The sequence below is a fragment of the Schistocerca gregaria genome, chromosome 8, assembly GCF_023897955.1.
Source record: "Schistocerca gregaria isolate iqSchGreg1 chromosome 8, iqSchGreg1.2, whole genome shotgun sequence".
NCBI lineage: Eukaryota > Metazoa > Arthropoda > Insecta > Orthoptera > Acrididae > Schistocerca > Schistocerca gregaria.
Genome location: NC_064927.1, coordinates 380,993,370 through 381,281,727, shown reverse-complemented (window position 1 = coordinate 381,281,727; position 288,358 = coordinate 380,993,370). Strand labels below are relative to the sequence as shown.

The 288,358-nt window shown below is 40.1% G+C and overlaps 4 protein-coding genes and 2 non-coding genes across 8 annotated transcripts; 3 read left to right on the top strand and 3 right to left on the bottom strand.

Annotated features, from left to right (window-relative positions):
* The first annotated feature begins 45,928 nt into the window (after window positions 1-45,928).
* LOC126285206 (zinc finger protein 358-like) lies at window positions 45,929-106,419 on the top strand. The gene is made up of 6 exons (XM_049984511.1): window positions 45,929-46,558; window positions 75,442-75,744; window positions 78,722-78,934; window positions 84,302-84,430; window positions 93,668-93,886; window positions 104,140-106,419. Exons 1-6 carry the CDS (start codon window positions 45,929-45,931, stop codon window positions 104,359-104,361), a joined length of 1,716 nt encoding a protein of 571 aa, XP_049840468.1. The 3' UTR covers window positions 104,362-106,419.
* LOC126285441 (uncharacterized) lies at window positions 105,538-172,248 on the bottom strand. 2 transcript variants are annotated; one of them, XM_049984828.1, is made up of 6 exons: window positions 172,160-172,248; window positions 145,222-145,460; window positions 135,303-135,509; window positions 131,358-131,663; window positions 117,663-118,063; window positions 105,538-109,750 (listed from the first exon to the last, which is right to left on the bottom strand). In XM_049984828.1, the coding sequence occupies exons 1-6, from the start codon at window positions 172,164-172,166 to the stop codon at window positions 109,363-109,365; spliced, it is 1,548 nt and encodes a 515-aa protein (XP_049840785.1). In that variant the 5' UTR covers window positions 172,167-172,248; the 3' UTR covers window positions 105,538-109,362. The 2 variants fall into 2 exon arrangements, with proteins under 2 accessions (XP_049840785.1, XP_049840784.1); XM_049984827.1 differs by lacking the exon at window positions 172,160-172,248 and adding an exon at window positions 158,429-158,660.
* Trnac-gca (transfer RNA cysteine (anticodon GCA)) lies at window positions 132,055-132,129 on the bottom strand. Its single transcript has one exon. It is a non-coding gene; the product is annotated as a tRNA-Cys (tRNA).
* A 9-nt stretch (window positions 172,249-172,257) lies between the features above and the next one.
* Window positions 172,258-214,223, top strand: LOC126285444 (cell cycle checkpoint protein RAD1-like). Of its 2 annotated transcripts, XM_049984830.1 has the most exons (8): window positions 172,258-172,480; window positions 172,704-172,802; window positions 172,882-173,018; window positions 181,199-181,433; window positions 190,612-190,676; window positions 208,085-208,226; window positions 212,571-212,624; window positions 212,854-214,223. In XM_049984830.1, the coding sequence occupies exons 1-7, from the start codon at window positions 172,370-172,372 to the stop codon at window positions 212,601-212,603; spliced, it is 822 nt and encodes a 273-aa protein (XP_049840787.1). In that variant the 5' UTR covers window positions 172,258-172,369; the 3' UTR covers window positions 212,604-212,624; window positions 212,854-214,223. The 2 variants fall into 2 exon arrangements, with proteins under 2 accessions (XP_049840787.1, XP_049840788.1); XM_049984831.1 differs by lacking the exons at window positions 208,085-208,226; window positions 212,571-212,624; window positions 212,854-214,223 and adding an exon at window positions 198,511-198,799 and having other exon boundaries at window positions 172,293-172,480.
* Window positions 214,224-214,652: 429 nt separating this feature from the next.
* LOC126285445 (low-density lipoprotein receptor-like) lies at window positions 214,653-283,419 on the bottom strand. The gene is made up of 6 exons (XM_049984832.1): window positions 283,301-283,419; window positions 262,707-262,814; window positions 249,826-249,954; window positions 243,700-243,829; window positions 220,386-220,566; window positions 214,653-214,974 (listed from the first exon to the last, which is right to left on the bottom strand). The coding sequence occupies exons 1-6, from the start codon at window positions 283,380-283,382 to the stop codon at window positions 214,825-214,827; spliced, it is 780 nt and encodes a 259-aa protein (XP_049840789.1). The 5' UTR covers window positions 283,383-283,419; the 3' UTR covers window positions 214,653-214,824.
* Window positions 256,589-256,663, top strand: Trnas-cga (transfer RNA serine (anticodon CGA)). The gene has a single exon. It is a non-coding gene; the product is annotated as a tRNA-Ser (tRNA).
* Window positions 283,420-288,358: the final 4,939 nt, after the last annotated feature.

The following is a 288,358-nucleotide window of genomic DNA, read 5'->3' as shown; positions in this document are numbered from 1 at the left end:
GCTTTCTCCAGTTCGTTGTGCACTTCTCGGTGCTACCTTTTTATCAGGCGATGCAGTTCCTCGAAACATTCTCGCGACATACGAAAATATTTGAAGAGAATGCCGGACATTTGCCACGCCGGACAATGCCACACTTGCCCATTCTCCAGGTAGCTTGAGTAGCGATCCCTCAGGTAAGGGACGCCCTTCCTTGTACTTCTTCAGTCCGCTTTCAAACCGCCGTCTCCACATCTTACTCGATACAACCAGTACGTAAGGGACCTTCTTCGACATCTTGGTCGAATAGAGAACTTCTTTTCCGAAATTGAAATATTTAAAACTTTTGGGAAACGAAAGCAATTCCGACGATTATGTCAGTGAGTAATTAGTTCTGACAAGTATAAATATAGATACCTCTATCTGTACGGTAGCTTTCTTTCACGCTTACTGATTGCGATAGAAACAGTCCATCCCCATGAGAGCAACAAGAAAGGAACGATGAAAAGAGAATGCGAATGTACGCTAAACATTTCTTTTTGTTCACTGCATTTGTGTCTACTTTAATTACTACAATTGCATACCCGAAAGACAATAAGGAAAGAAAAATGGGTATGTGAATGTTTGAAAATAAGAACGACATACTTCATTTTAATTTACTCTCTAAAATCCGATATCCCTTGCTGCGAAACATTAGTGAATAAAGTGTAGCGGGACAATGTTCAAAACATTACTGAAAGTACGTTCATAAACAGAGATAAGAACATCTATGATTGACATGTCATCTAAAGTCGACGTACAGTTTTAAAATGTTAGAAATAAGGAAATGAAGTAATACAGAATGCTATGCTTGTAACGTACGTTGTTGTTCTACATTGTTTAGCTCTGGTATTTACAGGGTGACAGAGAAAGCATCCTACGTTTTGGAGGGAAAAGCCGTAATTGTAATGATCTGCACTAACGTTTCAAAGAAAACTCGAGTCTCATCGCAAATAAGTACCCCACTCATACAATTATAGTTGGCACTGACTTCAATCTACCTTCCGCATGTTGACAAAAATACATTTTCAGACCCTATTGTAGATAGAAAAGACTTCCGTAATTGTTCTAAATCATCATCATCATTTAAGACTGATTATGCCTTTCACCGTTCAGTCTGGAGCAAAGCCCCCTTATAAAATTCCTCCATGATTCTAAATACCTCTTTAAAATTATTTTGAACAATTAGTTCACGAGGCCATTCAAACTGTAAATGGTTACGAAACCACACTTAACCTCTTAGCCACAAATAATCCTGAGCATCACGACGTATACAGGCATTAGTGAACACACAATCGCAGCGAGGCTTAATTCAGTAGCAAAGAAATTCACTAAAACTACACGAAAAATATATCTATTTATAAAAGCAACGAAAAATTCGGTTACGTCTTTCTAGAAGACAGTCTTCAATCCTTCCAAACTACATAAGTGACGACCATATGTGGCATAAATTCAAAGAAATAGTATCAACAGCACTCGAGAGATTCATACCAAATAAATTTATAACACATTAAATTGGTCCCCCATGGTACACAAAACACGACAGAAAGCTGCTGCAGGAGCGCCGAAAAAGGTACGTATAATTTACACGAATGTGAAACACGTGGCTGTACGGTCTCAGGTTCGAATCATGCCTCGAGCATCAATATTATATAATCCTGTAGGATTTATGTACTCGGGTTCCAGAGTTATACTTTTCTGAGGCTGGCCATTGTGGCCGAGCTGTTCTAGGCGCTTCAATCCCGAAACACGTGGCTGTACGGTCTCAGGTTCGAATCATGCCTCGAGCATCAATATTATATAATCCTGTAGGATTTATGTACTCGGGTTCCAGAGTTATACTTTTCTGAGGCTGGCCATTGTGGCCGAGCTGTTCTAGGCGCTTCAATCCCGAAACACGTGGCTGTACGGTCTCAGGTTCGAATCATGCCTCGAGCATCAATATTATATAATCCTGTAGGATTTATGTACTCGGGTTCCAGAGTTATACTTTTCTGAGGCTGGCCATTGTGGCCGAGCTGTTCTAGGCGCTTCAATCCCGAAACACGTGGCTGTACGGTCTCAGGTTCGAGTCTCATCGCAAATAAGTACCCCACTCATACAATTATAGTTGGCACTGACTTCAATCTACCTTCCGCATGTTGACAAAAATACATTTTCAGACCCTATTGTAGATAGAAAAGACTTCCGTAATTGTTCTAAATCATCATCATCATTTAAGACTGATTATGCCTTTCACCGTTCAGTCTGGAGCAAAGCCCCCTTATAAAATTCCTCCATGATTCTAAATACCTCTTTAAAATTATTTTGAACAATTAGTTCACGAGGCCATTCAAACTGTAAATGGTTACGAAACCACACTTAACCTCTTAGCCACAAATAATCCTGAGCATCACGACGTATACAGGCATTAGTGAACACACAATCGCAGCGAGGCTTAATTCAGTAGCAAAGAAATTCACTAAAACTACACGAAAAATATATCTATTTATAAAAGCAACGAAAAATTCGGTTACGTCTTTCTAGAAGACAGTCTTCAATCCTTCCAAACTACATAAGTGACGACCATATGTGGCATAAATTCAAAGAAATAGTATCAACAGCACTCGAGAGATTCATACCAAATAAATTTATAACACATTAAATTGGTCCCCCATGGTACACAAAACACGACAGAAAGCTGCTGCAGGAGCGCCGAAAAAGGTACGTATAATTTACACGAATGTAAAATGTCTACGATTGGCGAAGTTTTACTGAGTCTCGAAATTTAGTGCGGATTTTAATGCGAGATGCATTTAATAGTTTCCACAACGAAACTCTCTAGAAGTGTGGCGGAAAATCCATTGAGATTCTGGTCCTGTGTTAAGCAAACGAGCGGAAAGGCTCAGTCAGTACCTTTACTGCGGGTCGGGCGACGGGTGAGTAGGAGGAGGGGGAGGGGAGGGAGAGACAAGTGACCCAACCCTTCGGAGCAGGTAAAATCGTGCCAAATGTCCGGCGTGGCAAACGTCCGCACACCTTTGAAGAACCTATCTTCGTCAGACTTTAGATCAATACACAGACGATGACATTCTCCTAAGCTTTCTCTCTTGCTATTAATGTCGTGCACCCAACATCTCTTCTTGGAGCCATTTCGTATCGCTAGTACGAGCTACTCATTTGTGCACATAAAAAAAAACCTCGTACAAAGATAACGTGTCCCGCGTGAAGCTTCCAAATCCTCTAACGCCAAGACAATTGCGCTACGCATGCAAGCTTAATAAGGGAGTTCGGCTCTTTACACGGTGTAACAGCTCACGCATCAAGAGTCGCTGCGGTCGGCCGGCCGTTGCCTGTGTGGCGACACTGGCCGCTGACTGGCCTGGCCTCTCGCTGCGCCGTCCGTCTCAGCCGCAGGCCGGATTCTGTCTGGCCAGGCCTTACGAACAACTCTCAAGAGTCCGTGCACGATACGGTGGCCGAAGTGCAGTGACCAAGCGCTGGGCGAGTTCATTCGTTTGCACAGAAGGGGAGGCCGAGAAGTGCTAGCCACCTTTCGGCCAGAAGGGATGACAGAATCGACTCGCATGCCTTGCAATCTTTGTCAAACGATTTTACAGAAACTATTCGGTCAAAAAATTACATTTTTAACTTAGTTATAGCTTTATATGTTAGGTTCATGATGATGTGCCCATCATTCCGTTAAAGGCCACAGTTATTGCGGTATTTATGTGGAAATAAGATAGCGCGCGAAATTCGGAAAAGTTTGCAATGAAAAATAGAGGTCGCTATGGTTTTGCGTTTGGTGCACATCATATAATACGTTGCTGCGAATGAAATTTAGCTAACACTGAATTTTTCTTTAGACTCGGGTAGGAGTAAAATTACAATGAAATGAACACCCTTAGCTGCTTACAGGCATTGACATACGTCAACGGGGACAGATGAAAATGTGTGCCCCGGCCGGGACTCGAACCCGGGATCTCCTGCTTACAAGAAAGACGCTCTATCCATTTTTTTTGGGGGGGGGGGGGGGAGGGGGGTTGCGGTGTCTCCTTCCTCCCCTTCAACACATCTTTACGCTCGCCAATTTCTGCCTTCTCGGCCTGGCTTCTATGCCGTTAAAAGAACGTTTAATACAAAGGATGCTTCTTTCTCATCAACAAAAGAAACAGTGTTGTCACTGCAGTGGGAATGTCAAGGTGCGTTGCTTCTGCAGCAAAGGACACGTTTCATTCCAGTCGATGACTCTTTGCTGCAAAACTTTTATTTTTATAGCGCGACTGCCGGGATTTATCTCTGGCATGCCTCCCGCGAAACCCACATTCTCAAAGTATTGTCCCGCACTACATTCGTACTGCCACGCCCATTATACTCATTACTCGCGGCGCGTTGCCGATTCCCGTAAGAGTTCGGGCACTATTTGTGCATTCGCACAGAAGAAGAAGATGGTCAAGTAACCGGTGAGCCTTAACTACATATTTACTAAAATGGTATCTGTTCTTTCGGACATGTCCGAAAGACTAGATACCATCGGTGACCAAGCAGCTCGTTAGAATGAAATTACAATGAAATGAACACCCTTAGCTGCTTACAGGCATTGACATACGTCAACGGGGACAGATGAAAATGTGTATCTATCTGTCACCAATGTCGAGAAAGTTAATCCCACGCAGAACATATATTTGCTACCGAGCCGCGCCAACGGTAAGGTCAGAGTGAAACATACACAACATTCCTCATATTTCAAAAACTGTTTCAGATATCGAAATGAGATTTTTGCAAATGATAGCATGCAAAGAGGAGAGTATTTTGCCATATCGTTATTATGCAAAACTTCTTTATCTATCGTGTTACTCCACTAACTACATACTTAACTGATGAAAGAATGTAATTTTTGGGGGCCATCGGTATCTGGTGAAACGAGAAATGGCTCTGAGCACTATGCGACTTAACTTCTGAGGTCATCAGTCGCCTAGAACTTAGAACTAATTAAACCTAACTAACCTAAGGACATCACACACATCCATGACCGAGGCAGGATTCGAACCTGCGACCGTAGCAGTCGCTCGGCTCCAGACTGTAGCGCCTAGAACTGCTTGGCCACTCCGGCCGGCGAAACGAGAAATGTTATGGGTTTTGGAACAATATAAGTTTACATTACACGTTTCTTTTGAGCCGAGGATGTGCTTTTTCATAAGATACTGGCCTCACTTTTTCTCATTTCCGCACTTAAGAAACTAAATAAACCACTGTTTCAGAATGCTCTCGCAGTTGTGTCTGCTCAGCACGTTAGTGAGGTTTTGGCAAAAGAATCAAATTTTAACATCGTAACCAGAGAAATGTGTTGGGTTTATCCAAAATTCGCCACTCGTGACGCTTCTTGAAAATTTACAAACGGTTAACAAGCCAGGCGAAAATAAATCGTTGCGTTTTCGGCGAAATTCTTTTCAGATACTAACCAAAGCAGAGGTGACAGATCTTTTTGAATGGTCACTATGTATGTGTGGACGTGGAGGGACCCAACTTAATATTTACAAAAATGCGAGCGTAGGCTTCAGCTTAGAATGGCACTTCCCCTCCAGCGCTCGACATTTTGCCTACAGCGCCTGCCGGTAACCCCCACCACTGCCGTTCTCTCCACGCAAGCCCTGCCTCCTGAGCTTTTACCGGTCACGGTATTCTGCATGGACTCGTATTATCTTGGAAGTGTCCATAGCGTACTCATCATGAGAATAAAGAAAAGGAAAACTTGCAAAACTTGGTCACCGAGAATGCAGAAATATACACTGTGTGATCAAAAGCACCTGGACACCCCCAAACCCAAACGTTTTTCAAATTAGCTGCATTGTGCTGCCACCTGCTTCTAGGTAATCTATATCAGCGACTTCTTGTCAGGTGGTTGGGTGTCACTTGTGTCATACGTCTGTACGCGAGATTTCGACACTACTAAACATCTCTATGTCTGTACATGAGATTTCCACTCCTAAACATCCTGTTCACGATGTGATAGTAAGTGGAAACGTGAAGGGACACGTACAGCACAAAAGCGTACAGGCCGACCTCGTCTCTTGACTGACAAAGAGTGCCGACAGTTGAAGAGGGTCATAAATGCATAATAGACAGACATCTATCCAGACCATCGCACAGGAATTCCAAACTACATCAGGATCCACTGCAAGTACTATGACAGTTAGGTGGGAGGTGAGAAAACTTGGATTTCATAGTCGAGCGACTGCTCAGAAGCCACACATCACGCCGATAATGCCAAACGACGCCTCGCTTGGTGCAAGGAGCGTAAACACTGGACGATTGAAGAGTGGAAAATACGTTGTGTGGAGTGACAAATCACGGTATACAATGTGGCGATCCAATGGCAGTGTGTGGGTGTGGCAAATGTCCGGTGGACATCATCTGCCAGTGTGTGTAGTACCAACAGTAAAATTCGGAGGTGGTGGTGTTATGGTGTGGTCGTGTTTTTAATGGAGGGGGCTTGCACCCCTTGCTGTTTTGCATAGCGCTATCACAGCACAGGCCTACACTGATGTTTTAAGTACCTTCTTGTTTCCCACCGTTGAAGAGCAATTCAGGGATGGCGATTGCATCTTTCAAGACGATCTAGCACCTGTTCATAATACACGGCCTGTGGCGGAGTGAATACACGACAGTAACATCCCTGTTATGGACTGGGCTACACAGAGTCCTGACCTGCTCCTATAGAACACCTTTGGGACGTTTTGGAACGCCGACTTCGTGCCAGGCCTCACCGACCGACATCGATACCTCTCCTCAGTGCCGCACTCCTTGTATAATGGGCTGTCCTTCCCCAAGAAACATTCCAGCACCCGACTGAACGTATGCCTGCGAGAGTGGAAGCTGTCATCAAGGCTAAGGGTGAGCCAACACCATATTGAATTCCAGCATTTCCGATGGAGAGCGCCACAATTTTGCGCCACGATTTTGTAAGTCATTTTCAGCCAGGAATCCGGATACTTTTTATCACATTGTGTAGAATAAATTCAGAGAATGGTGAGCTTCGGATGTCTGTTACTAGATATTAATATGAAGTCTTGAGCTCTGCTGCTGACACCTTCAATCTGGTGTCTGAATGTATTTGGAGGAATAAAAGTTTATTCTCCCTTAAGTCTGGAACCAAAGAAAGTAGTAATGTTGGACGCTGGAGCCTGTAGGGAAGCTTACGTTATGTCTCAAAGGGGCTCGGGACTCTGGACAGTCCAGCCATTTTCGGGAGTGTTGTTGTCGTCTACAAATCGTTGTCTCACAGGTGTTGCATTATGACAGGGTGTATTGAGATGCTGATACAATCATCGTCTCCGAACCTCTCCTCTACTGTGCGCAATACATAGTGCTGTAAAACGTATTCATATCCTTCCACGCTTAGCCTTTTCTTAAGAGCAATAACGGGATCACACCCTGGCCTCTAAAACACCCCCATACCGTTACACTTCCTCTTCCGCACTTCAATGCAGGCTACGTTCTCCAGGCATCCAACAAACCCAAACCCTGCCACCTGATTGCTACTCCAAATCGCTCGATTCCATTCATCCACCGTCCGGTGGCGTAGCTCGTTACACCACATCAAGCGAGGCTCAGCACTGACTAGAAATATATGACTTATAAGGAGCTACTCGACCATTAGTTTTAGCTGTCTACTCACATTCACTGCCCTAACCAGACTGCTAGTAGCACTTTGGAATTCCATCCTCCGATTTCAAGCAGTTTTTACAGCCACCCTCCACAATGGTCGACGGTCCCCGTCTGTCTGCATATGAGTTCTGCCTGGTCTTGCTTTAACTGTGTCACCAACGGTCTATTTGAGCAGCTTTAGAAGGTTTTAAAGGCCCCTCATGGATTTGTTACTCAAGTGAAATCCAATGAGTATAATCCGTTCATCATAAGAGTAAACCTGATGTAAACAATCACAAACGCGATGATTGGTCAGAAACCGTAGTATTTATTTATTTATTTATTTATGCATTTATTTTACCTGGGAAGATTAGGGCCCTCAGGCCCTCTCTTACACCTAACCAGGCATACTCAGATTGAACGAGTTACAGTTTCTACATAACATTGAGGACATGTAACGTATTATGCAGTATTGATGTTAAAGAAAAAAAATAGAGATTATAAAAGTAGTACAATGATAATTATAACAATAAAAAATAATTATAACAATCAAGAATAATAATGATAATAATAATAATAATAATAATAATAGTGACTATGTATATGAAAGTAAACATACTTTTCTTTTGTGAATGTCAGTCCCATTGTTAGTTGGGAATTTTCTCGTTATATTCTTGCAGCTTGTGAGTTATTCTCATCGAGCAGAGACATAAGACGATAGAATGGGGTGAAAGAGATATATAAGAGGTAGATAGGTTAGAGGAAGAGAAATAGAATGGTAAAATTCGAAGCTGTGATGGAGAGAAGAAAGAAAGAGATGGGAGGGGCACAACAATGGTGGCTATACCGTCCCTAATATGTAAGTTTTGAGTTCCCTCTTGAATGTTGAGTAGTTCTGGATAAGACGCAGATCACAGGGGAGTGCATTCCATAGTCGTATTGCTGAGATGGAGAATGACACGGAGAAAGATTTTGTGTTATGTAAAGGTACAGCCAAGATGCTAGACGTATCCGACCTGGTATTGCGATTGTGGAATGATGATAGGTGTTTAATGTGAGAAGATAAGTATTGGGGGCACCAGTGGCTAAGAAATCGATGAAGTAAGCACATCGTGTGGAGATCGCGTGCCTTATGTGGGCGTATCCAACCTAGCTGGGAGTATGAAGAACTGATATCATACAACCGAATATTGCACACGTATCGAATGCATGCATTCATCACTAGCTCGAGGCATCTAGAATTTTCACTATTTGTTCCGTGTTGAACTACATCGCAGTAGTAAAGATTAGGCAAGACTAGTGTTTGGACTAATTTTTGTTAAACATGGGTTGGAAATATTTTTCTAAATTTTTGAATTGCATGTAGGAAGGAGAGCGATTTCCGGCAAGCTGTGACTGTTTGTTCTTCCCAGTTTAGGTGTTCATCCAAGATTATTCCAAGGTCTTTTACTGTTTTTTGGTATGGTAGTTGGGTACCATTGAGGAGTATTGTAGGGACTGTTTCACGAAAGTACCGGCTGATTAACTTTGGATGAGATATAAGTAAGATCTGGGATTTCTTGGGGTTTAGTTTCAGACCTAGGTTCTGTGCCTATCGAGAAACAGAGCAAAGATCTGCGTTCATACTCGCTACTGCGCCAGCAATGTTTTTGGGGCTTGCACTTATGTACAGTTGGATGTCGTCGGCATATAGATGGTAGTTGCAGGAGTGAATCATTGAAGAAATATCATTAATGTACAGTGAGAAGAGTAGTGGACCAAGGACAGAGCCTTGGGGAACTCCAGAGCGCACGTTTTTCCATGATGACTTTTCCGACCCACAAATGACTTGTTGACTTCTGTTTTTGAGGTAGCTGTCGAACCAGTGTATTGCGCTGTTTGAGAAATTCAGCTGTTTCATTTTAATTAGTAATATATCGAAGTCGACTTGTTAGGATAGTAGCTTCACGTCTGTCCATAGCATGTTTAATGTCATCAGTTACTTTGATTAATGCAGTTGCTGTACTATGGTGCTTTCGAAAGCCTGACTGATATTCGTCATGGATGTTATGAGTTTTGAGGTAATCCGTCAGCTGTTCATGAACGATGTATTCTAGGGCTTTAGATATTGCAGGTAGTATGCTGATCGGCCTGTAGTCACCTGGCGACTTAGGGTTGTCAGTCTTGGGTATAGGTTGAATTAAACTTTGCTTCCACTCAATAGGATATGTACTACTGCCAAGAGACAGGTTGAAGATGTCTGTGATAACTGGAATAATAGTGTCTACGAAGTTCTTAATCATGCCAATGCTCACTCCATCATTTCCTACTGCCTCGGAAGAGATCCTCATAATTGCCTTGTGTACTGTGCCGGTAGTGACATGTTTTAGGAAAAACTTGTCTCTCGAGAGACTGATATCTTGGGGCTGGTAATTTGTCGCTGCGTGGCAGTTTACAGCTGTTGCGAAGAAATCGTTTAATTCTTCTGCAGGTGCTTGATAAACAGCGTCAGATCTTCGCTTCCCTATACCGAAACTGCGCAGCTTTTTCCACACTGCAGCAGTTTTTGATATGCCGCATACGACAGAGCGGGCATGTCTGATTTTGGCATTCTTCACGCTTTGCTTGGTTCTGTTTCGGAGTTTCCTATAAGCTTCGTATGCCTCGGGATTTGGGTTACGCTTGAAGGCCCTATGTGCAGCATCACGTTTATTCATTAACTGGTGTAATGCAGTGGTGAGCCACGCAGAGGGTGCTCTCTTTACCTTGACAGTGCATCTACACTGGTGTTGTTACGCTCTTGCAAGTATGTCCTACTTATGTATTAGATATATTATTACTAAGTTACGTAAAATGAGACTTCTGAAATGTATGAACAGCCACCAATGCTTTTCTTAATCACGCTTTCGCTACTTACCTTTTATTTGAAAAATCGTTTACAGTCGCAGCTTCTGCAACGTTGTGCTCTGATTGTCGTGCTGTTAATGCGCGTATGAAAATGGCTGAGGCTGCTTTCTGTTCTGTAGTGAACACACTTAAAAAGTGCCGAGAAAGAGGCTTTTCTCAATGTTTTTCATAAATTTACGGAGATAATCAGCTCTTAAGTTTTTCCAGTGTTATATATATTGCACTTGATAAAGAACTCCACGTTGAACGTGTAGCGCCGGTAACTTAATGACATGTGAACTAATTACGGCTATACGTGCGTTGGTTCACATCTCCCACATATCTTTCTTTTTTCGTTCAATTTGAAATATCTGCACTCGTAATTATAAAACTCATCATCATTTTTTATGAATAATGCACACCTTTCTTGTTTCAAATTACATATTGGACGCGAAATTCCAGTTTCCATTTCAAATACAAATTCGTAATTATCGATGTTTTATGAAAGACTGTTCATAATCCCCTTTATTTGGACTATGTCCATCGTTTTATGCCACAGAGGTAGATAATCATCGTTTTATGTCACAGAGGTAGATAATTATCGTAGAAACATTAAAAACAATTATTTTCACAGCATCGAGCACATCATACATATGCCGCATTTTTACATTTGCTATTTACCATTACAATATGAACTCAACAAAACTGATCTGGAGTCAAGCTGCGGGATTTTGTCCGAAAAGTAACAAGACTGTTATGCTCCCAGATGTACTGGAACTAATGCACGCAGCTTTTCCTCACGTCATTGGCGAAAGCTGGCGGAATATAGAACGGCGCGTCATAAAAGAAGAAGAAAAAATGCTGCGCCTGGTTGGCTTCGTGGATTCTGTTGTTGCTAGGCTCGTTATCAACGTAGCACGCGACACTTCCAGTACTGAAATCTATTTCTCGGATTCGGATAAAGAAGGAGCTAAGAGATTACGAGACGACTGACTGAAGGTAACACCTTCAGTGCCGGCCGCTGGTAGCCGAGCGGTTCTAGGCGCTTCAGTCTGGAACCGAGCGACGCTACGGTCGCAGGTTCGAATCCTACCTCGGGCATGGATGTGTGTGATGTCCTTAGGGTAGTTAGGTTTAAGTAGTTCTAAGTTCGAGGGGACTGATGACCACAGATGTTAAGTCCCATAGTGCTAAAACCTTCAGTGGCTTCAACTACACAAAGAAATCCTTCAGTACTCTCTTACATTACACACAGATTATGCAGAAAAATTACCCTGTGGTTAAGTCAGGCATTTTCATCATTCTTGATTTCAATCACAACAGTACGTTAGCCGAAAACGATAACGTGTTGTGGTTTTCGTCTAGTCGTCTAAGGACCGTATCGTGGGAGATTTCCAATGTATTATTTCATTTTGCTTAAAAATTAACTGACATTCGAACATGTATTGCTCCTCTGCTCGTCTCTTTTTACGTGTCAACTGCAGCTGTCCAGGCCACTGCAGGCTAGCTGCTGTACCAGCTGGCAGGCCAGTGCAGTCCAAGTTACATGTGCCGTTAAAGCTGTTGTCCCGTATTGTCGCTAATGCTACGTGCGAGTTGACGCACAGCACAAAACGTACCGTTATAATAGTTGGCAGTACTCGAGACAGCTTGGCTGCAGTCCCACGTGAAACGGAAATCCGTTGAGGTTCCAGCAAACGCAGGAGAACACGTAGTGCAGTGTTTACATCAGGTTTATTCTTATGATGACGTTCGAAGTTACTTAGTTCTCTGCAGGAGAACACGTAGTGCAGTGTTTACATCAGGTTTATTCTTATGATGACGTTCGAAGTTACTTAGTTCTCTTGACCGTCCCATTCTGCTGTTATCACTGCTTTAATGACAACACAAAACTCCCTGATTCCTTTTATAACGGCGAGTCCGCCGCGCGGTCTCGGGCGCCTTGTCACGGTTCACGCGGCTCCCCCTGTCGGGGTTCGAGTCCTCCCTCGGGCATGGGTGTGTGTGTGTTGTCCCCAGTGTAAGTTAGTTTAAGCTAGATTAAGTAGTGTGTAAGCTTAGGGACCGATGACCCCAGCAGTCTGGCCCCATAGAATTTGCAAATTTCCAAAAAATTACTGGCGGGTTCGTCTCTCTTGACAACTAGAGGTCTATTCCGAATGACATATAGGTGTCCGGATGCTTTTAATAAGATAATTTACGTATTACGTCATGAGACGCTGCTGAAAACTGTAGTTGAAGAAATGGTTCAAAAATGGCTCTGAGCACTATGAGACTTAACATCTGAGATCATCTGTCCCCTAGACTTAAAGAGCCACGTAAACCTAACTAACCTAAGGACATCACACACATCCATGCCCGAGGCAGGATTCGAACCTGCAACCGCGGTTGCGGACTGAAGCGCCGAGAACCGCTCGGCCACAGCGGTCGACTGAAGAAATGGTTGAGGGGCAGAATTGCAAGTGCATGCCGACCACTCGTTTCATGATGATTGCTTCCTGGTTTCGAGCGTCTACTGCGACAATCGCATGACGAGCATTAATAATGCCACACCCCTCTTCAATCACGGAACTGCCTACTTTCATTTGAAACGTGGAATTTTTATGCGAGAGTGTGATTTTTCGGGCATTCCTTAGGAACTGTCTACTTTGAAGAGCCACGGACCCCAGAGCGAGTTTTTGTGTACAATCTCATTTCTGCTATGCCAACGTGAGTGATATAATTTTTCTCTAACTGATGGCAAGTTTTCACTGCTTTGTATTCAGTCGTTTTGGAGGACGTAAATTGTTAAATTTCTCCTTATAATGAAACGTATGAACAACACGAAAAGTGTAAATCGAAGCTCTATTGTTTCTTTTATGCATGCTATGTTTTTATGCACAAAGTGCTAATATCTCGTGTTTCATTTATTGTTTTTGGACCCTTATGTACCGCATGTCGTTGATGCAACCTTGCCGGGACTCTGTTCTGTATTCCGTCTCATGTTGTATTTGCGTCGGGGTTTCCTTAACAATAGTGCTGCCATTCGTTGTTGTGCACTGGTGTGTGGTAGCCGTCGTGACCCAGTAGTTTCCTGTAACTCGTTTGAAACGATGCATCTCTTACAGTGCTGGGAGAAGTCCATTATTGTAATCAGTGCGAAGCTGACTTCGAGGCCGAAAAACGAACACGACACGAACAGTTTTATATCACAGACAGTAAAGAGCATTTCTGAATGTCTATGTATTGGAGAAAGCACAGTAGAACGAATTTGAAAAGAAATTGAGAATCATCGGGTTTTGTATCACCAAAAAATTTGTTCTGGACGACTTTTCACAGAGGGTCATAAGAAGTAAAATCCACTACTTTTATGCAGAATACCAGTTTCCAAAAGTAGAAGCAGAATTGGAAGTGTTGAAAACTCAAGTCGAAGACCTTTTGGCGTTTTATTCGTAAGTGTGACACAAAACATTCAACATATCTGTGCAGATGGAAAACAGCCACACCAGCTCCGGGAAAGTCATGGTGACCTCCTTCTTCGACTGCAAGAGTCCGCTCTGCATTGACTTTCTTTAATATGACGCCACAATTAACGCACTGCAGTACGTGGACACTCCGCAAAGACTGAAGCGCGCTATCGAGGCCAAACGCCCAGGAATGTTGAAGGACGACACAATTCTATTGCTGGGTAGTGCTCGCCCACATGTTGCCAAGGTCGTTTCGACTATACTGCAGAAGTTTCGCTGGGAAGCCCTTACACATCCTCCGTACAGTCCCGATCTCTCTCCCCATGCCTTTTTCATATCTTTGGAGCCCTGATGGAAGACAGCCGTGGCCGTCGATTGGCTTCGAACAAAGACGTGCACACCAGGGTAAAATCATTGTTCCGCCGCGAATATTTTTCCATGAAGGCGTTGACCGTCGTTTCTCACAATGGGATAAATCTAGTAACAGCTATGGTGATTACTTTTGAAATAATAATTTTTTTTCATGTCTCGTTTTCATTTTACTGCCCCGTACATAAATCTCATGATATTCTGATTATCGAATTGTAACTGTTCTCCAAAACAAAACACCAAGGGCTTCACGAGTTTTCAGTAATAGGAAATAAATGACTGGATTTAGTGGACACAGACAAAATCTCGCGCCATAGCGAGCTGAGGCCCCTCCCTACTCTCCTTCCACGCTGCACAGCAAACAATGACATCCAAACAATGTGGCAGCAACACTTTATTGCATGCGGCAGTGTTCAGTTGGTCGTCTACCTCTTGTTTCACATTATTCTGTGTCCGCTTGTGTAGCTCTGTTGTGAAGTTATTGTGGTTTTTTACTGTGTGGTTAACGACGAACCAGCTGGCGAAAATATGTTTCAAAAACAAAACTGCAGGGTGTTTCACGAAAGGTGTGCTGGAGGGGTCCACACGGTGCGTTTAGTGGCTTTCAACCGCTGTGTCTGCATGTTGTCGCTATACATAGCCCTCAGACGCCAACAATTAGAGCGTGCCCCCTACACTGTGTGATTGAGCAGTCTGGTGTTTTCTTTTGAGATTTTTGCCAAATTTAATCACTAGAGTTATTGTGGCTGGACGTAATTATTGCAAGTGCGCCGACTCGGAACTTCCCCTGCTCGTACTCGTTGGGCCCGGTCTTCATACAGTAACATCGTACGCGTGTCTTCTGTACTGTGTACTGAGTGTTCGGGTGTTTTATTTTGAAATTTCTGTCGATTTTCCACTCGATATGGTACTCACGAAGGAACAACAAGTGTTTCTTGTGTAGAACTATGCAAAAACAATGTCGTATGTGGAATGTCGGCTTAAATTCATACCAAAATTTCCCGGTGTGCATGTTCCCAATCACGATTCGAGGATTAATGAAGAAATTTCAGGAGACTGGATATGCACTACACATGCGAAGGCCTAGAGAACCTAATGTTTTAACCGGAAATAAATTAGACGAGATAAGGGGGGCCTCGGAAAAAAGTCCGAGAAAATCTCTGCGCCATTTGGCATTTCAGGCTGGTGTGTCAAGAGCATCTGTTCACAGATCTGTGCACATACTGAAATTGAAACCATACAAAAGAGCGGTAGTGTATTAACTGAGGAACTCAGATAGTGTTGGTCGATGTTATTCCAACTGGCTGTTACAGTCTGCCACGATGGGGAAGATGATCCTGAGATGCGTTTTTTTGTCCCATGAAGCACGGCTGCATTTGTTAGGGTACAAACAAATCGATGTTGGAACTCCGAAAACCCTTATAAACTACATCAACAACCTCTGCATGATGTGAAAACCAGAATGTGGTGTGCAGTTAGTGGAAGATGAATTGTTGTACCAATCTTTTTCTACGAAGCAATAAGTTCTGACAGGTATGTGAACAATATACTGTGTACTTTTTTTCGAGGACTAACAACTAACGAAAAGATGTACGCATGTTTCATGCAGTACAGTGCAAGACCACGCATCGCCAAAGCTTCTATGACAGCAATACAAAATATTTTTGATAATAGAATAGTTGACTCGCCTCTTCGTTCTCCAGATGTAAATCGTGTGATTTTTATCTTTGGGGTATGTTAAAAGACGAGGTGTATACAACCGATCCCCAAACGCTCGAGGTGTTTTCTTTTTCTTTTTTTTAATATCGTATCCTACGTTTATTACAATAATTTCAAATCATTATGGAAGCATCTTTGTCACGTGAGAATGGTGGTATGAAAAGAGGGCTGGCAGGAGTGGCGACAAAAAAGTAAAAAATGAAAACAGCCAGAGTTCCCAGACGTTCACCCATCTGAGTGCTGACGTTGTTGCTTAACTTCGGTGATTGGACGAGAACGGTTGATTTTTTTAAATGTTATTTTATTTAGTTTGTGGAATTTAGCACTGCTATAAAACAGTAGGCTCTGACGTATTTCAGAACGCGTCTGTCGATTCATAGTGTTTCGTTATTTTCAAGGAATTCCTAGCACTCTTCCTTCGCACATTCTATCTCAAACTGAGTTCACTTTCGTATCTTACGTTTTATACAGTAGTTTAAAATGCTTGTGGAAGCAGCTTTGTCGCACCTGAAAGTTAGTATGAAAAGAGGGCTGGCAGGTGTAGCGACATAAAAATTAAAAAATGAAATGGAGCCAACACCGCCTGGTGTTCCCAGGCGGTCACCCATCCAAGTACTAACCGGGCCCGATATTTTTAACTTAGGTGATCGGAACGAGAACAGGTGTATTTTTTTAAATTTTTTTAACAGAATGGTAGTATGAAAAGAGGGCCGGCAGGGGTAGCGACTTAAAAAGGAAAAAAATGGAAGGGAGCCAACAGCATCCGGTGTTCCCAGGCGGTCACCCATCCAAGTACTAACAGGGCCCGATGTTGCTTAACTTCGGTGATGTGATGAGAGCCGGAGTATTTTTAAATTTCTTTTTCATTTTTGTTTTTTCTTTCTTTTTCTTTCTTTTTATTTTTTATTCTTTTTTAAATTTTACCTTTTTTACATGCTCTGCAAGTGGAACCGCATCCTATTACTCAGTTACTCCTAACTTTCCTCTTTTTTTTCTAGTATGAACATATATGTACAAGTACATAGGTAGACATATAACAAAGATACACAGATACATGGAGACTGATTCTATTTCACCACCTGACGCTAACTATATATCAAGATTTATTTTTGCTACAACATGTAAGACGCAAGAATGAGATCAGTATACGAATCATCGAAACTAAATTGCGAGACTAAATGGACAATTGAGGGAAGCAAGAGGAGCTCGCACACATCTTAGAGTTGTTTCGCATATGCATGATGCAATGCAGCTGATAAGAAATTGGCAAAATATTCATGGTATTTTTCACTGTTTTTGATTTTAGAATATTGTTCCCAAATATAAGTCAAAAATGCGAGTCCATCGTGAAGTTGCCGATCGATGAGGGCGTAGACAGTATGGCCCAACAACCACATGTATTGTGTTTTGCACGTGGGAAATATTGGAAGACATGGTTCGGATAGTCATTTCCCAAATTTCGGCTGCCGAAATTCGTCGAGTGTTTGCTAATGTGTTCAGGAGATGTCAGGCTGCTCTCACCACAGGCGGAGATCATTTTGAGCGCCTACCGTAACTAAAGGTAAGCTATCAGATGGCAACGTTGTTTATGCTTAACTCATTGTCACGGGAAGCGCGTCAGCAGCCGACTACCGGTAGATTTCGGGTGCGACAGCGCCCGGTCGAAACGGTGGCAGCAGATGGTGGTCGCGCCGCTACGAACTTTGAACCCCTTCCCCGCGTCTTTCGTGCGACATTTTTTATGTATTTGCTGCGTATTGACGAAAAAGAAAGAGAGGAAGTAAAAAGAGAATGAGATTGCACGATTGAAAGTTTATTTCACCACGCGGTGCGGTGACCTCCCTACAGCGACAACTTTCACTTCAGGAGCCGAACCATTGCTGATACAGGTAAGATCATTATTTTATTTATTTGTTGCCAAACTCCTATGTTTCTAAAACATTACTAATTTTTTGTGTAAAATTGAAGGTTTTTAGTGCAATTCTTTGTTATTACTATCAGCGAATGCGTTTGTAATCAGAGAAGTAAAAAGCGATATTATCTTTTAAAAATGACGAAATGAGAGACTCAACTATCTAGCTAGAGAATTTCCAGCCCTCTGTGAAGGCTGTGGCCTTCACAAACCGCTTCTTTGTGCATTCATTGCAAGCGCCTTCTGCCACGATACCCTCTAAATTCCATGTGCAAATCTGTTGCATCATGAATAGTGCAAATTGCTTCATGTGTCTTATATGCCAAGAAAATTTAAAGTCATGCATTCCAAAAATGATTTGAAATCTGGAAAATTTTAGTTCAAGGTTACAAAAAATGTAGAGCATTATATTGTGCATTGATTGAGTATTTCATTAAATTTTGCTGTAAAAAAGTTACGTCATAAAATAGCAATTTTTCACACGTTTTTGAAAAACGCTCGTTTCGTTGCTACAAAAAGTGCAGCTTCTAAGAATTGCCCAATTTGACACATAATTTCATGAGAGAAAAGTTGTAGCGTATTAAACTGTGTTTTCGAGAAGTCAAAGAAAGTGACAAAAAGCCTAGCCAGTAAGCAGATATCGCTATTATTCGCTTATATGTAATCCACGTGGTTAATAACTAACATCAATGAACTTTTTCAATATTTACTTACTTGTTATTGTTACTGGTCCACAATCCATAACCTACATGTAATAATTTTGAAAACTTTGAAATTATCAGAATAATATTACAACAGGACAAAAAGTTAAACAAGTGAGAGCGAATTTTAAAGCCTTCCGGCCCCATTTTAGTAGATCAAGTGGGTTCCCTGCCCTGCTTGCACCTGTAAATATGCCCTCAGGGAATATTGTCGAGCAGCTGCTTCTGTAGGAGACAAAGAGGTGAGTCCGAATGATTTTCCAAAACTTTTGATAGCGAAGCACGTTTAATGGCTTTGTTTCATCTGCGCAGTACAGGACTGCTATGAACTTCAGTCCTGCCTCCTCGTCAGTAGCGCTGGAATTGCTGAATATCTCTCTTCCTTTCTGCAGGTTGTTTTTCGTCCCAGATGCCTTCAGGCGTTTGGCTTTCCTTTGTCGATAAACGACAAATCCGCACCGCAGCCATTGAAGGCATGTAAGAACAGAATATTATCTATCGATATTTGAGACAGCTTGAAATTTAGGGGCTAGTAACTACATCTCCATGTCTGTCTTTGCCTGGCTAAAACAGAAAAAAAAAATCTGGACAATGGGGCTGAAACGTTGAGAGGCTCACTGTCCTCCTAAAAAACTACAAGTCCTCCCCAAAAACTACAAGACAACGCTGATGAACTTTAAACGCTGTAACCACAATACCATATCGACGTCCTCAGCAACTTATTTAATAATGAAGTGCTCACCTTCAAGTTTTGCGGTCGGTAAAGAAATGAGGCGCTGTTTATTTTGTCTATTAGGCAGAAATAAATCTTTCGCCATGGTTACTGTTTTGCTTCAGTGCCGTTCTTTTGGTAGCTGTGCAGCTGATTTCGTGTTCCCTTAACTTGTCATGCTATGGTATCCATCAAACACGATCGTGATCTTTCTGCAATACTAACGCTTGATGTAACCTATGTACTTTGTCATCAAATATTTTTAAAACACAGAGTTTCGTGTTTTCCCTTACTTACGTAGGCAGGGAATGACGCACTGACAAACACGAGCGGACAATGGGACAAACCATTCAGTTGAAAGCAGAACGCTGATAATGGTTGTTAATAGTGTGATTTACGTATAACTGAATAATGGCAACATTTACTAACCGGTTAGGTTTTTTGGTCACTTTCGTTGACTCTTTGTGAACACAATTTGATGCTCTACAACTTTTCTCTTTCAAATTTTCCGTCATATTGGCCAGTTTTCAGATGCTGCTGTGTTATAGCTACGAAACGAGTATTTTTCGAAAAGTGCGGAAAACTGTCAGTTTTTTTGGGTTACGATGATGTTATCAAAGAACGGCGTCCTCAACTCCAGCAGCTACTTGGTACATCATAACAGAAGACTAGCTCGCAGAATGATATTTTCCTTATAAAAATATTATGCTGTAGTTAAGGGACACTGTTAAGAGGTAACAGTCGCAAAGGAGGCAGTGCGCAATGCAACAAAGATGTACACTGCTAGAAGAAAAATGCAGCACTCTCAAGGGCTGTGCTCATTGGTTCGAAGGTATAATACACTGGTGTCCAAGATTAACGCAACAAACGAAAATCTCTCAATGTTGTGTTTATTTTGCCACAAAATAGTATAAACAGGTGATAGTAAAGTAGAAACAATGCAAAGAATACCGAACTAATCCACTGCAACAGGCATAAAAAACTATCGCCTCCTCCGAGAAACAACAGAACCATTCTTATTAAGTCATCGGGCCACATCAGTTTGCGACTTTCCTTCTTCCATTCTTCCTATCGTCTTCCACACGAGAGAGTCTGTATTCGTCTTCTCTGCACCATACTCCACCCTCCGTGACTGTGTACACCAACTGTGGATGTAGGTCTTCCGTGCAAACACTACCCCGCTTGATAGGTGCCCTGACGTCATTGCTGGTGTGGTTGTCCGGTGATCGGGATGCCATTTGATCGGTATGCCACTTCCGTGCAGAACACGATCGTAATGACTTATGTTGACAGTTTATATGATTATATCGTGAATTAGACACAAGGCGGGGGAAATAGCAGATTGTTGTTTTAATTTTGGACACCAGTGTATGGGCATACTGAGTGGTTACAGTGTTACAGAGTCATTTGTCACGCTGATCGGCGATGAGATAGCCTGTCTGCGCACCTTGTGTTTTGCCTCTGCAGGCAGTAACTGTGCTGAGTTTATAGGTGAACAGTGTTTCAATATTCATTCTAGAGTACAACCATGCCCCACCAACGATTACGTGCGGCTGCTGTACAGCTTCAACCATTTGAACTATGTCGTATTGTGGGCCTGCAGGAAGATGATTTTAACAGTGGTCTGTGGAATATTCGTCCGCGAAGTTCGGACGCACGTCAAGGTCGATGCATTGTGCTAAAAAAGAGCTGTGTCCTACCGAAAATAACCCAGGCACGAAATCGGCATTCTTGCACCTGCTGTGTTATCAGGGTCCATTGGGAACCGACTGCTTGCAGCAGGATTAAGAGATCATGTGTGTCTCTGGCCAGGCTACCGCTGACATCACGACACCGTCAAGCACGGCTGTCCTGATGTGAAAGAGTTGACTGTGAGTGGAATAGCGCTCTGTTGTCTTCCGTGATGAGCACAGGTTCTGTCAGTATGCGAGTGATGGACGTACGCGAGACCTAGCTTCATGGTGTGGGGGACCATACATCTAGCGTTTCTGCAGGATAAAGTAACCAGTGCCCGCTACATTGCACAGGCTGTCGCCATGTGCTTCAACCATTTCTTCGACTGGAAGGTGATGCGTTTTTTTCAGCAGGACAATGCATGACCACTTACGGCTGCTGCGACGCGACGCAATGTGCTCTTTGTGGCGTACAACTGCCCTGGCCAACATGGTGATCAGATCTCCCTTCAATTATACACGAATTCATCATGACGAACATGAGGAAGCGGGAACTTCCACGCTCACCAGGGCCTACAAGAACCATTGCCGATTGCAACAAAAGGCGCAAGATGCTTGGGACATTCTATCGCAAGATGCCGTTCGACACCTTTATGATCGTTTGCACGCGAGAATATACGCCTGCGTCACCACCAGAACGGCGGGGGCAGGGGGGGGGTGGGGGGGGGGGGAGTGTAGGGGTGTAGTAACAATGTGTATTGCTGCGACAGTCTGGGCGTTTTTTACTGCGTGATATTTGTTTCATTTTGTCTGAATTTGTTATCATTTATCCCTAAAATGATGAACTGCCTCTCAATAAAATGTAAAATGACATTGTCTTTATAAGTGTTGCATTTTTTTCCCCTCCCGTGTGTATGTAACTGCAGGTGGAATCAGTTGGAACAACGAACTACTGTTTCCTTACCAGTTTAAGAGACGGCGCAAATCAGAAATAGTTACAAACACCATAATTGCAAAGAAAACTACGACTCTGGAGTATGTCACAGGAACTTCATCGTAAAAATTTTCCGCCTTCGCTTCAATCACAGAAGGTTGAAGGTAGATTCAGTCCCGGGTCGGCGGGAGGGGGGGCGGGGGGGGGGGGGGGGGGAACTGGAGTATCTATCCCAAGCGGCAATTTCACGGGGCGCCAGATTTATATTCTTGAAGAACAAAAAACTTGTTTCACAAAGCGCCTAGCATCCAGCGCACGTTGGTCTATCGATTATTCATATGATTTTGAAATGCATGCCTGATGATTTTTGAACACATTCTAAGTTGATTTCGGAACGAATCATAAGGTGATTTTTGAATGCGTGCATAGTGTACGTGATGTCTCTGCCACTGGAATCCCCGTCACAAAGAAATAAAAAACTTCCCCACAGACAGAAGTGTGAATGCCAATCGCCGTTTGTTTAATAGTATGTGATTGGGTGTACAAATGATCAGCGTCGATACAATTTTTAGCGAAATCCACAGATTCAGACAAACTGAGTGGAAATAAACAACTAACAGGTAAAAAAAAGATTACGTATAACCTTCTCGGTGTATCCAAGAGAATGAAATCTTGACATAAAATATTTTCCAGATGGCTACGCTACTCAGGGCCAGTCTTACAGTCCCCGGTCAGCTGCCGCTTAAGTTCTATTCTCGGAATACAGTGGAAAACGCGTTTTACCAACACGTTAAAACGCCTAACCGGAGAATAAACGCGGGATGACTGAACCGATGATTCTGGCAGGGCTACCGAACTTAACCGAAGAATAAGTTTTCACAGTGGCAGGAATAGTTACAGAATTAGTCATGACAAGATTGTTTGTTAGAACGAGGAAGAGAAAGGAACGGGGACATCACATAAAATATGTGGAAGAATCTGCCGATTCCAAATTTATATAAAAATTTCGTACAGCTACTACTTTTCGAACTCATGCTTGAGAAACTGGAGCGAATGAACGAAATGTGAAACTGCTTTCTTACATAAAACTTTCTGCTTGTAGTAGGCGTAATAGGCATCCAATATTGGTACCTTGCCAGTTATATTCTGTCGTGTTATTTATAAATGAGATAGATAAAAATGACCATTAGTGGCAAAACATTTTCGCTTATTTGGCGTGTTCTACAATTACTGCAATATTAGGAACTCCTATTTCGTTTTATCTAGCAGACAGTGACAAAATAGACATAATCAGATAGAAACTACACCATTCTTGGGTACTGTTCGTATTAACAGCTTTTTCAGTATTCGACAACTACTTTTTGATTTAGATTTATGTATCAGGAAGTCGTTTATGAAAGTATTTGTTTGGAGTGTAGCCATGTATGGAAGTGAAACATGGACGATAACTAGTTTGGACAAGAAGAGAATAGAAGCTTTCGAAATGTGGTGCTACAGAAGAATGCTGAAGATTAGATGGGTAGATCACGTAACTAATGAGGAGGTATTGAATAGGATTGGGGAGAAGAGAAGTTTGTGGCACAACTTGACTAGAAGAAGGGATCGGTTGGTAGGACATGTTTTGAGGCATCAAGGGATCACAAATTTAGCATTGGAGGGCAGCGTGGAGGGTAAAAATCGTAGAGGGAGACCAAGAGATGAATACACTAAGCAGATTCAGAAGGATGTAGGTTGCAGTAGGTACTGGGAGATGAAGCAGATTGCACAGGATAGAGTAGCATGGAGAGCTGCATCAAACCAGTCTCAGGACTGAAGACAACAACAACATGTAGATAAACGTTTGACGAATTTTGATGAAGTAATATATTTTTTTGCAGAAATGAAAGTGCGAGGGTGTAAAGCTGCCACCAGATCAGAGAGAAAAAATGCTGGGACCTACGGATTGAACAAATGTGTACTGTCTTGCTAGTTTCGTGCCTTTACTGATTATATGTTTCCTATATTTAATTTTATGTCACGTAAAAGAGAAAGTTATCAGGTAATCGGCAATAAAGAGTGCAAATTTTCTGAAGAGTTCTTATTCTCCCGGTCACAAATAATCCCACTCAGTATTAATTGTGAGTTTTTTTAAGGGAGGTAGGATGTTAAACCCGCCGACTGGAAATAGGAGAGGCGCTACAGGACATTTTAATTTCCATTCACCCGAATATAGGTTTGATGGCTTCTATTACAAAATATACACGTTCGAATTCCACAGAACGAAGTACAGTCATTTGCGATTGAAGAATGCCGTGTGAAGAGGCGTGGTGACACTGCACTTTGGCAGTCTGAAAACCAAACAACGATTCAAAGATGTGCTCTACAAAATGAACATATTTTTGAAAAATCAGTTTTAAAATACGCTTGACTGGAAGGGGGGGAGGGCGTGGGCGCTACTATCACGTTTTTGCCCCGGTTCGTAAATATCGTAGATCCGAGGCTGGGTGGATTCGCACAAATCGGCGAGGCGACAAGTTCCTCGACCGGCGCATGATCCGCAGACGCGGTTAAAAGTATTGTTGTGGCAATTTCAAGGGCATAGTTAACTCTCATCCGTGTCGTGCGTAAATAGTGCAAACCGTTCTCTCGCCGACATCATGATTGTCGTGTTCCTTGCGGACGATTTTTTCTCACTTAACGGCCGCGGTACGGTCAGATTGTTGAGTTGTGCATTATTTCAAAAATGAACATGAATGAGGAAAAAGTTGTTGAATTAGCTCACATCTAACCTGTGCTGTATGGTCTCTCCAATACTAAATAATGGACCCAGAGCTCAAGAAAAACTCTGAAATAAAATAGGAACAAAATAAAATAAATTGGTAGATAAAAACGGGTAATTTCTGATTTTTCATCAAGGAATACAACCAAAACAACAATAAAATCAATTGGTAAGTAAATACGGGTATATTTCTGATTTTTCATCAAGGAATACAACAAAAGCAGGTAAATGGTTTTTTTCAAGTGTTGGCTATCACTACAATATTTTCGTGTACCTAAGTATTTGATAACCAAGGCAAAGACCAAAGACCTTCAGCATCACCCGACTTAATTCTACTACATTCCATTATCTTCGTTTTGTTTTTGTTGATGTTCATCGGATACCCTCCTTTCAAGACACTGTCCATTCCGTTCAACTGCTCTTCCAAGTCATTTGCTGTCTCAGCACAGAATTACAATGTCATCGGCGAACCTCAAAGTTTTTATTTCTTCTCCGTGGATTTTAATACCTACTCCGAATTTTTCTTTTGTTTCCTTTACTTCTTGCTTAATATACAGTTTGCATAGCATCGGGGATAGGCTACAACCGTCTCACTCCCTTCCCAACCACTGCTTCCTTTTCATACCCCTCGACTCTTGTAACTGCCATCTGGTTTCTGTACAAATTGTAAATAGCCTTTGGCCCCCTGTATTTTACCCCTGCCACCTTCAGAATTTGAAAGAGAGTATTCCACTCACATTGTCAAAAGCTTTCTCTAAGTCTACAACGTAGGTTCGTCTTTCCTTAATCTTTCTTCTAAGATAAGTCGTAGGGTCAGTATTGCCTCACGTGTTCCAACATTTCTACAGAATCCAAACTGATCTTCCCCAAGGTCGGCTTCTACCAGTTTTTCTATTCGTCTGTGAAGAATTCGTGTTAGTATTTTGCAGCCGTGACTTATTAAACTGATAGTTCGGTAATTTTCACATCTGTCAACACGTGCTTTCTTTGGGATCGGAAATATTATATTCTTCTTGAAGTCTGAGAGTGTTTCGCCTGTACTCCAGGGACCTTGTTTCGACTTATGTCTTTCAGTGCTTTGTCAAACTCTTCAAGCAGTATCATATTTCCCATTTCATCTTCATCTACATCCTCTTCCATTTCCATAATATTGCCCTCAAGAACATCTATGTAATGGAATCTAATCTGTAGTTGTCTTAAAGAGTCTAGACAGAACTTTGCAATTATCTTCGATGTTTTGTTATTCAGCGAATCAAACTTCAACAGCTTCTTCAAATGCACTTCTCGGGTTTGCCTCCGGATCGTATTGTGTGTATCCCACAATATTTCGTCCCTGGAACTGCTAAACATCTTCAGGTGGCTGTCACTCCTGCACTGTTACCACCACCTGAAGATTACATCCATGAATTATTGTGGGATTTAAACAATACGATCCGGCGGCGAACCCAAAAATTGCATTTTTAACAGATACGCTAGGGAAGACTGAAAAGTCACTTCAACAGTTTCTGTTGGATTCCGTCGGTTTCTGTAAAGTACTGAACAGCTAACGGAGACATCATTTTCAGCCTTGCTTTCGATTTTACGCATTCGGACATGGGGTGCGGTGCAAGTATGTTTTTAACGGTCGTTGTAGCTTTTCGACGCAAGACTCAAGTTTCACACGGAATTTGCAGTCTCCCCTCCACAACGTCCAAAGGCCGGTCATGTGATTCCACCTCCACACGGACAGCAGGCGGGGCGTGACTGCCAGCGCTCCTGGTTTTACTTGAGTGTACTATGCTGCCTTTCCCGCCAGAAAACAAAAACACTAACACCTGCTTTGTCTCTGTAAGCAAAACCAGCAAAGTGCACTACAGCCTGATTGCACAGATTCTTTTCAGGTTTTTACTACGAGTTGTTTAAAAACTTACAGCCCAAAAAGAGCCTAGAAGATTAAGTGACTTAACAAAAGTTTACACTCTTTTTCCATTTTGTTTCTTAAAATAAATATTTTTCTTATTAACTTTCGTGTGTAGCGAACATGAGTTTCTACTGTGATGTAATTTTTGCTCAAAACAAAATTTCTGTGACAAAATTGCCGAAGAAGACGGCTTTAATTTCGTGTACAGTAATTACAACAGCTTCAGTTCGTGAAATTTCAACTTTAACGTGCTGTAAGGAGTTGGCTATTTCTTTGTACATAAACATTTAGCAGAAGCAAACAGTTCATCGTTCGTTTCGTTTCTTTATTAAAGTTGCTGGTGTTCTTGTGAGATTTTATTTCGCGTACTTCAAGCATTATGTTCATAATATATCCGTGTCTTAGGCTGATATAAGATTTAGTGCATTATTTTGGCAATACATGGGATATGACTTTTCAAAGTTTAACAGTCGGCTGAAGAATGAGTTTCCAACATTTTGTCCATTTGCTGTTCAAATAGGATACATCAATTATTGAAATGTCAATATTTTCCATACAGTCGTCCTCAGCAAACTGCTGAATGGTTTTAAAGCTTTGTACAATAACCACATATATTTGCTACCATGACAAACTCTGTTGGCATTATCATGAATTACCTTATGTATCTATTGCATTTCCAAAATATGTGTGTGTTATTAGTTTCCCGGAAACTTGTTCTTTTGAATAACATTGCACAGAGGGTACGTTTCTAATACACACTTACATTTATCTAGAGACATTTAAAATGCCTTGTAAGCAACATGTTCAAAAATTGTAGACTTTGGCAATTTTAATTTCAGTTATTGAAGCCCAGGTAAAATCATGATGAAGGCAAATAACATCTGTTTGTAGTAGCTATTTAGGAAGTAAAATAACTGATGATGGTCGAAGTAGAGAGGATATAAAATGTAGACTGGCAATGGCAAGGAAAGCGTTTCTGAAGAAGAGAAATTTGTTAACATCGAATATAGATTTATATATCAGGAAGTCGTTTCTGAAAGTATTTGTTTGGAGTGTAGCCATGTATGGAAGTGAAACATGGACGATAACTAGTTTGGACAAGAAGAGAATAGAAGCTTTCGAAATGTGGTGCTACAGAAGAATACTGAAGATAAGGTGGATAGCTCACGTAACGAATGAGGAGGTATTGAATAGGATTGGGGAGAAGAGAAGTTTGTGGCACAACTTGACTAGAAGAAGGGATCGGTTGGTAGGACATGTTTTGAGGCATCAAGGGATCACAAATTTAGCATTGGAGGGCAGCGTGGAGGGTAAAAATCGTAGAGGGAGACCGAGAGATGAGTACACTAAGCAGATTCAGAAGGATGTAGGTTGCAGTAGGTACTGGGAGATGAAGCAGCTTGCACAGGATAGAGCAGCATGGAGAGCTGCATCAAACCAGTCTCAGGACTGAAAACAACAACAACAACTGTGCGCTGGCAGTCACGCCCCGCCTCCTGTCCATGTGGAGGTGGACTCACGTGACCTGCCTTAAGAGAACTGAAGGACTGACGATGCCTGACAACTTAATAAGCTGTTGTTAGTTCTGCAGCGGCAATGGGTAATTCTTCCTGGGCATCCCCTTTAATCACAATGCTACCGCGAATCTATTTGTATGATTTTTCATAGAAATGTGATGCCTCACATCTGCCTTACGGCCTTGAGTTACTGAGACTAAACACCGACAAATGCCACACAGCGGTTCCTGTCCATACGTCCTTTCTTGACGAAAGACCGCTGTTTTGTATAAACATCCGAAAAGTGACAATTTCTCTTTCCATCCTTAGGCAGTTTCGAAATATGTGATAAAGTGAGTTTATTAGACGGTAAACAGTCGATAATAACACTTTAGTCCTTCAAGCACACGTCACTATATAGACTACTGGCCATTAAAATTGCTACACCAAGAAGAAATGCAGATGATAAACGGTTATTCATTGGACAAATATATTATACTAGAACTGACATGAGATTACATTTTCACGATCGTGCATTATTCTGCTAAAATGTAGGGTTTCGCAGGGATCGAATGAAGGGTAGAGCCACGGGTCGTAACACATCTAAAATGTAACGTGCACTGTTAAAATTTGCCCTCACTGCGAAAAAGAGGTGACCGAGACGTGTAACCAATGGCACCCCATACAATCACGCCGGGTAATACGCCGGTATGGTGTTGACGAATACACGATTCCAATGTGCGTTCACCGCGATGTTGCCAAACACGGATGCGACTATCCTGATGCTGTAAACAGAACCTGGATTCATCCGAAAAAATGACGTTTTGCCATTCGTGCACCCGGGTTCGTCGTTGAGTACACCATCGCAGGCGCTCGTGTCTTGTGATGCACCGTTAAGGGTAACGGCAGCCATGGTCTCCGAGCTAATAGTCGATGCTGCTGCAAACGTCGTCCAACTGTTCGTGCAGATGGTTGTTGTCTTGCAAACGTCCCCATCTGGTTACTCAGGGATCGAGACGTGGCTGCACGATTCATTACAACAATGCGGATAAGATGCCTATCATCTCGACTCCTAGTGATACGAGGCCGTTGGGATCCAGTACGGCGTTCCGTATTACCCTCCTGAACCCACCGCTTCCATATTCTGCTAGCAGTCATTGGATCTCGACCAACGCGAGGAGCAATGTGGCGGTACGATAAACTGCAATCGCGGTAGGCTACAATCCGACCTTTATCAAAGTCGGAAACGTCATGATACGCATTTCCCTTCCATACACGAGGCATCACAACAACGTTTCACCAGGCAACGGCGGTCAACTGCTGTTTGTGTATGAGAAATCGGTTGGAAACTTTCCTCAAGTCAGCACGTCGTAGGTGTCGCCATCGGTGCTAACGTTGTGTGAATGCTCTGAAAAGCTAATCAGTTGATTATCACAGCATCATCTTCCTGTCGGTTAAATTTCGCGTCTGTAGCACGTCATCTTCGTGGTGTAGCAATTTTAATGGCCGGTAGTATACTTCACGCACTGTGTAGCGGTAATAATCACTTCATACATTGCTAACTTGCAGTCGTTGTTTGTGTTCCGATTAGAAAGAATCGCCTTATCAGATCGCTGTTCAAATGGCTAATTCTTTTTCTTTTTTTGTTGGATTTCAATTCCCCCCAGACGGGGGGGGGGGGGGGGGAGACAGGAGCGTAATATACTGCTGTACATCCTACAGAAAAGTTAAAAAACAAAATGAGAATAGAAACTTACAAGAAAAGCAGGCGATAAAACGGTGACATTGTAAAAGACTGTAAAATGGCGGAAAGTCGGGGAACTGAAAATATAAAAAGATTGCGGTGACGATGCGGATGAAGACACACAAGAAGTAGACAGGCACAATTAAAAGCACGGCGACAGTTTGGTTTCTGTTTGCATGAGATAGAAAACACAACAGATGGCGGCTGTTCGCAACACTAACAGGGGACGCACAACACTGAACACTCACTTATAACAGCACTATACAGGTGACAATGCGGCAGATGGGTGAGGGGGGGGAGGCCTGATCCCTTCTTTTTTCTGGCAGCAGCTTAGTATGCCGCTCTTCAGCCTACAGACTTTGTCGTAAAAAGAGGAAGATAATAAAGAATAAAAACAGGCAATAAAATCGGAGACTTAAATGGTAACATAGTGAAAAAATCGTGGAACTCAAAACATAGATCAAAAGGGGTGATGATGCTAATAAAATACACATGAAGTAGACAGGTAAAATAATAACAGACAATTAAATTCTATTCGCAAAAGACATAAAATTTACACCCAGCGACAGTATGGCTTCTCTTCGCAACACTTTAGAAAGACGAAACAACACGGAACGTTCACTTGAACACTGCACTAAAAAGTTGGCAAATATGACATACCACAGCCGAGGGCAGGTGGGAGGAAACAGAACAGATGATGGGAAAATAAAAAGGGGGAAGGAGAGGAAAAAACGGAGGGAGGGGAGGGAGCGGGGCCTGATTCTTCGGTGTCGCGCTGCTTAAATAATTCCAGTCCCTTACTGCTGGAGCAAGTTGCCGAAGTGGCTCACCTCAGAAGACTTGCACTAGGCGATCAGGTCTATCCGCCGGGAGGCCCCGGCCACGCGACAATTACTTTTGGAAATGGGCTGATTCTTTTAATAAATATGAAGTATTCGACTGGGTGACGCTATCGGAAACTCCAGATTGGGTGATGACTGAAAACACTATTATATACGTGATTAAAAATGGTGTGAAGATTTCAGGCGACAATTGTTTTCGGGAATATATGTATCTGAAGTGATTTTCAGAAACTACGCGTGACTCAGAAGAATGGAAGTCTTAACACTCCACGGAAGAAAGGTAAATTTACTATCTTAAGGAAACCGAAGATCCTTAAAGTAAATGCAAACAGCTAATTTATGCGCGTTTTTTTTCTATTCCCGCACACGATGCCACTATGAAAAAAGTATTTTGGCTGATGTCGGCCAAGTGGACTAATGAAAGAAATCGTTTTTGCCAGGGACTGTGGAATTAATCTTTACAGTGACAGTTTAACTACACGCTGAATTGAATGGAGTTCTAAAACTACGTAAAAGAGAAAAAAGTCATGCTGAAAATGGTGAAATCTTCCAAAAAATATGGTGAACCAACTACCTCTACCGCAAAAAGCTCCATCCCCCATCTCAGACTGTTCGGACAAGATCCCAGCTAGATATGGCAACCCTACGCAAAATGCAACGCAATCTGTGAAACGACATTGTCAACGTAAAATTGTTGAAATGTATCAAACTAACTGAGGCTGCAGTTATATATTGCGCTACTTCTGTACATGAGCCAAGACCTTAAGAGTATTTTACAAAATCGGGACAAAATTTCGTCTTGTCGGGATCTCAGGACAAGAAGGTCCAATAAGGTGACGGTTCCAGTGTATCCGGACGGATGGCAACCCTACTCCGAGGGGAAGACGTACCATGCTGAGTTAAAGATCACAGAAATATTACATGTAACAGAGTTTGAAATGGTTAAAAACTGATTGACACGTTTAGTGATGATACTCTTTACTGGTTGCGACCAGAAACCGTGAATAAATATCCGAAACCATACACAGTATTTCAAGTTCTATAGAGACAGCTACTGCCATTAGTCACTCTTCCGGGAATTCCTGCTGAGAGAAAAATTGATGCTTCTTGTGTCAGGTCAGGGTGATATCAGTGACGTAAGAGATCGCGTACAAATGATATAAGCTGCTACAAATTACTTATCACCAAAATGAAACACAGCTTTAAACAATGACAGTTGCAGCGTCAGGCAAATAGCGCACAGTATCGTCTGAAGGCCAAGTTGGCAGTGAGAAGAATTAACATATCAACATGTCGAATTCCAGCTACCTCTACCGATTTAGCCCTATGTAGGGACACAAAAAGCCAAGAAAATGTGGGACTGCCTTATCTAATAACACGTAAACATAAACAACAATTTCAAATCTAATTTCGTTCCGTTTGTAAATCACCTTTTTTTTGCCAAATGTTTGAAATTCTACGTCGTTAGAAATTAATGTGATACGTGCATCAAAACGTGTTTCAAGACAACACAATGACATACACGACTTACCGAACGAAATCTATACGAGCGAATATATTGATCACTTGATACGGAATCTTAGTAGGAGAATGTATAATTTGTACCATTCCGATTTTCCTATAATTACAAAGCTTAGAATATTTTTGCACCTCCAACACAAACTAAAATAGATAGTCCTCGACAAACAGCCTGGATGGCTGCTTTGCAAAATCAAATAACCCCGATTATAGCTACGTTGTCGAAGATCTCCGTATATGTGTATTTAATATACACATGCCTCTGAAAATTTGTCATGCGGCCGTAATAAGGTACAATCGATTTGATGCTTGCGTTTTGGGTGCTACTGTTTCGCGGGATTCAAATGTTCGTTGGCGACTTACCTTCTGACTACTGTCGTTGATCCGTGTTCTTACTGCATTTCACAATTATCTTAGGATCTTTCTCTCCGAGGACGGACGTATTCATGTTGTTCGCTGGACACACTATCTCGAACTGATGCTAAGCAACGATGTTGGCTGCTGCATGGACCCCTGTATTGTTGAGAACTGCATCGCGTCACGATATGTTTGTTAAATAGGATTTGCGAAAAATATTCAGCGCATGATTAAGTAGAATATCCACTGGATAATGGTAGAGCGAAACCAGGCTGTGACGACAATGCTCCAGAGTATAAGATGCCTCTGGAATTTGAAAAAGAAAAAAATTGTGCGAGTAGAACTCGGGCTCCGAAGGTTCCGTAAAACCTTAATAATGTATGCTGACAGTTCAACGATGTGGGGAATCGAGCATCTCAACGATTTTTGCCTGTTGTCGACATCGATACCGGGCAACACATCGGTCCCGGGGATCCCAATATTTTCGCAAATGTTTTAATTTTAAGTCTGAAGTCCGAAAAGGATTGACAAAAAATAGTTTCGTGTGATATTATTACAAATTAATGGCTTTCTAATTTTTCTTCCTTTATTTGTACTGCGAACTCTTGCTCTTGCTAAAATCCATGATCTTAGGGAAGCAGAAAGTACCATACAGGTTTTGACGAGTGAATTTGCGTAAATCAAAATACGTGACATAAATGACCGTGTCTTTTGGCTACATTAACTTAGAAGCTTGGATTTGTTAAACTTCCAAGGGACCATAGGCCTTAGTATGTGACATAAATTTCGACTCGATACATGTACCCGTTCCTGAGAAAAAGGGGCCTTAACATACGGACGGACAGAGACATCCGGATTTTTTTTAAAAAAAAGTGTGATATAATTACAGCTTCTTACCAAATTTCACGATTCTAGGTCAACGGAAATTACCCTGTAGGTTTTGATGAGCGAGTCTGCGCGTATCAAAATAAGGTACATAAATTGCCGTAACTTTTAATGACATAGGCTTTGTAGCTTCAATTTCTTACACCGCTAATGTATCATAGATGTTAGTATGTGACATTAATTTCAACTTGATATGTAGATTAGTTCCGGAGAAAAAACGATTTTTAACCGTCGGACAGACAGAGAGACGGACGGACAACAAAGTTATCCTCTAAGGATTCCTTTTTCACCGATTGAAGTACGGAACCCTAAAAATTAAGAAAAAATTAGTAAAAATTAAAATTCAATCGTCGAAAGCTAGTACAGTGCCTTACCAAAGCGACACACCACTCGGTTGTTGTCAGAGGATCATGCGACAAGATACTTGACAAAACGTTTCATACATGTGAAACATGGGTCGTTGAGTGTATATTATCTAACAAACGAATTAAAACAGAAGAGAAGCTCTTTAACAGAGTGACAAGAGCCCGTAAGTGGGCTTCAGCTAACGCCGATAACAACCTTATTTAATGCACCTAACAGAACCCACAACTATTGCAAAGTGTGAGCGCTATTTTTCCAATCTAAAACATTTTTTTTTTGAATATTCACTATCTACAATGTTTGGTCTTGTCAGATTAATGTGGCCACCGCCTATGTTTCACGTCAACGTGCAATAAACACTCACAGACGTAACTGGCATCACTATCAGTGGAGGGCATATAAAGCCTGTCGGGGAGGAAGAGGAGAACAATGGAGTCGTCGTCGTAATGCGGAAACATAGCGATTCTGGTTAAAGTATACTGTGCATAGCAAAATAGCGCTATCCAGCGGCGAGCTAACTGTGGTGCATCACGGTCGATAGATGATTGGGATGAACGACGACTGCGAAGATGTGTAAGGGCGAATAGACGTGCAACTGTTGAGCAACTGACCGCCCACATGGATCAACGGTCTAGTAACAGTATCACCTCAAAGACCATTCAGCGAAAGTTGTTGACAATGGGGCTCCGCAGCAAGGACATGGTTCATGAACCCATGCCGACTGCCGTTCATCGACTACGGAGGTTGGAATTTGCACGCCAGTGCCGCAACTGGACGTGCACCGAGTGGCGACAGTTGGCCTTTCCAGATGAATCATGTTTTGTGCTCCATCGGACAGATGACGATTGGCGTGTATGACGTGATACGTCTGAAAGCAAACACACTGCAACGGTACAGCCCGGGGGAAGGAGCGCCATGGTCTGGGGTTGTCGTGGTATTCCCTGGGCCATTTCGCTGTTCTGAAAGGCGCAATGGATCAACACCAGTATGCATCTAACCTTGGGGACCATGTCCACCCTTACATGCAGTTTGCTTTTTCTCTGCAGGATGGTATCTTCGAGCAGGACAATGCAACGTGCCACACAACCCGCAGCATACGTGCGTGGTTCGAAGAGCAGCAGGATGAGTTTACAGTACCCCCCCCCCCCCCCCAAATGGTTATGCCCAGCAGTACAGAATTATTTGTGATTTCACTTTTTGCACGTTACTGAGTTTTTCAATAGTTATCTATGTTTTTTTTTTTATTCTGAATGTAAGAAGATTGTCTCACTAGTAAATAAAGATTCTCGTAAGAAACAGCTTGGTTTTGTGTTTACCTATAAAGGACCTTGCGCACTGTGCTCCATTTGTTATGTGCAATAATACAGGGACGAATAGCTCTTTCATGTATCCATAAATCAGGGAAGCGTTGTATATTTATCTTCACCAAATCCGAAATAGACTAATTTTTAATTTTTTTCTTACTTATTTAATGTTTGCCTCAAATGGGAGGAGAGTGGCGGAAAATGGTGTGGCGTAGAGAGTGTGTGTGTGTGTGTATCTGTGGGAAAAGATTGGTGATGGGAGGGGGGGGGGGGGCGGGTGGCTTTTAGAGACCATAGATGGGCGGAGTTTCGTTGAGTTGAGAATGGGGAGAAGCGGATGTCAGCATGCGGGAAGGGGAGGGGGCCCACACTTCTTCTAGTAGCTCCAGCCCTTCCAGTACGGTACTTAGCCTCTGCTTCGTAACACCCAAAAAAGTGCAGATGTAAAAACTGTGTATGTGTGTCGATGGGGGCGGGGTTTCTGCCCGCTGCCGATATGAACGCATGACTCGTGAACAAAGCCAAGTTTATCGAGAGCAGAATAACGAGAACGAGGACAATAAAGTGCAGCGTGTGCTGTAATGCCTCTGAGTCGCGATCGATATCAGCCATTGGCGGGCATATTCAAGGGGGGGGGGGGGGGCATTGCCTCTGTGCGTCTGGGGAGGAGTGTGACTTATTATGTTGCATTACATTGTTTTCGATTCTCATGTATTAGAGACTGACTCAAGAGATAAGAGATAAGATCCGGAAGCAAAAAATAGCTTTTTTTTTTTTTTTTTTTTTTTTTTTTTTTTTTTTTAAAAAGAAACAGCTACTACTGACTAGCTGGTGGCCCTTTTATTAAACTTCCAGGAAACGTTAAATCTCAAAGTTATTTTAACCAAGGTATAGCCTGTTCTGATTCTGGTGGTAGAGGAATGTTTCATCCCCCAGTATTTCTCAGTTAATGCTAGAGATTTCGGGCTTTACACCAATGTCTCGGGTCAAGCTCCAAATTTCTCCACAGTGACTCACCAAATGACAGTATGAGACAGTGGAGATTTAGGGTTCGCTGGCCTCATTGCCGCTAGCCAATGGGAGTACAGTATGTGCCGATAGCAAGTTTCATCCTATTTTCCTCCTCTCTCTCTCTCTCTCTCTCTCTCTCTTTCTCTCTCTCTCTCTCTCTCTCTCTCTCTCTCTCTCTCTCTCTCTCTCTCTCTCTCTCACACACACACACACACACACACATTGCCATCAACAACACGGCACTAAAGCTCCAATGAACTCATCACAGTCGCCTGTCCTGAACAGTTTATCATGCCGGTTATTAAAACTGAGACACCAAGATGGAAAGCAAATAATAAAAGTTTGCTTTCTGAGCATGTACAGCATAGTAGGGAATATATGTAAATTCTTTACGTTATATGGGGATATACACGTTATGAAATTTTGGACATAAAGCTGCCACTTCCGGCAGTAACAACTATTAAGCCTCTGGACAATGAGTCGAACTGAGCTTGGATGACAGGTTCGTCATCTCTGTAGCTTCAACTCTAAGGCAGGATTCATGAAGATCACTAGCTGGCGAGTGGTGGCATACCAGTCTTTCCACAACCCTTAGCCAGTTGTTTTCTTTAAGTCACGTATCCGAAGAACACGCTGTCCAGGATAACAGCCGGACATCGAGTATACAAGTAGGCCAGGAGAGCGCAGGCAACGTGGACTCTTGCCTTATTTTGTTGAACGATAGTGTGGCGGTGATCACTAGGACATAGCAGAGCCACTGTCCATCATAAAGCTAATGGCTTCTGTCCGAAATATTGGTTATGCGGATCAGAGGTGATTGTGTTGTGTACCCAATGGCATCCCACGCCATCATGCCAGTTGCTGTGCCCTTATGACGATGAGGAATGCTATAATAAAGTGACAAAAGTCATGGGACACTTCCTAATATCGTGTGGAACCTCCTTTTACCCCGCATAGTTATGCAGCAGCAGCTCGACGTGGCATGACTCAACAAGTCATTGGAAGTCCCCTGCACAAACATTGAGCCATGCTGCCTCTATAGCCGTCCATAGTTGCCAAAGTATTGCCGGTGCAGGATTGGGTGCACCAACTGACCTCTCGATTATGTCCCACACATGTTCGATTAGATTCATGTAGGGTGATCTGGGTGGCGAAATCATTCACTCGAACTGTCCACAATGTTCTTCAAACCGATCGCGAACTATTCTGAATCGGTGACAGGGCGCATTGTCTTACATAAAACTTTCATCATTGTTTGGAAACATGAACTCCGTGAATGGCTGCAAATTGTCTTCAAGTAGTCGAACATAACCATTTACAGTCAATGATCGGTTCAGGTGGATTCCATGTAAATATAACCGTTACTATTATGGAGCCACATCCAGCTTGCAGAGTGCCTTGTTGACAAGATGGATACATAGCATTGTGAGGTCTGCGCGACACTTGAACCCTACCACCAGCTCTAACCGACTGAAATCGGGGACTCTGACTAGGCCTCGGTTTCCAATTGTCTAGGTACAACCGGTATGGTCACGTGCCCAGGAGAGATGCTGCAGGTGATGCCGTGCAAAGGCACTCGCGCCAGTCGTCTGCTGCCATTGCGATTAAAGCCAAACTTCGTCGTACGTCCCACACTGATTTCTATTCCATGCAGTGTTGCTTGTTTGTTAGCACTGACCACTGTGCACAAACGCCGCTGCTGCCGGTCGTTAAGTGAAGGCCGTCGGCCACTGCGTCGTCCGTGGTGAGAGATGTCTGAAATTCGGTATTCCCAGCACATTTTTGACATTGTTGATCTCCGAATATTGAACTCCCTGACGACTTCGGAAATGGAATGTCCTATGTGTCTAGCTCCAACTACCATTCCGCGTTGAAAGTCTATTGATTCCCGTTGCGTGGCCATAACCACGTCGGAAAGCTTTTCACATGCATCACCTAAGTACAAATGGCAGCTTCGCCAATGCACTTTCCTTTGACACCTATTGTACGCGATACTACCGCCATTTCTACATGTGCATATCGTCCGTCGCGACGAAAAACGCCTTTCTTTTAATGATGTTCATCCCAAATCCTGTATCATTTCTGTCACATTCTCTCGCATATTTCGCGATAATAGAAAACGTGCTGCCTTTTTCCATGTACTCAGTCAGTCCTATTTGCGCAACAGTATTCTAAAAGAGGACGGACAAGCGTAGTGTAGGCAGTCTCCTTAGTAGGTCTGTTACATTTTCTAAGTGTCCCGCCAATGAAACGCAGTCTTTGTTTAGCCTTCCCCACAACATTTTCTATTTGTTCCTTCCAGGTTAAATTGTTCGTAATTGTAATTCCTAGGTATTTAGTTGAATTTTCGTCTTTTAGATTAGACTGATTTATCATGTAACCGATGTTTAACACTTTTTTTTAGCACTCATGTGGATAACCTCACACTTTTCGTTATTTAAGGTCAACTGCCACTTTTCGCATCATTTCGATATTTCTTCTAAATCGTTTTGCAGTTTGTTTTGACCTTCTGATGACTTTATTAGTCGATAAACAACAGAGTGATCTGCGAACAATCGAAGACGGCTGCTCAGATTGTCTCCCAAGTCGTTTATATAGATAAGGAACAGCAAAGGGCCGATACACTACCTTGGGGAACGCCTGAAATCACTTCTGTTTTACTCGATTGACTTTCCGTCCATTACAACGAACTGTGACCTCTCTGACAGGAATTCGCCAATCCAGTCACATAACTGAGACCATATTCGATAAGAACGCAATTTTACTACGAGCCGCTTGTGTGGTACCGTGTCAAAAGCCTTCCGGAAATCCAGGAATACGGAATCGATCTGAAATCCCTTGTCAATAGCACTCAGCACTTCATGTGAATAAAGGGCTAGTTGTGTTTCATAGGAACGATAATTTCTAAACCCATGTTGACTGTGTGTCAATAACCCGTTTCCGTCGAGATAATTCATGATGTTCGAACACAATATATGTTCCAGCATCCTGCTGCATATCGACGTTACCGATATGGGCCTGTAATTAAGTAGATCACTCCTACTACCTTTCTTGAATATTGGTGTGACTTATGCAACTTTCCAGTCTTTGGGTACGGATCTTTCCTCGAGCGAACGTTTATATATGATTATTAAGTATGGAGCTAATGCATCAGCATACTCCGAAAGGAACCTAGTTGGTATAGAGTCTGGACCAGAAGATTTGCTTTTATTAGTGATTTGAGTTGCTTCACTACTCCGAGGAATTTACTTCTATGTTACTCATGTTGTCAGCTAAATGGTTCAAATGGTTCTGAGTACTATGGGACTTAACTTCTAAGGTCATCAGTCTCCTAGAACTTAGAACTATTTAAACCTAACTAACCTAAAGACATCACACACATCCATGCCCGAGGCAGGATTCGAACCTGCGACCGTAGCGGTCTCGCGGTTCCAGGCTGTAGCGCCTAGAACAGCTCGGCCATCCCGGCCGGCTGTTGTCAGCTGTTCTCGATTCGAACGATTCGAAGTCTGGAATATTTACTTCGCCTTCTTTTGTGAAGGCATTTCGCAAGGCTGTGTTCAGTAAATCTGCTTTGGCAGCACTGTCTTCGATAGTATCTCCATTGTTATCGCGCAGAGAAGGCATTGATTGTTTCTGGCCGCTAACATACTTCACATACTATCAGAATCTCTTTGGATTTTTTTGGGGTTGAGACAACGTTTCGTTGTGGAAACTGTTATAGACGTCTCGCATTGAACTCCGCGCTAAGTTTCGAGCTTCTGTGAAGGATCGCCTACCTTGGGGGTTTTGCGTCTGTTTTAATTTGCCATGTTTGTTTCGTTGTATCTGCAGGAGTGTTCTAACCCGTTTTGTGTACCAAGGAGGATCAGCTCCTATATATTCAGTGTATATGGCAATACTGAGTTTTCTTTTGCGCCTCCACAAATGGATAGTTCATCGAGAAATTGGGATAGTCTGGAAAGACGACGTCGCACCGCTCCTGTCTCCAGTTTTGTCTTTTGGTGCATGGATCTCTGCTGTTGCGTCAAGGAGATACGCGTCGATCGTCGTCTTGGCGACGGTCAGTGGCGCTCCAAACGTCGCCCTACTGTCCTTGTAGATGCTTGTCCTGCTGCAAGAAAGCCCGTGTCCTTACTCACGGAAAGTGTCTGCATGGTGCTGCATAAACAAGCATACAGTTCGTGCCTCCTCTCGGGCACTAAAGGACAGGACTGTTGAGATCTTGTATGGCCATGTGAGTGAAAGACCTTAAGTGGATAGCCCTGATTGAACGCATGAAAATGGGTTATTTTCGATACATTTCCGAGTAAAATAAGTAGCAGTGCTAAATCTGATCATATACAGTGTCTCCGGGAGGAGGTTTACAAAAACATTTGTTTTTTATTTCAGTATCTATTGAGGTTAGTCTACATCTACATGGATACTCTGCAAATCACATTTACGTGCCTGGCAGAGAGCTCATCGAACCATCTTCACAATTCTCTATTATTCCAATCTCGTATAGCGCGCAGAAAGAATGAACACCTCTGATATCCCCTATTTTATCTTTGTGATCATTCCTCCCTATGTAAGTCGGTGTCAACAAAATATTTTCGCATCCGGAGGAGAAAGTTGGTGATTGGAATTTCGTGAGAAGATATCGTCTCAAGGAAAAACGCCTTTCTTTTAATGATGTCCATCCCAAATCGTGTATCATTTCTGTGACACTCTCTTCCATATTTCGCGATGATAGAAAACGGGCTGCCTTTCTTTCAACTTTTTCGATCTACTCAGTCAGTCCTATCGGTTAAGGATCCCACACGGCGCAACAGTATTCTAAAAGAGGACGGACAAGCGTAGTGTAGACAGTCTCATTAGTAGATTATTACATTTTCTAAGTGTCCTGCCAATGAAACGCAGTCTTTGTTTAGCCTTCCCCACAACATTTGCTATGTGTTCCTTCCAATTTAAAGTGTTTGTAATTGTAATTCCTAGGTATTTAGCTGAATTTACGGCTTTTAGTTTAAACTGATTTATCGTGTAACCGAAGTTTAACGCGTTCTTTTTAGCACTCATGTGGATAACCTCACACTTTTCCTTATTTAAGGTCAACTGCTACTTTTCGCACCATTCCGATAATCTTCTAAATCGTTTTGCAGTTTGTTTTGATCTTCTGACGACTTTGTTAGTCGATAAACGACAGCGTCATCTGCAAACAACCGAAGACGGCTGCCCAGATTGTCTCCCAAATCGTTTATATAGATAAGGAACAGCAAAGGGGCTATAACACTATCTGGGGAACGCCAGAAATCACTTCTGTTTTACTCGATTGACTTTCCGTCAATTAAAACGAACTATAACCTCTCTGACAGGAAATCACAGATCCAGTTACGTAACTGATATTCCGTAAGCACCCAATTTCGCTACGAGCCGCTTGTGTGGTACAGTGTCAAAAGTCTTCCGGAAATCCAGAAATACGGAATCGATCTGAAATACCTTGTCAATAGCAACTTTACTTTTCAGAATTGTATACAGAACGAAACATTTTATGCACATGTTGGTGCAATTCAATGAGGGCAGCTTTTGTAGCTCAACAGGCACAGAAACGGTACTCCACTTCTAGCCACATGTTTATAAGCGTGGCAGGTGTTACGGCTTCTACTACAGCGAATGTCCGCTGTCTCAAACTACCTGGGAGGGGTACAGGCAATGGGATTCACCCTTCCGATCCAACGCTCAGGAAACGTCTCATGGAGAAATGTGGTAACACCCCCATGACAGTGTCACGGGGCACCATCATCCTGGAAAACGACGTCGGGAGGCGTCTGTGGAACTGCATAGTCCGCCAGCATGTCGAGATAGGTGTGCCCTGTCACTGGCTTACACGCGCCATGCGACTCAGCGGCTGTTCATGAAATGGTGAGAATCACATCTTGGAGAGTCTCTCTGTCCACTGTGTATTTACCCAACAACACAAAATATCTAGTTCTTTCGTTATGAGGATTTGTTTATGTATACCTGTAGCCCGGACACTGTAGTTTTATTCCTTACATTTTCGTCTTTAAATAAGCATTTTTATGACCACATCGGATGCTCCATGTAACCGCTGCACCCAAGTGGAATAACCTTTGCAATCAGAACATTGGTCATCGACGGGGATTCCCGAACCCCTCCTATTGGACCTGGTACAAAATAATTTTGTGTCAGGCACTTTCAATATATTTTGTATAAGCATATGTAGGAAAAGAGAAAAAATTCAGTTCTAACAAAATGGTGGCGTGTTGAAACATTTGTCGTTTCTTCGCCCAAAATCGTTTGTACCGTTCTGATGTTATGTTTCCGCTAATTTGAAAATACGTTTCGAGACAAATGTGTTTAAAGTTTTGGATTAGTTCTTTTGTCTTTAAGTTAAACTTACATCTGGTCTGCGAGCCGTGGAACAGATCCTTTCACATCCAAAAGGAGGCCCTCCTCCATCTTCTTACTGCCCATGACGGCCTTGTTCTTTGGCAGTTTCTGTCATTCCGTGCTCTACTAGCTCGATACACTTTTCGTGCACTCTTGTGCAAGAAGGTGTAACGGGTGGTTTCGGGCCCAAGTCCGAGCACATTTATAATTTCCACAAAGCCTGTTAAGCCATCGCTGAAACTAGCTGCGATATCGACTATTTTTTCCCCGCTGTGAATGGTTTTTTTAAACGCTTTTCCACAAATCGCCTTGTACCTTGATAGCGCAGCTTCTGGGGCTCTTAGGGGTGAACACATCAATGAAGTCGACACCCAGAGACCATTTTAAGCAAAAAAATAAAATAAAAATAAATCGATTTATTGAAATTTTCGAAGAGAACTACCCCCTTAAACTTATCGATCCCAAATTCGCTTGACAGTCGCGAGATGCCGACCAATGCAAGCAGCAATATAAAGGAACGATAAACAACAGTCTGGATATGCCGCGATCCTGCCACTGTACAACACGTGCCGGTACACGTGGCTCATCCTTAGACGAGGCATGACACAATCGTTACAAATACTGGTGTGTCTGAACAGGCAGCGACAGAATCGCAGTTTGGGGGGGGGGGGGGGGGGGGGGAGGAGCGGGGGTTTCTAGGTTGTTCCTATTGGAGCTAGGAACATGGGATAAAAAGTTTTTGGCTTAGCCCGGATCAGCCGCCATTTGTATAGCTACGTTATAGTGTATTCATGAGGAAGGAAGCCTCGGGCATGGATGTGTGTGATGTTCTTAGGTTAGTAAGGTTTAAGTAGTTCTAAGTCTAGGGCACTGATGACCTCAGATGTTAAGTCCCATAGAGCTCGGAGCCATTTGAACCATTTGAAATAAGAAAACATGCAAGAGCAAAATGGATTCGTATAAAGGAAAGCTAATGCACGAAAAAAATCTAAAATAGGTTTTTAGCCAGCAATGGATGTCAACGGCTAATAAATTACAATAACAGGTTTATTTCTGTGAGTCTAGGAGAATGTCCATTAACAGTATATCACAATAATGATCTTATCAAGTAACATTACTGCACATGAAATTTGCAATTTGAGGCCAATAGATGGGGCTTTATTGAAAAGTTTACATTAAATATACTTTCCTATTAACTAGGGCAATATCCCATCCCATATTCATAATCACACATTCTCAATTATCTTGCAAAAGGGTTCGTTTCCGGTCCCATACATATTGGAAAGTTTCTGCTTCTGTTATACTTTCATCCACGATCGTTTTCGCTCTTAGTAATGACACACCAGTATATGCCATTTTTTCAAAATGGGCTAGCAGTGTCTGTGCGCACTCCGATAGTAGATTAAGATTTGTTGTTCGTCTTCATGCAATCGGCTTCCTTGTAACATGTACACTGGATTCATCTCCATCTAAGCTAAGGAAAGCATATGAACCAAAATCAAACATACTTATTATCTTGATAAAATAGCGTATTTGTCTTTCTAGTTCCCTGCTCGGATGAATCGCAACTATGAAGAAATTCTGCACTCGTTCTTATACTGATTTATTTTCGGCTTTTCGATTATCCGTTTTACAGGCAACGCTTTTTTTCGAGTTTCAGTTATCACTCACTTTTCTTTTATGTTAGATACAACTTGTAAGCAGCTAAGGGATTAGAACCTGTGTTAGTTGCATTAGTCGCCATGTATCTTCGATCAAGCTATGGAAGTCATTCGTAGAAATAAAATTGTTTCTACTTAGAACCTCGTAGCGGTGAGCAGTATTAAGGACTGGAGGTCGATGTTGATGATTACACTTCTTAATCAGATTGGATCACTCAAAAATTACCAACGCGCCATGGCGTATCTGTTATTGACCTTTCATCTGCAATACAGAACCTAGACAAGGATCTAAGTGCACATAAAAATTATTTTTGTTGCTAGTATCGTAGTTCAATGTGTCCCATGCAGTAAAATACTAGGCAGTTAGAAAGAACCCGATATATTTGCCACGTTTGTGCAATATGTGCCTTTCGGAACCATGAAATTCTTACACTTACTTAGCAATACAGTTTCTCCCTAACACCATTTGTGACAAATAATAAGAGTGAGTTTAGGACGAACTGTGAACTTACTAGTAACAAAACTAGAAATAAATTTATTTTACCATAATTGAGCGTCCTTATTTAGGGCTCAGAATGAACTTTTACTTTCTGTAACAGCTTGCCTCTGGGAAACTTGAGATATTCATAAACAAAGTATCATTGTTAATGTACGTAAATGTTCAGTTTGAATTAGGAGATGAAAACAAAAGCTGAATCGCGGAAGAGAAAGAGCAGTAGCTTCTTTTGAAGCCCTTTTCGTTCTTACGAAATTAATTCCCATAGTTATCTACATGTGTAGATTAGCACTAGACATTATTGGTCGTTAACATCGAAGGTGCCTGCAGTTTACCGAGGTTGCATACCTGTTAGTGTATAGCATGATGAGAATAACAGAGGTTGTTTAAAAATTATGGGAACATTTCGTAAAACTATTTATTATGCAAAACTGAAGAAAATACATTATCCTAACAACATCCCAAAGTGAAAACTTATAACTTCTAAAATTGACACATATCTCGCAGCGAAATACATGTACGTTGTTCATATTAAATAGAGGACAGGATCGCATTAAGTGGCCCCGGTTTTGTGAGTTAGAAAGACAAGCTCATAAATGGATTCGGCGAAGCCTTCGTTTCATTTCCGTAGTAAAGAAACAGCAATTTCAATAAGGCTGAAAAACTTTTATGTTCTGTAGTTTCATGTTCTGTTGCTCTATTTTGATTTTATCCCACAGTATCGGTAATATATCGACATTCATATCACACGGCGATCTTTAATTGACGTTCCTCATAACAGCAAGAATCTTAGGCCACCGTGGTACTAGTAATTTTATCTCTGATACGGCGATAAAAAAGCTAAAGAACGAACAGTTTAAAAATGCTTGGTATTCACTATTTCATTGACAAAAATGTCAGCGTAATACAGCCGTGAGAGGTTGTCTTAAAGTTGTTACGAATGATTTGCAGATTATTAACTTTAATAGTGCTGACTAAAAAACCAACAATAAGGTTGCTCTCTGTCGCTGTGTAATATCTTGGATAACCAAGTTCTCTGCGTTGTTAGCTGAACGTCGAGATAAGTTAAGTAGTTGCTTCGATGAACGACCTACAGAAAAATGAAATACGCTGTGACAGTTGAGAGCTAGGAGGCCGATTTTAGAAAATTAAACGACAGGTGTTTTTGACAGATCTGTCAATACAGCGAAATAGCGGTAATAGCACTGAAAATTAAGATTTTAGACGCACGATGAGTTCAGAGTTCGGCGAATCGGAGCACATCCTGGCGACAATGGCGGACGTGAAGGCAGATTTGGGGGACAGCGCGATATATCTGAATGGAGGAAGCATTATCCACAAAAGTGACGCCTTGGACGATATAATCTCGTCGCAAGAGGTTACGGTCGAAACTGCAGATTACGGGAAAGGCATGTTGCCTATGATAGTCGACGATGTGGAGATAGCCATGGTGAACGAACTGCTACAAGAGGAGAAGGCCAGCGACGAACTGAGGGCGGGTTTGTCTTCCGCGTACGACCACGGAGCCGTGTCGAGTGACGATGCGACCAACGTGCAAACGGTACGATTTCTAGCGAGCAATACGCCCAGGGGAGGCCGCCGTGGGCAACTAAGATATAGAGTCGTCGATGAGTCGGAAGCTGAAATCGGGAGCAGTGATGGAATGACAGGCATTGTCGAGGGCACACAGGCATCTCAGGTGGATCCGCGGCAGCAGATGCACTTCATCCGGTACTTCAAGCGAGAAGGCAAGACGTTCAAAGTATGGGAGTGCGGCATCTGCCAGAAGCAATTCCGACACCAGTATACGCTTATGCGCCACCTGCCCACGCATACCGACGAAAGGAACTTCAAATGCAAGGTCAGTTTCCAAATTTTTAAAAATGCATCTTTTGACTAATAAAGCTAATAGTGCATGAATGTAAGCATGAGTAGTTTGTTACTAAATTTTTCGCTTCACAGTAGAGTTCTAACAATGAGATCCGTAATATTTACTAAAGACTTGCTACACGCTATACTTATATACTAACTAATAAATGATTTTGGGTTCAGATACATCACAGATAACGCGTAGTCATCGCGGATTCGTTATGCTGTACACATAGATTTCCTACTTTGAATAGCAGCAGTGCATTTCACCACAATTGATTTCGGTGCGTTACATATCTGAAGAATGCATGTGCTTATTAATGTGGCAAAGGTGTTCGAAAATTTAAAATGATTCGCAGTGATTGATGATTTGATTTATTTGCTATGGCAATAATGCGTTGAAGTCGAGAGGCAAATTATTATATCAGTACGTTTCCGACAGAATTATTCCGACTACTTCCTTCATAAAGCTTCACTGCAAGTATGAACGCCTTAAAAAACATCAAACATGTAATAAGATCGATCCCGAATTAAGTCAACATTTAAAGATTTGCAATACAGTTTCGTATCATCTGCTGCTTTCTTTAAGAGCTGGTAATATGATTTGATCAATACCCGAGTGTCATTGTGTGTAGCTGCATTTAGTTGCAATGTAGTGTTTAAAAATCAAGAAATTATCGTTTTAAAAATGCTACTGAAGTGTACACGAAATGGTTTATAAGACTTTTGTAAAATAGTGATCTGACGAGAAAATAGAATAAATTGATTGTCCCTCAGCAGCTAATTATTCTGACGCACATTTCAAAGGACAGTATTCTATGAGTTTGTGAGGTCGTTGCCTTACATCGGATTTGTAAACATCAGTAAAAAAAAAAGTGCAACAAAAAGAATATATCTGCATAATGTACAACAATCCTGTGTCTCCAATAATCTGCACTGTATCATGTTCGCATTATTTCTCAAACTTTTCATTGTCCTTCGCTTTGCATTCACCTGCTGATTTTATATTTTATATTGTGATTTTCATACGTTTAATCACTAACTCGTAACGATTTTAATGTGCAACATTTTACCTCTAGTTTTCGGTTCTTTTTTTCGTCTCGCGACAACAATCCAGTCTGCATCTGTAGTACCGCAAGATGAAGTGTTTGGTTCCGAATTTGGAAAGTCTGTTTATCAATTGATCTGCATGCAAAATCTCCCTCTCTGTGACTCTTTCAAACACACACACATTCCAATCATGTGTGTGTAATTAGGTGCATAGAGTGTTTCATACGGAGTATTAAGGTCTAAATGTTACAGACTCGAGTGAAACTTCCGCGATTTTTCCGTAATGGTTTTAGGCCCTATCTTCCATTTCGCCAGATTATTTATAAGTTTTAGTTAAAAAAAGGTTTTACGTAGGCATTAATCACGCAAGTATCAATCGCTGGATGCAACTCTTTGAAAATTATACTTGGTATTAAACATGAGGCAATGCGATTGGAATTTCTGTTATGTGTAACCAGCCAATTCCATTAATACAGTTCATTAACATTTTGTAACAACTCAAACAATAACAGTAACCTGCGTTGACCGTCTGACAAATTTCCATAACACGATTTGATCATCGTCTAATTTTCATCTTGGGATGTCGTGGTAGACAGTCAATTCGCATACGAAATTGTGTTGCTGGCCTCACGTAGTACGTCTAGAGGGAACTGGCGCCATGTTTGAAGCAGTGTTATCGCGTGCGAAAGGAGGGCATTTCGTACTGTGGCCTTTCGGGTTTAAGTTTCCCGTTGATTTTCTAATACATCTGAGACAACTTCAGGAATGATTACTTTGAAAAGAATGTGTCCAACTTCCTTCTCCATCCTTGCCCTAAGAAAATTTGCACTCTGTCTCTAATGACCTCGCGTCGTCTGGACGTTAAACGCCTTACTGTCAAGAGGAACTCAAACTTTTTGCAAAATTATCTCCCACTTTTCCTGTAAGATCCCCGTTCATCTACAAAATTGGGGGCATGCTTTCAGTGACGCAGAGACTGCAAATTCTAGAGTGAGGTGAAACTAGGCAAATTACGTAAATTGGTGTGCTGCAGTGCTGAGATACTATGTCAGAGTGGCACAGACGTGTGGAATGAAACGTCACGTGCACAATTGGCTCACATGGCAAAACCGTCTGGTGTGCAGGGCGGCAACGGGGTGCTTGCGATCGTCGATTGTCGGCGGTTTCTCATTGTTCTCAGTAAATAAGTATGGAAAATATTTGCGTAGAAGAGCGTCAACCGTGCTTGCCACTGGTTTTTTATTATATAAAACAAAGGAAACTACCTTCGCGCCACTCCTGTTTTAGTGAATTTTAACTAAGATTTATCAAAATCTATTTATTTTTAATGAGTCGAATTTCTCCAAACACAAAAAAGGTATGGCTTTACCCCGGACAGTCGTAAAACCCTCCTCCTCCCCCATCTGAACGCCATAAAAACTACGACAAATGTTGGGAAACCCGGATGTATTGCAGCCCGAGGTGAAACAAACAGTTTCAAATGACGTACAGGCCGTGACAGGAGCTTTCATTTCTCATAAATTTGACTAAACCTGAAGCCACTAAGTTCCTCGACGTTGGAACGAAGGAAAATAGAATGAAGTTGAATGAATTTAAAAAGGAGGTGAATCTATCAGTTGAGTTCTCTACATTTACGTCAGTTTTCTATCATCTTACGATGCGTGGAGAGGATACTTCTGGGACCTTTCCTCTTTCTTGTTCCGTTCCTAATGATGCGTAGGAAGAAAGACTGTTGGCCAGCCTTCCTATGAGCCATAATTTCAGTGATTTTTCGGTCTCTTAACAGTTTGTGAGACCTACTCTGTATGAGCTGAGGGAACGTAGCCTGTCAGAATTTTAACAGTAATCCTCTTGCATAACACCTGTCTTGTAGCTTTTGCCTCTGGTGTTTGGTGGTCATGATTGTATAGGGTAATTCCATGAAAAGGGAAGGTTTTGCTCCGTATGTAACACTTTCTTTTGCTTTGTTTGATGGAAAATCAACACAGTTTGCATCATCAAACGTTTTCTGTGTATTTTCCATATTCATGTCTACCGTTTACATGTTAATACTTAAGTACAAGGAGTACAAATGTTACGTCTGTGACAGTGGAATTACCTTACAACGCTCTCGCACTACTAAACAAACTGATGACAAAACACGTCTTTCTTCTTTAGATCACCTCTATCACATCAGTTAATACGCACGATAATTGTCCCAAACGAATGTGTTATAACTTAGGTATTTCGCGGATGAATTGCACTTCCTCAAGAGCATTTCAGTTAATCTTGCCTACCATTTCTTTTCCTACTAATAATTTTGCCTGGTCGTTCCAATTTCGATAGCTCTGGTGCTTAATCTAAATATTTTGCGTGTTGTTACTGTTCCCAGTAGATTTATCAAATGGTTCAAATGGCTCTGAGCACTATGCGACTTAACTTCTGAGGTCATCAGTCGTCTAGAACTTAGAACTACTTAAACCTAACTAACATAAGGACATCACACACATCCATGCCCGAGGCAAGATAGTGGTCGCTCGGCTCCAGACTGTAGCGCCTAGAACCGCACGGTCACTCCGGCCGGCAGTTGATTTATCGCCAGCAATGTAATCGAAAGTTTGTATCCTCATAAACAACATCAAGGTGACCCCTATAAGATTTACATAAGCCACGCGAAGGTAACTTGACTGAATACAGAGCCAAGCGTAAAATACGTGCAAGATCACGAAATTTTTAACACGCTAAACTCAAATCGGCGTTCGGCAGTCCTGATAGAGGGTGTCCACATCTACTGCAACCCACTTAAGGCGAACACGAAGGTATTTACGCAACCAATAATAGCACTTCGTATCTAGTGGCTCATCCTACATGTCCCTCCCCTCCCTCCCTCCCTCTCTGTCAATCTCCTCCTCTCCCAACTCTGATAACCCTACGGCCCTCCCCCTCTTAACATTCCTCCCTACCCCTCCTCTCACCATCCACCCATTCCGCGCTTTCACTCCAAATGATTAAAAAAGATGTACGTACATCGTATCCGACAGCGACCAATAAAGCAAGCTGCTTTATGTAACAATTAGTTTTCAACTTAATTGTTCAGACTAGCTGCCCGCGGATACCGAATGTATCTTGCATCAAATGGTATTTTTCAGCGGAAACTGTGTTTTATGACCTTACAGGAACCTACAGAAAAATAACGTATTTCTTAAACTCTTGCTCAAAGAAGTTGTTGTTGCAGTACTCCAACTAGCACTTTGACATTCACATGAAGATCGTGGTCCAGATCGAATTCTATCTTCCATCAAAGGAAAATTTAGGAACTTATTTGCATATTCGATAGATCATAATTGCAATCTGTTGCTGAGTTGTGGAACATACGCTATGTGATCAGAAGTATCCCGACACCTGGCTGAAAATGACTTACAAGTTGTGACGTCCTCCATCGGTAATGCTGGAATTCAATATGGTGTTGGCCCACCCTTATCCTTGATGACAGCTACCACTCTCGCAGGCATACGTTCACTCAGGTCCTGGAAGGTTTATGGGGAATGGCAGCCCATTCTTCATTGAGTGCTGCACTGAGGAGAGGTGTCGATGTCAGTCGGTGAGGCCTGGCACGAAATCGGCGTTCCAAAACATGTTCTGTAGGACTCAGGTCAGGACACTGTGCAGGTCAGTCCATTACAGGGATGCTATTGTCACTCCGTCACAGGCCGTGCATTATGAATAGGTGCTCGATCGTATTGAAAGATGCAATCGCCAACCCTGAATTGCATGAGGGTGCTTAAAACATCAATGTAGGCCTGTGTTGTGATAGTGCAACGCAAAACAACAAGGGGTGCAAGCCCCCTCCATGAAAAACACGACCACACCATAACACCACCACCTCCGAATTTGACTGTTGGCACTACACACGCTGACAGATGACTTTCACCGGGGATTCGCCATACCCACACACTGCCAACGGATCGCCACATTGTGTACCGTGATCCTTCACTCCACACAATGTTTTTCCACTGTTCAATTGTCCAATGTTTATGCTCCTTACACCAAGCAAGTCATCGTTTGGCATTTACCAGCGTGATCTGTGGCTTATGAGCAGCCACTCGACCATGAAATCCATCTCCCGCCTAACTGTCGTAGTACTTGCTGTGTATCCTGATGCAGTTTGGAATTCCTGTGTGATGGTGTGGATAGATGTCTGCCTATTACACATTACGGTCCTCTTCGACTCTCGGCGGTCTCTGTCAGTCAACAGACGAGTTCGGCCTGTACTCTTTTGTGCTGTACGTGCCCTTTCACGTCTCCACTTACTATCACATCGGAAACAGTGGACCTAGGGATGTTTAGGGGTGTGGAAATCTCGCGTACAGACTTACGATACAAGTGACAACCAGTCACCTGAACACCTTCCAAGTCCGCGAGTTCCACAGACCGCCTCATTTTGCTCTCTCGCGATGTCTAATGAATACTGAGGTAGCTGATGGAGTACCTGGCAGTAGGTGGCAACACAATGCTCCTAAAATGAAAAAAGTATGTCTGTGGGGGTGTCAGGCCACTTTTGATCACATAATGTATATGGGGACTGCCCGTAAAATGTATTGTGAATACAGTTAGTAGCGCCGGTCGGTGTGGCCGAGCGGTTCTAGGTGCGACAGTCTGGAACCGCGCGACAGCTACGGTCGCAGGTTCGAATCCTGCCTCGGGCATGTATTTGTGTGATGTCCTTAGGTTAGTTAGGTTTAATTAGTTCTAAGTTCTAGGGGACTGATGACCTCAGAAGTTGAGTCCAATACAGCTCAGAGCCATTTGAACCATTTGAGCAGTTAGTAGCAAAGAAGTCATATTTCCCGAATCTCAGTATTTATGACGCCATATCTCCAAAACTATGTGTAGTGCAGTGATATAATTTTGCTGCCACATTCAGTAATATTTGCGAATGTTGCCTGCAAAATGTGACGCGAATGCCGCTATTAGCGAAGAAGTAATAAATTAAAAGGTCTGAACCTGACCCAGCAATTTTGCAGCATGATCAGCGAAATTGTAGTTAGCGATAAACTGTTTTCCTTTCATTGTTTTGTGGATGTTGTCAGCAGGGCAAAGCTTTATAAATGTTTAAAATTATGAATTAAGTATGTTGCAAGTCACTAAATGACCTAATTCTCAAATCTGCATGAATAAAGTCTGAGAATTCACGTATCGCAGGCTACACTTCACATCCTCCCCTACCCCCATCCCTTTGATAGTTAGGTTTTCCTACCTTCACAGCAATTCTTTCCAGATAGTAAGCGATATGTGTTCCATGTTTGGTTGTAATCAGAGAAGTGGTTTAGGAGGAGGCGTTGAACATACATAGATACATACATTTGTATAGTATGCATGGATTAGATACTCCCGTCACAGGATAAGTTGGCAAACGTTTTTATGGCTGAATACCAAGCTCCTTCTGCGCCGACAAAAAAGCTTAATGACGGGTACTGTAAGCGATTTTTTTCTTCGGTATTTCACTGTTGCTTTCGAACTCTTATTGATAGCTGACAACGAACTTCATAAGAGAATAAATTACTGTCAGGTTCCCGTCAATATGCTGTCTCTAAGAGATACTAAAATTTACACTACATGTTCTGCTTTCCCTATTACATGCTCCAACAACCACACCCTTCCTTAATGAAGAGTTGCCACAGGACATGGTACCGTAAGACATCCGTGAGTCAAAGTGGGAAAAGGCAACCGACGCTTTGATATTTGTATCTCCAACGTTTGTCTTATCCTTAAAGCAGGCAGGTATAAACACCCCTGATAAGGTAGTTACTTGCGCATTCCGTAGAAAATTGTTCCTCACATGGCAATTAAGCGAAACGAATCAGTTTAAAAATTATGTAACGTAAGGGGAAAGCAGAAAGGTGGAAGGAGTATATGGAGGGTTTATACAAAGGCGATGTACTTGAGGACAATATTATTGAAAGGGAAGAGGATGTAGATGAAGATGAAATGGGAGATACGATACTGCGTGAAGAGTTGGACAGAGCACTGAAGGACCTGAGTCGAAACAAGGCCCCCGGAGTAGACAACATTCCATTGGAACTACTGACTGCCTTGGGAGAGCCAGTCCTGACAAAACTTTACCATCTGGTGAGCAAGATGTATGAGACAGGCGAAATACCCTCAGACTTCAAGAAGAATATAATAATTCCAATCCCAAAGAAAGCAGGTGTTGACAGGTGTGAAAATTACCGAACTATCAGTTTAATAAGTCACAGCTGCAAAATACTAACGCGAATTCTTTACAGACGAATGGAAAAACTGATAGATGCGGACCTCGGGGAGGATCAGTTTGGATTCCGTAGAAATGTTGGAACACGTGAGGCAATACTGACCTTACGACTTATCTTAGAAGAAAGATTAAGAAAAGGGAAACCTACGTTTCTAGCATTTTTAGACTTGGAGAAAGCTTTTGACAATGTTGACTGGAATACTCTCTTTCAAATTCTGAAGGTGGCAGGGGTAAAGTACAGGGAGCGAAAGGCTATTTACAATTTGTATAGAAACCAGATGGCAGTTATATAAGAGTCGAGGGACATGAAAGGGAAGCAGTGGTTGGGAAGGGAGTGCGACAGGGTTGTAGACTCTTCCCGATGTTATTCAATCTAGCCTCACCCCGATGTTATTCAATCTGTATATTGAGCAAGCAGTAAAGGAAGCAAAAGAAAAATTTGGAGTAGGTATTAAAATCCATGGAGAAGAAATAAAAACTTTGAGATTCGCCGATGACATTGTAATTCTGTGTTGAGACAGCAAATGACTTGGAAGAGCAGTTGAACGGAATGAACAGTGTCTTGAAAGGAGGATATAAGATGAACATCAACAAAAGCAAAACGAGGATAATGGAATGAATGTAGTCAAATTAAATCGGGTGATGCGGAGGGAATTAGATTAGGAAATGAGACACTTAAAGTAGTAAAGCAGTTTTGCTATTTAGGAAGTAAAATAACTGATGATGGTCGAAGTAGAGAGGACATAAAATGTAGACTGGCAATGGCAAGGAAAGCATTTCTGAAGAAGAGAAATTTGTTAACATCGAGTATAGATTTATGTATCAGGAAGTCGTTTCTGAAAGTATTTGTATGGAGTGTAGCCATGTATGGAAGTGAAACATGGACGATAAATAGTTTGGACAAGAAGAGCATAGAAGCTTTCGAAATGTGGTGTTACAGAAGAATGCTGAAGATAAGGTGGATAGATCACGTAACTAATGAGGAGGTATTGAATAGGATTGGGGAGAAGAGAAGTTTGTGGCACAACTTGACTAGAAGAAGGGATCGGTTGGTAGGACATGTTTTGAGGCATCAAGCATTGGAGGGCAGCGTGGAGGATAAAAATCGTAGAGGGAGACCAAGAGACGAATACACTAAGCAGATCAGAAGGATGTAGGTTGCAGTAGGTACTGGGAGATGAAGAAGCTTTTACAGGACAGAGTAGCATGGAGAGCTGCATCAAACCATTCTCAGGACTGAAGACCACAACAACAACAACAAGTTATGTTTACATTTCGGTACATTGTACCCATGTACATTTTAATACATATGATAGCTGTATTAAAACATTAATTATGCTCCACTTCAAAGTTTCATGCATGTGGGAGTCGTCTCCTTTGCTGCATACTCATCCTTCAGATCTTGTCTGCAAAGATAATGAAACAACGACAGTGTTTTATAAATGGAACTGTATACTTTTCTGGCGACATTCTCATTCTCGAAAAGTCATACATACTAATATTACACTGCTAATGTTCGCATACAATAGGTTGTAAATCGGCTGCTTGTGAAAGTGAATTCTGGCGTTACAGGGCACTATCAATCCCATTATGTTATGTTTCATGGTAATGGAGATGAAACTGCACTGTTTAGTAATGCTGTGGACACGCATTTAGCGTGTTTACCGTCTACTGTTTGCGAAAAGCCTACGAACATTAGAGGCTAATTTATTAGTGTATTCCTTTTTGCAAGAAATATACCTCAAATAAACAGTTCGATGGACCAGATTTTAAATGACCCGATATGTATTTTAGACGGTAATGAGTTCTGTGTGGAAAATGTTTTACAGTTTCAGTTTCGTGTGTTCTGCGGACATTACTTTTTTGAAGAAGTTTGTTTCCTGCTGATTGTATTACGTTCATAGACAGCTTTTCGAAATCCCAAGTAGATTAGAACGGCTTAATGATAACTTAATACAAGTTGTAGAAGTGATTATTAGCAGTTACATATTGCTTCTTATCTATATTATGACTTGTTGCTCTTCGCTCACCATGGATAGGCGGATCAAGATGTGTGAACGAATAAACGGAAAGTGGGTTGACTTTCGTAGTTAGAGTTCATTATAAATCTTTTGCGGCTCTTTCATTGCGGAAACACGCCATCTGTTTCCCGGTATGTGTTCGCGAGCCGTATATTGCTGACAGATGTTGATCAGTGGCAGCTAGGGTCCATATGAAATTGATTTTATATAGCGCTCTTGTTTACTTCTAAGATCTCGACTTGGATTTGCGCTCAGCTCGCTATAGGACATTACCAATTGTGTAACTATTAATTCATTATGTTCCGTAGATTGAACGACTAAATTCATGACTGTACAGTGAGTGAGTCGAGGTCCGGAATTAACAGATCACCGAAAGAATTTCTTTCCCAGCTTGCAGTGACAGCATTCTTTGAAAGTTGAAGTTGTAGGTAACATACAGGGTTATAATTATGGATCTATATGAAAAAAAAAAAAACGTAAATTGGTTACAAACTACGGCGTGCACACAATTTATTTAACATGTAAACATCACTGCACATATTCAGATTTAGGTTAGGACATATTCGATATGCCTGCCATAATTGACGATGACTTGGCTCAGAAGAATTGCGAAATTCTGCATGACCCGCTGAAGTGTCGGAACATGGATGCTGTCTATGACCTCCTGAATGGCTGTTTTCAGCTCAATAATGCTTTTGAGGTTATTGCTGTATACCTTGTATTTAATATAGCCCCACAAAAAGGAGTCGCATGTGTTCAGATCCGGAGAATATGGCGGCCAACCGTGGCTCATGCCAGTGGCCTCTGGGTATCCCAGAGCCAGAATGCGGTCCCCAAAGTGGTCTTCCGGGACATCAAAACACTCTCCTGCTTCGACGGGGTCGAACTCCGTCTTGCATGAACCATATCTTGTCGAAATAAGGGTCGCTTTGTATAATGGGGTTGACAACATCTTCCAAGATCTTCACATACCGTTCAGTAATCACCGTGCCGTCAAAGAATATAGCACCAATTATTCAGTGACTGGACATTGCACACCACACCAACTATGCATATTGACGAAACTATCCAAATGAAAGTGGACTTCGTCGCATGCATGGGCATACTAAATCCCATCACGCCCCGCGGCCAATCCTGTAGTTTGACCGTCCTAATGCAAACCGTTCAGAAGTTATCACGATCTTATATAGTTCAATAATTGCCACCCTGTATTTAAAAGAATTATTGACTGCTTTCCTAATAAAAAAAAAACACGGCGTACTGAAGGAAGGAAGGAAGATTAGTGTTTAACGTCCGAACAATGGCCTGTCATTATAGGAAGGGTGTAGGTTCATAATAGGGAAGGATAGGGGAGAGAAATCGACCGTGCCCTCTCAGAGGAACGATCGAAACATTAGCTTTAAGCGTTTATGGCCGGACAGGAGTTTGAACCGTTGCCCTCTCGAATGCCAGGTAAACGTGCTAACGATATTTTTAGTCATTCACATCGAATAGTACAGTAACAGTATAAATTTCAAACATGAACAAGAGGTAAAAAATAACGCAGAATCTTAAAAATAGTATACCTATTAATTAAAAATTTTAAAACAGATCTTACTTTGTACCTTATTAAGGGGGCCGATCAGGGTAGAAAAAATTTATATTAATACATGTTGGCGATTTACTGCGTGGGCGTCTGCCGCATTCGAGCTCTCGAATGCAATCGATGTAATACTATAATAGTTAACCGACGGAATCGGGGTCCTTTCAGTTTCGGATGGCATCACAAAGTGCATTAATATCAACTAAAATACTATTCTTAACCAGACTTGTCTTCGTATCATGATTCCATGATTCGTCTGTGACATGAAAACATGTTCTTTCCTCTCGTCTGTTTGTCGTTTCTCTTGTTTTTTATACGAAGTATGACGCGAGTGCTTGGAAATGACAAACAAGCGTCTTTACATGGTTAGGAAAGGCTCGAAAAGTAGTCCCAATTGTCCAAAAAACGCTTCGGTTGGTATGCGGAAGCCAGTTGACTGACATAATGGCATCAAAATGAGTGTGTTTCGTTATCGTTGAAAAAATGCCAACTGTACGGTTGGTCTGTTCAATTTCGATATTAATAAACATAAGTTGGAACTCTAAACGTTTGTTTTTTCAAAACAACATATTTGAAGTTGGCGGGAGGTGTAAATCATGAAACACACATGCAATGCATTAGTTTTTCCACTGTATTACGTAGGATTTTTGCGATATATTTTAATTTCGATTATTGGTGCTCGTTTTTATAACGTCGTTTACGTCGAAAAATTAAGTTTTATTCCAGAGTGTCACCATTTTGTTAAAACCCATGCACTTCGTTAGACAGTATTCTCAGTTTCGAAGCAGTTTTTTAAATTTTGTGCTAGGTTGAAAATTGTGGCGTTCGGAGCTCCCACCGCCCTCAATCTCCACGAAGCCCTTTCGTCAAATTCCTTACCTAATAAAAAATACGTAATACGATCTTAAGGATGTACAATAAAGGTCTAAAGTCAGTTTTCTAATTCTTTTGTTATTTTATTGAAAAAAATCATGAATATCGTTACCCTTGTCTCGTCTTTTAAACGCCCCACTTAGGACACTTCTACACTTCACATTATTTTAAGTGTTGAAGAACCCTAATGTAAACAAACACCCGCTCATCTCACTCAGCGGTTGATCTCGTGCTCCTGATGTTTGGACCGCACCGGAAATTCGCCCTATTTACCTGTCAGTTTTTCGTTGTTATCCTAACGTGAATGACGCAGGAAGGTACGCTAGAGCATTGAAAGTCTTCATTGCTTTTGACAATGACGGTTCTAAATGTTTAACCCATATAGTTCTCGTTTGTACTCTCACTGGACAATCAACTTCTCTTCCCGCCAGAGGTGCTGATGTGGGCTTTTCTTTGGTAGGCGCTGTGGAAATTCGTGAAGTTGCTATGTGTTCCGCAATGAAACATAGGAGCGGAAAACTGTTCAAAAGCAGCGAGAAACAGATTATGCGTGAGTTTTTTTACAAGATTTTGGGAAACAAATCCGTCGTTACCGATAGCATGTGAGTTTACCCGAGTTCCTGTGTCGACTGTATCAGACGCGCGGCAAGAAAAGCATAACACAGGAAAACTGTCTTCTGTTAGAACAATAAGAAAACAATCGTGTCTGTTAGGAAAATTTGAAGATTTTGCAAAAAGTGCTGTGCAGTCGAAGATGATCTGACTCCCTCGCTCACTACAACTTCACACGATTTTCATGGGGCATCATTGGCGTGTTGCTGTCCAGCGCCATCTGTTGGCCAGTTTTGGAACTCGTTTCTGGTTTCAATAAAACCCCTTGTCATTTCAGGTATGGATACCCTTTTTTTCCTCTGTATCTATATTAGTCCGAGAACTAGTGCATTTTCAAATGTTAATGGACTTTCGGGCCATTCTGTACACATTGCGTCGTGTTGCCAAAGGAATATACTTCCAATATTGTGGTAACAGAGTTTGAAGGAAATCAAGACACCATAATTTATTAAGACGGTTATCTAAAACAACTGGACCGATGAGTTGGTTATACTGCGATAATACCGCATACCACTTTCACCAAGAAACGTCGTTGAAAATTTAACTCCATAGTAGCGGGCAGATTTTCATTTGGTCACACGTGAGAGTTGCACTTGTTATCGGTCCCGTTTCGGGTAAATATTGACGCACCAGTGAACAGAGTACGTGGAATAATAGGGCGTTGCGTACGAATGAGCTCTTTCAGCAACACTGCAGCTGCCTAGAAGAGCTGCAAAATGCTTTGCAGTTGACAGTGGAGTTTTTGAACATCTTTTGTGAGGATGTGTACACACTTAAACAAAACAATAGATGACTATGTTTCATTACTATAGTCTGCATTTGTCCTGATCTTTTGGAAACTGTTAAGAAGGGAAACTCTTAAGAAGGGGATATATATTCATATTACTTTTTTTTTTTATAGAAACACTGACACTCTCACCTCTCATAGGATGTCTTTCCTTCTGATTCGACCTGGATAAAATATTGTACGTTTCCTATATGTTTCTCTGCTGCATGTTGCCTCTTGTAACTTTCGCATTTGTCCTGATCGCTTGTAAAGCTTATAGAGCTTTACCGTATCTTATTTCACTGTTCTTACAAACTGTACTAAATTAAATATGAAGTTGTACTGTTTGCCTGCTGTTCGTCGTTTTTACAATCGCATGTATACGGAATTTGACTTATGTTCGTTTTTTTGGATACGTTAATGCTGCAGCTTGGAGCAGCCCTCCCCAACTGAGCTAAAGTCCAGTATCTATTTCGCCAACTCGTAAGGCGATCTGCAGCACGAACACATCGTAGTAATCGGAAAATGCGGGCTCGACAGGGCGTAATTTACGTTCCACGAGAAGGAGAGTCCAATCGGGTAACAACAAACACGGAGGAATACATGGTTAACTCACTATGAATAGTTTGTAGTCGGCTGTGTTAATCATCGTGCCATCGTGTCAGTCTTCCACAGGCCTACGGTAAACGTGGCAACAGTCGCCTAACAGTTAGAAATAGATGGTGACACATTTTGCACTGTCGGTTAGTGAACAAAATTCGAGCTACGGAATAGCAGACTAGGTAAGTGATTGGATAGAAGATCTCTGGAAACAGACGACATGGAGGGATATCGTCGGACGCAAAAGTAGTTTCGATCGTACTCCATAGCACTGCTATAGGGACGTTAATGTTCACAGTGTACATAAATGACCTAGTGGATAATGTCGAAAGCTCTATGAGACTGTTCGCAGATGATGCTGTTATACGAGGGGTGTTCAATAAACAATGCAACGCATTTTCTTTTTCTGAAAAGAGGTTAGTTTTATTCAGGATTCCAGTACACCATACTGTACCCCCCCCCCCCCCCCGTTTTGGATGTAAAACTATTTTTTTAACATAATCTCCGTTCAGTGCGACGCTCTTACGCCACCTTAGTGGGAGGGACTGTATGCTTGCATGGTACCACTCCACTGGTTGACGTCAGTGTCTTGCTGCATCAGCAACTTCCCTGTCGTCCACGTACTGCTTCCCGCGTTTTTTTTCTTTATTGTTATTTGACACCTTACAATAAGGTGGGCTGGCAGCAGCACACTACGCTGCTCTGCAGCCACAAGTTTTACAGAGTAAATACAATGGAGACACAGAATATACAGAACAAAGTGGGGGGCAAAGAACAGTAGACACAGAAAGAAAGAGCATGTAGCCGTTCACATGCGAAGACACCTAAAGAAACCATTGGCACTGCACACGGACACTAATGACGGAGACGACACGTGAACGATGGAGCGTGGGCAGCGAAAAACACTGAGGCACAACAGGACGGCACACAGACTAAAACGATGGTGATGCTCTCCGGCGCGCGAATTTCCACTTTACGTGTGCGAGTCCGGGCACCTGCCAAGAGTGGAAGAAATTGGTGGGGGAGGGAGAGGGGAGAGTAAAGATGCCAAGGGTAGAAGAGATGGGGGGAGGAATGAAGGTATGGGGGTAGGGGAAGCACGGAGGAGGAGGGGGGAGAGAGGGAGGAGGGAGGAAGTATCAAAGTTGGTAGGAGGGGTAGATGGAGGGGAGGAGGGCATCATCAGGGAGGTGGAGCTGGCAGAAGCCACTTTGGAAGAGGGTATGGAGAGTGGAGAGATGGAGAGCAGGTGGGACGTGGAAATACAGGCGTGGCAGTGGATGAGGAGGAGCGAGTTTATGGGAGGCGTGGAGGATCGGTATCCATTCGAGGAAAAGGAGGAGGTGGGGGAACGGAATAAGATCGTACAGGATCCGCGTGGTGGAGGGGAGACAGATGCGATAGGCGAAGCGAAGAGCATGGCGTTCTAGGATCTGAAGGGATTTGTAAAAGGTAGGGGGAGCGGTGGATTTGTAAAAGGTAGGGGGAGCGGAGGTCCAGGCAGGGTGGGCCTTCCCACCGAGTGCATCCGTCATTTTGCCAAACAGATGGGAGTCAGATAGTGCGAAATCCAGGCTGTATGGTGGACGAGAAAAAACAGTTCGGTGAACTTTTGTGGGCTCTTCTCAGTTGTTCAGACTTGTGCGAGGCCTCGCGTTATTAGAAAAGGAGATGTTCGTTTGCATTTTTGTGACAACGAACATGCTGAAATTGTTTCTTCAGTTCACTTCATAGTTGATCGTTGCACCATGAGTGAGGACATAAAACAAAATATAGCCCCCCCAGAAGACCCTCGTCATGACGTCATAGGCTGAGGGTACGGCATTGAACTTTTATTCAGAGGAGAGGTGATGTGTGTTGCGACTCCATATTGCGGCTGTGTTTCCAGTTTCAAGTGATGAACCCATGTTTCATTGCCTTTGACAATGTTGGACAAAGAATTTGTCGTGATCAGTCTCGTAACGCGCAACAATTCCGCATAGATGGTCCTTCATTACTCTTTATGATCTTGTGTTACGTGGCGAAGAACCCAGTGGGCACACATCTTTTGAGTACCACAACTGATGGGCGATGATGATGATGATGATGATGATGATGTTTGGTTTGTGGGGCGCTCAACTGCGCGGTCTTCAGCGCCCGTACAAAGTCCCAATTTTTACACAGCCCAATTCTTTGTACACAGTCCAATCTATCCATTGACACGAATTATGATGATATGATGATGATGATAATGATGACGATGAAATGATGAGGACAACACAATCACTCAGTCCCCGGGCAGAGAAAATGCTGTGATCCAGTGGCAGCAACGCTAGCCACCAGACCACGAACTGTGGACACTGATGAAGGAGGTTGTCTGCACTACCAACAGAGTCATCCAGTTGTGCAGCGAGGTGTTTGATTGTGATCGGTCGATCACATCGAATGAGAGTGTCTACACATTCCAACATTGCATGCGTCACAGCTGTGTGCAGTCGGTCGGCATGTGGGAGATAACACACATTTTCGCGACCATATTGCGATGGTGACTGACGCCTCACTCAACGACTCGCTGTGCTATTGTTCCCTGCTAGATCCCCGTGAACATTTTGCAAGCATCTATAAATATCTGTGATGCTCCTGTTTTCCGCCCAGAGAAACTCGACGACAGCTCTCTGCTTTGAAGGTATCTCCATAACAGATGTTATTTTGAAGGCTACGTTTGGCGCCGCCATCTGTCGGAACTTCGTGAAACTATAGGGGCTGAAACGGGAATATTCCACGATGTACCGGTACTACAACAAGTGCAGCAATTTTTCAACCGAAATTGGCTGAGTAAAAATAGTGTTGCATTACTTATTGAACGCCGCTTGTATGTTGACTAGTCGCAACGTTAGAAAATTGTGGCGAAATGCGGGAACACCTGCGGTAGACAACACTTGACGCAGGGATTAGCAAGTTGACCTAGATTAGATCAGTTTTTCGTTCCATAGATCCGTGTTGAGAAGATCCTCGTGGATGTGGAACATTTTTTTAAAGCCGAAATAACAATACTAGTAGTATGAATATATACATCTTTTGTTTCTATCTAAAAATTCGTCAGTGGAGTAGGAGATGGCCACTATTAAGTCTTTCAGGCTCCTTTTAAACTGTTCTTTATTTGTAACTAAATTTTTTATGTTTGCTGGCAAAATGAGTGTTCCTAAGTGGTGGACCCCTTTTTGAATTAAAGTACGGTAAGTGCTTTCAAGTCCTTGTGCAGATCATTTTTGTTCCTGGTATTGTATGTATGAACTGAGCTGTTTGTTGGGAAAAGAGATATATCATTTTGGGCAACTTTCATTAAGGAGTAAATATACTGAGAGGCAGTAGTTAGTATACCCAGTTCTTTGAAGAGGTTTCTACAGGACTTCCGTGAATTTACTCCACAATTACTACGTATTACACGCTTTTGAACTCTGAAAACTTTTGTTTGACTTGAAGAGTTACCCCAAAATATTATACCATATGACATTATGGAATGAAAGTAGGCACCAAGTATGCAAGCTTTTTCATTTTTATGTCGCCTATGTCTGCTAACACTCGAATTGCAAATACAGATTTGTTAAGGCGTTTCTGCAGTTCTGTGATGTGCTCAACATAAACAACTCGTAAGACGATGTTCGAGCTGCAAGGCTGCAGCACAAACGTTCCCAAAATATACGGAAACGACCATTAGCTGCGTTTCAAAGCTTTTGAAACGATGTTTTGTGACTGCACGATGACATTTAAAGTATTTTGCATTCTGATTTCAGATCTAATTTTTGGTTGTACAGATCAGGTCTGAAATAACTTTTTTAGTAACAGGACATTTTTTTAATTGCACTAAAAATAAATTATTTATTTTGTAACCTTTTATGGAATCACTACACACTGCATTAGAGTAGGCAGTTTTATATGTTCAATTAAAAATGTTAATAATTATTACAGAAGCACAACACATATGTGACAATTTAATTTCCCTTCGCTGATTTCACTGCATCAACTTATTTCTGAAATGGGGCGAAACTTCTCTTCCTTGGCCGCTTTCCGTCACCTCTGCCATCTCTCTTTAGCATAAAGCAGCAGTCAGACATCATGTCTGCACTCCACCGTCTGTGATAGCCTGGTGGGATCGTTCTCCATGTTCTTCACTAATATAATCGTAGGAAAATATGTGAATGCAGAAAATGAAGCTTCACACTCATTTTAATCCTAATTTTATGAAACTCTGCAATATTGTTTGAACCATGATTACTTATAATTTGGATGTTTGTTGCTGCCCAAAAACGTTGTCCGCTGTTTCTTTATACGAAAGCAAAACCCTTTTACCCACTCGATTCATTGTATTTTCAAACAAATTGACTTTAATTAAATTTCCGATCTCGGTACCACAAAGATATTTCTTTAAGTTTATCATAAGATACGTTTGGAAATCTTGTTGCCAGGTGCAAGAAGTAGTCAGCATCCTTTGGAAATTCTTTCGTGATCTGTTTCATTAATCCAAGCTTGTTCTGAGAGGAGGTAACAGTATCGTGCTTGGAGGAAAAAATTTGTTCATTTATTATATTCTGTGAATCTGCCTGTCTTTACTCACAAATAAAACACGGCACTTTCGTGTAACTGGATTTTTGGCCAAGTAACGTGTCAACTACATTCAGATCACCACATATTGTCCAAGAATGTTTTTCATACGGTGTACTGAATGGGCAACAAGTACTGAGTCAAACAAGTTTCCATTTTGTAAAAGCACACCTTTCGGGCTACATCTTGGCCGAGTCTATAATCAACTTTCACTGACTTGTATCGTAAGTGATGTTAAAGAAATTCGTTAAGTCCTCTGTACCACAACTAAGAACCATACGGTCTTCTTTAAAAAGAATTATTAATTCCCTTTCTTGTACCAGTTCCAAGAGAATGACATTCCAGGCACTAGAACATGCTTTCACTCTTAATCCACGCAATTCTTTTGTCAGAGTCAAGGACCGAGTTGAGTCGTTTAGTTCGTTTTGACTAATTCTGGTATGAAATCTATTTCACCTTTTAACCATCATCATCAGTGCATTCATTTTCTGAGCTTCTCTCGTGTTGCAAATTTTTAAGAATGATATGTGGAATTTGAATAGGGAAAGATTCAGTATGCATAATTGTGTAGTTGTCCTTCTTACTTCTTGCGTTATGCCCTTCAAAAACCATGGGGAATAACAAAAATATGCATTATTCGTGACAAAAATATACATTATTCGTGGGGCTTCCTGCAGACCATGGGAACTACGAACGACACTGATTTTCTCTTCCCATTTTTCCACAGTTTCAGTCTCTCAAGACATAAATGACATGCCTTGTGCGGAGCCCAACCTCTTCTTAGATTACCAAGCGTTATACTGAAGCATGTGTAGTGGAACGTTTTCATGAAAGTATTAATGCCCTGTGTTTTGTTAGCAATTATGTAGCTACCACAGACATAACGAAATAATTTGGGTCATTCGAACACTTACGGGAACTCAAATCTGAGAAATGGCAAAACTATATTAAAAGCAAAAATATAATCTCACAACATATAGCATATCCACAATGAAATGAAATATCCCACCTGACAGCCAGATGGGTGTGACAAGCGTGGCCAGCTACTGTATCTTATTAAATATGATTTCCTTTATTTGCAATAAAATTTCACTCTGTGGAACTTAGGCTTAAATGAAAAAGGTGATTTGTGAAAGATCTGTACGTGATAGGAAAAAAACTATACCGCATTGGAAATCGACACGAAAAAGTACTTCAGGAACAGTGAAAATTACGCAAACATGGTGCCTACAGAATGATTTAAAGTACCGGTATAACGACCACATCAAACTGATCATATGAATGGGTAGATGCCAGACTGGGGTTCAGTGGAAGAAACCTAAGGAAACTATTGAGAAAGCGGATAGAAAATATCTAAAGAAGAGCAGTGCCTTTCGTCGCCGATTCGTTTAGTAAGTGCAAAAGCGTAACGGAGGTGCTTGTCTGACTCCAGGGCAGGCGCTGGAAGAGATGCGTTGTATATCCAGTGTGTATTAGGCATGGTTCACATTGAGGCGATGCGATATGCCATATGATTGCGACACGGTGCAGAAGCAACCCGTATCGGCGGAGCGCATAGATACATTATAGAAGTGACTGAACTGTTTCACACTGGGACTACTGTGATATAGGACACAGATACATATCTGTATCATATTGCCCGGAGCAACAGGCAGTACTGGTTGCTCCATGCAACATGTATTGTACGATACGCATGAAATGAAACTTCAAGTCATCCGATTTGTTTAAAAGAAATAGTTTTATGTAGAAGCAGCAAAGCTGCATCCGTCTCTGTAGTTAGCTTCTCAGTAAAGCTTTTACTTTTCACGTGAAGAATGTAGTCGCTGGCCTGTTTACGTTTGGTGCATTTTATGGCATATATTGTTGTGTAAGAAATGTTGTTAACATATCTAAATTGTTTTTAATGCTGGAAGAAAAGTCTACCCCTTTCCATTTGCCGGCCGTTGTGACCGAGGGGTTCTAGGCGCTTCAGTCCGGAACCGCGCTGCTGTTACGGTCGCAGGTTCGAATCCTGCCAGGCATGGATGTGTGTGATGCCCTTAGGTTAGTTAGGTTTAAGTAGTTCTACGTCCAGGGGATTGATGACCTCAGATGTTAAGTCCCATAGTGCCTAAAGCCATTTGAACCATTTTGAACCTTTCTAGTCTCGATTAAATATGTGATACATTTAGGTGTTTGGCCGTGATGAGCTATGACACCCCACACTGACGCTCTACCACACACTGCACTATGCGGAGCTGTCTCGTGTTACTGCCATATCACATAATAGTATCGCCCCTCTGGGAATACAAGTTGCACCGATGAGAGCCGCGTCGCGCGACTTTTGTTACAATGAATTGTATCGCATATCGTATTGCCTCAACTGTGAACGTAGCCTTACTGTTAAAATTCCGAGAACATACTTTTTGTGGAAAAGCCAACCAACATATTGCCTCATCCTATCTCGCATAAGGACCGTGAAGGTAAAACAAGCGAGAATCGAACTCAACGCAGTGGTTCACAAACAGAAGCTCTTCTGAACTCTGTGACAGTGGTACAGGCAATACACTCCACAACAAACTGCAAGGTAGCTTATGGAGAATATATGATGTACACTATGTGATCAAAAGTATCCAGACATCTGGCTGAAAATGACTTACATGTTCGTGGCTCTGAAATTCAGTGTGGTGTTGGCCCACCCTTAGGCTTGATGACAGCTTCCACTCTCGCAGGCATACGTTCAATCAGGTGCTGGAAGGTTTCTTGGGGAACGGCAGCCCACTCTTCATGGAGTGCTGCACTGAGAGGTGTCGTTGTCGGTCGGTGAGACCTGACAAGAAGTTGGCGTTCAAAAACATCCCAAAGGTGTTCTATAGGATTCAGGTCAGGACTCTGTGCAGGCCAGTCCATCACAGGGATGTTATGTCATGTAACCATTCTGCCACAGGCCGTATATTATGAACATGTGCTCGATCGTGTTGACAATCGCCATCCCTGAATTGCACTTCAACAGTGGGAAGCAAGAAGGTGCTTAAAACATCAATGTAGGCCTATTATGTGATAGTGCATTCAAAACAACAAGGGGTGCAAGCCCCCTCCATGAAAAACACGACCACAGCATAATACCATCGCCTCCGAATTTTACTGTTGGAACTACACGCACTGGCAAATCGGCACATTCTGTACCGTGATTCCTCACACAACGTTTTTTCACTGTTGAATCGTACAATGTTTATGGTCCTTACAATAAGTGAGATGTCGTTTGGCATTTACCGGCGTGATGTGTGGCTTACGAGCAGTGTGGCTTCACAATAAAATCCAAGTTTTCTCACCTCAGCAAGTTATCTTTTGCAAAGCATATACTTCACTTACAGACACAAACAAGATGTCATTTTTTGACCTAACTACCCACCGTTTCGATACACTTCTGATATGGTTGCACCAACTTTTCTATTCCATTCAAATAAAATGTTTTCTGTTGTTCTTGTTACCGAGAAGTTGCTTTCAAATCGTCATCGTCTCAGAGCATCCTTCTGGGGTCCAAACACATGGTAATCTGAAGGAAGGAGATCAGGGCTGTCTGGGGGATACAGACAACCTGAAATCTCAATCTCCAAATGACGGCAACAGTTCAGTGGTGGAGTTGGGGCACATGTAGTTGCGAGGGAGAAGAACACCTCTAGTCCTCTGTGCTGGCTTCAGCTTATTTTCCAACAGGGCAGTGTCCTGTACTGTGCATTGTTACTGCTTCATCCTTTCGCTGATAGTGCTTCAAAATTGGCCCACTCATATCCCAGAAGAGCGAAGAGGACCTTTCTGGCTAAGGGCTGAGACTTGAATTTCTTCTTGGCTGGAGAAGATGTGTGTCGTCATTCTGAAGACTGTCTTTTGCTTTGTGGTTCATAGTGATGCACCCAGGTTCTGTCTCCTGTGATGATACGTGTCAGAGAGTCATGTCCTTCTGTGTTACATTGCACCTCTATATAACAACAGATATGATATGATGTGGCAGCCTGAACACGCATCGTCTTGTGTTCATCAATGAGCATCCTAGGCACTAGTCATGCACACAAAAAGCTGTACTTGAGAACTTCACTAATAATGGTACGAGTGGGTCTGACACTGATACTCAGTTCCATGGCTAAAGCTTCTACAGAAATACATCGGTTCTCACAAATCATGGTGTCAGCATTCATTCTTGTCAGTAACAGCTGTCCTGGGATGACCAGAGCAATGCTCATCTGTGTGACTGACATACATCTACTTCTAAAAGCATCTACCAATCACACAGTCTTGTCTCACTAATGTAACTGTGTCTGTACCTTTACAGTGTCCTTCTATGGATCTGTTAAGGTTTTACACTCTCCGACCACAAAAATCGTGATATTTCTTGATGTTCTTCTATGAAGCACACAGCTAGGAATGCGGCCATTTTGTTTGAACTGCCTTACCTATTCAGGCATATGCCAAAACTTTCTCACAGAATGCATCTTTACTGCTGGGGAGTTTCAAATGCCTGACACATTAATTGCATTTAACTCTGATAGTTTACTGTTACATTTCGAATTGCCCTCGTATTAAGCTACCACTGGATCAGTGACATTTTAGAGGCTGTGGTACAGTCCCCTCTAATGGCAATTCCATGTACCATGTGCCTGAAAGATAATGACCTTCCACCTGTGTTGATGACTGTGCAAATCTCTTTCGCAACACGACGGGTTCTCCTGAGTCCTTAGCTTATATGTAGTTTTATTTGCTTTGCTAGAGAACAACAGAAGTGCTGAAAAATCTCAGCTAACAAATACTCAAAGTTATAGCCCAAAGTTCACACTGGAGCGAAGGTCGACGTTACGTCTTTTGGACAACTAGCGAGATGAGAAGTGAGAAGGCTGAAGCAAAGATCAACATTGCAACGACTAGACAACCAGTGAGATGAGAAGCATGGCTCTGCATGTAGCCTGCAGTGTTTCATAATTTTTGGAAGGCCAGTGGCCCACATAAATAAAATTGAAGCATGCAGCTTACTGCTCCTAATAGAGTCTTCATTTATAGGATATTTTTCTCAAAGCATGTAATGAAAGGTGTAAATTCAAGAATGTCTTGCAAAAGCCTGTTCTGAGAACTGCTTCTGGTATATACATTCAGCATTAATATTTTTTGTGAGTAATACATTTCTCTTTCAGACCAACAGCTCAGGCCACTAAATCAGTGTCTGGAATAAGAATTATCTCCACAAAGATGTACACTCACTGTACACTCACTGTGGTCCAGAAAAGTGTGCATTACACAGGAATATATTTTCAGTAGTTTGTTAATAATCAATGAAGTACAGTTTAAATGCAATCTGAAGGATTTATTTGTGACAAACTTCATGTACTCAATCGATAAATTTCTCAGTCGTCCCAAGTTATTGAGGTAGTTACTATTAAACATAACTGATAACATGATTTCTGTGTAAACATCTTACTTCAGAACAGCTTCAATACAGTAGAAACCTCTGGCAGTAAGCCTTGCATACTGTTTCTTTATGTTGCTTGGCTACAGTAGCCTTCATGCATCTTTTAATTGTATGTATTTAAATTTTTATTATAACCTTATCAATTACTATATAAAATGCATAAAAGTTTTGACTGTTTATGCATTTTTGGCAACCAGGATCTGTGGAGAGAACATTATCTAATTAGTTCTGTTGAAAATTTGTAGTATGTATTTTTGTTTTCTGACATGTTCCACAACCTCTAGGATCTCCCTGTTATGGGTCTGTGAATGTAACTGTGTTTCTAGGCTGATTTTATGCATGAAAACCAAATGATGAAATCAAGGGCTTGTGGTCAGCCAACAGGTGGAATTTGCTGCTATGCAAATAGACACGATATTTCTAGACTCCTTAAATGATGACCATAGTCTCCTTCTCAGTGTGGGAATAGTTGAGCCTTGCAGAATTTAATGTTTTGGTGGTGAAGGTAATGGGGCACCCAGAACCATCCTATAATTTGTAGGACAAAGCAATCACAATGCCATAATGGGACACACCCATTGGCTTCATCAAGGCCCAATGTATATGGCATCAAATAAAGAGCCGTCTTGATATCGTCCTTAAGGAGCTGAAAAGCCAGTTGACAAGTGACTGACCACGCAAATTTCATGCTCTTCTGTTTCTGCTGACTAAGAGGGTGGATGATGTGTACCACTAGAGGAATAAACTTCGCTTAGTATAGGATTTTATCCAGATTACGACTGCAGCTATTTAAGGTTAGTGGACGCAGACATTTTTATGATTTCATCAATTTGGTCACACTTGGACTTCATAGCTTTGTGACTGGGAATGTGCCCCAGGCATTTTGCCGAGTTCATTGCAGTAGAGGCCTGAGCTGACAATATGTGTCCTCATTGATTAAGGACACAGCAGCACCAGTGACCAGCTGGAATTCCACAGACCAGCCAGACAGTGTCAAGTTTTAGCAGTGGCAGGGATATCAACTGTTTTGCAGCTGAGCATGAAGCCAGTGGGTCACCTGTTGACACATGATGGCAAGGCGATTGCACTTACCATAGGCTCAACAGACCACTGCTTGATTTGTGCAGCTAGTTTTGATATTCCAACTGCTGCAAGCAGTGCCAGCCTGGTGCTACTTTGATCAGTGTGATATATATGGCATCACTGAAGAGGGAGGGTGTTTTTGTTCCACAAATGGTTCAAATGGCTCTGAGCACTATGGGACTCAACTGCTGTGGTCATCAGTCCCCTAGAACTTAGAACTACTTAAACCTAACTAACCTACAGACGTCACACACATCCATGCCCGAAGCAGGATTCGAACCTGCGACCGTAGCAGTCGCACGGTTCCGGACTCCGCGCCTAGAACCGCGAGACCACCGCGGCCGGCTTTTGTTCCACACAATTAACGTTAGAGAAAAGGTCAGTCAATGCTGAGGAGAGAGCAGAATGATCAACACACTTAAGTTTACCAAAAGATATCAGTGATCCGGATGCCAGTGAACTAGGTTGAAATTAAAAGGTAGAATTAGTGGTTGATGACTTGGAAACATAAGTTGACCAATGCTGACAAAGATGACTAATGACTTGGGAAACCTGAACTTCATTTGAACCAGCATGCTGAGCTGCTGAAACCATCTTGAAATATTTAGCAATTTTAATCACTTCACCAAGGACTGGACTCAGCCAAAGCTTCAGCTGTGACTTCCCTCTTAGGTAGGGTTGACAACTATTTTTTTTTGTCAAAATATAGGAGACTTTGTACCAACAAAATGAATAGGCCTAATGCAATTTTTTTCAATCTTAAAATAGATTTATTGCACCAGCCAACAAAAAAGCTTCTTTATAAAAATTACTAATTGAAGGTGTTCCAAATATTTTACTTAAAACCACAAATAATCATACGAGTTCCTTAGTGCATGCTGTAATTATTCTAATCTTGTCCTCACAATCCCTATGTTAGTGATACGTATGGAGTCGTCGTATATTCAAAGAATAATCATTTAAAGCTGGTTCTTGAAACTTTTTTGGTAGACTATCTCAGGATAATTTACGTCTGTCTTCGAGAGTGTGCCAGTTCAGTTTCTTCAGCATCTATGTTAACCCTATGCTATGGGTCAGACAAACCTGTGATCTTTCATGCTGCTCTTCTCTGTATATGTTCAATATCACCTGTTAGACCGATCTGGTATGGATGCCACACATTTGAGCAATATTCTAGAATGGGTTGCCCAAGTGATTTGTAAGCAAACTCTTTGTAGACTGATTGCATTTCCCCAATATTCTATCAATAAACCAAAGTCTACCACCAGTTTTACCCACAATTAAGCCTACATGATCATTACATTTTGTATCCCTACAAGGTGGTGCTCACAGGTGTAACTTGTTCATCAAAGAAAAAATTCTTTTTGTGTATACTGAGAAAAAAGTCAAGAATCTTATTTATCATGTGGGCTTTGATAACTTTGGCCTTTCTGTAAATAATCACATATACCCACTTTTCTACTGTGATACTATCAATGGAAATTTTTGTACTTATTATATATTTCTGTTGTTACAATATACAGTGAGCGCACCTAGATAATTAGTGCCCACCTAAATATGCTGCCTCACTCAGAACGGACAGCAGCCGGCCTAAATATGCCACTTGACCCTGAAAAGATGGCACAGCAAGTGCTGCACCACTTGCATAAGCTGGCATGCTAGGACCTCAGCTGCTCTAATGTTTTTGTAACTAACGAACATTTCACTGTTAAACTGTGCATTTATATAACCCATGATTTTGTGTTCTTCTTACTTTTGCAATATCATTCAGTGTGCCTGTACTTCCCTTTCTGCGGAAGCTAATTAAAAGTTGTTTGCTGGGAATTCTAACATTACAATATTTTTGACGGTGAGTGCAGGATTCTACTCTGCATGTTTTGGTTCATGGTTTGCTATGGCCAGTGTGTCAGTGGAAGAAATTCTTCAGTCTTTTGTTGAACAGCACCAAGCTATCACCAGCCAGCAGCAGGCCCTCTCTGTTTCACCAAACAATCTGGCAATTTTGGTGACATGCCAGGGTTCACTGCCGTTGACGCAACCTCTACTGGTGATGATGCTGCGGATTGGGACGCATTCAAAAAATACCTTCGGCAACATTTCCAAGCTTTTGATGTCACCGACCCCATCGTGTGTAAGGCTTTCTTTTTGTTATGGATTTCTTGTTGTATTTATCATCTTTTGTGTCAGCTAGCTCCTCTGGGGGTACCTGCTAGTCTTTCTTTTGATGAAATGTGCCAGTTGTTCTCTAATTATCATTTCAAACGTTCTCATGTTATTGCTGCTTGTGTTGAATTCTACCACTGTCAAAAGTGATTGCAACAGTAAGAGAGCTTGGGCAGCGGAACTTCAAGGGCATAGATGTCATTTCCAGTTTCTTACTGAAGCTCAGTAGGACTCATATGCTGGTTCAATGGTTCGTGATGATATAATGCACTTGGCCCCTGACAGAGAAGCTCACAAATGCATTTTACAGAATGAAAGCCATCTATCACAGAGGTTTTGAACATTGTGCAGTCCTTTGAAGTATCTATGGAAGGAGGAAATCAGAGGCTTGGTGCGAAGTAGCTGCCATTGCATCCTTAGCCACTGTCAATTAGGTCATGAGGAGATGATGACATCACAGTCTTGCAATCGTAGTCTCCATGCCACATCAGGCAGTGCTGTGCTATGCAGCAGCAGCCAGCGTCACAACATCGGTCGCATGCCCCTCTCCTGTCATGCCCTTATTGCTTTGTTCATCATGAGTCGGCCGCATGCCTAAAGCATTGGGTGATGTGCAACCATTACAAAAAAAGGGACATATTGCATCTGTATGCAACTCTCAACCATATGGATGAGATGGTAATATGGATGTGAACAGTGTTTCTCAAGTGATGGTAGCCCCAAACAAACTTTATATTGAAGTACATATTATGGACAAGATGTTACAAATGCAAGTAGACGCAGTGCGGAAGTGACTTCGTTAAATTCACAAACTTATGTGGCTTTTGGATCACCAACAAACAACAAATACCCATATCAGGACAGTTTTCTACTCCTGTAGTGTATAAAACAGTTGTTTAGCCTTTGACCTTTCTAGTGGTAGATGGTGTCAACACTGATAGAATGGTAGATGGTGTCAACATTGCTAGCTTATTTGGGATAGATAGCTTCAAAATTTTTGGATTCTCTATTTTTGATGAAGTGCGTCTGGTATAAAATAAAGTTCTCTGCCAAGAACTGGATGCACTGTTCTCAGAATTTTCCTGAGTGTTTTCAGATGATTTAGCGTGTGCTACCAGTTTCAAAGGCTCATATCATAACGAAAGCAATGGCATGCCCCTGTTTGTTTCATGTCTGCCCCAGCCCTATAGCTTGACAGTTGTTGCTGCCAAAGTTACAAAAACATGGAGCCCATGTTTCATGCAGATGTACAATGAAAACATGATAGGGTAATACCTTGTCGCCACTTTTGTATTTGATTCTAATATGAATGTGTAATGTCTAAACAAAGCCAAGTTCATTGTGAGCGAAACATGAAGGAATGCCAAGAGTAGTAACCAGAAATTCAAGTCCAGAGAAGGGTTGGTATCTGTATAGAGGCTAGATGTGATTGGCAACTACTCATGTGGCGTACTATTCCAGACTGAACCATGGCTGTTCACTTAGGTTGTTGCTGTGAGGGGCCATGCCTGTGTGGCATGCATTCCACACTTCTGATGGTGCTTTTCACTCATGAGCTTAAATGCCTCCAGGCAACTATTGATATTGTTCACTGGCAGGGAAATTAAAAGTGGTACAATCTATTTCGTATTTCAACACCTCTATTGTAATAAACTCAAATTTATGCATATGAACAAACAAATTTTCTCCCGTAATAGGAACTTTCACATGCAATTGCAAAGTACTGTGAGTGAGAGGCTAATTATCCTGAAACATACTATGCAAACTACAGAAATGTAAGATCCTAACCATGTTGCAATGCTTGCTGGAGATATGCAGGAAGCAGACAGTTAAGAAGCTGTGTCACCTTGCTGGCAGGAGTGTGGCAAGGGCTTCCGGCAGATGAGCACACTGGCGCAGCATCAGGCCATCCACAGTGACGCGCGGCCCTACGCATGTGAGCTCTGTCGCAAGACCTTCAATCGTGTCTCCACGCTTATCTCACACCGCAAGACACACTCAGACCAGAAGCCACACCGCTGCCATGTATGTGGCAAGGGTTTCCACCAGAAAGGCAACCTGCGCAACCACGTCTTCACTCACACCAACGAGCGACCATATAAGTGTGATGCGTGCGGAAAGGGATTCAACCAGATGTCAAACCTCATGTGTCACAAGCAGGTATGTTTTCCTTCCTCTTTTTATTACCAGGTACTGTATCATAAAACAATGAAACATAAGATACAAAGAGGATACCTTTATTGATTTTCAAAGTAACCTTTGGCCATGATAAACTTTGCACAATAACTGCTAGACATTGTTAATAATGTCTTCTTTTGGAAATCATCAAAGAATTTCAAAACCCTTCCAGTATTTTTCCTTTCTCTTCGATTATCTCTGGTTTGGTGATATCCATTACTACACTCTAGGTGAAACACTTCGCAAATCTTTCTTAATTCCTTCAGAAATCTTTTTGCTGTTGACACACTTTTCACTTTTTTAAAAGATCTTTTATTTACTCTCACCAAACTTCTGAAGTACTGGTACTCAAAAGATTTTGCTTATTCCAAAATCTCCTGTTGTCATGACAGTACTCAAAAGATTTTATTTATTCCAAAGTCTCCTGTTCTCACAATATTTTGACAGAACTTTCATGTTTTCTGATTATAATCACTTTGCTACAGTCCCAGTACTGTATCAGAAAGTAGTCAAGAACTTAGGTGTAGCTTTGGATGAGCACCTCATCTGGGCAGGAGACTTTCAATTGCCCCTGTGCCCTAAAAAGTTTACATGGGATGTGACATGTAAACTTGGGCAGTGACTCATCCTCTTAACTTCCAATGTTGGTATGTAATCCTTTATGACATGAATAGTGAAAATTCTAGATGGTTATGGCTAACCATGAATGCTATAAATGTTACATCTGTAACATCCATCTATTTTACCATATCAGCACTTTATTTGTCCAGTCAGGACTGTTGTGGTCATCTGTGTTATGTGACTGCCATACAGTGCATCTGCTACCGCAGCTCTTCAGTATGTGCGCACCCCAGTACCTTGGATGATCAGAAATCAAGTGTCTGTATCTTGTTGTTGCTGTGCACATTTCGAATAATTCGGTGATCGCATTGCTGCTAAGAAAAATCTTGTAACAATTTTTTTTTCTTGCAATACATTGCTATGGGCATCCACAGAAATTTATCCAGGGGGCAGTGAGGGAGGGGGTGGAGGAATTCTCTTAAATTAATATTTTTATAAGTGAGTTGCTCAATGTTAAGAAGTGCCATGCTACAGGAACTGCAATTACCTAAATAATTCTACAATGAGCTAAATGAAAGATTTACTGAATCCTAGAAAATCACTTCAAGAAGATTTTGAGAATTCTGTGATGAATAAAAACTGAGTACTCCAGATTCTGGGAGAATGGAGGGGGGGAGGGGGGGGAGGTGCCTTTCCTTTCCACCCCTTGCAAACAGCATTATACTTGTCCAATTTACTTTTTTCAAACATTAAAGTGGATGCTCCCATCTTCTATCGGTTGTGCATCTTTCTCTTTTTATTTCTCAGTCACTCACGCCACTTTCTTTTCTTTCATCTTCATAACTCATGTTCTATCATGTTTCTCTTTCTCTCTCTCTCCCACCCCATCTCTCATTACCATTGCTACCAGTGCCATTAGTTTAAATCTACCTGTTTGTGATTTGTCTTTGTTATACTACTTTTCATGAACAGACATTACCTGTGGTTTTTTCTGCTGTAACTACTCCTGCTTTCACCATTCATGTCACAGTTGTTTCTCATTGTTGTGTTCTATATTAGACAGTCTACTTTTAAATGTAGCTGTCTGCTGCTCATTGCCTCTTCTATGTGGCAAGTAACAGTCTGTCTGTTATTATTCCATCCCAGATATTCCATTGTTTGAGTTTCATGTAAAACATAGAATATCTGGTTTGCTGCAGGAGTCTGGTAGTACTGATAAAACCAAGAAAATAAATAAATAAACAAAAATTATGAACTAAGATGGAGATGGTAGTTTATCCTATCCTAGATCAGCAGGACTCGTCCCCTTAGCTCTGGTTCGTATAAAGTGACGGATCTCAAATGCACATGTCAATGAAGCTTCAATCATTTCCCATCCCTGTTGTCTCCAGCTCATTAATCAATTTAGCGGCACAAAAATTGTTAACAGGCCACCTGCTCACACAGATATTCACAACTGATGATGATGTTAACTCTGCCTTGGCTCATCCTCAATTCCTTTAACATCAATCTCCCACTGCATGTAAGGGAAGAAGGTTTGTAACTTACAGTAGAACTGCTGTCTACACAACATGATTGTTCTGCTTGTCCATGTGGTATAAACTAGCCTCATCTAACATTCAAAGTTCATCAGAAATAGGCATAATTAACTAGTGTGTACTGTATTCAATCCAAACCATTAATCATCAAGTTCTTGTGTGATCTACTGTACATAAAAAGTTAAATCAACCTAAAGAAGCTACTCACGGACTGAAAGCTTTGGCCTCCTTAAGACTCCAATACATACACAATCCATTTTTCTGTTAAATGTGTACACTTGGTTTCTTTTTGAAAGCCAGTTCAGACCTTTTAGTTTATAATATCTATTCTCATTTTCAAATCTTAGGACAGCCAGTGTTGCCACTCCAACTGAAAGAATATCTTGGAACCACTCCTTACAACCTCCAAACTGCCGCTGTTTTGCCGCTACACTGTTTTGGAGAAAATGTGGTTGACGATAAGATCACCATCTTTTCTCTGAGGATTCACATCTATGCTCATAGACATTTTTCGTTACACTCTCATACTGTACAAACTAACAGACAGTATATATAGCAGCACACCTCTGAATTGCTTTGATTTCTTCCTTTAATCTGACCTGGGATGATGATCCTGAACACTCAAATAGCACTCAAAAATGGATTTCTCAAACAGTCTGTATACAGCTTTCTTTGTAAGTGGGTTGGTGTGCTACACTTTCCTACAACACTCCTAATGCACTGTAGCTGACTATTTGCCATTCATTTGTTTCCATTTCACATCATTTTGATCTGTCATGCATAGATGTTTAATCAGTGTGATTGATACAGACAGGGAGACAAGGTGCATTCTGTGTGTGCATGTCATACTCTCCCTGCAGAAGGCACATGGACAGCGCAGTGCGAGGTCCCGGCAACGTCAGGCACAGCACCAGTCACATCACCAACAGCACCAGCAACAGCTGTCAGAGCAGAACCACCAACAGAGGCTGCGCTGTCGATTCTGTGAGATGATGCTTGGCCGCTATGCAGACCTGCGTGCACATGAAGAAATAACGCATGGTGTGCGACAGATCGACCACGATCGCTTTCAGGTGTGTATGTTATTGTAGTGCTTCGTACTCTCTTAGCTTACTTCTCCATCTCCTCTCAGCTTTCATATTCACTTTATCATTGGTGTGCATCCCAGGTATGCTAGGGAAGTGTCCATTCTCTCTTCGACTCCTTATAGCTTATGGTTGAGGGTATTACTGGTACCACTATCATTTCCTCCCTTTTGAAAAGGTGCATGGGAAGAACGATTGTTGGTAAGGCTCCATATAAGTTCTGATTACTCCAATTTTATCATTGTGATCATTTCTGGAGATGTATGAGGTCTGTTCAAAAAATTCTGGAATCTTCATAATTTTGCCACTGTGGTGCGTTGGAGCGAAATGCAGTTGACATTCCAGCACACACCTAAGTGTAATGTGTAACTGCCGGAACTTTCATTGTTGTATGTTTGTTAGTAATTTTCAGTGCTGTATTGAATAGAATATAGTGTCATATACCACATAAGAGTTGTCTGGGTATGGGACCACTTCATATTGTATAAAACGACTGCTGGAGAAAAACCAATGTTTCGGCCACGGTTGCAGTGGACTTCTTCTGGGTCTACTGGCACATTCTAGCTATGCAGTGTCCCTTATATTTTGTTATTACTGTTCACTGCGCATGCCATTAACGTCATAGTTTTAAAAAGAGAGTTCATTTCATTGGTCACTTAAGGAAGAATGGCTCTTGTGTTATGTGCCACGATTGGTGGTCACTGGCAAATGAGAAGTTGGCTCCTGTTTACTAAATGCTGGACGTCAGCCGTGCGATGGCAGTTACTCGCCAGTACTGCTCGTGCCTTGTGTTGACAGTGTGGTCTGTTGGGCTGTATGATGTGGTACCATACCCAGAAAACTTTTTTATGTCAACTGACTGGCCGCAGAAGCCTATGTAATTATATTGTGTCACACAGTTTGCTAATTTTGAAATGGTAGAGGTAGAGAACCAATGCGTCTGCATTAATTTTTGCATGAACTCAAAGAAACCTTTACAGAGACACACCAAATCATGCAGGAAGCCTACGGTGATGAGTGCTTAAGCCATACTCGGTGTTATAAATGGTTCACATGGTTTAAAAATAGCTGGATGGAAGTTGAAGATGATCCTCATTCAGCACCCCTTCAATATCTACCGACAGCATTCATGTCAGGAACATCGACAAAATTGTGCGTGCCAGTCGAAGACTGACTGACTGACTGACTGACTGACTGAGAGATTGTAGAAGAATGTAACAAAAATTGGTTCAAATGGTTCTGAGCACTATGGGACTTAACATCTGAGGTCATCAGTCCCCTAGACTTAGAACTACTTAAACCTAACTATCCTAAGGACATCACACACAGCCATGCCCGAGGCATGATTAGAACCTGCGAATGTAGCAGCAACGTGGTTCTGGACTGAAGCGCATAGAGCTGCTCAGCCACAGTGGCCGGCCAGAATGTAACATTTCAGAATGAGATTTTCACTCTGCAGCGGAGTGTGCGCTGATATGAAACTTCCTGGCAGATTAAAACTGTGTGCCCGACCGAGACTCAAACTCGGGACCTTTGCCTTTCGCGGGCAAGTGCTCTACCAAGGTCCCGAGTTCGAGTCTCGGTCGGGCACACAGTTTTAATCTGCCAGGAAGTTTTGTAACATTTCAGTTGGATCGTATCATGAAATCCTGACACAGCATCTTGGAATGCATTGTGTTGTCACCGAGTTCATCCCACGGCTCATGAGTCGAGACCAGAAAGACCTTTTCTTTGCAATCTGTGAAGAGCTTTGGGCTCGCATAGATGTTCCTTAAGATAATCATAACTGGTGATAAGACATGGGTCTATGGTTATGATGTTCAAACCAAGATTCAATCTTCACAGTGGATTGGGAAAGGCTCTCCAAGATCAAAAAAGGCTTGTCAGGTTAGGTCAAATGTGAGAGCCATGCTGGTAGTTTTCTTTGACTTTGAATTCGTGCCACAGGAACAAACTGTTAATCAGTGGTACTATTGGGACATTTTGCAGTGTGTCTGAGAAAAGGTGAGAAGGAAACAGTCTGGAATGTGGCAAGACAATTCATGACTTTCATAATGATAATGTACCTCCACATTCATCCCTGCTGGTGTATGACAAATCCAGGGAAAAAAAACCTCACTGTGCTGCCTTATCCTCCGTTCTCTTCAGACCTGGCGCCTGCAGACTTTTTTTATATCCAATATTGAAAATCCTAGTGAAAGGACAAAGATTTACAACAGCAGATGAGATAAAAGAAAATACACTGATGATTCCTCACGTAATCCAGCAAGAGACATACCAAGATTGCTTCCAGAAGTAGAAATGGCATTGGGAGCGGTGTATCAATTTTGAATGAGATCATGCACAATAAGTAAAAAGTAAGCCCAGAAAATTTTGTGGACAAAGTTCCAGAATTTTCTGAATAGACCTCGTGTATGGGAGGAACCAGTATGTTGCCAGACTCCCCTTTGGGCATAGTCTCTCAGAGTTTTAACAGTAAATTTCACTGTAACCCATAACCCATTTCTTCTAGCCCCAGCCACGGGAATTTTATTACTATCTCTTTAACATTCTCACACTTACTAAATGAGTCTGTGATGAAATGCAATGTGGGACTGCGAAACAACTCCAAAGATTAGATGGGTAGATCAAGTACAAGGCCCAAGTGACACAAGCCGCTGCTTGGGTGTCAATCTCAGAGGCACCAGAACTATGTGATCTTTATACAGGATCTATTGCAATTAGTAACAGCTGCTTGGGGTGCCAAGCTGAGAGGTGCACCTACAAAAATTAACACAGATGTAAGAGAAAAGAAGGAGAGGGAGCTGAAAATGGGGTACAGGGCGCGGACAAAAGAACTTTATGGTACAATTTGTCTAAAAGAAGGAATAGCACACACACTGAAGCATCAGAAAATAGTTAATTTGGTAATTTATGGAAGTGTTTGGGTCTAAACTGTAGAAGGAAACAATGAATTCACAACAGTAAGCAGACTCATGTAGTTGTAGGTTGTAATAATTACACCAGGATGGAGAGTTGCATCAAATGTCTTCAGATGAAGACCACAACAATCTTACCTGATGCGCAATAGCCAGGATTGGCTGACTGAGTTTTTTGATGCACTTCTTTCATAAAGGATCTCTCCAGCTGTTTATGCCCAGTACATTGTATTTATTTAAGTTCAGTGTCAACTGCTAGCTACGGAACTAATGTGATCAGAAGTATTCCAACACTCCCCCCCCCCCCCCCAAAAAAAAAAAAAAAAAAAAAAAAAAAAAAAAACATACGTTTTTCATATTAGGTGCATTGTGCTGCCCCCTACTGCCAGGTACTCCATATCAGCGACCTCAGTAGTCATTAGACATTGTGAGAGAGCAGAATGGGGCATTCCACGGAACTCACGGACTTCGAACTTGGTCAGGTGATTGGGTGTCACTTGTGTCATATGTCTGTACATGAGATTTCCACTCCTAAACATTCCTAGTTCCAGTTTTTCTGATGTGATAGTGAAGTGGAAACATGAAGGGACACATACAGCACAAAAGTGTACAGGCCGACTTCGTCTGTTCACTGACAGAGGTCGCCAACAGTTGAAGAGGGTCGTAATGTGTAATAGGCAGACATCTATCCAGACCAACACACAGGGATTCCAAACTGCATCAGGATCCACTGCAAATACTATGACAGTTAGGCGGGAAGTGAGAAAACTTGGATTTCATGGTCGAGCAGCTGCTCATAAGCCACACATGACACCAGTAAATACCAGACGCTGCCTCACTTAGTGTAAGGAGCATAAACATAAAAACATTGTGTGCAGTGATGAACCACGGTACACAATGTGGCGATCCAATGGCAGGGTGTGAGTATGGTGAATTCCCAGTGAACGTCATCTGCCAGAGTGTCTAGTGCCAACAGTAAAATTCGGAGGTGGTGGTGTTATGGTTTGGTCGTGTTTTTCATGGAGGGGGCTTGCACCCCTTGTTGTTTTGCATGGCACTGTCACAACACAGGCCTACATTGGTGTTTTAAGCACTTTCTTGCTTCACACTGTTGAAGAGCAATTCAGGGATGGTGACTGCATCTTTCAACATGATTGAGCACCTGTTCATAATGCACAGCCTGTGACGAAGTGGTTACTCGACAATAGCGTTCCTGTAATGGACTGACCTGCAAAGAGTCCTGACCTGAATCCCATAGAACACCTTTGGGATGTTTTTGAACCCCAACTTCGTGCCAGGTCTCACCGACTGACATAGATACCTCTCCTCAGCGCAGCACTCTGTGAAGAAACAGCTGCCATTCCCCAAGAAACCTTCCAGCACCTGATTGAACGTATGCCTGCGAGCGTGGAAGCTTTCATCAAGGCTAAGGGTGAGCCAACAACATATTGAATTCCAGCATTACCAATGGAGGGTGCCATGAACTTGTAAGTCATTTTCAGCCAGGTGTTTGAATACTTTTGATCATGTAGTGTATCAATACTCTGCACATCTCACTGCATTTCGCTGTAACTCTCCTTTAGACACCTTCGTCGTCTGTGAACAGTCTTAATGGAACTTCCAACATTACCCACAGTAACTTTATACATAAATCTCTTTAGGTACTCTTAAAGTTACTTTTACAGCTGTCAATTTCATCCCATTAAAATAATACATTGAATTCAGCCATAAAATCCTGAAGCCAGTTACAAATGTGGTCCAATATTCATTAACCTCATGGTTTTTTTTTCACTAAATGGTAGTGCAGAACTGTATTGAATGCTTTCCAGTATACAACAATTGCTTTTAAAAAATTGCTTTTAAAGCCAGCTTGTTCCTTAGCCTGATAAACATTCCAAGCTTTTTTATGAGTTTTGAAGTGATGTAGTACCCTTATCAGATAAGATTAACTGGAGAAGTAAAGCACATATAAAAAGGCCAGTGCTAATTATGGAATTGTTTGTCATATGGGATAATAGAAAAGAATGCTGAATATCTCAGTTGTCCGACAACTGAACAAAGATTCTTAATGCTTCATGAAAATCCATATAAAAATTGCAGTAACTGAATTTCGGGGTGGAATCTATGACTTGTTTTCTCCTCTGCACATTGCTTGTGCAGAAACTGTGAAAATGAAATTAACAATTGCACACACAGGAGTATATAAGCAATCATACATCCTACACTCCAGCTGAGAAAGAAATGACAAGAAACCATAACATGTGCTATAATCAAAAGTACATAAGCTACCCTGTAAAGTATTATAGTACTTTGCAGAATGTAGATATAGATCACTTTACTTCTCTCTGTAAAATCCTACTCTTCAGACAGCAGCATTGGCATGTTGAAGGGTATATGATGTTCTTGCAGTGGAGTTGTGAAACAGTGTGATGTACAGGTGGTGGATGCACTGAGCTACTCACAGCTGCTGGCATCTGGCCGTGTGCAGCTGCTGCAGCCTCAGCCCCCACTGCAGCTGCAGGTACAGAGCCTACAGCAGCCACCTGCCACCTCCATGGAGAACAAGGTAAGCTAACTTTTCTGCATTGGCAAAAGGGATACAGTAACCTTAACGGGGTGGATCTATTATGATGCCAATGAGTGTAGCTGGAATTCGGTGACCATCAGAGGATGCAAACATTTCCTGTGGAACAGTATGGAGAGGTCTCTTGAACTCTTCAGTTGGTGACGCTGCTGACAGAGTTGAGAGCTGGTAACTTCAGCTGGAATTCATTATCATGCTTCTCAAATCATTGTAGCATAACTTTAGAACTGTGATAGTGGTAATTATTCTGTTGTGGAGTGGGTTGTACTTTGAAGAAGACCTGGGAGTGCAAATGGTTAGAAGTAATATTATGTTGTTTGAATGATGTCATATTTTATTATGTGGTACTGAAATTTCAGCATTATGCCATTTTTAAGTACAATCAATTTATGCCAATATGCAGAGTGAACATTAATAAAACTGATGGATTTTCTAGTGGAAATGGAGGAAAAAAGGTCCTATGAACATGGGTCCAGAAATGCATTGTTGCCACAGTAGATGGCACTGACGAATGACAGTTCCTCTGACCACATGCTGTGTGTTCCTGGTGTATTGTGTGTTGAAGGCTGTGTAATCGATGCAACATCCGGTAAGCAGCTGAGTGGTCCGGTGCTCACTTTGGGAACAAGCCAAGGTGGTGTTTTTGTGCAGCCAAGTAGGTGGAAATGGTTCAGAGGCAAAACAGTTATACCAGAACAGGTACCCTCACAGACACCAACCACAACACATAATATTTCAAACCCTTTTTGGGTATTTGTATGATCACACAAACACCAAAAGAGGGCTTAAAATGTTGTGTGGGTGGTTGGAGTCTGTGAGGGTACTTGTTTTGGTATAGCTGTGCTGCCTCCTGACCGTTTCCATCTGCTTGGCTATACACGGATACCAACTCGGTTTGTTCCCAACATAAATACCAGACCATTCTGCTGCTTAAAGAACACTGTGTCAGTCACACAGCCTGCAACAAACAAGGAACACACGGCACATGGTCAGAGGAACTGTTATTCGTCAGCAGCATCTACTGTGACAACGATGCATTTCTGGACTCATGTTTGTAGCACCAGTTTTCTTCCATTTCCAGTCACGTTTACCCTGTACAAACTTAAGTTATTAGTGATAGATTACATCTCACTTTATAAAATCGAAAGACAAGGGAGATGAAATCACTAACATAACAGACATAGTTATTCTCAGTTGGTCATTCATAACTTTAGATGCCTGTTATGGTATAGATTTCACCCGTTTCTCTCTCTGATATGTAAAGTTTATAATATATAAAGTTTATAATTTACATTTATACTGTGAAATGGTAGAAATTTATTGTGGTAAGAAAAGGCATAATGGCGAAATTAAACTACCGTTTGATATTTAACTCGTAGAAAAGGGATATTAACAGCCATAATTCTTCATAAACATTTTTTTTATTATTTAGGCAACCAGTTTCAATGCCTATTTATTTGACATCTACACTCCAAGTGCATGACAACAATAGTTTTTTCCATGCATTTGGAGCATACTCATTGAATAAACAGAAATCCAAGATGTCCAGTTAAATATATGGTACCTATTCTGTGTACGGCAATGTTTTGATGTCTCCATTCCTTTTTCTACGAGTTATTGATCAGTCACTGTCACACATCCACATCTGTATGACAGCTCTACAATAAGTTAATATTTATGTTGTCACCTGTTGGATCACTCATCCTAACATGACTGTTTCCAGGATTTACAATGAGGCATGGTTCACTGAATGAGGCCCAACATCTCCAATGCTTCACTTTCATCATAATATTCCTGTGTCAATTAAGATCAAAGCTGAGGAGGTTATTGTGACACCAATGTGGCAACTTGGAACAACTTTCCTTTCATAATATTGTTACATTCCATCCTCGATTTACCATTCTACATAACTTATCATTCTGTGGACATGGAGTCAGTTGAATGATTTTGCTCCAATTCCTGGCACCTGTTTATCTTTCATTGTGGTATTTTCTTGGGTCAGTGTACACCAGTGTGAACCAGCAGTAGCAAATAAGATCCACCAATTGTACACAATCATGACACTCAACCACATTCAGTTACAAAGCTACGCCTCACTGATCTTAAAAATGGAAAAACTTTTTAATATTCTGTCAGTGTCAAGATTGTTGGTGACTGTAGCACTAGTTCATCTGTACAGTGTACAAAAAAAGTCTTAGTAATCATCATAGGGCAACTATGGAGCACCTCAACAAGGCTGACCGGACAAGATACAAATTTTATTCTAAATTCAGTCACACAATGTTGCTCATTTTTCTTACTTAATGCTGGTGAAAGACTGTTCTTAAAAACTGTTTAGTCAAAAGTGCAGTGCCCAGTTTACTTCTTATGACTGTGAGACTGCTAAGTGTGGAAACTTCTAAAAATCTTGATTCTCAGCCAATGTGTGGTTTCAAAGGTACTGTAGTGTAAGTCTTAGTAATCATCATAGGGCAACTATGGAGCACCTCAACAAGGCTGACCGGACAAGATACAAATTTTATTCTAAATTCAGTCACACAATGTTGCTCATTTTTCTTACTTAATGCTGGTGAAAGACTGTTCTTAAAAACTGTTTAGTCAAAAGTGCAGTGCCCAGTTTACTTCTTATGACTGTGAGACTGCTAAGTGTGGAAACTTCTAAAAATCTTGATTCTCAGCCAATGTGTGGTTTCAAAGGTACTGTAGTGTAATGTCCAAGCTGCAGACTATGAAACAGTTTCACATTTTCAGTCAATAGTTACACCTCTGTTATCAGGAACAATGTCACAGAGAAATCAACATTTAGAATGGACAGCATAACGCTTTATTATGGTTACTTCACACTCATTACCAGTAGTATCAGAATTATTTGAATCAATCAGTAACTGGCAATTGCTTAATCTGACATTACACTTTGCATTATGCAGTGAACCTTGATATACGCAATCACAATAAAAATGTACAAATAATCATTATATGAATACCTCAACACTGTCTTAAGTACATCTGAGCACGGGGTGAAACACCTGATGAGAAAGAAAAAATGGGGGGGGGTTATAAGATAGAGTGAAGTAACACCTACATCCCTCCCTCCCTTGCAAGACGTCATAATATTGCAACCTGGACAGATTGGATAGTTAGAGACTGTGTGGTAAGAGAGTTAACTATTACCTAACAGTGACATGAATAGATTTTTATCACCAAAGAGAATCATTTATTTATTCCTTCTAAAAGGTCAAGATACTGCAACTACGAGAGTCCATACAATTTTTTATTGATCGCTTTACATGTGTGGTCTTTACATCTCTAAACTTATCTGATACGAGGGCTGTTATTTATAAAATCAATCTTTATTCAGATAAAATTGTTTGACACTAGTCACCTTCTAAGTAGATCCCTTCAGCTTCTACACATGTCCCCCAACACTGCTGCCACTGCTAGAAGCATCACTGGAAAGCCTCTTTTGGTATGGAGCATTCTAAATAATGTCTTCCAGTTTGAAATCTGGTCCCTTTAAGAGTCTTTTTCGCTTTAAGTAAAAGCCAGAAGTCACTAGGTGCTAGGTCAGAGGAATAGGAGGCTAACAAACCACAGCCATGTTGTGTTTGGCCAAAAAAAAAATCTTAATTAATTGGAACAATGAGTGGATACATTGTCATGATGAAGGTGTAAACAGCCCGAAACTCTGGCTATTTGCATCTCATTGCTTCAGGGAGGCAACACAGAACATCTTTGTAGTACTTCTTAATGACATTAATACTTTCTGGGTGTACTTATGATGAAACACACCATTTATATATATAAAAAAAGGATGCTCAGCATGGCTTTCACACTGCTGTGGACCTATCTCACTTTTTTTTTTTTTTTTTTTTTTTTTTTTTTTTTTAAACTCAGCACTGTGTTCACAGTATCCAGCATGTCCAGTGTGATCTCCAAATGAAGTTACTTCTGATCAGTTGTGAGTAAGTTTGGCACAAATTTTGCTGAGGTCCTCCTGATGTTCAGATGGAATGTATGAATCCAATACTAATTGTAATCTTGTCTGCATGTTTTCGCAATTCGTATATCCTGCATCACCAAGATCCCTTCCTGATCAATAACAATCTCATTTGTGGATATTGGGGGCCTAGCTAAACGCGCTGCACTCTTCACTGATGAGTGGCCATCTTTATAGTGGTTGTACCACTCCTTTACCTGTGTGGTAATCATTGCTTTGTTCCCGGACATTTATTGAATCTCGTGGATTATTTCAATTTGAGTATCATCAAGCTTAAAAGAAAATTTTTGTTCCACTTTTTCTATGATTTTGCCCATAATACAAAATTCGCTGACTACCATATAAAAGCATTCACTTGTCACTGGCTGGCCAGCCCACAAACATATAGAGAGCACACACGCTCCGGTACCATTGTTGGTTTCAATAGTAAAAAGTAAGGTCAGATACTTTTTGATTAGCCCTCATACTCTAGTTTAAAAAGGCAGAAATCCAAGAACAAATAATACTTTGCCTGTGTATTAATCATACAGAGCTTTCATCAGTGTCTTATTCCTGAGACCTACCTCTTATTCCTGAGACCTGCCATGCTCGCATTAGCAAGAAGCACTCGGACAATCAGATGGACTGAAATAGCACTGCATATTCCTGTTTTTACATACTAAAAATAGATTGAAAGTTTCTGTTTTACATCATGTAAAGCCACCTACTTCATAATGAATATGAATATTTAATTTATTATTAATAGTACTTTTCCTGCCTGACAGATTTTAACATGTTTAAAATCCATCTTGTGAAAATATTTCCATTAGTTAGTGTAAAACAGTTACTCCTTGCATACTATGCATTTTTCCATGCTTGCCTAAACTATGGTATAGGAATTTGGGGTGCAGCTGCTGGAGATATAAGAATTTTTCTTTGGCAGAAAAAAGCCATCCAATGAATGTATGGTCTGGCAGTATGGTCTGCAAAATAAATTTTACTGAAAACAAAATTTGACTGTTCTGATTCTGTACATATTTACACCCTTATGAACACTAAGATCAGTTGGGATGAACGTCATGCATCACATAGCTATAAAGAGCAGTCAAATGATAACTGAACACCCACTAGAGTGGGGCCATGGAATTGGTTCCATTCAAATGTAATCACCACAAGCATTAAGATATTTATCCCATTGGGAGACAAGACAACAAATTTCTGGTTTGAAGAATGCTGCCTGTCCCTAATGGATCAACCACCACACCCACACTTGCACTTCCTCATCCAACTGAAACCAATGTCCATGTGTGCCTTTCTTCAGGTTGCCAAGCTAGCAGAGGCTGTTCCATTTGGATCCTTCCCACCAACACCAGCTTTTCTGAACTGCACAGGTGGAAACTCTCCCTGCAATATATCCTACTATCTCGTAATCATATTGGCATCAACTTTTGTTAGTCATTGTTCTTAACCCACCTGTCCCTTCCCCATTTCCATTCCAGCACTACACAGCCATCTATTCCACCAACGCACTCACAGCCTGTTTACTTCTATCCTTTTCCACTGCACCCCCCCCCCCCCCCCCCGCCCCCCGTCTAACCTCCTGACTGCACCTAGCTTCCCTACCCTCGTCCCACCTGTATGTTCCCACAAGTAACACTTTACGATTCCCCACCCCTACCCTCCTATCTCTCCCCCCACCCGTCTCAGCCTTCTCCTTACCCCCAGCACCTGGGTTACTTCTCCCATCACGAGCTGCTACTCGCAGCCTGACCTTGGCAGAGGAGACTATGGTTGTGTGTGTGTGTGCGTGGGTGTGAGATTTGAGGGGGTGAGGGGGGGGGGGGGGATTGACCAAAAGCTTACTTGTTTGATATACTTTTTGTTCTGCCTTTCTGCGACTCAGCATCTCTGCTATATGGTGAGTGGCAAGAGCTGCTGAGTCACAACTATCTCTTTTATAATATTGTCATTATTACATCCTAGATTTTCCATTGTTTTATGTAAGAAGTAATTTACAGCCTTTCCAGTTTTGGTAGACTGTGGCATGTGCCTGTGAAAATAATACATGCTGCCTGACTATAACAATGTTATGCTATGTGAACCGGGGACCTAGAAACGACGGAGAGTCTCCATCCCTGCCGCAGCCGGAGACGTCTGCAACCCCATGACAACTGCCGCAGTCCACTTCACCCCTCCCCGGCTCCACTCCAAACCCAGGGTTATTGGGTTCGGCCCCCTGTGGACCTCCCAGGGAACATAGTACACCAGAGGAGTGTAACTCCTATGTTTGCATGGTAGAGTAATGGTGGTGTACACGTATGTGGAGAACTTGTTGCAGCAATCGCTGACATAGTGTAGCTGAGGGCGGAATAAGGGGAACCTGCTCGCATTTGCCGAGGCAGATGGAAAACAGCCTAAAAACCATCTACAGAATGGCCTGCTCACCGGACCTTGAGACAAATCCGCCCGGCGGATTTGTGCCGGGGACCGGCGCTCCTTCCCACTCGGAAAGCCGTGCGTTAGACTGCACGGCCAACCGGGCATGCTGACTGTAACAATAGTTAACTTTTTCTGACGTTCTATGGAAGAAATTCAGCAGAGTTACAAGTATATTTTGACTTGTATTACATCTTGAGGATTCTCTGTCTTGTCAGAATTGACAAAACATGGTGTGTGTATTAATAAATGATAAAGCACTTCATTGAAAACTACAGCTTGCAAAGTGACTCACGTAGACTCTCATATGTCTCATTGGACCATAAAAAGTAGAAATTGAATTTTGTGAGATGAATCATGCTACCCATTGTGTTGAGATTATGGTTGAATTGAAGTATGGCAGAAACCATATCAAACCATGAATTTTCAATGATAAAAAGACACAGTGGAAGCTAGAGGTGGGTGGGCTACATGTAAAAGGTGTTTAACAATGGAGTAGGCATTATGATCCTCATACACAAGTCAGGTTGTCTATTTATGTGGCCTTATACCAGATAAATAAGGCAATATTTTTCAGAAAAATTATCTGTCCACTGGTCAGGGAATGATCAGTGCTCTTTGATAATCATGCAGGGCTATTTCAAGTAATGACATGGGTACCACACTGGAGGATATGGAATATGTCAAGATAAATATTAACAGAGTATCTGTTATGAATTAAATGAGTAGAGACAGAATTTTGTTTGAGATTCATCACTACATACCAGTAATATATTATGTTATGGATACTTAGAATTTTTTTAAGCTGCTACTCATATATTTTTGCATTCAATTAGTGAGAATCACTGGAAAACATAAGATTGTGTAATTTGTTGCCATACACAAATCACTCATTCATCATCTGTAGGAATTTCATTCCAGTTTGTCTAATGTTTGTTCTGGAATCGAGCCATATTGTAATAGTTGATCTATCTGTTATGAGCTACATTCAGAATGTATTCATACCTGTTCACCCTCCACATCGTTGGTGCTTGGAGCCTGAGTTCTCAAAGAAAAATGGAACATTATCAACTGTGCCATGAAGCAAAACCACTCAGTAACGGGTTCATTATGCAGGGGAACTTTATGAACATTTGTTGGCTGTGACAATCTCCTGATGTGACTATTGAGAATGTTCACTGCCCCAGTAAGCATAAAGTGGGTTTCCAAGGCCACATATTCCCAACTTCAAACCTTGAAGGAAACATACATCAGTGTTATTCAAATATTTGTGTCTTGTGGCAAAAAATTGTAAGTAATGTGATTTTTGCACAGATACCATTTCACAATTGTTTGCAGCACTTTTCAAACAGTGGATCATGGAATTTTCAACTGTCTTCACAGAGCTTGTACTCTGTGTGAAGATCACACATTGTGTCCAGCATTCTCATCTATGGCAACAGTAACTTCTAAAATTTGTGGTACAATTGGCCGTCAGCCTTACCAAGGAGCAATTCCCAAATTGCCAGTTAATTTGAACTTTTGATTCACGTTCTTCAACTCCAGTGTGGAAAGAGGACCTCTCTGTATTCCTTTAATATTTTAATACTCACAGATGTTTTGATAAAAGAGTTTTATGATTAAAGTGCTGCTCACCTTTTCCAGGCACAAGTTGACCTTCTGCAACTGTATAGCACATCAGTGCTTGTGTTTCAACCGTACATCTCCGTACCCCTTTTGTCACCTAATAGCAAATGATGACACTAAACACTGCTAAAAACACAAATTCTGCAGTGCACAGTCTGAACAACAGTCCTGTAAAGTTGAGTGCCCATGTGGTAAATAGTTTTCTATGTACACTGGCTCAAGTAGCATAAATTCAATAATAAACATCCTGCATTTTGAAATCTATGAAAGGCTTTTTAGTGAGACTTAGACTGTGCATTGCATATGTCAAAATGACCTACCCAACAGACTGCAAAGGTCCAAGACACCATTCATAATTTATCACCTCACAATACACATCAGCATTAACACTGTGTCCTTGGGGTGGAAATTAATTGAAGCCTTAAAACCCAGTTGCAACGATTCTTCTTCACAAAGTAGAGGTTTGGAATTTTGTCTTTGATGGTGAATGTGCCATTCCATTACACTGATTACTGCTCATTGTTTCAAGCTTGGTCGGTTACCAGAGTTTTATTGCCATTCTAATGCAGTCAAGAAAATAATTTCTCAGTTGTGTATGACATTAATTAGCACATTGCATGATTGGAATTGACACAGTTATTTTGGGCTCATTTTTCTAACCCAACAGTGCTGCAGCTGACATCTAGTGAATTTCAGAATTTCATTCAGACAGAGCAACAGATGCAATGCTGTCAATTATGAAAAAACTTTTCTTTGGTTTCTATTGCACTTACATTTTTACTTTCCCAGTAACTCTTGTACCTACATCTGATGCTCAGATTAGTGTCTCATTGCAGCAGTTATAAATCACAAGTATCAACCAAAATTTTACCTCTTTACAATGACAGATCCAAACTTCATTTAGTATTTTCTGCATAAGATGCTCATATATCCCCATTTTCTGTTCAGGAGGTCTTCTTTTATTCAATTTCATGTACTGTAGAAACATTGTGTTCAATGAAGTCAGGTCTCTTATAAGAAGAGACAGTATTGACTTTTGTGAACTGCCTAGATTTTTATGGACAGTAATGCAGCAGCTCCACTTCATGATATATGTGATGTCCCCAACACTGATAAGACAGTAAGTACTCTACTTTTTTCTTTGAAAATCTGGATCATAAATTAAGCACACTCTGGTACAGGTGCTGCATCCAGGGAATAGCCAAATGCAACCAGTCCCATCTTCACCCTCAACGGCAGCAGTGTCAGCTACAGGGACATCAGTGTCATCACCAAACAAGCGAGGAGCAGGATTGGCTCTGCTGCGAACACCAACGGGTGCATCAGTAGTGTGTCGCTTGCTGCCTCATGCAGGCCACAAGCAGGTAGTGCTTGCACCACTCACTTCCCGTGACATCAAGGTATGTGATATGTCGCGCCAACAACCTTGCATTGTTAATCATAGCAGAATGTGTAATGTTGATGTTGCTCATGTCTCATTATTACTGTTGATGTAGAAATCAAGTTTATAAAAGCTAATCATGACATTGCAAGTAACATATATGTATTACACATTATTAAAAGAGTCTTTGCAACGAGAGTCTCTAAGATCACAGATCGTCAAACAGAGTGAATCATGCTTATAATACAAGTAAATTGTCAAGTGCCCAAACCTACCCTTATCAGACAGAGCCTAAAGAAAAATAAGCTCCTTGTTTTGTAATCTTAAAAAAATGCAGTTACAGGCAAATAAAATAAAATATAGGTACCAGATATATAGACCAATATACATACACTAAATGAAAGTATGTGTAAAATTCTTACACATTCAGGTGTACACCCCACTGAGGTGGCAACAACACATGGATAAGTAAATCAAAAACATCAGTTTGTCTGGCTGTTGATATACTTTTCAGGATGTGAGGTCGTGGTCCAAGAACTTTTCTGCTCCTTACGTTTCTACCAGGACTGTGCTGGACTTCCTCAGAAGCGCTGCTCTGTTGAGTCTTGCCGACTGACTGGTCGGGTGTCTTAACTTTCCTATGGATTATCACTGCTCATCACATGTCCCCCGAACCACGCCCCCCTTTCTTACAATATATAAGTCGCTCTCAGACACCCGACCAGTCAGTCGGCAAGACTCAGCAGAGCAGCACCTCTGAGGAAGTCCAGCACAGTCCTGGACGAAACGTAAGGAGCAGAAAAGTTCTTTGACCACGACCTCACATCCCGAAAAGTATATCAACAGCCATGTCACCCGGCCGTGAAAGCCTTCATTCTACAATCAGTTTGACTGCTTTGCACTTAGGAATTTGCCTCACTGTGTTGAACTGCAGATGGTATTGCTAGCATAATATCACTTAATAATGCCTGAAATAAACCTTCTGAGGTAATTCATCTAAAATCAAAGTGGATATTTTGCTCTAAAAAGGATGCAATTAAAAATTATGAAAAGTTAATTAGATTAGTTATACCTATGTTTCATAGATCCATAGTAAAGAGATCCTCAAGTAAACAGAACACATCATAAAACAAGAATACATAATATGTATTTATAAATAACCGGACAAGTGTGAGTAGGACGCTTGCTCAGAGGATTCTGTGCAGTCTTAATTATGTACACTACTGGCCATTAAAATTGCTACATCAAGAAGAAATGCAGATGATAAACGGGTATTCATTGGACAAATATATTATACTAGAAATGACATGTCATTACATTTTCACGCAATGTAGGTGCATAGATCCTGAAAAATCAGCACCCAGAACAACCACCTCTGGCCGTAATAACGGCCTTGATACGCCTGGGCATTGAGTCAAACAGAGCTTGGATAGCGTGTACAGGTACAGCTGCCCATGCAGCTTCAACACGATACCACAGTTCATCAAGAGTAGTGACTGGCATATTGTGATGAGTCAGTTGCTCGGCCACCATTGACCAGACGTTTTCAATTGGTGAGAGATCTGGAGAATGTGCTAGCCAGGGAAGCAGTCGAACATTTTCTGTATCCAGAAAGGCCCGTACAGGACCTGCAACATGCGGTCGTGCATTATCCTGCTGAAATGTAGGGTTTCACAGGGATTGAATGAAGGATAGAGCCAAGGGTCGTAACACATCTGAAATGTAATGTCCACTGTTCAAAGTGCCATCAATGCGAACAAGAGGCGACGGAGACGTGTAACCAATGGCACCCCATACCATCACGCTGGGTGACACGCCAGTATGGCGATGACAAATACACGCTTCCAAAGTGCGTTCACAGTGATGTCACCAAACACGGATGTGACCATCATGATGCTGTAAACAGATCCTGGGTTCATCCGAAAAAAATTATGTTTTGCCATTCGTGCTCCCAGGTTCATCGTTGAGTACACCATCGCAGGTGCTCCTGTCTGTGATGCAGCGTCAAGGGTAACCGCAGCCATGGTCTCCGAGCTGATAGTCCATGCTACTGCAAACGTCATCAAACTGTTCTTGCAGATAATTGTTGTCTGGCAAATGTCCCCATTTGTTGACTCATGGATCGAGACGTGCCTGCACGATCCATGCCTGTCATCTGCATTCTGCATTACCCTCCTGAACCCACCGATTCCATATTCTGCTAACAGTCATTGGATCTCGACCAACACGAGTAGCAATGTCGCGATACGATAAACCGCAATTGCAATAGGCTACAATCCGACTTTTATCAAAGTTGTAAACGTGATGGTATGCATTTCTCCTCCTTATACGAGGCATCACAACAACGTTTCATCAGGCAACGCCGTTCAACTGCTGTTTGTGTATGAGAAATCTGTTGGAAACTTACCTCATGTCAGCACATTGTAGGTGTCGCTACCGGCGCCAACCTTGTGTGAATGCTCTGAAAAGCTAATTATTTGCATATCACAGCATCTTCTTCCTTTCGGTTAAATTTCGCGTCTGTAGCACGTCATATTCGTAGTGTAGCAATTTTAATGGCCAGTAGTACATATAGATAATGAATCTACAGTTTTTGATGAGTGAATTTGCGAGTATCAAAATATGTGATGTAAATGACTGCATCTTTTGACTGCGTTGACTTAGAAGCTTAATTTGTTTTCACCACCAAGGGAACAAAGGCCTTAGTATTTGACATAAATTTGAAGTTCATAAATTCACGCATTCCTAATAAATGAACAAAAATGGCAAAAAATATTTTTTATGTGGTATTATTACAAATTAACAATATTTGGATCTTTTGTTTTGCTTGAAATGTGAAATCTTATTTCATGCCAACATTTCATGATTGTAAGTCAATGGGAAGAACTCTATGGGTTTTGAGGGGTGAGTTTGCGAGTATCAAAATATGTGACGCAAATGGTCGTATCTTTTGTTTGCATTGACTTACAAGCTTAAATTTTTCACACTGCCAAGTGACTGTAACCCTCAGTATTTGACGTAAACTTGATACATACAGAGAAAAGGGGGTCTTCACAGACGGGCAGACAGATGAACAACAAAGTTATCCTATAAGGGTTCCATTTTTACTGAATGAGGTATGGAATCCTAAAAAAAAGAGTTATGCTAATGTTCCTACAATGGATCCTAATTGAAATGGTCCTTATGAAATTGGAATAAGTAAAAAAAGAATCTGACATGTATTTTCATTTAAGAGGCAATACCAAAACTTATCATAAACATGTAAATGTATACATACACAGAGATTCCAAGATCATTCTTAAGCTAATGTAGTCACTTTTCATACAGAAAGCAACTGGTTCTACTAAGAAATTCATCACTGGATTTCTAAGAATTGTCCATCTTTAAATCTTAGTCTCCTAAGAATGGACACCTTTGTGGACCAAAGTGAGTGACCAGTCTAAATAAAGATTCTGATTCCTTAAAACTTTATGTAGATTATTCTCATTTATACTATTTATTCCACAAAATGAATTTCTGGTTTGAAAAAGAGGTACATTATTTATGACATAATGAAAATTCCTGGATGGAGCAATATGAAAAATACGGGAAAGGCAGGCAATTATCTATAGCGCACCAATGCATGGAGCACACAAACATAACAAGAAACAGCATTCACACTAGCTTTTAAGCTCTTGCCCTTTTCCTAGCAAAAGTTCACACATTCACACATACAACCACGCAGACATCCAAACGCACACACCAGTGGCCACTGCAAGATTGATTCTTAATAAGGGAGCAATTGACAGGAATGGGGGAAAGAAATACGGTAGAAGAAGAATGGGTAGCTTTGAGGGATGAAGTAGTGAAAGCATCAGAGGATCAAGTAGGTAAAAAGATGAATGCTAGTAGAAATCCTTGGGTAATAGAAGAAATACTGAATTTAATTGATGAAAGGAAAAAATATAAAAATGCAGTAAATGAAGCAGGCAAAAAGGAATATAGAAGTCTCAAAAATGAGATCGACAGGAAGTGCAGAATGGCTAAGCAGGGATGGCTAGAGGACAAATGTAAGGATGTAGAGGCTTATCTCACTAGGGGTAAGATAGATACTGCCTACAGGAAAATTAAAGAGACCTTTGGAGATAAGAGAAGCACTTGTATGAACATCAAGAGCTCAGATGGAAACCCAGTTCTAAGCAAAGAAGTCAAAGCAGAATGGTGGAAGGAGTGTATAGAGGGTCTATACAAGGGCGATGTACTTGAGGACAACATTATGGAAATGGAAGAGGATGTAGATGAAGATGAAATGGGAGATACGATACTGCGTGAAGAGCTTGACAGAGCACTGAAAGACCTGAGTCGAAACAAGGCCCCGGAGTAGACAACATTCCATTGGAACTACTGACGGCCTTGGGAGAGCCAGTCCTGACAAAACTCTACCATCTGGTGAGCAAGATGTATGAGACAGGCGAAATACCTTCAGACTTCAAGAAGAATATAATAATTCCAATCTCAAAGAAAGCAGGTGTTGACAGATGTGAAAATTACCGAACTATCAGTTTAATAAGTCACAGCTGCAAAATACTAACGTGAATTCTTTACAGACGAATGGAAAAACTAGTAGAAGCCGACCTCGGGGAAGATCAGTTTGGATTCCGTAGAAATGTTGGAACACGTGAGGCAATACTGTCCCTATGACTTATCTTAGAAGCCAGATTAAGGAAGGGCAAACCTACGTTTCTAGCATTTGTAGACTTAGAGAAAGATTTTGACAAAGTTGATTGGAATACTCTCTTTCAAATTCTAAAGGCAGCAGGGGTAAAATACAGGGAGCGAAAGGCCATTTACAATTTGTACAGAAACCAGATGGCGGTCATAAGAGTCAAGGGGCATGAAAGGGAGGCAGTGGTTGGGAAGGGAGTGAGACAGGGTTGTAGTCTCTCCCCGATGTTATTCAATTTGTATATTGAGCAAGCAGTGAAGGAAACAAAAGAAAAATTTGGAGTAGGTATTAAAATCCATGGAGAAGAAATAAAAATGCTGAGGTTCGCCGATGACATCATAATTCTGTCAGAGACAGCAAAGTACGTGGAAGAGCAGTTGAACGGAATTGATAGTGTCTTGAAAGGAGGATATAAGATGAACATCAACAAAATCAAAACGAGGATAAAGGAATGTAGTCGAATTAAGTCGGGTGGTGCTGAGGGAATTAGATTAGGGAATGAGACACTTAAAGTAGTAAAGGAGTTTTGCTATTTGGGGAGCAAAATAACTGATGATGGTCGAAGTAGAGAGGATATAAAATGTAGACTGACAATGGCAAGGAAAGCGTTTCTGAAGAAGAGAAATTTCTTAACATCGAGTATAGATTTAAGTGTCAGGAAGTCATTTCTGAAAGTATTTGTATGGAGTGTAGCCATGTATGGAAGTGAAACATGGACGATAACTAGTTTGGACAAGAAGAGAATAGAAGCTTTCGAAATGTGGTGCTACAGAAGAATACTGAAGATTAGATGGGGAGATCACATAACTAATGAGGAAGTATTGAATAGGATTGGAGAGAAGAGAAGTTTGTGGCACAACTTGACCAGAAGAAGGGATCGGTTGGTAGGACATGTTCTGAGGTATCAAGGGATCACCAATTTAGTATTGGAGGGCAGCTTGAGGGAGACCAAGAGATGACTACACTAAGCAGATTCAGAAGGATGTAGGTAGCAGTAGGTATTGGGAGATGATGAAGCTTGCACAAGATAGAGTAGCATGGAGAGCTGCATCAAACCAGTCTCAGGACTGAAGATCACAACAACAACAATTGTTTATTGAAAGCAGTTGCCTGAGCTGATGGAAGTTGGAAGACGGTAGGGGATGGTACAAAGAGGGTGTAGTGGGAAAGAGGCTGGTCTTCAGACAAATGGCTACATGGCCACACAATAAGACGAAAGAAGGCAAAAAGAGATACAGGATAAGGGAGAGGAGGGAAAGGAGAGGAAGGTTGTGGTGAAGAGGGGAGGGAAGAGTGGTGGGGGAAAGAGGGGGGTAGGAAGAGTGGTGGGAGAAGATAGGCCATGATCTTGATGGGGAAGGAGTGGTGTGGGCAGAAGAGAGAAGGGAAAAGGCAAGGTGAGGCAGTGGGAACAGGATAACAGAGGTTTAGGCCAGGGGGATTTGCAAGATATGCTGGAGAAACAATTCCCATCTGCATTGTTCAGAGAAACTTGTGCTGGAAGGGATTATCCAAACAACTTGCTTGCTTCACTGCTTACTCACACGTGACTACTATCTGTGTGTACAGTCAAGCCTTAGTGCCCAAAGACAGCAGCTATGTGTGTTAGTTGTTGTGTATGCGTGAGAGTTCTACAGCTGAGTAAGGACTTTGTCTGAAAGTTTCAATACTTATAGTATTATTTCTCGTTGTGCTTGTTTGCTGTTCAGCATCTCATGTATGTGGTGAGCAGCAGTCTTATTTTTCCATGTTGTTGTCTTTTGATACTGGAATTTCAATTATTATTTGTAGTCTAAATGTTAAGTGGCTGCCTGTATATTAGCTTTTTTAAAATTTTTGCAATGCTGGCAAAAACGAAATTGGATGGAAATTTGATGGTATTTCTTTGTCTTCATTTGTATATTGAGGCTTAACTTCAGTGTATATCAGCCAATGTTGCAGTGATAAATGGCTGGTTGAATAAATAACTTAATATGTTACAAAACTCATACTAACACACTTAAATTAACTTCACTGGTATTTAACACTGTGCATAGTAGTTGGAAGAAAGCACAGATCACATCCATGTACAAGAAGGCAGGAGAAGATCAAGGCAGCCAGATAAATCCGGTGTTTCTTGACTTCCAAGAACCATTAGACTCAGTACCACATGTGTTCAATTTTGGAAGTACAATCATGCAGAGAAACAAAGGAGATTGTGACTGGATTGAGGAGTTCTTGGTGGTGGAGAAGAGCATGTTATCTAGGATGGAGTATCATCGACAAATGTAAAGTAACCTCAGGCATGCCTCATGGAAATTTGTTGGGGCCTTGCTGTTTATGTTGCATATTAATGCCATTGCAGGCAGTATTAAGAGTAGCCTCAGACTTTTCATAGACAAATCACTTCTCTATAATGAAGTACTGTCTGGAAAAAGCTGCACAAATATTCTTTTATATCTTGATAAGATTATAAAGTTGTTAGATTGGTAACTTACCTTAAATGTTCACAAATGAACAGTAGTGCACTTCACAAAATGAAAACAGAATGAAAAATGACTACAATACCAGTGAGTCACAGACAGGAGCAACCAACTCATACAAATAGTATGAAATTCTAAGAGTTTCACTCATAGGTAAAGCAGCGGGCAGGCTTTAGTTCACAGGTAGAATACTGGGGAATGCATTCAGTCCACTAAGGAGATTGCAAACAAGACACTAGAACATTGCTCAAGTGCGTGGGACCTGTGCCAAACAGGACAACCTGAGGTACTGAACAGATATAAATAAGGACAGCAGGAATGGTCACAGGTTTATTTGATCCATGGAACAGTAACACAAAGGAGCTTAAAAAACTGAAATGGCATATCCATCTGCAACATATCCTGTGAAAGCCTATGTAGAAAGTGTCTAGAACTAAGTAATGAATATAGGAATATACTGTAATCACATATGTATCACTTGCACAGAAATCATTGAGAAAACATTAGACTAATTACAGTGTGCACACAAGTATTTAAGCACTCATTCTTCTCTGCACTTCTTATGTGAATGAAATTTGAAGAAGCTGTAATAACTGGTACAAGGGGCATACACACTGCCTCGCACTTCACAATGGTTTGCAGAGTACAGGTGAAGATTTACTCCCTAACCTTAAACAAGGAGCTGCCCTGTTGTAGTGTGTGCTGCAGTTTCACTGTGTTCTGTTGGGCCTATTATTCCTCTTTTGTAGTAAATAATGGCCAAGGACTATCGGGGGAATTTTAGGTATCAAGCTGCTTCCCATGGGACAAATTTATCTTGCAATATAAGTAAGCTCCAGTTCATACTCCTAGTGCTGTTGACACATGGTCTTTGTGAACAAGGACAAATTTTCATCTCTTTATCTACATCTACGTATGTAGTTCAAGAGCCACTGTATGAAACATGATGGAGGGTACCCTGTATCACTATTAGTCATTTTCTTTCTTGTGCCACACACAAATTGAGCGGTGGAAAAACAACTGTCTATATGCCACGGTATAAGACCTAATTTCTCTTATCTTTGTGTTCCTTGAACGAAATGCATGTTGGCAGCAATAGAATTGTTCTGCAGGCAGCTTCAAATGCCGGTTCTTTAAATTCTCTCAATAGCGTTTCAGGGGGAAAAAAAAAAAAACATCGTCTTCCTTCCAGGGATCCCAATTTGAGTTAATGAAGTATCTCCATAATACTTGTGTGTTGATTGAACCTGTCACAACAAATCTGGCAGCAAGCCTTTGAATTGCTTTGATGTCTTCCTTTAATCTGACGTGGTGCAGATCACAAACCCTCGAGCAATACTAATGAGGGGAATGTGATGAACTACACTTTCCTAAAATTCTCCCGAAAATCCAAATATTTACCATCCCTACTACCGTCCTTATGCACTTATCCCCTTTCATATTGCTTTGTAACATTACTCCTAGATATTTAATTCATGTGACTGAGTCAAGCAGCACAATACTAATGCTGTATTAGAATATTATTCGATTTTTTCCCTACTCATCTGCATTAGCCTAAATTTTTTCACATTTAGAGCCAACTGCCATTTATCACACAAAATAGAAAAACTGTCTTAAGTCATCTTGTACCCTCCTACAGCCACTCAAAAATGACATACTGCCATGCTCCATATCATCATTAGCAAACAGCCTCAGATTGCTTTTCACCCTGCCTGTCAAATGTTGCCCTTCACTCATGGTTCTGTGGATGTTGTGAAAATGAGTTTCACACACGAACCATGCTTTCTAAATCCGTGCTGATTTGTAGACAGAAGCTTTTGTGTCTTGAAGAAATATATTGTATTCGAGCTCAGAATGTGATCAAGAATTCTGCAGCAAACCGATGTTAAGTAGACTGATCTGTAGTTTTGGGGGTTCATGCTTTTGCCAGTCTCATCTACAGGACTCACATCAGTTTCTTACCAGTAATTTGAGACTTTGCATTGGGTGAGAGATTTGCAATAAATGCAAGCTATGTAAGGGACCAGTATCAAAAGAGTACTCTCCATATGCCAGATATGCCTATTACTATACCCTCCATATGGGAGGTTGTATGAGTGTAAAACAGTGGTCTGTTTGTATATTCCTCCTGCATGTATGATTTCTTAAATGCAAAATTTCACACCAGGCTGGCCACTGGGTGACTAGATATAACAGTGAAAGTAGTTGTATACTTTGCACATCAACATTTTTACAGATGCACAAATTTCTACTATTTTTTGTCTGTCATTTGTGCGTCCTTTCTTGAACCAAGAGTGCAACAGCATCTGCTCCCTCAACATCTTACAATTTTTTTTTTTTGTTAAGCTATACTGAGGCTTTTCTCTCCTTAATCTACTTACCCGGTACATACTTTCACAATTGGTTTAAACTTTGCCCATAAGTTCTCTATGTCCATCTGCTCTTTTTAGCAAGAATACTCTCCTAGCTTTCTTCATTTATCAACTTTAGTAACCATCATTGGTAGGATGACAACTTGATCAATTACCCTGGCTCTATACTGACACTGCCAATAAGGTCTGGATCAACATACAACCTGCCCAGACATGATGTATCAGTGGTCTGTTTAATACCAGAGTATCTAGGGCTGACTTCCACCTTTACTGATGGAAGTAAAGCATGTTACTGTATAATTAGTAGTCCGAAATTCCTCTGAAACCATTCAGAATTTCTGTGGATCTGTGCTGCACTGCAGTTAATCACAGTTGTGCAAATGCTATAAATTTCCCAGGCAGATATGATCAGATGCTTTTGACATTATTTTGATAAGAATCTGTAATCTTTAAGTTCACAAAGCTGCACTTTGTAAACTGGTAGTAATAATACCCAATGTAAAACACATGTGGGCATTATTTTAGTAGGAAGTTAGAATGCTTTGACTTTTACTTACCACTCTGAATTAAAACATATTTCTTCATATCATTGCATTTCTTGTATCAAACATCCAGCTATGACTCATGAACAGAACAAAGGTGAAATATTAGTATCACCAATTTTGTGACAGTGTCTGAAACAGATTTATGAACCACATATATACTGAAATGCTTTACATCTCCAATTTTTCAGACTGAGCTCTCACCAGAGCCAAGTGTGAACCAGGAATGGATGCTTGATGTGGGAAGACAACAGGAGGCAAACTTCAGTGACTTTGGTCTGCAGCCCGTAATGGAGGATCATGGTATAAACCATGGTTATCACCCCATTGATAATGGAGATGTGGGAGTGGATGAATTACGTGCAGCAGAGCAACACATCATGCTCCAAACAATAGATGGAAATGATCAGTAGCTAGTCTATGCTATATTACTTCAGAAAAAGTGTCTCTAGAAGTGTTCTAATATTCCAGTACACCTAGCAAGTGGTCACTTTCATTCTCATAGTTACTCAGAGACACTCAACTATAGGTTAATGTAATGAAAGAAAGACAATGTAGTTATGTTTGAAACAATTGCTTGGCTAAAGGCCTGTTTTCTAGTCGTGAGCACATAACAGAATATATAAGATTTATGTGATGAACAGATATCAAATTATTTTGTACAGGGGTTGAGTTGTCAAAAAAGAAAAGAAGCATGCTATGGCAGGTGTAGGTTAAGATGAATAAATATACACTATGGTGTGAAAAATGTGGCTGACAGACAGTATTCTGACAACAAAGGTGTTGCTACATTTAAACTGCATTAATAGTTTGTAATAATGCAACTGTTTTAAGTGAGGATAGGTATACAGGTTTTCATGTATTACCTATGGTTTAAGTTGAAAATTTATTATAATACTCAAAACTTGTTACTAACTTCGAATAATTTTTAGCTCATATTTTTTTATTTTCATTATTAACTCAACTGCATTTTCACACTAAATATAATGCATTTTTATTTATTAATTTCTCATTATTTAAGTACATCAGAAGCTTAGTGTTATGCAAAGAGCTTGCTCAAGTCAACAGCAACTCATAAACTCATTTCAGTGGCTATTTTCCTTGTCTTTCACATTGAGTGAGGTGTAGAGAAAGTCAATATCTTTTGAGGACACTTTTCTCATTGCAACTATCACTCAGTAACATTTAATATTCTGAGCATTGTAGTACGAAAACAAATTTTAATTTTTATCAGAACATGTTTCTGCAAAATTTTAAGCATTATTTACTTTTTAAATTAAATGTATTTTAAATGTTCAGCAAAGGTATGACGTAATGTTTTACACAGTTTTATTAACAAATTCCAAAGTTTTATATTTTATTAAATATCTTTTAATTGCTCTGTCCAAACCAGATTTCTGGTACAAGAAAAACTAAATTGCAGTTAAGGTTTTAATTTTTTAAATTTTACACATAGTTAACATTATTTTTAATATACGTATTGTTATAAGATGTATAAAAGCCAAAAATTTATTGTTTTGTGGCTTTTGTTGTTGTTAATGTACGTTACATCATCAGTAATGAAATTCAAGTGTATTAAAGAAAATTTTGAAGTCAACATACATATTTCATTCCAGTCATCTTTGGTATTTTATATTAAAAAACTGGAGCAATGTGTCAAATTGCTACAGTAGAATCTTAAACTTCAACATGGTTAGCAAGTTTATCGTACTAAAACAGCACACAAATTCTGGTGTTTTCCTTCTAATTTAAGGAACAATGTTATAATTGGCACACAATTTCTATCCAAAAAATGCAGTTCCTTCCAGTAACATAGCAGCTTTCAGTTTATTACAAAAAAAAATATGTTTTCATTTAAACAGCAAGAGTTCCTCTCTTGCTTCCTGCATAACAAACATGTCTGATACTAAATGAAAATAATATATAGCAACATTGTTTTAAATAATCACTCACGCTACAATTTTCTAATAAAATAACACACTGTACCCTCATCCACAATATGAAGGATACACCAGTACCGTGACTCTAACAATATACGTCTGGTCAGATGTTACATATGTATGAATGAATGCCATATTAGCCATATATATTACAACATATGGGTATTTTATAATTTTTATTTTAATATTATCACATCTGTTGTACTCACAGAATAAAAACTGAATGTTGTTAAGCTTTATTTAGTATAGCATGTAATATACCTTTTTCTAAAAATGACTGGTGCAGTTACATTTGTATAAAGTAAGAATTCTGCATTCTCATTTATTGTTTGTCACTGTGTTTTATGTTTTGGTGTGAGTTGTTTGTTTGTTGTTAATTTATTAACCATGGCATGTTCATTAGCCAAGGGAATTATTAATTACTTAATGTAAAACATTTTTAAGATTTGTTCACTTGTTGCTGTTTTGTATTTTAATGCATATTTTAAGATGAATAAAATTTTTATTTACTACCAGTTTCAATAAAAGAAAGCATCAGCTCATTAAAGAAGTCACATACCCTTTAAAAACATTCGAAGATGTTAATGGTGAAATGATGCCAAGGTCATAAGTGCATTCACAGTTATAAAATATTTATTGCTCTTTTATTTTGCATCTGTTAAAGGTCTCATGTTTAACAATTTAAAACTTTAATGAATTAAATGTGTATAATATCTAGTATGAAAAATTATATGACTGTTGGGGGATTGAGATAAATACACTGGTGTCCAAAATTAGAGCAACAAATGGAAATTTTGCAGGTTTGTGTTTATCTTGCTACAAAACAATGTGAACAGGTGACAGTAAAGTAGAAACAATGTAAAAAATATAGAACATAATTAACTGCAATATGGATCATGGTAGACAAAATTACTCTTCATTTTTTTCAACTTGACGGATTTGCACACACATTCCGATAACTGGTTACTATGCTCAGTATGGGGTGCGATCAACTCTGGCAGCAATACAGGCCTCACAATGATGGGGTACATTGTGAATGACATCATCAATCTCACACTGAGTCAATAACACCCATTCTTCCTGCAAAGCTCCTCCTAAATCTTTGAATGTGGTTGGTGGATGTTTATGTGATGCCGCCAGCCCATCTCCCTAGTGCATCTCAGGTGTGCTGTAAGGGATTCAAATTGAGAGAGTGAGCGGGCCACGCTGTGTGTGCAATATCTTCCATTTCCAAGAAAACATCAACCACCCATGCTTTATGAGGTTGAGAATTATCATCCATCAATACAAAGTCTGGCCCCACAGCACCTCACAACAACCGCACATGAGGTTCCAAGATCTTGTCACGATACCTGACATCAGCTAAACCTTGCTGATTCACCTGTACCATTTCATGAAGAGGTGTTCACGTAGTCAACATAATCCCTGCCCACACCATTAGGAATCCACTCAATATTGCTCTCTTTCCACAATGTTTGTGTCCCAGAGTCATGTTCCACGTTACCTCCAGAGGTTAATCTGTCAAGAATCACTCTCTAGACTATATTGGGACTCATCTGTGGAGAGAAGGTTGACCCACTGTTCAGTCATCCAAGCGGCATGGTGATGACTCCACTCTAGATGTTCCCTTCTGGAAAGACGCGCTAGGGGTACACATACGGCAGGTTTCTGACAATAAAGGCCACTCTGCCAAAACCGTCTGTACACTGTTTGTCTCGATACAACTTGTCCATCGGATGCTGCGTGGTCAGATGCCAGTTGCTGTGCAGTAGTAAGGTGATACCATTTTGCCCTTACAGCCAAATAAAGGTCCTCTCTTTCTGATATCACACATGATCGGCTGTGGTCCAGTCTTCCAAATACAGTTTTTGTCTGCATGACCTGTCACAGCATCCAAGAAACAACAGAATAATTCACATTAAGCCGTTGAGGCGTATCAATTTGCAATTGTCGTGCGCCTATTATTCCTATGGCCCTCCACCACAGGGAGTATGGTAGGCATCTTCTCTGTGCCATGCTGCACTATCTGTCACCATGTATGCGGGCTGTTAGGGATGGGAGACTACCCAGCAAAACTACCTCGCTTGATAGGTGCCCTGACGTCATCGTTTTCCATTGACCGGAATGCTACTTCCATTCAAAACAAGACTGTTCGGGCCTCAGTCCACAGTGCGAATGAAATAACAAGTCTACTGTTACCAGTCACAGTTTATTTATCTCCACGGTATGTTTCAAAGGTCTAAACCTTCATCAGATGTGATCTACTTTTCTTAGTGTGGTGTGTGTGTGTGTGTGTGTGTGTGTGTGTGTGTGTGTGTGTGTGTGTGTGATGTGATTGATTTGCCACTATTGAGTGTTTCAGTGTCTCTCCTATGGAGCTGTTAAGGCTGTGTGATTGTATCATGAATTAGACACAGAATGGGGAAATAGTGGTTTGTTGCTTTAAATTTGGACGCCAGTGTATATAAAATACATTGAAAAAGAAAAACAAATAACAGACTATGATAAAATACTCCAAACAAATGGGACTGACTGACTGTTTCAGGAAAAGTAGGCCAGTTACTTTACAAGAGATTAAAACATCTACCTTAACAGATCCAAGTTAATAAATTACTTTAACAACATTTGTTTTCATCAAATAAAACTGATGACAAGCCCTCGGGAAATCTGTGGACTGCCTTCGTGTCACCAAATAAAACACAGGTTGCCATTTATTAAAAACATCATATATTGGGGAGTCTTCCTGTATGGCATATCCTGGATCAATAGAACTGTCTATCAAAGTATAGTGAGGAGCACTTCCTTCCACTGTTGTACTGGTGAAAGCATGCATGATCAATTGATAGATTTTATTGTTGTTTGTTAGTTAAATAATTAGTTACAGCTTATCAGCATATATTGCACATATTTAATACCTAAGACGTAACATAGATAACATAGAGCACCTCAACAAATAAATTCTTCTTACTTCTTCTCCAACATGATGTGGATGTATCCTCCTAAACGCTCATTGATAACAGATCTTTTGTATAAAGCAAGGAAATTCAGTAGTGATCGCAATTCCAATATCACAGTCAATTATTTCATGGTATTTTATTTATTCACATTTACTTTTATGATTTTTTTTTTTTTTCTTCATGTCTGAATGACACAAAAGATCTGTACTACTCACTGTTGTAATACATAAGACACGTTTCTCCTATGATAAACTTGTAAAAAATAATGACAATCACCATTCAGTACATAAATAAAATGCAATGACACAATAAAATTTGAAAGCTTTGTAGCAATCCAGTCACATGTTTTTTGGTAACAATCACCCCTCCTCTCTCTCTCCATCCAAAACTCGCACATTATAACACATGTAAAACTATCTAGTCACCAGAAATTTATTGATATTAAATATATGCCAACAAGAAAGAGTCCTGTTTAAAAAAAATAAACAATTTGTTTCTGAAATTACAGCTCTTACAGCTACAAAATAGTCAGACGCTTATTAGCACCACAAAGGTCTTCTCGCAGATAACGCAAATCTTCACTGGTGACTCGATCCCAAAACTCTACACGTCCCAATGATTTGAGACTTGGGTTTGTATTGGCAAAGTGGCGAAGGGTGCTAGCAGTCAGCAAGATCTTTCCACGAAGTGCAAGTGTCTCAATAGCAGGCAGGGGAGCAGCCAGTAATAGGTTACCAAGTCGGTGTGACCCTACGCATGGAACCATGACTGTGTCAATTGTAAGATGGCGCAAGCTCACCCGTGCTGCCGGCAGCAGGTGTTCCAGTATGAACCACACCTGCACCTGCTGTAGAGTGGACAGCGTGAGCTCCTGTAGGTTGGGCATCCGTACCACTGATGGTATCCTGGCAACAAACAATAAGACACACTGTCATTTCTTCCTTGGATTATTTTATGAATAGGTTTTAATGGTTTCTGTGAATCACTTGTGAAGGTGATATGCAACACTGCATTTCAACACAATTAAGGAACTGTCTGAAAACAATTGCATTTTTTCACGGTAACCACAGTGGCTACTTTTATCAAACAAAGACAATGAAATGGATGAAAAATTTAATAACGGAAGTCCATCTATAGTCTTTTTAGTAGCATATTTCATTCAACAATGTACATTCTGAAACATAGCTTCAACTTCAGGGCCTCAGTTGGTTGTCAAAGGACCTTCACTGTGATGTCAAAACACCATAAATGTTTATCTATGAGAGATTAAAGTATGTCTTTGATTGTAATTAGCAAAACAGTGGCAAACTAAAGCTTACTGTTTCATGTCGCACCATCATGAACAATTTTCCTCATGTAAGTTATCTCTGCATGTACATACACAATTTTAAAACAGGACATTAGAAGTTTCAAAAAAACACAAGAAATTTAATGGATGTTTAAGTTGTTCAAATATACAGTATAAACAATTTGCATATTAGGCACCAACAACAATTTGTAGGGATATGAAATGGGACAATCACTTTGGCTCAATTGCCAGTAAAGCAGGTGCCAGATTTCAGTTCACTAGTAGAATACTAGGGAAATCCACTCAATGTATAAATGAGGTTACTGACAAAAACTTGTGCAATACATTCTAGAAATTTATTCAAGCGTGTAGGACCCATACCAAACGGGAGTAACGGGATATTGAATATGTACGGAGGTTGGCAGCATGAACAGTCATGCATTGTTTGAACTGTGGGAGAGTGTCACATAGATGCTGATGTAACTGAAGTGCACACACTTGAAGACAGACACAAATTATTTTGAGAAAGCCTACCTACAAAGTTTCAAGAACCAGTTTTAAATGATGACTCTGGGAATATACAGTCCCTCACATATTGCTCCTGTAGAGGTCACAAGGCCAAGATTAGACTACACCACGCACTGTGGTGTTTAAAACTATTATTCCCATGCTCCATATGTGAATGAAACAGGAAGAGGCCCTACTAACTGGTACAGTGAAAGGTACTCTTTGCCCTGCACTTTACAGTGGTATGCTGTATGCCTGCAGATGCAGATATTTTTTTAAAATTATACTTAAATATTTTATAGGACAAATAATATCACTGGCTACTCTAGTTATAGGTGACATTAAACACGAAAATTAATAATGGATGTTACAAAATGTATGTGAATTAATAAACAATCTGTGTGGGTTTGTAAAGGATTACTGTATATATTAGTATGTTGTCTTGGAATATAACAGATAATAGATATTTTTATATGACTAATTGTCAAAATTTTTAATAAAGAACCAACAGATACAGCCAGTTTGGGGAGTACGAGGGGGGTGTGAATGGTACGAAAAGGTGGAAAGTGGGAAGAGAGAAATTAAAGTGACTATAAAAGCATTTTAGCTGAAGAGTTATGTAGTGCCATCTTAGTTTCTGTCACTACACAAGATGAACAATAAAAGTTGTAGAATCATTCAGAGCTAGTTTTCTAAATTTCCTCAGCACTATTCCGCAAAAAGATCATCATTTTTCTTTTACCCAAGGATTTGCATCTATGCTCTTGGAACATTTCTGGTACACTTCCTGCCCTATCAGGGTTCCCAAACACTGAAGCAATTGCCAGTATCACACAACTTTTCTGTATGCAGTCACCTTTATAGGTGCTCTACACTTTCCCAGAACTCTCCCAGTAAACAGTAGCCAGTAATTTGTCTTTCCTATGATGCACCCTTATGACGACTCCATTTCACATTGTTTACAAAGTTACACCTTGATATTTTGGCAGAGTGAAGCAACATACCATAAATTAAAAAATTATGGGAATGTTTTTCATGCCCATCTGTGTTAACATACACCTATCCACAATCAAAACAAATTTATATTCATAGCAGTAAATAGAAATTCTGTGCACATTATCCTGACTCCCACTACAGCCACTAAAATAACACCTATACCATACATAAGTGTCATCCCATACTCAACAGCATTACTGGCAAATAGTCTCAGATTATTGTCAATCATATTTTACAGACCGTTTATCTACATGAAGGCCAGGAATGATGCTAGCACACTTCTCTTGGGCATTCCCAATATCACCTTTGTACCGAGAATGCACCTCTGTTTCTGATGAACATCCAGGACAAAGTAACGGGTTCTATTCATCAATAGGTCATCCTTTAAATCACATGCTGGCCTCTTGTTATGATATAAAATACATGCTGTAAAAGCACAGCATACATGCATCTACCCCATAAGGCCTGCACACTGATGGGTTCTGTTGCCAAAGGAGGAATGTGTGTAACATATGACAGTGCCCTATCCACAAGCACTTTAAAACTGCTTCAGCTGACTCAGTTGGCCAGTAGGAGGAACACTACCACCAAAATCATTGGCTTCACTGATAACAGCTTGTTGTTCTTCAATCCTAGCCACTCTGTCTCCCTCAGGCATGGTCCTGAGCCTCAAGAGTGACGAGAATGCACACATAAGGAGAGCACCGTATGCTGCAACATTTCCCTGACAAATACCCTTTTCTGCTTCACTTGCAATTTCAGTCCCCCAAATTCTCGTTAGAGTGGCATATATTCCTCCTGACTGTATGTGAAGAAGGGAGTCGTCAACCATCTGGCCTCTGTAGCTGTTGTGTACATGTAAAGGGTGGCCTGAAAGGCTCAGGACATTGGAGTAAGTACATGACTTGGCAGCTCGGCTACATCCTACCTGCAATGGCACTTGTAAGAGCTATTATAGCACTGAATACCATGAATTAATTACATAAGCAAATCATAAGAATGTATTCAGGGAATACTAAAACCAACAAATGGGATTCCTTAGGTATACTCAGCAGTGCAAACTAGAATGTACTAGCTGTTCTCGGATAAAATGCTTTAAACCACAGAGTTAAAAAAAAAAAAATACCTCCCCAAGAAAGTACCTCTGCATCTCCATAATCTAAAATAATTCTTGGCCTTGACCTAAGATGAAAAGTGCCACTAGGCCCTGCTTAATGCAAATCCCAAGTGGACTCATTGCTCATACTCAGTTTATGAACATTCACTCCACTGCATTGTATATAATGGTATGCAATACTGCTAACTGTGTGGTACACATAAAACTGTATATGCCAGACCACAAGTAGTTGGTAATGGATAGCAAATGCCTGTTAGCTGCCTCAATACAGAGGATGGTATTGTGGTGCTTTTATATGCCACTGTACTGTTATCAGTCTAATCCAGGAATGGCCAAGAATGTGGCACGTGTGCATGGAAGCGTGCTGAGCTTTCACACAGGTGCGGATTGCTCCCTTCTGACGTCACACGACCCCCACTACCACACCAGCTGACTGCGCGCGCATGTGCGGAACTACGAACACGCCGCATGCGACAGTGCATTCGCGTAAAGAATACCGCTCTGCTAGTATGTGGCTTAGTTTCATATTATGACATTTGATAATATTAAGCTCTATACAACACATCACGTTGAGCAATACTGAATCTTTGTTGGCTGTTGGTAGACCTACAGAAAATTAACAATAACGCTGGGTTTGAAACTGCATTACACCAAAAATATCGTGCTTATTCGCTCTTGCAATTTTGAGCACTATTTGGTAGCTTGCTCTTAAAGACAGGTTCGGTTACAGGCTAAAAAAAAGGAAACAAAAATTGAGTGAACTCTAAATTCGAATTCTAATGACAAATATGTACGAATACAAACATCAGAAACACAAAGATTTGTAAGGGGTACTCACGTTCGGTCCGTCTCGCTGCATAACACTACGTCGTCTTAATTTTGCCAGCTTGTTTGATCTATCAGCCCCAACTAAATCATTAAGTTCTTTATGTGTGATGTTATAATGCCGTTCTATTGCAAATTTGCGGTGCCTGGCGAGTATGCAACTGCATAATAGACATTGAGAATTTTCATCTTCTCTAAGAAAAAATATTGCAACTCACATTTAACTCTGAAGGCTCGTGGCGTTGTGTCACTACCCCGCCTTTTTGTGAGTGTGTGTTCCATTGCAACAACCACTGTACAGTACTTATAAACTTCCTACAAATCGCTAACAAATAGCGAGGAATTAACATGGCTGCCACTACGAATCAACTAATCACCCTATGCCAGATGAAAAGATGTCGCATCGCACAGCTAGTCTTATGTCACGCCGTGCCGAGCAGTGCCGCGAAAGACCGAGGAAAGCTGAGTAGTGGCGAGGCGCACCGAGCACAGGACGGCGCGCTTGCAGCACATCTATACACGCATGCAGTTTGGCACGCCGTGGCTGTCCCTGGTCTAATCCCATAATTGTTTGACACTTGGGAGGATGGCAGTTGAAATCCCTGCCAAGCCATGGAGATTTATGTTTACAGTGGTTTCCCAAAATGATTTAATAGAAATGCTGCGATGGTTCCTTTCCCCAAACTGAGCTTTGCTCTGTATCTAATAACACTTGACAGAATAACAAACCGAAAATTTTCTTCCTTCAGTCCCCAGATGGGGGAAGAGAATCAATAATTTTATGACAAGATGGCACTGCCAAGTCATGAACTGAGCATTAATAGGCAGCAGGAGCCCCACAAAACATTATACAACTGGATCATATGCATTCAATGAGATATATAAAACACACATAATTATTAAAATGTACAAGTATCCTTCATTTTGAGTACAGCTGGTTTAAAATATGATGGAAACAATTAAAAGTTGAGGGAAACACATTTCTCTGATGAAAATTTAGAATGTGCTATTGGCCGACAGATCCATCTGCCTTATAGGTGGCTGCACCTGATGACCAGTCTTTGTAAATCAGGAGGAGAAGCAAAAGTTGTCAGCAAACAATGATTTTGTGGAAAAATTATTGCTGTACTGTCATTGCCAGCAGCTTACGTTTACTGAGTGCTGAGTGATACCTTGTAAATATGCACTGGAAGTGACGAAATAAGTTCCTGTAATCTAACCCCAATAAAATGTTGCTGAACTCAAAGACTTGAAAAACTTGTAATATGTGATTTTTAATTGAAGAACACCCCAAAATCTTGAACAACTACATTTATGTACACTACTGTGTGAAAATTGCAACACTCAGAAGGAATCGTTGGAATCACTCCAAAATCAGAGGATGTGGAGAACAATGGAACCTTCATAAGTGATTAAAATTGCACAGATATGGCATGCTCGTTCGTGTGACTGAAACAGCAGTGTTACACTACTCTTAGTCGGTGCAGAGCCATGAAATGAAGTGTAAATGTGCGTGTAAGTGCCAGTATGCTTCCTCAACATCAAAGGGCGCAATACCAGGATGAAGAGGGCACAGTTATTGGACTCCAAGATGCTGCAGCTCATACAGGGAGGAAGAGGGTCGTACACAGTAGTGAGATGGTACTAGAACACACAACGTGACCACAGAGCAAGAAGACTGCCATTTTGTCCTCCTGGCCATAACCATCAGAACAGCTTCATTCAGTGTTGGCATGACACTGGAGCATTGCAACAAGTGTGGACACATTTCAATTGACTAATTAATTAAGCCACTAATTAAGATTTTGCATAATTTACCATTATGTAAAATAATTTTCAGTATGGTACAGCTGTACTCATAAGTAAGCTATTCCCAATGTGGATGCAAAAAGTGATTGCATAAGCTTTCCTAATTTCTTAGACTGCTACATTTTTTGTAAATTTTGTCAAGACTTATTGTCTATCCTAAATAGTAAGATTTTACCTAGTTGTTTTTTAAAAGATTATGTAATATCCAAAATAACAGTTTGTTCATATATCAGTTTTTAAATAGTCAGACATCTCTCAAAGTCAGTCAGTCTGCACCCAATCTTAGTCACGCTAACAAGCATGTAACACCTATGCTCTTGGTATTTGCTCACATTATAGATAGTGCAGTCTGTTCATGGAAATATGTGTACCTGCAGTCGTAAAAAATTGGTTCTATTGATGTCTAAAAACTTCAAAGTGTTTTCTGTAGCTCAAATTATTGTGTATTTTGACTGATCTGTGTTATAGTTAGTAGGAGATTTGAGCTATCACTGTAGTGTGAGTGAGTTATTGTTGTGTGGCTTTAATTAATGAGTGAGCAAAGTGAGTTATTTTAGTGTACTTTATTCTGAAGGTTACTACAACATGGTATGTGATGTTTTGTCTAAATATGGACAGTGTTTTGTGCCACATCTGATTACTTGGCTTGATTGTTTGTTAAAACTACCACTGATTATTGGATAGTGCTTCAAAATGTGTGTATTCATAACTCTGCAATTCATATGAGTACTTCCACCATTGGGCTTTTACTTATTTTTGAACCCCGACCTGATTGTAAGCTCTAATAATTTCACAAAGGAGGAAAACTGGCTCCAAACAAAATATCTTTGAGGCTAGCAGAAAGTGCAACCTAAATTGTGGTGCCGAGTAAATTTTCTTTTGAGCTAACTTCATCAAATCCTGAATAAGATTTTCAGCTTCAATACAACAAACAGATATGCTACTGAGGAGGTGACGGACACTACAGAATATCAGGTTGCTGTTTTATAAGATGCTGAAACTTTACTGATTATTGGAACTTCAATGACTGTAGACCTGGTTTGGGGTCATGAATTTCTGCTGGTGAATTTGCACTGGCATCTGCTTGTTTGAACTTGAGGTCTGTTTGTAGGTGATTTTTATGAATGATAATGCAAGAAATGTTGCACATGTACAGCTAAGGAGATTGTTATGTCTTCAACCGCTCAGCATAAAAGTCAAACTCAATTCCTGGATTTTCCTCTCTCCAGGGAAGATAGGCATTGCTATCCTGAAAAGGCAATAATACAGAAAACAATAAATAATCTCACAAGGCAACGGTTGCTTCACTGTCTCTGAAAGCCACTACGGGAATTTCAAAATTCATAGCCTTAATTTGTAAAAAACAGTCCTGACATTTCTATGAAGTGACTCTGGGAAAACACAGAAAATTGTAATCCATTAGTCACAGCAAGGGAAGGGAAAATCTTATCTGTCAGTCCCACGAAAACTCCACTGCTAGTCCACTATCATATTTACCCTACCATAACGTATTGGTTTTTCGTCAATTTGTCATTCATACAGCAGGTCTTCTTACATTCATATATAGAGCTACAGTAGTTGAGGTGAATGGTCTTTTGTTGTGTAGTAGCTTATATCAAAAGATAAAATTATTAGTGAAGGCTGTTTTTAAATTTAGTTGTACAATAAAGTGACAAAAGTCATGGGACAGTGATATGTACATATACAGATGGAGGTAGTATCACCTACACAAAGTATACAGAGGACAGTGTATTGGTGGAGCTGTCAAATGTACTGAGGTGATTCATATGAAAAGGTTTGCAACGTGATTATGACCGCACAACGGGAATTAACAGCCTTTGAATGCAGAATGGTAGTTGGAGCCAGACACATGGGACATTCCATTTCGGAAATTGTTAGGGAATTCCTTATTCTGCCATCCACAAATCACTGATTCACACTTGTTGAAGGGCTTAAAAGCCTCTGTGTTGAGCAAACTCCACTTTACTTACAACTGAAGCAATGGCATCTACTTGTGCTCCGCTAGGCTACAGGCCATATCCATTCTGTAAACATGCATGTCTTTCTGGAATGCCCATTGAGCCACAACTTAGAAATTTTTATAAAAGGCACACAGAGTCACTGTACTTGAATAACAAGAATTTGCTTTTTTAAGGTTTTGTGTGCATTGTGAAATTTGTCTGTGTCTTGTAGCATTTGTCCATTAATAAATGTGACTTGATTAAAATAAGGGCACCCTTTCTGAAACAACCTGCAGAGAGTTTATAGTACTCACCATTCCTGGTTATGTTCAGGGACTGCAAAACTGCAATGCATCAGATGGAGTGAGTGCAGCTGTGGACACTCAGACATCAAGGCAGGCAGGTCAACTGCAGTGCAGCCGGCCAGTGTGAGGTGCTGCAGCCGCCCTGGGTTTGCTGTCCTCACAGCCTCCACTGCATCGTTCGGTTGTGGAGGCAGGGGTGACAGATCGAGACGCAGGTCAGTAAGGTACGGTAGAGTCGAGAGGGGTGCTAAGCTGCAGAGAGGAGCAATCAGCTCCAGACGGGTTAGATCAGGAGTCTTTGCAAGGACTTCTTCCAAGCGTCTTGTTTCCACCAGCTTCAGGTGTTGCAGAGACAGTCTGCACTGTGATTGGCAGATTATGATGGGCTCGAGAGGAAGATCTACACCAACCTGTCAGTTAAAATAAACACAATTCGCACAATCTCTTAAGGAATAAAAACCTTGTACACAGCTATGACAACAAACACAACACATAAATCAACACTTACAGTGTTATGGAAGTAACAGAATTGGATAAAAAGAATAGTGTAAGTAAAAAACACATGCAACATATGTATGTTGTGTTGAGCAGTATACAGGCATAAAAAGAATGTTTAGATTACTGTGATTCAGGAATTAGACTTGCAATAATACAGTATAAACTAAAAATGTTGGTTTGAGAACCACAGTGCTTCACTATACACGGTTCTGTTGGAGTTAGGTTTGTCCTTACAGTCATTCACTTTTAACCTGACCTACCCAGAAAATTATAGGTGGACTTACAGTTCAGCATGGACTCTGAACCATAGTGCAAGTCAACATTTTCCACATATATAAATTACATACAGAGGTGAAAGAACCAATAAATGACAGAAAAAAATCTAAAATGGACTGTCAATTGAACATAAGACAACAGGTAGATTTTATATTTCTACATTTCTGGAAAGTACTTGCCTGCCCAACTACAAACTGTCAACAAAGATCCATGCATAGGAACATACTCTTAGATATGTGAGTGGCTTGAATACTTTTTAAGTAACAGAACCCACTATGATACCTTTGACAACAAATGCCCACCACCAGAAACAAAAGTATCATGAGAAGTCTTCCAGGGATGTGTGACAGAATCACTCTTGTTCTCTATGTACATAAACGATATGACAGATAGGATGAGCAGCAGTCTGTGACTGTTTGCTGACAGCACTGTTGTCACAGATATTTTTGTTTTAAAAAAGGTAATCCTAAATTTTACATACAATGTAATTCAATTTTCATCAAAGATATAAATTTAATAACAAACCACATTTCTCATGCATAAATCGATATTGTAAAAACCATGCACAAATATTACAAAACAAAGATATATTATATTTGAAAAACAACATTTAAAACTTTGTAACATAAGTACAAATAATAATATAACCAAAAATTGTACATTTATAAGTATCTTTGTAGATATGAAAATAATAGAGGGAAACATTCCACGTGGGAAAAATATATATAAAAACAAAGATGATGTGACTTCCAAACGAAAGTGCTGGCAGGTTGATAGACACACAAACAAACACAAACATACACACAAAATTCTAGCTTTCGCAACCAACGCTTGCTTCATCAGGAAAGAGGGAAGGAGAGGGAAAGACGAAAGGATGTGGGTTTTAAGGGAGAGGGTAAGGAGTCATTCCAATCCCGGGAGCGGAAAGACTTACCTTAGGGGGAAAAAAGGACAGGTATACACTCGTACACACACACATATCCATCCGCACATACACAGACACAAGCAGACATTAATATATCTTTGTAGATATGTATGCTGATAATAGTTTGGCTGTATCTAGGTACCACTTGAGATGGCACCGCATTTGAACATGCAACAAAATATTAAACAAGGAGGTCTGGTGGATTATTTACAACAGTATGCATTTCATAAAACTTGTGGGTGCTGCAGGGTAGCACACACAAGAAACTATTGAAAAAATTTAGAGAACCGGAGTATGCGACTGCTTGAAGAATGATTCTCAACCCAAAGACAAAACAAGACAAGACAAGACAAGTTAGGGCTCATATGGAAGCATACAGGCAGTTGTTTTTGCCTTGCTCCATTTGCAAGTGAAACACAAAAGAGAATGACTTGTAGTGGTGCAATGTACCCTCTGCCATGCATCATATGGTGGCTTGCACAGTATGTATGTTGATGCAGATGTAGCACAAAGTATTTACAATTAAGCTTAGCTCAAGAAACTTATACATGTGATGAAGTCTTGGCTCTAAAAGCCCTCAGAGTTGCAAGAAATTGTACCATCTGCATCATACTATTTGGTGACATCCCTAGTTCTGAAAAGATAAAAACTCCCCTCGTTCTGACAAGAAAACAGGTAATCTGCAGAAAATACCAGGAATCATTTAAGGTTACTGGGTCAAAACAGTCGACACAGAGCATTCCGAAGCTATACTTTAATTTAAATAACTTTCCGACTGACATTTCACTGTGTCAAGAGGTAGGGTGCAGCCACTAGCCAGTCATAGTTCTTACAGTATTGTCACCACATTTATTTGAAGCTACACATTTCAATTTTCGATCGTCATCAAGCTTCTTACAATCTGCAGGCCTATCGTTGTTGTTCTATGCACCTTGACATTTCGCGTTGTTAACAAATTAGTACCTTGTGTCCTGTTTGGCATTTTTATCATGAACCAGCAGATTTCAGTCATCACATAGCACTTCACTTCATGTTGAAAGGCACAGTGATTAACCCATAAGATGCCAATATTATAAATTTGAAAGTAACTATTATCTTTTCATGGCTGAACAATTAAATCAGGTTTGGTGAAGTATGATATAGAGAGAGCACGAAACCTCAGAAGGCACAGGTGATAATAGTTGGTAACAGTGAATCAAGGAAGCAAGAATTTTGTTGGCAATGTGCTCTTTTGGAATATGTTGTGTAAGCAATAAAAGCTATGTCAAATTTGAAGGTATTAAATTGTAGATTTCAAAAATATTTACACAAAAGTCCACAAGAGCACATGATTATCTTTTATGGTTCACCAATAATCACCATTTTTGCCTTTTGAGTACACCTGGCACAGCATATCCAAAAGACAAACCTGATGACTGTAAGTGAAACATAAAAAAGAAACATAACTGTGCTCTTGCAGACTTTATCATAGATATTTTTGAGATCTATATTTTAGTATGACATCAAATTGTGTACCATGCACTGATTACGTAGCATTTTGCTGCTGGCAAACTCTTTGTCCTATATAGCAGGTTACCTTTAAATGGCTGAACAAACTTTCATCAAACGTCTCCTGACAAGTCTGATTAAAGTAACCTTCAAATAAATAAAAGAGCTGCATTGAAATCAATGCATCTGTATTGGGGGGCGGTGATGCCACAGCCACAGAACGATGTTAAACATAACATCTGACTATGTGCAATGGGCAGTGGAGGGGCAGCACACATCGCGAGCTCTGCTTCTCCAATACTTATTCATCATAACAATACTACAGATGCGCAAATGAAGCCCAGGTAAAAGCTAGTTGAATATCTAAATAGACAGACACTATTACTTGATGGAGAACTTTCAGAAACGCTTACAGGTGGCATTCTGTTAGCGATGGGACAACTAACTGTTCTTAACAATCAACTGGTCCATCAATTGTTCTTTTAGTCAGTTGGTTTTTTTCTGTTGAATGAAACAACCAAATGCAACTAACCTCTGCGGCCATGTCAGCTATATGAATATTTTCACTCATTCACAGGGTTTGAGTGGTTTCACTCAATGTGAGACAACCGACTGGAACAAGTTTCTGTAGGATGCTCCTCTTATATGACTCTTTTCTCTCAGTCTATGGTTTTGAGATATTTTTGACATACTCCTTCACCTTTTTCCGTAGGGTTGTTGGGAAGGGCATATGGCACCAACACTGCAGCCTCCTCCTGCGGCTGCCAAGGGCAGGGTCACAACTGGCGTGAGGAAGAGCATGAAAGCCAGTGCAAGCGCAAGGAGCTATCTCACATTTTAATTTTATTTATGGATATCAATTCTTTTCAGTAAAACATAACACAAACAGTAACAAAAATGTGTCAATGTTCCTTTCTTCTTCATATACCCCTGAAAGAACTCCTATGCTTGCTCAGTATTGTACTCCCAACGAAGCTTCACACGTTAATTGCACCTAGAACAGTTTAATGCATAGCAATCTAATTATCAGTTTTAAATGGTGAAAAGAAGAATTACAAATGTGTTTATTGCTTGCCTTTGTGAGCACCTGAAGGTATGTGCACCCCAGTTTGTTAGTTGGTTGGTTGGATTAAAAGAGGGGGGCTAGGGGGTAGGGACCAAACTACGAGGTCATCAGTCCCTTGTTCCGAATAAACCAATGTCACAAGTGTGAAAATGAACAAACGAGACTGACAACACAAAGTTGAATGTAAGGGGAAAAAAAAAAATCACAAAAATGATGAAGTGCAACAAACGTGTAAATGGACAAAAGGGGGTCAACAAAACAACAGAAACACAAGAAATGGGATGAAGAGGGTAAAACAACAAAGCAGATGACCATGGCTAGCTGACCATGAGAATAAAAATGAGAAGCCAGCCACTCTGCAACACATTAAAACCTCCAACTCAAAAGCACTAGGGTGGAGGACACAGATGGACAAAGGACATGCACAAAAACTTAGATCAAATGTTAAAACCCACCCTCTCAAATAAAACGTAAAACTAAAACAGCCGATGAGGCACTGTCAGCGGCAACGAGTCTGGTAACCGAAGATTTTGTCACAGGGCAGTCAAAGTGGGACAGTGCACCAGAAGATGGGCCACTGTCAACTGGGTGCCGCACCAATACTGAGGTGGGTCTTCATGTCGCAGGAGTTAACCGTGGGTTGCCCAAGCGCGGCCAATGCAGAGCCGGATGAGGACACCAGATTCCCTGCGAGAGGCCTGCATGGAAGACTTCTCCACATTCGTAGTCTCCTTAATGACATGCAGTTTGTTGTGCATACTGTTATGCCATTCTGTCTCCCAAAGCCTTAGAACTCGGCGGTGTAAGTCAGAATCAGAGATGCCCATCTCCAGAAGCAGTTTCCGTGTAGCCTGTTTGGTCAGCCTGTCTGCAAGTTCAAAGCCTGGGATTCAGACATGACCTGGGGTCCAGACAAACACCACTGAATGACTGGGCCATTCCAGGGCATAGATGGACTCCTGGATGGTTGCTACCACAGGATGACGAGGGTAGCACTGATTGATAGCTTGTAGGCAGTATGACTGATGCAGTGTACTGTGAGTACCAGAATGGCCTGGTATTCACACTGGGAACAAGGCAAGATGGTGTTTGATAACAGCCAAGAAGATGGAAATGGTTGAAAGACAACATGCCTTTATCAAAACAAGTACCCTCACAGACACCAACCACATCACATAACATTTCAAGCCCTTTTTGGGCATTTAGTGATCATGGGTCCTTTCAGACAGATGAACAAGCAGGGAGGCAGCAGTCTGTGCATACACCAGATTTGGGGGGCTGGGTTCAACAGGATATTGAGACGAACCCTAATACAAGCTCCAGGCAAGCTGCCCATCAACATGGTGTAAGCCAGAGTATGAATATGTGCATCCTGCATGACAACCACATGCATTGATCGTTGCATGCACATCGTCCATTTTCGGACACATCTTCATAGGACACATTTTCTCCATGTCCAATCCATCCCTGCAGTTTGCCGGATTTTATAATGTTCCCTGTATGTGTGAGTAATTGTGTGTTTATGTTAAAATTAGTCTCACAAATATTATAAGGACATGTTCACCCTTCTGATCCTTGTCCCCCCACCCCCCAAAAAAAGAAAAATTCTGTTTCTGCCTATGGTAACTGCTTCCATACATCATGTCTAATAGCTACAGATCACTCTCTATCAAGTAGGAATTACTGCAAGATTTTAACATTAGTCCTACCTAATCTATGAGGTAGTTTCAATGAAATTTAAGGGAATTTCATCAAATAGAATCATGAAACGACTGCATACAAATCATTCCAATATCACAGTAATCGACTGATGGTGCAAGCAGAAATTGGCAGTGAGGAACACATGGTTTTCAGTATAATGTGAAGTAACCTCTGTTGGTGTGAAAATACATGAAAAGATGCTCTGTCCTTTTATTCTGCCAAAGATCCTGTATCCTTTTATTCTGCCCTATGGTAGTGCTATTAGTTGTTCACTCATTTTTATTCACAAAAAGGCTCATCTTCATGTATCAGCATCACACATAGTCAGTTTCCTTTATTCCTTTACTCACTGTTTCATTGAAAGAAATTGACAGTAGCAAATAGTTTGACAGACAATTTGCTCCTGCAGGGGGGGGGGGGGGGGGGGCGAGTTTGTAATGGTGCAGCACTGAAAGTCAAATTAAGCCATATTGTTACCTACAAAATTAGTGTAGGTATGCTACAAGTAGTGGGTATGGGTAAAGTTCTGATAACAGTGTACTTTTTGGACTTGAATTAAATTAAATATGCTTGTGACTTGTTTGTAAAACCAGCTGTGGCCAGGTAAAAACACAGTTTCCAGAGTTTGATGTCGCTCTTCATGGAGAGTGGCAAAATGTCCAATAAGAACAAATCAAAAATCTCACCAATTCAAATAAAGCAGGCACAGAAGTGTCAATTATTCTTGGTTACATTGCACAGTTTTATGGGTGCCTGGCCTGTCATGTCATCTCTAAACATAAATTCTTGGATATTTTTCTGCCAGCACCAAAGGTAGTCACAGTTGTTGGTTGTGCGAGGGATGAGTTAATTCTGTACCCTTAAAGCATGTTACCCATCTTTGTACCATCTTGAAACATTATCAAGATCTGAATGAATCTTGTTTCAGACAGTACCTTGTTGTAGGTAACTGTATCAATGGAAAAAAGTCTGCCACATCATTAATACACAACACGAACAAAGGTCCCAACACAAGGTGCACACCTGTGTACTTCTGTTGTTGACTCTCCATCTGAGATAACATGTTGTATCCTACCTACTATGAAATCCTCAATCCAGTCACAAATGTCACTTGATACCCCATACAATCAGGCTATTGTTAATAAATGTTAGTATAGTACCGAGCCCAACGCTTTTCAGAAGTCCATAAATACTGCATCAAACCAATTTCCTTGATCCATGGGTTTGAGAATGTCATGTGAGAAAAAAGCAAGATGGGTTTCCTATAATAGATGTTTTCGGAATCCGTGTCTGTTTGCATGGAAGAGGCCACACTGTTCAAGATAACACATTATATTTGAGCTCCGAACATGTCTTAGGATTACTCATGAGATAGATGTCACTGAAACTGGTTTTGGATCACTCCTCTTACCTTTCTAGCAGACAGGTGCGACCTATGCTTTTTTACAATCGCTTAGTACAGTTCAAGGGATCTACAGTAAATTACAGTTGAAAGGGGAGCAATCTCATCTGCAAATCCTATAGGGGATGACATCAGGTCCTGGAGCCATGTTTAATTTTCCTTATTTTAGCTGTTCCTCAATGCCAATGACACTAATATCTTTATCACTTATCTTTTCAGTTGTGTGAGAAACAAATTTTGGCACTACAGAGGCGGACACAAATATGATAACACCAAAAACACAACACTTTACAGCACCTAATATTGGATAGGATTATCATTGACATTCAAAACAGCTTCCAGTCATTTCAGAATGAATAAATACAGAATCTGTATGATTTTCAAGAGAATCTTATAACTTTCCTCCTTCAAAAAGCGGTAGTAAGTTTAGGTAAAGATGATGCAGGCGGATAACAATCATGCACCCTTGACATGGTGACCATGGTGCATAGAGGGATGTGACAATGCATCCTTGTGCTCACAAAGTCAGTCCAGGATGATGTGAGCTGTGTGAACAGGGACCCTGTCGTCTTGGAAAACAGTATCACCACCGAGAAACAAACACTGAACCACTGTAAGGACCTGATCGGCCAAAATGGTCACATAACCTTTGGCAATATTCCACAGAGACACAATCTAATGGAACAACCAGTAGTGAACTTGGAAGTGCACAACATTAATGATAGGCTTAAAACAACATGTAATAAATTTCGCAATGTGTCCCTGGTTAATGTCAGCAATCTAAAAAGAGACCTGCATACAACTCACAGCATGCACACGAATAAAAGAGGCAAAAAGACTGTCAGCAAATTAGTTGTCGAGGAAATTAGACAAAATTTCCCACAAAGTGGTGTAAGTAAGTGTATTGCCATGGAGTGGTCCAAACCACCAAATCAGAATCTGCCACACAAAAAGCCACTGCAGGCAAGCCTGGGAAACTTGTAAAGCCTGCTGGACATTTTGGTAGTCCTAAATTATCCTGTATAGTCCAGCACGAGATATTCAGACTTAATGTAATACACCAGAATTTCAGTAATCTTAAAAACAAGCACAATGATCTGGATATTATTACATGTCTTGATAAATAAACCTGATATTTTAGTTATAACTGAACACTCGTACACAGAATACTTGATTAGCATAGGTCAACCACTCCCCATGAAATTTTTTTCTGCCTTTAATAGGAAAAACAAGGCTGGCGATGGCTTAGCAATCTTCACTGTTAAAGCAAGTAATTTCAGTGTTATTAAGTACATTCTGTGTAGAAGGAATCACAGAGTTTGCTGCAATAAATCTAAAATGGGGTTGAGAAAATACAGCAATTATTGGTGTGTATAGGCCAACTGGGGCATGCACGGATGCAGTTTTCAGAATCTATCTGACTTGCTGATACATATAGACAGTACATTTTCTAGGTTAAATGGCCATGTAAATACTATAATAACAGGGGATATAAATATAGACTTATTAACCATTGATCCCAACACCAAAAAGCTAAATCTCCTACTGTATGAATTCAATCTGACACCACTTATCCGTGAGCCAACTAGAGAGACTGGCAACAGCAAAACATGTCTGGATAATATAATAACAAACATGACCCATCTTTCCTACAGTACAGCTGTTCTAAAACTTGCCATCACTGATCACCATGCAGTACAGCTTCAATTGGAGGCAAATGAGATACCCTTTGCTACTAAAAAGAAACTATATGTAAGCAAAAGAATTATGTATAATGACAACATCAACAGACTGAACTGCATGTTAGCACACATACGATGGTTTAAGAATGATAGGTTCTCCTATGATAGCTTTGCTGCTGACTTCTGCTATTGTTTTATGTCACATCCCCAGTTGTAGCTACAGAAGTCAAACGAACTAAAAATATAAACAAAAGAATCTGGATAAATAGTGAAGTCACTGAAGCATGGGGGAAATTAAAATTATTGCATAGTGCAATGTTGAATAATAGACAAAATCTCAAGCTAAAAGAGGCCTTCAAAACTTATTAAGAATATTATAAAAAATTATTCATACAGACCAGGAGCAGCTATGTTGCAAACAAGTTTCAGGCTCCTCACAGTGTTACTTCTGGTGTCTAGGGAGTGATACACAGTTTTAGAACAGGCAGAGACAAATGCTGTATGGACTTTAATATTGGCCACAATGGGATTGTAGAAAAAGATCAACTTGAAGTTGCTAATATATTCAATGAATATTTTTCCTCAGTAGGAGAAGCTATCAATCACAAATATAATAACCTGCACTATAATTTTAAAGGCAATCCATCCAAGCATAGCAATACCTAGCCCCCACAAACTGCAAAGAAATAATTAACATCATAAGCTCTCTAAAATCTTCCAGTTCCACAGGGCACAATGGCCTCAGTACTAATGTATTAAAAGTGTGCAGAGAAAGTGGGTCTGTACCTCTGTCTGTAGCAGTAAATAATATGAGTCAGGCACTTTCCCAGACAGGCTAAAAATAGCTCAGGTAACACCAATCTTTAAAAAATGGGACAAACTCAAAATTCAAAACTACAGACCCATCTCAATACTTCCAGTCTTTTCCAAAATAGTTGAAAAAGTCATACACCGCAGAATTATAAACTTCCTTCAGATGCACAACCTAATGTTTGAAAATAAAAATGGATTCTTAAAATGTACATCAACCAGCAACAGCAGCTGCTCATTTAATTGGAGAGATAATAAGTGGCATCAAAAACAAGCAACATGTTGCAGGTACATACCTTGACCCTGAGAAGGCTTTCGACTGTGTGAACACAACAATCCTATTAGAAAAGCTATGGAACAGTGGCATCAGAAGAACTGCTCATGACCTAATAAAATCATATATGAGTACTGAAAAAAGTTTGTATTGCTTAAAACTGAAAGTGGTGTTCACAAATCCAAAATCACTAATATAAAATATGAAATTCCCAGGACTCATTACTGGGTCCTCTTCTGTTTTTGATGTATGTAAATGACATAAGATATTGCACTCAGAGTTTCAAAATAGTTCTGTATACAGATGATACATTCATTGTGTGTTAAAAGGAATCATTTAATGAACTAGAGACACCTTGTAATATCGTGACAAATGAAACTGTACAGTACTTTAATGAAAGCCACTTAATTGTAAGCAGTAGTAAAGCATGTCTCATGGAGTTTACCAACAGTAGTTTCAATGATGAAATTAAACTATACATAGGCAATGAACTAGCAAAAAAAGAATTTTGTGTAAAGTTCCTCGGTTTAATAATTCAAAGTAATCTAAAGCAGGGACACTCATGTTGACACTCTAGCATGTAAGTTGTCTAAAAATATAAATGCAATTAATATGATTAGCACGTTCTGCAAAGACACTGTTGTCCTTAAGACTGCATACCATGCTCTATGTTCCTCTCACCTGAATTATGGAATAGAAATATGAGTAGCAACAACCAAAGCAAATCTATTGCTACTTCAGAAAAGGGCTGTAAGAATCGTCTGTGGAGCAAAATATAAGGAATCCTGCAAAGCTTGTTTCCAAAAACTGGTGTACTAACTGCAGTAAACATGTACATTCTAAAAACCATATTACTTGTTAAAAGACTGCAACCCAACATTTGTTCCAATTTGTATCAGTATAATACCAGGAATAAAGAAAAATTTTACATTAGCAGCCACAGAACAACACTCTATGAAAAGGGTCCGCAATATGCAGGTTTAAAGATAGCCAATGCACTGCCCAGTAAAGTTATGACCCCACTCACAATGAAGCTTAAATTTCATCTAAAGAAAGTCCTGTTACAAAACCAATTTTACACATTAGAAGAATACCATACTTACATGCGGAATACAAATTGCTTCAAAAAAATATATAAATAGCGTTAAGCAAACCATTTTACTTGTAATTTAATCATTATGTTAATCAATGATGTATTCAGAAGATTGTATTATTGTGCTATGTATCAAGAACTGTAACCTGTTTTCATACATATGCAATTAATCATTTGATGTTGAATAAAGTATTATTATTATTATTATTATTATTATTAACCTTGCAGAGTAACCACAGGACACATGGAATACCATGGTATTGTTGCCCAAATCATTTCTGAAACCCTGCCATGTTTCATTCTTGGGATGTAAATTCAGCTAAAGTTGGAAACTGTGTGAAATGGGACTCACCTGACCAAATGCCTTTCACCCACTGGTCCATAGTCTAGTTTTATGGCTTTGGCACCACATTTTTCTGTTACTGGCATTTGCATCACTGAAGTGTGATTTTGGAACCCCAGTTAGCCATGCAATTTCCAGGTTACGGGGCCACGTTTGTGCTGTTTTGGTGTCGGCGAGGCTTGCAAATGTGACATCCAGTACTACAGGGATTTTTGTAGCTGTCGTTTCCTTATTTTTCATCACAGTCCCCTTCAATGAACATCTGTCACAGTCATTCAGCACACACATTTTTGTCCATGTTGTGACGTAGCAATGCTTTCCCTGTATGCAGTATAAATCTTTGATATGGTACCACTTGAAACCCCAAACACTCCACCTTCCTAGGTGACCAAAGCACCCACCATATGAGCACCAATACTGTGCCTATGTTTGACTTCACTTTACTCTAACATAATGCACACAACTACACAGAACACTGCTCTGACCACAGCTAACACTTACAATGTATTAGGGACAATGTGTACATGCCAATAATTGTCAAATACAAACAGCAAAATTCATAGGTTTTCCTAGCATCTGTATTTATATTCAAGCAAGCATTTCTCATCGCGCTTCCATAGTTTTGTCCAGCCCCTGTACTTCTGTACCTTTCTTAGTAAAAGAACATTTGAAGATGGAGTTATTTCAGTTTTCTGCCTGTTCTCTTCCATTTTAATACTACAGTAATCAATGAGAGACAGGATGGAAAATTTTTGATAAAATCTTTGATATCCTAGGATTTGATGATGAAATCCTTCAGCAGGATATGGTTATGGAAGCGGCTGTAGGCTCCACAATTAACTCTTCTTATGAATGTACACAAAATTATATAATGTAGATATTACTTGTCACCTTTCCAAAATGTGTCAATCTTTCTCTGATAACATGTTTTGTCAGTTTTTGAAGTGGTGAAAACTTCTTGAGATCACCTAATGAGAGACAGACTGTACAATATTCAAGGACTCTACATGCAATTTTCTGTGGTTTCAACACGAGAAAACTTACAAATTGAGATAAATTTTCTTTAATATGTCAGAATAGTAACACATTTGTCTGCTAGCCGTAGGTGATACAATGTCGTATTCATGAACAGTAAGTCATGTCTTTGGAAACTTAACAGAAATAAATTCTAAATGATGTAAACGTGGGACCTTATGTCAAGGCATAGGGCCCGTCATAAAATAATGGAACTCAGAGGTTTCATTAACAAAAGCAGTTCTAACATAGTTAACATATGCACACTGTATTCTGACAGTTGGAGTGTAACTGTCAAAAGAAATAAATTCTTACTATAATGGGCATGCATGATTTGGATTATGACTGTGAGAACCATCTGACAAAATATAAAAGACAGCAATATACCCCTTTTATAATAAGAAAATGTAGTCTGCATCAACTGCACACACATAAAATACAGAAACACTGTATTTGAGAGTTGTCAAAACACCTGAGGAGCAACAACTTATAAGATATAGAAGCAAGAGCATAAACTGGACAGTAAAATCATGCTCTCAAGATAGGTGAAATAAGTAAAGTAGCATTTTTCAGGAAATCAGAGGGCGCACGGGGTGAGAGAGAAAGGATACAGCTACTAGGAGAGATACCAGTCAGACACCCTCAACCTCCAATCAAAGTAATCACGCTCCCTCCACAAGGAAGGCAGAGACTGGCAAATGGCATCAGAGACAGAGGGCAAAGTTGTCTTCACATCAGGTCATTTCACTTTTAAATGGAAGTCTGCGAGGCAGAGGCTGTTCTGTCCATAGTGTCTGTCAAAGAATTAAGTACTGTTGCTGCTGATGCTGCTGGGTCAACAGACAGTACTTCACTGCAAGTGGGCAGAACAGTGATACACTATCACCGTCTCCGATTTTAGATTTATCACTCTCCCATGAAGGTACCTAAATTTACGATGGAGTGCGTTTTATTTCAATAACCTCTTATTAATCTATATGCTTTGAAATAAGTTATTTTCTTAGGTGTTTTCTTCTCCTGCTGAGATTCCCTATCAGGCAGGTCAAAGTCTCTTAATCCTTTGGTTTACGTGCCAAGGATGTGATAACAGTAAAAAATCCCTATGTTAAAGTATCTGCGAATAGATACTCACTGCAATTTCGTAAAGAGATGGGAGACCGCTAATGAGGTCAGAAACACCAGAGATGCTGATGCCAGTTTCACCAATGTCGAGCCAGTGCAGGCTCCGCATCTGCAGCAGCGCAGGCACTGCCCGGTCGGTGACGGCCTCTGCCCATGCCAAGTGGAGCTCTGCCAGCATCGGGCAGTTTTGGGCCAGGGCAGCCACCAGCAGGTCAGAGCCGCTCTCGCGCAGGTCCACAGACACTAGCGTCCGCAGGCCTGGCAGGCACTCCGGCAGCCACGCATCTGGGCGGAGCGCTCCTTGTAGCCCGAGTCGCTGTACAGTTTACAGAAATCTGATGTTAAATTCCAAACACAAAAATAAAATGCAGCCATCCAAATGCTAAAATAACATCAAAAGCCAAGATCTTTAACCACATGGATTTATGAAGGTATTCATTTCAACAACACAATTTTTAGTAAAGTATCCCAAAATATGTGTCCTAAATATTAAAGTAAAAATGTGGATAGCTAAAAGATTAGACAAAAATTGAAGTAATGTGAATATGGGATGAAAATCATGAAATCAACATATTCATTCTGCTGAGTATCAATATTTTGAAGTTCTTTAACTTAAAAGTAACACCACATAACTCTGATAAGAAATATTTAAAAATATGGAAAGTAAGCAATCACTAAGTTGAAACTTCCTGGCAGATTAAAACTGTTTGCTGGGCCGAGACTCGAACTCGGGACCTTTTCCTTTTGCGGGCAAGTGCTCTACCAACTGAGCTACCCAAGCACGACTCATGCCCCGTCCTCACAGCTTTACTTCTGCCAGTACCTCGTCTCCTACCTTCCAAACTTTACAGAAGGTCTTCTGCGAACCTTGCAGAACTAGCACTCCTGAAAGAAAGGATATTGCGGAGACATGGCTTAGCCACAGCCTGAGGGATGTTTCCAGAATGATATTTTCACTCTGCAGCAGTGTGTGCGCTGATATGAAACTTCCTAGCAGATTAAAACTGTGTGCCGGGCCGAGACTCTAGCTCGGGACCTTTGCCTTTTGTGGGCAAGTGCTCAACCAACTGAGCTACCCAAGCACGACTCACGCCCCGTCCTCACAGCTTTACTTCTGCCAGTACCTCGTCTCCTACCTTCCAAACTTTACAGAAGCTCTTCTGCAAACCTTGCAGAACTAGCACGACTGAAAGTAAGATATTGCGGAGACATGGCTTAGCCAAAGCCTGGGGGTTGTTTCCAGAATGAGATTTACACTCTGCAGCGGAGTGTGCGTTGGTATGAAACTTCCTGGCAGATTAAAATTGTGTGCCGGGCCGAGACTTGAACTTGGGACCTTTGCCTTTCGCGGGCAAGGGGAGGGGGTGGGAGTGACGGACATATTGTAGGAGAGGTCCAAGCTGCACACAACATAAAGGCCGATGTCTGGGGGTTGAATCCAGGTAGCATGCATTTTGAAACTGCCACATCAAACCATAGTATGTAGAGCAGTATGCTGTTAAAATATTCTGGGCTACAGTGTCATAGTCAAGTTTTGAGCACAGATGATAGCCAATAATATTTTAATAGCTGTGACATTTTTGGCCCTGACATTTACATTTTACAACTTCCTCATTGTTCACAATTTTACTACAAACACAGTTATGTTTTAATCTCAATATCAATTTGTAACAGTTGAATAAAATCTGAAAAATAACTTTGTTTGATGGAATGATGCTCTTTCATTCAACAATGATGCTTGTGAGGCACATATGTATAAAAGTGCTTATAACCTATTACACACAAAAAACATCACTGACAGCTTCCTTCATTAAAACTGGAAAATGTAATGTATCACCTGGCAGTGAAGCCAATCACCCATCATTTATAGACCAGTATCTCACAATTTGACAGTGCCATGAACTCCATTTCCCTTGGATGCCATCTTGTGCTATGGTATTGCATATAAAAAATTTCTGGTGCATTTGAATGTACACTCAACAAAATGTAATTCTGAAATGACATAGTTCTACTGATTAGTGACCTGTACTCACTGGTAAAAAAATAATAAATAAATTTTTAAAAAGTCAGATAAAAATTATGCGAAGTGATTTATATTTATCTAAATGTAAAAAATAAAATAGATTAAAGAAAGATGCTTGTGAGGCACATATGTATAAAAGTGCTTATAACCTATTACACACAAAAAACATCACTGACAGCTTCCTTCATTAAAACTGGAAAATGTAATGTTCGCAGGAGAGCTTCTGTAAAGTTTGGAAGGTAGGAGACGGATACTGGCAGAAGTAAATCTGTGAGTACCGGTCGTGAGTCGTGCTTCGGTAGCTCAGATGGTAGAGCACTTGCCCGCGAAAGGCAAAGGTCCCGAGTTCGAGTCTCGGTCGGGCACACAGTTTTAATCTGCCAGGAAGTTTCATATCAGCGCACACTCCGCTGCAGAGTGAAAATCTCATTCTGGAAACATCCCCCAGGCTGTGGCTAAGCCATGTCTCCGCAATATCCTTTCTTTCAGGAGTGCTAGTTCTGCAAGGTTCGCAGGAGAGCTTCTGTAAAGTTTGGAAGGTAGGAGACGGATACTGGCAGAAGTAAATCTGTGAGTACCGGTCGTGAGTCGTGCTTCGGTAGCTCAGATGGTAGAGCACTTGCCCGCGAAAGGCAAAGGTCCCGAGTTCGAGTCTCGGTCGGGCACACAGTTTTAATCTGCCAGGAAGTTTCATATCAGCGCACACTCCGCTGCAGAGTGAAAATCTCATTCTGGAAACATCCCCCAGACTGTGGCTAAGCCATGTCTCCACAATATCCTTTCTTTCAGGAGTGCTAGTTCTGCAAGGTTCGCAGGAGAGCTTCTGTAAAGTTTGGAAGGTAGGAGACGGATACTGGCAGAAGTAAATCTGTGAATACCGGTCGTGAGTCGTGCTTCGGTAGCTCAGATGGTAGAGCACTTGCCCGCGAAAGGCAAAGGTCCCGAGTTCGAGTCTCGGTCGGGCACACAGTTTTAATCTGCCAGGAAGTTTCAGATTAAAGAAACATTTACTACACTTCATTTGCTGCACATGATATCAAGACTCATTCAAAGTTGCATCAAATGTTTTTATAATCTTTTTTATTTCTTACTTCTGGACAAATCGTTTCACAAAACATTTGACTGGTTTTTATCTTTTTTTCAGTATCAAATTGTGTTTAGAATGCATAATCTTATTGACACCTTATTTGCTTTCCTAGCCTCTCCTGTTCTTAAAATGTCCTGAATTTAGGACTTGATTTAAAAGACACCATTTTGTCAGTTAAATATCACACCAATGTAACTTTTTATGTGCAAAATAGATAAGCCTAGAAAAGAAACATTTTTTACATTTTCTTTGTTCTCCTAGTGGCTGAGGCTCTTGAAATGTAGTAAATTTTGTACTTGATTCAAAGCAAGCCACATTAAAAATCAAATATTACAGCAATGCGACTTTTTTATGTACAATAACTTTTTGGACTTTTTGACACTTCACATCAGCAGGAGTTGTTCATGAAATATTTTAATTTTCCCTCAAACCAGTAATTATTATTTTGTCAATTACCTTGATTATTTTTAAGCAAATAAACACTTTTTCTCGGAACTACACCACATAATGGTCAATCTGATTCCCCATTTGCTCATTTCCGACTCACTGTTTGGCAATGAAAATTCAGACAAAAACCTACTGTTTAATTTCTTGGGAGTCTTGCTTCCACTCTACTCAAATGTTTGAGCAGAAATTCACGAAGAACTAGATTCAAACTTAATGCTTGTGAAACACTGCAGACTCTGGGCAAAGAAGAGTGCCATAACTGTTATGACACATCACCCAACAGTGTTAGGAAAGACAATAAAAATAAAGAAACTGACTAAATCGATTTCTGTTTCAGAACACAATTTTAACTAAAGATTGTATGTATATCTTAACTGGTTTCCCACTCACTGTCACACCTTCAGACCAGTCAGCTTGCGCACATTCCTGTAGAAAGTGGATGCAAGTGCTGACGGCCACAGGGAGAGGTTCAGGTTCCATAGCTGGGGGTGTAGCAGGGCCTCCAACACATCGTTCATCAGCTGCCACCGTGCCTCCCCGTACCCACTTTTACCAACACCTGCTTCAGCTTCTTCTCGAGTCAGATTCTGAAATGCCGCCAACAGCTGCCAATGTAAAACATCAAAAAATACTGATTATTAAATTCTCACATTTTATGCATCTACTTCAAGATGAACATAATCATAATTAATAGCAAAAGAGCATTGCAGCAAAGGAAACTTCATGTCACTGATAAATGTGTTGCCATACTACCACAGCTAACATGTATAAGAGTTCGTAGAGAGATGTGCAAGACAATAATGTATGACAAAAAACACAATCTAATGATCAGACCACAAGATTATTACATATTCATTGTATGTTTTAAAATAAAATGTTGTTGTTGTTGTCTTCAGTCCTGAGACTGGTTTGATGCAGCCCTCCATGCTACTCTATCCTGTGCAAGCTTCTTCATCTCCCAGTACCTACTGCAACCTACATCCTTCTGAATCTGCTTAGTGTACTCATCTCTCGGTCTCCCTCCACGATTTTTACCCTCCACGCTGCCCTCCAATGCTAAATTTGTGATCCCTTGATGCCTCAAAACATGTCCTACCAACCGATCCCTTCTTCTGGTCAAATTGTGCCACAAACTTCTCTTCTCCCCAATCCTATTCAATACTTCCTCATTGGTTATGTGATCTGCCCATCTAATCTTCAGCATTCTTCTGTAGCACCACATTTCGAAAGCTTCTATTCTCTTCTTGTCCAAACTATTTATCGTCCATCTTTCACTTCCATACATGGCTACACTCCATACAAATACTTAAAGAAATGACTTCCTGACACTTAAATCTATACTCGATGTTAACAAATTTCTCTTCTTCAGAAACGCTTTCCTTGCCATTGCCAATCTACATTTTATATCCTCTGTAGTTCGACCATCATCAGTTATTTTGCTCCCCAAATAGCAAAACTCCTTTAGTTCTTTAAGTGTCTCATTTCCTAATCTAATTCCTTCAGCATCGCCCGACTTAATTCGACTACATTCCATTATCCTCGTTTTGCTTTTGTTGATGTTCATCTTATATCCTCCTTTCAAGACACTGTCCATTCCATTCTACTGCTCTTCCAAGTCCTTTGCTGTCTCTGAAAGAATTACAATGTCATCGGCGAACCTCAAAGTTTTTATTTCTTCTCCATGGTTTTGAATAACTACTCCAAACTTTTCTTTTGTTTCCTTTACTGCTTGCCCAATATACAGATTGAATAACATCGGGGAGAGGCTACAACCCTGTCTCACTCCCTTCCCAACCACTGCTTCCCTTCCATGGCCCTCGATTCTCGTAACTGCCATCTGGTTTCTGTACAAATTGTAAATAGCCTCTTGCTCCCTGTATTTTACTCCTGCTACCGTCAGAATTTGAAAGAGAGTATTCCAGTCTACATTGTCAAAAGCTTTCTCTAAATCTACAAATGCCAGAAATGTAGGTTTGCCTTTCCGTAATCTTTCTTCTACGATAAGTCGTAAGGTCAGTATTGCCTCACGTGTTCCAACATTTCTATGGAATCCAAACTGATCTTCCCCGAGGTCGGCTTCTACCAGTTTTTCCATTTGTCTGTAATGAATTCGCGTTAGTATTTTGCAGCTGTAACTTATTAAACTGATAGTTCGGTAATTTTCACATCTGTCAACATCTGCTTTCTTTGAGAGGGTATTTCGCCTGTCTCATACATCTTGCTCACCAGATGGTAGAGTTTTGTCAGGGCTGGCTCGCCCAAGGCTGTCAGTAGTTCTTATGGAATGTTGTCTACTCCCGGGACCTTGTTTCGACTCAGGTCTTTCAGTGCCCTGTCAATTTCTTCACGCAGTATCGTATCTCCCATTTCATCTTCATCTACATCCCCTTCCATTTCCGTAATATTGTCCTCAAGTACATCACCCTTGTATAGACCCTGTATATACTCCTTCCACCTTTTGGCTTTCCCTTCTTTGCTTAGAACTGGGTTTCCATCTGAGCTCTTGATATTCATGCAAGTGGTTCTCTTTACTCCAAAGGTCTCTTTAATTTTCCTGTAGGCTGTATCTGTCTTACCCCTAGTGAGATAAGCCTCTACATCCTTACATTTGTCCTCTAGCCATCCCTGCTTAGCCATTTTGCACTACCTGTCGATCTCATTTCTGAGACGTTTGTATTCCTTTTTGCCTGCCACATTTATTGCATTTTTATATTTTCTCCTTTCATCAATTAAATTCAATTTGTCTTCTGTTACCCAAGGGTTTCTACTAGCCCTCGTCTTTTTACCTACTTGATCCTCTGCTGCCTTCACTACTTCATCCCTCAGAACTACCCATTCTTCTTCTACTGTATTTCTTTTCCCTTTTCTGTCAATTGTTCCCTTATGCTCTCCCTGAAACTCTGTACAACCTCTGGTCCTTTCAGTTTATCCAGGTCCCATCTCCTTAAATTCCCACTTTTTTGCAGTTTCTTCAGTTTTAATCAACAGTTCATAACCAACAGATTGTGGTCAGAGTCCACATCTGCCCCTGGAAATGTCTTACTATTTAAAACCTGGTTCCTAAATCTCTGTCTTACCATTATATAATCTATCTGATACCTTTTAGTATCTCCAGGGTTCTTCCATGTATACAACCTTCTTTCATGATTCTTAAACCAAGTGTTAGCTATGATTAAATTATGCTCTGTGCAAAATTCTACTAGGCGGCTTCCTCTTTCATTTCTTAGCCCCAATCCATATTCACCTACTATGTTTCCTTCTCTCCCTTTTCCTACACTCGAACTCCAGTCACCCATTACTATTAAATTTTCGTCTCCCTTCACTATCTGAATAATTTCTTTTATTTCATCATACATTTCTTCAATTTCTTCGTCATCTGCAGAGCTAATTGGCATATAAACTTGTGCTACTGTAGTAGGTGTGGGCTTCGTATATATCTTGGCCACAATAATGCGTTCACTATGCTGTTTGTAGTAGCTTACCCGCATTCCTATTTTCCTATTCATTATTAAACCTACTCCCGCATTACTCCTATTTGATTTTTTGTTTATAACCCTGTAGTCACCTGACCAGAAGTCTTGTTCCTCCTGCCACCGAACTTCACTAATTCCCACTATATCTAACTTTAACCTATCCATTTCCCTTTTTAAATTTTCTAACCTACCTGCCCGATTAAGGGATCTGACATTCCACGCTCCGATCCGTAGAACACCAGTTTTCTTTCTCCTGATAACGACATCCTCTTGAGTAGTCCCCGCCCGGAGATCCAAATGGGGGACTATTTGACCTCCGGAATATTTTACCCAAGAGGACGCCATCATCATTTAATCATACAGTAAAGCTACCAGCACAGCAAGGCCGTTTTGGTTAATGTTGCAAGGCCAGATCAGTCAATCATCCAGACTGTTGCCCTGCATCTACTGAAAAGGCTGCTGCCCCTCTTCAGGAACCACACGTTTGTCTGGCCTCTCAACAGACACCCCTCCGTTGTGGTTGCACCTACGGTACGGCCATCTGTATCACTGAGGCACGCAAGCCTCCCCACCAACGGCAAGGTCCATGGTTCATGGGGGGGGGGGTAAAATAAGATAAGGAGTGAATTATTAACATGTGTCAGGCATAGCTTACAAAAAATAAGACAGGAGGAAGGTCTCTTGTATTGCTGTATATAAACTCCTTTACACATTACTTTTAGCTATATGACAACACACATGCCTCAGCATTACGAGGCTGCTTCTACTGCAATAATGGGTTATGTACATTGAACATTTTCCTTTTATGAAGCTGTTATTTTATTTATTTATTTTTTGATATGTGTCGTTATTCTTGTTTAGAGATTTGAAGGTGCCTGTCACAGTTGAAACAGTAAAATCTATGACTGTTATCTGGTTAGAAATAAATATAAGACAACAATTATATTAATCACACATTTTCAAAACAAGAATGTCATATTCAGCCCCGGAATGTGGCATCCTTAGATTTCACACAAGAGTTAACAATACATAATGTTCAGTGAATTCCACAACACATTGTATCTTTCATTAAGTTTTTTTAATATCCATCAATGTTTTTATTCCTTTCACTGTTACTGTTCATTGTCCAACACTATTTGAATGCCCTCTGAATAAGAAAGTTAGTTATACTGTTCCATTTGCAAGATTACAAAACTGGATTATTTGGAATTTCTTCTATACATATCTCCTTTGTGTTGAAACAATCATTTCAAATCCAGAAAGATAATAATTTACTCATGTTATGCACTTTTTGGATAGAATATGCAAAATTAATGATTAAAAAATTCTAGAAAAATACTGCACAATGTCAAGATCAATTATTAAAACTGTAAATAGATATAGTTAGGAATCTTTAATACATATTAGAAGGCAGTTGGTTGTAGCAAATTTTTAGCAGGGAATCATCTATAAATTTTAACAACGAAAATCATTAAGCCCTTACACAGAAATCTGCATGTTTCAAAAGTAATTGTTCAAAATCAATACTTATGAAATTTTATATAGAAAAGAAATTGCACATGAAAACATACATTGTCAAATAATCCCTTTATTACCGTAAAACTTACTATTACACTTAAGTCCTTGTCAACCTATTACTTCTCATTCAAATTTTACAACGGTATTAATACCATTAAGTAACTAGTAATCACCGATTGTTAAATTTTTATGTAGTGGCCATTGCAAGGTCAAGCACGAGATAACTGTTAAAGTGGGCCAATTGTTGGAGTAGTTGTTGAAGTTGTTGGTCAGGTGTTAAAGTATGGAGCACGCAAGTTGTAAAAAACACAAGAAAGTTCAATTATGTAACTAGTCTGAAAAGTGTACGAAGAGATGTGTATGAGGATTGAGGCAATACAAGATTACACAAGCTAAAAGCTACAGTTTTATTCTGTACATAGACATCGAGGCTATTAGATCAGATAAATATTTTTGTAGCATAAAATGCAAAATATGATTATTTGGCACAGGGACACAGTACTAGAAGTGGCTAAAGAATGTCTTGGAACAGTAGTGTGTAAAAGCAGGAAGAAGCAAACAGCTTGGTGGAATAACACAGTCAAGGGAGCCTGTAAAAGGAAAAAGAAGGCGTATCAAAAATGGCTACATACTAGAACAAAGGTAGACAGAGAAAGTTACGTTGAAGAAAGAAACAACAGATAATTGCAGCATACAAGAAGAAATCTTGGGAAGACTTTGGAAACAGGTTGGAGACTATGGGTCAAGCTGCTGGAAAACCATTCTGGAGTGTAATTAGCAGTCTTCGAAAGGGAGCTAAGAAGGAAATGACAAGTATTTTGGACAGGTCGGGAAAACTGCTGGTGAATCCTGTGGATGCCTTGGGCAGATGGAGGGAATATTTTGAATAGTTGCTCAATGTAGGTGAAAATACGATCAGTAATGTTTCAGATTTCGAGGTAGAATGGGATAGGAATAATGACGGAAATAGGATCACATTTGAGGAAGTGGAGAAAATGGTCAATAGATTGCAGTGCAATAAAGCAGCTGGGGTGGATGAAATTAAATCGGAACTCATCAAATACAGTGGAACGTCAGGTCTTAAATGGCTACACAGGATATTTGAAATGGCCTGGGAGTCAGGACAGGTTCCATCAGACTGGACAAAAGCAGTAATCACACCAATCTTTAAACATGGAAACAGAAAAGATTGTAACAACTACAGAGGTATCTCTTTAATCAGCGTTGTGGGTAAAATCTTCTCAGGTATTGTTGAAAGGAAAGTGCGAGTATTAGTTGAGGACCAATTGGATTAAAATCAGTGTGGGTTTAGGCCTCTTAGAGGTTGGTCAGGACCAGATCTTTAGCTTACGGCAAATAATGGAGAAGTGTTATGAGTGGAACAGGGAATTGTATCTATGCTTTATAGATCTAGAAAAGGCATATGACTGGGTTCCTAGGAGGAAGTTATTGTCTGTTCTATGAAATTATGGAATAGGAGGCAAACTTTTACAAGCAATTAAAGGTCTTTACATGGGTAGTCAGGCAGCAGTTAGAGTTGACGGTAAATTGAGTTCATGGTTCAGAGTAGTTTCAGGGGTAAGACAAGGCTGCAACCTGTCGCCACTGTTGTTCATATTATTTATGGATCATATGTTGAAAACAATAGACTGGCTGGGTGAGATTAAGATATGTGAACACAAAATAAGCAGTCCTGCATATGCGGATGACTTAGTTGTGATGGCAGATTTGATTGAAAGTTTGCAAAGTGGTATTTCAGAGCTAGATCAGAAATTTAAGGACTATGGAATGAAGATTAGCATCTCCAAAACGAAAGTAATGTCAGTGGGAAAGAAATATAAACGGATTGAGTGCCAAATAGGAGGAACAAAGTTAGAACAGGTGGACGGTTTCAAGTACTTAGGATGCATATTCTCACAGGATGGCAACATAGGGAAAGAACTGGAAGCGAGGTGTAGCAAAGCTAATGCAGTGAGCACTCAGCTACGATCTACTCTCTTCTGCAAGAAGGAAGTCAGTGCCAAGACTAAGTTATCTGTGCACCGGTCAATCTTTCGACCAACTTTGTTGTATGGGAGCGAAAGCTGGGTGGATTCAGGTTACCTTATCAACAAGGTTGAGGTTACGGATATTAAAGCAGCTAGGATGATTGCAGGTACTAGTAGATGGGAACAATGGCAGGAGGGTGTCCACAATGAGGAAATCAAAGAAAAACTGGGAATGAACTCTATAGATGTAGCAGTCAGGGCGAACAGGCTTAGATGGTGGGGTCATGTTACACGCATGGGAGAAGCAAGGTTACCCAAGAGACTCATGGGTTCAGCAGTAGAGGGTAGGAGGAGTCGGGGCAGACCAAGGAGAAGGTACCTAGATTCGGTCAAGAATGATTTTGAAGTAATAGGTTTAACATCAGAAGAGGCACCAATGTTAGCCCTGAATAGGGGATCGTGGAAGAATTTTATAAGGGGGCTATGCTCCAGACTGAACGCTGAAATGCATAATCAGTCTTAAATGATGATGATGATTATTATTATTATTATTTTAAATAATGTGCAGCACAGTTGCAGTTATGTCTGTGACTGTAGACAGACAGAGTTGTTCATTAAATAACAAATTACAAGGTATTTTCTGTGATTTGTCAAAGGCATTTGATTGTGTGAACCACAACATCCTTTTTAAAAAAATTAGAATTCTATGGTGTCACAGGCAGTGCTGCAAAATGGTTCAAGTCATACCTAGCTAACGGGAAACAAAGGGTGTCTGTACAAGGTACTAGTGAATTAAGTCATCAGTCGTCATCAGAATCGGAAGAAATTTCATGTGGTGTCCCACAAGGATCCATCTTACGGCCATTGCTTTTTCTTGTTACGCTGCCAGAAGCAGAGTTTGTTTTGTATGCAGATGACACAAGTATTGCAATAAATAGTATGTCGAGTGTAGCTCTAGAAAGATCTGCTAATGATATTTTCATGGATATTAATAAATGGTTTAAAGCCAACTCATTGACATTAAACTTTGAAAAGACTCACTACATGCAATCCAGAACCTGTAAGAGGTTTCCACCCAGCATATGCATAAAGTATGAAGAAGAGCAGATAGAAGAGGCTGACAGCCTTAAATTCCTGGGATTACAACTTGAAAATAAATTCAGTTGGGAGGAGCACACCACAGAACTGCAGAAACACCTTAACAAATCTGTATTTGCAATTTGAGTGTTAGCAGATATAGGCGACATAAAAATGAAAAAGCTTGCATACTTTGCCTGCTTTCATTCCATAGTGTCATGTGGTATAATATTTTGGGGTAACTCTTCAAGTCAAACAAAAGTTTTCAGAGTCCAAAAGCGTGTAATACGTATTATTTGTGGAGTAAATTCTCGGACATCATATAGAAACCTCTTCAAAGAACTGGGTATACTAACCATTGCCTCTCAGCATATTTACTCCTTAATGAAATTTGTCCTAAATAATACATCTCTTTTTCCAACAAACAGCTCAGTTCATACATACAATACCAGGAACAAAAATGATCTGCACAAAGACTTAAAAGCTCTTACTTTAGTTCAAAAAGGGGTCCACTACTCAGGAACACTCATCTTCAACAATTTGCCAGCAAACATAAAAAATTTAGTTACAAATAAAGATCAATTTAAAAGGAGCCTGAAAGACTTACTAGTGGCCAACTCCTTCTACTCCACTGACGAATTTTTTAATAGAAACAAATGATGTATTGTATATATTCATACTATTAGTATTGTTATTTCAGCTAAAAAAAAAAAAAAAAGGAGAAGAAGAAGAAGAAGAAGAAGAAAAGAAAAAGACGTGTTCCACATCCACAAGGATCTCCTCAGCATGGATCTATGGAACAAAAAACTAATCTAATCTAATCTATTTCAGTATTCGCTAAGAAGAGCTATATACAGGGTGACCCAAAAGTCGATTAACATTTGAAAATTCAGTAAGTCACAGAATAATAAGACAGAGAGGTAAAAATTGTTCAAACAAATACGTGGCTTTATGGAAACAAAAAAAGTTCACAGAATGACCAACAGATGGCACTTCACACAATACAAAAGCAGTACTTAGCACAACAACTGATGTTTAGCAAAGACAATGTTCTTCCTAACAAATGCTCTACATGCCGACCATCGTTCATTAACAATACCTGTAGACGAGGGACAATATTGTTAGCAGCAATGTACAGCTTTTCAGTAGGTATGGCAAGAAATTGTCATTGGATGTTGTCCTTTAGCACCCCTAATGGGACAGGACGATACCAGTACACTTGCAAATTCAGGTAAGCCTGTAACCAACACGGATTGAGGCCTGGGGACCTGGTAGGCCAAATGGCAGCTTAGCATATGATCACCAACAAACGGTGTGTGCAAGAGATCTCTCTTACATGTAGCAATGCAGATTGAGTGCCATCCTGCATTAGAGTCATATCTTCCCGCAGGTGTTTATCAGCCAGGCTAGGGATTATGTGATTCTGTAATGTATGGGTGTACGTCACACCAGTCATGGTGATAGGTTAAAAAGAAGCAGCATTCATTCCCTTGAAGAAACGTGGTAAATTCACACCCAACTGTGATTTTCTTGTCATACAATGGGGTTTTCATGGCAGTTCTATGATTTTCAGCAGCCCAAATTCTGCAGTTGTGAGTGTCCTCATGTGGCATCATTGGCGTGTTGCTGTTCAGCTAAATCTGTTGCCCAGTTTTTGCACACATTTTTGGTTTCAATAAAACCTCATGTCGCTTCAGGCTTGTGTGTCATATTAATAGACATTTCGGTCATTCTGTATGTGCAATTCCTTATTATTATCCTGTCGGTCAAAGGCATCTTTTGTTGTTGTTGTTGTTGTTGTTGTTGTCGCTGTGGTTTTCAGTCCAAAGACTGGTTTTATACAGCTTTCCATTCATGCTACTCTATCCTGTGCAAGTATCTTCATTTCTTAATAACTACTGCTACCTACATCCTTTTGAATCTGCTTCTGTACTCGTCTCTTGCTCTAACCTCTAATACCAAATTGACAATTTCTTAATGTCTCAAAATGTGTCCTATCAACTAAACCCTTCCTTTAGTCAAGTTATACCATAATTTTATTTTCTATTCAGTACCCCCCTCATTAGCTATGCAATCTACCCATCAAATCTTCAGCATCCTTCTGTAGCAGCATATTTCAAAACCTTTTATGATGAAATGAACTTAATTATCATATAAAGTAGGAAGTAACAATACTTTTATGAAACACATTACATTACAAAAAATTAAAATGCAACAGCTAAAATGAGAAGAGAAAATAAACATAAATAGTTGGTGCTCACCTCTTCACAAAGTTGGGCACACAGGACTGGAGGTAGGTTGCTGTACAGGAACTCATGGAGTGGCTTGAGTGATGATGGAGGCATCTTAGTCCGCTTGGGGATGAGCCTTTTTAGAATATAACCATGCTGAGAAAAGCCTGCCAGAAACTGGCGCACTCTCTGACACACATTGGTCACCACAGCAGCCATAACCAGCTCCTGCAGGCTCTGTGGCTGCAGGCAGACCGTCATTTCCGACCCTTGCAAGAAGCACAGTAGACAACTTATTTCACAACAATATCACCATCTTCAGCAGTTATTATAATTTTTATTACTATTAGTAGGACTTATCTGATATGTTGACGTAAAGTAAAACATCAGATATATTTTTCAAACACCAGTCTCATTAAAATAAAATAATGTTTTAAAGAAGTCATTAAACTTGCAATAAAATGCCCAAACCATTCCATGTTGCACAGCCCTTCCTCAGGTGACATGCCAGGATCCACTGGACTATGACATACCTATTGCTGTAGCACTGACAGACTTTGCTATTAATGCCTCGCCCAGTAGTATCTCCCAAAAGGTTTTGGTTTGATCAGCAGTGTACACTGCCAGATGATTAAGTCTGAACACTCACTCAAGACTGACACATAGTGTTTCTTACCTGACAGACTGTGAGCTTTTGCTAGATATTGTGAGATATCCTTTGCTTGCTTAAATGCTAGACTAGTACATTAGTTATGAAGGTCTTGCTCAATAGACTGTGAATCTCCATGAGATATATTTGTGGATTATCTTTGTTTCCTCTAGTGAAAGACTTCAAAAATTTTAGGAATGTTATAGAGTATCTCTGCTTTCATGACTAAGCTAACTGTATTCAGAGAAATGATATACACATTATGGGTGAAATGAGTACCCTACTTTACACTGTAATACATGTTACAATGAGTTTGCCACTGAAGTAAAATGTTATAACTTAGGCAGAATTTCTTTCTGTAACTGCATCTACTTTTTTGGCGATATGCATGAGAAATGCTGTATTTTTTCTTCACAAATTTCAACTAGTCACTCGTACGTTCATTTTGTCCAATATATCCCAACAAGAAGGAGAACTTTCATGGATGTGAGAGTCAAAGTATACATTAACAAAAGATAAGCAAATCAGAGGAACTCAATTTGTATACTGTATTAATGCTAAACTAATCACTACACTGCTTAACACCACGTGTGCTTATGGCAGCTAAATTTAATCAGAAAGAAAGCTGCTAATCTGAAAAAAGCTGCTGCCTTCCCAATTATATTAGATGTTTGCTGTCTATCTGCAATTGGTATTTAATGTTTATTTGATTACAGTGGTATTTTCCAATAAAAATATTTACTAACATCTGCAAGTACTGAGGCTCACAGCTTTGTGATTAACGCTGCTATATGGTATACAGTCACTGTAAAGAAACTTCGAAAGAAGCAGAGACTACTGCATAACAGGTGTATAACAAAACATAGGACTATTATATCTAAAAACAAAGTTGATGTGACTTACCAAACAAAAGCGCAGGCAGGTCGATAGATACACAAACAAACACAAACATACACACAAAATTCAAGCTTTCGCAACCAACGGTTGCTTCTTCAGGAAAGAGGGAAGGAGAGGGAAAGACAAAAGGATGTGGGTTTTAAGGGAGAGGGTAAGGAGTCATTCCAGTCCCGGGAGCGGAAAGACTTACCTTAAGGGGAAAAAAGGACAGGTATACAGTCGCACACACACACACATCCATCCGAACATACACAGACACAAGCAGACATTTGTAAAGGCAAAGAATTTGGGCAGAGATGTCAGTCGAGGCGGAAGTAGAGTGGCGGCAACTTGAAATTAGCGCAGGTTGAGGCCTGGCGGATAATGAGAAGAGAGGATATATTGAAGAGCAAGTTCCCATCTTCGGAGTTCTGACAGGTTGGTGTTAGTGGAAGTATCCAGATAACCCAGACGGTGTAACACTGTGCCAAGATGTGCTGGCTGTGCACCAAGGCATGTTTAGCCACAGGGTGATCCTCATTACCAACAAACACTGTCTGCCTGTGTCCACATAAAAACAAATGATTACAATTTCAGAAAAATTTGATGATTTATTCAAAGCAAAGAACTTCGCAAATTGAGCAAGTCAATAATGCACTGGCCCACATCTGGCCCTTATGCAAGTAGTTACTCAGCTTGGCATTAAGTGACAGAGTTGTTGGATGTTGTTCTGAGGGATATCATGCCAAATTCTGTCCAATTGGCACATTAGACCATCAAAATCCCTATATAGTTGGAGAGCTCTGCCTATAACGTTCCAAATGTTCTCAATTGGAGAGAGAACTGGTGCTCTTGTTGCCCAATGTAAGGTTTGGCTAGTATGAAGACAAGCAGCAGAAACTCTCACTGTTTAGAGGAAGGTATTATCTTGCTGAATTGTCAGCCCTGAATGGCTTGCCATGAAGAACAACAAAAAGGGGCATAGAATATTGTTGATGTACCACTGTGCTGTAAGGGTGCCACAGATGACAAGCAAAGGAGCCCTGCAATGAAAAGAAATAGTACTCCAGGCCATCATTCCTGGCTGTCAGGCTGAATGGTAGGTAACAGTCAGGCTGGTGTCCCACTGCTGTCTGGGGTGTCTCCAGACATGTCTTCAGACTGGAATTTTATTGACTGGAGTAAAATTGTACTCAGTGATGATTCTTGCTTTAAATGATCCCCAATGATTGGCAAAGACCTGCCTGAAGAAGCCCCAAACAACAGTGGGATACCAACATTCATTCACACAAGCAAGCACACTTCGTGCACACACGACCACTATCTCCACGGCTCAGACCAGAATGCCAGTCCATGCTACAGGAGATGGCGGTCATGAATGCGTGAAGTATTCTTGCTTATGTGTGTGTGTGTGTGTGTGTGTGTGTGTGTGTGTGTGTGTGTGTGAGAGAGAGAGAGAGAGAGAGAGAGAGAGAGAGAGAGAGAGACCTTTTCTGAAGAAAGCATTGGCCGAAAGCTTACTGTGTAAATGTCTTTTCATTGTGCTCCTTTTCTGAAGAAGGCTTTGGACGAACGCCCATTGTGTAACTATCTTTTCACTGTGCCTGTCTGCAACTCAATGTGTCATGTTTGTAGTGAGTAGCAACCTATCTTTTCCTTATACTGTTCAGGAACAACTGGGTAGTATTCCATTTGCTATGCGGGAAGGCTGCTTTCTTCAAATGTGAATAATTAAAAGATAACAAAGAGAGAGCCTAACAGTAGCCAATTACAAGATTAGCGCCTTACATCTGGAACATGTCAGCTAGTCTGTACAGGAATAATACTACAAAGTGACATAAATTGGACTTAATATGCGAAGTCAGCAGTACAGAAGGTAAAAGGGCGGGAGTTAGCTTGGGAAGAGAGTGAAAAACTTTCCTGATTCTGCAAATGAAATTCCGCAGAAGTCCTGACCAATTCTGGAGTACTGTTCCAGCATTTGGAGAACTATCAAAGATGGCATGACTGCAAACACTGAATAAATTCAGACACACCCAGCTTGGATCATAAAAGATCAGTATAACCCATAAGAAAGTGCAACATAGATGTTCAAGAAAACACTACCTCATTTCAGTCTCTTTGGCCATTTCCATGAGACCATTATATACATATGACTCAGAAAAACACAACTACTCAGCTCCTCCAATTGTTGAGATCACGTAAAATATTACGCATATAGACACAATTTTTCCCATACTCTACATGCTAATGAAATGGAACAGGTGCTAATACTGGCATAAAACAACTCCTCCGTGCCCTGGATAGTGGCTTGTGTGTACGTCCAGGGAAAGAGGGAACCCAAAAGGCAATGCACAACCCATATGACAGGGTTGATATGTTTAACATCAGCTGGGAGTTTTCTTCAGCAGAGATAAAGTGATATGCAGACAGAAGAAGTATACTAAAAGTACAACCGTTACATTAATAATAACAAAAAAAATGATCATCAACCAAAGTTTAATGTCAGAGAAAAGAGAGGGAGAAGTGAGTAAATATTGACAATACGTCTTCCTGCAGCTGAAGGTGAAGTACATAAACACACTTTTGATTACTCCAAAGCCATTTGCCACAACATTAAAACTTTTCCCCACTCCACTGAAAAACAAATGTCAGTTTAAAACTAGCGATAATGTTCCTGATGACAATGAGTTGAGATTTCTAAACTGAAGTGCAAAGAAACTGGTAAAGGCATTTGTAAATACAGAGATATGTAAACAGGCAGAAAACCGCACTATGGTCTGCAACATCTATATAAGTCAACAAGTGTCTGGTGCAGTTAGATTGCTTACTGCTGGTACAAAGGCAGGTTATCAAGATTTAAGTGCATTTTAACATGGTGTTACAATTGGCACACGAGTGATGGGACACAGCATATCCAAGGTAGTGATGAAGTGGGGATTTTCCCGTAAGACCATTTCACGAGTGCACCATATCAGGAACCTGTAAAACATCAAATCTCTGGCATAAGCGCAGCCACAAAAAGATCCTGCAAGAATGAAAGTAATGATGGCTGATGAGAATGGTTCAGCATGTGCAGCCCTTCTGCAAATAGCTGCAGGTTTCAATGCTTGGCTATCAACAAGTGCCAGTGTGGGAACTGTTCAACGAAACATCATCGATATGGACTTTCAGAGACGAAGGTCCACTCATGTACCCGCGATGACTGCATGACACAAAGCTTTACACCTTTCCTGGGCTTGTCAACACCGACTTTGGACTGTTGATGACTGGAAACATGTTGACTTATTGGATGAGTCAGCCTCATGAATCCATGAACTCTACATGTCAGGAGGGGACTGTTCAAGTTGGTGGTGGCTATGTAATGGTGTGGGGTGTGTGCAGTTGGAGTGATATTGGACCCTGATAGGTCTAGATACAACTCTGACACATATGTAAGCATCCTGTCTGATCACCAGCATCCATTTACGTACATTCTGCATTCTGACTGAATTGGGCAATTCCCACAAGACAATGTGACACCCCACATATCCAGAATTGCTACAGAGTGGCTACAGGAACACTCTTCTGAGTTTAAACACTTCCACTGTCCACCAAACTCCCCAGACATGAGCATTATTGAGCATTTCTGGGATGCTTTGCAACATGCTATTCAGAAGAGATCTTCACCCTCTTGTACTCTTACAGATTTATAGACAGCCCTGTAGGATTCATGGTGTCAATTCCCTCCAGCACTACTTCAGACTTTGAGTCTATGCCATGTTGTGTTGTGGTACTTCTGCATGCACGCGAAGGGGTCTACACGATATTAGGCAGGTGTACCAGTTTCTTTGGCTCTTCAGTGTAGTACACTCTCACATGTAGAGTGGTATCACAAGGCAGTTATTTCTTTCTGATTTGGCCTTAAGCATCAACATTTTGACCAATATTTGTATAAATGGGCTGTTTTATGTATTTTGTACTTCCATTACATAATTATTAATTCTAAAAAAGGTCAGCAGTTGAATGCAAAAACAAAGGGGGTACGCAACCAGTGATACTAATTGGAGCACTTATACAAAACTAGTCGCAGGAAAAGGAGATACCAGACTGAGACTTACTAGAAGAATACAAAGGAAACATAATTCTCTTATTAAACAATGGAAAAATCCAGGATGGAATATGACAATATTATGAGAAGGATAGATTGCTACTGTTGGGGGGAAAAAAAGACTCCTAAACAAGAGAGCTTTCGGCAGCCCCAGAGATAGTGGTCATGTATGTATGTTGTCTACTTCAGAAGAAGACCTTTTGCCTGAAAGCTTACTCGTTTAGCAGTCTTTTTGTTGAGTCTGTCTGAGTCACAACATCTCCACTATATCCTTTCCCTAATTCACTTATGACAGAGGTACCTTTCAAAACTATTGTTTGACTAAGTCTTGAGTATTTTTACATCAGTCTGGAATCCTACCAAGTAACATTAGTGGTACCAGCACTTCCGCTTAAGCTGACAAAGGTGAGGAAGCCAAGTCAATCGGGCATCGAAAACCAGTCCCAAGAATTGATATGTCACCACTACAGTCAGTGGATCATCATTAAGGTAAAGTTCTGGTTCTGGATGAACAGTATGACACCGACAGAAGTGCATAACAAAGGTATTTGTGGCCAAAAACTTGAAACCGTGGGCTAGATCCCATGACTGCGCTTTGTGGATGGCTCCCTGTAGGTGCCGCTCAGCAACACCACTACTGGTGGATCAGTATGAAATGCAGAAGTTGTCTGGATACAGAGAAGGTGAGATGGTCAGCCCTACAGCTGCTCCTAGACCATTAATGGCCACTAAAAGTAGAGAGACACTCAATACAGAGTCCTGCGGGAATCCATTCTCCTGGATACGGGGGGAACAATGGGAGGAACCAACTTGGACATGGACAGTACAAAGCGACAGGAAATTTTGGATGAAAATTGGGAGTGGCTCTCGCAGACCCCACTCGTATAATATGGAAAGGATATGATGTCACCAGGTGGTGTCACACACTTTTCATAAATCAAAAAAAGACAGCAACCAGGTGTTGGCATCTGGAAAAGGCTGTTCAGATGGCAGACTTGAGGGACGATTATCAGTGGTAGAGCAACCCTGGTGGAAGCCATCCTGACATGGAGCCGGTAGCCCACATGACTCCAGGGCCCAACCCAACAGCTGACACACCATACCTTCCAGCAACTTACAAAGAACGTTGGTGAGGCTGATGGGCCAATAGCTATCCACATCAAGCAGGTTTTTACTGAGTTTGAGCAGCAGAATGATGGTGCTCTCCCACCACTACGATGGAAAGACACCATCGCACCAGAGCCAGTTGAAGATTACGAGGAGATGTCACTAGTAGTCAGATGAGAGATGTTTAATCATCTGACTGTGGATCTGATCTGGCCCAGGAGCTGTGTTGGGGCAATGTGCGAGGGCACTGAGGAGCACCCACTCTGTAAATGAGGTGTTATAGGATTCACTGTGGCATATAGTGAACGAGAGGACTTTCCTTTCCATCCGCCGCAAAGTTCTCAGCAATCACATTTGCGTCACTAGATAACGCACGATTTATGTTACCACCGGGAACACCTGTTGGGGTCTGGTACCCAAAAACACATTTGATCTTTGCTCAGACTTGGAAAGGTGACGTATGGCACCCAATGGTCGAGACATCTCTCTGCCAAAACTCCTGCTTCCGTCGTCTGATAAGTTGGTGAACATGGGTGCAAAGCCATTTAAAGGCTATGAGGCGCTCCAGGAAAAGGTGTCGCTTATGTCGCTGTAGAGCTCGCCAACATTCCTTTATTGCTTCAGCGACTTCGACAACCACCAAGGCACTGCCTTTCGCCAGGGGCACCCTAAAGAGCGAGGGATTGTCTTTTCTGCCACAGAAACGATTGTTGTAGTCACCTGCTCAACCATCACATCGATGTTACTGTGTGGGGGACATTCAACATAACAGCAGAGGTGAAAGTTTCCCAGTCTGCCATGTATACAGCCCATCTGAGTGGGTGTCTGCGGGCCGGACGCCAGGACAGTGACAGGAAGATGGGGAAGTGGTCACTACCACACAGGTCATTATGTGCTCTTCAGTGGATAGATAAGAAAAGTCCTCAGCTGCAAATTGATAAATCAATAGTCAAGTGGCTACCATGAGCCACTCTGAAATGTGTGGCAGCCCCAGTATTTAAAACGCAGAGGTCAAACTGAGACATCTCTGCCTCGGCCAGTGAGCAGGGTGCCACCACACAAGGGGGTTATGGGTATTAAAATCTCCCAAAAGTAGGAAAGGTTTAGGGAGATGATCAATCAGTGCAGTTAATACATTCAGGGATACTGCACCATCTGGAGGAAGGTATATATTGCAGACAGTTATTTCCTGCATCATCCTTTTCTGACAACCACAGCTTCAAGAGGGGTTTGAAGGGGCACAGGTTCACTACAGACAGAGTTTATGCCATAAACGTAAACTCCACCTGACACTCGATTATAGTCACAATGGTTCCTGTAATATCCCTTGTAGCCACAGAGGGCAGGGGTCCAAATTGCCGGGATTCAGGTTTCCTGGAGGGCAATGCAGACAGCAGGTGTAAAGCTTAACAGTTGCCTTAGCTCAGCCAGGCAGTGGAAAAAAACCGCTGCAATTCCACTGGAGGATGTTGTCATCGTGAAACTGGGAAGGCATGGAACATTCAATGAGGCAGTTTACACCTCAGGGTCACCTGCTGCCACCGACTTTTTGCCTGAGCAGTCTATATCCATTGTGTCGGGGTCCAGTGAGATCCAGGTCCTCAGCAGACACCAGGAACTCCACCACATCTGCAGACGCAGAGTTAGTAGGTAGCAGTGGTATGGGTGCCACCGCAATTCCTTTGGTCCTGGGGACCTCGTTTTTGGATTTCTCTCGCTGCTCCTTGGGTTTCCCTGGCTGGGAGGACTTCACTAATTCAGTCTCTGGGACTGAGGATGAGTGTAAAGCCCTATGACCAGCTACTTTTGCGATCTTCAGCCACTGGCAGGTGTCATCTTTCCCAATAGCACGAACCTGGGAAGGGAGTGACCCAAGAGACCCCTTCCTAGCGAGAGGAGCTGAAGAAGACTTATACTTCTGTGGCTCAGAAGTGGGGACTAATATCCCTGATGATTGAGGGGGTGTTGCTCCTAAAGTAGGTGGTGCAGGAGCAACAGCAGGGAAGTGCCCCCCACCGTCAAGGGGGCAGGTGTAGTCTTCTGGTTCTGAGAGGCAACAGGAATGCAAGGAACTGATGGGGTGACAACTGTTCTCATAGTGGCAGCGTAAGAGGAGGTCATAGCCACAGGATGTAGACCCTCAAACCTCCTCTTAGCCTCGGTGTAGGTCAGTCAGTCCAGGGCCTTATATTCCATGATTTTCCTCCCTTTCTGTAAAATCTCGCAGACTGGTGAGCAAGGTGAATGATGCTCTTCGCAGGTGACACAGATGGGAGGTGGGGCACACGGAGTACTGGGATGTGATGGATGTCCACAATCTCAACATGTGATGCTGGAAGTACAGCGGGAAGACATATGGCCGAACTTCCAGTATTTTAAGCACCGTATGAGGAGGGGGGGGGGGGGGGGGGGGTGATATATGGCTTGATCTCATAGTGGCAAACCATCACCTTGACCTTCTCGGGCAATGTGGCACCCTTGAAGGCCAAGATGAAGACACCGGTAGCAACCTGATTATCCCTCGGACCCCGATGGACATGCCGGACGAAATGAACACCTTGCCACTCCTCTAAATTGGCATGCAGCTCGTCATCAGACTGCAAAAGAAAGTCCCTGTGGAATATAATACCCTGGACCATATTTAAGCTCTTATGGGGTGTGATGGTAACAGAAGCATCCCCCCAAATTGTCACAAGAGACTAATGCCCGTGACTGAGCAGAGGATGCTGTTTTTATCAAGACTGACCCAGAGCGCATTTTGGACAAGCCCTCCACCTTCCAAAACTTGTCCTCCAAATGCTCCACAAAAAACTGAGGCTTCATGGACATGAAAGATTCCCCATAAACTCTGATACATACGAGGTACCGGGGCGAATATGTTGCACTGCCATCCGTAGCCTGGAATTCCTCCTATGGTGTGGCCAGGGAGGGGAACGATTTGGGGTCATATTTCTTAGCACTGAAATTAGACTTGGCCTGCTTAGAGACTTCTGGCGGTGGACAAGCAGCAAGAGATGATGTATTATGCTTCATTTTGTGTCATCCACCCTGATGCCACCCACTCTGACCAGGGACCCTAACCACAGGTGCCACCCAGCCTCAGCGAGGGCCACCTGGCAGGATGGCCATTGCCGCGAGTCCCGATGCCCCAGGGAGATGGGTATCTACTCCATGGCATATGTGGTAAGTTAATGGTGCAGGCATCAGCAGAGCAATCCCAGTGTTGTCAGGGGGCTACAACCAACAGGGCACATGGCAGCCACACCACAATGGACTGGCTACAATGCTGGTTATGAGGTGCAAAGAATTCCACGGTCATCATCGGCACGGAAAGTGACACTGCATACTACATGGTGGAAAATGTGCCCAGGAATGCGTCCTCGCCCAACAGATGGAGAATGAGCGGGACTGAAATGCGACAACGAGAAAGTGGGCTACAGATCTCAATGCACGATGGACACGATGCGCCATGTAAGGTGCCTTTTCCCAATTGGCTCGCTCTGGAGGAAAATTTAGAAAGATGGAGGTCAAACCCGACAGGGGACCATCACATAAAGGCCTGAACATGTGGGACTCTTTTTAGTCAGCTCTTACAGCAGGCAGGAATACCTTGGGCCTATTCCAAACCCCGGATACACAGGGGGGAAAATTTTGTTCAGTGAGTGAGTCAGTGTGTCACTGGTAGAAATTACAACAGAGGTGTTGTGGTCACAAAGAGGTCTCTACAGAGAAAATCCAAGAGCATACAATCCAAGAAAAGTCAATCAACATATTAATTCCTTCCATATACATATTACAAAAGTGACCATGATGAGAAAATTAGAGAAATTCAAGCACAGGGCTTACCAACAGTCATTTTCCCAAGCACTATTAAGCAAACAATAGCCATACCTTCCTCCACACATCAATGGAGTACATATGTAAAAAAGCTTTTGTCCACAAATCAGCACAGATTTATAAAGCGAAATTCATCTTGTCCTCTTGTGAGATACCTTCAAACCCTGGAGAAGTGCAAAAGACAGATTCTCCAGGTAGACTATTAATGAAGGATTTCAGACAAGTGTATAGCTCAAAGACCTCTTACATAATAGAACCCACTATGTTGCCAGGATGGCAAGTGTTCATCAGATTCAAGGGTATTATCACGAGTGACCAAGGGAAGTGCGATAGTACTGTTCTTGTTCTCTATATACTTAAAGAGATCTGATGGGTAGGGTGAGCAGCAATTTGCAAATGTTTACTGATGACACTCTAGTGTATGAGAAAGTGTTGTCATTGAAATTGGATAATACAGGATGTCTTAAACAGAATTTCTATTTGTTGTGATGAATGCCAGCTTGTTCTAAATGTAGAAAAATGTAAGTGATGCAGGAATAGGATACACAATACTGTAATGGTGAAAGATGGTATTAGCAGTGTGCTGCTAGACACAGTCACACTGACTAAATATTAGGTGTAAAGATGCAGAATGATATGAAATGGAACAAGCACGCAAGGTCGGTAGTAGAAAAGGCAAATGTTTGACTTCAGTTTATTGGAAGAATTTTAGGAAAGTGTAGTCCATCTAAAAAGTGACCCTGTACAGAACACTAGCATGACTCACTCTTGAGTACTGCTCAAGGGGTTGGGATTCCCACTAAGCCAGAGAAAAGAAACACATGAAACAATTCAGAGCAGTTTGCTAGATTTGTTAGCAGTGAGATGCTATGTGAACTCAAATGGGAAATTCTATTGAGAAAATTTGAAAATCTGGCTGAATGTAGAACAATTCTATTGTCACAAATGCTTAAGGGCTGTGAATGCAGGACAAGAGAAATTAGAGCTTGTAGAGCGGCATATGGAGAGTTGTTTTTCCTTTGCTTTATTTTCAACTGGAACAGGAAAGGGAATGGCTACTAGTGGCACAGGTGTGCTCCATCATGCACAATATGGTGGCTTGCGGTGTATAGCCCATATATTACATAGATTTAGATATAAGTGTCCCTCAGTGAAACTGACTCATTTTTGGAAGAAAGGATGTGCATAATGTCATGTACAAATGTAAAGGTTACATGTGAAAGTCAAGCTGTGTGAGTTACATCATTCAAGCATGTTATGTAGCACTGAGTGAATCTGACGCATTTTGGGAAGAAATGACACACTTGATGCCTTATACAAATTGTTGATAAACATCAGCATATGTGGTTTCCATCTTTCAATCTGTGCCCATATGGGCACTGTATACCTACTGGCCAGTCATGCATAACTATCTGAAAACAAGCAAAGAGTTCTATTTGGATTGTTACTGAGAAGTAACTACAGGAATATAAGAATGGCACTGCCTTTGTATATCATCCTTGTAGGCAATGTTTCCTACTGTCGATGCGTTTATATTGCATTGTACAACCTATTTATTGGTACAGATTTAGCACACACTATAGAGTGCAGGTTTCCTGATCAATTCTTTTTCATGTCATTTCATATTTCAATATGTTGATTCAGTTTTGGTTTGATATCTATTGGGCATCAAATAAATCTTCAGAATGAATTCCATTTGATGTAATATCATATATTTAAAATTTTGAGGCCTATTATTGGTGTGGAAATGTGTAATCAGTTTTTATAGGTTGAGCAGCTAAGCTGTCTGTCTGGACCATGCAAGAGTTAAGTCAACAATAAATTAGCTTGGCTCTGATTAGTATACTATAAAATGTAAGCTTTTGAAACGTTGTTCAAGATCGTTACGCTCCTAATAATTTTTTGACAATAGCTTGAAATTGTTTATTGTGTAAATTGAATCCCTTCTACCAACACATTAGTTAAATTTTACGAAAAATATTAACGTCCGGGTATCCGCATTTACCTAAAAAAAAAAAAAAAAAAAAAAAAAAAAAAAAAAAAAAAAAAAAAAAAAAAAACATAAAGGTTCTCTCCCGTTGCGACCACTTTCTACATCTGCATCACTGAGGCAGTATCAAATTAAAACAATATTATAACAGTATTTGCTTTTTCGCGGAGGTATAATAATTATTCGAAACGAAAACCAAAGAGCTACAATGTGTACATACTAGCAGTCTGTAAACACAAGTTCCAATTCTTCAAAGATATATTGTTCGCTAGTAATTTCCGTGTTAGGACAAGGAGGAATGTATATGCAACATTAAAGTTCTGATTTAGAACCTTGATTTTCCCACGGATAACAGTAGCTTAGCTGCGTGCATTGTAGAAGTTTCGTCTGAGCCGGAAACCAAGTTGGACTAGACCACAAAACAAGGCTTATCGCTATCGTCAGATCCTCGTTAACACGCGCCGACGACCATTAAAAGGGCATTAGATGAGACGCTGAACCAATGAACAACCGGAAAAAACCAACGCAAACTCAGATGTTGGAAGTTTTGAAACCACATACTTCATATCAAACAATAAAGGAAAAAATTGTTAAACAAAAACTCTGACTATTTTAGTACCATTTTCAACCATCATTTCTACTTTCGCAGTAATAACTGCTTAGTAACAGTAGGTAAATGTTCTCTCACCGGTAGTCCTTTTCGTATAATTACAAATCAACCTGTTTGGCACCAGCAGCTTTTCATTCCTTCTACTAGGTAGCACGCATTGCGAGTCATTCTGGTTCTTACGCAACAAATTCATGTTTATTCATTAACGTCAAAGCGTTAGACAGATAAGTTAAAACTAGTTTGCCTTGCGATGCTTTCATTCATTCAATAGACCCCGTTGCTTCTACAATACGCTGACATATTGGTTTTACATGTGTGTGTGTGTGTGTGTGTGTGTGTGTGTGTGTGTGTGTGTGTTTCATATTCTGCCGCATTTTTTTTAATGTTTGTAAACACTTCTGAACATAAAGTAATTTTGTTTTTCTTGTATTGATAAGTATTTCGACGTCACATCAAGAGCAAGGTCGCTAGGGGTGTGCGCGCTATAGCACAGCCGATTTCAAGAGTACGCAGTGGCAAGGTTCGTAAGAGTGGGTATAGAATCAACAGTGGACTGTTGGACAAGCCACAGTTGGCGGTTTGATGTGTTAGTATGTGAATCAAGAAACAGAAAATGAAAGACAGAATGGTCCAAACGCGAGATCTTTCTTGGCTACAAAGGGAACGCATCAATGTATTTACCTGTGCGCCAGCTCAAGGAGTTAAGATCACTCCCCCCTTTACGTGGGATGCCTTCAACGGTATTAAACTGCTCGTCTTTGTTTCTTGGGGTTTACATATAATTCTGACAGCAAAGCAAACTGACTGTAAAAATTATTCTCATTACTTTATGTTACGAAATCTAATGTTTAATCGCTACTTAAAGTAGGCCTACTGTGCAATTAGAGTAGTAGTAAAAAAATTCAATGTCAAAATATAGCTAACTGGCATTTTTGGTGTCTTGTCAAAAGCATTTGCTTCTGCATTTACAAGAACCTCCCCAAAGAAGCTCAAATATTGTGGTAACAGAGGTTTGTTCATTCTTCTTGTTACAACATACAGTGTCACGTTTGGAAACCAAGGAAAGGTGTACAACAATAGGGAATACCTAGACCAGATGTACCTCAGGGATCAATAGAGGGTCCACTTTTATGATTTGCAATCATATATGAAATGAGAAGAAATAATTTTCTTTGCTATGTAAGTATTACAGTCAAGCCTAGCAGATAAAGTTCAGCACTTTAAAACACAAACCAAATGTTCTGGAAACTTTACAACTGGTTCTCTGCAAATGTACTGTCACTGAGCTTAGATAAAAAACAGAGCGGAACATGCTATAAAAATCTTTGACCAGCAACCTGGTGATGTAAGGAATTTAATAAATAATAAACTTAACTGAAATTATATCTGCTTGACAATCACTTCTACTCCATCAAATTGAAACATTTCTTAATGTGTAATAATATTGTGCTTTTGTGGTGGTGGTGGGGCAGAGAGCGAGGGTGGAGGGAGGGGGGGAAAGGGGGGGGGGGGGAGAGCATAGTTAAGTTGCTGTTTTGGTCTCCAATTTCAAGACTGTTTTCATGCAGCTCTTCTATCTTTCCAGCACACACCTTATCATCTCCAAGTAACTACTGCAAACCACATCCACTGAAACTGCTTACTGTACTCGTCTCTTAATCAAAGTATTTCTGTACATATTTGCTGGCAAAATTCTTGACAGAAATACTAAGTCCTTATGTGGGTAAATGGGAAGACCAGTGCCCTTTTCAGGCATTTCCTGCCCTCCACACATTTTCTATTTAGTGGAGAATACTATGAATAAATAGAGGGAGTCCCAATGGGCTGCCCACTCTTCTTTGTGTCTGTGAATTCATATATGGAGCACTTTCAAGAAGGAACCCTGACATCGATGAAGCAGCCCTGACGTAAACTAGATCGAAACTTGTTTCCATTTTCCGTTATGTGGATTACACATCTGCCATCTGGTCCCATAAAAGGGACAAAATCCTTGACTTCCTTATGCGTATGAACTCCCTGCACCCTCACTATGGAGACCGAAGCAAAAGGATGACTATCATTCCTAGACGGCATAGTCAAAATAAGAACTGATGGCATCCTGGGCCAAGGTGGTATTGGACAAAAATGCACACAGACCTTTTTCTCGATGCAGCCATCTGCCACCAACCTGTGAGGAGGAATGGAGCACTAAAAACTACTAAATATGGCATGTACCATCTCACGACACAGAAAGTCTGCCCTAGGAACTGGAACACCTCACAACTGTGTTCTGAAAAAATGGTTAATTAAAATGGCAGAAGAGGCACTTTCTCCACCTTACCTCTACACAGAAAACTTTGGAAACTGAAGTACTCCAGGGTAAGAGGTAGCCTCTGCCTTCATACCACACATTCTTGCTCTATCAGGAAAAATTGGACGCATGCTGAATAATTCTTTTGCCACCCAATAAAACACGGGCATTACTGGAGAGAATGAAAGATTAACTTTTCAGAAGGCTGGGGTATATCAGATGCCATGCCAATGTGTCCAGTAGGACAATGTGCACCATTGACGACTAATGCTGAGAACATTAGTGGCACGCCTGACTAATGTATCCCAACAAGTCAGCAGTTGCATAGCAGTGTTTGTCTAAAACTTAGGCGATGGTACACAAACATACCAGGGTTTTTGCATAGACTTCATAATACTGGGACAGCATTATTATAGAGGCCACTGAAATTCACATCAGGGACAATCTCATTATCCTGGACTCTGGCTGTAATCTGAGGAAGGCTTAGAAACCATCACTGGCTTTAAGTAAGAAGATACTCAGCAAACACAATGATCTGGCAGCTAGGACAGATGGAGTAACTACACCTATGCTACCAGAGATGCCTATGCCATTGCTGCCAATGCACTCCCTTGGGCACAGACTACGTAGGATGCAGGTCAACTGGTATTGGGTGGAGCAGAAATACATTAGCTGTGTGCTCCAAGGAGCTCAGTTTTTCAGCACACCTTATAATGATAGCATGTCTGATCACCAAAATACTGTGCCTATTGGACCCTATGAATTGGCAGTAAATCTGACACTGTTTGGTCAACAAATACATCAGGAAAAACTGAAGAATTGCTGTTCATTGTCATTTCAAGTATAACCTCTATCTGCAGCTTTAATCTTCACTGAGAATTTAGTTGTAATTATACCAGTATAATTTTGATTCTGTTAGAATTACTCTTATCAGTAGCAGAGTTTGAGTGAGCTTGGTAAAAAAAAAGAGGGCATTATGGTAAAACTTACATAAGGCATGCACTAGAGTATTAGTCAGATAACAAGTAATGATGTAGGTATTAGTGTTAGTGATGTTGAGAAGCAGCTGAAATTGGTGAAATTTAATAAGACGTCAGGTGTAGACGGAATGGCCATCAGATTCTACACAGATTTTGCACACCAATTAACTCCCATTTTAACCATATATAGTATAGACAAAAAACATGTGTTTAAAGTGTTTAGAGGAAAGCACAGTCACTCCTGTCTACACAAAGGGTAGCAATGAGAGATGCGTTCAATGATTTTGAAAGTAAGACATTGTCAACTGACCTGAGTAAAAAACTTAATAGATTTTGGCTGTATGTAAAATCACTAAGTGGGTCAAAATCATCTATTCATTCTCTCAGCGACCACACCAGCACCAAAATGGAAGATAATAGATTTGGTCTTCCGAAGTTGTTTCACTGCAGAGGATCGAAACACCGTTCCTCCTTTCAATTGTCATACGAACTTCGAAACTGCAGATACTGAGAAAACTGAACGCACTACTGAAAAGCAGCTATAATAGCTTAGTAATGAAAAGGTGTCAAGACCAGATGAGATACCTATAAGATTCTATAAAGATTATGCAAAAGAACTTGCTCCCATTGTAGCAGTAATTTATCGTAGATTGCTTGAACAACGAAAGGTACTTCACGACTGGAAAAAAGCGCAGGTCATTCCCGTTTTTAAGAAAGGCCATGAGACATATCCACACAATCTACACTCCTGGAAATGGAAAAAAGAACACATTGACACCCGTGTGTCAGACCCACCATACTTGCTCCGGACACTGCGAGAGGGCTGTACAAGCAATGATCACACGCACGGCACAGCAGACACACCAGGAACCGCGGTGTTGGCCGTCGAATGGTGCTAGCTGCGCAGCATTTGTGCACCACCGCCGTCAGTGTCAGCCAGTTTGCCGTGGCATACGGAGCTCCATCGCAGTCTTTAACACTGGTAGCATGCCGCGACAGCGTGGACGTGAACCGTATGTGCAGTTGACGGACTTTGAGCGAGGGTGTATAGTGGGCATGCGGGAGGCCGGGTGGACGTACCGCCGAATTGCTCAACACGTGGGGCGTGAGGTCTCCACAGTACATTGATGTTGTCGCCAGTGGTCGGTGGAAGGTGCACGTGCCCGTCGACCTGGGACCGAACCACAGCGACGCACTGATGCACGCCAAGACCATAGGATCCTACACAGTGCCGTAGGGGACCGCACCGCCACTTCCCAGCAAATTAGGGACACTGTTGCTCCTGGGGTATCGGCGAGGACCATTCGCAACCGTCTCCATGAAGCTGGGCTACGGTCCCGCACACCGTTAGGCCGTCTTCCACTCACGCCCCAACATCATGCAGCCCGCCTCCAGTGGTGTCGGGACAGGTGTGAATGGAGGGACGAATGGAGATGTGTCGTCTTCAGCGATGAGAGTCGCTTCTGCCTTGGTGCCAATGATGGTCGTATGCGTGTTTGGCACCTTGCAGGTGAGCGCCACAATCAGGACTGCATACGACCGAGGCACACAGGGCCAACACCCGGCATCATGGTGTGGGGAGGATCTCCTACACTGGCCGTACACCTCTGGTGATCGTCGAGGGGACACTGAATAGTGCACGGTACATCCAAACCGTCATCGAACCCATCGTTTTACCATTCCCAGACCGGCAAGGGAACTTGCTGTTCCAACAGGACAATGCACGTCCGCATGTATCCCGTGCCACCCAACGTGCTCTAGAAGGTGTAAGTCAACTACCCTGGCCAGCAAGATCTCCGGATCTGTCCCCCATTGAGCATGTTTGGGACTGGATGAAGCATCGTCTCACGCGGTCTGCACGAACGCTGGTCCAACTGAGGCGCCAGGTGGAAATGGCATGGCAAGCCGTTCCACAGGACTACATCCAGCATCTCTACGATCGTCTCCATGGGAGAATAGCAGCCTGCATTGCTACGAAAGGTGGATATACACTGTACTAGTGGCGACATTGTGCATGCTCTGTTGCCTGTGTCTATGTGCCTGTGGTTCTGTCAGTGTGATCATGTGATGTATCTGACCCCAGGAATGTGTCAATAAAGTTTCCCCTTCCTGGGACAATGAATTCACGGTGTTCTTATTTCAATTTCCAGGAGTGTATATTGTTGCCATCAATCAGTTGTAAAATTATGGAACATGTTTTATGCTCAAGAATTATGACGATTTTGGAAAATAAACATATCCTCTATAAGAATTAACATGGATTCTACAAACAGAGATCTGGCGAAACTCAGCTCGCTGTGTTCCTCCATGACATCCACAGTACAGTGGACAACGGTGCTCAGGTTGATGCTGTGTTCTTTGATTTAGTAAGGAATTTGACACCGTCCTGCATTGTCGTTTAATGAAAAAAAAGACAAACTTACAGAGTGTCGGAGCAGACTTGCGATTCGATTCATGACTTTCTTGCAGATAGAACTCAACATGTTGCTCTTAAGAGAGCAAAATTGACTGATGTAAAGGTAATATCCGGACTACCACAGGAAAGTGTGATAGGACCATTGCTATTAATAATATATATAAATGATCCAGTAGGAAGTGTCTGGTGCTCTTTAACGCTATTTGCAGATGATGCAGTTGTCTATACTAAAGAAGCAATGCCAGAAGACTGTAAGAATTTGCGGAATGACCTGCAGAGAATTGATGAATGGTGCAGGTTCTGGCAGTTGACCCTGAACATAAACAACTAAAACATATTGCGCATACATAGGAAAAGAAATCCTCTACTGTACAGCTACACTATTCACGACAAACAGCTCGAGACAGAGTCTGCCGTAAAATATCTAGGCGTAACTATCCAGTATGATCTTAAGTGGAATGACTACACAAAACAGATAGTGGGAAAAGCAGACACCAGACTCAGATTCATCGGAAGAATCACGTTGTTGTTGTTGTTGTGGTCTTCAGTCCTGAGACTGGTTTGATGCAGCTCTCCATGCTACTCTATCCTGTGCAAGCTTCTTCATCTCCCAGTACCTACTGCAACCTACATCCTTCTGTTCTGAATCTGTTTAGCATACTCATCTCTTGGTCTCCCTCTACAATTTTTTCCCTCCATGCTGCCCTCCAATACTAAATTGGTGATCCCTTGATGCCTCAGAATATGCCCTAATAACCTATCCCTTCTTCTAGTTAAGTAGTGCCACAAACTTCTCTTGTCCTCAAACCTATTCAATACCTCCTCATTAGTTATATGATCTACCCATCTAATATTCAGTATTCTTCTGTAGCACCAAATTTCAAAAGCTTCTATTCTCTTCTTGTCCAAACTAGTTATCGTCCATGTTTCACTTCCATACATGGCTATGCTCCATACAAATACTTTCAGAAACGAATACCTGGCACTTAAATCAATACTCGATGTTAACAAATTTCTCTTTTTCAGAAATGCTTTCCTTCCCATTGCCAGTCTACATTTGATATCCTCTATACTTCGACCATCATCAGTTATTTTGCTCCCCAAATAACAAAACTCCTTTACTACTTTAAGTGACTCATTTCCTAATCTAATTCCCTCAGCATCCCCGACTTAATTCGACTACATTCCATTACCCTCGTTTTGCTTTTGTTGATGTTCATCTTATACCCTCCTTTCGTGACATTGTCCATTCCGTTCAACTGCTCTTCCAAGTCCTTTGCTGTCTCTGATAGAATTACAATGTCATCGGCGAACGTCAAAGTTTTTATTTCTTCTCCATAGATTTTATTACCTACTCCGAATTTTTCTTTTGTTTCCTTCACTGCTTACTCAATATACAGATTGAATAACATCGAGGACAGGCTACAACCCTGTCTCACTCCCTTTCCAACCACTGCTTCCCTTTCATGTCCCTCGACTCTTATAACTGCCATCTGGTTTCAGTACAAATTGTAAATAGCCTTTCACTCCCTGTATTTTACCCCTGCCACCTTCAGAATTTGAAAGAGAGTATTCCAGTGAACATTGTCAAAAGCTTTCTCTAAGTCTACAAATGCCAGAAACGTAGGTTTGCCTTTCCTTAATCTAGCTTCTAAGATACGTCTTAGGGTCAGTATTGCCTCACGTGTTCCAATATTTCTACGGAATCCAAACTGATCTTCCCCCAGGGCAGCTTCTACTAGTTTTTCCATTCTTCTGTAGAGAATACGCGGAAGTATTTTGCATCTGTGACTTATCAAACTGATGGTTTGGTAATTTTGATATCTGTCAGCATCTGCTTTCTTTGGGATCAGAATTATTATATTCTTCTTGAAGTCTGAGGGTATTTTGCCTGTCTCATACATCTTGCTCACCAGATGGTAGAGTTTGTCAGGACTGGCTCTCCCAAGGCCTTCAGTAGTTCTAATGGAATGTTGTCTACTCCCAGGGGCTTGTTTCGACTCAGGTCTTTCAGTGCTCTGTCAAACTCTTCACACAGTATATCTCCCATTTCATCTTCATCTACATCCTCTTCCATTTCCATAATACTGTCCTCAAGTACATTGCTCTTGTATAGGCCCTCTATATACTCCCTCCACCTTTCTGTTTTCCCTTCTTTGCTTAGAACTGGGTTTCCATCTGAGTACTTGATATTCATACAACTGGTTCTCTTTTCTCCAAAGGTCTCTTTAATTTTCCTGTAGGCAGTATCTATCTTACCCCTAGTGAGATAAGCCTTTACATCCTTACATTTGTCCTCTAGCCATCCCTGCTTAGCCATTCTGCACTTTCTGTCGATCTCGTTTTTGAGACATTTGTATTCCTTTTTGCATGCTTCATTTACTGCATTTTTATATTTTCTCCTTTCATCAATTAAATTCAGTATTTCTTCTGTTACCCAAGGATTTCTACAAGCCCTCGTCTTTTTACCTACTAGGTCCTCTGCTGCCTTCACTACTTCATCTCTCAAAGCTACCCATTATTCTTCTACTGTATTTCTTTCCCCCATTCCTGTCAATTGTTCCCTTATGCTCTCCCTGAAACTCTGTACAACCTCTGGTTCTTTCAGTTTATCCAGGTCCCATCTCCTTAAATTCCTACCTTTTTGCAGTTTCTTCAGTTTTAATCTACAGTTCATAACCAATAGATTGTGGTCAGAGTCCACATCTGCCCCTGGAAATGTCTTAAATTTAAAACATGGTTACTAAATCTCTGTCTTACCATTATATAATCTATCTGAAACCTGTCAGTGTCTCCAGGCTTCTTCCTTGTATACAACCTTCTTTTATGATTCTTGAACCAAGTGTTAGCTATGATTAAGTTGTGCTCTGTGCAAACTTTCTATCAGGTGGCTTATTTCATTTCTTAGCCCCAATCCATATTCACCTACTACGTTTCCTTCTCTCCCTTATCCTACTACCGAATTCCAGTCACCCATGACTACTAAATTTTCGTCTCCCTTCACTATCTGAATAATTTCTTTTATTTCATCATACATTTCTTCAATTTCTTCGTCATCTGCAGAGCTAGTTGGCATATAAACTTGTGCTACTGTAGTAGGTGTGGGCTTCGTATATATCTTGGCCACAATAATGCGTTCACTATGCTGTTTGTAGTAGCTTACCCGCATTCCTATTTTCCTATTCATTATTAAACCTACTCCCGCATTACTCCTATTTGATTTTGTGTTTATAACCCTGTAGTCACCTGACCAGAAGTCTTGTTCCTCCTGCCACCGAACTTCACTAATTCCCACTATATCTAACTTTAACCTATCCATTTCCCTTTTTAAATTTTCTAACCTACCTGCCCGATTAAGGGATCTGACATTCCACGCTCCGATCCGTAGAACACCAGTTTTCTTTCTCCTGATAACGACATCCTCTTGAGTAGTCCCCGCCCGGAGATCCAAATGGGGGACTATTTGACCTCCGGAATATTTTACCCAAGAGGACGCCATCATCATTTAATCATACAGTAAAGCTGCATCCCCTCAGGAAAAATTACGGCCATAGTTTCCCCTTGCTTTCAGCTGTTCGCAGCACCAGCACAGCAAGGCTGTTTTGGTTAGTGTTACAAGGCCAGACCAGTCAACCATCCAGACTGTTGCCCTTGCAACTACTGAAAAAGTTGCTGCCCCTCTTCAGGAACCACATGTTTGCCTGGCCTCTCAACACATACCCCTCCGTTGTGGTTGCACCTACGGTACGGCTATCTGTATCGCTGAGGCATGCAACCCTCCCCACCAATGGCAAGGTCCATGGTTCTTGGTGGGGAGGGGGGAGGGGGAGAATCTTAAAGAAACTTGACTGATTCATGAAAGAAGTAGCTTATAAAGCACTTGTTCACCTGATTATTGAGTATTGTTCATCTGTCTGGGATCACTATCAGGTAGGACAGATAGAGGACACAGAGAAGATCCAAAGAAGAGTGGCGTATTTTGTCACGGGGTCATTTAGCTAGCAAGAGAGTGTTTCGGAGATGCTACACAAACTCCACTGGCAGCCATTAACAAGAGAGGCACTGTGTATCATGGAGAGTTTAACTATTGAAATTTTGGGACTGAATTTTTGAGGAGGAGTCAGGCAGCATATAACTTTCCCCCACATACATCTCGCAAATTAGAGCCAATACAGAGGCTTACCAACAATCATACTCCCCGTGCACTATTCGTGAGTGGAACAGGGCTGGAAGAATCAGATAGTGGTACCAGAAGTACCCTCCGACATACACCATTAGGTGGCTTGCAGAGTACGATGTAGATATAGATATGATCCACAAACCTGCCACTCTGTTTCACTGATGAGCCGCAGTTGTTGTTGTAGAATCATAGAAAATATTCTGAGCTCAAATATAATGAGGAACTGTGAACAGAACGATCTCCTCCATGCTGACTGGCATGGAATCCAAAAACCTTGGTCCTGTGAAAACCAAATTCTCGTATGATATCCTGATAGCCAAAGATCAAGGCAATCAGGTGGATGCAGTGATTCTTGATTTCTGAAAAGTATTTGACTTGGCACGACACCAATGATCATTACCAAAAGTTTGATTAATATGTGTTTCAAACAAAATTCATACCCTGATTAAGAATTGCTTGGCAGGTAGGATGCAGCAGATTATCATGGATGGAGAGTCATCAACAGAAGTAGAATTAACGTAAGGTTTGCCACAAGAAAGTGTTCTGGATCATTGTTCATAGTGTGTATCAATGACCTGGTAGATAATCTTAATAGCAACACAGGACTTTTTGCAGATAATGCATTTATCTATAGTGAATTTCTATCTTAAAAGTTGCACAAATAACCAGTCAGATCTTGATAAGATTACAACTTTTGTGCAAGGATTTTAAACTTTCATAAGTGTAATGTTGTCCACTTCACAAAATGCAGGAAAATTGTATTCTGTTACTGCGGTATCAATGAGTCACATTGGAGTTTATCAACTCATACAAATACCAGGAGGCAACAATTTGTTGGGATATGAATTGGGATGACACCTAGGATCAGTCATAGGTAAGACATGTGTCAGACCTTAGTTCATCGATAGGATATTGGCAAAAGAATGCAAGATATTAGAAAACTCAAGTATTTCTAAAAAGAAGATTGTCTGCAAAACTCTCGTGCAACCCATCCTAGAATATTGCTCAAGCCAATTAGAAACTGAATGTTGTCAATTCAAGTGTTGGATGCCGCTCGTCTGCTTTGAGCTGTGACTCACGTGTGATTCATTTGTTTACAATGTAAAACTTGCACATGCCCTGAGATTTAATGTTATCTATGGTTATCTTAGTAACTGGGAAAGCTTTGATTGCAATTTATGTGAAATGTGAATAATATGTACAATTTACGTTTATTTTGGTTTGAAAGTGAACCAATGTTGCTCTTGGAAATAAAATTTTTGTTCATTATGGTAATTTCTTTTAGTGAGTGAATGTTGTGTTCTCTCTTATACTTAACTGACAAACACATGTTGACTCTATGGTATATTCCCTTGTTTCTTGTATTGTGTATAATATGTTTGATTAGTGATCATGCTTTGTTATTTTCTCCAACACGATTCCAAAATAAATCTCAATAGTCAAACATTGTAGGATGAGCTAGGTGATGTTGAATCAACTATTAAATTTTTCCAAATGTTAAGTATTATTGGTGAATGCTGTGATTGTCACATATGTGGCAATAATATGAGATTGACAAATGTACTGTGTCAATGTTCTTCCGACAGCTACATGTGGCAGGTCACCACGATAATTTGTGGTGGTTCATCAGGTGCAGAACATTGTTTGGAAGGTTGTAGCTAAGTCTTTATTTTGTTTTAATGTCAATGTACCATGTGTGAGTGAAATATGCCTTGCATGAAACTGATGAGTTGAGAATTTATTAAGTATAGGGGATCATTAGGGGGGGGGGGGCAGGAGTGATATTAGAAGTAGGCCTAGATGAGTACTGCTTTGATAAGAGGAAGAGCGGTAGGGGGCATAAAGTTGTTGGGTTTTTTGGGGCAGATATTTGTGGTGGGAATGGTGATGATTTTTTTTTTTTGAGGGGGGGGGGTGTTGTTGTTGGAAATTGTGTGTGTGTTGATTGATTTCTTTAATAGAGGAAAATGTAACAGCAGGAGGGGGGGGGGGGGGGGGGACTGTCATGTCACAAGGGTTTAATATCATGTCAGATGGATTTACTATCACATCAGACAGTTTCCCTTCAAATGAGGGATTGGGCAGTAGGGTATATGAACACCTTGTTTTTAACCATAATACTGCATTTAAGGATTATGATACTGGGCACTGTGGTAATACTGTTGAAGGATATTGAGTGGTGTTCAAATCTGTTGTTGATTGGAATAAAAGACAGTTTTCTGTTTTATAGGCTCATCTTCATAAGTCCTGTTGGTGGAGAAGTTTTTTTATTATTATTATTGGTGAGGTGGGGTGGGATTGTTTATTCCTTCTTTATTGTGATGAGAGGGAGGTTTAGGAAGAGGTTCTTTCAGATATGGTAGTGTTTTATGTAAACTGAGACGTGTTCATATTGTTTCTGTGATTTTAAGTTGTTTGGTGAAATGTATTGTCCACTGTTTGTTCTTTATTTTTCTGCATTACATATTTATGGTTCTCAATCTCTCATACAGGGGAATTTTGTGCATGGTTAGTTTGGTTTATGGTTTTGTTGGAGGTTCTTTCAGCTGTGTAAGATTTGGCCTCTGCTTAACAGAACCAGTGGGTTTTAAGCTGTGCTGATGCTGTAGATATGTCCTTTCGCTAATTTCTATGATTTCTCGCTATGTATTTCTGTCTTGCTTTGAGCTATGTGGGTCAACCCGTGTCATCAATATCACCTCTCATCCTGCTGCTACAGCCCTTCGTACATTTTCGTGATTTTTTTGCTGCGTGCATCCTTCTTGGCTTTTGTACAGCTACCAGTTTTAGGATTTTTGTTCTGGTATTGGTCTTTCAAGCTGAGCTGTATGGGTCAAGAGATGTTTCAGATACTAGCTACAGTTGTGACCTCCGAATATTTTAGACAAAGTGATGCAGCTTGTAAACCGAAAAGATTTTATTCTAGTTATAGCTTGTTGTCACTTATTTAGTGTTTTTCCCTCCTTTTTGTAACTAATTTTGTATTATTTTCATTCTGCAGTTGGTATTTTAGATTTTAGTTTCTCCCCATGCAAAACACCCAATTTCTAGCAGTTGTCCTGTAAGCTTCAATATTTTATAAGATACTATATTTGTGGTTTGTATTTTCTCACCATGACAATCTCTAATGTCCTTGCTTGCCAAGTTGAAATCATATTTGTAGCATCTCAGGGCTTGATAAATTAAGACCTGACTAAAACATTCGTCTACCACTCTCTCTCATACTTCTTCAAGGTCCACAGATGTTGCCATGTACCCCTGAATGTGCTAATATCTGTCAGAGAGCATATGGTGGTGAATTGGAAAGCCACAGCTTGCTCGTTTGTTCAAGAATAAAATGTTGATACTACAGTAAGTGCACGGTGAAATTAACATTCATGGAAAGTAATGACAGTGCAATTAGCTCATGCCTAGAGAACTTACTATCAGTGCTAGTAGCCTACCAACTGAGCAACCACGGGCTGGTGTATTTTGGTATGAGCTATCTGTTAATATTAAATTGAAAACGTAAACCAGTGAGACTATAGTGTACTGATCGACTTGTCACTTATGGTAGTTTTCTTATTGTAATTTGTTTAGTACATTGTACTTCATATATTCAAGGGCTGGATTACACCTGGCTGCCAAAGGCAGCCTTGTAAATGTGGCTTCGTCCAGTTGAAATACTAACTGGATGCAAAAGAACAAAAAGAGGAAATAAAACAAGAATGGTAAACAAATTTCATCTTCTGAAACTTTTCTTTTAGTATAACTGCACTGACTTCATCGGCATTCATATATCCTTCACCAACTACTTTGCACATAAGAATACCTGACAACCGTCCTCCAGCATTTGCACATATTTGTAGGCTTTCTATTTCATCTCGTTGTAGACATATAGCGCATTTCATTTTCACTCATGTACTACAAATATATGAGATTTAGCAGTTACTTTTCAACTTACATCTCATTGCCTCCACGCCAGATTAGACAATCCACTACACACTGTATACAGTAAATAGCTAAATATGTAAATATTTGTCCCGCTTTTCGACAGATCTTGACAGCTGACTGACACTCATGCGCCTCTGGTGGCAGGGAATGGAAGTATCAACAAGTGAGTAGAATTGTGGCGGGATGATGTATAAATGAAAACAGAGTGGAAAAAATAACAATGGCTTTGCAGAGTCAGCAGGGTGAAATTGACGAAGATTTTGTTTTCACAGCCCGTCTAGACAGCGTGAAGAATCTCGTAATGCTACTGAGAGCCATCCATTTCAAAGATGTAAGTGAATTTAATAGTTTGGTAGGACACATACGAACGAAAACATTGTTGTCGCCTATTCCTGAGAAAAACCTCTTATAATTGGTGAATTTGGAAACTAGTTTACGGAAAATGATGTAGCTGCGTAAAATTTTGGAAGACAATTCGAAACAGGAAACACCATTACTTTCCTTGGACTGATATTTGATATGTTACGTGAATTAAGATTTTGATTTGTTTGCAGCATGCAATAATATTTATGACTGACAGAGGACTCAAAGTTAGTGTCGAGGATAGCAAGTGTGTACAGTTGAGCGCATTTATACAGGCAGAAGTATTCGAGGTATGTATCTGTTTGTATGAAATGTTTCGTGGTGTACATCTTTCCTAAGCTCACTACAAGACCTAATCATTAACTCCAGGAATATACGTTGACGGAAGAACAAGTTGTATTGAAAATCAATCTAGCAATCCTAATTGAATGCCTTAATATATTTGGAAGTCATAATACAGCTTTGAAGATGTCGTATAGGAAATACGGATTCCCTCTGACCCTTCTGTAAGTACTGTTTACAATATGGGATTACATTACATTAGTCATATCAAGAGGCTCCTATGGATAGAAAGCATTGGTTGTATAACTTGTATCTCATAAATAACGTTCTTTAGACTATTAAAGAAGTTATAAATGTACATTTAATTTAATTGCAGTACATTGAAATGTTCAAACATCATGAAAAACTATTACCTTTATACTAAAGTGAAACTTCTAATAGTAAAATAACCTAAAACATTTAATTTAAGAGTTTCTATGGAGATACTTTTTAAAGAAGCAGAAAGATCCGCCCAAGAGTAAGTTCTCTAATTCAATCTTGAGCACCACTAGCCTACAGTATCTACATTACATGTATTAAATATATGTTCTCATGTGTCGGAGTTCATTTGGGATAATGTTAATATTGCCTTTAGTCTTTGTAAAAATTATTTAGGTCCGAGTGTTATATCCATGTGTATCACTCTGAGAAATATTTGCAATGGAAAAAAATATTAATGAATAAACACTTACGTTTATTGATGGGGATTCTGTGGAACGGTATAGAATTAACACCAGATATTCTCATAGTGCTGTTCCTTATTCTGAAAATACTGACCCTGTAAATTGAGTTCCACCCAAAAATTATTCCGTAACTGATAAATGAGTGGAAATATGCAGAATTAACATGTTTCTTCATTTCTAAATCACCTGTAGCATTTATCATTTGTACTGAAAAATCACTGAACTAAGGCACTTCATTGATTCTTGCTGGAGATTCCCATTAAAGCTTTGATCCCAGGATCTTAATGCTTTCTGCTTCTTGAAGATCATGTTGGAGGAACCTATTTCTGTAGGTTTTGGAGTTCTTTAAGAAGTACTGTGGCTGCTCTTATCTGATTGGCATGGGCCTGATACATTTTGCTTTTTGCATTCCCGTGACATAAAAGCCATGAATGTATTGTGTCTACTACTTCATTATGTTGTAACTGTAGCTAATATTTTAACCACAGCTGTGGAAAATAGTATAAAGGCATGGATATTTGAAGGAAATTAACTTTATCCATTGGAATAGTTGTGCACAGTGTACATGCAATGATATGAGATCCAGTATACTGACAAATCCAGTCAAATGGTATCTCATTCAATGTCAGTAGTACAGTGTACGACAAGACATCAACAATCCATATGGTTGAGGGCGGTATAAAGGCAGTCGGCTCTGTACAGTGTTAGTGCGTATATACGTGCCTTTACTGCAGATGTGGAACAGACACCATTAATGACAGTGTGTGTGGTATACATAAACCACAATTATGATAGTGCCACATAGTGGTAAAAAAGCAAAAATCGACCTGTACAAGAAAATGGGACATTCTAATCATCAAATCTCTAAGAAGTAGAACTGTTCAGCTACAGTGGTTGATAATTTCATTAGACTGGGCACACAATATGGACGAAACGGATAATATGGGTAAAACAGAAAATTTTCTACTCATTGAAATGTTTGCTTTGCAAAGCAAGGGCCACCAGGGTGGCCACAAGTTCTGGAAATTGGGAAATATCAGGGAATTTCAAGTGTGTCAGGGAAATATCGGAGAAATTGCGGGGGGGGGGGGGGGGGGGGGGTTGGGAAGCACTGGAAAAATCTTGTTGGTCTCATTTCATCAACATGATGTGACACGTGAATAACTCATACATAGGTGGACTTCAACAATGGGCCAACACTGCATGCCATTTCTGTGTCTCTAACATATTGAGCCTGCCGATCTGAAGCCCATCACTTCCCACTAATGTGTAAGTCGTGCCCATCAGATCTAGTCTCACTGATCTGCCTGCAGTTGAGGTCAATTTGTGTGTGGCATATTGCGGTGGATTTTTATGGTTAATCCAAGAACTCAGGACTGCGGTGCTCCTCGGCAGGCCAGAGGCCACGGACGTTGGATTTCATGAATTGCGACCGTCTCACTGCAAGTACAGTGCAACGTTTTATAAACAATTAATTTATTCTAGTACATTTTGGCACTTCGTAAATCATTTATATATTAGAAAGTATGGACAATAAGAAGAAGAAAATAACGGTAGTCGCTAGCGGTTTGTATGCTATGTATTCACATATTTCTCGAAGAAAAATCACACAATACCTGTAAAATAATAGACATAACACAGTGAATAATAACTGATAATAACGAACATTGTATAACAAACATTTTATTGGTGGTCATCCACATTGTTGGTTTACACAATTCTTCCCTGCCTAATACATTTCTTTCTAGAGGCCTACTTTTTTTTAGGTTATTTCTTAAATCAATAAAGGCATTTTAAATCTGTCTTGCGACTCCAAGGAAATGCATATTTTTGTCACAAATTAGTTTTGTTTTATTGAAATAATATAACAACAGTGGTCTTGATGGAACACATACATCATTTGTCTTGCTTTCTCCTTCTAAAAACTGCTTATTACAAAAGATGTTAATGTTAGGACTTAAGATTTATACTCACGCGGGGGAGAAATCTACCCTGGGGCCCACCCTTTGCAGTTCCCTTGCTGAATGTCTATCGTCTTGCTGTTCTTTTTCCATTCCCTTGGGGAACGTATCTGGGGTGTTTTTGGGAGTGTTTTGCACTTAACTGGCATAAGAACAGTCTCATCACTGTTTTTAATTCCTTTTTCCTTTCTTCGTTCAACTTCTCCTGTCCTTCCTCCGCTTCGACGTTTGAGGCTTCTCTTTTTTCTTCTTCCTCCCTGTGCGCTCCTGAAGGCCAGCCTATGTGTGTGACCCGTAACAGGTGATTGGGTAACACATAATTCCCACCCCCGGGTCGACAGGTAGGGTTTGTATGCATCTCCTGGTACAGGCTGTAATCTACCCCTCCCTCATATCATTTGTTGTTTGTCACTGACTTCATAATTAACTCTTTCAATAAGCTTCCAGAGGAATAAGATTTACAATTAAATTTTTATGTATCTTCTTTTCTCGTACTTGGTTCCTGTTCTTCATGTCTAGGGGCTGATTTTTAAAGCTGAAATTTTTGGTATTATATGTTCTCATGGTTCCAATTGACGTACATAATGCTGAAATATTGCCTGGGCAGTAATTTCAGTTTCTGTAATTTTTATTCTCTCACTTTTTCGTATATCACACCGTCTTTACAATTTCTACTTCAACAAAACCAAAAATTCCATTGTCATTGTCAAAAGTAAAAACACGTCCTATCACATCTGATGCATGCCTACTACTAATCCATTCTGTGGTACTAACTATGTTCCAAAGAGTTTACAGATTTTCTTGACAAATGTACTCTTCCTTCAGGAAACATAATCACATCCTTGTGACTGCTTTGAGCTTTTGCATTTCATGCTGCTCTGTTTTGATCTTCCTCCCAAGTTTGGCATTCCATCTCATGAGGGAGCCAAGCTGCTCATGCGGGATGACATTCATAGTCAACCCATCTCCCTTACTACCCATCTTCAAGCTGTTGCAGTTCGTCTTTTCCTTTTCTCACTTGACCTTTTTCCTTTGTACCATTTTCATCCCTCTGTCATTCGGTGTCACCAGGGTTGTCTTTCTCCATCTTATTGAGCAGCTACCTCAACCATTTCAGCTGCTTGGTGACTTTAATGCACACAGTCCCATTTGTGGTTCTCCCAGAACCTGTCGGAGAGGTGCGCTCTTGGCTGACCTTCTTAATCAACTTAATCTTTTCTGCGTTAACAAAGGAGCACCCACATTCCTTTCAGACTCATCGTGCACCTGTTCCCATTTGGACCTACTCTTCTGCACTGCTCATCTTGCTCATTATCTTGAGTGGTCTGTTCTTTCTGTCATCTGCTCAAGTGACCATTTCCCATATGCTATCCGTTTCCTGACTCCTACCTTAGTGTACACTCAAATCGCAGCTTACTAAGGCCGACTGCAGGCTTTACTCCTCCCTGGTGGCCTTTGACGAACACGACTTCCCCAGTTGTGATGACCAGGTAGAATATCTTACAAACATAATCCTTTTCGCCGCAGAGTGTTCCGTTCCTCGCTCTTCCTCTTTAACAGGCTGTTATCCCGTCCCTTGGTGGACTGAGGCGTGCCGCGACACAATTCGCGCGTGGAGACGTGCTCTCCACATTTGTAACCATCATCCTATGACGGCAAACTGCTTTCATTATAAACAGGTACGTGACCAGTGTCATCACAGTCTTCAGAATAACATAAAAAGCTAGCCGACGGCTTTCTGGGACCAAGATCTATTCCCCAGTTTTAGGCCTGACAGTAGCAGACGATGCCATCGTCAACACTATTGCTATCTCCAACACATTTGGCCACCATTTTGCGGAAATTTTGAGCTCCTCCAACTATCACCCTGTCTTCCTCCATTGAAAATGAGTGGAGGCAGCTCATGCAATACCCTTCTCATTTCAGAATCATAAGTGTTACAATGCCACCTTTACTATGAGGTAGCTAGATCTTGCAATCACTTCATCCAGATCCTCTGGCCCAGGGACAGATACTGTTCGCATTCAGATTTTGCAGCATGTTTCTCTTGCAGGCAAGCACTTTCTGCTTAATACGTACAATCTCATGTGGGCATAGGGCAATTTTCCCAAATGCTGGCATGAAGCCGCTGACATACCTATACCTAAGCCTGGTAAGGAGAAACACCTTCCTTCTGGCTACCACTCTATCTCTCTCACCAGCTGTGTTTGCAAGCTGGTATGATCCATGCCCGGCTGGTATAGTGACTAGAGTCTCGCAATTTACTAACCACACCACAGTGCGGATTTCAAGCACGCCATTCTCCAGTTGACCATCTTGTCCCTTTGTCCACCCATGTCATGATTCGTTTTATGTGGAAATCCCAGACTGTGGCCATGTTTTTCAATTCGGAGAAAGCCTAAGACACTTGCTGTAGGACTGGTATCCTCCATACTCTCTACACGTGGGGCTTCCGTGGTCACCTGCCCCGTTTCCTTGAGGAATTTTTAAAAGACAGAGGTTTCAGGGTAAGTTTGGGTACTGCTTTGTCAGACACCTTTATCCAGGAAAATGGTGTGCCTCAGGGTTCCGTCCTGAGTGTCTTGCTATTGCCATTAACACTATAATAGCCTGTCTCCCGCCTGGCATCTCCGGATCCCATTTTGTTCACGATTTTGCCACTTATTGCAGTTCTCCACAGACCTGGTCCACTAAGCAGCCTCTTCAGCAATGTATTGATCACCTTTACTCGTGGTGTATTGACAATAGCTTTCGTTTTTACACTGACAACACTGTCATTGAATTTCTGGTGGTGCAAATGGTTTCCCCCACCACATTTTACATCTTGGGCCTGTTGCCCTTCTGTTCTTTGAAACTATGAAGTTCTTGGGGCTCCTGCTTGATGGGAAACTCTCTTGCTCCTCCCACATGTCTTACCTGGCAGCCTGCTGTACATGGTCCCTCAATGGTACTTCCCAGAGTGCAGATCAAACTACTGTCTACTGTTTGTAACAGTCCCTTGCCTGTTCGAAACTGGACTATTGGGTGCTTTGTTTATGCATGTGCACGACCGTCCCTCTTACACCGTCTCAATACTATCCCCTATCATGGCATCTGTTTGTCTACTGGCCCCTTTTACACTAGCCTGGTTGAGAATCTGTATGCATAAGCTGCTGAACTACCACCGTCCCACCGCCGTGACTTTCTCCTCAGCAGGTATGCATGCCATATGTCTGCCATGGCCACCCATCCTATGCCGCCTCCTTCGATGACATATTGGAAGTGCCAGTATGGGGTGTGCCCCTCTTCTCTGTTGCCTACTTGGGTTCACTTTCGGCTCTTGATCCATCAGGTTAACTTCAAGCTCCCTGCAACTTTCTGGTGGATGTGAACTGTTCACCACCTTTGCTTTATGCTGCGGACTGTGTTCACCTTGGCCTTAATTCGCTTCCTAAGGACACTACATCAGCCTTGCTCTATCGCCTTCAGATTCACAACCTTCACGTGGAATTTCGTGATAATACCTTTGTGTTCACTGATGGCTCTCGGACTGACCATAGTGTTGGGTTTGCCTTCATCTTTGGTGCCTACATGTTTTGGTATCGGCTTCTGGCACACTGCTCAGTATTTGCAGCAGAGCTCTTTGGAGAATATCAGGCTACAGAGTACATCCGGTGAACACAGGCTTTTCAATTGTGTCATCTGCTCAGACTATCAGCACCCTTCAAAGCCTCTGTGCACTGTTCACTGTCCATCTCGTAGTGCAATGGGTCCAGGAAAGCTTGTACTTGCTCATTCTATAGAGCCACTGTGGTGTTTATGTGGATTCCTGGTCATGTCGGTCTGACAGGAAATGAGGCTGCTGACCCTGTTGCCAAGGCTGCAGTCCTCGTACCTCAGCCCACTAGTTCTTACATTCCTTCTGATGATCTCTGTGTTGCCGTCTGTCAGGAGGTGGTGTGGCTCTGACGTCACCACTGGTCTGTGGGAATAAACTTCAGGTTATTAAGCCCTTCCCAGCAGCTTGGATGGCCTCCTCTTGCCCCCGCCATTTTAACTACGTTGCGTATTGGGCACTGCCTTTTTAGCCATCGCTTATTGTTAAGTGGCACTCTCCCCCACTTTGTGCACCATGCGCCCAACTTCTAACTTCTGATGGAATGCACTTTTTTTGTCCAGTTATGCTCCTGTTTGCGTTTGCTGTCTGAGTTATTGGCCGTTTTAGCGAATGATGCATGGGCTGTCGACTGTGTTTTACATTTTATCTGTCATAGCAGTACTGCGAAGTCCATTTAATTTTTAGTTCTGGTCCTCCATTTCTCCATTGCATATTTTATGGACCATTCTCCATGTCCCTGTCTTTAGCTATCTTATCTTCTGTTGTTGGGGATTTGTGTCCTACATCAATACAGAACAGAAATGGAGGGGGGGGGGGGGGGAGAAGTACAGAAGCCCTTTCATTTTTTGTCAACTTATATCTTTACTTACCTTGAGATCTCAAAATTTGTCAGGGAAAAATTCTAAAACTTGTCTGGAAATCGGGGAAATATCAGAGAATTTTACTCAGCGAAACTTGTGACAACCCCTGGCTGCAAATCATTGTCCTTCTCAGCTTGTTGCTGAAGTGCAATTGCCAGTATCTGCCAGACATGCATGACAGAGTTTGTCAGAATGTGATAAAGTAGCGTCAGTGATGAGAAGTAGTTTAATTTAGATGATCCGGATGGATTTCAGAATTATTGACAGGACCTGAGAACAGAGCAGCAGCAGGTGAGAATGAGCTGGCATTTAGTTGATGGATGATTTGGGCAGCCTTCTGCATGAAAGATAAATCAAGCACTGCTTGACTGAAAACTAGAATGAGCTCTAACATTTTCAGTGAGGTACCAGAGACAGAACTGATTAGAATGTACGAGGACCTGAGGGGCGATAGTCTAATATTTCAACAAGATAATGCATCTGTGCACTAGAACCAAAATGCGGTTTGAAGATAAAGCTATTGATATCTTGTCCTGCCCTGCGCATAGTCCGGATTTGAACCCTGTGAAGAACGTTTGGGGAATATTTGCAAATTGTGTTTATCACAATGGAAGGTAATTCGATCCATAAGTAAGCTGAAAAGTGGAATATGCAAAGAGTGGGCAACAATTTCACTGCAAGAACAACAAATCTAACAAAATCAATGCCGAAGAGAATTTGTTTAGATAATTAGGAAGAATGGAGGTTGGAAAAAGTACTAACAATGCAATAACACAAGAAGACACTGAGTGCCTTTATACCTATTTTCAGCCAGGAAATGCAAATGCCTTATTTTGTTACTCATGTTATGAAAGAAACTATGTAATCCCATCATGATTATTAATATAAACTGTTCAGTTGATAGTCCTTTTTGAAATCCAAACTGTTTGCTTGTATGCATGTTTTCCTGTACTAGGTATTTGCAAAGTATGTTGTTCATAATTTCAAACTGTTTTGAAAATACTGGAAAAATAGAATGTGTAAGTAATTTTTTACTAACATTTTGGCTCCTTTTTTGTGAAGCGGCTTTACAACAGTGTGTTTAAAATAACCCTGTGAAAGCATGAGTATGAAAATATCCATCACAAAGTTCAGCTGTACAGCACTTAATTATTTTACTGCCAATTGCATAATAATGTCTTGAACATTGATTTATAAGTTAAAGAAATGTGTATGAATGTTAAAAATAAGCAAAAGCAAGTGACTGAAAGCTTCCACTTTCAGATTAGAAGAGGATGGAGTTGTGACAGATTGTAGTATTCGTACACAGGAACCAGAAGAAATGTTGGATTTTGATATTGAAAATGCACATGTACTAAACAAAGTGATAGCTAGAGCTGAAAACATGAAAGATGTTCTAACTGAATTGGACTCGACTAGTGAATTTGTTGAACTTTTATTGTCACCTGATCCTCCCTACTTCCGTCTTGCTACAACTGGTAATGCGGGTGATACAAAGGTAATAACAAATGAAATTTCACTTCCACCACATTTTAAAACACCATATGCCTCTTATTAATTTCTGGGTTGATCAAACAGTGGATATTCCTGGTTGAAATAACGACTATATTACGAAAAGGATAGAGTGCAACTCACCATATAGAGGAGATATTGAGTTTCAGGCAGACACAGTAAAAAGACTGTTATACATTAAGCCATTCAACCAAAAAGACCTCCTTCTCGAGTATAAACACGCGCGCGCACACACACACACACACACACACACACACACACACACACACACGAAATCAGTGTCTCTGGCCTCTGTGGCCAGTATGTGCGAAATGTGCTTGTGTGAATATAGGGGCTACATTTGTCTTCTACTTCAGAAGAAGGGCTGTGGCCAAAAGCTTAATATGTAATAATCTTTTCTTTCCTCTGTTTTGTAAGTATCGATCTGTCCTTTTCATAATATTGTTTTTATTGATCAAGAAGATGTTTGCATATTATGGGCATACACATATAGTTTATATTTAAGATAATATAATAATGTAAATGAGTTTAGAGGTTTTTTCTTTCAACTTCTTTAAATTTACTTGCTTAAAAAATTTTGATGATGAATGTAAATAGTGATATAATGTGAATGCTCATAAGATTCAACTGAACTCTGAAGAAAGAGAGACAGCTTATATTTCATATGGGGAAACTGTCATAATTTTCTTAGCACAAGTTGTAATGGGGTGTCTTATAAGCTCATGTTCTTATTAACATGAACACAATATAAATTAGTTTTTATTTAACTCTTTAAAATTCATTCTTATGTATGTTTATGAAGTCACAGAATATAATTGCAGTAGAGTGTGGATTTATAGTCAGATGTGGCATATTTTCTTTCATGTTGCATTTGTTTTCAGTTATATGTCTAGTATTTGAAACATTATGCAGACAAAAGCCCAAACAATCTGGTCCTTATAAGCATTAATTATGCTGCAGTTTAGTCATACAGGTCTTGAAGGCTTCTGCTTCAATAGACTTACTGTAATGATTTCTTAAGGACTGTGTCACTATGGTGTCATTCTTTTTCCTTTTTTTTCTTTTTTCTTTTTTTTTATCAAGAAGCCTTTTTTGTATTTAAGTTGCATATCTCTCAATTTATTTTGTAATAAAAAATGCCTGAATTCAACTTCGGAGGCTTTTTTTTTTTTTTTTTGAAAGACCGTAACCCAGAGTATGATTTCAAAGTTCACAGGGACAAGCGTTTGTTAATTGTTCTTTAGATCACATTTACAATGAATGTTATTAAGTTGAATTGCACATATTAACAAAAGAAAACACACACGTGTTTCAATGTCTTTGTGCGATAGATCACTTTTGTTAGAGTGGCAACATAGCGTAGGCTCTCTGTTGTGTTCATATGCAGTTTGTATTGCCGATCATCCAGTCATCTGGTGTGTGTGTGGGGGGGGGTCTGTAAAAATAACTAATTATTTTTATTCAATACTTCTTCTGTGATGTATAAGCAGTTGTTTGTTAGTTAGTTTCGTGTTACATGGATCATTTTGCATGATATATCATAATAATGTGGAATGAGTCATTGTACATTCACACCGCAAATTGATTTCTAAATATGGCTACATGCTGAACATTTATAAGGTGTTTTCTTTTATACAGATATGAATTAGTAATTCCTACCCATTACCTTTTAAACATTACAGTAATGACAGTTCATCTATGGTGTAGAAGTTGTCAAGAAGAAAAGTTTTCAATTTTGTTTTCAAATTTTACTTTGCTGTCTATCAGACATTCTATATCACCAGGTAAATGATCAAAAATTTTAGTTGCATTGTTGTGAACCCTTTTTTGTGCTAAAGACAACCTAAATGTGAAGTAATGAATGTCATTTTCCTTGTGGTATTGCAATTATGTAGATCATTGTTCCTTTTGAACTGCAGTGAATTATTTACAACAAACTTCATGAGGAAAAAATATAGTGTTAAGCAATAGTCAGAATGTCAGCACTTTAAACAGATGCCTGAAAGATGATCTTGGGTGAGCACCACATTTTTTTATACAGCGTGTTTTTGAACAATGTAGACTCTTTCTTTCTTAAAGATGAATTGATTCCCTCAGAACATTGTTCTGTATGACATTAGTGAACAAAAATATGTCAAGTTACTGATTTCTCTCTCCCCTGGATTTGCAGTGATTCTAAGTGCAAATGTGGCTAAGCTAAGTTGTTTCAGGAGTACCAGACTTTGCTTCTTCCAGTTTCACTTCTTATCTAAATAGACACCTAAGAATTTCAAAGTTTCCACCCAGTGTATTATTTCATTACCACATGTACAATTTATCATTGGTGTAGTCCCTTTAGATGTGAGAAATGACTATGTTGTGTCTTTTTAAAATTGAGGGAGAGGCCATTTGCAGAAAACCAGTCAATGATACTTTTTAGAACTTTGTTTACCATTTGTTCTGTTTTTCTATTCATTCCAATGCTAGTGTCTTCTGCAAAAATAACTAATTTTGCTTGTTATGCATTAGGAGGAAAATCGTTTACATATATGAGAAACAGTAGTGGACCTAAGATTGAGCCTTCGGGAACCCCATAAGTGATTTCTACCCAGCTAGAATAATGTCACCATACTACATTGGTTGAATTGCTGAGCACAGATTTCTGCGTTCTTTTGGTTGGATATGGCATAATCGTCGGTTTGCTGTATCATTGATCCTTTGAAACTTCAATTTATTTAGGAGAATATTGTGATTCACACAGTCAAATGTCTTAGACAGCTCACATAAAATACCAACAAGCACTGTTTTGTTATTCGGTGTTTGTAAAATTTGGTGGGTGATAATGTAAATGCCATTCTTAGTACAGAAACTCTTCTGAAATCCAAACTGTGATTTGCTGAAGGTATTATTGTTGCTCAAATGAGGTACTATCCTAGAAAACATCACCTTCTCAGGATGTTGGAAAATGATGTCAGCAGTGAAACAGGTTGGCAGTTACTGACATATCTCCTATCACATTTCTTAAAGGGGTGTTTGACTACAGTATATTTCAGTCTCTCTGAAAAAATGCTTTGAGTTAGTGATGCATTACATATTTGAGATAAGACTGGGCTATGGAGAAACATTTTTGCTCTACGCTGGAAGACACTTCTGCTATATCTCAGACATTTTGTTTCTGTGGGTAGATTCTCAGCTAGTTCTGTAGCTGCATATTTCATCCACGATCATCTTGTAGACATCTGTTTAAGGAGTTGGGCATTCTGACTGTGCCAAAGCTATATTCTGTAAAGAGTAATGCAGATCATTTTCCCCGCTGTGTTGTATTTGTGAATATCTCTGTTACTCTCCAACTCAGATGGATAGTTGATAACAAATTTCATATGTGAATAAATATACTGTGTGGCTGTAGATAATACTCACAGCTGCTTAAAGAGATGCCTACAAGATGTACATGTGTGAACCACTCAGATAATTCTGATTACTATCTTTTGTGCAATGAAGGCTTTTTGCCTGATTGGTGAGTTACCCCAAAATATGACCCCATGAGACATCAGTGAATGAAAATATTTTCACCTACTGGCTTCTATATCTCCAAAGTTGCCAATTATTTGTATGTCAAAAGTAGCCGAACCTGACATTTTGGCACTACTTTATATCTTTTTTCTAGTTTTTAAGTTTTGATCAATATGCTCACATAAGAACTTAGAGCTTTCCACTATACCTATTCTATCTTCTTTATATATTAAGTTAATAGGAGGTGGCATGTTTTTGACAGTACAAAACCGGATGAGCTATGTTTCTCCAAAGTTTAAAACTAGCCCATTTGTGCAAAATCAAGCAGTAAATTTCACAAAAACTTCATTGGCCGATTCTGTCTCCTAATTGAAATAAAATGGTAGAGCATTAACATACAACAAGAACAGTAGTGAGACAGAGACCATACCTTGTGGGTATGTAATTTCTCACCGTCCAGATGAAGAGGCATCCTTCTTTATATTACTAAGAAAGCCTAGGGTGTCTGTCAGCTTTCTGTTTCTTAAATAAGGAGTAAGCCAGGCATGTGCTCACCTACATACACTGAGATGACAAAAACCAAGGGATACCTCCTAATATTGTGTCGGACGTGCTTTTGCCTACGTGTGGTGCAGCAACTCAACCTGGCATGGACTCAACAAGTCATTGGAAGTCCCCTGCAGAAATATTGAACCATGCTGCCTCTATAACTATCCATAATTGCAGAACTGTTGCTGGTGCAGTATTTTGTGCACAAACAGACCTCTTGATTATGCCCCATTATTGTTTGATGGGATTCCTGCCAAGCATCGAGTAGGCCAAACCATTCACTCAAATTGTCCAGAATGTTCTTCAAACCAGTTGTGAACAGTTGTGACCAGGTGACATGTTGCATTATCATTCACAAAAATCCCTTCACAAATGGCTGAAACTGGTCTCCAAGTAGCCGAAGATAACCATTTCCAGTCAATGTTTTGTTCATTTGAAGCAGAGGACCCCGTATATTCCATGTTAACATAGCTCGCACCGTAATGGAAACCACTACTAGCTTGCACAGTGCTTTGTTGACAGCTTGGGTCCACGGCTTCATGGGGTGTGCGCCACACTTGAACCCTACCATCAAGTCTTACCAACTGAAATCATTTGATCAGGCCATGGTTTTGCAGTCATCTAGGATGCAACCGATATGATCATGAGCCCAGGGAGACGCTGCAGGCGATGTCATACTGTTAGCAAAGACAATTGTTTTGGTCGTGTGTTGCCACAGTCCATTAAGGCCAAATTTCGTTGCACTGTCCTAACAAGTAGCTTAAAAAGAAAAGGATATATGGATACATTCATCGTCCGCCCCACTTTGACTTCTGCAGTTGTTTCACACAGTGTTGGCCATCCGGTAGCACTGACAAGTTTATGCAGATACCGCTGCTCTCAGTCATTAAGTGAAGACCGTCAGCCTGTGCTTTGTCCTTGGTGAGAGATAATGCTTGAAATTTGGTATTCTCAGCACATTCTTGACGTTGTGGATCTTGGAATATTATTTTCCCTAATGATTTTCAAAATGGAATGTTCCTTGCGTCTAGCTCTAACTACCATTCTGCGTTCAAAGTCTGTTAATTCTCATTGTGTGGCCATAATCGCATTGTAAACCTTTCCATATGAATCACCTAAGTACAAATGCACTGCCTTTTTATACTGTGTGTATGCACTACTACTGCAATCTGTATATGAGCATATTGCTATCCTGTGACTTTCAGGACACCAGTGTGTTCCATAAAAATTTATTGCCTGTAGTGGAATATTACACTTGACACAATCAAATGCTCCCAATAAGTTACAGAAGATCACAACTAAACACCCTGAAATAATGTTGCATTAATTTTTATTTCACTGAGTATCAAACTGGGTTGTAGGACTACTGTATGTGATTTAGAATGATTTTCGCCTGTGGTAGTATTTTACATATATGAAAATTTATGAGTGCCCCTGTGGCTGTACCACAGATTAATTTGTATATCTTCTCATGGGTGACAATATCATTTATCATGGTTTGGCTTTCAAACTACACATCATGCCCTGTGTACTGGCTGAGTAAATCTGTTCACATTTCAAAGGAAGGCAGAGTAGGGAGCTGTTTCATTACCATACTCACTTTAAAAAGTGTGTGATAGTTAACCCAAAATTGGTTACGACATAAGTCAGACACCATCTTCCCTAAGCACATGGCCTTGCAGCCAGAAGGACAGCTTATGCTCTAAATTAAGTAGATGTGTTTCTTCCTAGCACAAGATACCTTAATTCCAGAAGTTATCCATCCATTATCCTTGCTTCAGTTCAATTTTACCCTTATTTATTTTAAGAGAAAACAACACTTATAGTGTTCGTCAGTATCTTTAAGAATATGTGTGTGTGTGTGTGTGAGAGAGAGAGAGAGAGAGAGAGAGAGAGAGAGAGAGAGAGAGAGATGTAATGGCTAAGTGAGGTGGTTAAGGCACTGGGCTTAGCTACAGGAGTAACCTACTTAAAATTGCCATCCAGTTTATAACTGCAAATGGCTCCACAAAATTTCCCAAATCAAATATTATGAGCACACTTTCAACAAAGACTGACTGTTTTGTAATAAAGTGAGTGCATACATTATACAATGTATCTTTTATTTGTACAATGCAAACAGAAACTTGTGATTAATGATTCCTGTTGTTTAATGGACCTCTTTAATTTTAAAATATGTCAGTCAGACTATTGAATACCATCAGGATTTGTGAGCTGCCTCACTAGGTGGTTCATGCACCTGAATAGTAAATTACGCATTGAGTGGGAGGTAGGCAAATTGTAAAAAGATTGCTAGGTATTACTAGTTATTGGACTAAGCCTGTTATCAAATGTAAATAAAACAGAACACACACGTCCTCCAATGCTTGTGTACAGTGGCTGTGTGTGTGTGTGTGTGTGTGTGTGTGTTTCACATTTTGTCTGTGTCTGATATAAATAGTAAACAAAACAAAATTCAGTAATTTAGCTGTTCACAATTCTTCGGCTTAATTAATGCAAAGTAGTACAAAGATGCTTGCTCATAAGATTGTGAGAGTTGATGTTCGCAAATGAGTCAGGAAACCTACCTAATGCTAAATTGAAGAAACTTTGGCCCATACAGAGGGACACCAGCAGTCTTTCTTCTCGTATGCCATCCACATATAGGGGAAAATGAGGCTGGTACACTAGATTCCCTTCCATTGCATATAATATTGCGGCTTGCAAAGCACGTATTTTTATGTAGATTATTATAGATAGGGGTACAAGAAGAACTCCTCTCAAATTTCAGCTAAACTGAGGAAAGCACTTAAAAAATTGGCCCAGGGTATGTGTGGGGTGTGCATAAATCATGAACTTAAAAGAAAGAGTGCAAGAAAGGGAGGTGAAAAACCAATCAGAAAAATGTTGAGAAATGAAAATCTAGTATGATTACTTCATTTTTTACTAAAATTCCTCAGGAAATAGCAATCAAAAATATTTTGTTGATCTTTTTCCAATACTGAAGTGTAGAATGTCATTACTTGTAAAAATGTGTTGTTGAGTTTGTTTGCGAATTACAATTACCAATAAAGAAATTTATATGGTCTTAACAGGGCTTTTTGGCAAGATATTATCAAAAATGAAAACAACTTGTTTATGCTGTATCTGTTTCTTGAAATAATTTGTCATCTTTTAATAAACTTTATAAAACATTTTATTACCTTTTAATCATCTTTCTCAAGTATTTCATCATCTTTCTCATCATTTTCAAGTGTCGTCATTGCTTCTCACCCTGTAGACATTAAAAGTTATGCTCTGAATGGAGCACAATGTGTAAAATTCCTGGGGGTCCAGCCACATGAAAAGTTAGAATTGAATCAAGACGTGGGTAAACTAACTAGTCAGGAAGTTCAGTTCAGCATGTTGCACTCTGAGAAGCATCTCTAATTGTGTTGACTGAAAGAGAAGCGTGTATGTTAAGTTATTTCGCATATTTTCAGTCCCCGTTGTCTTTCGGAATTATCTTCTAGGATGATGCACCTAAAGTAAATAAAGTGGTTATTCAGCAGAAGTGAACAATAAAAATATTATGTAAAGGAGATAACTGTACATCTCGCAGAAGCCTATTTGAGGATCTTGGATTCATACTCTCAGTTCTTCATACATGTACTCTACGGTTTTTGTGACTGATGACAAATATCAAATTCATCTGAACTGTGATATACACGGTAACAAGACAGAAAAATAGTTTTCATGTAGATCTTGCCTCCCAGTCCACGGCTCAGAGTAGAGTTATGTAATGTGGTGGTAATATATTCAGAAAGCTGATATCTCGTGTAAAGCTGGGAATTAGAAAGCCAAGTATTAGCCATTTTGAATATTTAGATTCAGGGAATGAAAAGTTCTGTTAGATACATGGCAAGCTAGAATGTGTCCAGATTGAGATTTTCACTCTGCAGCGGAGTGTGCGCTGATACGAAACTTCCTGGCAGATTAAAACTGTGTGCCCGACTGAGTCTCGAACTCGGGACCTTTGCCTTTCGCGAGGAAGCGCTCTACCATCTGAGCTACCGAAGCACGACTCATGCCCGGTACTCACAGCTTTACTTCTGCCAGTATCTTGTCTCCTACCTTCCAAACTTTACAGAAGCTCTCCTGCGAACCTTGCAGAACTAGCACTCCTGAAAGAAAGGATATTGCAGAGACACGGCTTAGCCACAGCCTGGGGATGTTTCCAGAATGAGATTTTCACTCTGCAGCAGAGTGTGTGCTGATATGAAACTTGCCGCGAAAGGCAAAGGTCCCGAGTTTGAGTCTCGGTCGGGCACACAGTTTTAATCTGCCAGGAAGTTTCATATCAGCGCACACTCTGCTGCAGAGTGGAAATCTCATTCTGGAAACATCCCCCAGGCTGTGGCTAAACCAGGTCTCCGCAATATCCTTTCTTTCAGGAGTGCTAGTTCTGTAAGGTTCGCAGGAGAGCTTCTGTAAAGTTTGGAAGGTAGGAGACGAGATACTGGCAGATGTAAAGCTGTGAGTACCGGGCGTGAGTCGTGCTTCGGTAGCTCAGATGGTAGAGCACTTGCCCGCGAAAGGCAAAGGTCCCGAGTTCGAGTCTCGGTCAGGCACACAGTTTTAATCTGCCAGGAAGTTTTAAGCTAGAATGTTTGTTGCAAAGTTTTGTGACAAGTAGTGATAGACTATAATTAGAACTGATTTTTACAGATGAATAAATATTTTCTTTGGAAAATACCATTGTAATGAAGAAAGTATTAAGTTACATATAGCAGATAAACTGCAGCTTTGTAGTAGAACTGAAGAGGCAGCAACTTTGTTCAAAGTAGCAGTTGTCTTTCTAATTTTCTCGATTAAATTTAGATGATGTAAGTCTGAATAGCATTAAGCGGTATATACGGTAGACAGTTTAAGAGTGTCTCGTTTCTTAATCTTATGTTCATGCATGACTAGACTCACCTTTCCACTTCCCTGAAGGTTTTGATTCTTGATGGCGTCTACTGAACGCAGAGAGAGAGAGAGAGAGAGAGAGAGAGAGAGTGATTCATGTTTATTTATATATGGCGTTACTTGAAACATTTATTTATGCAAATTATTGTGAAGACTTCACCATTTTGGATTGGAAACTTTTTTCTGTCCATTTTCAGGTTGACATTTCCAAGGATAGTGACATGATTGAATCTTTCAACTGCACCACAACTACTGTTTCAAGGTAAGCAAGTGTGTGTGTGTGTGTGTGTGTGTGTGTGTGTGTGTGTGTGTGTGTGTGTGTGTGTGTGAGTGGAAGGGGGGGGGGGGGGGTGAGTGATAAACGCATGCATGCACCAGACACTTTGGCAATTACAGTCCAGCTCTACAGTCAACATTTCAGCAATGGGTTTGACTTTAGAGCACATTATATCCATCTCCTGAAAACATACCTCCAGGAGGCAGGACTCTACTGAATGGGGTGGCATGTTATACACTATGTGATCTAAAGTATCCGGATACTTGGCTGAAAATGGCTTAAAAGTTCGTGGCGCCCTTCATTGGGAATGCTGGAATTCAGTATGGTGTTTGTGCATCCTTAGGCTTGATGACAGCTTCCACTCTCACAGGCATACGTTCAGTCAGGTGCTGGAAGGTTTCTTGGGGAATGACAGTCCATTCTCCAAGGAGTGCAGCACTGAGGAGATGTATCAATGTCGGTTGTTGAGACCTGGTACGAAGTCGGCACTCCGAAACATCCCAAAGGTGTTCTATAGGATTCAGGTCAGGACTCGCTGCAGGCCAATCCATTACAGGGATGTTACTGTTGTGTAACCCCTCCACCACAGGCTGTGCATTACAAACAGGTGCTCGATTGTGTGGAAAGATGCAATCGCCATCTCCTAATTGCTCTCTGAATTTTACTTTTGGCAATACACACGCTGGCACATGACGTTCACCAGGCATTCGCCATACCCACACCCTGCCATCGGATCGCCACATTGCATATTGTGATTCGTCACAACACACAACATTTTTCCACTGTTCAATCATCCAATCTTTACACTCCTTACACCAAGATAGGCATCGTTTGGCATTTACCGGCGTGATGTGTGGCTTATGAGCAGCCACTCGACCATGAAATCCAAGTTTTCTCACCTCCCACCTAACTGTCATTGTACTTGCAGTGGATCATGATGCAGTTTGGAATTCTTGTGTGGTGGTCTGGATAGATGTCTGTCTATTACACATTGCGACCCTCTTCAATTTTTGGCCGTCTCTGTCAGTCAACAGATGAGGTCGGCCTGTATGATTTTATTCTGTACATGTCCCTTCACGTTCCCACTTCACTATCACACTGGAAACAGTGGACTTAGGGATGTTTAGGAGTGTGGATATCTCGTGTACAGACATATGACACAAGTGACACCCAATCACCTGACCACATTCGAAGTCCATGAGTTCTGCGGATCGCTTCATTCTGCTCTCACACAGTGCCTAATGACTACCGAGGTCGCTGATATGGAGTGCCTGGCAGTAGGTGGCAGCACAATGCACCTAATATGGAAAACACATGTTTTTGGGGGTGTCTAGATACTTTTGATCACATAGTGTATCTGCTGAAATGAATCCTACTGTTGAAGTTCTAAGTATCGAGGCTGTACATGGACCAGTAAACTGTACAGTATTTTGACAGATTACATCACATCTATAAAAATCACTCATATTCATTACAGTCAGAAATAAACATAAATAGTAACAAAATATACATAAAATAAAGGCAGTTATTGTTTATGAACAATTTCAAGCAGTTTTGAATGAGTAAAGAAACTTTAATAGTTACACAAATTGTTGCAAGATAAAATTAGTGTTGCCAGTCTGATTTGCGAATGATTTTTAGTGAGAAAGAACACCCCCCCCCCCCCCCCCCCCCAGGCGCTCACAGTTCTTTTGTGAGTTTGTGTGTGGCACACAGCTACTGCAGCCAATTCTTCCTTCCTTGGCTGCATTTCCTTCACCTGGGCCTCTCTCCATAGCTATGCTCCTTCCCCATAGCTCCACCCATCCCCTCTCTCAGCATTCTGATTTATTTCCACCTGGTTTCGGCTTGCAGTTTTGTTCCTTCTGCCTGTTCTTTCATCCTTTTTGGCGTTTATGTCCCCGCTTGAGGTTTGACCTCCACATCAAAATTTCCTGTTTTTAGTGTGAGCCATATGGAGAAAAATTCCTTCCCTAGCATCTGCAGCATGGCTTCCTCACCCCACTTCTTTCCCCTATCCCTCCCCTGCTGTAGCCTCCTTCCACCCTGCTTGGTCAGCCAGCACGTGTAGCCAGTCCGTGTGGTGGGGCTGTTACGTGTCCATATAGCTGAGCCCCCTGACAATACAGGGATCACACTGCTGATGCCTGAGCTGTTCCCTCCGAATGTATGCCAAGGAGTGGTTGCTTGTCTTCTTGGCGCATTGGAACTCAGGGCTTTGGCCTCTGTGCGAGACAGCCCATGTGGAGAACCCCTGGTTGGAGTGAGTGGTATCAGGGCGGATGCTTGGGGCATAAAGTGTATGAAGCTGCAAAAATCTGGCCATTCTCAAATGGCTCTCTCTTTGCATGGTGAAGGATCATTGAATGCTGCTTCATATGACCCAGCAATCTTCCTTCCCTGGCTACACCATGTGAGAAGGGCCAGGCTCTCCATCATGGCATGAAACATTTTCCCCACTAGCTCATCTGTACGAGGAAGGATGGGGACACAAATCCACCAAAAAGCATTGTTTTTTGTGGAAAATATCGAGAACAAGTTTGGTGAAGTGGAGTCACTGATTAAAATGTGGTCAGGTTCCCCTGGTGATCAAAGTTGCTTTGCCACCCAATCCACAGCTCTTCGTGCCTGTGACCATCTTGGCAATGCCCCAATGACTATTCTCCTCACCAATCTCTGAAAATGGTCCAGGGAGTGATTTTTTGTGGGGACCGCATCCTGCAAACTGATGAGGAACTCCGGGTTAATCTGGAGTGGCGTGATGTTCATTTTGTTCGATGTGTCCAAAGACAACCAAACTTATACTGATGCTTTCATTCTGGCTTTGGGGTGTGGGGTGGAGATACCCTTCCAGAGGAGGTCAAGATTATGTGCTACAGATGTGACATGACGCCATACGTCCCTCCACCTATAAGTGCTTTCGGTGTTTGAGTATAGGTCATACGTCTTCCTGCTGTACAGCGGGCCCTCCATGTGGTGTGGTGACTGTGGGCACCCACTCCATGAGGTAAGTCCATGTTCTGCCAACTGTGTGTGTGTGTGTGTGTGTGTGTGTGTGTGTGTGTGTGTGTGTCAGTTGTGCTGAACCCACTCCCCTCGCTTGCCAGATTGTCCAGCTTACAAGAGAGAAAAGAAGATCTAAGAGTACAGGCCTCTTGATTGCCTGTCTTACGCTGAGTCTCGCCAAAAGTATGAGAGACTCCACCCAGGGTCACTATCTTCAACCTTTGCCTCTCTTACTTCATTTCCTCCTCCTACCTCCGGCTGGAAGACTTCTACCATCACTTGGCCACAAGATGCACCATCTGTGTGCCCCAAGGTCACCCACTCTCTTTTGGTTCCAGATCTGGCCAACACCTGTACTCTCTTGCGGTGCCCTGCCCCCCCCCCCCACCCCCCACCTTCAAAAGAGGAGAAGAAGAAGAAGAAGAAGAAACAAGTCCCAATACAAGACCCCCTCCCCCCCCCCCCCCCCCCCCGCCCTGTAGGTGCAATCTCCCCCCTCGCAACCTGAGTCTACATCTTATTTTTGGATGTCATCCCATCCTTGTCAGTGACAACTGTTGATCAAGTGACATGATCCCCCTCTCGGCTTCATTATGTCTAACTTGGACTCTCGTCACACCATTATCATGTGGAATTGCAATGGATACTATTGTCACCTACCAGAAATACAACGTCTTGTCTCCTCCTATTCTGCATTCTGTCTTGCTCTTCAAGAAATGCATTTCCACTTATGACCACTCTCCAAGATTTCATGGTTATTGGGTGTTCTGTCAGAACTGTGCCGGCCCCGGGGTAGCTTCTGGTGGAGTCTGCACTTTGGTTTGCTCTGATGTCATTAGAGACAGGATCCCCCTACGTACCAACCTGGAAGCAATAGTGGTTCAAGTGCAAACGACCCTAACAATGACCAGCCTTCCTCCAAGTAAGCCGCTTCCTTATGTTGCACTGTCTACCTTAATCCAGCAATCCTGCCCCCGTTTCTCCTCCTTGGGGACTTCAATGCCCACCACCCTCTATGGAGGAATGTCACTTCAATGGGTAGGGGTCTCCTAATTGACCAATTAATGACCTCAATTTGTGTCTCCTCAATGAGGGTTCCCCTGCCCACTTCAGCGCCACTCATGGTACCTTTACTGCTATCAATCTCACGATCTCCTCCCCTGCCCTCGTGGCTTCCGTACATTGGTCTCCCATGATGACCTTTGTGCCAGTGACCACTTTCCGGTGATTTTAGTGTTCCCCTGCAGCCGCCAGGCAGACAGACTCCCACGTTGGGTGCTCCGTAGAGCCAGTTGGCCTTTATATGTGTCTGCTGTGCACTTTGACACCTCCATCTCAAATTCTATTGATGCAATGGTGCAAGGCATCTGGCACTGTTCTTCATGCTGTTGGCACTGCTGCCCCTTATCCACAGGTACCCCCTCATCCTCGATGGTACCGTGGTGGACCAAGGATGTCGTAGTTGCTGTCTAGGACTGCTGATGGGCACTGCTGCCATTTGAGTGACATCCTTCACAGACCAGTCTCTTTGATTGTAAGCATCTCTGTGCTAAGGCTCGTTGCCTTACTAAGCAGAGTAAAAAGGAATGCTAGAAGTGTTATGTTTCCTCCCTGGGGACGTATGCCTCTTTATTGCAGGTTTGGTCCAAGCTCCATAGCCTTCTGGGCTGCCAGCGACAGTCAACTGTCCAGTGTTTTAACGTCCAAGGTACTCTGTGCACTGATCCATTGGTCCTTGCAGAACACCTCGCGACACACTTTGCGACAGCATCGGTGTCCTCTTCCTCTCCTGCTCTCCTGCTACCTTTCTCCGTCAGAAACACAGAGTTGAACAGACCCCCTTCTGTTTCATACTGCAACATGCTGAGCCTTATAATGAACCATTCACTGAATGGGAATTCTCGCAGCCTCTTACCTCTTTATGAGACATGTCCCCAGGCCTGGATTCCATCCACAACCAATTAATCCAACACTTGGACGTTCCCCAGAGGCAACATCTCCTCAGGGTCTTCAACTGCATTTGGCTCATGGTGCTTTTCCATCGCAATGGTGAGACAATATAGTCCTCCCCGTCCTTAAGCCCGGAAAGAACCCAACATCCCTCGACAGCTACCGTTCAATTAGCCTGATGAATATACTTTGTAAACTGATTGAGAGGATGGTTAGCTTCAGATTATGCTGAGTACTCGAATCTTGGGGCCTTTTGTCCCCATATCAGTGTGGCTTCCAGGCAAGACGATCTGCAACTGACCATTTACTCAGATTGGAAACAGCCATCTGACAGGCTTTTACTCGCTGCCGGCACCTTGTCACAGTCTTCTTTGGCCTACACAAGGCATATGACATGGCTTGGCACCATCACATTTTAGTTACCCTCCATGACTGGGGCTTCGTGGTCCCCTTCCAATTTTTATGTGCGAGTTTTTATCTCACCAGCTCTTCTGGGTTCGAGTTGGCACTTCACTCAGCGCCCCTTGGATCAGGAAAATTGTACCCCACAGGGTTCTGTACTAAGTGTCATACTTTTCTTCATTGCCATCAGTGGGCTTGTAACCTCGGATGGGCCTCAGGTTATCCCGGTGTTGTATGTCGAGGGTTTTTACATCTGGTGCAACTCACACTCTGTAGCGTCTGCTGAGTGCTGGCTCCAAGATGCCATCCAACAGGCCTCTGTATGGACCACCTCCCATGGCAACCAGTTTTCTCCCTCTAGAAACACGGGTTATGCGTTTTTTGTCATCGATCCATAGTAAACCCCGATCCAGAACTTTATTTAGGTGACGAGCTTCTCGACATTGTAGCATAGTCCCATTTCTTGGGCCGTATTTTTGACAAGAAGCTGACATGGCTGCCCCATATTCGCCACCTAAAGAGTATGTGCATTCTTTTGGCCCTTTGAGCTAAGTATAGTCTTCCAGATTCCTTAAATTTAGTATTAGCAGAAAATTCACGGATGGTTGAAGTGGTCATTGGTTTCCTCCATGAAAATGGTTTTTATTTTCAGGTCTTGGAGCAGGGACAAGGTGGTTGCGGTTGGGACCTCTTTTCCAGTCTTCTCAGTGTGTAACCCCATGACCACTCCCCCATGGAAAGACTGCCCCTTTTTTCCAGTTTTTAGATTTGGTCTCACCTTTTATGCCTTTTTCTGTGTGTTTGATCATCATTATTTTATAATTTGGCTCCCGTGACTGGATCTGTCCACATTTAGCGAACCCTTTTTCTTCTGTGACTAACTTCCTGATGGCCTCACCATTTGGTCCCATAACCCCTCTCAATTAATCAGTCAGTCAATCAATAGTGAGTAAAGAACTGGTAATAATTACACCCAGAATTTCAATGAATTGACTGTCTCAATTAAGTATATCATAAGAGAGCTGTTGAGCCCACTTTTATCTGTAGTATTATTGATTATGCACTTTAATATGAGACAGTAATTAACCAGAACATCACTTCCTCACATTAACAGTTACAAAAATATTCAATTTGAATGAAGCTATATCTGAAGTACTTAAGGAAGTTAATCTGCAATCCTGCTTTCTATACACAGATATCCCCTAATCACAAATACATGTAAATGAACATACACTTGCCACACTTTGCTGACAGTGAAGTGCTAAACACAGTTTAGTCATGTATCTCTCATGTTTGTTAAATTTTATTGTCAGACTTAAGTTACTTTTAGATTAATTGTTATCTTTCATGAAATTTATAATCTGTTACAACATTGCACTACTAACTGCCAGTGCAGCTTAACTAAATTCAATTCGTAAACTGTTTTTCAGGATAACGCAAACATCTTATAGTCTTTGTTAAGAAAATTTTGCAGTTTTTAATTATAATTGTGATGCTAAGGTAAATTTTAGGAACCTGTTGCAGGTAGCATGACTTGGGGCAACAACAGTATGTAAAATAAATGTATATGTTGTGTGACTAGGGCCTCCTGTCGGGTAGACCGTTTGCCGGATGCAAGTCTTTCTATTTGATGCCACTTTGGCGACTTGCATGTCAATGGGAATGAAATAATGATGATTAGGACAACACAACACCCATTCCCTGAGCGGAAAAAATCTCTGACCCAGCCGGGAATCGAAACCGGGCCTGTAGGGTTGACATTCTGTCGCGCTGATGACTCTGCTACTGGGGGCAGACATAACAGTACGTATGCAGATGTAAATTAAACTGCATTGACAAAAGAACACACAGTAAGTACAGCCCCTTGTGATTTACAATATTAATGAAAACAATATATTGCATGGAGGTGATGATTCATACTACATGATTTTAACCTCAGTGTTTATAGGATTCACGAGTGGCTCTTCTTCTAATTAACAACTGTCATGGGGCACTATTTAAGCACTCCATGTTCCCAGTAAAGGCAATGACCACTTGAGGCAATAATTCCATCAACTGTATAAATTTTAGTCTTGTATCTAAACTGCTATGTGCTCACTGTGAGGCTAACTCCTAACTGGAGCTTTGTCCGCTGTCTTTGGGCTCTCTTCAGGACCTCCTTTGCCATTGCCCTGCTTTTGCCTCCTTAACCCAGATGGACTTCCCTCTGGCTTTTCCTAGTCTGTAATTACAGTTTTAAGTATTGAGCCTGTAATGGACCAGTAAACTGCACTATATTGTCACAGGTTACATAACTTCCATAGAAATTCTTCATATTTATTAAAGTCAGAAATAAACATAACTAGTAACAAAATGTACATAAATACAGGCAATTATTGTTTTTAAGAAGTTTTGGTATTGCACCCTTCGGAGGCATGTTGACAGACTGAACATTGTACAGAAGTGACTTTGTACTTTTCAGGTTTGGAGACACAGCACACTGCATTCAACTGTGTTACTAATGCAAGTTAATTTTATTTCCATTACAAGCAACTGTTTTGAGCAGTTTCCTGTGGTAAAAAGAGCACTGAGAAAAATGTTTACAATAGAAAAACATCAACTGTAGAAGGTACAAGGTTGGTGTAAACCTTTTCTTGAATGGTTTATATGAAATAGCACCATAATTTTTACATCATGTATAGCAATGGATCAAATGAGGAAACTACCTTGGCTACACAGTGGTTTTATCCAACAGTGTTTTACAGGATCTGCTTACCAAATAAATTTACACTGTATAGTGCAGTGATGTACACAGTCCCAAAGGCATTGGAGCAGACAAGGTGTGATGTGATCAAGGGAAGGAGTTTGTCACCTCCTTCAGTGTTCTTAAAGCTCTTCAAACCTTCCAGAAAATGTACTCAGCAGAGAAAATGGTATAGTAACATACAGGACTCCTTTTCTTGTGACAGTTGGGGGAGGAGGCAGGAGCACATGGGAATAAAGAGAAACAAGTAAGTTGATGTAGCAACTGTGAAACAAGTAATCTGATGTAGCAAGGCCTATTCAGGCAACTGAGTCAGTGCAGGCCAGTCTCACTGTTGAACCAGAAAGTCGTGCATCACTAGGAAAGTAAGCGCTGGAAGGTGTAGGCCAACAGGCTGGCAGTTGTGAAATTAAATTAACCAGAATTTGCATTCCTTCTTCTGGTCACAGAGATGGGATAAAGTCACACTCACCAATTTTCACCTAGGACACAGTTCACTTACACCTAACTTTATGCTCTCACAGAAGAACCTTCTGTTTATGGCTCTATGAAATTAGAAATTCAGAAGTCTCATTTTGACAGAGTATGTATTGTATTATCATAAGGACAACAATGTAAGATGGTACCTGCCCTCTCTTACTCCAGCCTGAGCTTTTAGACTGCCGATTTTAGTGTGTCATGGAGATGCTGGCACATCCTGTCATTGATTCGTGATCTGCCAGCCACGTGTGTCTGCTATTTTGTTTTGGATTCTTCTCTTTGATCAATATTTCGCTGCTTTTAACTACACTCACCTGTATGTATATAGTATGGATTCTGCAGACTATAATACCTAGCATCATCATTGGCATCAATGGCCCAAACTGACTAGACACTGTCCAAATAATATCTGATCAGGCTTCAAGCAGGTCTATAGCAACAGCATGAGTCTTAAATCTTATGATACTCCCATTGTGCCGTTTAAAACAGCGAAAGATGATGTACTGTAAGCAGGGGTAAGCAACAAAGATTATACTAAGTAAAACACTGTTATTATGTCTAAAGTGACATGGTTTTCAGCTGGATAACAAACTAAAATGGACTCTACACTTCAACTAATCAAGAAGATCAGTTTTGCTTGTAGGAGTTTTATTATTGCTTAACAACAGTCCAGACAGTAGAAGAAAGTGCTAACTGTTAGTTTAACAGTTGTGAAGAGGATAGGTTGCTGTTCATCTTAAACGAAAAGACTGATAGGACACAGTCACATAAGCAGTCACATATATCATATGTCTGAAACTGAATTCCTTGTTGTGCAACATCTGAAAGAGCATTGCAGACACCATCTGCATAAGTTATCCAATCTGCTGACATCCTACAGCTGCCTGTGGGCACCACTATCCAACCCCTATCCTATCCACTGTGTTCCCCCTCGTCAATCCCTCATAGTACCCAGACCCTGTCTAGCTGACCATTTCAACTTGCAGATCCCCCAAAACTCCCTACAAACACTCCACTAAATCCAGAGTCAAAACGTTCCCAGAACAATGTTAACATTTCCACCACAATCCTCAGTCCCATAGACGTTTCAGCCCTATCCAAGGCCTCACATTCAGCTCTATTCCCAAATTTCACCATGTTGGACTTGTCAGAGACCTACTCTCTTATTTGTGGTCCCTGCAATGGAAACACTTCTTTGCTACCAATCCCTCCAACCAAAGTGAACCTAATTCCAACGTTGAACCTTGCCTCTCCCAGTTCATACAAAAATCCCATCATGATCTTCTCCCCTCCGCCTCCAGTCTGACCATCACTTCAACTGGCAGCCCACACACAATGAAAATATCTTAGACTTCATAGCTACAAACAAGCGAGACCTTATCGACAGCGATGGTATAGAGACGACGAGGATTAGTGATAATGATGTCATCATAGCGACTATGGTTAAAAAAGTTAGTAAATCACTGAAGGACAGCAGGCAGATTCCATATTTCTAGATTTTCTAAAAGCTTTTGACAAGATCCCTCACTACAAACTGTTAAAGAAGGTAGGAGTATACGGAGTAGCTTCCCAGATATGCTAGTGTCTTGAAGACTTCTTAAGAAATAGAAGCCAGCTGCTGTGGCCGAGTGGTTCTAGGCGCTTCAGTCCAGAACCGCGCTGCTGCTACAGTTGCAGGTTCGAATCCTGCCTCAGGCATGGATGTGTGTGCTGTCCTTAGGTTAGTTAGGTTTAAGTAGTTCTAAGTCTAGGGGACTGATGACCTCATATGTTAAGTCCCATAGTTCATAGTACCATTTGAACCAAGAAATAGAACCTAGAATGTTGTCTTTGATGGCAAATGACAAGGGTGTCATCAGGAGCACCCTAGGTAAGTGTGATAGGAGTGCTATTGTTTTCAATATACCTATATAATATGGCAGACAGGGTGGGCAGCAATCAGTAGTTGTTTGTTGATGATCCTTTGATGCTCAGGAAGGTGTCAAAGTTGAGTGACTGTAAGAGGATAAAATATTACTTGGACAAAATTTCTAGTTTGTATGGTGAAACTGTATAAAAATGTAAGTTAATGCAGATGAACAAGAAAAACAAACCCATAATGTCCGGATACAGCATTGGTAGTGTCCTGCTTGAAACAATCACATTGTAACATTGCAAACTGATATGAGCATGTGAGCATAGGGAAGGTGACGGGTCGACTTCGGTTTATTGGGAGAATTTTGAGAAAGTGCGATCCATCTGTAAAGTAGACCACATACAGGATACTGCTGCAGCTGTCTCTTGAGTACTGCTAGAGTGCTTGGGTTCCACACCAGGTTAGAGCAAAGGAAAACATCGAAGTTTTTTAGAGGTGAGCTGCTACATTTGTTAGTAGTAGGTTTGAACAACACATGAGCATTGTAGAGATGCTTCGGGAACTCAGATGGGAATTCCTGAAGGTAAGGCGATGGTCATTTTGATGAACACTTGAAAAAAGTTAGAGAACTGAAGTTTGAAGCTGAGTGTAGAATGATTTTGATACTGCCAACATACATTTTACATGAGGACCATGACAATAAAAAATGAGAAATTAGGGCCCATATGGAGGCAGATATACATTTGTTTTTCCCTTGCTCTATTTGCAAGTGGAACAGGAAAGGAAATGACTAGTAGTGGTGCAGGGTACCCTCTACCATGCACCTTACAGTGACGTACGGTGTATGTATATAGATGTAGACTGGAACAACTGAACCACATCTGTTAGTGCTTTGATTATCTCTCGTCAAACCGTGAAATGAGGGACATCCTACCTGAGATCCCCCCTAAAGTGGCGTCCCGTCACCCACCCAACCTCTGCAGTATCCTAGTCCATCCCTGTGCCACTACCAGTCCTATCCCCTTGCCCCAGAGATGGTTCAAATGGTTCTGAGCAGTATGGGACTTAACTGCTGAGGTCATCAGCCCCCTAGAACTTGTAACTACTTAAACCTAACTAACCTAAGGACATCACACTCATCCATGCCCGAGGCAGGGTTCGAACCTGCGACTGTAGCGGTCACGCGGTTCCAGATTGTAGCGCCTAGAACTGCTCGGCCACCCCTTCCGGCACCACAGAGATTACATTCCTGTCAAAGAACCAGGTGCAAGACCTGCCCAATCTACCCATCCAGCACATTCTATTCCAGTCCTGTCACAGAATTATTCTGTCCCATCAGAGGTCCAGCCAGCTGTGCAAGCAGCCATGTCATATACCAGCTCTGCTGCAGTCGTGCACAGCTTTTTATATTGGTATGAGTACCATCCAGCTATCCACCTGAATGAATGGCCACTATCAAACTGTGGCCAAGAGCAAAGTGGACCACCTTGTGGCACAACAGGCAGCTGTACATAACATGCTTGATTTCAGTGGCTGCTTCACAACACAAGCTCTGTGGCTCCTCCCTCCACCACCAGCTTTACTGAACTGTCCAGGTGGGAGTTACCCTAACAACACATTCTCTGCTCCCGAAATTATTCCTTTGTTAATCTGTGATAACCTACTGTCCACACATTCTCCACCCAACAGTTTACATTCCTTCTTGCCCTATCGTCTCTCATCACATTCATTGTGTGCCTCTCTGCCAATTCCGCCACCAGCCTTTTCCCCTCCATGCGCCCCTCCTTTTCTGCTCTTAATTTCGTCTACTGCCTCTTCAGCAGCTTTCTGATGCTGCAGCGTTGTCCTGCCGCCTTCTAGTCCCACCTTACTCCACCAGACAATGCTTTTCTCTCCCCCACCTGTACCCAGCTACTGTTCTCCCTTTACTGCCTCACTCCCAATGGCTACTTTCATTCAACAGAACAGTCAAAGATAGTGGTCATGTTTGTGTGTAAGGTGTGCCTGCTTGTGTGAATGTGTGTGTTTTCTTCTTTTCTGAAGAAGGCTATCGCTGAAAGTTCAGTGTGTAACAGCTTTTTGTTGAACATGTCTGCAACTCATTGTGCCGTCTTTACAGTGAGTAGCAATCAATTCTTTTTCATAATTATTAATATTTCGACCTGGACTTTCCATTGTTTTAACTCTCAGTTCAGTAAGTATTAGACTTCACATTATCTGCTGTGTTTTTGTATGCACCACTTGCTGGCAAAAAGTAGTTGCGTATGTACAGCTAGAAATTAATCTTTCAGAATACACGCTTGTAGGTTAGCACTTTTTCCCCACCAATGCCTTAAATGGTCCCATGCATTTGTGTGTAACAACTATTACTATTTGAACAGTGGGAAGTCCAGGATGGAATAACAACAGTATTGTGAAAAGGATGGATTGCTACTCACCACCGTGTCGCTGGGTACAGTCGTGTGTGTCAGTTGCGTTTGTGTGTAAATGTACGCCGTGTCCCTGGTGCTTTCTACTTTGGAAGAAGGAGGCCTTTTGGCCAAAAGCTTAAATGTATATTTCTCTAGATTTCAGTTTTCTGAGGGTTTCCTAAATCCAAATGCTAGTATTATTCTTTTGAAAAGCATGCAGCCGACTTCCTTCTCCATCCTTTCTTAATTCCAGTTGGTGCTCAATCTCTAATGACCTCATCATTGAAAGGACATTAAACCCTATTCTTTTATCCTTCCAGATCTCTCCATGCCTCACCTTCCATTAGGTTGTTTTCTTGGTCTTTTCTTGTATCTTATAATCCATCTAAGAACTTCCTTGGTCCATCTGCCATCCATTCACCTGGTTTTGTGTCTTCCACGTCCATTTAATTTGCCTTATAGTACTTATCATATCTTCCACCGCAGTTTGTTCCCTAATTCATTTATTTGCTTCCTGTTGCCTTTAGCAGCCCCCATCAAGTCTCTTGATTGATTGCTTAGAAAATCCCTAGTCTTTGAATGTACCCTCCTCCACCACACACACACACACACACACACACACACACACACACACACACACACACACACACACACACACGTGCGCTCACGCTTTAAGTCCGTGCCTTGCGAACATAACTCAAAAATGGTAATGCACACTGATTATAAACCTTACTTTTGAGGCTTTTTGGAATTTTGTTTTGAAAACTCTGTTTAGTTTACCAAAATCACTCCAGCCCACTTTTATCCATCTGTTGTTCGCAGTGTTGTCTTAAATTGCCCAAAATAAAAAAAAAAATGTTAACAACTTGGTTCTATGACTTTATTGTTTATATGTATTACTATATTTTTAGTGTGTTGATTATATCTTATTTCAATCTTGTTATAATTCACCTTCAGCCTTACTTTGAAACTTGTGCTATTATGTTCCTTCATTCAATCTTGAAGTTTATGTGCCTTAAAGGTAAACAGAACAATCCTATCTGAAATATGTAGATGGTTCAGTATCTTTAATTACCATGTGGTGCTTCTTCATTTTCCCAGTTTAGGCTGTAAACGCCCTCTAGGACTGCTGAGAATAGTACTGGTGATTCAGAATCTCCTTGTCTGATTCTTCTTTCAATTATGAATTTCCTACTATCCTGATGAATTCTAATGGAAGCCTTAGCACTGCTGTAAACTGTCTTCAATATACTAACATAGGTTGAGTCACTGCCTTGTTCCTCAACTGCCACTGCATTTTGACCCTTATTAGTTCTCTCATTAAGGCCACCATTCCCATATGGAACTAACATATTTAAACTAGTCAGGGTTGTTTTTCACAATTTTAACTCGTACTGAAACTGCCCCTGTCAACATCCATTACATGAAGAATTCATTGATTCAGAATATTTTACATGTAAAAGTATATCTCATTAAATTCATTCAAAATGTTGCATATTGTCAGTCCCTATTCCATATTTAATCTTTTTCTGGTGAAATACTATTTATTCTTTGAAAGTCCCTATTCCATATTTAATCTTTTTCTGGTGAAATACTATTTATTCTTTGAAAGTTAAATGTAGATAACAACACATCTAGGAGAGACCTGTTCAAAAATCTTTTGATGCTTTTACTCATAGCCTTTGAAATTTACTCATTAATGAAAATCAATAAAACAAGTGAAAACAACAATGGTTTATCGTATCTGATCAGAGACAGAGCCACCTGTGAAAACAGCTTAGTGACATACCAATTTCCCTGCAACTAATGCATGGCTTTTTGTGCAGAAACAACCACTGGTTAATTGTCCAATCTTATGAATGCTGCTGAGCACACTGTGATAAACTCCAAAATATGTTTCAGAAACAATACCACATGGAGACTCTCACCCAACACATGATTCTCTGAACTGGGTAGCTAACAATATCTCCTCCAACACATCCTTCAGTTCCACAGTCCTCCTGCTGGCCTTGCTTCTTTTCCAAAGGTATTTTATTGTGTTACAATGACTGCAGCTGTATGGAATTGATGGTTTAGCAAAGGATAGTTTGCATCACATTTAACAAAAAGTATATATAAGTTATGGTAAATAATTCAGCTGGTGGAAGCAGGAGAGAGTTTTTAGGCTGCTGAAGTGAAATAGTTAATGATGTTCTGCAAGGTTCACACATGGCTCCCTGGAATACAAGCCCCTATTCAGTTACCCTTATTTAGGCTTTACATAGCTTCTGTAAATTAATTAAGTAAATGCTGGGATGGTTGGTTAAAGAAGTCACTGCCCCCCCTCTCAAACACTCACCAAATTTTAGAAACATTGAGTCGTCGATAGGCATACATAAACAGGGGGTGGGGGGGAGAACCATGCTAGCTTTCAGAATAAGTCTAGCAAGTTTTCTCTCTCTTTCATGTGTGCCTTTTAATGACTCAGCAGTTCTGCTTGTCAGTGAGTGGTCTCATGTATTCCTAAATTATTCACATTCTATCAGAATAGTCTTTTTTATGTCCTCTCCTATCTGTGCCACAATATGGCTTAGTGATGGGCAGAATGAGTACTTTCTACTTCCAGTAATTTATTTGAGAAATACTATTGCGGTTTTCGAGTTGCAACTGATAACATACTTGATGAGGTGCTGCTGTGATGTTGTTTGTCAGTGTGTCCAGCTGTTTAAAGAGGCTCTAAAGTGGGCACCACATATTATCCTCAATCCTGATGAAGGAGGTCTCTACAATGAATGTTTCCTTCCGTAATTAAACGTTACCTATAAAATGGTATAAGACATTAGCAAGTGAAGGTTGGGAAAGAAATTGATCTTGACATTTTCAGTTCCAAAGGCCTCCTATTATCTATAAAGCAAAAGTTGCAGAGCTCAATCATTTAAGAAGAGATATTCAACATGTGACTCTCAGTTTAATATTAAAACCTAAGAATTTAGGATATTATGTTTCATTTGTATTTTGTTATAATGAATTGTCTATGGAGCATGTTACAGAACCCTAACAGTATTTGTGAGTAAATAGGTGTGTCAGTTCACTATTTGACAAAACAAAAAATCAAACACAGGAATGTTGCATATACAATTAAAAAGTAAAATTAATCTTGAACTTCCAAATTTTCATAAATCAAATCCCACAAAGACAACGAATACATATTGGGGGAAGAAAACATTATTCCAAACACTGGATATGAAGATACATGTTGTATGAGAGTCAGATGTTACTGTTTCATAGGCTTTTAAAGTAGAAGCTTGTCTTCTATGACAGCTTCTATTAGTTTGTTTACAGAACAGAATTTTCAGCCTCTGTTGTCTGGTATTAAATTGTCGTTGTAATTAGACTCTGTGTGACAGTTTTGTGATTTCTTTAAAGCTTTTGTTATATTTAAAGTCAGCACATATTGAAAGCCATATTCCACACATGGTGATCATATGTTTTCATTCCTCATTTCCTCCCCTTGGAGAAGAGGGCAGGCTGTTTGAGGGCATATATGAAGTGCTCTCTGCAACCATTGGGTTTATGGTAATTGTGTGTTTTTCTTTAGTATTTTCATATACCAAAGGGGTTAGGAGGAACTTTATCTCTCAATTGGGAATGTATTTCAAGGGGATTACTGGGGACATTTTTGGTGTATTTACTTTACTGCCAATGGAAACTACCCTAATCCCTGTTTGGATCAGAATATTTATTAACCAATGCAGTGTCTCAAGGTTATGCTTACTAGGTAGTAACTAGAGGTTCCAGGTTCGATTCTCAATTACTCCCTCTGATTTTTCTGGGATCAGAAGGTTTCAAACCGAGTCTAAAGTACTTTTTGAGGCCAAGTGAGAAGCTGCTGGATTGACTAAGTAACAAAAATTAGTAGTATTCTGAAGGCTGTCAAATTGAAAGACTGTCTCACTGGCTGTACCACACAACATTTATTCATCACCGTCATCTAATGCTCAACTTTTGTTGTATGAAAGCAGGAGAAATACTGATGTATATTTAGTAGTGACAGTAATACATAGTGCATGAAAATATGCATTCAAGTTGCTGGAGCACTGAATGTGATTACTGAAACTAGTTCTACGCTAATATCTTATTTAAAACACAGATAGTTGTAAGTTAATAAAACCTTGAAAGACTGTTTCAGGCTCTCGGTTTCTGTGTGCACTTCACGAATATGCACAAGCATAGTGAATTTATGTATGACATCTTAAATTCAGGAATTGTATGTTTTTGGTTTTGGTTGCTAATGCCATTATTAATTAGAATACAACAGAACTGACAAGATTTGGAAATATGCAATTTGTTTCATCTCTTGTCTAGTGACAGTTGTTCTGCAGTTACCATGGTTTTCCCCTACATGGCGTAACTCAGTAACCAGGATAACCTTTTTTTATGACACAGTTTCAGTTTCAGCCTTTGTCCCTGTTTAGTCAAACTGTCAATGTTGAAATATTATCAGAAACAGAAGCCTTTAATTTCAGTAACATGATTATCAAAGCACAAATACTGTTTTTAATTGCAGGTACAGGTATTCTTTCATCAAGTCTCTGCTGAAACCATTGACTGTCTCCCGTAAAGTCTCGGTTCGAATAGATGATCGTGGGCTCCTCTGTTTGCAGTATATGGTTCCTGCAGACAAATATACTTGTTTCATTGAGTACTTCGTAAGTACAAATTTATTGTTAGAAAAACTAATAAATGAAATGGTTAAATTAAAATGATCTAAATTCTTCTGTCATTATTATTTTTTATTGAAATTAGTACAAAAGTTTCCCACTATATTATTTTACAACAGTCGTGTAATAATTATGAAAACATTTCCTTATCATTTGCCTTACAAGAGTGACTGCACAGTTTGTATAGTTTTAAATTAATTGGCCTGTTACTGTTAGTTGTAGGTTCCATTTGCAAATCCATAATCTTTGTTGCTTTTTCCTTAAACAATTTTTAGCACAGTGTAATAATTGTTAGTGCCATCGCAGTAGGAAACAGAATAGGAAGCAAGTAGTTGCTTGTTACTTTACCATCAGTTCAGTGAACTTGATGTGCATGCGTGTTACAAAAATCTTTTGAGAACGGAAAACTAAGAAAAGCAGTTGGCGATAAAGAGTCCAATCACACTGTAAAAGATAATCAGTTTTTATGGTGGAAAATTTCTTGCTACTGAGTGAGAGGAAGGTGATAAAAAGTCATGAAAAGTGGAAGAGAATAAGACAGAGAGAGATTAAATCATTTTAGATGTAGTGGACCTGTGAAAAATAGAAGAGTCAAAACACGATATGTGAGATCCAAATCCCTTAGGAGTTACTGTAGGTATCAAATAGAGATCTGAAGGGTTAGAAAAGACAAACTAACATAAGGATTGTAAGCAGAACAAAACATGGTTGTGCATAAACTTACCGAAATGATTGTGGTGGTGGTTAAACAAAGGATAAGAATTCAAAGTCTAATGGAGTAAAAGGCTCTATTTATCCGTTGCCCCCAGTATTGAGAACAAGGAGTAATTTGGTAGAGTCTACCATGATGCCAGGAATGTAGAACAGTATCTATACCAGTTTATGTATTATATAACATCTCTTACAGTTGTCCAGTCTTCATGGGTGGAAATTTTTTGTTCCCATCACTTATGTAGTCTCACTGTAGACCAGATCTTATTTATTGTTCATATATCTCCCATTTCTCTTTTATTACTTATTATTGATCTCCAGTATTTTTCCCCCTTAATGATTGTGTTCTGTCATCTCATTACTCTTCTGTTCTTATTGTTCTTGCACCACTTCCCTTACTGCTTGTATGCTCCCCCATGTAACTTCCTTCTACCAGTCTATCTTTCTTTAGGTACATAACTGTACCTTTTTGGAATTTGAATCTCGTGTTTCACTCCATTATTAATTTCCGTTCAGACATTATTTAGTCTCTTTTTCTTTATCAAGGTAACAGATCGTGTCGCATTTTAGTTTTGATACCCATCCAAACATTATTTCCTTTTGTTATGTATCCTGTATCTTGTAGATGAAAGTAATCTGTTTGCATAGTCTAGAGAGAAGAGAGAGCGGGTAGATGGAAAGAGTACATTGAAAGCCTCTGTGAGGGGGAAGACCTGTCCGCTGTGATTGAAGAAGAAGAAGAAGAAGAAGAAGAAGAAGCGGAAGTCGATAGGGAAGAGACAAGGGATCTAGTATTAGATTCAGAATTTGAGAGAGCATTGGGAGATTTAAGATTAAATAAGACAGAAGGGATGGATAACATTCCATCAGAATCCCTAAAATCTCTGGGGGAATGTGCGAGTCTGTCAGTACACCATCCGACTTTTGGAAAAATATCATCCACACAATTCTGAAGACTGAAAGAGTTGACAAGTGCAAGAATTATCATACAATCTGCTTAACAGCTCATACATCCGAGTTGCTGACAAGAATAGTATAAAGAAAAATGGAAAAGAAAACTGAGCATGTGTTTGATGACAATCAGTTTGGCTTTATGGAAAGTATAGACACCAGAGGGTTAGTTCTAACATTACTGTTAATAATGGAAGCAAGAGTAAAGAAAAATAAAGACACGTTCATAGGATGTATCAGTGCCGAATGGAGCAAGGTGTTTGAAATTTTGAGCAAAATCGGGGTAAGCTATAGGGAGAGATGGGTAATATAAAAAATATACAAGCGCCAGAAGGGAATAATAAGAGTGGAAGATCAAGAACGAAGTACTTGGATGAAAAAGGGTGTAAGACAGGGATATAGTCTTTCGCCCTTACTGTTCAATCTGCACATCAAAGAAGCAGTAATGAAAATAAAAAGAAAGGTTCAAGAGCAGAATTAAAATTCAGGGTGAAAGGATATCAATGAAAATATTCACTGATGACATTGCTATGCTCAGTGAAAGTGAAGAAGAATTACAAGATCTGCTGAATGGAATGAACAGTCTCCTGAGCACAGAATATGGATTGAGAGTTAATTGAAGAAAGATGAGAGTAATGGGAACAGCAAAAAACTTGATATAAAAGCAGACTAACACTGGAAAAAAGGGCATTCCTGGCCAAGAGGAATCTACTAGTATCAAAGATAGGCCTTAATCTGAGGAAGAAATTTCTGAGAATGTACATTTGGAACACAACATTGTATGGTGGTGAAACGTGGACTGTGGGAAAACCTGAACAGAAGAGAATTGAAGGATTTGAGATATGGTGCTTCAGATGAATGTTGAAAATTAGGTGGATTGATAAGGTAAGTAATGAAGAGGTTCTATGCAGAACCAGAGAGGAAAGGAATAAATGGAAAACACTGAAAACAAGAAGATACAGCTTATTACATCATCTGTTAATATATCAGGGAATACCGTCCATGGTGCTAGAGGGAGCTGTAGAGTGTAAAAACTGTAGATGAAGACAGAGATTCCAATACATCCTGCAAATAATTGAGGACGTAGATTGCAAGTGCTACTCTGAGTTGGAGAGGTTGGCACAGGAGAGGAATTCATGGCATACTGCATCAAACCAGTCAAAGACTGATGACTAAAAAAAAAGTTAAGGTTTTTCCATTTATTACAGCAATGACACAGTTAAGGCAAAACGTAAGTACCAGTTGATTCAAAAAGAAAGATCAGATCTCGATTGCCTAGTACAGACAAACTATAAAAGATAGAAACACAGTGCTCATGTTACTGGATAGAAGAAGGTTCGAAGTTTTGACATGGCTGTGCTCTTGTTTGTTTTTACTAACATGGCAACTATCCCACAAGAGAAATCATTGTATTTGTTGGAGTTTTGCACAAAGTCAGTCCATTGTTCAACTGCAGCGTGCTTTCTGCCATTGAGTCAGCAAAAAGCTGCCTCTGCACAAGCGTATATATGACTGGCATATAAAGTTCTGTATGCTAAAGGAAGAGGACTGGTCAGCCATGCATGTAAGTTGAAAATGTTCATCGTATCCGAGATGTGTTCACATGGAGCCCCTCAGAAAGGGAAGGCTAGGAACGTCAACTTCACGAAGATTCCAATGATTTCATTTTAATGGATGACAGTGGCCCACCTCACTGTCACCTTGAAGTGCTGCATTATTTTATCAACACCATCACACAACATTAGATTGAAAGAGGTGGACAACAAGATCTTTTTTATTGCATTTGGCAATGTTACATTTTTCTGTACATATTTTATATGTGAATGTTCTACTCACTGTAACATGTAACTTGGTGATGCTTCTGACATGAATAAATAAAATAAATAAATTACTTTTGACACCCCCCCCCCCCCCCCCCAAGTCACCAGACCTGATGCCTTGCAATTTGTGTGTGTGTGTGTGTGTGTGTGTGTGTGTGTGTGTGTGTGTACATAAGACAGAGTGTTTGTCCCACCTATGGCAGCTACTCTTCAAGAGCTGAGAAATTGAATTTTCGGTAAACAGGGACCTGATGATTTGTGCTTGTATGAAATGGTCTGCCATTTTGAAGTTTCTCAAGCAATGCATGGTGCTCATGTTGAGTGTACGATATAGTGCGTGTGTGAAAATAAAACTTCGAAATTTCTTCTATCCAGTGACATGTGCAATGTGTTTCTATTTTTCGTATTTTGCCATTAAACAGTTGAAATCTGTTCTTTCTTTTTGAATCACCCAGTCTATTCAGATATTTCTCGTGCATTGTTGACATTCTTTGTTGTTGCCTGAAATTGGTATTGTCTCATAATTTATTCTACTTTCCCACCTTGCTTCTTTTTACGTTGTCTAGAATCCAGACTGTACTACACCACACCGCCCTTCATACCAAGCCCCCTCCCTCTAACTCTCCTTCTTCTCCTACCTCCCTCTGCCCCCCCCCCCCCCACTCTCTCTCTCTCTCTCTCTCTCTCTCTCTCTCTCTCTCTCTCTCTCTCTCTCTCTCTCTCTCTGTGTGTGTGTGTGTGTGTGTGTGTGTGTGTGTGTGTGTGTGTGTGTGTGTGTGTCAGTTAAAATAGTGTGTTGCAAGTTAAAATATATTTTGTTTAGTTGACAGCTGATTTATTTATTTTACAGTGTACACCTATTGCAGAAGCTGATGATGACTGAATAATTTCCAACTGATTACAAGTAAGCATTGAACAGAGATTATTATTCTAAGTGACACCTGCCTATGCTGGCAACTGGATGCCTTGTAATTAATTGTAACATGTTAAATTGGTCCATATGTGACCACCATTCATGTGAACAAAATGAAACATGAAGTGGCCATTTTGTGAGACAGTTTTGTCTAGGCTGGATTTGTAAAGCAAATATGTTTATATAGTTTATCAAAACTCTTTTTTTTTTTTTCCTTCAGGTGGCTCAACACATCTGACGAAGCATTTCCAGCAACATTTATTGGAACTAACAGTGCAAGCTACAAAGGACTTATGAGGTGAAGGAGTGTGGAGAGACTGGGTTGGGGGCGGGTGGAGCATATCTCAAAAACTGTGGTTGATATGTTCTATGTGCTACACAGAGACTGTAATGATACACTAATGTTTGCTAAAACTGTTACATAAATGGCGAAACTGGAGGTGCCAGTGAAGAAAATACCACAGAAAATGTGACTTCTGAATATATGTAAAATGGATTAAAATTCTTTAAAGAGCAGACAGCAAAGCTCTCACCACATCATTACCGAACACTGTGGAAGGGGCTGCTAATTTTTACATAAAGATGAGTAGACTGTGAAGGATACTGCTGGACAGCATTAGAAAAGATAGTGAAGTTGATTTTTTAATGCCACATAGATATCATCTATATCAAAAGAAAACTAAAATCTGTATCTTTGATTAAAGCATTGTCCTCTGAATAATTGTAACATGCTATGCACAATGGACAGCACTTCTGTGTATACTGTTGCAGAATGCAAGTAGGCATAAAAAATTGGCATACAGAGACAACTAAGACTCAGATTTATACCCACCATATAGTAAAGATTTGCTGGCTTAACAAAAAAAAAAAAAAAAAAAAATCCAGAAGTTTCTGTGAACTGAGGTACCATTTGAGTGCTACTTTGGTGCATTGCAGAGATGAAGTTAGTTTCATTTGAAAATTGCAGTTAATGTGTGATTTTTGGTAGTAGTTCAAGGACTTTAATTAAAGGGTGAACAGGAAAAATAAATTCATGCACCCTTCACTGTAGATGGATCAATCTTCAAGAAGTGCAACTGCAAGTAGTTAATGACTCTTCCTAAGGACAACAGACAGACACAAAAATAGATACACTTTTAGCAGCTGCTAAAAGAACATTTTACAGTTACCTTAGAATTTTCTTCTACTTATTATTCTACTACAGTGTTGGTCATAATTTGTGAATGTTAAACTAGGAAAAAATAACAACTTTAGATGCTGAAGAAGAGAAAGTTGTGCTGTGCCGGTTGTGCAATAAAATTATCGGAGGATAGACTACCTAATATAGCATTCTTTTGAGAAATGGATGGAATATAACCAAGAGGAAGGTTCAGAAGCAGATGGTGGCACAGCATCTAAGATGATCAAGCAAGAATGAATATCACCAGCAAATGGACAGTCAGTGCATTAGACAGAAAATAAATGATTGAGGCATATGATCAGTAAGACACCTTTCATATAAAAGATGACAATAAACAGCATTAAATGAAGTCACTGTGTAGGAAATTTTTCAAAAGAAGGTGTTGTTATAGTCGGGGGGGGGGGGGGGGGGGATGAAGTTTTTCTAGACTATGATTACTTCCATATTACTGAAACATAAATCAAGTAGAACTGTTCTAGAATATAATGAAAGAAATAACAGCAACAAGTAACATCTCCATTATATTACATCCTTTGAAGGAACTAAAATGATTCTAAATAAATGTATTCTCCATAGAAAACTGTGTTGAAAAGTGTATACTGAAACGAAATGTAAGATGGTATTTGGGGTGATCAATTAGAAAGATTATTGATAAGTAACAAATTGGAGTTACCACCTTAGACATTCAATATGTACGCTAGTAATTCACCAAGTGTCAGTAATGTATTGCAGTGGAGTGTACCTGCAGTTCTACTCTACTATGAGCAGTAAAGTTCTTACTTATTTCTGCCTGCACACAAGCATAACTCTTTGGGCAGTTGCTTCAGTGACCAATACTGTTAAAACTTATTACTCTGTTTATTGTGTGCATTGTTTGATGTAACTGTTAAGTATTTATATTTTATATATTGAAATAAATCCCAAAAATAATGAGCTACTGTTCAAAATATGTGTAGTATTTCAGTAGACCATCTCTTGAGCACAAACCATGCTACTTTCTGTACAACCAGCTTACAAATTAGCCGCAAATAACAGTGGCTGTATTACACGCTGAAGTGTGAAATGCTCTCGGCAGTTGTAATAATTCTCATCTTCTCCGTCTTCACAGTCTGCTTGGCCATCACATAACCATGCTTGTGGTACACAGCGTTTGTTGTGACACTGGAAACATAAATGAAATGAGTTCAGTCCAGTTATGTACAGCACATAATTACCACCAGTTGAAAAGGTAATTGGTATGATTGTCTCTTATGAATGAAATCAACACTGTGGCTATAAAACTCTGTAGCTGTGGCCATTTAAATTTCAAGAGAAAGGCATCAGATTGTGTATGCAACAGTACTGTGTGAGCATTTTCCATAGCAAATCGTAAAGGATATGCCAAAGGAAAATATGTAAAGATGCTACAGAAAAACTTCAAATAATTCATTTTGGTTATGATAATGAAGCAGGAGGTTGTAAACATTTTAAGTGATACAGGAAATTCAATGGTTTTGGAGAGTTTGTCTAGGGCAACCCATAGCTAGATTACTGTACAAGCAAGAATGTTGAGTGATGCATAATAGTAAGAGAGAGTAGGCCATGTGATGTGCTACCCAACAGAGCCATTCTGCCATCTGTCAGTGAGGTGCACATTGAACACTTGAACTTCATGTTAGTGCATATATAGTGACAACTTTTTTACCCTTTCGTTGTTCATTATGGCCGACATAAAGAAAACACAAAATATTACTTTAACAAGTGATAGTAAAAGTACTGGAAGCATAAACAGTGGCCCCTTGGCCCCTAGTAGTGCATACCCTATTGATGTCAGTTGGCAGAGGAGAAAATAGGTGGTGGTGGTTTGGGAAGACACAGACAGCGCACTACTGACAACAGAAAGTATTCTTTCATCTCTACATTTTGCCTTGTTCACACCACTGTAGCTCAAGCAATACCAGCAGTTAGAGTTGAAGTTAAGTTTAAAAAATAGTTGCGATTCTACACATTTATTGTTGTACTTCAAAAAATTATTTAAGAGTTCTGTGGCATCCCTAGATTTGTCATATATCTCATCAATGAAAAATCTACAGAACTGAAGCTTTGCTCACTTTGAGCTACACTTAGGGATTGGGATTTGTCCCATTTGAGAGCCTCATTGCAAATAGGCAATTTTGCCTAATGTCATAAAAGTTTATTGACAGAAAACAAATAATGTTATGCTCTCTTTAGTGGACATGTGAATCACGGTGTACTGGTAGTGTTAGCAATGCTTTCTGGTAGCTTTTGATAGTCAAGTTGCTTTAAACTACCGTGTTTTCTGTTAATGTACCAGGAAACAAGTGGAACATCTAGTTTGGCATAATATGTAAGTTAATATTAGCAGAACTACATTGAGGGTAAGTCAATTATTATCCGCAAAGTAGTTATAAAATTTTATTGCAATCAAATAGGAAACTTACAAGAACATCATTTTTCGACATAGCCTCCTTGCATTTCAATGCACTGGGTCCATCATTGTACAAGCTTCCTGATGCCCTCAAAAAAGAAGGTTCTCAGTTGAGCTGCGAGCCAGGAATGAACAGCTTCTTCACTGCTTCGTCCAAGGCAAATCGACAGCCCCTTAATGCCTGTTTGAGTGGACCAAACAAGTAAGAAGGGGCAAGATCAGGACTATATGGAGGATTATCCAGTACTTCAGATTTGAGTTTCTGGAATGTTTCAGCAGTGTGGGCAGCAGTATGTGGACGGGCATCGTTTTGCAACAACACAACATCTTTTGACAGCAATCCTTGGCATTTACTTCAAATTGCAGGGTTTAGCCTGGCAGTAAGCATCTCACTGTTACGTACACTGTTTATTGTTGTTCCCCTTTCCCCATAATGTTCCAGTACTGGACCTGTGCGTCCTAAAAAAACTGTAAGCATCAGTTTTCCTGCGTACGATTGGGTCTTGAACTTTTTCTTGCACGGCGAATTTGAATTTTTCCATTCCATACTCTGCCATTTACTCTTCGGCTCATAATGATAGATCCATGTTTCGTCACCGGTAATGATCCTGTCTAAGAAATTGTCCCCTTCGTTACCACAGCGATCCAAATGCTTTTTGCAGATGTCCAAGCACATTTGTTTATGCAACTGTGTGAGTCTTTTTGGGACCCATCTTGCACAAACTATGAAACCCAAATCTGTTGTGGATGATTTCGTAGGCAGAACCATTACTAATTTGCAAATGATGTGCCACTTCCTCAATAGTTAATCGTCTGTTTAAGAGAATCATTTCACTCGAATGCTCAATGGTTTCTTCAGTTGTGGTAAAAGGTCATCCGGCTCCATCGTGCATAACACTTGTGCGACCATTGTGGAATTTTTCAATCCATTCATAGACACTCCTTTGTGGCAAAACACTGCTCTCGTACTGCATCGAAAGCCTTTGATGAAGTTCGGCCACTGATACACCTTCCGACTACAAAAAACGGATCACTGAACATTGCTCTTCTTAGGTGGAAATGGACAGCGGAGCGTTGACGAAACTAACCTAGCAGCTTGAAAATTGCAGAGATATAACAAAAAATAAACAAAGCATGCATCATCAACATAAAAGACAGTACTACCAAAATAAACAAAAATATAACTAAATTGCAGATAATAATTGACGTGAACAAATCACAATGCTCATGCACCCATCCTCATCATGAACGTTGGTTCGGCCATTTTTAAACTGAATGCACCATTTCCGGACAGAATATTCACTCATTACATTGTTTCTGTACACTTTGCACAGTTCATGATAAATTTCTGTAAGTTATAGGTTTTTTTGCCAACAATAACCATATCACATGCGCACCTCACAACAGGTGGGATTTTCGATTGCTGTGTACATTTCAAATTCAAATATAAAAAAAACCAGATACACAGAGACATTCCCGCTGTCACGGATGAATGCCGACTGAGCTGCCAAGCACACACATACCAAAATATACGCGATCGGCGCGCACCTAGCTGCGTCAGATGGAAACGTTTCCTACTTTCTGAATAACCTTCATAAAATAACTACTGGAATGATTCCTTTGAAACAAACATGGACGATTTCTTTTCTTTTCCACATCCGCTCTGGGCTCTTTGAGCCTCTCTCTTAACCTCTTTGTCAATAAGTCATTAAGTCCTAATCTTTCTTCCTCAGCTGAAACCAGTTCTACATCTACATCATTTCTCTCCAAACCCCTGTGAAGTGTATGACAGAGCATACATCCCATTGTACCAGTTGTTAGTGCTGCTTTTCTTTCCATTCAGATATGGGATGTGGCAAGAATTATTGTTTTAATGACTGCATGCTGTAAATAATCTAACATTGCCCTCGGGTTCCCTGTGGAAACAAGTAGTATGCTCATAGAGTCATCATTTGAAGTTAGCCCTTGAAACTTCGTAAGTAGGCTTTTTTGGGATAGTTCACGTCTGTCTTCAAGGGTCTGCCATTTCAGTTTCTTCAGCATCTCTGTAACACTCTCCCAGTGGTGAAATAAAACTGTGAATATCTGTGCTGCCCTTTCCGGTATACATCCAGTATCAGTTATTGTGGAACATAGCATGAAAACTTTGCAGCTGGTGATCAAAGGTAAGTTAAACTGTAAGTTCATAAAAGTGCTATCACATTACCTATAAGTGACACATAATTAGTGTGTCCAGTAGCGAGCTGTCTGTAGAATGCTAAATACAGAGCCTTATAAATTTTGTAGGCTCTGCCACTCTTGACATGTAGATTTATTTTGAAGCATAATTTATGCAATTAATATGTAGTTATAAACAAGGTACACACAATAATTTGTAATTTTGGATTGGCAGTTGTAATTCATACATATGTGGATTAAACATCTATTTTAATTTCCTCATGTTAAAATGGCAGTCACCTTTTTGGTGACACCAAATTTCTAAAGGTTAACTAATTAGGAGGGTGACTGCCTTTCACACTTGGGCAAAATTGTAAGGGTTTTGAAAGAAACTATTTCCTTGAACCATATTTTCCACCTCATTGTCACAATTGTTAAAAGTCTGTTTTCTGTTGCATTGTTGGTTCTGTATGCTATATTGGGTCCTTGTTTCATTAGTGTATTGCATACAGAATACATAACAGACTTGGAAGAAATCTCACCAATGCTGACAAATACAACCAGTCTGGTATATACCAAGTTGCAATTGCATTCAATCTGTATATGCGAGTCAAACATGCAGGAATTTGAGAACCAGGTACACAGAACATCTCAGGGCACTGAAAAGCAATAGCTCACACTCAACATTTGCAGATCACTTAATAGCAGAGAATCACCACCCAACAAACGTTGAAACTGACTTAAAAGATTCTTACAACCAGTAACAGCCTATACCAAAAATTAATAAGAAAACTATCACATCCAAAGATCAACAGCCCAAGAAAAGACAGTACTAAATGAATACGCATCACTGTGCAATAAAGCTCTCTTTGCGACAGTTGAACTTTGTAAATAACACTCACACCAGCCTGCCCAGCTAGCTGCGTGGTGAAACACGCTGCTTCTTGAGCGGGAAGGCATGCCGCTCCCTGACACGAATCCGCCCAGCAGATTAGTGGCGAGGTCTGGTTTGCTGGCCAGCCTGTGGATGGTTTTTAAGGCAAATGTGGGCTGGTTCCCTTTATTCCACCTCAGTTACACTATGTTGGCAACTGCTGCGCAAACACTGTCTCTACATACATGTACACCATAATTACTCTACCACACAAACATTTGGAGTTACACTCGTCTGGTATGAGACATTTGCAGGGAGTCCACTGGGGGCCTAACTGCACAGTAACCCGGGGTTTGGTTTGGGGCAGTGGTGGGGTGCTTGGACTGCTGTAGCCTGTTGTGGGGTTGTGAACCATTGAGGGCCACGGCAGGGATGAAGCGTCTCCATCGTTTCTAGGTCTCCGATTCAATACGCAATACACACCCACACCGAAGCGTCACATGATCAGCCCTCGGAACACATTTTCCCTCTTCCCCATACTGCACAACACACACTAGATGCCTTTCCACAACCACCTCTATCACTTTCTCCCAGCCCAGGAAACAAAGACACACACACACACACAATTAAATGCCAATGACACTTCAAATGAATACTATACAGCCACATGTAAAATAATGCATACATGCACACTTTTTTCAAATAAGTTATACAGCCAGAATGTTAGACATATTGTAATGAACAACATATATTGCATCAGCCCAGTAATACGTATCTCAACAGTGAACTGTAAACAAACCATGTATGATATTTGACAGCAATCAATTCATTCACAAATTTAAGTATTAAGTACCAAATGTTTTCTGCAAATGTTAATATATAACAACAATTTTACAGAAAGAAAATAAAGTAACCTTTTGAAGATAACACAAAAGGTGCTGAAACATGTCTGGGTGAAACTGCAAAGGTGTTTTGCACAAGGCAGAATTTCTCATCCAACTCAGTCACATACACATACTACATTCACATATTTAAATACTCATGGAAAATTACAGGTCTCCAAAAGTATTATGTTATATGGAGATTTCCTGCCACTGTCATTTAATGTCATACCTGGAACTCAAACTCCGAGTGGCAGCGTTGGCATCCAGTCTCATCTGAACCGTCACGGCAGTCTCTGCGACCATCACACTGCTGATTAGGCGTTATGCATCCACGCCTGTCAGCACACGGAATGCGACCTGGACCACGGCAGTTTCTGTGGGGACATCCACCCGCTGGTCGTTCATCTGATCTGTGAAATTAGATGGTAGTATTCTGTTCTTAGAAATCTAGATCTGAGACAACTGGAGTTTTTATACGGTTTACTTCCTAATGCTAATGCATTATTGTGCATTAAAGATAAACATTAAAAGTTTATTGCAGGCTGTGTGTCACTAGACCTTATCATTTGCATTCAAGCTATGTGGCAAAATATCTGCTTAAGGCTTACTAACATTCGTTAAAGGTGAATAAAACCCACTGCAGTTGTAATTTTAGTATTCCTTTTCTTGGTTAACAGCATGTACACTACCTGGGATTCGTGACACTAATCCCATCTTCAGGTGCTACTGTAAAAATTAATGAAGACTAAGTAGGACACACTTAAAATTTATTTATTTTACGTTAGAATAGCCATTAAAGCAGTAAACCAGCCCTAGGATATACCTTAATAGTGTACAACAAAACCGTACAAGTCACGCAGAAAAATTTATAAATTTATCCAGTAGTATGAGAGAGTCTGCGTGGAGCAGGCAAGAAAAGTATGGTTCAACTGGTAAGATTCAAGGAAAACAGGGCCTGACCGATAAAACAAGACTAAATCCATAAATATGCACTCATAGATGGAAAAATATAACCTGATGACCTACTACAAATGGCCGGAGATGTGGTATAGACTTGAGAAAGTCAACATCAGGGCATAAATGCTATTACAAACAACCAAAATGCCAGCTGACGAACTGCAATAAGACAACTGTGTGTTGGAGTACAACCAGCATGACATGTGTAACTGATTGCCACACAGAATGCAGACACACACACACACACACACACACACACACACACACACACACACACACCAATGGGTGGCTGTAGCAACACACACACATGCGCCAATGGCTGGCTGTAGCAAGAATTAGTGCCGAGGCAAGGCGAAAAACACCAAGGGAATTTGATGGCTAATATCCATGCACCACCTCTGAACTATCTCTCAAAGCAAGTCAATGTAGATACTAAAACCATATTACTAAAAGAAAGGCATATGGCTCAGATAAGTCATGTAAAACGGTGCTCAGTAACTAATCTACAGTGTTTACAGTGGGCTCTAGTGAAGTAGGTTTTTCATATGGTTGTCTACGTATAAATGTTGTGTGTTGTATCTTGACCCGAATTTTAGGGGTTGCATGTGGTGTCAACTGGGCTTAGTCTCATAGTTTTTTGATACCTCTTTTTTTCTCCATCTTCTTCATACCTAATAAATAGATATTCAGGGGTTTATTTATGACATAATTTACATAATGTCTAGTCCTGACTTCGCCCTTACTTCAGATTTTGTGCTTCATAATTATACAACTAGTGCTCAATTTTTGGTTTTGTACATATCTGTCATATGCGATAGGTCACACCACCTTCATCCTCACAGTTTTTAATGTGTGGTATTGGTGTTTTCTGTGTGTTTAACATATCTTGTACCATTGTGTTTAATTTTTGGTATTTTTTTCCTTGATTTAATATATCTTGTACTGTTGCTTTATTACTGTTTCCTGACAACAGCATTTATTGCATAGCACTCCACATGCCTTATCTGAACAGTATGACTTTCATATGATGATGCGATTTTAGTGTTATCTGTATTGGGTTGCTTTGTTAGGTAGTGTGGAGGTGAGGCGTGGATGTTGGCAACAGAATTTCCTCATATTTTTCACGTTCTTTTGGCACTAGTTCACACTGTGGCCACTGAGGAGAGGGAGCGAGCGAGGGAGAGAGAGAGAGAGAGAGAGAGAGAGAGAGAGAGAGAGTGTGTTTGTTTTTTTGCACTGAGGTATGCACTTGACATGCGGGTGCCTATGAGCTTATATGCTAAGTTGCTTTTTGCAGCTCAGCAGTTGGCATTTTACTTGTTTGTAATGTCATTTATTCCTTACTTGTTTGTAACATCATTTATTCCCTGAGTTGGGCTTTCTCAAGTCTATGACACATCTCAGACCATTTGTAGTAAGTTGTCAGGTTATATTTTTTTGACTGTGAGTGCATATTTACAGATTTAGTACTGTTTACTTTGAGTTTCACTGTTCGACACCACATTTTTCACGCTTCACCTGCAAATGCTCTCTCATATTACTGGATAAAGTAGTTAATTTTTCTACATGACTTGACTCGTTTTGTTGTACGCAATTGAGGTATTTTCTAATAATGACTTACAGCCTTTTTGGGCCTACAAGTGTTAATCAATTCTGTGCAGTGTCCTACGTAGTCTTCATTAACTGCCACAAGCAGCACCTGAAGATAGGATTAGTTTCATGAAACTTGGGTTGTACACATGCCTTTATGCAAATAAAGGAATTTACAGCTGCAGTAGATTTTGTTCACCACAAACCATTCACTATGAGTGGTTTTGGATATCTCAATGAGAATATATAACTAATATATGTTAGATGCAAAGCAAAATAATCAGGTTTTTCTGCACATTTCCACCAGCTTGAGTTTTAATTATGAATTGGATATAAAAGATACATTACTGCTCAATTGTATAGGCAGTGTAAAAAATAAAAACTGAAGAATTTATAATAACAATTACTTTCGAGTCAGATTTAACTTGTAGAAGAAACAGCATTCAGCTACTGCTTAAGACTTCTTCCTCTAAGGTCGTAATTTATTCTGTCTCCTTTTGAGCTCGACATTAGCCCACCTTACTACCTAGAGCAACAAATATACATACTGCCTTGAATATAACCATGAAATGAAATACTATGAGACCAGTATGTAACTGCAAACACCAGGTTTCTCTGATAGTGCAATTAAGAAGTCTATTGAAACACTGAAATCAAAAAATCTAGTAAAGTTGGATGCAAGTTACAATTTAAGCAAGCCTTTGGATCTGGAATTAAATTTAGTTAGATATTGTTGGCCATAGCATGCCTCAGAGATGTAAAATGCTGAGAACATGTATTTGGTGGAATAACAGAGCAGGCTCAGAAAAATAAATGAGCATCAGAGTGTAGTGGGTGCTGGAAGGTTAACTTCACTCTAAGTAGTGACATAACACATGACACCAACAGTATACAGTCTGTTTGAAGAAGACTTCTGAGTAGGTCGCTGAAATACTGGAGGGTGGGGGTGTGGGCTGGGGGCTCAATTAGGCACTGAAAGTACACCATTAATCAACACACCAAGAAAACATGAGAGATCAATTACATGTTCTTCCTATGCTCCTTTTTGAACTTCACTCCCTTTTTCCCCACCTTCATTTTGGCTTTGTAGAAAGTACAATATTGTACCGAAGTTGTCAGTAATAATTTCAATAATGTTGTGGACATAAATCCCAGTAAATTTATGTTTAATCTTTGAAATACTTTGGCTCGTTGGATCAAACTATAAAATGTATATTAGAAACTGAATATTTTCTCATTAGATTATCATCATCCCCATTCCTTTAAAGAATCGAACTTTCATGTATGAAACAAATTCGAACGTCTGATTACTTTGCAAATGAGTTAATGTGTTATCATCATTATCAAACACTGGACAAATAAAGTTTGGGCAATTTGCTCTCTGTTTGAAATAAAGCTAGTTTTTCATTCATCTCAATGTTTCTGACATCACATCTCCTGTACTATGTGCCATATAATAATGTAGTTTTGCAGGTACATTCAGTGGTATATGTGGATACTGTCTGCAAAATGCATTGCAAATAGAGTTTATGGCTCAGAAGAAATAAGTTAAAATATCATTCCTGATACTGCTGAACAGCTAAAATGTAGTAAATCTTTTTTTTTTCTTTTTTCATTCTTTTGTGGGGCTTGGCAGTGAAAAAAAGGTTCAAAAAGGTTGGAAATTATTTGTTGGAAGTCATGAAGTGCTCCCATTCTCAAATACCAAATTGGGAAATCTCAAGACATATACACAATTTGTAATTCTAACACTTAACTTATTGTGTTAAACCTTTAACGTCAGATTATACACGTTAATGAGTAGATTATGATAGTTTTTTAAATTTTTAAATTTGATCAACAGTTATATGAGGTAGTGAAAACCTTATTTTTGGTTGCCCCTGGAACATGTTTAATAAACTACCAGTACCTGGGGCCAGGTGGCCATTTAATTCTTTTAGTAACGTAGATGGGAGATGGAAATGATTGTTGAAATACACTCCTGGAAATGGAAAAAAGAACACATTGACACCGGTGTGTCAGACCCACCATACTTGCTCCGGACACTGCGAGAGGGCTGTACAAGCAATGATCACACGCACGGCACAGCGGACACACCAGGAACCGCGGTGTTGGCCGTCGAATGGCGCTAGCAGCGCAGCATTTGTGCACCGCCGCCGTCAGTGTCAGCCAGTTTGCCGTGGCATACGGAGCTCCATCGCAGTCTTTAACACTGGTAGCATGCCGCGACAGCGTGGACGTGAACCGTATGTGCAGTTGACGGACTTTGAGCGAGGGCGTATAGTGGGCATGCGGGAGGCCGGGTGGACGTACCGCCGAATTGCTCAACACGTGGGGCATGAGTTCTCCACAGTACATCGATGTTGTCGCCAGTGGTCGGCGGAAGGTGCACGTGCCCATCGACCTGGGACCGGACCACAGCGACGCACGGATGCACGCCAAGACCGTAGGATCCTACGCAGTGCCGTAGGGGACCGCACTGCCACTTCCCAGCAAATTAGGGACACTGTTGCTCCTGGGGTATCGGCGAGGACCATTCGCAACCATCTCCATGAAGCTGGGCTACGGTCCCGCACACCGTATCCAATTGATTTAGTGTTTCTCTAAAGATCCAATCTAGGTGGCTGCAGTAATAAAGGTATTGATACGTATTAGGAAAGAGTGGCATTCAAATCCTCATTCATCCAACCAGATTAGGTTTTCCTCAGAAGTAAAAGAAAGATTAGGGTCTAATGTACTGTCTATAGCCATATTATTAGAGACTGGGAACTCAGATTTGGGAAGGAAATTGATTGTATATTTTTCAATGGAACCATCTGTACCATTCCTTAAGCAATTTAAGGAAACCTCATGAAACGTAAATCAGAATGAACAGACAGGAATTTAAACCACCTTCCTGCTGAATACAAGTCCGTGTCCTCCCAGTGCACAACCTCAATTCATGGGATTTCCCACATATTTTAAAATCATTTATGGTGAATTCATGCATGGTTTCTTCAAAAGAGTTATGGCTAATTTCATACACCTTCCATCTGAGCTTGTAATCTACTCATACCACAGGCACTGACTCCGTGGGGCCTGAGCCCCCTCAAAAATTAATATTGCGTTTGCAGAGGGGGGGGGGGGGGGGGGGCAGAGCCCCCCTCCCAATAATTTAAGAAAATTATTATTTATATTATGCTTTGTAAAATCAAAATTATGTTGGAATTTTCTATTTTCCTTGTGTGACGATAGTTACCTTTTAAAATACATTCAGTAACGAGTTAATACAAATAATTATTACAGTAGTAAGCAGGTTAACTGAAAACAAGAGATGTGAATCATGATAGTGTTACGGTGCTACGGCCACACTTGGAATTTGTCCCGGTGAGCGAACCTTCGGGCAAAGGTTGGCACTAGCAGACCAGCACTGCGGCTGCAGCAACCTCAAAAGGACTGGAGTAGAAGTGCCTGGAAACCGCCGCCTTGCGTCGCCTTGACGCTTCGAGACATTACAACACCGCTGCTATATAAAGCCCACCCTGCTGTCGCAGTCATTCAGTGTGGATAGTTTCATTCAGTGCATGCTGCAGACGTGTTTAGTATTCCAACTTTACTGTCTAGTGGATTATTTCATATGACTATATTTTATTCATTTACATTAGTCTCTTAGTGTATTGCGAATGAAGTTTGCAATGAATAAATTTGTTACCAAAAACGCGTGCTTGGAAGTTGACGATACTGCAAGTCTACCTCCAAAAATTTTTGTGTCGTCAATTGATTCGTTGTCTTCAGGTGAGAACCATTCACAGCCAAAGCCTGGACAATCCGGTAAGAGAAGATCATTTCAGAAGTCTTGGTTGATCAAATATACATGACTAGAATGTGAAGCATCTACTGAAAAAGTTTTTTGGAAAACGTGCAAAGAAGCAGATGCTAAAAACCTATTAAAATTCTCTTCAAAAAAAGAAGATGCATTTACTTCTTTAGGGTTTTCTAAGTGGAAAAGGCTTTGGAAAAATTCCGTCTTCATGAAAATATGTTGACACATTAAGGTGGTGTTCTGAAACTAAATTCTATCACTAACTGAAGTGTGGCCTCCCTATTGAATGAATACTTAGATAGTGATATGAAGAAAGGCCATTTAGCTCTTGAGACAATTTTTACTACCTTGTAATTTCTATGTCAACAAGGACTAGAAATTAGAGGGCACGAAGATGGAAGGTCAAATTTTTTTCAGTTGTTGGAAGTCCGAAAGAATGACATACCTGAGTTTAAAGATTGGTTAGGGTATTGGAGGTATAAGTGGACGTCCAACAGTATTCAAAATGAGAGCTATTATGGTTGACAAAACAAGTGATCCTTCGATTCACGAACAAGTGTCATTTTGTATTCGTACTGTCAATGATTCCTTAATCATCAATGAAGACTTTATTGGCTTATACGAGACCCCACAACACTGAATCACAAACTCTGTGTAGTATTTTAAAAGACGTTTTTGCTCGTCTTGACTGTAGCGTCTAGAACAGCACGGCCACTCCGGCCAATGGCTATACAACCAAAAGCATGTTATGTGCACTGCACTGCTCACAGTTTAAACTTGGCAGTTGTAGACAGTCTCCACCATCTTAGGTCTATGAGGAATATTATGGCTTTAGCCAAAGACTTAATAAACACTGAAATGGAATCCAACAAAAGGATGGGACTTTTCAGAAGCATATGCTGTGAGAATGCCAACGAGCAAGCTGGTCTATGACCCCTTTCCCCGACTCGGTGGACTATGCGAGCTTCTAGTATCTTGAGAATATTGAAAAATTTTGAAGAACTTCTAAATTTTTTTGAAACATTTTTGCAGAGGACAAAACAGGCAGGTTACAGATGTGCAGGCTACCTTGAGTCAATGTTACAATTTGAGACTTATTTCTTTTTACGTTTTTATTGCTGTGCAATGAACCCAATAGAGAAGGTCAATGAAAAAATTCAATGCCTTCATCCAAAGGTTGTTCACTTGAAAAAAATATACGAGGTCTTGAGTTGTATATTGAATGGGAGGCATGATAGTTTTGAACACTTTTGGAAATTGTGTTTAAAAGAAAAACGTTCACAAGTTGATGATCCTTTGCTTCCTCGGAATCAAAGTATACCAAAGAAGTATGAAAACAACGGAGCCAGCTCACTACACACTTTCAAAACTCCAAAGTAATACTGCAAAGCTATTTACATTGAAGTTTGCACTGTTTCACAATCTTGCATTATTGAGTGGTTTGCTTCAACTGGACTCACACAGGTCATTGCAGTTGACCAAGAGTGCTTGCTTTTAGTAAACGGAGGTCAAAAAAATTTGGAAAAATCAACTGAGTTTTTCAAAAATTACATAATTGTGACTAAATTATTTTTGTGAAAGAATAAAACAAATCTATCTTTCCAAATACAGTGTAAACAGACTGATAAAAAAAATATACTAACCAAGTGGCGGCAAGGGTACACCCACACAGAAGGATTTAACTTTCACAAGCTTTCAGAGCCAGTGGCTCCTTCTTCTGGCAGAAGAGCTGAAGGGGAATGAAGAGGGGTGAAGGAAAAGGACTGGAGAGGTTTAGGGAAAGGGGGTACAGCTCAGAACCCCGGGCCAAGGGAGACTTACCAGATGGGATGAGAAGGAATGGCTACTCATGGAGCCTATTTCGTATTGCTTGTGTTGACACCTGGACTCCTGTATCTTGTTGGAAGTGCCACCATAGAGATGTAGGCTGTGTTATGTTTTCTTCGTGCTGTTATACACAAATTTCAGTTCTGAAAACCCACAGTTGTTTTTCCATGGTCACTTCTGTGATGATCCTCAACTGATCCTAGCACTAGTAACATTATCTAGATGCCAGAGATACCACTTTGACTCATGACAACATTTGCTGCATTGTCCACCTGTTGCATTTTCTGTTCCATTAAATTAACCATATAGAGACTCCAATCCTATGTTATACTTGACCAAACCATCATAGAGCAATACAACTCTCATAATGATGCACAGCACAGGTACTGAAATATTTGCAGGTGACATGGCTGCTACAGACTGCACGTATTGCCCTCGTAGTAGTAACGTTGACTGTTTCTGCTAGAATTATATTACAAACAAACAAATCTATTGATATCATAATGTATTTCTTGATCACAGCGTTCAGTATTAAGGTTTCATCAAAATACATCTTTTATTTTGACCATAGTATATGACTCTTATTTTCTATGCTAGGTCTTAATTACAATATTCATTTCTCTTCCCCCTTAGTCTATCTTCACTTCTCAATCTGTCCTTTTCATTTCTAGGCTGAAGCTGGCTCAGTTGTTACCAGTGTACCCTATGTGCCCTACTTTCTCCAACACCTCTCTCTTCACTTTTCCTTTACTCTCATCCTCACTACAAATGGCTCCCTCTGATCCCGAGGTCTGAGTTATTTGCCCTTCCTTTCTAAACTTCTCAGCCTATCCCTTGTCCCTCCTAGACAAAGGAACTGTTAGTTCTGAAAGAAAGGTAATATGCCTATCAGCAGTTCGATTGTGACTCACAAGGGAACCTCCCATTCGCACCCCCCTCAGATTTAGTTATAAGTTGGCACAGTGGATAGGCCTTGAAAAACTGAACACAGATCAATCGAGAAAACAGGAAGAAGTTGTGTGGAACTATGAAAAAAATAAGCAATATATACAAACTGAGTAGTCCATGTGCAAGATAGGCAACATAAAGGAAAGTTTGAGGTCAGGAGCGTCGAGGTTCCGTGGTTAGTGTGAGCAGCTGCAGAACGAAAGGTCCTTGGTTCAAGTCTTTGCTCGAGTGAAAAGTTTACTTTCTTTATTTTCGCAAAGTTATGATCTGTCCGTTCGTTCATTGACATCTTTGTTCACTGTAATAAGTTTAGTGTCTGTGATTCTATGAATTTGAGAAGCTGCACAGGTACACAGAGCAGTATTGTTTACGTGATCGTGTGTTAATTATCAAAGTTCAGGCACTCACACATAATCAACTTCACTCTTCAAAATTCCAGGACATGTTTAGATTTGCTTGGACATATGCAGGATTTGACGGCCTACACACGGAAAAATTTGAAAACGTTAAAAACATGTTTTGACAGACCACAGGGAAAACTGTGCGACTGTGAAACTGTTGCATTCATTTGTTGCAGTTTATGTGACAAACTCTTATGTTTTCATCACTTTTTTGGGAGTGATTATCACATCCACAAGAAAACCTAAATCGGGCAAGGTAGAAGAATCTTTTTACCCAATCGCCATGTGTACAAGTCAGGTGGGTCGACAACATATTCCTGTCATGTGACGCACATGCCGTCACCAGTGTCGTATAGAATATATAAGATGTGTTTTCCTGTGGAAGAATTGGTTGACCTATGACCTTGGGATCCAATGTTTTCGGTTCCCATTGGAAAGGCACGTCCTTTCGTCTATTAATCGCACGGTTTTGCGGTGTGGTCGCAAAACAAAGACACTACACTTATTACAGTGAACACAGACATCAATGAACGAATGGACAGATCATAACTTTGCGAAAATAAAGAAAGTAAACTTTTCACTCAAGTAAAGACTTGAACCAAGGACCTCTCATTCCGCAGCTGCTCACACTAATTGCGGGACCACGGCGCTCCTGACCTCAAACTATCCTTGATGTTGCCTATCTTGTGCATGGACTACTCAATTTGTATATTTTGCTTATTTTTTCATAGTTCCACACTACTTCTTCCTGTTTTCTTGATTTATCTGTGTTCAGTTTATCAAGGCCTATCCACTGTGCCAACTTATAACTAAATCTGAGAGGGGTGCGATGGGGAGGTTCCCTTGTCAGTACCACCCAGGACTGGAGCAACTGAATCATATTCTCCGCCAGGTTTTCGGCTACCTCTCGTCATGCCCTGAAATGAAGAATGTCCTACCCACTATTGTTCCCACCCCTCCCACAGTGGTATTCTGCCACCCACTGAACCACACAATATCTTCATCCATCTGTACACAAATCCTGCTTCCAGCCCCTTGACTCATGGCTCATATGCCTGTAACAGATATAGATGCAAGACCTGTCCCATACATCCTCCCACCACCACCTACTCCAGTCCAGCCACATGCATTACCTATCCCATTAGAGGCAGGGCTGCCTGTGGAACCAGTCATATGATCTACATGCTAAACTGCAACCACTGTGCTGCATTCTACATTGACATGACAACTATTGAACTGTCTGTCCACCTGAATGGCCATCAAAAAACTGTGGCCAAGAAACAGCTGGACCACCCCATTATTGAGCATGCCAACCCAACACAATGTTCTTCATTTTAATAACTGCTTCACAGCCTTCCCACCAACACCAGCTTTTCTGAACTGCGCAAGTGGGAACTCTCCCTGCATAATATCCTACGTTTTCAGAATGCCCATGGCCTCAATCTTTGTTAGTCTTTGTCCACTTTTCCCATTCCAGCACTATACAGTCCTCATTCCACCAAGATCTCCACAGTCTTTTTACCTCCTTTTCCGCTAACACATCCCCCTCACTCCTGCCCTGTCCTCCATCTAACTTCCTGCCTGCACCTAGCTGCCCTAACTTCTCTCAACCTAATCGCTGTATGCTCCCACTAGCAGCACTTTACCCTCCCCCTCCCCACCTTAGCCTCCTCCCTCCTCCTTACCCCACAACCTGGTTGCATCTCCCATCATGCGCAGCTGCTCACAGTGTGGCCTCAGCAGCCAGAAGCTGTGATCATATATGTGTGGCTGTGAGTTGCATTTGCATGATTTTGTGTGTGTGTGTGTGTGTGTGTGTGTGTGTATACTATCTCAGACATAGGCCTTGTTGGCAGGAAGGTGATTTTCTGACAGTCTTTTTGTTGTGCCTATCTGTGACTCACAGCCAAACCTCCAGATGTCAGACACTTAGATCAGTGCCAAACATTGTATGTCAATATAGTATGACCCAAAACACTGATTTAGTTTGTGCTGTGTTCTGTTATCCAGTAGAACATGCGTAAATGGTAATTAAAAGTGTCACCAGAGCTATGGAGGACAGGAAAAGAGTATTTATGAGTGATTGCTTTTCTAAAGTTTCCTGCTTTTCTAAAGTTTTTGAGAATATAATGTACAAAAAGCTGATGGACTTCACTGAAAAAAAAAAAAAAAGGATTTACTAAGTTTAACTCAATATGGGTCCAGAAGCAACAAATCTACTGAAACTGCAGTATATGATTTCATAAATACGCTATTAGAGCTGTTAGATAAAAAACAGCCCATAACAGGCATATTTCTGGATCTGTCAAAGGCTTTTGACACTGTTGACCACAAAATAACTAAATATTCAATACTCACTCAGGAATTTCTGAAGGTAGTGAGCAATGATCCAGAACTTATAAAGAAGGTTATAACGGATGATGTTGAAACCGAGACCCAATCATCCAAATGGAAACTATTTGAAGAGCCAAGACCGAAAAAAATTCAACGTGTTCAATCACGTGTGAAGGTTCTTCTCACTGTTTTCTTCTATTGCAATGGGATAGCGCATAAAGAGCTCCTACCTTCTGGTTGTATAGTCAGTAAGGGAACAGGAACAAGCACTGGCAATAGTGCGTTATGTCTGACGGGGATTACTTTGAAGGGAGCAGAGCTGATGTTGATGAATAAATAAAGATTCTTTAAGAAAAACAAAAATTCCCTTTTGCACTACACCAGGGAAACTGGTGTTGGAAAACGACGATGATGATGATGATAAATTCTGTTTACTTTATTCCATTTACTTTTTGATCACACCTGATATAAAGTCATAACCAGAATCAATCGAAATCTGAAAGCACACTTATTACAAACATTAGTGTACAGCCAGAACAGAGCTTAACTCCTCAACAGAAAGTTACGCACCCTTTGCGTGAAGCACTCCAAAGAAAACGATAAGAATCATGGCAAAACCGTCATGGAAATTCCATCATGATAATGCTCCTGCTCACACCTCAATGCTTGTTCATGATTATTTGGCAAAAAATGAAACTATTATGTTGCCTTAGCCATGGCATTTGCCAGACATGCCCACCTATGACTTCTTCCTATTCCTGAGGCGGAAGAGAACCATGAAAGGACGTCATTTTGCTACCACTGATGAGATAAAAACAGAACTGCTGAAGGAGCTGAACACCATAATGAAAGGAGAGTCCTACAAGTGCATCCAAGATTGGAAAAAGCACTGGCACAAGTGTATTGTAACAGAAGGGAACTACTTTGCAGGGGACAAAGTTGACATTGATGAATAAATAAAGTCTTTTTAAGAAAAATAAAGATCACCACTACTTTTTGATCACGTCCCAAATTAAGTCATAACCAGAATCAAGTCCAAATCTGAAAGCACCTTATTACTGCATGCTGCACAGCTTGTGACATTGCTATCTGTCCTGGAGAAACAGTGACCCACTGTTCCAGAAGTTTTCATTGGGTGTGACTAGACCATTCTGGATCTATATCTTGTCAATGGTCCTCTTTAGGGCAACGCTGGTGAAGCCTCGTACTGTGTTCATGTTGTCACATAATTTCCTCTATGACAAGCATCGAAGGTAGTTCTTCCCTTCAATACAGCTCTTCAGTTTCCTTGAATAAGAAGCCCCTAGCATCAGTGTGCCTCACAGCCATAGTAGGGCTTCATACAAAGAACATGGATGACACCTCTGCAGTATTGTCTTCTTTATGAAGAGCCACAATCCGTAACTTCACACCTGTTGTCCAACAAGAGACAAAGGATGTGATATGGCCCAAAGCAGCACTTGAGTAACTTTTTCAATAGTCACATTTTCCACATAGCTTAAAAACTGATACCAAGTCTCTCGGGCTGTATCTCACTGGCTGGTGAGGTTCTTGGATGTTCTCTTGGGTGTCTCAATGTAACCAAGCCTAATACATAACATGAAATCATGGTATGGGTGGGAATCGATCACTTCTTGCATAAATAAAATAGAAACTTCATATAAAAAGTGATCTTTATAGCTTTTAAACTGCCATTTCATTGAATACATATTTAATGGTTCCATAGCTAAATTAATAAACACATATATATGCCAATTCTTCAAAGTTGTTAACATAAATGCTTACCCAAACCTTTGTAATTTTAAATATCACTTTATGTAAGAATGATTAAACACTTATGTTGAATATCTGTGTCAATCACGAAGCTCTTGGGTTACATGGAAATTATTACCTTGTCTTGGTTTGCTCACAAGAGGTGGGAAGAGATGAAGGAGTCTTGTGAAGCTGTCTGTAAGAAGTAGACACATTTTGTGGAGACATAACAACACCTGGAATTATGTAACTCTTAAGAACAGAAAAAAATAATATGAGAGCTGTATTATTATTGTGATAAGTCACCCAAGAAATTAAGATTACAGATGGTGTGTTGAAAAATTGTTTTTATTCATTATTTAGCAAACTAGTGAACTTGGCAGTACTGGAAATGGTACAATTTCTTTGTACAAGGGAAACCGTGGACCTTATCATACCCGTGAGAAGAGAGAATGAAAGCAACATCAAAAGGATCAGAATCTGTGTTGTGTATAAGTCATTGTATAAACATTATTGAAAGAGACATTTATAGTTACCAGGGCCTGTATGAGAGTGAGGTGCCTTGCTTTTTCTATCCTGGTGATGAGGTGCTTCATGCAATCACATTGAGTATTGTCTGGTTGAAATGAAAACAGTCTATCCACTTTCATTTCAGCCTCGTGGCAGTCGAGCAAAAAGAACGATGTAAGCCTGTAGTGTGTTGTTCACTATGTTGCCTGTGAATGTCATGACAGGTAGTATTGTATCCCAATCTGTTTGTTCAACATCAAGATGCATTGAAAGTATATCTGCTAATGTCTTATTCAAGGGCTGTGTGAGACCATTTGTCTATAGGTAGTAGGCAGTTATCCTATGCATGATGTCAAAATGTGAAGTTGCTTCTGACACTAACATTAACTGAAAAACTTTTCCACGGTCAGGTACCATCACACAGGGTGCTCTATGCTCCAAAATGATGTCATCTATGCTGAAATGTGATGGAGTGGTGCTGCTGTATGCGTAACTGGTACCAGGTTGCCTGGACATATTTGTGGCACATGCTTCTGTCACTGAAATTCTTTACAGTGGCTCACATAGCATCTAATGGATCAGCATACATCTGGGCAATGATATATGTATCTGATTCTGTATAGAATCTTAACAAATTCGAGGAGAGGAGATGATGGAGTGTCATGGAAAACCTTCAGGATAGCTGGTAGTGGATGCGCTGGGATGATGAACAACCATTTTCACCCCATTAGATCATAGTTTCTCTTATACAATGTTCAGTTTATTAATTGTAACTCTCTTTAGGTCAGGTCCTCATTCTACAAGTCTTCAATAGTTTTCAGCTATTATGGATCTTCCCTCCATTCAGCAGCGATGTCATTTAATTCAGTGATGACTATGATTTTTTCCACCCTTATGTGCACCACCATTCCTTGAAAGATAATTGGCATGCTTGTGTTTCAGTCTGTTTTTGTACTACTGAAATCTCAGCGCCCATTACCCCAGTGGATCCTTCAGGCTGCTCAGCCAGCACGAGAATGATGGTCCATCAAAATGGGGAATGGTTTTCTAAATAAAGATGACTGGATCTTATTGATAGCCAAAACATCTGGAAGGCAATTGTTCTTGGTGTAGAGTAGTTTCTCTTAGACTTGAGGGTTCTCTGGAAGCATAAACTATCACCTTTTCCACACCTTCCTTGATTTGTGCTAGGAGTGTTTCTATCACATAACCACTAGCGCTGGTGTCAAGTTCTGTCTTGGCATTCTTATCATACAGTTCTAGGAATGGAGAAGATATTAGCACCTCCTTAAGGACAGGGAAATATCTTTGTTGCAACTTGTTCCAGAAAAATTTGGCATCACCCCGTAGTAGATCTTGAGACGCATGTGCCTTGGTACATATAAGTCCTTTATGAATCATCGGTAATAGGAGGGCATTCCAAGAAAACTTCTCACATCAAAGATGTGCTTGGGAGCCAGAAAATCTGTGACAGCTCTGATTTTCTATGGATCAGGATGGACTCCATCACAATTCACGGTTCTCCAAGATTTGTGTTTACTGGACAGGGAAGAGGCACTTTTTCGGTTTAAGGTGAAGTCTTGCAGTTTGAACACACTTCACCATGATTGTCACGTGTCTTATATGTTGTTCAAATGTCTTAGAAAAAATGACAATCCCATCAAGATAGCAAAGAAACATTGCCATTTAAGGTGTCAAAGCAGGTTGTTCATCATAAGCTCGAAGGTGGTTGTAGTGTTAAATAGTCAAATGGTATAACTTCGAAGTCATAGTGGTCGTAAGCAGTTATGAAGATAGTCTTTTCCCAGTCAGTGCACATAACCTCACCAATGAATGCTCGTAAGCATCAGCCAACCAGTTTTCCCAGTCAGCCTTGTCAACTTTGATTGACAGTAGCCTTTTTGCACGTCCATACTTGAAAAATACTTTGCTCCTCGCAAAGAGTGTAGGGTGTCATCAATGCATTGCAGTGGGTAGACACTTTTCTTCATGCTTTCACTGAGTCATTGGGAGTTGACACAGAAGCACCTTGTGTGGTTCTTCTTCTTCACGAGGATCACAGGAGAGGACCAAGGACTCTCTGAAGATGCAGTGATGTCACCTTGCAGCATCTTCTCCACTTCCTCCTGAATTATCCGTCTTTCAGTTGGTGACACCCTGTTCACGCACTGGCTAATTGGGGAAGATCCTCATTGTTGATACAATATTTTACTGTGGGCCACTTCCTCTGTCATTTCTCCACTCTGGATTTGGAAGCAGCCTAAAATTGGCACAAAACAGGTAAAACTGGCCAGTGCTGTTCCTCAGTAAGTCTGGATTCTATTTGCAGTTCATTTGTAGTTTTCTCCTCTGTCTTGTATGTAGTGATAGCAGAGCACAATTCTTCACTCGTGGCATTAAGCTGCTCTTGCTGGGCCGGTTCAGCTTTACCTGTGCACATATTTCTGGGTATGACCTGTGGCTGCTCATGAGAATTAATGATCCAGAGTTCTGTTTGACCATCTACAATATTTGTGATTGTCACTGGCATGTAGACTACTTTTGTGAACCTGAAAAGGATTTTGCAACTGACAAATTGTGCACGGTTCAACTGAGCATCTATATTGATGAATTGGACTCACTTCCCTGATGACAGTAGCATAATACCTTCAATGGCAAACAACTGTCAATCTGTAGTTCTGACTTTCACAGCCTATGACTGCTTGTGATACTTCCAAGAAGTCCCATCTAAGAATGAAAGTGTGACTATATTCCAATAAAATGACAAATTTGAAGTGCTGTGTTCCATCACTGATAGTTATTCTTGAAATACATGTCCTTGTCAGCTGGGCATATTCCCCATTTGCAACTAACAGCACAGTCACTTCCATATAACAGAATATAGTCTTCTTCAGCTGGTGTTGATAAGTATTTGACATTACAGAAAAGGAGGTTCCTGTGTCAACTAATGCCCATACATGCTGGCCATCAGTGATGACATCACTGAGAATTCCTGACATATTGGTGACTATTGTTCATAGACAATTTTCATGTGCTGTGGCATCAACTCCATAGATGGTCACCTTGCTCAGTTTTCCTGAATTTCACAGCTAGGTGAGTGTCTGCCACCTCTATATGGTGACAGGTAATGGTTATGGTGTAATGAGGAACAACCTTGTCCAGGTTACAGCAATGGGCTTCATGCTGCAGATTGACTACAGTCATGGTCATTTGACTGGTGCAAATGTAACTGTTGTACTTGCTGCTGGGTGGCATAGCAGTTATTGAAAATTTATCTTCTTTCTCTGCAGTAGAGTACCACATGTCAAGAGCATCCACAATGGAAATATATCAATGTGCTGTCCTCTGTCCTCCAAATGTCTTTTCTTCTGTGGGTCATTAAGTTTGATGGAAGAGCTGCCTGTATGTCCATTGATTGGGTGTTTGGTTTTCATTTGATAGCTGCAGCCTAAGTCCAAGCTGACAGGAACCATCCTTCTTCTACGTTTGACTGGAGGTGGAGGTTGATGCTAAATATCGATACACCTCTTCTTCAACATTCTCTGTTATCTGATGACATGTGGGATTGACAGTCATGACTTCTATCTCCTGCTTATTTTGTCTGACTGTTCCAGCTGCAATAAAATGCTGTGTGACTTCTCTTACAGTCTGGTGTATGAGAGCAGCAAAGTGATGGTGATCTTCCGCTACTGCCATAGAGACCACATACAGGATATGGTCATACTTCTTTCATATGATGCTTTTCTGTTGTATTTCCTCTGCACATTAACATCACTTGATGAAATTCCACCATTGTTGCGACATCCTTTATCGGAAGGACATCTACAACTCTTTTAATGAAGTGTGTGATTTTGTCAGGTTGTGCCATATTCGGATTTGTAATGTGGCATAGGGTCAAAAAATTCTGCATGTACATCTACATCTACATCTATGTGACTACTCTGCAATTCACATTTAAGTGCTTGGCAGAGGGTTCATCGAACCACAATCATACTATCTCTCTACTATTCCACTCCCGAACAGCGAGCGTGAAAAAAGAACACCTAAACCTTTCTGTTCGAGCTCTGATTTCTCTTATTTTATTTTGATGATCATTCCTACCTATGTAGGTTGGGCTCAACAAAATATTTTCGCATTCGGAAGAGAAAGTTGGTGACTGAAATTTCGTAAAAAGGTCTCGCTGCGACGAAAAACGTCTATGCTGTAATGACTTCCATCCCAACTCGTGTATCATATCTGCCACACTCTCTCCCCTATAACGTGATAATACAAAACGAGCTGCCCTTTTTTGCACCCTTTCGATGTCCTCCGTCAATCCCACCTGGTAAGGATCCCACACCGCGCAGCAATATTCTAACAGAGGACGAACGAGTGTAGTGTAAGCTGTCTGTATCATTTTCCCATGATGCAGAATGCTGTTCTTCAGTTGTTCTTCCAATAAGCCGACTTGCTGCTGATTGTTGCCAAACATTTTCTTCAATTCGGCCCAGAATTGGTCCAGCCATTGGGCTTCTCTTTGTTGTTCTTGAACCACTGCTGGACTGTGCCACACAATTAAAACTACAGATTTACTGAACATGTCATTCCACTTGTTGTATTCGGTGACTTGGTCAAACCATTTCAGTCATTTAGCTGGGTCCTGACCAGCATTTCCTGAAAACATTGATGTATGCCTCATGTGCAGCTGAATCATTGCTGTTTTTGGATCCACTGGTTTCCTGAATATACAAACCATGAGAATGATGTACTGCTTGTATTCCATTTCCTTACCATGTAGCCAACAACTTTTATGTTCCTTGATTGGTACAATGTTGATGTAGATGTCTTGAAATTCTTACATCTCTTCCAAACAATTTCACATTGTAACCAGAGTCAACTACAAATATGAAAGCATGGGTATCAATGAAAAACAACACTTACCACTGAAAGCACACTTATTGTGAATATCAGTGTACAACCAGAACAAAACTAATCTCCTGGAAAGAGAGTGCAACTATTTATACAAGCTTAAAGTATTCCACAATATACAAAAATTGCAAACATAAGAAACTTCAAGAACCTTCCAGAAATTATACATATAAAATGGCAAGCACGTGGTTGGGTTTGAACTGTAAGTTGACTCAATACCATACTGACATTTATTATTGAAAGTACAGATGTATGGGAGATCAAGAGAAATTCGTGACTGGATTGAGGATTTCTTGGCAGGGAGGCTGCAGCATGTTGTCTTGGATGGAGAGTCATTGACAGATGTAGAAGTAATTTCAGGTGCCACAGGGAAGTCAGGAGCCTTGCTGTTCACAGTGTATATTAATGATCTTGAAGACAATATTCATGGTAACCTCAGGCTTTTTGCAGATGATAAGGTTTCTATAATGAAGTACTGTCTGTAAAATGCTGCACAGATATTCAGTTGGATCATGATAACATTTTTAAATGATGCAAAGATTGGCAACTTTGTTTAAATGGTGAGAAATGTAAAATTGTGCACTTCACAAATTGGAAAAACAATGTGCTACCTAATGACTACAATATCAGTGATAAATGGAATTAATCAAAGCATACCTGGATGTAACAATTTGTAGGAATAAGAAATGAAATAATTGCATTTGAACTGTAAGTTGACTCAATATCATACTGACACTTATTATTGAAAGTACAGATGTATGGGAGATCAAGAGAAATTCGTGACTGGATTGAGGATTTCTTGGCAGGGAGGCTGCAGCATGTTGTCTTGGATGGAGAGTCATTGACAGATGTAGAAGTAATTTCAGGTGCCACAGGGAAGTCAGGAGCCTTGCTGTTCACAGTGTATATTAATGATCTTGAAGACAATATTCATGGTAACCTCAGGCTTTTTGCAGATGATAAGGTTTCTATAATGAAGTACTGTCTGTAAAAAGCTGCACAGATATTCAGTTGGATAATGATAACATTTTTAAATGAGGCAAAGATTGGCAACTTTGTTTAAATGGTGAGAAATGTAAAATTGTGCACTTCACAAATTGGAAAAACAATGTGCTACCTAATGACTACAATATCAGTGATAAATGGAATTAATCAAAGCATACCTGGATGTAACAATTTGTAGGAATAAGAAATGAAATAATTGCATTGGCTCACTTGTAAGTTAAGCAAGTGGCAGACTTTGGTTCTTTGGTAGATTTTTGGGGAAATGCAATCAGCTCACAAAGGAGCTTCTGTAAAGTTTGGAAAGTAGGAGATGAAGTACTGGCAGAAGTAAAGCTGTGGGGACGGGCCGTGAGTCGTGCTTGGGTAGCTCGGCTAGTAGAGCACTTTCCCGCGAAAGGCAATGGTCCCGAGTTCAAGTCTCAGTCCGGCACACAGTTTTAATCTGCCAGGGAGTTTCATATCAGCGCACACTCCGCTGCAGAGCGAAAATCTCATTCTACTTACAAAACACTCGTCTGACCCATCCTAGAATACTACCCTAGTGTGTGGCACCCACATCAATTGGATCAACAGGGGATACTGAAAATATACAAAGGAGAGCAGCATAAATGTTCACAGGTTTGTTTTACCCATGACAGAGGGACACGAGGATATTAAAAAACCTGAACTGACAAGTAGCTGAAGATAGATGCAAACCATCCCAAGAAGGTCTACTTACAAAGTTTCAAGAACCAGATTTAAGTTAAGACTCTAGGAACGTACCACAGCCCCTACATGTTGCTTTCATAGTGTAATAGAGCAAGTTATATGGTAGTTTCTTTATAGAATTCTCTATATGGTAGTTAAAGAACCCTTTGACACCCCTAAACATTTAGCAGATTGTATATTACCTGATCCACAATATGGAGTCGACAAAAATTATAAAGTATGATTTTTCTTCATTTTTATCAGCAAATTAAACTGAATGGTTCACTTACACACCAAATCTACATCATTAACATTATTTAAGATCATTAATGAAAGTTATAATTTGTCAAAACAGCTGATGTGAATTAACACACTGTTGTACATTTCAGCAAAATTTATAATTTCATTCTCATGATTGCATTATCACATTTCCATAGAAATGTTGTGAGAAATATCATGTTGTATCTAAACCAATAATTAATTACCAAAATTTGTAAATTTCAACTTACCTAAAAACAGACTTTTGGAACATTTAGCAGTCATCTGATGTACTTAATGTGACTGGTGCACTTTATATATCGGGTCAGTAATGAAAATCCAGTTAGATAAGTCATAATTTACCTTTCTCTTTGCGATTCTAGAACATTCTGATGTAAACACTATTGATTTTCATTCATTTTGATACTATGAAATTATCATACAGAACTTTAACTTGAAATATGGTTTTGACATTTTGTACTGTATCTCAGTTAATGTCAGGAATAAAATCCAATGTGAAATCAAGATGTAATTAATTATTTTATGATACGTATTGTTATTGCAACTTCATAGCCAAATATCCACACAAAAGTCAAAAGAACAATATTTAGAAATGCATTCAGAATGAATAATCATTTATTGTCTTTAAAACCCTACTAAGAGTTTTTTTTTGTAAATTATCAACTTTTCATTCTAAATCAGTAAATGTAATTATTTTTGTCAATAGGCCAAAGAACACACATTGCTATGATAGGGTATATACTGACTGGTGCAAAGCATTTGGGGTCAGTCACAGTTTGATCAATATGACGCGAAGTCAGTAACAGTTGCTGATTTGTAAGTAATGTTGGTAGAAACAGTTTATGTGTGAAAATCTTTGTAAATGCTAACAGAAAACACATCTGCTGTTAGAAGGACTCATCAATGTGTTGGAAAATAACATCCAAACCTTCATTACATCTGAAATCCAGGCAAATCTGCAGTATACATCCCCTAAAGGACTTTATTGATGGTGGAGATTTGACTATTTGAAACTAAGTATTCCACTGCAAAAACTACATCATTCTCATAATATGATGAACTGTAATGAGAAATACTTTAGCCAGAACTGCAGTTGGAGTAACATTAAAATAAGAATCATAAGGACAAGATTAAACTAATTACAGCATTGACAGACGCATTTAACCAGTCATTCTCCCTGTGCTCCATATGTGAATGAAACTGTAAGAAGCCCTAATAACTGATCAAATGAAAAGTACACTCTGGCATGCATGTCATAGTGCTTAACAGAGTATTAATGTTGGTACTGAAAACAAAGCGACAGTTCGAAGACTGGAAAATATCTGATGAGTTCATGCAACATTGTAAATAAGTCCACAGTATTCTTACTATTGTGATTCTAGAACATTAAAAAATCCCCCATGTGTCTTTGCATAGGTTTGGGAAAAAGGATTTAAATTTTAATCCCTATAAGATGCAAGTGGCTCAGAATTTATGACTGGGAGATAAAGTGAGTAGGTGACATTGCTGCACAGCATTAATGGACAGAAATGAGAAGAATGATGCATTTCTGACAAACCTTGTGAAGTCTGTTGAGGCAAACTAAATCTAAATGGATCTATCAATAAACAAAGCTTCTGTTATTACTTGGATTTGAATCCATAGCTCATTCACGTAAAAGCCCAGGGTAGTCCAAAAACTGTCATCTGGTATGCTATTGAATAGTCCACTGGAATCGGACAGTATTTATTTCAAGATAACAAAATCCAGCCTGTGAGCATCAATTCTGAACAGTATGTGGCCACAGTTAACAATTCCATCATGCCAAAGCTGTAGTGACATTGTTGCTAAACATGATATGGTTCCAGCAAGACAGGGATTCATCTAACATGGCCTACAGTTCAGTAACAACACTGAGGTGTCATTTTCCCCATTGATTACTCTCACAATTTGATGAAATCCCATGGTTGGTGAAATCAACCTTGTGCTCCACCAATTTTTTCCTGTGGGATTATCACAATAATAAAGGTTTTTCACAGTGACCCCACAATACTTATGAATTAAAAAGTGTAGTCAAGGAAGAGATAGAGGCCATTCCTCAAGAATAACTGAGAACACAGTGAGTAGCTTCTGTGAACAACTTCAGCAATGCAATGCCAGTGATTGAAGCCATTTTTGTGAGGTACATTTTAAGAAATATGGTCATTAGAGATTGAGCACAAGCTCAGATAGAGAAAGTAAATTGTCAGTATCTATTTCAAAAGAATCATCATGTAATCAATTTAAGGAAAGCATAGAAAAACTATATCATGATGGCTAGACATGTATTTAAACACTGTTCCTCCATAATGCAGATATGTGCTAGTCAGACCCAGGATCCAACTGGAACAACAATTACTAGGCTGAAACTTCCTGGCAGATTAAAACTGTGTGCCCGACCGAGACTCGAACTCGGTCGGGCACACAGTTTTAATCTGCCAGGAAGTTTCATATCAGCGCACACTCCGCTGCAGAGTGAAAATCTCTTTCTGGAATTACTAGGCTGCACATTACACAGTACTTACCCATCTTGGCAGTCGATATGGCCATCACACACTTGTTTCTTGTCCAGGCAGGCAACAGATCCTCTGACTGTGCATTCAAATTTGTCACTTGGGCACCGGCGTTGTCCACAATGTGCTTCATCAGCTCCACCTTGATGAACAGCATTTGTCACTTTTTATCAGTGTTAATGGACTACTGTGAACTAAAGGTAGAAAATATACCAAAAACAAGAAGAAAAATTTACTACACAGAAAAAAGGTACATTGTGCCAGAAAAACATTCCAATCTTCATATTTATTTACTTGGTTCAGAAGCCTATCTTTACCATGCACACAGTTATACACAGAACATACATATTTACAAAGAAATAATGTAAATATCATTGACCAAATTTGCAAATCACATGATATTTTTCTAAAATTGAGCCACACCAAGGACACTATCATTTGCAAGCATGAAGTCATTCGTTGAACAAGCAAATGGACAAAGAGAGCACTGGCACAGGTGTTCCACAGTTTGTTCTCCACACTCCCACTTGCTATCCTCTAATGAAAAGCCCCCATAGTTTAAGGAAGGATTTCACACCAGTTCTTTAACAAAGTTGTCAAAGCAGTAAAGCAAATGACAAATAATAAATTAATCTTAAAACATGAGAATAAATTAAAGGCAGTGTGGTCAGTTGTAAAACATGAATTAGGTATCAAAGCCTCTAGACATGGAATTAGTAAAATTAAGCTTGAAGATGAGATCATTGTAAATCTGGCTCAAATTTCAGAATGCTTCAATGAGTTCTTCATTAATGTAGTGAAACCAGAGCTTAATGTTGCAGATTATGAGAACAATGTATGCCCCTTTGAACTAAATCATAATTCTGAATGCCTCACAAAATTCAAAACAGTTTCAACAATAGATGTAGAAAAAAATTATATTAAAATTAAAAAACAAAAATTCTGCAGGTTGGGATGGAATACCAACAAAAGTCCTTAAATCTGTGTGTAAAATAATAGGATACCGACTATCTAAAATAATAAACCAATCCTTTGAACAAGGAAGCTTCCCAGAGGTGCTGAAGTATGCAGAAGTAAAACCGTTGCTCAAAAAAGGGTCAAGAGAGGACGTGGGGAATTATTGTCCCATCTTCCTCCTATCAGTCCTATCAAAAATCTTTGAAAATTCTGCTGCTAATCAGATACGAAATTTTATGGAGAAATATGGTATTATTACGGAAAACCAATTTGGTTTCCAGCATGGCAAAAGTACTACTGATGCAATTAACAAGTTTATCAACAAGATCAGCACATCATTATCATTAGACAACCATAATAAAGTTGCAGGAATCTTTTGTGATCTCACAAAAGCCTTTGACTCTGTAAACCATGCACTGCTCATCTGTAAGCTTGACAAGTATGGGATCAAGGGTAATGTTCTAAATTGGCTTACTTCATACTCATCAAATAGGAAACAAAGAGTGATTGTCTCATCAAATGCACCAAATTACAATTCAAAATGGAAAACAGTAGCCCAAGGTGTCCCTCAAGGCTCGATTCTAGGACCTATTTTGTTCTTGTTCTATGTTAATGATTTACCGAACAATATAAATACTCCATCGATTTTATTTGCAGGTGACACATCTGTATCAATTGAAAACCAGGAGCCAGAAAACACTCCTCTCTACATAATAAACACAATGAATAAACTAGAAACATGGTTCCAACTGAATGGATTAAGATTGAACATCCCCAAAACCCACATGGTCCAGTTCAGAACAAAACAGTCGAAGCCCCAAGAAATTAAAATAACTCATAAAAATCAGGATATAGAAGAAGTAGATTCTGTGAAGTTTTTAGGGTTAAACCTAGATAAAAATTTTAATTGGAGTAAACATGTTGACTACCTGTTAAACAAATTATGTAGCTTTGCATTTGCTATGCAAATATTAGCTGGTGCAACAGACATGAATAGAAGGAAAATTGCATACCACAGCTACTTTCAATCAGTTGTAAGGCATGGTATTATTTTTTGGGGAAATTCTAGCAAGGTATTGAGCATACTAAAGTTACAGAAAAGAATAATAAGGAACATGTGCACTGCCCATCCAAGGACATCATGTCGCCCACTATTTGAAAAACAACAGTTATTAACAGTTTCCTCCTTATACATCTATGATATTATCATCTTTCTACATAGCAATTTAGAGTTATTTGAGAAAAACTGTTTCAATCACGCGTATAGCACGAGAAACAAAGACAATCTTACCCTTCCCACTCACTGCCCAAACCTGTATGCCCCGTCTCCTCAGTATATGGCAATGAAAACTCACAAGAAGCTAAAAGGAAAGAATGTTCTGCGTATGAACCGAGAGACACTGAAAACAGCAGCTATATGATATACTTGTCAAATGCTGCTACTACACTGTTGAGGAGTTCATGAAGGATGAACTGAACATTTGAGCAGGATAAATTTACATGTAGTCTTGTGTGTAAATGTAGCTGTCCTTCACAAAAGGGAGGAAAGAAAAATAAAAGTTTATGTTAATGTTAAAATTCTTTGTACCAATTAGGCCTAAGTAGTGTTATCCACTTCTTTGACATGTCTCCTGTACACTAATCATATGATTAGAAACTGTATGTTATGAGATGAATAAAACACTATTCACAATCCCATTAAATCTTATTGTACGGACTTCTGCCAAAAAAAAAGTCTTGCCTTGCCTGGAGGGAATTTCAGAATATCTATTGTTCAAAGGAAACTTTTTCTTTATTTTAGCCTAGGCTGTGGAAGTTCATGGCCAAATAGTGGACAAGCGTCAACATTCTCAGCCTTCAGTCATTGTGATACAGGCAAGATAGTAAATCTTCTCAACAGGAGTATTTTTAAGCACCCTATAATCAACCAGCAAGCTTAGTTCAGAGCAGGGTCCACAGTTTTGGCATGAGATGATGTATACCAAACACAGCAGGCATACTCAGCTACAGATGAACACAGAGCCAAAGCAGTGGTTTTAAGAACTTTTGGTTTATCTCCCAAGTTTGTGCCTCTTAACTCTACTGAAATGTTATTCTGAGCACTAGTTTTGTGCTTGGCTTTGGGGCAGTGTTGTCTGAAGTTCAGGAAGTGATACAGAGTTACTCCTACGTACTTTGGAGTGAGATGATGGTCTAATCAGGTGCTGTTCCATGACACATTCAACTTTCTTGTGGAGTTCCTGTCCCTGGGATGGGAAACACAGAGTACAGTTTCTGAGGGGTTACACTTTTGGCAGGTGGCCTTACAGTATGTGCCTAGTTCTTTCAGAACACCTTCAAGAGTGAGTTCTAAATCTTCAAATATTTTACCTTGGGAGGTCAGGATAAGGCCATCAGCATAGATAAAACTTGCTGTGTTGTAAGGAAATGGTTGCTCATTTGTATAAATATTATACAGCAAAATAATTTTTCTGGATTCTCTGCTTACTTTGTTACCCTTGAAAATCAACAAGAAACCTATGATTCTACAACAGTCTGGATGTCACTCTTATAAGTTTTGGATCCTTGGTGACAGCAAATACTTTTTGTAAGAGAATATGATGGTTAACTATATCATATGCAGCACTAAGAGCAATGAAGTTTAGTCCTGTGGTGTGTCTGTTCTCAAAACCATTTTCAGTTTGTGAAGTTTGGCTCAGAACCTACAAAACAGTCTTAAACATCACACTATATGCCCTTCATAAATTGTAAGCAGTTTATGGTGCATTTTGGTAGAAGGTTCTATAGTAGAGAGTCAGGTAAAGTATATTCTGCTACACTTAAGTCCCCATTATATAGGAAGGCGCTTGCGCACTGAGAGGCGGAGCAATAGCGAAGAGTGGAGAAGATGAGGTTTGCATAAGCATGACAACAGAGAGCATGTAAACAACGTCCAGGTTGCCATACCATGTTGCTGTGGACAACAATCAGTTTTATTTGCCTGTGGTACATTATACGAGTGCTGTTCAAAAAGTAAGGTGACTTTTCAAATTGCGCAGACAACATACATTTGATTATCGATCATTTTTATTATTATTTTGGTACACATGTCCAAACATGGTCACAGTTTCAAGTGTACAGTATACTTTGTTTGTTTTTGACACATAGGAAGGTTAAATGTGTTTTAGTGTGCTCAGAAATTTTCAGTTATTATACAATATGGAGCAAAGAATTAGCATCTAATTTTGTGTAAAAAATGGAATCCAGTGCTCCAAAACACTTGGTTGACTGTGACATACGGTGAGTCTGCTCTAAGTAAAAGCAATGTTTATACATGGTACAAGCTATTCCAAGATGAGTGAGAAGATGCCAAAGACTAACCTCACTCTGGACGCCCCAGCACATTAACAACAGATGATAATGTCGAAGCTGTGAAGAAAATTGTTTTTGAAAATTGTCAAATTATTGTAAGAGAAGTTGCTTAGGATGTTGGCATATGCATCAGCTTGTATCATGCAATTTTTTTGTTGATGTTTTGGGCATGAGACGTGTGTCAGCAAAGTTTGTTCCAAACTTCTCAATTTTGATCAGAAGAACTATTGCATGAGCATCACTCAGGAGCTCTTGAATGCGGTCAGTGATGATCCTGATTTGCTCAAAAGGGTCATAAGTGGTGATGAAACATAGGTTTACATTTATGACATCGAAACCAAAGTCCGATTGTCCCAATGGCAGCATCCCAGAGAGCCGACCCGAAAAAAGCATGCCAAGTTGGATCAAATCTCATAGTTTTGCTCACTGTTTTTTTCAATTATCATGGCATAGTGCATCATGAATTTTTGCCTCAAGGTCATACTTTGATGTTATGCACCATTTCCGAGAAGCAATATGCAAAAAAAAGTCCTGAATTCTGGAAAAACAATTCATGGCTTTTGCATCATGACAACTCACCTACTCATTCATCATTGGTTGAGAGAGATTTTTTGGCCAAGAATAACACAACAATCATGCCTCAGCGACCATATTCACTGGGTTTGACCCCTGCATCTTTTTCCTGTTCCCAAAACTGAAGAGACCTATGAAAGGATGAAGAGTTTCAATGTTGAGGAAATAAAAACTGTACCGCTGGAAGTACTCAAGGCTGTACCGAAAAGTGCTTATGAGAATTACTTCGAGGATTGGAAGAAGCATTGGCACAAGTGCATTGTATCTGAGGGGGATAACATGAATATTGATGAATAAATAAATGTTTTTTTCATAAAAATATAAAGTCACCTTACTTTCTGAACACATCTCATATTGTACATTCAAATCTATAGGGAGAATCATAAATTTTGAAGCCTACCTTCCAAACTTCACAAGAGTTCTCCTGTGTAACTTGCAGGCCTAGCATTCCTGGAAGAAAGGAAGTTTTGGAGGTAGGAGACAAGTTACTGGCAGAAGTGAAGCTGTGAGACTGGGTTGTGACTTGTGCCTGGGTTGATCAGTTGGTAGAGCACTAGCATGCAAAAGTCTTAATCTGGCATAAGTCTTAATCTGCCAGGAAATTTCAAAATCATTGTATTTGCTTGACAACTGCTTCTGCCTCATAGAATTTTTTTTAAAAAATGTGTAATTTTATAATGCATATATGTGGGTGTATTTGACTGCAATTAATGGTAAATCAATGTGCACCAAAATAAAATAACTGGTAGGAATGACTAATGTGTGCAGGAGAGGGTTCTCGCCATGTAGTTGTAACTTGCTGATAGGTGCTTGAAAAGAGAATGAATTGTACTGGTCGCTGGAGGTTAATGGATGGGGATGCACAGAACAGATGAAAATTGAGGTGTCTTCCCACATGATGTGGACTATAAATGTATTGGAAGCTTCAGGTTGACTGCCTCTGATTGACTGTCACACAATGTCCTTTTTGGTGTTCATGTATATGCTGTCCATTTGGACCCTGATTGTCCAATAATGTCACCCAACACTACATGTTCGACTCACTACTGCTAAATATTATCCACACTGTGTATAGCCATACATCTGCAAGCTTCTTAATAACTATTTCTGCCTGTAAAATATACAGACTACAAGCTAAATATGTGTAAAAAAAATTCCAAGAAGTTCACAATTTTGTTGCTGTTATGACACAAAATTTTGAAAGCTTTCAGAGATAGTCACTGTATGAGATGTTTTGTTCTGAGTAAAAATACTCACTATCACAATCCCGCTCTCCATCGCAGACCCAGGTAAGAGGTACACAGTTCTCCTGGTCACATGGAATGCCCTCATATGGCTGGCCACTGCTTCCATAACAGGTTACTGTATTTGAATGACTGTTTCCTCCTTATGAAAGTAAAAGTGAACAGAAAATATTACTGCCACACGGTTTCTATTGTAATGGTCAACTACTTGGTTAGTTCCATGCCAAAAATAAATAGATAGTTAACTAAAAATAAAGCAAACAATAACTGTAAGGTCCCTACTGGAAGGTCCCTACTTGGAATGAGTTGCAAGCTTGTATCACAGCATGCAATGATTCATTCGATGTATATCTGAGTTGTATCCACACAGACACAACATGAAAGAACTGAATCTCAGGTTGGAGTAGTGAAGGGAAAATTTTATTCATCATGGAGAGTGTCTAAAGTGAAGTTTATGAAAAGTACAGATTGCTAACCACCACACAGAGGTGGTGAGTAGCAGTCTATCCTTTTCATAATATTGTTGTTACTCCATACATAACATTTCAGGGTCCCTGGGTCAGGGGAGACAGGCCAGATGGGGTCAGAGGAAAGACAGGAAGAGTCTCCGTTTTTACCAGTACACCACATCTGAAAGTAGCTTGCATATGTAATACCTTTTGGATGTGTGTTCTCCTGCTGCCTCTTGGTGACAAGCTTTTTTGTCTATCCAGTTACATTCTGTTTTCAAAAATTGATTAAATTCCACATTATGTACTGTAATTATTTACATTATTTCTTAGGAGGTAAATAATACATTTAAATGACCTTATAAACAAAAATTTGCAGGAATTACATGTTCCATAATATATTCTGTGTATTATTCTTTCAAGATAGTATTTAAAAATTATGTTATTGCACAGCACTATTTCTTCACAATGATAAAGTTTAGTATCTTTTTTCTGTCATTTATTGCTGTAATCAATTTCTTCATTTTTCTTTATCAAGAGGTTTTCTAGATGAGAGTGTGCATTTAGATATAATAAGGATATTGGAATGAATGGGCTATAAAAGGGAAAAATGAAGATTTGAGTTTACTGTTCCATTTGCTAATAGATAAGAAGAGGCAGAGCACAAACTAAAATCGAACAAGGATAGGGAAGGAAACTGACCATTTCCCTATCAAAGGAACCACCTCAGAATTCTACTGAAAAGATTTTAGGGAAATCATGGAAAAAGTTAAATTTAGATGGTGGAATTTGGATTTTAATTCCACTTCTGTCTAGTGTAAGCCCAGTGCCTTAAGCATCTCTTTCAGTAATCAGCTGTAAGTTTGCTTAGGAAGTCACTTTAATATTCACCTGAAATGCTTTTTGGAAAAACTCAGAGAATCTAAAACAGAATGGCATGATCTGGGTTACAGCCAATTGTCCTGTCCATATACTTACATCATATTGTTGACAACTCCCTGTTCAACAATGAATATGCAAATATACTTCCCAGCAATGTGGGGACCAGATAGAGAAAGAGTTTTACAGTGAAGGTGAGACAGAACAGTACAGAACAGAAACTAGGGACTTCACAAAAAGGGAACTGGGAGTGACATTATGCAATAATATTGGTCAGTACATGTGAAGTGAGGCAAAAGATTGTCACCTTTCTGCTTGCATTTTTATATCAGGTTGTATCTTCTATCTTTCTGTCAATTCTTGTCATTTGTTACCAGCAGTTTCTGCACGCCACCTTCTAATCTGGAACTGATAATGCCAAAAGTGTGGGACTTAGTGTTTCCTTTACAATATGGCTGTTAATTGTATCATTGTTTTTACTTTGACTGCAGAGTGTAACATTTCTTCTTAATTTTTTTTTTTTTACTCTTACTGTTACTCGTAATGGAGACGGCATTAATACCACCTGGTAGTGTCTCACACTCTCAACTCATTTTCAATTGAAAAATTACATTTTTAATTTGACTGTGTGTAAAAGGGACCAAACCAAAAATGTTATTAACTCTTTATGTACACATTTAAATCAGCTGAATAGTGTACTGGGGTCTCACCAATAACAAACAAACAAACAATGGAAAATCCAGAATGGAATAACAACAATATGAAATGGGATATATTGCTATTTACTACATGGAAGAGGCAAACAAACATATTTAAAATACACTTAAAAAAGACAAGCTATCAACATCCTCCTTCAGACATAAAAAAAAAGAAAAAGAAAAAAAAAAAAACACATGCCCATCTGTAAAAGCACAACTCACACATGGCCACATCCTGAAAATGGCAACAGCTGGGGAAGGCTTGGTACTGACAATATTTCCCTCCATAGCAGCATCCATTGATGCTAGTCAGCTGAGGGTGAGAAAGCAGTCAGTTGGTACTATGGGACATTCTGAGGCGTGTTCGAATGGAGTTTAGTTTAGTTAAGATATGCCTATGTAATGCTCAGTGCCTCCTCTGTGTAGTGAGAAGCAATGTATTCTATTTCACAAATTCAGTAACAAACTGTGTATAATGTAACTGGATAGATAAGAAATCTACTCACTAAGTGGCAGCAGGAGAACACACTTATAAAAAGGTATTACATATGCAAGCTTTTGGAGCCCGTCCCGCCTCCTTCTGGCAGAAGGGTGAAATGGGAAGGAAGAGTGGCGAAGGAGAAGGACTTGTGAGGTTTAAGTAAAGAGGTAGAGTTCAGAAAAGTGACCCAGCACCCTGGGTCAGGGGAGACTTACCAGACAGGATGAGAGGAAAGACAGGAAGAGTCTCCATTATTATCAGTATGCCACATCTGAAAGTAGCTCGCATACACAATACCTTTTGCATGTGTGTTCTCATACCACCACTTGGTGAGGAGATTCTTTTGTCTATCCAGTTACATTATGTTTTCAAAAACTGATTAAACTGTATATTATGTAATGCAATTATTTAAATATTTCTTAAGAGGTAAGTAATACATATAAATAACCTTAGAAACAAAAATTAATGTCAATTACGTGTTCCATAACATATTCTGTGTATTATTCTATCAAGACCGTACCTAAAAATTATTTTATTCCATAACACTATTTCTTCACAATGATAAAGTGCAGCTTTCTTGCTAGCAGTATTAATTCAATGTCATGAAATTTCTTCTATTTCATTTAGTATAGGTTATCATGCATGGGGTTTTAATCTGTGATTGGGAACCATTACATTATCCTTTAGTAATTTTTGCATTACATGAATATGCTGATAACATAAGTTATGAGTCTGCTACCTACCAATAAATGGTTGACTCATTTAACTCACTTTACTGTTCCTTGGCATTATAGATTTTGCAAAAAACATCTATTATCAGACAGCTGCAGTATATCTATGAAAGGCAGCAATCTGATGATGGGCATTTTGATTGAAACCAGTAATAACAATGGATAGAAAAGTAATTTAAATGTTTCAACAATTTAGTGGTTGACAGTTTCATGGCATCTTTTACCTTCAAGCCTGTGTAAACTTGTCATCTACTAAATGGCCCCTTTGCACCAATAATTATTATCAATCAGTCTTTGAGAATCTCAGCAACATCTTTCATCAGGGTATTGGCTACCTACTCTCTCTCAAAGTGGTATTCTGTTGTTCATCCAAACTATGCAGTATCCAACTCTATCATTATGCCACTGATGCTTTCAATTCTATATATACATCCACACAATGGAAACCACTGCGAAGGACATGGAAGAGGGTACTTTCCATTGTACCAATTATTGGGGTTTGTCTCCTTTTCATTCACATATGGAGTGCTGAAAGAATAACTGTTTAAAAGCTCTGTGCATGCTGCAACTAATCTAATCTAATCTCAACTTCACAATTCCTATGGGATGACATGCAGGGCGTTATAGTATATCCCTAGAATCATGATTTAAAGCCATTTACTGAAACTTCAAAAGTAATCTTTCTCAGAATAGTTTGCGTATAACTTCAAATGTCTGGGGGGTTGTTTGGGGCAGGAGATCAGGCAGCGGGGTCATCGGTCTCATCGGATTAGGGAAGGATGGGGAAGGAAGCCAGCCATGCCCATTCAAAGGAACCATCCTGGCATTTGCCTGGAGCAATTTTAGGGAAATCACAGGAAACCTAAATCAGGATGGCTGGACGCGGGATTGAATCGTCGTCCTCCCGAATGTGCCAGAATGAGATTTTCACTCTGCAGCGGAGTGTGCGCTGATATGAAACTTCCTGGCAGATTAAAACTGTGTGCCCGACCGAGACTCGAACTCGGGACCTTTGCCTTTCGCGGGCAAGTGCTCTACCAACTGAGCTACCGAAGCACGACTCACGTCCGGTACTCACAGCTTTACTTCTGCCAGTATCCGTCTCCTACCTTCCAAACTTTACAGAAGCTCTTCTGCGAACCTTGCAGAACTAGCACTCCTGAAAGAAAGGATATTGCGGAGACATGGCTTAGCCACAGCCTGGGGGATGATTCCAGAATGAGATTTTCACTCTGCAGCGGAGTGTGCGCTGATATGAAACTTCCTGGCAGATTAAAACTGTGTGCCCGACCGAGACTTGAACTCGGGACCTTTGCCTTTCGCGGGCAAGTGCTCTACCAACTGAGCTACCGAAGCACGACTCACGTCCGGTACTCACAGCTTTACTTCTGCCAGTATCCGTCTCCTACCTTCCAAACTTTACCGGACGTGAGTCGTGCTTCGGTAGCTCAGTTGGTAGAGCACTTGCCCGCGAAAGGCAAAGGTCCCGAGTTCGAGTCTCGGTCGGGCACACAGTTTTAATATGCCAGGAAGTTTCATATCAGCGCACACTCCGCTGCAGAGTGAAAATCTCATTCTGGAATCATCCCCCAGGCTGTGGCTAAGCCATGTCTCCGCAATATCCTTTCTTTCAGGAGTGCTAGTTCTGCAAGGTTCGCAGAAGAGCTTCTGTAAAGTTTGGAAGGTAGGAGACGGATACTGGCAGAAGTAAAGCTGTGAGTACCGGACGTGAGTCGTGCTTCGGTAGCTCAGTTGGTAGAGCACTTGCCTGCGAAAGGCAAAGGTCCCGAGTTCAGAGTCTCGGTCGGGCACACAGTTTTAATCTGCCAGGAAGTTTCATATCAGCGCACACTCCGCTGCAGAGTGAAAATCTCATTCTGGAATCATCCCCCAGGCTGTGGCTAAGCCATGTCTCCGCAATATCCTTTCTTTCAGGAGTGCTAGTTCTGCAAGGTTCGCAGAAGAGCTTCTGTAAAGTTTGGAAGGTAGGAGACGGATACTGGCAGAAGTAAAGCTGTGAGTACCGGACGTGAGTCGTGCTTCGGTAGCTCAGTTGGTAGAGCACTTGCCCGCGAAAGGCAAAGGTCCCGAGTTCGAGTCTCGGTCGGGCACACAGTTTTAATCTGCCAGGAAGTTTCATATCAGCGCACACTCCGCTGCAGAGTGAAAATCTCATTCTGGAATCATCCCCCAGGCTGTGGCTAAGCCATGTCTCCGCAATATCCTTTCTTTCAGGAGTGCTAGTTCTGCAAGGTTCGCAGAAGAGCTTCTGTAAAGTTTGGAAGGTAGGAGACGGATACTGGCAGAAGTAAAGCTGTGAGTACCGGACGTGAGTCGTGCTTCGGTAGCTCAGTTGGTAGAGCACTTGCCCGCGAAAGGCAAAGGTCCCGAGTTCGAGTCTCGGTCGGGCACACAGTTTTAATCTGCCAGGAAGTTTCATATCAGCGCACACTCCGCTGCAGAGTGAAAATCTCATTCTGGAATCATCCCCCAGGCTGTGGCTAAGCCATGTCTCCGCAATATCCTTTCTTTCAGGAGTGCTAGTTCTGCAAGGTTCGCAGAAGAGCTTCTGTAAAGTTTGGAAGGTAGGAGACGGATACTGGCAGAAGTAAAGCTGTGAGTACCGGACGTGAGTCGTGCTTCGGTAGCTCAGTTGGTAGAGCACTTGCCCGCGAAAGGCAAAGGTCCCGAGTTCGAGTCTCGGTCGGGCACACAGTTTTAATCTGCCAGGAAGTTTCATATCAGCGCACACTCCGCTGCAGAGTGAAAATCTCATTCTGGAATCATCCCCCAGGCTGTGGCTAAGCCATGTCTCCGCAATATCCTTTCTTTCAGGAGTGCTAGTTGTGCAAGGTTCGCAGAAGAGCTTCTGTAAAGTTTGGAAGGTAGGAGACGGATACTGGCAGAAGTAAAGCTGTGAGTACCGGACGTGAGTCGTGCTTCGGTAGCTCAGTTGGTAGAGCACTTGCCTGCGAAAGGCAAAGGTCCCGAGTTCGAGTCTCGGTCGGGCACACAGTTTTAATCTGCCAGGAAGTTTCATATCAGCGCACACTCCGCTGCAGAGTGAAAATCTCATTCTGGAATCATCCCCCAGGCTGTGGCTAAGCCATGTCTCCGCAATATCCTTTCTTTCAGGAGTGCTAGTTGTGCAAGGTTCGCAGAAGAGCTTCTGTAAAGTTTGGAAGGTAGGAGACGGATACTGGCAGAAGTAAAGCTGTGAGTACCGGACGTGAGTCGTGCTTCGGTAGCTCAGTTGGTAGAGCACTTGCCCGCGAAAGGCAAAGGTCCCGAGTTCGAGTCTCGGTCGGGCACACAGTTTTAATCTGCCAGGAAGTTTCATATCAGCGCACACTCCGCTGCAGAGTGAAAATCTCATTCTGGAATCATCCCCCAGGCTGTGGCTAAGCCATGTCTCCGCAATATCCTTTCTTTCAGGAGTGCTAGTTCTGCAAGGTTCGCAGAAGAGCTTCTGTAAAGTTTGGAAGGTAGGAGACAGATACTGGCAGAAGTAAAGCTGTGAGTACCGGACGTGAGTCGTGCTTCGGTAGCTCAGTTGGTAGAGCACTTGCCCGCGAAAGGCAAAGGTCCCGAGTTCGAGTCTCGGTCGGGCGCACAGTTTTAATCTGCCAGGAAGTTTCTCCCGAATGTGGTTCAAGTGTCTGCTAGTTCAGTTTCTTCAGCATCTCTGTGATGTTCTCTCTTGATTCAAACAAGCCTGTGACCATTTGTGCTGCCCTTCTCTGTATAAGTTCAATATCCCCTGTTATATGTCCTGTATGCTATGAGTTATTTTACTGTCCACAATCCCAGTTAAAGGTCTGTCCTGTATGATGAACCCATCTACAAACTCCTAGTATGGTTCAACTGCAGGCATTTTCTATCCAATCAAAGGTAGGGCAATGTAAGAAGATACTCACATACACGATTACTCCCTATTTCACATGGTTTTCGACAAGGAAAAATTACAACTGCTGCAGTCCTTGAAATTGAAATCAGATATTAACTGATTTGAAAATAAGAATATGTTCACTCTTGAGCTATGTGATTTGAGTAAAGTACTTGACTGTATCACCTTTGATATTTTACTAGCAAAACTACAATATTATGGGATAAACAATACAGTATTAGAGAGAATTAGTTATTATTGAAATTACAGAAGACAATTGGTATCATTTCTTCCTTGAAAAAAGTCACATCTGCTGTACCTCAGGGCTCTGTCTGTGGACCAGTCTTCATTGTTGTTGTAATTAACAATTTGCCACATTATTTTGAGCTTCAGTCAGTTATGTTCCATGCAGATAATACAACTTTAATTGTCACAGATCAAGATACGACAAGGCTATGCCGGAAATCATAGGACACTGTCTTTTTAACACTAAACTGGTTCTCATCTAGCAGACTACTGTGTAATCCAGAGAACACTCAGCATCTGCAGTTGGAACTAGCTAAAGACATAGAAATCTGAAAAACTGCTTGAAATGCACATTGTTTCCAAAGTAAACTGGCAATCCCACATTAGTCATGTCTGCAGAAAGATATCATGGATGTCCTGTCTCACACAGAAATTAGCTGATCTACTGAATAATGAATATCTCGGGTCAGTTTACTTTGGAATTTTTCAGTCTCACATATCTTGTGGGCTGTTGCTATGGGGTCACTCATGTCATTTCAGTAAGTTACTACTGTTTCAGAAAACAGTGCTACAAATAATGTGTAAGGTTGATCCAAGGGAGTAATGCCATCCTTTATTTACTAAGATGAAAATATTAACAATGATCAATCTTTATATCTACGCATCATTGATATAAACTAAAAACAATGTATCAGAGTTTAGCACCAGAGAGAATGTACACTGTCATCACACCAGAAACAAAAAGAGTACTGTCATTCCTAAACATAAACTGATAAAAAAAGCAACTCTCACAAAGTGAACTTTTTGAAATTTTTTAATAAACTGCCACATTCTGAAATCTAAATACCTCTCAGTTTTACAACTAAATTGTATAACTAGTTAACAGACAAGCCATTCCACAGTCTAAGAGACTTCTTGGATAATAATAGTGTAGAAATTGAGTTTTAAGATTATAGTTACAGTTCTGTATAGCTGATTAATGTAGAATAAATAATTTGAAGATATAATGTGGACATTAATTAACATAGTGACTGTTGTATCATGTCATCAATGTAAAGTGTATTCCAGTACATGAGGTCAATGGCAGATGAAGAATCTGAATCTGTAAGTGCTTGGCAGAGGTCACAAGACAAAACTTTCAAGCAATATCTCAACAATTCCATTCTTTACTTAGTTTTGCTGAATAAATAACTTCAGAAGTTGTGTCACTTATCACGTAACGGAAGTCCAATGAACTCTCCTAGAATTTACCTTTAAAATATCACATTTTGTATTGTTAATGAGTAACTGCCATGACAGCATCATTTTCAAACAATCTAAGAAGGCCGTTCACAGTGCCTTCTAATCATTTATATAAATCAAGAACAAAAATGGTCTGTCACACTTCCTTGGGAAATGCCAGATGTAACTGTAATTTCACTAGGTGAGTTTATGTCAACTACTGTACACTGTGACCTTTTTGACAAGAAATAATGAATCCTTAAATTAAATTTTCCCTGAGTCATTTAAGTCTCCAATTTATCTGCGATAATGTTGGAAGCTGAAGAAGTGAATTAAAACTTGTGATGTGGCTGTGCCTCGAACCCGGGTCCTCTTGCTTACAGGGCAGATATGCTTAAATTAAATTTTCCCTGAGACATTTAAGCCTCTAATTTATCTACCATAATTTTGGAAGCTGAAGAAGTGAATTAAAATTTGTGCTGCAGCTGTGAATCGAATCCGGGTCTTCTTGTATACTAGGCAGATATGCTGACCATTTAATTTAAGACCTATACAATCACATGTCATACAGCACATCCCCATTATGTCCAATGCTGGGGTGCTATTCCAATGTCGGAGAGCCCTGGTAATAGTGACAAGTGACAATATAAGGGGAGATGTGAATTGGAGTTTGTGTTGGGGAGGGTATTTGACTTGGGTAGTTCATGCAGCTGTGTTGACCATAATGCTGTGGTGGTGTAATTGTCAGCATATGTGCCTAGTAAGCAAGAGGACCCGGGTTCGAGTCACAGCTGCAGCACAAATTTTAATTCACTTCTTCAGCTTCCAACATTATCGTAAATAATGAATCCATTCACAAAACTGAGATGATATCCCTAGGCATGCAATTTGATTAGAATGTGCTTGTGAGGCCTTCTGGAAATCATAGGAATATGGTATCAGACTGAGATCCCTTGTCTGTAAACCTCATTACTACCATTTTCATTTGTGTTTCACAAGAACAATATTTTCTGAATCTCCAATGGTTGTGAGTAAGTAGACCATTTTCATTGAGGTCTCCTATGACAAACCAATGCTAATGAGATAGATATAGAATATTGCAAACTGCTTTTTTTGCATTATTGTATATTTATGAAAATATAATGTAATTGGATGGATAAATATCTAGTCACCAAGCAGCGGTCGGAGAATACACATATGAAGATATTGAAATTTGCAGTCTTTTGGAGTTAGTGATTTCCTCCTCCTGATAGAAGGGTTGAAGGGAAATAAAGAGGGGTGAAGGAAAAGCACTGCTAAGGTTTAGGAATGGGGAGAGTTCAGAAAAGTTGCCCAGAACCCGTGGTCAGGGGAGACTTACCAGACAGGATGAGAAGGAAAGACTGATTGGTGGGGACTACATCAGACATGACTTGAAAACCTGAGCCCTTAAAGGTGGAAGATAGGGTACTACACAAGACAGAGTTTACTGTTAAAACATCATTCATGAGTTAATAAGAGCAGTAAGCTGAGTGCATTGTGTTGAATATGCAGGACTGTCTCCTACATATTCTAGCCACCACATTTATGTGTATGTTTCACAGACCAGGTATGACCCCTGCCACACCTAGGAGGTTATATGTAAACAGACGAGGCAAGTTACTGCATACAGTCAAGCCTGCAGCAGTTGCCACAGCATCGGGGATGCCAGTCTTTCCACTACATGGTGTGCAAATTGTAGCACACACCACTGCAGCCGCAGACACTAATTTGCATAGTCACATGCTCACGTGATACCATCCATGTATCCTTCAACAAGCATGTACTTAAGTTAGCACTCTGCCCATGGGAAGCCAGTTATGTCCTGATCTCTGAGCAACCAAGAGCCGCCTCAAGTCTCTGCTGTGGACACTGCTTGCTGTTGCCACTTCACTGCCCACCAAGGTGCCATGCTGCCCTCATGCTGAACCACATCTGACCTTGCAGTTGCACCAGCCACTCTAAGGGCACTGCTATGCAATAATTGTTGTGACTACCCACATGCTCATCATCTTTTGGGACCTATGAGCTCTCATCCTGATAAGAACATGTTGTCACAGCATCTGAAACTCATCAGGAGACTGCCTATGAGTTACCACCCTTTTGGGACAGTGTCATTGTTCACAGAAGTTGTATTCAGCTTAGTTCTTGTAATAAACAGTTGTTATTTTAAGATGTATGTCTGCCTTCAGCAAGTCTCACTCCTCTAGAAGAGAATAGAACACATTGTATGTGATAGAGGTGAGAGGGGCAGGGAAAATTTTCTTCGCCCTCTTTTAGTTTTCTGTATCTTTAATTTTCTAACCTATCTCTTCTTCTGTGGCCCCTACCACCTCTGCCACATGAAATGCACTTAGCTTTCTGCTCTTATTAATGGTGCACAGTGTTCTGGTAGTAATCTCTGTCTTGCATATTACCCTGTCTTCCATCTTTAAGTGTTCAGTTTTTCAGATCTTGCCCACTGCAGTCCCCAACAATCAGACTTTCCTTCTCATCCCATCTGGTAAGTCTCCCCTGACCCAGGGCTCTGGTCAATTTTTTTGAACTCTCCCCATTTCTTAAACTGCACCAGTCCTTTTCCTTCACTCATCTTCCTTTCCCTTCAACCTTTTTGCAAGAAGGAGTCACTGGCTCCAAATGTTACAGATTCAGATAGCTTTATTTGTGTATTCTCCTGCTGCCACTTTGTGAGAAAATTTTTAATCCATCCAATTACACTCCACTATTGTATACTAGTATCTCCTGTGAAACTTTCCAGTCTTTGGCATGCATCTTTCATTGACTGGGCAGTTTGTATGTCATTCCTAAAAATAGAGCCATTTTGCCAGCACATTTTGAAAAGATCGAAGGGGTCTATAGTCTCGACCAGAAGACTTTATTAAGTAATATGAGTTGCCTTCTCTGTAATAAGTGATCTGCTTTTGAATTAACCATGTTCACAGTTGTCCTTGATTCATGTCCTTGAACTTCTTTGGTGAAAAAATTCAGAAAATCAACAATGTAGAAAAAAATAGATTTCTACTTACTGTAAAGAAGACACGTTAAGTTACAGACATGTACAATTAAATGACAATTGTATGTTTGCAACTTAACCTATCTACTCCATGGTAAGTAGCAATCTACCTTGTACTACATTGTTGACATTCCTACCTGGAGTTTCCATTCCTTGAAATGCCAGAAAATGATGTTTAATAACTGTGCTTAGTGGTTGTATCATCAGTGACACTACCATTACTATCGTGGAGTGAAAGTAATGATTTTCTCTTGCCATAACTTCTTTGGATTTTCTACTAGATTTTGAGATAAATTTTGTTATGAAAATTTTTAAAAGCAACTTGCACTGACATCTACCCAAAATTTTGAGATTATGTAAACTCTTGCTAATTTTAGACATTCATGTCATGTACTAAATACTGTGCAGTGTTCTACATAGGCATGATGATTAATCAGTTGAATACTTGTGTTAATTAAGGCTGTGGCCAATTTCAACTACTCAACTGATGAACAAGCTGGAACCACAGCAACAGTGACTTCAACAGATGGGTCAAGGGCCAAGGCATCTGGACTCTGACCCCGGCATGTGTCTTCTGTTATCCTTCATTCTCAAAGTTTCCTGATCTGAACCTCTGCTTGTTCCCTTAAATGTTAAGTCATTTCTCACTCCTTTGTCCTTTGCCCTAACCTTTTCCCTACATTTATATCCTCTCTCTATATTATATTCTCCTACCATTATTTCTCTCTCTTTTCCACCCTCTATTTTGTACTATAGGTCTAAATTTTGTGATTGTTACCAGAAGTAACTGACATTTTCTGACTGCTGTGGAAAATATGTCTTCCCCATTTCCTACCTCTTTACACTATATCCTCCATGCCATATATAACCCCTTATCCTAGCTGCTCCAAGTCTTTCATCTCTCTCCACAGCCATCTTCTCAGGCTACTGTCCATAACCAGTGTTGCAACAGCTGCATACAAGATAGTACTTATATCAGCAAAACAGTAATACAATTATAACATATTTTAAGTGTGCTATGCACCACTTTCCATTAATAATTTCTTTGTTGTTCCATCATGAAGTTTCTGTTAGTATTGTTAGTAGAGAACATATGCAGTTGTGTGAAATGATCAGACTCAACGATTAAGGAACTATGAGAAGAATGTTGAAAATACACTGCATGCTTGTTTTGTCAGTACAACTTCTTGAATTTCTGTAATCAGATACTCTACCAGTTCCATGCAGAATCATAAATTGGATAAAAAAATCAGGAGGTTCATAAGAACTTACCAACAAACTTGATTGCTGAAGCTCCAATTTTACCTTGAGTGCCATTTTTTGTTATTGCTGAGTACTGCATTGGAAATATCAGCCAGTGTGTAGACAGGATACTAGGAGCTATTACAGAAATGTGAAGAAATTAAGACTTTTACTACCACAACAATTACTTATGAGGATAAGAGTGTACAAAAGTGCTGGACAACAGTGAAATAGTGAATACAAGGCAAGTCAATAAAGAAACCAAACTGGTTGTTATGTGCCTTTCCAGCTTCATTGACGACCAAGAAAATAGTGGGGAGTGGGGGGATAACCTTGGAACTCTTCCTGACGTGCATACAAAATTTCATGCCGCTATGGTGGTTAGTCTGGCTGTTAGCTTTCTTAAAAATGATCATATGTCTGAGCTGCATCGGAAGTATGCTATGCTCTAAATTGGAACAATCTGTTAACATAAAATTACTCACACAACTTGTAAAATCCCCCTCAGAACTTACAATTTGCTGAAACAAGTTTATGGTGATCAGCATCTCTCTCATCTGCAAATTTTTGAGTGGGTTACAAGATTCAAAAAGGATGACAGGAAAGACGTTGAAGATGATCCAAAATTGGGCCAGCCTTCCACTTCAAAACTGAAGAGAATGTGGTGAAGATCAGCAGAATAGTTAAAAAAAAGGGGGCCTGAGCAATTTTAGAATTTGGCTGCACCAATAAGGAAATGGTTAGATTTTGCATGATGATCTTGGCTTGACAAAGATTTGGGGCAAATTGGTGCCAAGAATCCTCACAAATGAGCAAAAACAACATAAAGTGGATGGCTGTGCTGCCACTGCTGAAAACATTGAAAATGACCCTGATTGTCTCAGCAAAGTAATTATATGTGATGAAACATGGATTTTCCAATACAATCTAGAGACTAGGTGATACCACACGCCAACGAGAAAATTTTTTTAAAAAACTTTTTTTACTTTGATAGCTGATCTTTGTACACTTTTATGAGCTGAATCCAAATCTAGTCTTAGTTTTTTATATCACCCATAGTTACCGAGCAATATGCTTTTTATTATATAATATAAAAATCCTATGCTATACGGTAAATGGGGAAATTAAAGAAATGTTTTGTTACAACATAAGTATGGTTTGTATTTTCTTTCTCTCCTCTCTCTCTCTCTTTCTTTCTTTCTTTCCTATTTTTCTTTTCTTTTTTTTCGTTTTTTCTTATTTTTTTTTTTAAAAAAAAAAGCTTCTTGTGTAGCTTTTTCTATGATGAGTCACTTGCTGAACTTCTCAGTGAAGTGACCAACAGTAGTCCCCCGTCATGTTGGTGTTCCAGCGGCCTTGGTAATGTTTTTCTATCACTTTCATATCCTGGTGAAAACACTCTCCTTGCTCCTCACTAACATCTCCTGTATTGTCCGGGATTTAATTAAGGTGACTGTTCCAAAAAGTGAACCTTCAGGCTCATTAAACATTGTCGCTATAATAGAAACATATTCTGGGTCTTTTTCATGTCCTAAGAACTTTGTAATGACTTGCTTGAATGATACCCATGCTTCTTTCTCATTTAAGGTCATTGTGGATTCAAAGTTAACATCAAACATCAGTACCTTATGTGGCACCCAAGATTTATCTTTATCACCAAGATTAGATCTAAAGTATGCTAGATAAACCTTTTTCACAAAGTCTGTAATGTTTATTTGGTGTTTTTTAATCACAAATTCACCACAAATATAACAAAAGCTGTCAGCAGAGTTTTTACAACCATGCTTAGACATTGTACTGAACACATGTACAGGAAACAGGAAAGTGAGGTTAGGTTGACTGTAAACAAAACACCATCTGTTAACACAAAAATAGAATCCACCTTTTTTTTGCCACCAAATGTTTTTCAGCGGTTCTACCAATGTTATCTATATTAATTACTCCTCCTTTTTAAATTATTTTAACTATATAAAAGCTGTTAAATTCTTTAAATCGCTTAATTTAATAAATTTAACTGTAAAATATGAAGACATGGTGGGTGATACAGTTTTTTAAGTATCATATTTAGATTTCCCACCCTAAAATACATAACAATAAGGTATTTTCAGCAAAGAAGTTTTTCCATCATTGGCCTGTGTAATCCATGCATTGGTAGAGCCCTTAATTCCATAGGAAGAGAAAGCATACATGATCAAATAAAAATTCAAAGCAAAGATGATTATTTCCTTCAATATCTGAAATGTTATTGACACCTCGTGATGACTGGGTATTGTGTGATGTCCTTAGGTTAGTTAGGTTTAAGTAGTTCTAAGTTCTAGGGGACTGATGACCATAGATGTTAAGTTAGCGCTCAGAGCCATTTTGTTACTGACACTGATTTGATGCCTGAATCTCAAACTGTCAGTCAAGCTTTTTATGTAACTGTTCTGAAGACCTTTCCTGAACGTGTGCAATGAAGGAGGTCAGATCTATGGACAAATATCTCATGGGTTCTTCATCAGGACAACATGCCAGCCCATAATGCAATGTCTGTGAAGCAGTTTTTGGCGAAAAATGACATTCCAGTGATGAAACATCTGCTGTATTCACCTGGATTCATGCAGCTTCTGTCTCTTCCCAAAACTGAATTCTGCACTCAAAGGAACCAGGTTTGAGTCCATGGATGCAGTAAGGAAAAAAGTGATGAGCCTCCTCAATGGCATAGAAAGAGACTTACAGCACTGCTTCCAAAAGTAGAAAATTTTCATGGAGTGGTGTAGGTTTCCGGGAGGGGACTATATTGAAGGTGACTACATTTCAGTTGTGCAAGTTTTTTGAATAGAGAGTTACAGCATGAGTCCGGTTTCTTTATTGCCACACCTTGTATTTATCTTGTTACAGTGAAAAAGATGACTGGGTGTCACAAATTCTCCCTTACCGAAATGCAATTCGATATGGCAGCATACTTGGCACTAATAAGGCTTTAAAGAATTGCAGTATTTTAAAAAATTCAGTAGCATTTATAATGGATTTCAGCTGTTACAAGAAGTAACTTGACGTTACTCAAGTATGGCGGCAGTCTAGAATAGTGTGAAATAAAGAAGTAAAAACTTCAGCAGCCAAGATCGATAACTGTAATTTTGCAATCTGTAAACCATACAGACTGAAATAATAGTCATAATGAGGTCAGATATATATTAGGGTATGACACATATTTACATAGCACAGATATGTACAACATACCTTAAGCAAATACACCTTAATGAATATATATCATCCGAACAATATATCATGTGACATCATAATAAGTCATTCCGGGAACATGAATAACATGATACAATGACATGTTAAATATAAAATAAGGTTTACATGAAATGTCAAGAATTATGCAACAGATAAATATGACTGTAAACCATTATAAAAGTTAACACTTTTTTATAATTAAAAATTTTATAAAATTATAAAAGAAAGTGTTGGACATCAGTTGTAATAAAATTTTCTGCATATACAGACAAACCATTCATACAGCAAGCGCAATGTAGAAAATATAATGTCAGAATGAACTTACAGAAAAAACTTACAGAGTATCACTTAAGGTTTAGTCGATAAGAAAACAGACACAGTTATGAATGTACATGTCACAATATATTTAGGGAACAATTTATTGTTGCACTCTTAAAATACCATCTGCAAATTACTATATTTTTGTTGTTGTTGTGGTCTTCAGTCCTGAGACTGGTTTGACGCAGCTCTCCATGCTACTCTATCCTGTGCAAGCTTCTTCATCTCCTAGTACCTACTGCAACCTACGTCCTTTTGAATCTGCTTAGTGTATTCATCTCTTGGTCTCCCCCTACGATTTTTACCCTCCACGCTGCCCTCCAATGTTAAATTTGTGATCCCTTGATGCCTCAAAACATGTCCTACTAACCGATCCCTTCTTCCAGTCAAGTTGTGCCACAAACTTCTTTTCTCCCCAATCCTATTCAATACCTCCTCATTAGTTACGTGATCTATCCACCTTATCTTCAGCATTCTTCTGTAGCACCACATTTCGAAAGCTTCTATTGTCTTCTTGTCCAAACTATTTATCGTTTCACTTCCATACATGGCTACACTCCATACAAATACTTTCAGAAAAGACTTACTGACTCTTAAATCTATACTCAATGTTAACAAATTTCTCTAGTTCAGAAACGCTTTCCTTGCCATTGCCAGTCACATTTTCTATCCTCCCTACTTCGACCATCGTCAGTTATTTTGCTCCTCAAATAGCAAAACTCCTTTACTACTTTAAGTGTCTCATTTCCTGATCTAATTTCCTCAGTATCACCTGACTTAATTCAACTACATTCCATTATCCTTGTTTTGCTTTTGTTGATGTTCATCTTATATCCTCCTTTCAAGACACTGTCCATTCCTTTCAACTGCTCTTCCAAATCCTTTGCTGACTCTGACAGAATTACAATGTCATTGGCGAATCTCTTTTATTTCTTCTCAATAGATTTAAATACCTACTCCGAATTTTTCTTTTGTTTCTTTTACTGCTTGCTCAATATACAGATTGAATAACATTGGGGAGAGGCTACAACCCTGTCTCACTCCCTTCCCAACCACTGCTTCCCTTTCATGTCCCTTGAATCTTATAACTGCCATCTGGTTTCTGTACAAATTGTAAATAGCCTTTCGCTCCCTGTATTTTACCCCTGCCACCTTCAGAATTTGAAAGAGAGCATTCCACTCAACATTGTCAAAAGCTTTCTCTAAGTCTACAAATGATAGAAAGGTAGGTTTGCCTTTCCTTAATCTATCTTCTAAGATAAGTTGTGTGTGTATTTTGGATATTTAGTGTCAATTTTCCTGTTAGTGCTTATTTGGTGGTGGATATGTTGTCATAATCTTTACTGACAGAACTGAAGCGCAAAAAATGTTACACAAGTGAGAGTGAGGTAGTGTTCCCACATAAAAATACTTCAAAAGATTCAAATAACAGAAGGAGTAAATATGATCATTTACAAATAGTTGAGATAGTTAGATACTGACAGGCACATAAACAAGATTGAAATTACCAAATAAGCAGCAAGCAGTTGCAAGATCGTCTTTTCTTTATTTAATTTTGCAAAAAACTGGTGGCAGTTTGCAAAATTAAATAAAGAAAACATGATCTTGCAACTGGTTGCTACTTATTTGGTAATTTTATGGTTTACGATCGCTGCACAACTTGGGAACCATATGGAGTCCCCCACTCAGAAGATTGAAATTGTTGAAAAGTTTGTAGACATGTCCTCTTTTATGAGTAACTAACAAAAGTACATGAATGGGTACATTGTCACGGTACAAGGGTGAGGGGTTTTGGTGGTTGGAGTGGTGCCAGGAACAAAGAGAGGTGAAGAGAGGAGAGGGAGAGGCAATAAAGGAATATGGCACTGGAGAACTCCCATAGCCAAGGTAACAGAAGCTGTATGTGGCACAGTGACAGGAAGGAGTGGGAGGAGGGAGGGATGTGAGCATAGGGACAAGGTTAGAGGTAGGTGTGTGGTACAGGAGCTAGCAAATGGCATAGGAAAGAGAACGGTAGGATTCAAGAATGACAATTTCCATCCAAGCAAATCTCAGAAGTTGAAATAGGGATAGAGGACTCAGATGTTATACATTGTGAAGTAGTCATTGAAATTGAACATGCTATTTTCAGTCACATTTTCTGTCATTGGATGGTCAAACTTTGCTCTTCGGCATAGTCTGGAGGTGGTTATGCATTTTGGTGGACGATTAGTTTGGTGGTCATGCTCTCTCAAAAACTATCCACACAAATGAATGGCTACTACCTAACTCTGTCCAAGAGCAAAGTTGGTCATTCAGTGGCAGCATATGCAACTGAGCACAACATATCTGCTCCAATGGCTGCTTCACACTCCATAACACATGTATACTTCCCCTCCCACCCCCCCCACCCCTCCCCCCCACCCCTACGCAGCCACAGATCCTCTCACTCACAAATGTCTCAAAATTATGAAGATGTGCATTGTCTTTAGTGCACATCCTTCAGTTCCACAAACCTGGCATCAATCTTCACTAGCCTCTGTCCCCATGCCTCCACTTCACTTCATTGATATACACTTCCATTCTTAACTCTCATGGTTTATGCTTCCTTTGTTTTACCCATCTTAGCCCCCCCCCCCCCCCCCCCCCCATGAACCATGGACCTTGCCGTTGGTGGGGAGGCTTGCGTGCCTCAGCGATACAGATGGCCGTACCGTAGGTGCAACCACAACGGAGGGGTATCTGTTGAGAGGCCAGACAAACGTGTGGTTCCTGAAGAGGGGCAGCAGCCTTTTCAGTAGTTGCAGGGGCAACAGTCTGGATGATTGACTGATCTGGCCTTGCAACATTAACCAAAACGGCCTTGCTGTGCTGGTACTGCCAACGGCTGAAAGCAAGGGGAAACTACAGCCGTAATTTTTCCCGAGGACATGCAGCTTCACTGTATGATTAAATGATGATGGCATCCTCTTGGGTAAAATATTCCGGAGGTAAAATAGTCCCCCATTCGGATCTCCGGGCGGGGACTACTCAGGAGGATGTCGTTATCAGGAGAAAGAAAACTGGCGTTCTACGGATCGGAGCGTGGAATGTCAGATCCCTTAATCGGGAAGGTAGGTTAGAAAATTTAAAAAGGGAAATGGATAGGTTAAAGTTAGATATAGTGGGAATTAGTGAAGTTCGGTGGCAGGAGGAACAAGACTTCTGGTCAGGTGATTACAGGGTTATAAACACAAAATCAAATAGGGGTTATGCACGAGTAGGTTTAATAATGAATAGGAAAATAGGAATGCGGGTAAGCTACTACAAACAGCATAGTGAACGCATTATTGTGGCCAAGATAGATACGAAGCCTACACCTACTACAGTAGTACAAGTTTATATGCCAACTAGCTCTGCAGATGACGAAGAAATTGAAGAAATGTACGATGAAATAAAAGAAATTATTCAGATAGTGAAGGGAGACGAAAATTTAATAGTAATGGGTGACTGGAATTCGAGTGTAGGAAAAGGGAGAGAAGGAAACGTAGTAGGTGAATATGGATTGGGGCTATAAAAAGAAAGAGGACACCGCCTAGTAGAATTTTGTACAGAGCACAACTTAGTCATAGGTAACACTTGGTTTAAGAATCATGAAAGAAGGTTGTATACATGGAAGAACCCTGGAGATACTAAAAGGTATCAGATAGATTATATAATGGTAAGACAGAGATTTAGGAACCAGGATTTAAGTTGTAAGACATTTCCAGGGGCAGATGTGGACTCTGACCACAATCTATTGGTTATGACCTGTAGATTAAAACTGAAGAAACTGCAAAAATGTGGGAAATTAAGGAGATGGGACCTGGATAAACTGAAAGAACCAGAGGTTGTACAGAGTTTCAGGGAGAGCATAAGGGAACAATTGACAGGAATAGGGGAAAGAAATACAGTAGAAGAAGAATGGGTAGCTCTGAGGGATGAAGTAGTGAAGGCAGCAGAGGACAAAGTAGGTAAAAAGACGAGGGCTGCTAGAAATCCTTGGGTAACAGAAAAAATATTGAATTTAATTGATGAAAGGAGAAAATATAAAAATGCAGTAAATGAAGCAGGCAAAAAGGAATACAAACGTCTCAAAAATGAGATCGACAGGAAGTGCAAAATGGCTAAACAGGGATGGCTAGAGGACAAATGTAAGGATGTAGAGGCTTATCTCACTAGGGGTAAAATAGATACTGCCTACAGGAAAATTAAAGAGACCTTTGGAGAAAAGAGAACCACTTGTATGAACATCAAGAGCTCAGATGGAAACCCAGTTCTAAGCAAAGAAGGGAAGGCAGAAAGGTGGAAGGAGTATATAGAAGGTTTATACAAGGGTGATGTACTTGAGGACAATATTATGGAAATGGAAGAGGAAGTAGATGAAGACGAAATGGGTGATACGATACTGCGTGAAGAGTTTGACAGAGCACTGAAAGACCTGAGTCGAAACAAGGCCCCCGGAGTAGACAACATTCCATTAGAACTACTGACGACCTTGGGAGAGCCAGTCATGACAAAACTCTACCAGCTGGTGAGCAAGATGTATGAGACAGGCGAAATAACCTCAGACTTCAAGAAGAATATAATAATTCCAATCCCAAAGAAAGCAGGTGCTGACAGATGTGAAAATTACCAAACTATCAGTTTAATAAGTCACAGCTGCAAAATACTAACGCGAATTCTTTACAGACGAATGGAAAAACTGGTAGATGCGGACCTCGGGGAGGATCAGTTTGGATTCCGTCGAAATGTTGGAACACGTGAGGCAATACTGACCTTACGACTTATCTTAGAAGAAAGATTAAGAAAAGGCAAACCTACGTTTCTAGCATTTGTAGACTTAGAGAAAGCTTTTGACAATGTTGACTGGAATACTCTTTTTCAAATTCTAAAGGTGGCAGGGGTAAAATACAGGGAGCGAAAGGCTATTTACAATTTGTACAGAAACCAGATGGCAGTCATAAGAGTCGAGGGGCATGAAAGGGAAGCAGTGGTTGGGAAAGGAGTGAGACAGGGTTGTAGCCTCTCCCTGATGTTATTCAATCTGTATATTGGGCAAGCAGTAAAGGAAACAAAAGAAAAATTTGGAATAGGTATTAAAATTCATGGAGACGAAGTAAAAACTTTGAGGTTCGCCGATGACATTGTAATTCTGTCAGAGACAGCAAAGGACTTGGAAGAGCAGTTGAACGGAATGGACAGTGTCTTGAAAGGAGGATATAAGATGAACATCAACAAAAGCAAAACGAGGATAATGGAATGTAGTCCAATTAAATCGGGTGATGCTGAGGGAATTAGATTAGGAAATGAGACACTTAAAGTAGTAAAGGAGTTTTGCTATTTAGGAAGTAAAATAACTGATGATGGTCGAAGTAGAGAGGATATAAAATGTAGACTGGCAATGGCAAGGAAAGCGTTTCTGAAGAAGAGAAATTTGTTAACATCGAATATAGATTTAAGTTTCAGGAAGTCATTTCTGAAAATATTTGTTTGGAGTGTAGCCATGTATGGAAGTGAAACATGGATGATAACTAGTTTGGACAAGAAGAGAATAGAAGCTTTCGAAATGTGGTGCTACAGAAGAATACTGAAGATAAGATGGATAGATCACGTAACTAATGAGGAGGTATTGAATAGGATTGGGGAGAAGAGAAGTTTGTGGCACAACTTGACTAGAAGAAGGGATCGGTTGGTAGGACATGTTTTGAGGCGTCAGGGGATCGCAAATTTAGCGTTGGAGGGCAGTGTGGAGGGTAAAAATCATAGAGGGAGACCGAGAGATGAGTACACTAAGCAGATTCAGAAGGATGTAGGTTGCAGTAGGTACTGGGAGATGAAGAAGCTTGCACAGGATAGAGTAGCATGGAGAGCTGCATCAAACCAGTCTCAGGACTGAAGACCACAACAACAACAACAGCCCACATCATTATGTGCCACGCCACACACAACTGCCTCTGCCTGTAACAGGACAGGCTATCCAATGCCAAAGTCCTGTTCTGATCTCTTGCTACCGCTTACCTTTCCTTCTCAGACATGAGTCTTCTTCCCCTCTACCCCTCCCTTCCCAACCCACCCTCCCTTCCTTGTTTCTTTTACCCACTCCATCCAACAGTTTCTCACCCTAGTCAGCATTCAGTGCCCAGACAAAATAGAAACTTGCAACAGGTGTAATACAGATTGTTTTTGAAAGTTATGACAAACAAAGCGACTAAGTCACTGATATCAGTTCATTTTGCTAGTCAGATATGGCAACAGAGACTCTGATACAGTTAATGAAATCATAATTAAAAGATTTAAGATTCACTGAACAATTTACAACCATATACAGTACTCAATATAAGTGCTATTGGTAAGTAGTACATATCTTTGGTCTTACATCTATATCTACATCAGCGTGCTTACTATACAGTTCACATTTAAGTGTTTGAATGTAGTCCACATAACCACTTCCACACTCTTTATGACCAATTCATCCTTGAATAGCACAGAGGAAAAATTAACACTTAAAACTTTCTGTGCAAGTTCTAATTTCTCTTATTTTATTATCATGATCATTTCTCTGTGTGTAGGCAGGACTCAAGTAAATATTTTGGCATTCGGAGGATGAAGTTGGTTACTGAAACTTCATGAAAAAATCTAACCTAATGAAAAACACTTTTTTTTTAATTATTCCATTCAAAGTTACTTATCATACCTATAACCCCTCCTCCTTTCACAACAGTTCTTCTTTTTGAACCTTTTCAGTCTTCCATCAGTCCTATCTGGCACAGAACCCATAGTACACAGCAGTAAACCATATGATGCATTCACTTACATGTATCCAGAGTCAATAATAGTTTGAAATGGGTCGTACCTGCAGTCCCCTCTCCTCTCCCACTTTACGGTGCAATTTCTGTGTTAACAAACACCAATTCAATCACTGCTCGGCAGAAATGTTGTTTCAAATAGGTAATACAAATATAGCTCAAGAGTGGTCTTGCTAACTTGCCATAATATTTTATACTTTGCTGGTAATACTGTCATAGAGAGGATTCTGCTGGCAGCTAGCTGTCATGGGCAAGGTGGTATATGACCACAGTTGCAGGAGGCTTTAGGTAAGAAGTACCATGTCACCAGCATTTTTAAACTATATGCTGGGCTCAGCAATGTGACAGAGAACTTAGGAGTTTTGTGAGAGAATTTCACTAGGGAGGATCAGATACTGAGACTAGGGAGGACTGGGAATAGTCTTGGTAGGGACTGGGCTTAATGATATGAGCAATGACCTGGACAGGATTGCTAGTCAAACTCTGACCATTTATGTTCACTCTGTATAGCTGTTCCGGCATTATGGTCAACCTCACCTTGACAGTATTTATTTATTATGTGTCTAGTTCCATAGGACCAAATTGAGGAGCAAATCTCTAAGTTCATTGAATGTGTCAGTACATGAAATTACAACGTAAAAGTAATAACAGATAGAATTAAATGTTTATGAACCCAAAACAAGGCAAGCTATAAGTTTATGTAAATGCCATCAACAATGTAACATAGGAATTAGCTTAATTTTTCAAGGATCTCCTCAACAGAATAGAAGGAAAATGCTCAGTTTCAATTTAAAAGCAAGTGCATTACTGTTAAGATTTTTGAACTATTGTCGTGGTTTGTTGAAAATGGTGCAGCAGCATACTGCACACCTTTCTGCACAACACTCAAGGAAGTGCAATCCAAATGGAGACTGGATTTCTATGCAGTATTAACTGAGTGGAAACAGCTTATTCTTGGGAATAAGAAACAAAAGTAAAGAATATATATACTGAGAGGCCAATGTCACAACACCCAGACTAGTGAACAGGGGTTGACAAGAGGTTTGTGAACTTACATCACTTATTGCCCAAACTGCCCATTTCTGAAGAGAAATTTCCTTTTAGAATGGGAAGAGTTAGCCCTAAATATAACACCATAAGACATAAGGGAATGAAAATAAGCAGACTACTTTTTGTGTTGAACTGTCACTTACTTCAAATATTGTTCGAATAGTAAAAATGACAGCATTAAGTCTTTGAACAAGATCCTGAACGCAGGCTTTCCACTTTAGTTTACTATCTATCTGAGTACCTAGAATAATGAACTTTTCAATTTCACTAATCATATGCCCATTCTGTGAAATTAAAATGTTGGCATTTGTTGAATTGTATGTTAGAAACTGTAAAAACTGAGTCTCGCTGTGATTTAGCATTGGTTTATTTCCTACAAGCTATTAACTTATGCCATGAACTGCACTATCTGAAACAGAGCCAATGTTACACACATCTTCACTACCAAGCTTGAGTCATCAGCAAACAGAAATATTTTAGAATTATCTGTAATACTAGAGGGCATATCATTTATATAAATAAAGAACAGGAGTGGTCCACTCAGACCCCACATCACAGTCATTCTTAACACTGAATAATGACCTTTTCCTGTCTGTTGTTAAAGTAAGAGGTGAGCCAAATGTGAGCCACTCCCCGCATTCCATAATAGTCTAACTTCTGGAGCAATATTTTGTGATCAACACAATCAAATGCTTTAATTAAATCAAAAAATATGCCTAGCATTCAAAACCTTTTGTTTCATCCATCCAGTACCTCACAGAGAAAAGAGAATACAGTATTTTCAGTTGTTAAACCCCTTCTGAAGCCAAATTGTATATTTGATAGCAAATTATGTGAAATAAAATGATCATTTATCCTTACATACACAGCCTTTCCAATAAATTTAATAAACACTAATGGCATAGAAATATGTCTAAAATTGGCTACATTATCTTTTTCTCCCTTTTTATGAAGCAGCTTTACTACTGAGTACTTTAATCGTTCAGGAAACTGGCCATTCTTAAAGAAAAAATAACAAATATGGCTAAGTACAGGGCTAACATGTGCAGCACAATACTTTAATATTCTGTTAGGTACTCCATTATAGCCATGAGAGTCCTTAGTGATTTGATATTGACACAATCTCCCCTCTTGTCAGTATCACAAAGGAGTACTTCAGACATCAATCTTGAAAAGACATTTTCCAAGAGAGTGATATGATTCCCTGTAGAAACTAAGTTTTTTTAAGTCACCAGCAACACTCAGATAATTACTGTTAAATACTGTACATATATCTGAATTATTAGATTAGATTAGATTTACTTTCATTCCAATTGATCTGTAGTGAGGAGGTCCTCCAGGATGTAGAACATGTCAGAAAAACAATAATACATGACAGATATTTACAACTGAAACAAATAAGCTAATGTACCTTCCACAGGTCCCAAGTGGGATGATGGTCATTTTCTTAATGAACACTACATGAAATGATCATTTCACAAACACTCATTTACTAAGAACACATTAATGCACTGAATTTAAAACTAAAAAAAATGGTTTTTTTATTTATAAGGTAAAAGACACATAATAGAACTACTACAACACTTATTTAAAATGAACACATTACTGCACTGAAATGGTGCAGAAGTCAGATTGTAAAATATATATATGTTGGCCACCAATAAATCCTTTAGGCTTCTCTTAAACTGAATTTCATTGGTTGTTTAGCTTTTTATGGCTGTTGCAAAGTTATTGAACATGTGTGTTCCTGAATAATGCACACCTTTTTGTACAAGAGTAAGTAACTTTAAATCCTTGTGAACATTATTCTTATTTCTAGTATTGATTCCATGAATTGAGCTGTTGGTTTGAAAAAGTGATATATTTATAATGACAAATTTCATTAAGGTATAAATATATTGGGAAGCAGTAGTTAGTATCCCTAGTTCCCTAAACAGGATTCTGCAGGATGTTCTTGAGTTCACACCACATATAACTCTTATTGCGCATTTTTGTGCCTGAAAAACCTTAGCTTGGCTTGATGAATTACCCTAAAAAATAATCCCATATGAGATTATGGAACGACAGTAAGCATAGTATGCCAGCTTTTTTATTTTTATATCCCCTATGTCTGACACAATTCATATTGTGAATAGAGATTTGTTAAGATGTTTCAGCAGTTCTGTGGTGTGCTCCTCCCAAAAGAATTTATTATCAAGCTGTAATCCCACAAATTTAAGACTGTCCACTTCTATCTGCTTGTCATCGTATGCAAGGCATATACTAGTCAGACACCCCTTACAAGTTCTGAACTGCATGTAGTGTGTTTTTTCAAAGTTTAGTGACAAATAATTGGCTAGGAACCAGTGATTAATGTCCACAAATATTTTATTAGCCGATCTTTCTAAGACTACACTTGATTTGCTATTTATTGCAATGTTCGTATCATCGGCAAACAAAACAAACTTGGCATCTGGTAATGTTACTGACGAAAGGTCATTGATATACACAAGAAAATGCAAGGGACCTAAAAGGGAACCTTGTGGGGACCCCACAAGTAATTACTTACCAGATGGATGATGCCTGATAGGTTAATACATGTCTCTTTCCTAATAACACCCTTTGTTTCCTGCCAGAGATATAAGATTTGAACCATTTTGCGCATTTCCTGTTACACGTTAATATTCTAATTTACTTAAAAGGATATTGTGATTTACACAGTCAAATGCCATTGACAGATCACAAAATATATCAGTTGCCTGCAATTTTTTGTCTAATGAATTAGTACACTTTCACTGTAATGTAGATAGCCTTCTCAATGTCAGAACCCTTTAGAAATTCCAACTGCGACTTTGACAGTATGTTATTTGTGATAAGATGGTTATAAAGCCAATTCTACATTATCTTTTCTAAAATTTTTGAGAATGCTGGAAAAAGTGAAATTGGACAAAAATTTGATGCTGTTTCTTTATCTCTCTTCTTAAACTGTGGCTTAACTTTAGCATATTTCATCCATTCAGGAAATATTACACTGATAAACGACTGGTTACACAGATAGATTAATATATTACTTAACTCATAATCACATTATTTAATTAACTTTTTTGATATTTCATCATACCCACTAGATGTTTTTGATTTTAAAGATTTTATGACGAACATTTCTTCTGCTCCAGTGGTGAGCGTGAACTTCATATTATAGAATTTACTTGAAATGTCTGGTCTGAGGTATTCCACAACAGCATCTACAGAATCTAACAGCCCCATCTTTTCAGTAATAGTTATAAAATGTTTATTAAAAAGTTCTGCAACACTATACACATCTGTCACCAATGTATCATTTACTTTTAATGCTATTTGTCCCTCTTCATGTCCGGTTCTACCGGTCTTCTCCTTCACTGTATCCCATATTGTCTTTATTTTGTTATCTGATATGACTATCTTTTCCTTGTGATATATTTTCTTTGATGTACATATTACAGTCTTTAATATTTTGCAGTATTTCTTGTAATGTGCCATAGCATCAACATCAGAACTGTTTCAGATTGACAGATACAGTTTTCTTTTTGTTTTACAAGATACCTCTATTCCTTGAGTAATCCATGGCTTTGCTCTAACCTTGATTAGTTTTGGGGGAAAACAGTGTTCAAATAATGTAAGCACTTTATTAGCAAGAGTGTTATATTTTTCATTCATGCCATGAGCACTGTAAACATCACTACAGTGAATGTATCTGAGAAGTGTTTTACAATAATCAATTTTTGGCTTATTGATTACCCACTTGAGTTCAGATTGAACAGATTTTATATCCTGTTCATTATTAACATTTGACAGAAGGAACTACATGTCATGGTCTCAGAGGCCATTGACTATTGGTTTTGTAATATAATTTTGTTCATTGGACTTTTCTGTAAAGATATTATCAATGGCTGTTTGTGAGCAATTGGCTACCCTAGTGGAAACTTAACAGAGGGAATTAAGTTGAATGATAGTGTTACTAACTCAAATTAGTTCTTATTGGGAGAGTCTTTAAGGAAATCTACATTGAAGTCGCCAGCAACCATTGTTTCTTTGTTTTTGGTTGTTAAATGAGCCATGCAGCTTCAAGGTGGTTTATGAACAGATTAAAGTTACCTACAGGTGCTTGATATACACTCAATATTATGAAGGATTTTTGGTGAAAGTCTACTTCTGTTGCACATGCTTCCACATGCTGTTCTAGGCAAAATTTATGAATGTCTATGTTCTTAAATTTATGATGGTTCCTGATGAATGTGGCAATTCCTCCTTTCTCCATTTCTGCTCTACAAAAGTGAGATGCTAACCTAAATCCTGTAACACTTGGAAGTCCTATACCAGGTGTCACATGATGTTCAGAGAGGCAGATTATGTCAGCTGGCCTTGAGGACTCTAATTCAGCTATGCAGATAATTAATTCATTGATTTTATTTCACAGAGATAGCTGACATTTCACACTGACTGAGTTAAAATTGGGTAGAATTGAAATTTCTGATGATTGTTGAAAATTGTTAACCAACAGTTGTTTATGCTGATGTAATAAGCTAGAATTATATTTTTTGATTTCTTTCTCAGACTGAAGGTTTGTCTCAATCCCAACCTCTCTTAAAACTTGGTTTCTTTGTGTCCTCCATACCCTAAAAAAGGGTCATTTCTGAACCCTATAATCACTGGTATTTTATCACTCATGACAGTGCTTTCCCCCCTTTAACTGTCCTGCTATTTTCCCAGCCAGTTTACCCTTCTCTTTCCTGTTGAGGTGAAGGCCATGCCTAGTATAATCCCAACTACCGAGAGAATCAACAGGAACCACACCAATGTGTGACCCTGCAGCCAGCACAAGCAGCCATTCCAACTCCAAATTAACTCTCTTGACAGAAGTGTTCAAATGAGGTCGGTCATGGTCCCCAAGAACAGATACAAACTCGACAGTATGCTTCGATGCTGATGTAATCTATACTGTACCCAGGATCTCTGTCAATACTATTATGTGGCCCACCCACATAACCATGGTGTCTTCCTTAGTGCAATCTTATCAGTAACAGAAGTATTTTTACTAGGAACTGACTTTATGTCGTTGACCTTGTGCTGCTGACAAGACACTTCCTCCACAATTGAACATATGGTTTTAATTTTATCCTGTGAAGTAGCTAAACTATTTGCATAACACATACTCTTTGCCTTCCTAATAACATTTTTAAGCACTTTACAATACTGTTTGTAATGGGCTACTGTAGCTTGATTGTGACTACTTCTAACATTTTGATATAATTCCTGCTTTGTTCTACGTGATATCCCTATCCCACTTGTCAGCCACCTAGGCTGTCTATTAGTGCTAGTATCCTGTTCAGGATGTTCTAATGGAAAGCAACTCTCAAAGAGCATGATAAATGTGATAAGGAAAGTATTATATTTATCATCTATGTTATTCGCACTATAAACATCCTGCCATTCTTGTTCCTTGACAAGGTTTAAAAAACTCTCTGTTACTGTTGGATTAACTTTCCTACATAGTTTGTAATTATATGTTACACTTGTTTGCATACAAAAGCCTTTTAGTGTTAATAAATTTGTGCATCATGGCCTGAAAGGCCCTTCACCCTTGTACTAACAGAATGTCCATCTAGTAATGAAGAATGAATAAAAATATTGTGTATGGCTGTGCTACTGTTCCCCTGCACCCTAGTTGGAAAAAATGCAGTCTGCATCAGATCATATGAATTTAGGAGATCTACCAACATCCTTTTTCTTGCACCATCATACACAAAATTTATATTGAAGTCATTACATATAACTAATTTCCTAAATTCATATGATCTGATGCATTTTTTCCAACTAGGGTGCAGAGGAACAGTAGCACAGCTGCAGATAATATTTTTATACATTCTTCATTACTCGATGGGCTTTCTGTTAGTACAATGGTGAATGGCCTTTCAGACCGTGATGCACAAATTTTATTAACACTAAAAGGCTTTTGTATGCAAACAAATGTAACATATAATTACAAACTATGTAGGAAAGTTAATCCAACAGCAACAGAGAGTTTTTTAAACTTTGTCAAAGAACAAGAATGGCAGGATGTTTATAGTGCCAATAACAAAGATGATAAACATAATACTTTCCTTAACATACTTCTCATGCTCTTTGAGAGTTGCTTTCCATTAGATCATCCTGAATGGGATACTAGCAGTAATAGGCAGCCTAGGTGGCTGACAAGTGGGATAGGGATATCACGTAGAACAGAGGAGGAATTATATCAAAATGTTAGAAGTAGTCACAATCAAGCTACAGTAGCCCATTACAAACAGTGTTGTAAAGTGCTTAAAATGTTATTAGGAAGCCAAAGAGTATGTGTTATGAAAATAGAATAGCTAATTCACAGAACAAAATTAAAACCATATGGTCAGCTGTGAAAGAAGTGTCTGGTCAGCAGCTCCAGGTTGACGATATAAAGTTAGTTCATAGGAAAAATATTTCTGTCACTGATAAACCAGATATATGTACAATATTTAACAATCATTTTCTGAGCATTTCTAGTGAATTAAATAAAAATTTAGTTTCTACACGCAGTCATATAACTTTCTTGGCAAATGCCTGCCCAAGATTGATGTCTGAAACACTCCGCTGTGATACCGACAAGGGGGAGAGTTAGTCTATAATTAAATCACTGAAGACTAAGGACTCTCATGAATGTAATCGAGTGTGTAGCAGAATATTAAAGTAGTGTGCTGCACATGCTAGCCCTGTATTTAGCCATATTTGTAATTTTCCCTTTTGGAGTGGTCAGTTTCCTAAACATTTAAAGTACTCAGTAGTAAAGACTCTTTTTAAAAAGGGATAAAAGAATAATGTAGACAATTTTAGTCATATTTCTATGCCATCAGTGTTTACTAAAGTTATTGAAAAGGCTCTGTATGTAAGGATAATTGTTCATTTAATGTACAGTTTGGCTTCAGAAGTCATTTAACAACTCAAAATGCTATATTCTCTTTTCTCTGTGAGGTACTGGATGGGTTAAAGAAGTTCATGGCTAGTAGAAAATAAACTAATGCTAAATCACAGCAAGACTCTGTTTTTACAGTTTCTAACACACAATTCAACAAAACCTGACATTTTAATTTCACAGAATGGGCATATGATTAGTGTAACTAAACAGTTCAAATTTCTAGGTGTTCACATAAATAGTAAACTGTTGTGGAAAGTCCACATTCAGGATCTTGTTCAAAGACTTAATGCTGCCATTTTTACTATCTGAACGGTGGTCAAAGTGAGTGATCATTCGGCACAAAAATTACTCTACTTTGCTTATTTTATTCACTTATGTCATATGGTATTCTATTTTGGGGTAACTCTTCCCACTCTAAAAGGATATTTTTGCCTCAGAAATGGGCGGTTCGGGCAATAAATGGTGTAAGTTCACAAAACTCTTGTCGACCACTGTTCACTAGTCTGGGTATTTTGACATTGGCCTCTCAATATATATACATTCCTTACTGTCATTACTTTTTAACAATATCAGCTTATTCCCAAGAATAAGCAGCTTTCACTCAGTTAAAACTCAGCACAAATCAAACCAGCATTTGGATTGGACTTCCTTAACTCTTGTGCAGAAAGGTGTGCAGTATACTGCTGCATCCATTTTCTATAGCTACTGCTCGAATTAAAAAATCTTAGCCGTAATCCACACGCTTTCAAATCAGAACTGAAGCATTGCCTCATGGATCACTCCTATTCTGTTGAAGAGTTCCTTGAAAAATTAAGCTGACTCTTGTTGTATTGTTGATAGCACTTACTTAAACTTATGGACTGACTTTTTTGTGTTCATAAACATTTTATTTTTACCTGTTATTACTTTTATGTTGTAATTTCATGTATGGCGTGTTCCATGACCCTGGAGATTTGCTCCTCAATTTGATTATATGGAACTTGATGTGCAAATAAAATAAAATAAAATAAAATAGAGAACATTTTGAATTCAACAACGGGTCTCAGTAGCCACAAACGATTTTGGCACCCTCAGAATCATGCACTGGTGGTGAAGTTTACTCAGTTGAATAGCGTTGGTCAGCGTGCTTTGAACTGAGAAGGAACTATGTCAAAAAAGAAGTGCATTTTCAATCTTAAAATCAGTCTGTCATCACTTAATTTTGAAACATTCTTTCTCTTCATTAATTAAGTCAGAGTGTTTTGTAAATCTTGCCATGAAGCAAGTTATACACTGACAAGCAGAAGCAGCCACTGGAAGATAGTATCCACAAATATAACATTGACAGTACAGAGATGCTTTATAAGCAGTAAACATATGAAGGATGTGCATAATTACTGCAGTTTGGAACAGGTATCATGCTTTCAAACACACTATTCATAAGGTAATATCGCGTTATCCTACATCACTTAAAAGTTTACACCTGTCAAGATATAGAAAATATCTTTCCTCAATGGATGGCTAAAAATTTATTTCAGCAAACAGTTGATAATCTGAAAATAATAATGTTGAAGTAGTTATAATCTATGAAGGCTTACATCATTACTGGATTTTCTTTGTGATATGTCGTCTATCAAGATATAAAGAAAACATTTTTACTGCACAAAAAGGATTATCAAATGTTTTGAAGATTAAATTATTTCAGAAAGAGTTCAATATGGTTGTAGTACTGATTTCACAGTCATAAATTGCAATTACTATTATTGTTATATTCCACTTACATCTGGATTCAACCTATGAAGACAATTTGCTGCGGCATAGAAATTTCAAAAACGGTTGCAGATTTCAAATCTTTGATGCACCATTCTTAAATTTTTTTTTTTCAAAGTCACATTTATACAACCGTACAGTTAATAATGACATACACGTCCACTACAGGGCAGTTACTGTCTCTTTCCGTGTTTCAATTTAACTACCTGTTCCTGGGCTACCTGGTGCCCTTGAAAATCAATACAGCTTCATATGTGAAGCACTGAACAGCTATAATATGAAGACACATGTTGTCTATACTTAAGACAGATATATGGAGTCACAAAATTTATACTCAACTCCAACGACAAATTCTACTTTTGTATCCTGTGATATTGCAGGACTACAAAATAAAATACGCTGTACAAAATCTTTTTATAACTAATGAACACAGTAAAGAAGACAACAGATATTCTAAACATGAAAGCCAAAGCCTCTTAGTACCAAACTCAACCAGTTGTACATTAACTTAGGAACAAATTAGTGGTCAAACTTACAGCTGCTGGTGAGAATGGCAGTAGATTGTGCCAAATACACACAGAAAACAGTAGCTAGTAAATTCAACATTGTGTGTGTCATGGAGGCTCTCCAAACCAGGTCTGCTGCACCTCATCTGAAAGTCGCTGTGCCATAGCCACTTTTATTAGAGGTTGCTGTTATGATTGTTCATTTTTTAATACATGTTTCCTTTCAAGGGCAAGTGACTTGCAAGATTCCAGATGGTGGCTGGCCACTGTGTAACAAAAGACTTAAAAATTGGTAGTGTTGTCATGTTTGTGGCATGAATGAATTACTTAATAACCTATGAAATGAGCTCATTATCAGGAGGGTATTGAATGCTTTGTCATTCCTTTTTGTAATCATATTTCCTCCTGCCCACTCTTTCATATATTGTGAAGAAGTAACCTGCCACTGTGAGTTGCACGAGGGGTCAAGGCTACCTGACATCCTTGAAACTCTTATTATGTTCAACTGGTTCTTTCATTTACATCCGTCAGATCAAGTTCACAGTGTTCTGTTACACAAAATTCTTTAAAGAGCCACAGCTCAAGTGTCATAACTACAAAACTAATGTGCAGACTTTCATAGTTGGTTAAAATGCAATATGAAGTGAATAGTACATGAACATAATGCATAACAGCTCTAACAGCACCACGGAAGGATAGAATAATTTATGGACAAACTCCTCAAATATAGTGCAGCATTGGCAACAACAAACAATATATATATATTCAACACAAAAAATTGAAAGTTGTCCCTGGAAAATCTAAAGAGATTCCAAGAAGTAAGGAGAAACTATTATGAGAAAATATGAGAGGTATATTTAAGTAAGGTAGAAAACAGCTTCTCAAATAACAAGCTGTAAAACTTTTACAAAATATTCAAGACTAACTAAATTACATACGATCCCTTAAAACTCAAAGTCAAGAACAAGGCTGGAACAGTGGTATATGACAACATTGAAAACAGCCCAACCAAGTCCAATTGCTTTCAAAAGCTCCTAAATTGTGAAGAACCAAATAAAACACTCAATATGATTAGAAAGAAGCAATCCAGCAGAAACTGCAGAAAATGTTAGGAGCATTACAGTATAAGTTGGAAAGTTGGAAACCTTGCAGAACTCTTGAAATACATTATTGAGAAAGCAGATGTTGAACTAACATTATTATGTAAAGTTTGGGGAAGAAGAACAGATACCAGAAAGATGGATATCAGTAACAATCCATCCTGTACATAAAGAAGTACAGTACATAAGTTGCAGTCTCAGGCATGAAGAGGAATATCATTAATACTAGTAACCTGTAAGATATTCTCAAGAACAATGCTGGACAGAATGGAAAAGCAATGAAGACCATAAACTGGTGAGTACCAGGGAGACTTCAGAAATGGCAGCTCATGTGTGAAACAAAATATTCAATCTGAAACTGATAATGACATATCAAAAAAGAAAAAAAAAAGATTACAGTGAACTGATTAAATAAGCCTAAGAAACCTCCCATGGTCAAGTTCAGAGGAACATTTTTATAGTCCTTCAAGATCCAAACTGGAGCTAGATAGGGAGACAAACTCACCCTTTGTTCTTTAACTGTGTTCCTGATGAGCTCATCAGGGAGTGGCTATAGGAAAAGAAAGGACTAAGTGGAATACAGAAAAAAGAACTGCAGGCAGAAGTTTGGCATTTACAGATGATTTACAAAATTATCAAAATCATTAGATGAGGCAACTAGTCAAATTACCCAGTTCCTGAGAATATCCAGAAAAGACACAGTATATGACGAACATCAGGAGAGATTCGATAGGTATGACTTTAGGAAGGTGGTTGTTGTAGTTTTTGTTGTTGTTGTTGTTTTTGTTGTTGTAGTGGTCTGCAGCCCGGAGACTGGTTTGCTACTCTATTCTGTGCAAGCTTCCTCATCTCCAAGTAATTACTGGAATCTACATCTTTCTGTATCTGCTTAGGGTATCCATGTCTTGGCCTCCCTCTATGATTTTCATCCTCCAGCTTCCCTCTAAAACTAAATTGGTGATCTCTTGATGCCTCAGAATGTGTCGTACCAACTGATCCCTTCTTATAGTCAAGTTGTGTCACAAATTCCTCTTCATCCCAGTTCCATTCAGTACCTCCCAATTAGTTACATGATCTACCCATCTAATCTTCAGCATTCTTCTGTGGCACCACCTTTCAAAAGCTTCTATTCTCTTCTTGTCTAAACTATTTATCATTAAGGTTTCACTTCTATAAATGGCTACATTCCATACAAATACTTTCAGAAAAGACTTCCTGACACTTAAATCTATATTCAATGTTTCTCTTCTTCAGAAACACTTTCCTTGCCATTGCCAGTCTACATTTTATATCCTCCCTACTTCAACCATCATCAATTATTTTGTTCCCTAAATAGCAAAACTCATCTACTACTTTAAGTGTCTTCTTTCCTAATATAATTCCCTCAGCATCACCTGATTTAATTCGACTACATTTGATTATCCTCATTTTGCTTTCATTGATTTTCTCTTATATCCTCCTTTCAAGACACTGTCCATTCCGTTCAACTCGTCTTCCAATTCCTTTGCAGTCTCTGACAGAGTTACAATGTAAATGGCAAACCTCAAGGTTTTTATTTCTTCTCCATGGATTTTAATTCCTATTCCAAATTTTTCTTTTGTTTCCTTTACTGCTTGCTCAATATACAAATTGAATAACATTGGGGATAGGCTACAACCTTGTTTCACTCCCTACTCAACCACTGCCACTGTTCTTATAACTGCCGTCCGGTTTCTGTACAAATTGTAAATAGCTTTTCACTCCCTGTATTTTACGCCTGCAACCTTCAGAATTTGAAAGAGAGCATTCTAGTCAACATTGTCAAAAGCTTTCTCTTAAGTCTACAAATGCTAGAAACATGGGTTTGCCTTTCCTTAATCTGTCTTCTAAAATAAATCGTCGGGTCAGTATTGACTCAAGTGTTCCAACATTTCTACAGAATACAAACTGATCTTCCCTGAGGTCAGCTTCTACCAGTTTTTCCATTTCTCTGCAGAGAATTTGTGTCAGTATTTTGCAGCCATGACTTATTAAGCTGATAGTTCGGTAATTTTCACACCTGTCAACACTTACTTTCCGTGGGACTGCAATTATTATATTCTTCTTGAAATCTGAGGGTATTTCGCCTGTCTCATACATCTTGCTCACCAGATGGTAGAGTTTTGTCAGGACTGGCTCTCCCAAGGCTATCAGTAGCTCTAATGGAATGTTGTCTACTCACAAGGCCTTGTTTTGCCTCAGGTCTTTTCAGTGCACTGTCAAATTCTTCATGCAATATTGTATCTCCCATTTCATCTTCATCTTCATCCTCTTCCATTTCTATAATATTGCCCTCAGGTACATCGCCCATGTATTGACCCTGTTTATTCTCTTCCACCTTTCTGCTTTTCCTTCTTTGCTTTGAGCTGGTATTCCATCTGACCTTTTGATATTCATACAATTGGTTCTCTTTTTCTCCAAAGATCTCTTTAATTTTCCTGTAGGCAGTATCTGTCTTACCCCTAGTGATATATGCCTCCACACCCTTACATTTGTCCTCTAGCCATCCTTGCTTAGCCATTTTGCACTTCCTGTCGATATCATTTTTAAGAAGTTTGTATTCATTTTCTCCTGCTTCATTTACTGCATTTTTATATTTTTTCTTTTCATCAGTTAAATTCAGTATGTCCTCTGTTATGTGAGGATTTCTACTAGCCCTTGTCTTTTTACCTACTTGATCCTGTGTTGCCTTCACTACTTCATCTCTCAAAGCTTCTTCAACTGTTTTTCTTTTTCCCATTCTTGTCAGTTGTTCCATAATGATTTTTTTGAAACCCTCTACAGCATTTTTTAAATCCAGGTCCCATTTCCTTAAATTCCCACCTTCTTGCAGTTTCTTCAGTCTTAATCTACAGTCCATAACTAGTAAATTGTGGTCAGAGTCCACATCTGGCCCTGCAAAAAATCTTACAATTTAAAACCTGGTTCCTAAATTTCTGTCTTACCATTATATAACCTATCTAAAACCTTACAGTGTCTCCAGGCCTTTTAAACATATACAACCTTCTTTCATGATTCTTAATCCAAGTGTTAGCTATGATTAAATTATGCTCTGTGCAAAATTCTGCTAGGCAGCTAACTGTTTCATTCCTTACCCCCCATTCCATATTCACCTACTACTTTTTTGTCTCTGCCTTTTCTTACTATCGAATTCCAGTGCCCCATGATTATTAAATTTTCAGCTCCCTTCACTAGCTGAGTAATTTCTTTTATCACATCATATATTCCTCCAATCTCTTCATTGGCAAGGTTCAGAGCGTAGAAAGACTTAAATACCTAAGGGAGTGGATAGAAACTGGCCAGACAGAAAAAGAACCTACGAGATCACAAACAAACAAGACGGCTTTAACACAGACTCACTATTAACATATACAATAATAAGAATGTTTCGGTCAATGAAAAAGTAAGACATTACTAGAAATAAGTCTTATATGCAGCAGGAAGTCTGGAACTAATAAGAATATAGTAGGTTTGCTATTGAGACTAGAACTTGTAGACTGAAGAAAGCTCAGAATGATATTAGGAACACAAACAGGAGACGATCACTATTGAAGGCAAGTAAACCAACAACTTTGAAACTTGAGTTTCTCCCAGCGTATAAAATGTTCAAACAACTTACAGGAATGCAACTGGGTGAAAACTTAGACAGCTGCTGATATTTCAAAAGGTGATCACTCTGTCACTTTCAAGGAACAAATGCAATGAGAGAGAACTGTATAAGTAAATTTAAACCCGAGAGAGTGACACAACCAGTGTCCCACTCAACCAAAGATGACCTGTAAATTAATTACCACATGGACAAGTAGCATCAATGCTGCCCCTCTGTTATTTGACCATAGACACAGCAGGACTACAAGCAAAATTTAAGCCAAAACTTATCCCTTTACTAATAAGGTAACTTGCTAATGTAATCTCAGCTGCTTCCTTAATAAACGATCCCAATAGCTGGAAATACACCCTAGAATCTCTG

Excerpts from the sequence above, each read along its gene's own strand:
- LOC126285441 (XM_049984827.1), bottom strand. The coding sequence starts at position 158,543 with ATGAATTTGTTGCGTAAGAACCAGAATGACTCGCAATGCGTGCTACCT. Across the intron at positions 131,664-135,302 it reads GCAAGCTGACTGGTCTGAAG|CGACTCGGGCTACAAGGAGC; the intron begins GTGTGACAGTGA and ends TAAACTGTACAG. Across the intron at positions 118,064-131,357 it reads CATCTCTTTACGAAATTGCA|GTTGGTGTAGATCTTCCTCT; the intron begins GTGAGTATCTAT and ends TTTAACTGACAG.
- LOC126285206 (XM_049984511.1), top strand. The coding sequence starts at position 45,929 with ATGAGTTCAGAGTTCGGCGAATCGGAGCACATCCTGGCGACAATGGCG. Across the intron at positions 46,559-75,441 it reads AAAGGAACTTCAAATGCAAG|GAGTGTGGCAAGGGCTTCCG; the intron begins GTCAGTTTCCAA and ends CCTTGCTGGCAG. Across the intron at positions 75,745-78,721 it reads ACCTCATGTGTCACAAGCAG|AAGGCACATGGACAGCGCAG; the intron begins GTATGTTTTCCT and ends CTCTCCCTGCAG.
- LOC126285445 (XM_049984832.1), bottom strand. The coding sequence starts at position 283,382 with ATGACACACACAATGTTGAATTTACTAGCTACTGTTTTCTGTGTGTAT. Across the intron at positions 262,815-283,300 it reads TGCCATTCTCACCAGCAGCT|CTCCTAGTATCCTGTCTACA; the intron begins GTAAGTTTGACC and ends TTTCTGTAATAG. Across the intron at positions 220,567-243,699 it reads CATATCGACTGCCAAGATGG|ATCAGATGAACGACCAGCGG; the intron begins GTAAGTACTGTG and ends CTAATTTCACAG.
- LOC126285444 (XM_049984830.1), top strand. The coding sequence starts at position 172,370 with ATGGCTTTGCAGAGTCAGCAGGGTGAAATTGACGAAGATTTTGTTTTC. Across the intron at positions 173,019-181,198 it reads GGATTCCCTCTGACCCTTCT|ATTAGAAGAGGATGGAGTTG; the intron begins GTAAGTACTGTT and ends TTCCACTTTCAG. Across the intron at positions 190,677-208,084 it reads ACCACAACTACTGTTTCAAG|GTACAGGTATTCTTTCATCA; the intron begins GTAAGCAAGTGT and ends TTTTAATTGCAG.